The following is a 255032-nucleotide window of genomic DNA, read 5'->3' on the forward strand; positions in this document are numbered from 1 at the left end:
TTCTCCTGACACTCAGCTGCAAAAGCAAAAAAAACAGGAGCAGGTTGAATGCCCCACCTGAAATGAGAATCCAGCTCCAACATCACCTCGGACATCAAGCTGTGTGGGAGCAAAGGATGCAGCATCGCTTCTCACACTGAAGATGAAACGAAAGTCAGCCTTCAGTTCTTTATCTAATATAACAATGTTTTATTGGTAATATAGGCATAGATATAGCTAGAAAAGTCTTGTTTACATTTAATGTCTATGTGTTATGGGCCAGGGTTTAGAGAACCCCAAAGTGTATCATGGTGTTCACCTGACAGACAACGTTTAATAGATTGTGGTATGGGGAGCACATGGCCCACTCTACAGGTGTGGTAGAGCAGAAATGGAAAGTATCTTTTCAAGCAAAACAATGTTTATTCTATGAACTCAAGTTAACCTTTTTAAAATATACAGTGAACATCTTAGCAACCATCAATTCAAATACAACTCCCAAAGAATACAACACTAAGTAATCCTTAATAACTTCCCAAACAACACCCAGAAGACAAACAAAACACCTTTTTAACAGAAGCACATTAGGTTTACATTTACTACTGAGAACATTTATAATTCTGAATTCACCAAATGATCAAGAGATAGTCTTTGCATGGCAGAGAGAGCAACAGTACACCTGCTCCGTCTGGCTTCAGCTCCAAAACTAAAACACACCCTGCAGCAAACAGCCTAAACGAAAGTAAAAAGCTGACAGACAGCCCTGCTCCACCCACACTCTGACATCACTGCAGTAATATGAGCAGCCAAACATTTCTTAAAGCGACATTCTCATGACATATGTTTGCACCTATTTCGCAGTAATGTCAACATTATGAGTATGTTTGGGGTTCCCCGGTGCTCTTGTGAGAGCACGAGGGGTTCCGCGGCTAGAAAAGTTTGGGAAGTCCTCGTATAGAACATAGGATAAGGCAAAAAGAAAAGGGAAACCTGTCTCTCATACCGGGTGCTCAATACTGCAAAAGGTGTGGTGTATGGAAAGTGCCTGGGTGAGATTAAAAAGAAATTGAGAAAACAAAGAGAAGGCATGAGCACGTATTGGCAAATAAAGTCGAGGAAAATCCAAAGATATCTTCTAAATAAATAAAGAGCAAGAGAATAAATAAAGAGAGTCAGACTGAACAGAGACCAAAACAGTAACCGGGGTGTGAAAGCATAATTCTTACCAGTAATAATATTTACAACAAACAGGGGGCCATTTAGGTATTGTAGTTAAGGAGGAGGAATGTGAATTATTGGATGGGGTAAGTATATTGAGCGAGGAAATATTAAGGTGTTTAGCAGCTTTGAAAGTAGTTAAATTGCCAGTTCTGGATAAAAATTTATCCCCGGCTACTGATAGAAGAAAGCAATAGCAGAAGCTCTAACCATCACTTTCCGATCAGTTCTGGCTGTAGGCATGGTACAGGAGAGGACTGTTAACTTGATACTATTGTAAACGAAGGGAAAGGGATAGACTGAATACTTTCAGACAGCCAGCCTGTCCTCGGTGGTGGATAAATTATTGGAAATAATTCTAAGGGACAGAATTAATCATCATTTAGAATGGCAAAGATTAATCAAGGGCAGTCGGCATGAATGTGTTCAGGGAAGCTCTTGTCTGATTAACTTGATGGATTTTTTTGAGGAAATAACAAGGGTCAACGTGGGTAGCATTTTTGGTGCCTTCATGCATGTTGACAAGGCTTTGATAAAGTCCCACATTGCAGACTGGGGAGGAAAGTAAAAGCCCATGAGATCGAAGGAATGGTTGGATCCAACATTGGCTCAATGAGAGGAAACAACGGGTAACGGGTTGGCAAATGTTTTTTGTCAATAGAAGACTGTTCTCATGAGGGTTCTGCACAGCTCAGTATCAGGTTCCTTACTTTTCATAGTATTTATCTGATTTATGCTTAAATGTAAAAGTCATGCTTAGGAAATGTGCAGGTAATACAAAAACTGATCTTGTAATTTGTGATAAAGGTAGAAATTGCTATCTATTTCATTTCATATTTGTGGCAGTAATGTTATTTAAAAACCTTGGTTTATGTTGAAAATTTGTTAAATAAAAATACTTTTTAAAAAAATACAAAACCTTGGTTTAAAATACATACAGGCAGAATGTCTTGCTAAAGCTATAATTAAAGAGTCATAAAAGATGGGGTCATGATTCATTCCAAACCACACTTGGTTACAGATGAAGGGCTAATGGGATATTATGATGCTGGAGATTCCCTGGAGAGTATATAATTTATGAGGGGTTGTTTTTTGTCTGAGCTAAGTAGTTCATGTGATATCTTAGTGGGATACAGATGATGTAATTAATGGAGGAACCAGGTCTGTCTGTTGTTTTGCAGTTTACCATTGGATTTGAGTCTGACAAGACAGAAACAGTTGAACAGCAGTTTTGACAAATCTTTTATAAATTCATTTTTAGGGGATGTGGTGAGGTCAACATTTGCGGTCATCCCTAATTGCCCTTGAGAAGGTGGTGGCGAGCTGCCTTCTTGAACCACTGTAGTCCATGTGGTGTAGGTACACCCACTGTGCTATTAGGGAGGGAATTCCAAGATATTGACCCAGCGACAGTGAAGGAACGGAGATATATTTCCGGGGCAAGCTGGTGAGTGACTTGGAGGGGAACCTCCAGGTGGTGGGTTTCCCAGATATCTGCTGCCCTTGTCCTTCCAGATGGTAGTGGTTGTGGGTTTGGAAAGTGCTGCCTAAGGAGCCATGGAGAGTTCCTGCAGTGTATCTTGTAGATGATAAACACTGCTGCCACTGTGCATCAGCGGTGGAGGGAGTGAATGTTTGTGGAAGAGACGCCAATCAAATGGATTGCTTTGTCCTGGACTGCATAGAGCTTCTTAACTGTTGTTGGAGCTGCACTCAACCAGGCAAATGGGGAGTATTCCATCACACTCCTGCCTTGTAGGTGGTGGACAGACTTTCAGGTGTCAGGAGATAAGTTACTAGCCACAAAATTCCTAGCCTATGACCTGCTCTTGCAAATGCTGCCAGGTTAATGATAATCTTTGTTGTCACAAGTAGGCTTACATTAACACTTCAATGAAGCTACTGTGAAAAGCCCCTAGTCACCATATTCCGGCGCCTGTTCGGGTACACGGAGGGAGAATTCAGAATGTCCTAATTACCGAACAGCACATCTTTCGGGACTTGTGGGAGGAAACTGGAACACCCGGAGGAAACCCACGCAGACACAGGGAGAAAGTGCAGACTCCACACAGACAGTCACCCAAGCCGGGAATCGAACCTGGGACCCTGGAGCTGTGAAGCAACAGTGCTACCCACTGTGCTACCGTGAACAGAGGTGTATTGGTTCTGCTTCTAAAAGGGTCTCTCTGCTCAGGGGGGCAGCTGGTAGATAGTAATCAAAAGATTTCTTGTCCCATATTTTGCCTGATGCCATAAGGATTACTGAGGTCCAGAGTGGATGTTGTGGAGTCCCAGGGCAACTCCTTCCTGAATGAATACACTGTGTAGACACCTCAGGTGGATTAGTCCTGCTACTGTGAAAGAGCACACCAAGAGGGGCCTCACGGTAGCATGGTGGTTAGCATCAATGCTTCACAGCTCCAGGGTCCCAGGTTCGATTCCCGGCTGGGTCACTGTCTGTGTGGAGTCTGCACGTCCTCCCCGTGTGTGCGTGGGTTTCCTCCGGGTGCTCCGGTTTCCTCCCACAGTCCAAAGATGTGCGGGTTAGGTGGATTGGCCATGCTAAATTGCCCATAGTGTAAGGTTAATGGGGGGATTGTTGGGTTACGGGTATACGGGTTACGTGGGTTTAAGTGGGGTGATCATTGCTCGGCACAACATCGAGGGCCGAAGGGCCTGTTCTGTGCTGTACTGTTCTATGTTCTATGTTCTAAGATAGTGATGGGGTCTGGAACATTGTCTGTTAGGTATGGCAGCTTAACTAGACTGAGGGGCAGCTCTCCCAATTTTGGCACAAATCCCCAGATGTTGGTGAGGAAAAATTTAGGGTCAACAGAGCTAGGTGTGCCATTGCCATTCCAGTGCCCAGGTCGATGCTGGGTGGCCCATCCAGTTTCATTCTTTTTGGCTCTTGTCGAGGTTCGGAAAAACTGAGTGGCTTTTTTGGCCATTTAAGAGAGGATTAAGAATCAACCACATGACTCTGGAGCCACATGTAGGGCAGACCAGACAAGGATAGTGGAAGGTTTTTTTCCTGTTCTTGTTTATTCCCTCAATTCCCTTTCCTTTTATTAGTGCCGCTACATTTTTGATTAATGGAAGGAAACGGTGGCCTGTGCCTTTAATTCAGACAGAAGGCTGTGCTGTTTTAGACTGGTGCTTTCCGACAGGCCGGCATCAGGAATGACTCGGTTTGACTGATTTTGTTGATGGGCAATGAATTGGCCCAAAACGCTGAGCTCTGCCCGGTAACAGGTGGTGATTGGATATTATCCCATTGGAATGTTTTTCCATGCGGTTCCATTTTGCTTTCACTTTTGATTCCAGCAGCAGTAAAAGATTGAGCCAGGGTGGTATGCGGCACAGTGGTTAGCACTGGGACTGCAGCGCTGAGGACATGGGTTCGAATCCCAGCCCTGGGTCACTGTCCGTGTGGAGTTTGCAGATTCTCCCCATGTCTGCGTGGGTTTCACCCCCACAACCCAAAAGATGTGCAGGGTTTGGCCACGCTAAATTGCCCCTTAATTGGAAAAAAATAATAATTGGGTATTCTAAATTTATTTTTAAAAAAGATCGAGCTAAACCCTTTCCAGAAAGTTGCTGCTAAACCGCTTCCAAAAAAGATCCAGCTAATACTCTCTCCAATAAGCCTGTGGCCGTTGAATTGTTGGAGGCAGGCCATGAACAGGGACTCTCTCTCTCCAAGAAAATTGTGCGTACAGGCTGCAAAACAAGGACTGTGATTTACAAGTTTACTGTGGAGAAAGCCTGCAAGGAACCATTATCAGAAACAAAGACCATTTTCTCTTTCATTTACGTTTTTCCCTTTTCCATCCTTCTGTGTTTGTCTGTCTTCTGTGTGTAAAGGGTGGGGAGGCAAGTGACAAAAAGAGTTAGGTACTTATTAATATTTAACCAACTGTATTTGCTGTGTATTTCACCATTATTATTGTTATGAAGAAATAGTCATTTGTTACAAATAAATAGTAATTGTGTTTCAACATACAAACCTGGTGACTGTAATTATTGGGCAGATAGGGCCAATTACTTCAGGAATTTGGATAATAATTATTGGATAATTCACATGTGTTGTGAGTCTGGGGCACGTGGGGCTGGAATTGACTGTGCACTTGCCCAGGGTGCTGTAATTCCATTCCCTAAAGAGCATTAGTGAACCAGATGGGTCTTTACAAGAATCAACAATGGTTCGTTCATCACCATATTCTCTTTCTTCAAGAAGAATGAGAGGAGATTTAATTGAGCTGTTTTAAATACAATAGCATACAATACAAGTCATTATTTGATGGCATAGAATTTACATATGGCTAAAAATAGACATTTTGTCAAAGTTTTTTGTCTTGCACGCAGCAGAACAATTGCAAGAATACCAATGTCAGGGGGAATAACCACTTTATATTGCATGAGAAGAGTGCTGATTGGCTGGCAAGTAAACTCTGATTGGTAGAGGTAGAACAGAACATAGAACATAGAACAGTACAGCACAGAACAGGCCCTTCAGCCCTCAATGTTGTGCCGAGCCATGATCACCCTACTCAAACCCACGTATCCACCCTATACCCGTAACCCAACAACCCCCCCCCCCCCCCCCCCTTAACCTTACTTTTTTATTAGGACACTACGGGCAATTTAGCATGGCCAATCCACCTAACCCGCACATCTTTGGACTGTTGCCATAGAGTGTTGGTGTTGCCATAGAGAACATACAAGGATGAATGGAGAACATACTAGAAGATACATATCTAATTATTTTAAAAATATGTTTATTAAGTATTTGTATAAACATTAAACACAAATCAACACAAGAATAACAGCAAACAGAAATCTCACAATAAATAAACAACTGCCCGAACGCCCCAACCTCACTGGCAATCCCCTCCTCCCGACCTGCCTTCACCATTTTATCACCATCCACTTGCACCACCAGTGGCATTTAACTTTCCTCAACCCACCTCTACATCTTTTTCCACCAAAACATCTGCCCAGCAAACGGGGAAGGGGACCAAAAAAAAACACCTCGAGCGGGAGTTGCCAAATGTGTGACTACTCATTTCATGGCTGCCACTGGAAGTCCAAGCTACATATATTAATACACAGGGCCCTGTTCTTTGCAGACAAAAAGAACAAATACACACATTGCGTCTGTTTCAGGTATACAAAATAAGTGATAGCCATTTTCTGATTCATTCTTCAGGGCATTCCTCAAGCTGCCTGATTTAAATCTCAAACTATACTTGGCAGTTAACAGTCAGTCACCATCAACTGATGCATTCTCTGTGGCAATGCCTCTACCAACCAGAGTTTACTTGCAAACCAATCAGCACACTCTTCCCATACAATACAGAGTTGTTCTCCATCATTGGTTTTTTTGCGATTGTCCTGGTGATTGTCCCCTACCCCCTCAAAAAACCTACTCATCCCAGCCACCGTCATGTGCGCCCTGTGAACTACCTTAAACTGGATAAAGCTGAGCCTCACACAGGGCAAGGACACATTCACCCTCCTCAGGGCCACCACCCACATCCCGGCATCCATCTCCCCCTGCCAGTTCCTCCTCCCATTTCCGTTTGACTTGCCCTATCGGGGCCCCCTCCCAGTCCATTAGCTCCTTATTAATCTCAGACACCTTACCCTTATCCAATCCCTCCTCGATAGCACCTTATCCTACAACCCCAAAGATGGCAAACTGGGAAAGGATGGCACCTCCTTCCTCACAACGTTCCGGACCTGTAAGTATCTAAACCCATTCCCGCTGGGCAGCTCATATTCCTTCTCCCACTCCTCCAATCTCGCAAAGCTAACCCCCATAAACATGTCCCCCTAGCTTGATCCCTGCCTGTCGCCACCCTCGAAACCTCGCGTCCAACCCCACCCCATCGCCAGTACAAACCTGTGATTGCCACAAATCGGTGCCCACACTGAGGCACCTTCCAACCTCAGGTGCTGCCGCCACTACCCCCATATCTTCAGGTCCGCCAACACCACTGGGCTTGTGGAGTACCTGGCTGGCAAGAATGGCAGAGGCGCCGTCGGCAATGCCACTAAACCCGTTCCTCTGCACGAGGCAACCTCCATCTGCCTCCACGCCGACCCCTCCCACATTACCCACTTCCTAACCATGGCTACATCAGCTACCCAGTAATAATTCATTATATTTGGCAAGGCCCCCCCCACCCGCCCCCCTTGCTCCAACAACACCTCCTTAACCCGCTGGGTTTTCCCCGCCCACACAAACCCCAAAAGTAAAGCGTTAACTTTCTTAAAAAATGATTTTGGGAGGTTCTGAAAGACAAAAGCCTTGGCAGCAGCGTCATTTACACTGTCTGCACCCGCCCTGCCAGCGGCAGTGGCAACACATCCACCTCTTAAAATTCCCCTTCATCTGCTCCACCAATTGAGCCAGATTCAGCTCATGCAGCTGTGCCCATCTCGTGCCACCTGGATGCCCAAGTACCTGAAGCTCACTCCACCATCTTGAATGGCAGCTCTCCCAGCCTCCTCTCCTGCCCCCTGGCCTTGATTGGGAAGACCTCACTACCCCATATTTAGCTTGTATCCAAAAAACCGGCCATACTCCTCCAGGATGCTCATGATACCCCAATACCCCACAGAGGGCCCGAGATACACAGCAACAGGTTGTCCGCATACAGCGGGTCCTTGTACTCAATTCCCCCACCCCCGCACAATCCCTCTCCAACTCCTCGATGCTTTAAGCGCCATTGCCAGTGGTTCTATTGCCAAGGCAAAAAGTAACAGGGAGTGTGGGCACCCCTGCCTTGCCCCACAGTGTCGCCCGAAGTAGAATCATAGAATTCATAGAATTTACAGTGCAGAAGGCGGCCATTCGTCCCATCAAGTCTGCACCGGCCCTTGGAAAGGGCACCCTACCTAAGCCCACACCTCCGAACTATCCCCGTAACCCAGTAACCCCACCTAACATTTTCTGGACACTAAGGGCAATTTAGTATGGCCAATCCACCTAACCTGCACATCTTTCGACTGTGGGAGGAAACCGGAGCACCCAGAGGAAACCCACACAGACGCGGCAAGAACGTGCAGGCTCCACCGGCCTCCTCTTCGCCAGGTCCGCGCCCAGGGCCTGATACACCTGAAGGTCGTTCCCTTCCCAGGTCCACCTCCTCGTCTGCCTCGCACATCTCAGTATCTTTTCCTTAACCAGTGACCCAAGTGGGAATTGAACCTGGGTCCCTGGCACTGTGCTACAGTGCCCCGGGCTCACCCGATTCATCCGCACGCTCACTACCGACACCTTATACAACAACCAGACCCAGTCCACAATCCCTGCCCGAACCTGAGCCGTCTTAACACTTCCCACAGATTCCCCACCTCCAACCAACTGAAAGTCTTCTCTGCGTCCATTGCCACTGCCACCTCTACATCCTGTCCCCCCGGGGGCATCATTACCACATTGCTACTGAGGCCTCCTACCCCACCCACTGATTCCTCCCCTCCCAGCTCACACACCTTCATGGAACAAACAACAAAGAAACAGAAAAAAGGTGCACTAACCCTTGACGCTTCCCAAACGTCCTGCTCCCTAAACCCAACAAACCATCTCAAAGGAGAAAAGTTCTTAAACAACCAACAAACAAAATGACAGAAAAGCAAACAACTCCTCCCTCCTCCTCCGAAGTTCAGTGTCCTCCTTCTCCTGCCGGTCCACTGTCTCGCAAAAATTCCATTGCCTCCTCTGGTATTCCCAAATAGTGTTCGCGGCTGTTAAAAGTCACCCAGAGGGAGGCTGGGTACAGCCAAACTTCACCCCCTTCTTAAAGACGGCAGCCTTCACCCGATTGAACCCGGCCTCCTCTTCGTCAGGTCCGCGCCCAGGGCCTGATACACCTGAAGGTCGTTCCCTTCCCAGGTCCACCTCCTCGTCTGCCTCGCACATCTCAGTATCTTTTCCTTAACCAGGAACCGGTGGAGACGCGCCACCATCGCTTTCGGCGGCTTGTTCGCCTGCAGCTTTCTTATCAGCACCCTGAGCACTCAGTCGACCTCCAGGGGCCGGTCAATGGCTCCCTCCTCCATCGTCTTCTCCAGCATCTTGGCTACTTAAGAGCCAGCGGTCGCTCCCTCGGTGCCTTCAGGCGTCCTCAAGATTCGAAAATTCTGTCTCTGGGCACGATTCTCCAGGTCCTCCACCTTTTCCTTTAACCACTTCTGAGTCTCCCATATCACACCTATTTTGGCTGCCAAAGAGGCAAGCTGTTCCTCGTGCCCCCCTCCCCACCTCCCCACCGTCCCCTTCACTTTCCGAATAGCCTGGCCCTGGGGCTCCAGCCTCTGTTCCATGCGGGCAATTCCCGCTTTTAATGGTTCCACCGCCCTGGCTAAATCCTCCTGGGCTTCCCTCCTCTGCTTCTTGAACTTCATGTTTAAGAAGTCCACCAGTTGCTCCTTTGACCACTGAGCGGGCAGGATGGACCCTTTACTCTCCGCCATATTGACCTGTGACGCACAAAGATTCTCTTGCTCCAACTGCTCCCTTCTTTTCGCTGTACTTCTAGTCCGTGATTCCATCCACCGGCTGTCATAATATACACACAAGTATATGATGGTGCACAGACAGGCAGTGATTGACACACAGGATGACCAATGAACACACAGAACACAGCAGCCAATCACCAGACAGGACACGACCACTATAAAGCCAGTGGGCACTAGTTTTCCCGCTCTCTTGGGATCCAGCCTCTGAGACAGCCAGAGCCCGTGTAGCAACAACTAGAACAGACACCATGTGGGAGGAAGATAGTCTGGTCAGGCTAGCCTCAGGTCTCCAGTCAACTCAGCATAGTGTCAACCCACAGTTTAAGTATGTAAGCCTGTCTCTCTCACTGCTATGGTAAACGCAGTCCTCGCAGACCCAGCTTACCCAACACATCACCGGCCACACCAGTAGAGTTAAACTTTCTTCAGTCACCACTGCACCTTTTTTCACCAAAACATGCACCCGACAAATGGGGGAAAAGTTCAAAAAAGCAGCCTCGAGTGGGAGCTGCAAATGTGCAACCCGCTCACTCCCTGGCCGTCACCAAAAGTCCTCAAAAGAAGAATCTATTCCCTAATAGGGACACAATTTCAAAATGAGAGCCAGGACACTAGGGAATGAACTCAGGAAACACTTCATCACATGAAAGACACTGTAAATCTGGAACTTCATCCTCAAAACAGAGGATATGCAGTAAAGGAGCAAATGGAGTTGCAGTGTATATCAGCCAGGACCTGAATGAATGGCAGAATAGACTCGAGGGGTTGAATTGTCTCATCCTGTTCCCAGTAGACCAGAAGTAGTGATAAAGCATGGGAGAAATTGGTGGTTGTAAGATGTTAAAATGTTTGGCTCTGGAGCAGGTTTGTCACAACTGGGATTTGTTCAGTTACAAGGGGAAAGTTACAAAAGGTCAAACTGCTGGAATAAAATGGATGTGCGAGCACATCAAACCTTGTATGTGTCAAGTTGAAAAATAACACTCTGTATTTTCAATAAGGTTTCTAAAGGGCATCTTTACCAAAGTGACAACAGCCTTTAGCCTGGACAAAGGTCACTTACTGTCCCATTACAGCCAATTTGTACTCATGTCCCACTGAGTAATGGGGTGTAGCACAGAGTGAAGTACATTCACAGAGAGAGTGAGAAGGGGCAGTCATTGGCTCTACAGAATCAATGGACCTGGCTACAAAGTTCCATGGGACTTTAGCTCATAAACCAGGCAGTGCTGAGAGAGGCATATGTGGCGTACTTTGTGTTGCTTATTTAGGATGGTTGGCGTAGTGTGTCACAAAGACCATAGTATAGCTTTTAATTTAAACAAAGCTATGATTTTATTTACAGTACTAAACTGGGTTTCAACACTTAGTCCTTAAGAATACAAAACTGATCAAGAACATCTAACTACACTCACCTACAGCTAATCTCACTACTGGTATAAACTATAATCTAACCTTACTCACTTCCTCCTGCATACACTCCTCCCCTAAGGTCTAGCATCACTGCTTTATATAGTTGTATCTGCAGCTCCCTCTAGTGGCTACTCTCAATCCTACATTAACCCTTGCAATGCTGATAGTTATGATAATACTAAAGCATACACATGAAATGCTGGACCGTCTCAGCTGGTTTGACAGCATCTGTGGAGAGAGAATGGAGCTAACGTTTTGAGTCTGGATGACTCTTTGTCAAAGGGCACAGGAGAACTGCACTGTGGGAGGGGCGGTGCTGAGGGAGTGCAGCACTGTGGACAGGGCGCTATGGAGGGAGCGCTGCACTGTGAGAGGGGTAGTGCAGAGGCAGTGCTGCACTGTGGGAGAGGGGATCTGAGGGAGTACTGCCTATGGGAGAGGCGAAACTGAGGGAGTGCTGCCTGTGGGAGGGGCAGTGCTGACGGAGTGCTGCACTATGCGAGGGGCAGCTCTGAGGCAGTGCTGCCTGTGGGAGGGGCAGTGTGGAAGGAGTGTGGCACTGTGGGAGGGATAGTGGGGAGGGAGAGCAGCACTATGGGAGGGGCTGTCCTGAGGCAGTGCTGAACTGTGGGAGGGGCAGTGTTGAGGGAGTGCTGCCTGTGGGAGGGGCAGTGTTGAGGGAGTGCTGCACTGTGGGAGGGGCAGTGCTGAGGGAGAGCTGCACTGTGCGAGGGGCGGAGCTGAGGGAGTGCTGCACTGTGGGAGGGGCGGCACTGAGGGATTGCTGCACTGTGGGAGGGGCAGTGCTGAGGGAGTGCTGCACTGTGGGAGGGGCGGCACTGAGGGATTGCTGCACTGTGGGAGGGGCAGTGCTGAGGGAGTGCTGCACTGTGGGAGGAGCTGTCCTAAGGCAATGCTGCACTGTGGGAGGGGCAGTGCTGAGGGAGTGCTGCACTGTGGGAGGGGCAGTGCTGAGGGAGTGCTGCACTGTGGGAGGGGCAGTGCTGAGGGAGTGCTGCACTGTGGGAGGGGCGGAGCTGAGGGAGTGCTGCACTATGGGAGGGGCAGTGCTGACGGAGTGCTGCACTGTGGGAGGGGCGGCGCTGATGGAGTGCTGCACTGTGGGAGGGGCGGAGCTGATGGAGAGCTTCACTGTGGGAGGGGCAGAGCTGAGGGAGAGCTGCACTGTGGGAGGGGCTGTCCTGAGGCAATGCTGCATTGTGGGAGGGGTGGCGCTGAGGGAGTGCTGCACTGTGGGAGGTGTGAAGCTGAGGGAGAGCTGCACTGTGGGAGGGGCTGTCCTGAGGCAATGCTGCATTGTGGGAGGGGTGGCGCTGAGGGAGTGCTGCACTGTGGGAGGTGTGAAGCTGAGGGAGAGCTGCACTGTGGGAGGGGTGGCGCTGAGGGAGAGCTGCACTGTGGGAGGGGTGGCGCTGAGGGAGAGCTGCACTGTGGGAGGGGCGGAGCTGAGGGAGAGCTGCACTGTGGGAGGGGCAGTGCTGAGGGAGTGCTGCACTGTGGGAGGGGCGGAGCTGAGGGAGTGCTGCACTGTGGGAGGGGCGGAGCTGAGGGAGAGCTGCACTGTGGGAGGGGTGGCGCTGAGGGAGAGCTGCACTGTGGGAGGAGCTGTCCTGAGGGAGTGCTGCATTGTGGGAGAGGCGGAGCTGAGGCAGTGCTGCACTGTCGGAGGAGCTGTCCTGAGGGAGTGCTGCATTGTGGGATGGGCGGTGCTGAGGGAGAGCTGCATTGTCGGAGGAGCTGTCCTGAGGCAGTGCTGCATTGTGGGATGGGCGGTGCTGAGGGAGAGCTGCGCTGTGGGAGGAGCTGTCCTGAGGCAGTGCTGCACTGTGGGATGGGCGGAGCTGAGGGAGTGCTGCACTGTGGGATGGGCGGTGCTGAGGGAGAGCTGCGCTGTGGGAGGGGCGGAGCTGAGGGAGTGCTGCACAGTGGGATGGGCGGTGCTGAGGGAGTGCTGCACTGTGGTAGGGGCAATGCTGAGGGAGAGCTGCACTGTGGGAGGAGCTGTCCTGAGACAGTGCTGCACTGTGGGATGGGCGGTGCTGAGGGAGTGCTGCATTGTGGGAGGGGCGGAGCTGAGGGTGCGCTGCACTGTGGGAAGGACGGCACTGCGGGAGTGCTGCAGGGGAGGGAGTGCTGTACCGGGGGAGGGGAAGCATTGAAGGTAAGCTGCACCGGTGGGGTAGGGGTGGTGCGGAGGGAAAGCTGCCAAGGCCCAGTGTGCAAAAGATACAGATTTTCAGCGCCTGTGCTCTAGAAATGGACGATAGATCTGAACGTCCCATCGCCTTCTCTTCAAGAACGTTGGCTGACGCAGAGAAGCGGAATGCCCAGATCGGGAAGGAAGGTCTAGCTGTTGTATTCGGGGTCAGGAAATTCCATCAATATGTCTACGGGCATCGCTTCACCGCTCTCACGGACCACAAGCCCCTCCTAGGGCTCTTAAAGGAAGATCGAGCGATTTCCCCCCATTGCTTCTGCCCGTATCCAGTGATGGGCATTGCTGCTCACAGCATCTGGCTACATGTTGGAGCAGAGCTCCGGCACCAAGATTCCCCATGCTGATGCGTTAAGCCATCTGCGCCTGCTGAGCAGGCCATCTACACCGGGGTTGGCCAGCGAGGTCATTGTTGCCCTCCATTTTATGGACTCGCTACCGGTCACGACATCCCACATCTGTGGGTGAACCCAGACTGACCCTCAGCTATCGCATATCTGTCACATGGTGCAGTTTGGGGCTCAGCACAGTGCTGTACCGCAGGACCTAACGGTCTATGCCATAAAGATGCAGGAGATTAGCATAGAGGATGGCGTGCTCCTTTGGGGGCTCCACGTGGTGGTCCCCGAACGTGGACACGTCTCGCTCCTGACGGACCCCCACAATGGCCACCTGGGGTGTCCAAGATGAAAATGTTAGCTCAAAGCTACATTTGGTGGGCCAGCATCGATGTAGACATTGAGTGGGTGGCCCAGCGCTGCGTCCAGTGTCAGGCACACCAGAAGTTGCCTCCTGCAGCCCCCGTCCACCTGTGGGGATGGCCGGGTCGTCCATGGTCTCGCCTCCATGTAGACTTTGCGGGTTCCTTTCAAGGGGCGATGTTCGTCGTCCTCGTCGATGCCCACTCCAAGTGGATGGAGGTCCTCAGGATACAGGTGATGGCAGCCAGGATCACCATAAAGAAACTCCGGCACATTTTCAGCACGCACGGCACGCCCGAGATACTCGTATCGGACAATGGTACGCCATTTACGAGTGCGTAATTTGCGGCATTCATGTCTGCCAATGGGATCTGTCACATGAGGACCACCCCATACTGCCCAGCTTCGAATCGGGTGACCGAGCGAGCAGTGCAAACATTTCAGCTCGGCGTGAAAAAACAAACATTGAGATCCTGGGAGACCCGCTGAGCAAGATTCTTATTCAGCGCAACCCCGCATAATACGACGGGAATCACGCGGGCCGAGATATTCCTAGGTCTCGGCACCCATTTGAATGTCGTTTTTCTGGATATTGGTGGAATGGTCGGCCACACTCAGGACTGAATGGAGGCAGACTCGGGTCACAGCAGGCAACTGCGCGGGTTTGCACCGGGTACGCAGTACACATCCGGAACTTCGGCGGAGGGGCCGTTTGGATCCCGGGCATCGTGTTGGCAAAAACAGGCCCAGTTTCTTACCAAATGCGGGAACAGGGCCGCGAGTCACGCTGGCATTGATGCCACTGCCCAGGCGCTGATCACGTAGACGCCATTCGCCGGTCCGATTATATGCCTCCTGACACCGCGAGGTCGGCGCCTGCACACCATCCACAGGCGAAACCGTCGAAAGGCCCGGTGCACTTCCACATGGATGTGGACGTTGCTCCGGACTTATGGGGGTGGGGGGGTGAGGGTTATAACCCCAATTGAGGTCCCGTGATCAGGACTATACGATTTCCTGTGACCTCCCCCGAATATGAACAGGCAGGCCTACCCCTTTAAGGGGGCGGGGTTTCCTCTTTACAAGCAGAGCCCCAGTTGTACAAAAAGCCCAGCCTAGCTGCAGGTCAGGGAAGGAGACCTTTAGGGGAGTGGCGTAATTGTATTGGAATAAACCTTGTATTGTGATTTCTACTTTCGTCTTTGCATTCTGCCTACCGCAGATTCAACAGTGACTAAACTTCGTGGGTACTTAGCAGTAAAGTGTTCTGGTTTATCCGGAGGTGTTATTTAAACGCAATCTTTCTTTCTTTCCCAAAGTGCTCAATTAATATTTTAACAGCCTAGTTGTTCTTTCCTCCTGACCTGAGGCTCTCTGTCGTGCTGTAAAGGCTGTCACCAGGTGTTCCAATATTATCCTGAGAGCAACAGATCTTAATCCAGGTTCGGGTGCCACCTGTCCAATTAGTGACATCATATAGGCTGGGTTAAAAGTGACCCAATTGCAACAGGTTCAGACACAAGGAAGCTCCTCCAGCTTGAGTACTCATAATGTCCTTAAATCTCGGCATTCAAAGCACCACTTTGCTCCTCAACTCCTACCCCTGACCTTTGCCCCTTGCCAGATTAGTACAACCACTTCCACTTCTCTCCATGTTCATCCGAGTAACGTTTCTGACTGAATTTCACATATTTTGAGGCAAGCTGTGTGCTCGTTCTAAATTCTTGATCACGTAGGTCTAATTTTCTGGGCTGCTACATGTGTTGGGCTGGAGTGGAAATGCCTGTGTTTATTGGAACAGTGCAGGGGGAGCTTTACTCAGCATCTGACCCATGATAAAATTATAAAACTGTGCTTGATCCTGGGTCCATCCACATCCCAGTACCCAGACTTCTCAGAACAGTTCATCCTGAAAAGTAATTTATAAGTTTAACCAACACTCAATTCAGGGGATGCGAGTGAGCACATGCGGGGTCGGGGGTGGTGGAGAGTGAAGAGCAGGGGTGGGATATGACCTTGGTTGTGACCTGCTCTATTAGGAATAATTGATAGAAAGCTAATATGTCATGAATGTCAATGCCTGTGACCAGAGAAGGATAACACATTGACCTGTGAGCAGTGAGTGTTTGTGTTCTGTAATGTGAATTGATGACCCATTACATTCCTCAGTATTAACCACCACCTGCTCCTCGTCTGTGTACACCTGTCTCTTGTGGATTTTAGCCCTTTTTGCTCAGAGCACATCTCATGAAATTATTTGGAACGCTATTAAACTCTTCCGCAAAGTTGCCCATAATTTTGCGAAAAGGTAAAACTACCAGTTTAACAACAGCAAGCAAACGTTACAGCTGTAAATCTCCCTTGACATTTCCCATCCAACACATCTGGGGCAGGTTACACACGGAGTCAATCTCCCTCTGCACTGTCCCCATCAAACATTTCTGGGGAAGGTTTGACACAGAGTAAATTTCTCTCTGCACTGACCCATCAAATGTTCCTGGCGAAGTGTAACGTTCCAGGCGAGCAATCACACGGAAGCAATGACTGTCAGAAAAACCCAAGTTTATTTTACCTATGATATTACAACTTCTACTCCCTGAAGGGTCTCCTGCACCTGGCCCAGGTATTTATGTCCCATGATGCCCTGGTTTAAGGGTGGAGCTCTGCCTCTCATCTCGGGAGATTATACTTAGGTGAGGCCACAAAGACTCTGAGGTTGCAGATCCCCTGGGCTCCGGTCAGGCGATAACAGGAAGGAACATCATCATATAGAGTAAAGTTTATTCCACACTGTCCCATCAAACACTTGCAGAGTACATGTTAAAGGAAGTCCTGACAGTGAGACTCCCATCTTGCAGGCAATTGAAGTGCTTGTATCCTGAATGGTTCAAAGAATTTAATTTAATCTAATTGAACTGAAGTGCTCAATCTATCACTCACTACCTCAAACTCGTCAGTTACCTGGACTCTTATTTCTGGTTGCAGTACTATCTCTATAATAATGTGCCACTGCACATATCTCCGTGTGGTTCAGGCTAGCTAACATTCGCAGGAACTCAATCGTCATTTGCCAAGGACACATTGAGAATTCTCACACCACACCAGCAGTGATAAAGGGCATTCTCGCCTTGACCATCTTCCCGGCCCCTGTCAGCACTGGCGTCCAATTGTATCTGACACTCATTACGTTATTCAGAAGGATAACACACCACAATTTCCAGCATTAGCAGCAACAACTAGCAGCTGTGATTTCTTAGCACCCAGTGAGGAATGGAACCATGATAATTGGAGATCGGTACTGCACCAGTGGTGAGCAGGTTAGCAGTGGAAATGATTCACTGCCACACAAAACCTGACATAAACATTGTGGTGATATAACCACTGTAGTGATGTGTACTTGCAGTAGGGGGATGTATGGCTGTACCTGTAATACAGGTTCCTTCGGTAAGCCCCTGCCGGCTAGCTCCGCCCACAGGGAGCTTGTGTATAAATATGCGTGTGAGTCACTCAGACCTTTAGTCTACAGTTGCAGATGGAGGGACAGCATCACACAGCAATAAAGCCTCTATTGTACTAGTCTCTCGTCTGTGAGTATAATTGTTAGCGCTATAATTTATTGTTGTACGATTTCCCATTCACCATGGACATCAGAATCAAGCCTGACCGTCTGCAGCTGGATCCGCAGTCGCCTCACGCCAGAAAAGACTTTGTTCACTGGCTTGCAGTCTTCGAGGCCTACATCTTTTCAGCGGACCCTCCCCCGACGGAGGCTCAGAAAAAGCAACTCCTGTACTCCAGACTTAGCTCCAGTGTCTTTCCGCTAATTCGAGATGCGGCTGACTACACCACAGCTATGGAACTGCTCAAGGAGAACTATGCACCGTCGGCGAACACCCTGTTTGTGAGGCATCAACTCTCTACTCGCGTCCAGCGTCCGGGAGTGTCGATTGAGGACTTCTGGAGGGCCCTTATACCTCTGGTACGAGACTGCGACTGCCGGGCCCTCACAGCCGCGGAACACTCTGAGTTACTCATGCCCGATGCCTTTGTTACAGGCATTGCATCGGACCCCATCCGGCAATGACTGCTGGAAGGGGCCGCCCCCGACCTCGCGGCCGCAAAGGCCCTGGCACTTTCCATGACGGCCGCCTCCCGTAGTGCGCGAACTTACTCCGCTAGCCACTCGGCCCACCCGTCCTACCCCTCGTGGACCCCACAAACGGCCCCCCAGGCCCACCCGTCCTACCCCTCATGGACCCCGCAAACGGCCCCCCCAGCAGCCGCCCCTGCACACTATGCCTGCACTGCCCGCCGCACCGCACCCCCTGGTGGTCCCCACTGTTACTTCTGTGGCCAGCAGAAGCACCCTCGCCAGCGCTGCCCGGCCCGCACCGCAACCTGCAAAGCTTGTGGAAAGAAAGGCCACTTTGCAGCGGTGTGTCAGTCCCGGACGGTCGCCGCTATCGCGCCCCCGGTCCCCTCGCCTCAGCCACTCACTCAATGGGCCCCGCCGTCCGCTTCCCCCGACCCCACGTGCGATCAGTGGGCGCCACCATCTTTCGCCGCCCCCGCCACGTGCGTTCCATGGGCGCCGCCATCTTCATCCACCACCGCCATGTGCGTTCCATGGGCGCCGCCATTTTGTCCCGACCCCACAACGTGCGCTCCATGGGCGCCGCCATTTTACCCATAGGTACTGCAGATGCCGCCGTCTTGTCTCCAGATGCCGCCATTTTGTCCTCTCCCCGGGACGGGGCCACGGGACACGGGTCGCTACTGCTCCTCGTCGGACTCATCTGACTCAACCGCCGATCGACCGTTGCTCGCCTCCGTTACGCTTGACCAGTCCCGTCCTCGCAACCTGGCACCCTCTTCCACATCGGTGCTGGTCAACGGCCACGTGTCCTCCTGCCTCATCGACTCCGGGAGCACCGAGAGCTTCGTCCACCCGGACACGGTAAGGCGCTATTCCCTTGCGGTCCATCCCACCAACCGGCAGATCTCTCTCGCCTCCGGGTCCCACTCTGTCCCGATCCGAGGTTTCTGCCTGGTTAAACTTACTGTACAGGGTGTGGAATTCGACCGTTTCCGTCTGTACATTCTCCCCAACCTCTGCGTGTCACTCTTACTAGGCCTGGATTTCCAGTGCAATCTCCAGAGCCTCACCCTCAAATTCGGCGGGCCCCTACCTCCCCTCACCGTTTGCAGCCTCGCGACCCTCAAGGTTGAGCCTCCCTCACTCTTTGCCAATCTGACCGCAGATTGCAAGCCCGTCACCACCAGGAGCAGACGGTACAGCACCCAGGACAAGGCCTTCATCAGGTCCGAAGTCCAGCGGCTGCTTCGGGAGGGTATCATCGAGGCCAGCAACAGCCCTTGGAGAGCCCAGGTGCTAGTGGTTAAGACCGGGGAGAAGCACAGGATAGTCGTGGACTACAGCCAGACCATCAACCGGTACACGCAGCTCGACACGTACCCCCTCCCCCGCATTTCTGATATGGTCAATCAGATTGCACAGTGCCGGGTCTTCTCTACTATTGACCTGAAATCCGCCGACCACCAGCTCCCCATCCGGAAATCGGACCGTTCCTACACTGCCTTCGAGGCAGACGGTCGTCTGTACCAATTTCTTAGGGTTCCCTTTGGCGTCACGAATGGAGTCTCGGTATTTCAGCGAGAAATGGACCGAATGGTTGACCGGTACGGACTGCAGGCCACCTTCCCGTACCTCGACAATGTCACCATCTGCGGCCATGACCAGCAGGACCATGACGCCAACCTTTATAAATTCCTCCATACCGCATCTCTCCTTAATCTCACGTACAACAAGGAGAAATGCGTGTTCCGCACAGACCACTTAGCCATCCTCGGCTACGTAGTCCAAAACGGACTACTGGGGTCCGATCCTGACCGCATGCGCCCCCTCATGGAGCTCCCAATCCCCCACTGCCCCAAGGCCCTCAAACGCTGCCTTGGGTTTTTTTCCTATTACGCCCAGTGGGCCCGCCCACTTATCCAGTCCACACATTTTCCCCTCTCGGCCAAGGCACAACAGGCCTTCGCCCACGATCTGACATAGCCAAGGCCGGGATGCACGCAGTAGACGAGACACTGCCTTTCCAAGTAGAGAGCAACACTTCAGATGTCGCACTTGCCACCACGCTGAATCAGGCAGGCAGACCCGTGGCATTCTTTTCACGCACCCTCCACGCCTCCGAAAATCGCCATTCCTCTGTTGAAAAGGAGGCCCAGGCAATCGTTGAAGCTGTGCGGCACTGGAGGCATTACCTGGCCGGCAGGAGATTCACTCTCCTCACTGACCAACGATCGGTAGCCTTCATGTTCAACAACACGCAGCGGGGCAAGATCAAGAATGACTAAATCTTGAGGTGGAGAATCGAGCTCTCCACCTTTAACTACGAGATCTTGTATCGCCCCAGCAAGCTCAACGAGCCCCCAGACGCCCTCTCCCGAGGTACATGTGCCAGCGCACAAGTGAACCAGCTCCGTGCCTTGCACGAGAGCCTTTGCCATCCGGGGGTCACTCGCTTGTACCATCTAATCAAAGCCCGCAATCTGCCCTACTCCGTCGAGGAAGTACAGACAGTCACCAGAGACTGCCAGATCTGTGCCGAGTGCAAGCCGCACTTCTACCGGCCAGATCGCGCGCGCCTGGTGAAAGCGTCCCGCCCCTTTGAATGCCTCAGCGTGGATTTCAAAGGGCCCCTCCCCTCCACCGACCGCAACACCTACATCCTTAGTGTGGTCGATGAATTTTCTACGTTCCCATTCGCCATCCCATGCCCGGATATGACGTCTGCCACCGTCATCAAGGCCCTGGATTCCATTTTCGCCCTGTTCGGTTTCCCCGACTACATCCACAGTGACAGGGGATCCTCGGTCATGAGCGATGAGCTGCGTCAGTTCCTGCTCAGCAGGGGTATCGCCTCCAGCAGGACGACCAGCTACAACCCCCGGGGAAACGGGCAGGTAGAGAGGGAGAACGGGACAGTACGGAAGGCCGTCCAGCTGGCCCTACAGTCCAGGAACCTCCCAGCCGCTCGCTGGCAGCAGGTCCTCCCTGACGCGCTCCATTCCATTCGGTCGCTACTGTGCACTGCAACTAACAGTACACCCCATGAACGTATTTTTGCCTTCCCTAGGAAGTCTACATCCGGGGTGTCGCTTCCGACGTGGCTCACGACTCCGGGCCCAGTCCTTCTCCGTAAGCATGTACGGCACCACAAGGCGGAACCCCTGGTGGACAAAGTACACCTTCTCCACTCCAACCCTCAGTATGCCTACGTGGAGTTCCCCGACGGCCGCCAGGACACAGTCTCGCTCCGGAACCTGGCTCCCTCAGGTGCCGATCCCTTGCCCACGCCCCTTTCTCCCCCCACGCCAACCCCGGCGCCCCCCTATTCGTCCCCACCAGGTCCATCCCTCATCCCCCTGCCCACCCTGGAGGACACGGAAGATTTCGGCTCGCTCTCGGAGTCATCCCGCCAGCAGCCAGAACCAACACCGCCAACACCTGCACCATCGTTGCCATCACCGCCTGTGCCGACGTCACCACCACAGCTAAGCCGATCACAGCGGAACGTTCGACCACCGATTCGGCTCAACCTGTAACCTGCTAACCGATGGACTCTTGATTTTCCTTGTTTGGACCCTCTTGTAAATAGCATCCTTTGTATTAGAGTTACATGTCACCCCCGCCGGACTCATTTTTTTTACAGGGGGTGAATGTGGTGATATAACGACTGTAGTTATGCGTACTTGCAGTAGGGGGATGTATGCCTGTACCTGTAATACAGGTTCCTTCGGTAAGCCCCTGCCGGCTAGCTCCGCCCACAGGGAGCTTGTGTATAAATATGCGTGTGAGTCACTCCGACCTTTAGTCTACAGTTGCAGATGGAGGGACAGCATCACACAGCAATAAAGCCTCTATTGTACTAGTCTCTCGGCTTTGAGTATAATTGTTAGCGCTACAATCATCAACTGTTGTCACTGCAGCAAACAATTCCACCTGCCTCTAGGACAAAACTTTCAATTTAGCTGTTGGGTCAAGTGTTAATGAATATTTCTAACCTGCCCTGTCGCTATTCATTCTCTGCCTATATTAATGGACTGTTCACACGGTCATTTGACAAGAACATGTATGACCCACAGGTTTGCAATTTTTTGGTACCTCCCTCTTTCTCACTCCATACCCAGTATACAATCTCTGCTGTCATAGACACTGCCCGCCCATGGCATCTCCTTCCATACCCAGTGTACAATCTCTGCTGTCATAGACACTGCCCGCCCATGGCATCTCCTTCCATACCCAGTGTACAATCTCTGCTGTCATAGACCCTGCCCACCCATGACATCTCCTTCCATATGCTTCATAATGCTTCCATATCCTTCCATAATGCTTCACAGCTCCAGGGTCCCAGGTTCGATTCCCGGCTGGGTCACTGTCTGTGTGGAGTCTGCACGTCCTCCCCGTGTGTGCGTGGGTTTCCTCCGGGTGCTCCGGTTTCCTCCCACAGTCCAAAGATGTGCGGGTTAGGTGGATTGGCCATGCTAAATTGCCCGTAGTGTAAGGTTAATGGGGGGATTGTTGGGTTACAGGTATACGGGTTACGTGGGTTTAAGTAGGGTGATCATTGCTCGGCACAAGATCGAGGGCCGAAGGGCCTGTTCTGTGCTGTACTGTTCTATGTTCTATACCCAGTATACAATCTCTGCTGTCATAGACCCTGCCCACCCATGACATCTCCTTCCATACCCAGTGTACAATCTCTGCTGTCATAGACACTGCCCGCCCATGGCATCTCCTTCCATACCCAGTGTACAATCTCTGCTGTCATACTGACCCACACTGACACGGGGAGAACGTGCAGAATCCACACACACAGTGACCAAAGCCGGGAATTGAAGGTGGCACACTGGCGTTGTGAAGCAACAGTGCTAACCACTGTGTTACCGTGATTTAAAATGCCAATGTTCATATGTTCTGTCCAAGATGGCCAATCCACTGTTAACTTCGCAAAAACTTACTGCCTGGTTCATTATCAACAGGAATCATAGAATCCGTCGGCTGACTTACGGAAGTACAATGACCGGAGTTACACAGCTAGGGGGGGGCCCTAGCTTGGGGGGGGGGATGGGGAGGGTTGGGGTGGGGGGAAGAGGGGGGGATACCGGGTTGCTGCTGGAATAGCCAAGAAGGAGCTGGAGCGTGCAGAGGGGATCAGGATGCCGGTCTGTCGCTGTGGGGAACGGGGGAGGGGGGCAGGTGGCCCTCCGATCCGGATGATCATCTGGAATGTGATGGGACTGAATGGGCCGGTCAAACGGACCCACGTGTTCGCGAACCTGAGGGGGCTGAAGGCGGACGTGGCTATGCTTCAGGAGATGCACCTGAAGGTGGCAGATCAGGTCAGGTTGAGGAAGGGGTGGGTGGGCCAAGTGTTTCATTCGGGGCTGGATGCAAAGAACCGGGGAGTGGCGATCCTGGTGTGGAAGAGGGTGTCGTTTGAGGCGTCGAGTGTGGTGGCAGACAGCGGCGGGAGGTATGTAATGGTAAGCGGCAAGCTGCAAGGGGAGCGGGTGGTGCTGGTCAATGTATACGCCCCAAATTGGGACGATGCGGGTTTCATGCGGCGCATGTTGGGCCGGGTTCCAGATTTGGAGGCGGGGGGGTCTGATAATGGGGGGGGGGATTTTAACACGGTGCTGGATCCGCCACTGGATCGATCCAGGACCAGGACGGGTAGGAGGCCTGCGGAGGCTAAGGTGCTGAGGGGGTTTATGGACCAGGTGGGAGGGGTGGATCCATGGAGGTTCGCGAGGCCGAGGGCCAGGGAATTTTCATACTTCTCCCATGTGCATAAGGCCTATTCCAGGATCGACTTCTTTGTTTTGAGTAGGGCGCTGATTGCGGGAATAGTAGACGCTGAGTACTCGGCGATAGCCATTTCTTTTTTTTCTTTTTTAAATTTTTATTGAAAAATTTTGAATTTATACAACAACAACGAACCATAATAAAATATCAAAAATAACAATAATATTAGCAATCATAGACATTCGCCCCACCTCCATGAACAACACAGCATATTAACAACAGCGCAGATTAACACAATGTTAAGTTACATAATAGAAACTACAATAAGGAACACCCCCCCCCCCCCCCCCCCGGGGTTGCTGCTGCTATTGACCCAGATACCTATCTTTGAGCCAGGAAGTCCAGAAAAGGCTGCCATTGTTTATAGAATCCTTGTATTGATCCTCTCGGGGCAAATTTGACCCTTTCCAATTTTATAAATCCCACCATGTCACTGATCCAGGTCTCCACACTTGGGGGCCTCGCATCCTTCCACTGCAGCAAGATCCTTCGTCGGGCTACTAGGGACGCAAAGGCCAGGACACCGGCCTCTTTCGCCTCCTGCACTCCCGGCTCTACAGCAACTCCAAAAATCGCGAGTCCCCACCCTGGTTTGACCCTGGATCCAACCACCCTCGACACCGTCCCCGCCACCCCCTTCCAGAATTCATATGAGCGTGGTTCGCTGGACTCCCCAAACATCTGGTGCACCTGCCCTCACCCCCAAAGAACCTACTCATCCTAGTCCCGGACATGTGGGCCCGGTGCAGCACCTTGAATTGGTTGAGACTATGCCTCACACATAAGGAAAAAGAGTTGACTCTCTCCAAGGCATCCGCCCAAGTCCCGTCCTCTATCTGCTCCCTGAGTTCCTCCTCCCATTTAGCCTTCAGCTCCTCCACTGACGACTCCTCCACCTCCTGCATTACCTTATAGATGTCAGGCACCTTCCCCTCTCCAACCGACATCCCCGAAAGCACTCTGCTTATTATAATACAGTAATCTACTAATCATGCATATAAAACTACAAGACTAGGCTAATCCTACCACTAATACGCCAAATACTTATCTGAATAAGGGGACTGCCGGATCAGGGAACAACGGCCTCTAGCTTTGTCCTGGGTCCGCAGGCTTCCAGTAGTTATGGACTAAAGGGGGTCAGGAGTGTCTACTCTCGTAGCGTGCGTTGTATGACACTTACGTGATGGCGGCTGCTGTCCAGGCCTCTCCTTCTCAAGGTTCTTCTGTTGCAACGGTGTTCTGCTGGGAGGGCTGGCTGGTCAAGGAGAGGCTGGCAGAGAGAGAGAGCTGGGGTCGGGGTCTCTGTCTTATACCTCTCTCAGGGTCTCGCGCCCACCTCGGCGGTCCCTCTATACACTTGCAATTGATTGGGTCTCTTCCCAATTGATTGATTTGAATTCCCCAATAACGGGGCAATCCCTCGATCACTGGGCGGTTCTTGGGACTTATTGTTTTGGACTTCTCTTGGCGCCGAGAAGTCTGGCCTTCCACTCAATGTATCGATCTGCGTTAACTTGTTTCCATTGTACCTGGGAATCGCCCGGTATCGCCTCATTAGTATGCTAACTTGTTTTCTTTCACAGTGCTGTCTGGTTTCTGCAGCAGTCAGAACTGGTTTCTGCAGTAGCCAGAATACACAAGCGCTTTGCAAGCTGCTTGCTTTTGCAACATGTCCATTTTCCCTGCATTCTTTGTAATCTTCCATTTTGTGTTGGGCAGTGGCCACCCCAGGTGGCTACACAGTGCAGGGGTTTTTCAGGAGCTGGCAACCATTCCTAGATCCCCTGGCAGAACGGTAAAAACAAAAGGTCAGCAGCAGCAGCAACCCGGGGGGGGGGGGGGGGGGGGGGTCTGTTTTTTTTTGTTCTTAGAATTTTCTGTTATTGTTTTCTTTTTTGTGAAAATGTGAAAATTTGAATTAAAATTATTTTTTTTTTAAAAAGGAATCATAGAATCCCAACAATGCAGAAGAAGGTCATTCAGCCCATCGAATCTGCACCGACCCTTCAAATGAGCACTCTACTCATTTACACACTCCTGTCCACCCAGCCCAAACCCCGTAACCCAGAACCTAATCTGTATGCCCCAGGATATTAAGGGTCAATTTAACATGGCCAATCCATCATTTGCTTTGATTTATTGTCACATTTTCCGAAGTACAGTGAAAAGTATTTTTCTGCGGCCGAGGGAACGTATACAGTACGTAGATAGTAGACAAAAAGATTAATCAACAGAGAACATTGACAAATGGCACATCGACAAACAGTGATTGGTTACAGTGCGGAACAAGGGGCCAAACAAAGCAAATACATGAGCAAGAGCAGCATAGGGCGTCGTGAATAGTGTTCTTATAGAGAACAGATCAGTCCGAGGGGGAGTCGTTGAGGAGTCTTGTAGCTGTGGGGAAGAAGCTGTTCCTATGTCTGGATGTTTGAGTCTTCAGACTTCTGTACCTTCTGCCTGATGGAAGGGTCTGGAAGAAGGCAATGCCTGGGTGGGAGGGATCTCTGATAATGCTGTCTGCCTTCCTGAGGCAGCGGGAGGCGTAGACAGAATCAATGTGGGCGTGGCAAGCTTGTGTGATGCATTGGGCTGAGTTCACCACACTCTGCAGTTTCTTGCGATCTTGGACCGAGCAGTTGCCATACCAAGCTGTGATGCAGCCGGATAGGATGCTCTCTAACGCACATCTGTAGAAGTTTGTGAGAGTTGATGTAGACATGCTGAATTTCTTTAGCTTCCGTAGGAAGTAGAGACGTTGTTGGGCTTTCTTGACTGTTGCATCAATGTGAGTGGACCAGGACAGACTGTTGGTGATGGTGACCCCCAGGAACTTAAAGCTATCGTCCATCTCCAGTTCGGAGCTATTGATGCAGTTGTGCTACGCTTCCTGAAGTCGATGATCAGTTCCTTGGTCTTTCCAACTTTTAGAGACGCACATCTTTGGACTGTGGAGGAAGCCGGAGGCCCAGAGAAAACCCACACAGACATGGGGAGAACAGACAAATTCCACACAGATGGAGGCCAGAATTGAACTTGGGTCTCTGTGGTAAACCACTGTACTGTATTGTATACTATGTGTATTGTGGTAAATGGCCACTGTATTATAGGTAATGTGGTAAACCACTGCCTGATGGCTCCGCCCCCTCGGGCCCGGTATAAATGTGGCTGATCTTAGCCTCTGATCCAGTTCAGGATCTGAGGCCAGGAGGCTTTACGTTTAGTGCATTAAAGCCTCAGTTACGTTCACCACTCATCGTGTGTTGATTGATGGCATATCAATTTAATACACTAAACGTCTAAGATGAACTCATCACTCAAGCCTGACGCCTGGAACTGGACCCACAGGCAGCTGATGCCACTGCAACATTCGAGCACTGGCTAAGCTGCTTTGAAGCGTACCTCGGATCCTTCAACGAACACTTCACCGACCTCCAAAAGAAGCAGATCCTCCAGGCACGGGTGAACCCGCAAGTCATTCTTCTCATCAGGGACTCCCCCTCATATACAGAGGCAATAATGCCGCTGAAGGGACACTATGTTAAGTCTGTGAACATGGTGTATGCTAGGCACCTTCTTGCCACGAGACGACAACGCCCTGGGGAATCACTAGCACAATTCCTGCGTGCCTTGCGGGTACTCTGCCGGAACTGTGACTTCCAGGCGATATCGGCTACCCAACACGTGGAGCTGTTGGTCAGGGACGTTTATGTTGCAGGCATGAAATCAAACTACATCCGCCAGCGATTGCTGGAAGGGGATACACTCGGCCTCCAGAGACCGTGCAGCTCTCAAACTCACTGGAGGTGGCCTCCCAGAACATGGACGCCTACACCTCCAACCACGTGGCACCCTTGTGGACCCCGTGGGCGCTGCCATCATCCGACCCAGGTGCGGCGCAAGCCTGTGCCGCGCAGCGGCCTGCCAACGCCGGAAGCCCAAAGTGCTACTTTTGCGGCCAGGGTAATCATCCCAGAAAACGCTGCCCTGCACAGAACGCGACTTGCAACAGGTGTTGGAGGAATGGCCACTTTGCAAAAGCCTGCTAAGCCCGATCTCTCCCTAAAACTTCTAGGCCCAGCAGCGCTGCCTGCTGCCTGTCGGGGCCGCTCCCAGCTGCCACGCCACCCGCCATATGCGACATGTGGGCGCCGCCATCTTCACAGCCATCTTTTATTTCGGCAGCCACGTGCGATCCATGGGGGCCGCCATCTTTAATGCCATTTTGTACTCCACCCACCACGCGCGGCCCATGGGGGCCGCCACCTTTGATGCCATCACCGATGCCACCCGCCACGCGTGACTCATGGGGGCCGCCACCTTGGGGCCACTCCGCAGCCTCCCAGGAGCCCAGCTCACCCGATCGTACGCTGGCCGCCGCTACCTCCGACCGACCTACGCATCACCTCCCGAAGCTCGCCTCGATCACGCTCGACCATTCCCGGCCTCAGCACCTCACAAAGTCTACGATGATCATCCAGATCAACGGGCATGAGACGGCCAGCCGGGAGCAAAGACAGCTTCATCCACCCAGATACGGTAAGGCGCTGCTCCCTCCCCATCCTACCCGCGACCCAGAAAATCTCCTTGGCTTCTGGATCCCATGCAGTAGGAATCCGGGGGTACTGTGTCGCGACCCTTACTGTTCAAGGCGTAGAGTACGCTAACTTCAAACTCTACGTCCTTCCCCATCTCTGCGCTGCCCTATTACTGGGGCTCGACTTCCAGTGGCACCTCCAAAGCCTTACTTTAAAGTTCGGTGGACCCCTGCCCTCCCTCACCGTCTGTAGCCTCACGACCCTTAAGGTTGCCCCACCCTCGCTCTTCATTAACCTCACCCCGGACTGTAAGTCCGTCGCTACTGTGAGCAGACAATACAGTGCCTGGGACAGGGCCTTTATCCGGTCGGAGGTCCAGTGACTCCTGCGAGAGGGGATCATTGAGGCCAGTACCAGCCCCTGGAGAGCCCAAGTGATGGTCGTCAAGACTGGTGAGAAGCACCAGATGGTCATCGATTACAGTCAGACCATCAACCGGTACATGCAGATCGATGTGTACCCTCTCCCCCCGCATATCTGACATGGTCAATCAGATTGCGCAGTATTGAGTCTTCTCCACAGTTGACTTGACGTCCGCGTACCACCAGCTCCCTATCCACCCGGAGGACCGGCAATACACTGCCTTCGAGGCAGATGGCTGTCTTTACCACTTCCTCAGGGTCCCCTTCCCCAGGTGTCACCAATGAGAAATGGACCGAATGGTTGACCAGTACGGGCTGCAGGCCACGGTCCCGTACTTAGATAATATCACCATCTGCGGCCATGACCAGCAGGTCCATGACGAAAACCTCCGGCACTTCCTCCACACCGCTAAACTCCTGAACCTCACCTACAATCAGGAAAAATGCATGTTCCGCACGACTCGCCAAGCCATCCTTGGCTACGTCATGGAAAATGAAGTCCTAGGGCCCGACCCCAACCGCATGCGCCCCCTCCAGGAACTCCCCCTCCCGCATTGCCCCAAGGCCCTGAAGAGATGCCTGGGGTTCTTCTCATAATATGCCCAGTGGGTCCTCAATTATGCGGACAGGGCCCATCCACTTATTAAATCCACTATTTTTCCCCTGACGGCTGAGACCCGCCTGGCCTTCAACCGCATCAAGGCAGATATTGCCAAAGCCACGATGCACGCTGTAGACTTGTCCATTCCGTTCCAGGTGGAGAGCGATGCGTCGGACTTTGCTCTGGCCGCTACCCTCAACCAGGGCAGGCCCGTGGCTTTCTTCTCCCGTACCCGCCATGCCTCCAAATTTCGACACTCCTCCATCGAAAAGGAAGCCCAAGCCATTGTAGAAGCTGAGCGACATTGGAGGCATTACCTGGCCGGTAGGTGATTCATTCTCCTCACCAACCAATGGTCGGTTGCCTTCATGGTTAACAATACACAGCGGGGCAAGATCAAGAACGATAAGATTCTGAGATGGAGGATCGAGCTCTCCACCTACAACGATGATATCTTGTATTGACCGGGGAAGCTCAATCAGCCCCCAGATGTCCTATCCCGCGGTACATGTGCCAGCACACAAGTAGACTGACCTCGGACCCTCCACAATGACCTGTCACCCGGGGATCACCCATTTTTTTCACTTTATCAAGGCTCGCAACCGGCCTTACTCCATCGAGCAGGACAGGACCGTGACCAGAGACTGCCAGGTCTGCGCGGAGTGCAAACCGCACTTCTATCGGCCAGACAGGGCGCGCCTGGTAAAGGCCTCTCGCCCCTTTGAGCGCCTCAGCATCGACTTCAAAGGGCCCCTCCACTCCACTGACCATAACGTCTACTTCCTCAACATCGTTGACGAATACTCAAGATTCCCCTTCGCCATCCCATGCCCTGACGTGACCTCTACCACCGTCATCAAGGCCCTGCAGTCTTTTCACCTTGTTTGGGTTCCCCACCTACATCCATAGCGATCGGGATTTCTCCTTTATGAGCGACGAGATACATCAGTTCCTGCTCAGCAAAGGCATCGCCTCCAGCAGGACGACCAGCTACAACCCCCAGGGTAACAGACAAGTGGAGAGGGAGAATGCGACGGTCTGGAAGGCCGTCCTCCTGGCCCTACGGTCTAGAAGTCTCCCGCTGGCAGGAGGTCCTCTCCAATGCGCTCCACTCCATCCGGTCACTCCTGTGCACTGCCACCAACGAGACCTCTCATGAACATATGTTTGCCTTCCCCAGGAAGTCCACCTCCGGGGTCTCGCTCCCGTCCTGGCTGACAGCCCCAGGGCCCGTCCTCCTCCGGAAGCATGTGAGGAGCCATAAATCAGATCCCCTCGTCGAGAAGGTCTCCTCCATGCCAATCCACAGTATGCCTACGTGGCACATCATGACGGGCGGCAGGGCACAGTCTCCCTCCGGGATTTGGAACCTGCAGGTTCCCCAGCGACCATCACCACCACCCCGACCCTACTCCGTCTTCCCCCACCGCTGCCCACCTACTTCACCAACTGGCACCCACAGGCCCACCGGCGACCATCACCACCACCCGTCCCCACCCCCCCTCCACCGACTCATCAACTGGGTGAGGAAGAGGACAACACGCTGCCGGACAAGCAGGTCTCAACACAGGTACCCACACCACAGCCGGGACTGAGGCGATCACGGCGGAAGGTCAACGCCCCCGACAGACTTGACCTTTAAGTCCACTTCACCCCCGCTGGACACTTTTTTTTAACAGGGGGTGAATGTGGTAAACCACTGTATTGTATACTATGTGTATTGTGGTTAATGGCCACTGTATTATAGGTAATGTGGCAAGCCACTACCCAATGGCTCCGCCCCCTCGGACCCGGTATAAAGGTGGCTGGTCTCCACCTCTGATCTAGATCGGGATCAGAGGCCAGGAAGCTTTCCGTTTAGTGTATTAAAGCCTCAGTTACATTCACCACTCGTCATGTGTTTATTGATGGCATATCAGTCTCTAGCGCTGTGAAGCAGCAGCGCTATCCACTGTGCAACAGTGTCGCCCACAGGCATCGAACAGTGTGGATACTGCATTTGTATGTTAGATACAAATGAAATATTAGCATGCACTGTCCGAGTGCACTGCTGAGGGAGTGCCACACTGTCCGAGGGTCAGGACTGAGGGAGTGCCACACTGTCAGAGGGTCAGGACTGAGGGAGTGCTGCACTGTCCGAGTGCACTGCTGAGGGAGTGCCACACTGTCCGAGGGTCAGGACTGAGGGAGTGCCACACTGTCAGAGGGTCAGGACTGAGGGAGTGCTGCACTGACCGAGTGCACTGCTGAGGGAGTGCCACACTGTCCGAGGGTCAGGACTGAGGGAGTGCCACACTGTCAGAGGGTCTGTACTGAGGGAGTGCCACACTGTCAGAGGGTCAGTACTGTGGGAGTGCCGCACTGTCAGAGGGTCTGTACTGAGGGAGTGCCACACTGTCAGAGGGTCCGTGCTGAGGGAGTGCCACACTGTCAGAGGGTCAGCACTGAGGGAGTGCCACACTGTCAGAGGGTCCGTGCTGAGGGAGTGCCACACTGTCAGAGGGTCAGCACTGAGGGAGTGCAGCACTGTCAGAGGGTCAGTACTAAGGGAGTGCCGCACTGTCAGAGGGTCAGCACTGAGGGAGTGCAGCACTGTCAGAGGGTCAGTACTGAGGGAGTGCCACACTGTCAGAGGGTCAGTACTGAGGGAGTGCCGCACTGTCAGAGGGTCAGCACTGAGGGAGTGCCGCACTGTCAGAGGGTCAGCACTGAGGGAGCGCTGCACTGTCCGAGTGCACTGCTGAGGGAGTGCCGCACTGTCAGAGGGTCAGCACTGAGGGAGTGCCACACTGTCAGAGGGTCAGTACTAAGGGAGTGCTGCACTGTCAGAGGGTCAGTACTGAGGGAGAGCTGCACTGTCAGAGGGCCAGTACTGAGGGAGTGCTGCACTGTCAGAGGGTCAGGACTGAGGTAATGCTGCACTGTCAGAGGGTCAGTACTGAGGGAGTGCCGCACTGTCCGAGTGCACTGCTGAGGGAGTGCCACACTGTCAGAGGGTCAGGACTGAGGGAGTGCCGCACTGTCAGAGGGTCAGTACTGAGGGAGTGCCGCACTGTCAGAGGGTCAGGACTGGGGGAGTGCTGCACTGTCAGAGTGCACTGCTGAGGGAGTGCCACACTGTCAGAGGGTCAGGACTGAGGTAATGCTGCACTGTCCGAGTGCACTGCTGAGGGAGTGCCACACTGTCAGAGGGTCAGGACTGAGGGAGTGCTGCGCTGTCAGAGGGTCAGTACTGAGGAAGTGCCGCACTGTCAGAGGGTCAGTACTGAGGGAGTGCTGCACTGTCAGAGGGTCAGTATTGAGGGAGTGCTGCACTGTCAGAGGGTCAGTACTGAGGGAGTGCCGCACTGTCAGAGGGTCAGTACTGAGGGAGTGCTGCACTGTCAGAGGGTCAGTACTGAGGGAGTGCTGCACTGTCAGAGGGTCAGCACTGAGGGAGTGCCGCACTGTCAGAGGGTCAGTACTGAAGGAGTGCTGCACTGTCAGAGGGTCAGTTCTGAGGGAGTGCTGCACTGTCAGAGGGTCAGTACTGAAGGAGTGCTGCACTGTCATTGGGTCAGTACTGAGGGAATGCTGCACTGTCAGAGGGTCAGCACTGAGGGAATGCTGCACTGTCAGAGGGTCAGTACTGAGGGAATGCTGCACTGTCAGAGGGTCAGTACTGAGGAAGTGCTGGACTATCAGAGGGTCAGTACTGAGGGAGTGCCGCACTGTCAGAGGGTCAGTACTGAAGGAGTGCTGCACTGTCATTGGGTCAGTACTGAGGGAATGCTGCACTGTCAGAGGGTCAGCACTGAGGGAATGCTGCACTGTCAGAGGGTCAGTACTGAGGGAATGCTGCACTTTCAGAGGGTCAGTACTGAGGGAGTGCTGCACTGTCAGAGGGTCAGTACTGAGGGAGTGCTGCACTGTCAGAGGGTCAGTACTGAGGGAGTGCTGCACTGTCAGAGGGTCAGTGCGGAGGGAGTGCCACACTGTCAGAGGGTCAGTACTGAGTGAGTGCTGCACTGTCAGAGGGTCAGTACTGAGGGAGTGCTGCGCTGTCAGAGTGGCAGTATTGACGGAGTGCTGCGCTGTCAGAGGGTCAGTACTGAGGGAGCGCTGCACTGTCAGAGGGTCAGTACTGAGGGAGTGCTGCACTGTCAGAGGGTCAGTACTGAGGGAGTGCTGCACTGTCAGAGGGTCAGTACTGAGGGAGTGCTGCACTGTCAGAGGGTCAGTACTGAGGGAGTGCCGCACTGTCAGAGGGTCAGCACTGAGGGAATGCTGCACTGTCAGAGGGTCAGTACTGAAGGAATGCTGCACTGTCAGAGGGTCAGTATTGAGGGAGTGCTGCACTGTCAAAGGGTCAGTACTGAGGGAGTGCCGCACTGTCAGAGGGTCAGTACTGAGGGGGTGCCGCACTGTCAGAGGGTCAGCACTGAGCGGTGCTACACTGTCAGAGGGTCAGTGCGGAGGGAGTGCCACACTGTCGGAGGGGCAGTACTGAGCTGGTGCTGCACTGTCAGAGGGTCAGTACTGAGTGAGTGCTGCACTGTCAGAGGGTCAGTACTGAAGGAATGCTGCATTGTGGGAGAGGTAATATTGAGGGAGTGCTGCACTGTAAGAGAGACAGTACTGAGGGTGTGCTGCACTGTCAGAGGGTCAGTACTGAGGGAGTGCTGCAGTGTCAGAGGGTCAGCACTGAGGGAGTGCTGCATTGTCAGAGGGTCAGTACTGAGGGACAGCTGCAGTGTCACAGAGTCAGTACTGAGGGAGTACTGCACTGTCAGAGGGTCAGTACTGATGGAGTGCTGCACTGTCAGAGAGGCAATACTGAGGGAGTACTGCACTGTCAGAGGTTCAGTACTGAGGGAGTGCTGCGCCGTCAGAGAGGCAGTACTGAGGGAGTGCCGCACTGTCAGAGGGTCAGTACTGAAGGAGTGCTGCATTGTGGGAGAGGTATTATTGAGGGAGTGCTGCACTGTCAGAGGGGCAATACTGAGGGAGTACTGCACTGTCAGAGGGTCAATACTGAGGGAGTGCTGAACTCTCAGAGGGTCAGTACATAGAGAGTGCTGCACCGTCAGAGAGGCAGTACTGAGGGAGTGCTGCAATGTCAGAGGGTCAGTACTGAGGGAGTGCTGCACTGTCAGAGGGTCAGTACTGAGGGAGTGCTGCACTGTCAGAGGGTCAGCACTGAGCGGTGCTACACTGTCGGAGGGTCAATAATGACGGAGTGCTGAACTCTCAGAGGGTCAGTACATAGAGAGTGCTGCGCCGTCAGAGAGGCAGTACTGAGGGAGTGCTGCAATGTCAGAGGGTCAGGACTGGGGGAGTGCTGCACTGTCCGAGTGCACTGCTGAGGGAGTGCCACACTGTCAGAGGGTCAGGACTGAGGTAATGCTGCACTGTCCGAGTGCACTGCTGAGGGAGTGCCACACTGTCAGAGGGTCAGGACTGAGGGAGTGCTGCGCTGTCAGAGGGTCAGCACTGAGGGAATGCTGCATTGTCAGAGGGTCAGTACTGAGGGAGTGCTGCACTGTCAGAGGGTCAGTATTGAGGGAGTGCTGCACTGTCAGAGGGTCAGTACTGAGGGAGTGCCGCACTGTCAGAGGGTCAGTACTGAGGGAGTGCTGCACTGTCAGAGGGTCAGTACTGAGGGAGTGCTGCACTGTCAGAGGGTCAGCACTGAGGGAGTGCCGCACTGTCAGAGGGTCAGTACTGAAGGAGTGCTGCACTGTCAGAGGGTCAGTTCTGAGGGAGTGCTGCACTGTCAGAGGGTCAGTACTGAAGGAGTGCTGCACTGTCATTGGGTCAGTACTGAGGGAATGCTGCACTGTCAGAGGGTCAGCACTGAGGGAATGCTGCACTGTCAGAGGGTCAGTACTGAGGGAATGCTGCACTGTCAGAGGGTCAGTACTGAGGAAGTGCTGGACTATCAGAGGGTCAGTACTGAGGGAGTGCCGCACTGTCAGAGGGTCAGTACTGAAGGAGTGCTGCACTGTCATTGGGTCAGTACTGAGGGAATGCTGCACTGTCAGAGGGTCAGCACTGAGGGAATGCTGCACTGTCAGAGGGTCAGTACTGAGGGAATGCTGCACTTTCAGAGGGTCAGTACTGAGGGAGTGCTGCACTGTCAGAGGGTCAGTACTGAGGGAGTGCTGCACTGTCAGAGGGTCAGTACTGAGGGAGTGCTGCACTGTCAGAGGGTCAGTGCGGAGGGAGTGCCACACTGTCAGAGGGTCAGTACTGAGTGAGTGCTGCACTGTCAGAGGGTCAGTACTGAGGGAGTGCTGCGCTGTCAGAGTGGCAGTATTGACGGAGTGCTGCGCTGTCAGAGGGTCAGTACTGAGGGAGCGCTGCACTGTCAGAGGGTCAGTACTGAGGGAGTGCTGCACTGTCAGAGGGTCAGTACTGAGGGAGTGCTGCACTGTCAGAGGGTCAGTACTGAGGGAGTGCTGCACTGTCAGAGGGTCAGTACTGAGGGAGTGCCGCACTGTCAGAGGGTCAGCACTGAGGGAATGCTGCACTGTCAGAGGGTCAGTACTGAAGGAATGCTGCACTGTCAGAGGGTCAGTATTGAGGGAGTGCTGCACTGTCAAAGGGTCAGTACTGAGGGAGTGCCGCACTGTCAGAGGGTCAGTACTGAGGGGGTGCCGCACTGTCAGAGGGTCAGCACTGAGCGGTGCTACACTGTCAGAGGGTCAGTGCGGAGGGAGTGCCACACTGTCGGAGGGGCAGTACTGAGCTGGTGCTGCACTGTCAGAGGGTCAGTACTGAGTGAGTGCTGCACTGTCAGAGGGTCAGTACTGAAGGAATGCTGCATTGTGGGAGAGGTAATATTGAGGGAGTGCTGCACTGTCGGAGGGTCAGTACTGAAGGAGTGCTGCACTGTCAGAGGGTCAGTACTGAGGGAATGCTGCACTGTCAGAGGGTCAGCACTGAGGGAATGCTGCACTGTCAGAGGGTCAGTACTGAGGGAGTGCTGCACTGTCAGAGGGTCAGTGCGGAGGGAGTGCCGCACTGTCAGAGGGTCAGTACTGAGGGAGTGCTGCACTGTCAGAGGGTCAGTACTGAGTGAGTGCTGCACTGTCAGAGGGTCAATACTGAGGGAGTGCTGCACTGTCAGAGGGTCAGCACTGAGGGACTGCTGCACTGTCAGAGGGTCAGCACTGAGGGAGTGCTGCGCTGTCAGAGGGTCAGTACTGAGGGAGTGCTGCGCTGTCAGAGTGGCAGTATTGACGGAGTGCTGCACTGTCGGAGGGGCAGTACTGAGCTGGTGCTGCACTGTCAGAGGGTCATTACTGAGGGAGTGCTGCACTGTCAGAGGGTCAGTACTGAGCTGGTGCTGCACTGTCAGAGGGTCAGTACTGAAGGAATGCTGCATTGTGGGAGAGGTATTATTGAGGGAGTGCTGCACTGTCAGAGGGGCAATACTGAGGGAGTACTGCACTGTCAGAGGGTCAATACTGAGGGAGTGCTGAACTCTCAGAGGGTCAGTACATAGAGAGTGCTGCACCGTCAGAGAGGCAGTACTGAGGGAGTGCTGCAATGTCAGAGGGTCAGTACTGAGGGAGTGCTGCACTGTCAGAGGGTCAGTACTGAGGGAGTGCCGCACTGTCAGAGGGTCAGCACTGAGCGGTGCTACACTGTCGGAGGGTCAATAATGACGGAGTGCTGAACTCTCAGAGGGTCAGTACATAGAGAGTGCTGCGCCGTCAGAGAGGCAGTACTGAGGGAGTGCTGCAATGTCAGAGGGACAGTACTGAAGGGGTGCTGCACTGTCAAAGGGTCAGTACTGAGGGAGTGCCGCACTGTCAGAGGGTCAGTACTGAGGGGGTGCCGCACTGTCAGAGGGTCAGCACTGAGCTGGTGCTGCACTGTCAGAGGGTCAGTACTGAGTGAGTGCTGCACTGTCAGAGGGTCAGTACTGAAGGAATGCTGCATTGTGGGAGAGGTAATATTGAGGGAGTGCTGCACTGTAAGAGAGGCAGTACTGAGGGTGTGCTGCACTGTCAGAGGGTCAGTACTGAGGGAGTGCTGCAGTGTCAGAGGGTCAGCACTGAGGGAGTGCTGCATTGTCAGAGGGTCAGTACTGAGGGACAGCTGCAGTGTCACAGAGTCAGTACTAAGGGAGTGCTGCACTGTCAGAGGGTCAGTACTGAGGGAGTACTGCACTGTCAGAGGGTCAGTACTGATGGAGTGCTGCACTGTCAGAGAGGCAATACTGAGGGAGTACTGCACTGTCAGAGGTTCAGTACTGAGGGAGTGCTGCGCCGTCAGAGGGTCAGTACTGAGGGAGTGCTGCACTGTCAGAGAGGCAGTACTGAGGGAGTGCTGCACTGTCAGAGAGTCAGTACGAAGGGAATTCTGCACTGTCAGAGGGTCAGTACTGAGGGAGTGATGCACTATCAGAGGGTCAGTACGAAGGGAATTCTGCACTGTCAGAGGGTCAGTTCTGAGGGAGTGCTGCACTGTCAGCGGGTCAGTACTGAGGGAGTGCTGCACTGTCGGAGGGGCAGTACTGAAGGAATGCTGCATTGTGGGAGAGGTAATATTGAGGGAGTGCTGCACTGTCAGAGGGGCAATACTGAGGGAGTACTGCACTGTCAGAGGGTCAGTACTGAGGGTGTACTGCACTGTCAGAGGGTCAGTACTGAGGGAGTGCTGCATTGTCAGAGGGTCAGTACTGAGGGAGTACTGTACTGTCAGAGGGTAAGTACTGAGGGAGTACTGCACTGTCAGAGGGTCAGTACTGAGGGAGTACTGCACTGTCAGAGGGTCAGTACTGCGGGAGTGCTGCATTGTCAGAGGGTCAGTACTGAGGGAGTGCTGCACTGTCAGAGGTTCAGTACTGAGGGAGTACTGCACTGTCAGAGGGTCAGTACTGAGGGAGTGCTGCAGTGTCAGAGGGTCAGTACTGAGGGAATGCTGCACTGTCAGAGGGTCAGTATTGAGGGAGTGCTGCACTGTCAGAGGGTCAGTACTGAGGGAGTGCTGCACTGTCAGAGGGTCAGTACTGAGGGAGTGCTGCACTGTCAGAGGGTCAGTACTGAGGGAGTGCAGCACTGTCAGAGGGTCAGTACTGAGGGAGTACTGCACTGTCAGAGGGTCAGTACTGAGGGAGAGCGGCACTGCTGGTGAGGCAGTACTGAGAGAGCCCTGCAGTGTCGGAACGGCAGTACTGACGGAGTGCTGCACTATCGGAGGGGAGGTACTGAGGGAGAACTGCACCATTGAAGGGACAGTACTGAGGAAGCGCTGCACTGTGGAAGTGACAGTACTGATGGAGTGCTGCACTGTCGGAGAGGTGGTACTGAGGGAGCCCTGCACTGTGGGAGTGACAGTACTGAGGGAATGCTGCACTGTGGGAGGTGCAGGACAGAGGGAATGCTGCACTGTCGGAGAGGTGGTACTGAGGGAGCCCTGCACTGAGGGAGGTGCAGTACAGAGGGAATGCTGCACTGTAGGCGGGACAGTACTGAGGGAGTGCTGAGAGAGTGCTAAACTGTCGTAGAGGCAGTACTGAAAGAGCCCTGCAGTGTCGGAACGGCAGTACTGACGGAGTGCTGCACTATCGGAGGGGAGGTACTGAGGGAGAACTGCACCATTGAAGGGACAGTACTGAGGAAGCGCTGCACTGTGGAAGTGACAGTACTGATGGAGTGCTGCACTGTCGGAGAGGTGGTACTGAGGGAATGCTGCACTGTGGGAGGTGCAGTACAGAGGGAACGCTGCACTGTCGGAGAGGTGGTACTGAGGGAGCGCTGCACTGTGGGAGTGACAGTACTGAGGGAATGCTGCACTGAGGGAGGTGCAGTACAGAGGGAACGCAGCACTGTGGGAGGTGCAGTACAGAGGGAATGCTGCATTGTGGGAGGTGCAGGACAGAGGGAACGCTGCACTGTGGGAGGTGCAGTACAGAGGGAACGCTGCATTGTGGGAGGTGCAGGACAGAGGGAATGCTGCACTGTAGGCGGGACAGTACTGAGGGAGTGCTGCACTGTGGCACAGTACTGAGAGAGTGCTGCACTGTGGGACAATACTGAGAAAGTGCTGCACTGTGGGACAGTACTGAGAGAGTGCTGCACTGTGGGACAATACTGAGAAAGTGCTGCACTGTGGGACAGTACTGAGAGAGTGCTGCATTGTGGGAGGGTCAGTACTGAGGGAGTGCTGTATTGTGGGAGGGACAGTACTGAGGGAGTGCTGCACTGTAGGAGGGACAGTACTGAGAGAGTGCTGCACTGTGGGACAGTACTGAGTGAGTGCTGCACTGTGGGACAGTACTGAGTGAGTGCTGCACCATCGTGGGGGGTGGGGCGGGGGGGTGGTTGAGGGAGAGCTACAATTTCAAAGATGCCGTCATTTGATTCAACATTAAACTGAGGTCCTCATGTTCCTCTCAGTGGATGTCAATGATCCCACATACAATGCCAGTCTTTCCTGCCTCCACCACTGGAATCCATTTCAAATGGTATTTGTCCACAGCTCTTTACAGGATCATTCTGTTTGTAAAAAAAATAGACTCAGCGACAGAACAACATGTTTGAGAGAAGTGATACGATTCAATACAACATTCAATTTCCTCCAGTTTTGTCCGTGTATTCATACTGAACCCCTCTGATCCAGAATGTGAGCACATTCATTGTCCATTTGTGAATGGAAATGCTGGACTTGTCACCATTCTGAGGTTCACCATGTCTCCTGCCATCATGTGGTGGTGCTGAATATTGCAACATGCCAGATTTTCCACAGGCAAGGAATTCCGCAGCTTTCCCCTAAACACCATCTTTTTAAAAATGGTGGCTCTGCAGGAAACATGAAATGTGGGCATCACATTCCCTCCACCAATGGGTAATTTAAATTATTCCTCTGCAAACTGATTGGCCGTCCGTGTAACACCCCAGTTTCCATTGCAGACTGTTGGATGAGTGTGTCAAGGGACTAGGAGCAAAGGTGGGTGAATGGAGCTCAAAGGTCTGAGTGGCCTCCTTCTGTTCCTGTGTCAACAGGTTCAATTCCGCTGATAAATCAGCCAGAGTTAAATCTCCCAATAGCTACCCGCTGGAAATAGTTGATATTAAATGAGAACTGGGTCAGAATAATTTGTGATGCACTCCAAACGTGAGCAGCTGAATGTCTCCCTCCATCTGACCTCACACGCAGGCATGCAGGCTGTTAAACTATTCAACATGTAGTCGCAAATTGAACTGTTTTATGACAATGGGTACTGCAGCCATTCATCTGGGAGTGGGTAGTAATGGTGAGCATTGTCAGCAACGAGAAAGCTAACCATTGAACCATCACCACACCACTTCACATCAATCCCAAATAGTAAACACTCAGCTCCGGCACCCGTCTAGCCATTTAAAAAACACTCCTTTTAATAATTATTTCATAAAGGTTTTTTTCTTGAAGACTTGCAGCCCTGAGTTACAGCGAGGACGAAGTGTAATGGAGGGGAGAGCTTAGTAAAGGAGAGAGCCTGACCCACCTCATAAATTATGCAATGCAGTCATAAATCATGCTAAAAGGAATGGATTGAGCAGCTTGGAGATCCATTATTTATCAGTCAAAGACCAACATCTTCACTTTACCAGGCTAGTTCCAGACAACGGCCAGTGGTTAAGGTTTATTCAGTACATGAAAGGAAAATTGTTAAATGCATGCCAATATATTGCTGAGAGTCTGGGTTAATGACTACATTATGTATCTGTGCAGCTTGCGCGGGAATATTTTCAACTTTCAAATGGTGTAAATGACACTTGTCCGAGTGGAGGATGTCAGAGTGGACACAACAGCAGTGCAACAAAGCAACCATCTCCCGAGGAATGGGATTGAGACAGTCAATCACTGCAAAGACCACAATAGTTTAGTCACCCTGGGCGGAGCTTTGCTCGGTGTATCATAATCCATTTTGCAGCTCCTGGCTCTTTGATATTTTCCCTCTGAGTGTTTATTTAATTCCTTCATAAAGACATTAGTAACTGTGTTTCCATCGTGCCTTGTGGAAATACATTCCAGATGCTAATAATCTGAGCTGTTCAGCGCCAACCACATTGGTGTGGGGCTGGAGGCCATACATAGGCAGGTGTCTTTCATTAAAGGATATGAGTGAATGAGACCCTACTTTCATGCAATATCGGCTGGGGTTCCCACTGGCATTATGGGATGATTATTTAGCTGCCCAAGAATTAAATCTATCTTAAAGCGTTGGAGATAAAAAGAGCTGGAACGTGTTTAGTACAGTGGGGTAAATACAGGGAGGAGGAGAAAGAGAGAGAAAGAGAGGTACACAGAGAGGGAAGGGGGGGAGAGAAACAAAGATGGGGAAAGAGAGAGATCAAGAGAGTAAGAAACAGAAAAGAGAGAGGTGGAATAAGGTAAGAGAGAGACAGGGTGAAGAGAGAGCATATAGAGAGGTAAAGCGACACAGGCAGAGAAAAATACAGAGGGAGAGACACACAGAATGAATGTGGAGAGAGGAGGGATCGAGGTTATTTATAGTCTTGATATTGGTGCCTTTTAAATCGTTGAAGGCTTTGCTTGGGAGATTCCTGGCTTGGAGCCCAATGGAACAATGGCCGCAGTGGGGTTGCAGCAAGTGACTTGGGATTAGTTACCAAACCTGGTAAAATGACATCTATTTAATGAGAAAAGGCAGTCCAATTCTACGTGTCAGCTCCAATTTCCCTTCCCTATACACAGCCCACAACTCTGTACCTGTGCAGCGCTCAACTGAGCAATGAGACAAACCTGATCCCCTGTAACCCAACCATTCAGTGAGATCTGCTGCTCAGAACATGGAGAAATATCCAAGGATTAAGTTCACAGTTAAGGCACATCAACAGTAATAACATCCTGGGACTTTCAGTGCAAATATCACTGCTACACCCAGAATGTTCATCCAATATTGCAAATTATTGAACACAACATGGTATTATTACAGATATCTAATTTGTATAATTCTAGTTTCACCAAAAGAGTCAGCAAATGCAGTCCTAAAGAAAATGCAGGACTATGGAGAAAGAGTGGGGGAGTGGAATAATTGGATAGCTTTCAAAAAGCGCCAACACGGTCACAATGGGCTGAATGGCCTCCCTCCTGTTTAAATGCAATGAAGTTTAAATATGAATTTTTGACACACCCAATATCCTGTGTAATTGACTGCAGTAGACCAATGCTCATCAAAGATTTAACATCACTACTAGAAGAAGAACAGAGAAGTTCTCCCCTGTGGTCTAAACAATATTTATCCCTCAACCACATCACTAAATCGCGATCCAGTTATTTATTACATTGCTGTTTGTAGAACTTTGCCATGTACAAATTGGCTGCCTCATTTCCTTAGAGAACAAGGACTACTCTTTGGTTGGAATGATTACATTTCATTGGCTGAAAAGGAATGGGAGGCATCCTGAGGTGAAAGGTGGTATATAAATGAAAATCTCATTCTGGCTTTGACACGTGGAAAGATGATCTGAGTGATGCAGACCAAATGATGATTGAGCTGATCTAGGTGTGTGACTCTTGCTGTTATTAGCCACACAACCTATTTAATAATAATAATCCTTATTGTCACAAGTAGGCTCCAACGAAGTTACTGTGAAAAGCCCCTAGTTGCCACATTCCAGCACCTGTTCGGGGAGGCCGGTAGGGGAATTGAACCCGCGCTGCTGGCATTGTTCTGCCTTAGAAGTCAGCTGTTTAGCCCTCTGTGCTAAACCAGCCCCTAATAGTTATATTCTGAATGAGAGGGCAATACATTTTTAGATCTGCGCATAGAAACTAGCTGTGGGTGGTCTTTATGTATCGCCTTAAAGGAGCCCTGACACTAAATTGCTGTAGTGTGGAAGCTATTTTCGTGTCAACTATAAATTCTAACCGGCTATCAAGAAGATCTCAGAGACTGGGTTAATATTAATTCAGCAGGCACCTCACTGAAAAAGGGGAGGAAATGGTTTCCAATGTGAGCAGAATTTAGGAGCTCAGTGGGTACAAATGACTCGCCAACCCAAAAGCACAAATGATCTTTGTTTCTGGTTGTTTTCAAAATGAATTTGCTGAATCACTAGTCTCTCCACAGCATGACAGGTGCCAGGTCAAACGTCACAGGGCACAGGTTCACCCTGCAATATTTTTAGTGGTTTGAGTTGGAAAAGAAACATTTGGATTTTGATGGCTTCTTTCACAACCTCATGATATTCCAAAGACCTTTACAGATGATTAATTGTTTTTGAAGTCTGCTGACTGTTGCATTCTCAGAATCCAATGCCAAGGTCCCAGGTTCGATTCCCGGCTTGGGTCACTGCGGAGTCTGCACATTCTCCCCTTGTCTGCGTGGGTTTCCTCTGGTTTCCTCCCACAAGTCGCGAAAGTCGTGCTGTTAGGTAATTTGGACATTCTGAATTCTCCCTCTGTGTAACTGAACAGGCGCCGGAGTGTGGCGACTAGGGGCTTTTCACGGTAACTTCATTACAGTGTAAGCCTACTTGTGACAATAAAGATTTTTTTTGAACTGGGGCTAAGTGGTATGTCCGAGGAAGAAACAATTTATTCATTTGATCTAGTTAGGAACACTGGAGTTTGCTGGGGAGTTTATGTCCAACATATTCGTCTGCGCTGTTCCCTTTCCCAGATAATTGCTCCCCCCAGACAGGTTTCTTCCTCAATGCTAAGCTTTGTTTACATTTACTGCTGTGAATCCAAATCTAATTTTCTTTTGGATATAATCCATTTTTAAACACACTGTGTGAAGCAGCTGTTTGTTCACTGTGTCGAAGTCAGGCCTATTGGAGAATATGAATCTTCAGCTCCCTCTCTTTCTCTACCTGTCCCGTGGAATCAATTACCATTGATTTTCTTATTAGGTTTCAGGCGTTTTTCATTGGTTTATCTCAACAAAGAGAACAGAAGACGACAATCCCAGTCGCACATGGGACAAGTCATCACTCACTTAAAACACAAACCACATTTTAAAAACAAATTCATTCTCAGGAACTGGGTGTTGCTGGCAAGTATTTGTTCCCGATCCCCATTTACTCCAGTTACCCCGGGTCTGGTACAAATGAGAGCCTTGCTCAGCCACTTCAAAGGACAGTTAGGAGTCAACCACATCATGTGGGACTGGAGTAACCTGCAGGCCAGGCAGAGTTGTGGTTGCTGGACACCATCAGCTCAGCCCCAGGACATTGTTGCTGGAGTTCCTCGAGGAGCCACTTTATTTAGGTGAGCACTTCAAATGCCACAGCATACAATGCTACGGACCACGTGCTGAAAAATGGGAATTGAATAGGTGCTTGATGGTTAGCGCAGACGAGATGGGCCGAAGGGCCTCTTTCCATGCTGTAAAACTCTATGACAATGACACTGAGGGCGGGATTTTCCCACCACCCCGCCACGTGTTTTTCCCACCACCTCGCCACGTGTTTTTCCCACCACCCCGCCACGTGTTTTACCGCAGCAGAGGCAGCCCGCCTCTGGGATCTACCAGTCCCGCCATTGTCAATGGGATTTCCCATTGACAGCATCCCTCCTCGCCAGCAAACCTGTGCGTCGACGTGGGATCGGAATTTCCCAGCAGCGTGAACAGCCGGTAAATCCCGTCCTGAATGACCATAACAAGAGAAATTCGAACCACATTCCCTGACACTCAACAGCTTTACTATCCTCTAATCTCGCACCATCAACGTGCTGTGGGTCACCATTGAAAAGAACCTGAACTGGACAAGCCACTGACTACAGGAGCAGGTCAGAAACTGGCTGTCCTGTGGCAAATAACTCATCCCCTGACTCGACAAACCCTATCCGCCATCCACAATGCAGAATCAAGGAGCGTGATGGATTCCTGACTTGCCTGGATATTTTGGCACCAACCATCCAGGACAAGCATCTTGTTTGATTGCTACCCCTTCCACCAATTTAACCGTTCACTCCCTCCACCACTGGCATGCTGTGGTTACCATGTATAATATCTACAAGCTGCATTGCAGCAACTCCCCAAGGCTTCATTGGCAGCACCTCCCAAATCTGCAACTTCTATTAGCTAAAAGGACAAGGACTGCAGACACATAAGAACATAGCTGTGCAAGTTCCTCTCTAAGTTACATCCTAGCCTGGAAACATAAAATCACCTGGGTCAAATTCCATCTACCATCCTGTAGGAATATCTTCAACACACCGACTGCAGAGGTTCCAGAAGCCAACTCACCACCAGCGTCTCAATTAGCGATGGGCAATAAAAACTGTCTTTGCCAGCAACACCCACATACCATGGGCGGCAGATTTCGTTCCATAAAGGACATTAATGGAAGTTTTTTTTTCTAACCTCTGTTGACTTGGGCAGCATGGTGGTGCAGTGGTTAGCACTGCTGCCACAGAGCTGACGTCCCAGGTTCGATCCTGGCTCTGGGTCGCTGTCCATGTGGAGTTTGCACATTCGCACCGTGTCTGTGTGGGTTACGCCCCCACAACCCAAAGAGGTGCAGGCTAGGTGGATTGGCTAAATTGCCCCTTAAATGGAAAAAATGAATTGGGTACTCTAATTTCAAACACAAACTCTGTTGACTGGATGCCGAGTTCGTGATGCGGAGCAATGCCAGCAGCACAGGTTCAATCCCCGTACTGGCTGAGGTTATTTGTGAAGGCTCTGCTTTCTCAACCTTGCCCTTCTCTGAGATGTGGTGACCCTCAGTTAAACCACCACCAGTCAGCTCTCAGAGCGAGCAGCCTATGGTCCTCTGGGATTGCGGCTATATTTACATTACAATGCTGTGTCCTTCAGTCACATTATGAACACAGGACAATAGTAGACCATTCCTTGGCCTGGTCAATCAGGTCATTCCTGGTCGTACACTGAGAGCCAATTTATGTGTTTGTAATGCCTTTAACAATCTCAGAACATCCCAAAGTGCTTTACAGGTAATGAAGCATTACTAATGTCGTCATTGTTGTAGGAAAACAAGGCAGCCAATTCGCACACAGGAAGCTCCCACATTTAGAGATCCATGACCAGGTAATCTGTAATGGTTCAGGGATAAATATTCGTCCAGGACAGCCAGGAGAATTTGCATGGTCTTCTACAAATGTGCTGCTCACCCGATGGGGCACGTGAATCTCGGTTTAAGGTATCATTCAAATGCAGCAGTGCAACACTCCAGCAATGTTACCCCTCGCACAGTGTGGAACTCCCATTACCCCTCCAGCAATGTTACACCTCCCACAGTGTTACCCCTCTGCAGTGTTACCCCTCTGGCAGTGTTACCCCACTCCCGCAGTGTTACCCCCTCCCACAGTGTTACCCCTCTGGCAGTGTTACCGCACTCCCGCAGTGTTACCCCCTCCCACAGTGTTACCCCTCCCAGTGTTACCCCCTCCCAGTGTTACCCCCTCCCGCAGTGTTGGCCCTTCCACAGTGTTGCCCCTCCCGCAGTGTTACCCCCTCCCGCAGTGTTGGCCCCCTCCCGCAGTGTTACCCCCCTCCCGCAGTGTTACCCCCTCCCGCAGTGTTACCCCCTCCCCCAGTGTTACCTCCTCCCAGTGTTACCCCCCTCCCAGTGTTACCCCCCTCCCAGTGTTACCCCCTCCCAGTGTTACCTCCTCCCGCAATGTTACCCCCTCCCGCAGTGTTACCCCCTCCCGCAGTTACCCCACTCCTGCAGTGTTACCCCCTTCCCACAGTGTTACCCCCTCCCGCAGTGTTACCCCCTCCCGCAGTGTTACCCCCTCCCGCAGTGTTACCCCCTCCCGCAGTGTTGGCCCCTCCCGCAGTGTTGGTCCCCTCCCGCAGTGTTACACCCTCCCGCAGTGTTACCCCTCCCGCAGTGTTGGCCCCCTCCCGCAGTGTTGGCCCCCTCCCGCAGTGTTGGCCCCCTCCCGCAGTGTTAACCCACCTGCAGTGTTACCCCTCCCTCAGTGTTACCCCTCAGGAAATGTTACCCCCCCTCCCGCAGTGTTGGTCCCCTCCCGCAGTGTTAACCCTCCTGCAGTGTTACCCCCTCCCCCAGTGTTACCCCCTCCAGCAGTGTTACCCCCCTCCCCCAGTGTTACCCCCCTCCCGCAGTGTTGCCCCTTCCGCAGTGTTGCCCCCCTCCCGCAGTGTTACCCCCTCCTGCAGTGTTACCCCTCCCTCAGTGTTACCCCCTCCCACAGTGTTACCCCCCTCCCGCAGTGTTACCCCCTCCCGCAGTGTTACCTCCTCCCGCAGTATTAACCCTCGCGCAGTGTTACCCCACCCCCAGTGTTACCCCCTCCCGCAGTGTTACCCCTCATGAAGTGTTACCCCCTCCCGCAGTGTTGGCCCCCTCCCGCAGTGTTACCCCCTCCCGCACTGTTACCCCTCCCGCAGTGTTACCCCCCTCCCGCAGTGTTACCCCCCTCCCGCAGTGTTACCCCCCTCCCGCAGTGTTACCCCCCTCCCGCAGTGTTATCCCATCCGCAGTGTTACCCCCTCCCGCAGTTTTACCCCATCCGCAGTGTTACCCCCTCCCGCAGTTTTACCCCCTCCCCCAGTGGTTTCCCTCCCGCAGTGTTACCCCTCCCCGTGTTATCCCCTCCCGCAGTGTTACTCCTCTGGCAGTGTTACCCCCTCCCGCAGTATTGGCCCTTCCAGTGTTGGCCCTCCAGCAGCGTTACCCCTCAGGAAGTGTTACCCCCCTCCCGCAGTGTTACCCCCTCCCGCAGCGTTAACCCTCCCGCAGTGTTACCCCCTCCCCAGTATTAACCCTCCCCCAGTGTTACCCCTCCCCCAGTATTAACCCTCCCCCAGTGTTACCCCTCCCCCAGTGTTACCCCTCCTCCAGTTACCCACCTCCCGCAGTGTTATCCCCTCCCGCAGTGTTAACCCTCCCGCATGGTTACCCACCTCCCGCAGTGTTATCCCCTCCCCCAGTGTTACCCCTCCTTGCAATGTTACCCCCTCCCCACAGTGTTACCCCCTCCCCACAATGTTACCCCCTCCCCACAATGTTACCCCCTCCCCGCAGTGTTACCCCCTCCCTACAGTGTTACCCCCTCCCGCAGTGGTTGCCTCCTCCCGCAGTGTTAACCCTCCGGCAGTGCTACCCGCCCACAGTAGGGGCTGGTTTAGCACACTGGGCTAAATCGCTGGCTTTGAAAGCAGACCCAGGCAGGCCAGCAGCACGGTTCAATTCCCGTACCAGCCTTACCGAACAGGCACTGGAATGTGGTGACTAGGGGCTTTTCACAGTAACTTCATTTGAAGCCTACTTGTGACAATAAGCCATTTTCATTTTTCAGTGTTACCCCTCCAGCAGTGTGGCCCATCCCGCAGTGTTGCCCCTCTCAGTTTGACCCCTCAGTGTTGCCCCTCCTGCTGTGTCACCCTTCTATTTTACCCCTCCCATGGTGTTGCCCCTCTCGCAGTAAGAAGTCTTACAACACCAGGTTAAAGTCCAACAGGTTTGTTTCAAACACGAGCTTTCGGAGCACTGCTCCTTCCTCAGGTGAATGGAGAGGTATGTTCCAGAAACATTTATACTGACAAAGTCAGAGATGCCAGACAATGCTTGGCATGCGAGCATTTGCGGGTAATCAAATCATTACAGATCCAGAGATAGGGGTAACCCCAGGTTAAAGAGGTGTGAATTGTCTCAAGCCAGGACAGTTGGTAGGATTTTGCAAGTCCAGGGCAGATGGGGGGGGGGGGGGGGGGGGGGGGGGGGGTGAATGTAATGCAACATGAATTCAAAATCCCGGTTGAGGCCGCACTCATGCATGCGGAACTTAGCTATAATTTTTGCTCGGCAATTCTGCGTTGTCGCGTGTCCTGAAGACCGCCTTGGAGAACGCTTACCCGGAGATCAGAGGCTGAATGCCCTTGACTGCTGAAGTGTTCCCCGACTGGAAGGGAACATTCCTGCCTGGTGATTGTCGCACGATGCCCGTTCATTCGTTGTCGCAGTGTCTGCATGGTCTCGCCAATGTACCGCGCTTCGGGACATTTTTTCCTGCAGCGTATGAGGTAGACTACATTGGTCAAGTCGCACGAATATGTGCCGCGTACCTGGTGGGTGGTGTTTCCACGTGTAATGGTGGTGTCCATGTCGATGATCTGGCATGTCTTGCAGAGATTGCCCTGGCAGGGTTGTGTGGTGTCGTGGTCGCTGTTCTGAAGGCTGGGTAATTTGCTGCAAACAATGGCTTGTTTGAGGTTGCGCGGTTGTTTGAAAGCATGTAGTGGGGGTGTGGGGATGACCTTGGCAAGATGTTCATCTTCATTGACGATGTGTCGAGCGCCATATCCCGTTCGTACGAGGGCATCTTTCAGCATCTGTAGGAGTCTGTTACGCTCCTCCTCATCTGAGCAGATCCAGGTGTTGCAAGACTACTTACTGTGCTCACCCCAGTCCAACACCAGCATCTCCACATCATGGCTACCTCTCGCAGTGTTATCCCTCTCGCAGTGTCTCCCCACCTCCCAGTGTTACCTCTCGCAGTGTTGCCCCTCTGGCAAATACCCCTCGTGTTACCCCCTCCCACAGCATTACCTTCAGGGAGTGTTACCCTCCCGCAGTATTACCACCTCCCACTGTTACCCCTCCCAGTATTGCCGCTCCCAGTTACCAGTCGGGCAGTGTTACCCCCATCCGCTGTCACCCTCCCACGGTGTTGCCCCTCTGTTTTACCCTTCCCGCAGTGTTACCCCTTCCCGCAGTGATACCCCCCTCCCGCTGTTACCCTCCCACAGTGTTGCCCCTCTCGCAATGTTACCCCTGCAGTGATACCCCTCCTACAGTATTACACCTCTCTGGGCCTACATGTGCAGGTGTTGGTTAGATTTTCAGCATTAAAATACCCCTCCGGCAGTTTGGTCTGTCCTGCAGTGTTACCCCTCCCGCAGTGTAACTCCCTGAAGGTAACGCTGCGGGAGGGGGTAACACAAGAGGGGTATTTGCCAGAGGGACAGTAGGAGGGGCAACACTGCAGGAGGGGGGGTAACACTGGGAGAGGTAACACTGGGAGGTGGGAAGACACTGCCGGAGGAGTAACATTGCGAGAGGGGCAACACCATGGGAGGAGTAAAATTTTATATTTAATCATTCAATATTCAGGTTGAGCATTTGGGAGTTTTGTCTGTATTCAGGTTTTCGCTAGAAGTCCAAATTGGGCACCCCCAGCCTGGAACAGGTTCCGCTGGCCCACACTGCCATCTGCAGGCAGCAGGATCACAGTTCAACTAAGTTTTAATTTTGGCAGATACACATTCGACCCATCGTGCCTGTGCCAACTCTGAAAACACTACCCAACTGGTCCCACTCTCCTAACCCTCCCCCACCAGCCTGAAAATCTACCTTCATGTGTTTATCAAACTTCTCTTTCACAATAACTATTGAATTTCCTTTAGTTCAGTGCATTGCAGACCACCAAGCCGAGTGTTTTAAATCCTCATTAGTCCCATTTGCAGTACCCAATGTGCTAAGATACCCAACTCCACGCGTGCAGAGCAAAGCACCTCCTCCAGGAGAGGAGGAATAAAGAGCCACACAGGAAGAACACAGACAAGGGCTGAACTTGTTATTTTAATTGTTTTTAAGTTTTGCTCCTGGTTGATGGTTATTCGGATTTACATGAACTTTATACAAACTGTTCTCAAAGAAACATTCTTTTAAAACATAGAAAACAATACAGACTCTGAATATTAAAAAGTGCATACACCTCCTGTTAATAAAACATTATATAAATAAATTATCGAAAGGCAGTAACATTCTCATGCACCCGCCTAAAATAACTTAAAAATGGTTTGAGCGACACCAAATGTGTGATCCAAATTACAAGGAGAAAGCGATACACTACACGTGGGATCTGGGCCAGTATAGTTCACATCGCTGGACTTTTTCCGAGTTATTGTTTGGAGTTGTGGTGCCCACAGAGCTTCACAGGGTGAGGGGCACGGCCGAGGGGGAGCCGAGTCCAGTGAGCGGGGATGGGACCATCCAGTCCTCCCCCTCCCCCTCCCGCCCCCCACGTCGAGCCCGGGGTGGGGTCTGATGGTGCAAACATCTGGCGGGTCATTCAGCGCCTGTGGGGGGAGGGATCGATCAGTTATCGTTTAAAACCCCGCGGTTAAAGCAGGCTGACTGCCCCCTTGCCCTCTCTAAAAGATGCCCAGCGACCGAGCCAGTGATTCCGGTTTTCCCTATATGGTTTCGGATGTGCAGCATACGCAGATGCACGATCCGGGTGGAATATGCAGCGAGGTCGCGCTCACTTTGCTTACTACACTTCAATAAGATAAAATGGCGGTGGGAGCTCAGCCGGCCCAACATTGGCGGCCAAACGTGCCTGAAAGAAAATACAAAGGGTGAAACCTGCAAACCTCGAAGCTGTTCAAAGATTAAACCCATCCGCTTCTGACTGGTCCCTCAAAGTCTGGCGGCGGCTAACGAAGCAGCGAGGATGAATGTTTCTAGCACTATGTACAAGCCTGGAATTGTGTTTCATATGGCACCATCGGCCAAGGAGACTAGTCACAGGCAGCTATCCTCATCCAAGGGATCCTTCCCCCACAATTAACCAAGGTGCATGCTCAGGGTGGTTTTATAAATCTATTAAAGTCACTAACTTTGGTTTATACAGAGTAATAGATACATCGCTCTATAACTCAGGTGCATGATTTAATAGCTCTATTTACACAATCTAATAGGCTTTCTGCAAAAGGAACTTCAATTTAACAACTCAAGTTTTGATGGGTATTATTGGGGAGAATTTAGGGTATAGCCCAGTTGTTGGGAGATATCAGGGAATCAGTACAAATATTAAACACTAGTATTCGTATTTCGCACTCGATGCAATATTTACGAGGCCAACAACTGGGGATTTGGGCACCAGTAGGTTAGTCTTCCGTGAGGGAATTAACCTTAAAACTGCATCTCTGCACGATATCGTATAACGCAAGCACTGTTAAAAGAGCCACAGCAGGGCAGCCCGTGTGTAAGAAACGCACCTCTTGCCCCATGGGGAAACTGGGCCTAGCCTTTCCTCTCGCCTCCCAGAAATCGCACTGGGCCCAAACATGCTCCGTGCTGCCAGGCAGGCTGTGCTCAAGTAGTGCCGAGTAATTACAAAAAAATAACTTTATTAAATTGTCCCCCCACATCCCCAACTTAATCATTCTTACTGGAAACGTTCACAAGGCAAGGTTTTAAAAGGGTAATTACATTTCACTTGTGAAATCAAGACCATGAAAATATGAAATTCTACAATGCAGTAACCGGCAGAATGTCAGTGAAGAACAATTTGAACTTTTACTGGGATGTTTTTGTTCCGATTCCAATGAACAAAGAGGACGTCAGAGTTGAGTCTACAGCTTATGATTCAATTCATTATAAACTAATCTACAACCATTCATATTGATCTCTCACACCCGGGGAAGAGAATCAAGTTGTGCAAACAAAGCAATGGAATCAGACAACCCCACAATCGGTAGCGTTGGGTAGGACTTGATATCAAACCCAAAATTCAAAAGGGATACACTTACTACAAAGTACCTCAGTGCATTCAATGTGCTGACACTTGCATAGTAATACACGTGTTAAGTGCCTGCAGACAAGAGCACAAACAGGTGCAAGAGCGCGTTTACGCGGGAAACCTCCGTCACAATCAATAGATTCTGAGAGTCAGCACAGTGTCTGCACCGGAATGGTTACATCCCTGCTACTGGCCCGAGAACCCACACCCCCATCCACTCACCACCCTGAGAACCCACACCCCCATCCACTCACCACCCTGAGAACCCACACCCCCATCCACTCACCACCCTGAGAACCCACACCCCCATCCACTCACCACCCTGAGAACCCACACCCCCATCCACTCACCACCCTGAGAACCCACACCCCCATCCACTCACCACCCTGAGAACCCACACCCCCATCCACTCACCACCCGGAGAACCCACACCCCCATCCACTCACCACCCTGAGAACCCACACCCCCATCCACTCACCACCCAGAGAACCCACACCCCCATCCACTCACCACCCAGAGAACCCACACCCCCATCCACTCACCACCCTGAGAACCCACACCCCCATCCACTCACCACCCTGAGAACCCCCATCCACTCACCACCCTGAGAACCCACACCCCCATCCACTCACCACCCTGAGAACCCACACCCCCATCCACTCACCACCCTGAGAACCCACATCCACTCACCACCCTGAGAACCCACATCCACTCACCACCCTGAGAACCCACACCCCCATCCACTCACCACCCTGAGAACCCACACCCCCATCCACTCACCACCCTGAGAACCCCCATCCACTCACCACCCTGAGAACCCACACCCCCATCCACTCACCACCCTGAGAACCCACACCCCCATCCACTCACCACCCTGAGAACCCACATCCACTCACCACCCTGAGAACCCACACCCCCATCCACTCACCTCCCCGAGAACCCACATCCACTCACCACCCTGAGAACCCACACCCCCATCCACTCACCACCCTGAGAACCCACACCCCCATCCACTCACCACCCTGAGAACCCACATCCACTCACCACCCGGAGAACCCACACCCCCACCCCCTCACCACCCTGAGAACCCACACCCCCATCCACTCACCACCCTGAGAACCCACACCCCCACCCCCTCACCACCCTGAGAACCCACACCCCCATCCACTCACCACCCTGAGAACCCACACCCCCATCCACTCACCACCCTGAGAACCCACACCCCCATCCACTCACCACCCAGAGAACCCCCATCCACTCACCACCCTGAGAACCCACACCCCCATCCACTCACCACCCTGAGAACCCACACCCCCATCCACTCACCACCCTGAGAACCCACATCCACTCACCACCCTGAGAACCCACACCCCCACCCCCTCACCACCCTGAGAACCCACACCCCCATCCACTCACCACCCTGAGAACCCACACCCCCACCCCCTCACCACCCTGAGAACCCACACCCCCATCCACTCACCACCCTGAGAACCCACACCCCCATCCACTCACCACCCTGAGAACCCACACCCCCATCCACTCACCACCCAGAGAACCCCCATCCACTCATCACCCTGAGAACCCACACCCCCATCCACTCACCACCCCATCCACTCACCACCCTGAGAACCCACACCCCCATCCACTCACCACCCTGAGAACCCACACCCCCACCCACTCACCACCCGGAGAACCCACACCCCCAACCACTCACCACCCGGAGAACCCACACCCCCATCCACTCACCACCCTGAGAACCCACACCCCCACCCACTCACCACCCGGAGAACCCACACCCCCATCCACTCACCACCACATCCACTCACCACCCTGAGAACCCACACCCCCATTAACTCACCACCCTGAGAACCCACACCCCCATCCACTCACCACCCTGAGAACCCACACCCCCATTAACTCACCACCCTGAGAACCCACACCCCCACCCACTCACCACCCTGAGAAACCCCACCCATCGGCCCTAGAACCCCTACCCCACCCCCCACCCTGAGAACCCACCCACCAGCCTGAGAACCCACCCACCGGTCTGAGAACCCCCACCCATGGTACAGTTTCCGTCACCCTGTCTCTAATTTCCCCCCACCCCTAGTCATGAAAACACAGAGATGAGAACCAATTGAGCACAGACAGGGTGTGCGGGGGGGGCGGAATAAGACGTGCCTGCCACTTGCTGGCATAAGGGCTGATGGCCTGACAGCTTCAAGGCAAAACTAACCGCTCTCTTACACTTACAATGTACCCCACTGGCTCTGAAGCACTTTAGGATATCCTGAGAATATGAAAGGGGCTCTTTACAAATACAATTTCTTTCCATCTCTCCAGTCCCACAATTTGATTAACTGCAGTCTTTCTCCTCTGAATTTATGACCTTCATACAATTTAAATTCTCAGTTGGTGAGGCACACTCAAGGTAGATGCTGACCCGTGTTACAAAATGAGATCAAAGGCTTCTCTGTACAGTGAGAGGACAACCTCCATTGGGACTCAAGAAGCTACTTGTTTAATTTTCCATTCAGCAGCCTCTGGATAGGATCATCACATGCCATTCCCACACGTTTTCAGAAAAAGCTACTAAAAGGTTCATAAATACCTTGAAAGGCAAATCTCACCCATAACTGCAATCAGCATCACACCACTGTGATAAGAGGGATAAAATACATCAAACTGGACAGCTCTAACTCGATTTCACAAATGTTTGAACACTATTCCCATTAGGGCCTCCTTAACAGGAAGCCACCTATCAAATTAAGTGGATTGGAGGATTGATTTGGGGTGGGTGATGTAATCAGGTAGAACACAAGAGTCCTTCTATGACCAATTTGAACTGGGGTACATAGAACAGTACAGCACAGAACAGGCCCTTCGGCCCTCAATGTTGTGCCGAGCCATGATCACCCTACCCAAACCCACGTATCCACCCTATACCCGTAACCCAACAACCCCCCCCTTAACCTTACTTTTTAGGACACTACGGGCAATTTAGCATAGCCAATCCACCTAACCCGCACATCTTTGGACTGTGGGAGGAAACCGGAGCACCCGGAGGAAACCCACGCACACACAGGGAGGACGTGCAGACTCCGCACAGACAGTGACCCAGCCGAGAATCGAACCTGGGACCCTGGAGCTGTGAAGCATTTATGCTAACCACTATGCTACCGTGCTGCCCCTTTGCTTTTGGCCAGGAGGTTGGGGAATAGAACAGGAAGTAGTCTGCGAGCTGCACTCTTTTCCAATGATAACAGAAATTATACATGGGGTGTGGAAAGAGATAGAGCAGGCGGGTATAGTTAATATACTCTACAACATAGAGTGTTGGCAAATTTCACAAAGAGGACTGGTCATCAGCAGCCTAAATTTACATTATTACACCAGAGAATTAATCTGATGCTTATGACCCTGAAATGTGTGTGGATAATAACGAGTTAAAGGACAAATCTGGAATGTGCAGCCTGAATGGGCAGTACAAGCCAATTCAACAATTATTTTCAACAGGGAATTAGACAAATACTTGAAAAAAGGAGAAGGAAAACTGCAGGATTATGGGAAAATTGGATAGTTCTTTTGAAAGAGCTAGTATGGGGACGATGTGCCGCATGAAATCACAACTGAACCTTTAAAATTTCCAACCCCAAGATCTCAAAATAGAAACAAGTTAAATATAATAAAAGGCAAAGGGCAGCAATTTTCCTCTGTACTCAGTAAGAATCTGAATGAATGTCATCAAATACTAACCCAGGTGGGTGTATGCTGGTAGACTTTGCTTATTACCCAAATGAAACCATTTGATTATCTTTGGTGCTCAATAACCATAACTTTAAACAGGAAGATATAAATCAGCTGTTGTGACCCCAGAAATGCATTCCCTCAAGGTGCTGACATCACTGCCTGGGACAGCTAACCTCAAATTTCAGACTCAAATACTGTGCACAAGACCCAATAATAATCATCTTGGACAGAACAACTTTTGAGCTGAACTGTTTTTCCTGAAAGGTTAATCGGGCCTCTGCAACCAGGTGCCAATAGGTCATATGAGGCTGTGAAATGGTGGCAAGACAGGAGATGTGTTTGGGGAAGGTGACTAGAACAAAATCATTGATATGTGTGTGTGGGGGCTCGGGGGGCCTTTGGGCAACGTGAGGATTCAAGAGTTTGGCCCATGTAGTCTGGAGCCACAACAAAGTTCAAATCCCCGTTTCTGTTCATCTGTAGGTAAGCCAAGCTTCTGATAACCAACAGGTCACATGCAATATGCTGATGTAGTTAGCACTCACTTGGCAAGCGAACACAAAGAAAATGGCAGAAGCATTGCATCTCATTATAGTCCATCACTCACGCGCACCTTTCTGCTACAACAGTGGCTTGTAAGTGGGCGCATGGTAACCAAAATTGTCCATGCCTCCATACACTATTCGTGTGTTCACATGAAATTCACTGTTAAACAGTACTTAACATGGCATCAAGCAAACAAACCCTTGCTGGAGAAAATAAAAGTGATTACTTAATTTGATGGCTTCCTCAGAGCATGCAGTAGTCATGTTAGTCTTAAAAAGAACATTTATAAAAAAAAATGTTTTTTAACCAAACCATTCATTGAACAGTACATAGTGTTATTCAGCAACAAAACGTTCTTTAGGTTGATACAAAGTGCTGTATTAAAACCCACCAGGGAAGGCCAGCCTCTGGGGGAAACAAATATATAACCAGTGAACTAGTTCCATGATCCTCGTATACCACATTTCCATTATTTGGTTTGATGGCACAACAAAAGGCCCTTGAAATCAATAATCTCCCTAACTAATGTAGGCACACAAACCACAAAAAAAATTAAACCTTCCTCCAAACAGAAAGCCGGTGTAATAAATGGAGAAAGAGAGTCAGAAAGAAAGAAAGTGTCATAGAAACAAAACCAGACTAGCATTTTTGTGGAGCCTTTTCCTTTTTGATTTGTTTTCTCACGTTTACTTTTTGTTATGGCGCACAGAAGACTGCATGCCGCTAGTGACAATCTTTCTGGATTTAAATGTTTTTTCTGCAGGTTTCTTCCTGTTGGTAGGAGACTGAGCCCCCACATCTGGCAGCGCCGACTTGGATTTGGTGGCTGGAAGGAGTGGGCGTTTAGTGGGAGTGGTGTCTTTGCTCAACAGCTTCCCTCGTGCAGCAGTTTTGCTGGTCAGGGTCAAGGCTGAAGCAGCGGCAGATGGCGGCTGTTCAGTTGTCAATCGCTTTCCTTCCTTCGCTGCCCCCTCAGTTGGCACTTTTTTGCTTGCCATTTTGGAAGGTCCATCTGCCGATTTCTTGGCAAGAATATTGCTTTTCCCCAAGTCAGCTGACCTCCGACTCTCTTTCTGCCTCAGCGCTGCCCTAAAGAATGACAGTCCTTTGTCATCTGACTTGCTGCTGTCTCTTCTCAAGTCAGTCCTCGAGCTGGTGTCTGATGACTTTGCTTCCGTCATGGAGGAGCTGCTGCTTGAATTCCTCAGTCTCCTGTTTTCCAATCGGCTCCCCGACTTAGCATGTGACAGTCTGCTCATGCTGCTAGTTTTAGAAGACGATGACAACCTGCGTTTTTCAGGAGAGGGGCTGCGTTTAGACCGACCCTCAGAAGTCTTGGACCTTCCAGGCACCTTTTTCCGTGCTGGGGAAGGAGACTGAGTGGAAGGCGAGACCAACTTCGGTTTCTGCTGATACGCTGATAAGGCCGACTCCTGACCTTTGACTGTGTCCTTTCGGAGGCCCGAGTTTGATGTAGAATGTCGGGCTCCCACTTTTGGTTCAGTCTTTTCACGTGTGATTGAAGCCTTCTGAGGGTTCTTGTGCGATGAAGATAGAGTTAACTGTGCTCTGGACGAAGAACCTTTGGCCTGCTCATGATGCACTCTGGAAGCAGTGGTTTTCTTCTGCGGGCTCTCTACATTCACTGCTCCCATCACATAGCCCTTCTTTTGTCTTTGTTCTTCCGCAGAAGAAGCGCCACTAACACTAGGAGAGCGAGGGCTTCCCACGCCAGGTGTACCTTTTCTACTGTCCAGAGCATCTAGTAATGGAGTCAGTGTGTCCAACCCTCCCGTGTCATTCCCACACTGGTCCAGCTTTTTATCAGGGGGCAAAATGGGTCTGCTCTGCCCAGTTGCTTTTCCCGTGACTCTCAATTCCTCCTCACGGACCATGCCTTCCATGACTGCTAGGGGTGCCCTGCCAGACTGTCCGGCATGAGCTGCCCCCTGGCCTTGCAATGGGGAGGTGCCTCGGTTGGGGCTTCTGTGCCCCAGTATGTCTGCTGATGGAGATGGGCTGTGAGTCGGAGACTCGAAGGAGAATGGAGATGGAGAACTGGACCGCATGTGCAGCTTGCTGGATAGCGACCTCTGAGATTTAATTCCGTTCTCATTGAGCACCAAGGGACTGGCAAACGAGGATCTGGACGACAAACTCTGGCGCTGGACACTCCTCACAAAAGGCCGAGTAGAAAATCCACCTGAACAACAGAAATAATTAATTAAGCTGACCTTCAAGCTGATTAAAAATTATGAGCAGCACACATGTCACAAACCTAAGTGACACTTCTTTATGATGTCACATTAACTGCACCAATGGTACAGACATCATAAAGCAGGATCAGCATGGGACTTGGAATTAAAACGCTACTTTTTAAAAACATTTTGTCATAAAAATGTAGTCTAACAGAAAAGCAACAGTGTCTTCAGTTATCAGGTGTGGCCCAGTGGGCACTCCCTCCAAATCAGATGATCATGGCTTTAACACCCTTTACCTCACCCCACCCCCATTCTGAGACGTCAGCACATATCCAGGTTAACTCTCCAGTGAACTGAAGGAGTGGTGCACTGTTGAAAGTACCAACTTTCAGTTGAGACATTAAACCGGGTCCCACCTGCTCTCGGGTAGGTGTAGAAAACCCTAAAGAGCTGGTGTTCCTTATTATCTTGGCCAAATGATTTTTAGTCCACCAGCTGGAAATCCGAATTGAACTTTTAAAAACAGACTTCTTAAAATACAGATTAAAGTGATTTGAACCCACAGCCCAAGGTGGCTAACCTCAGTTTGTATTACTATGTATTCCACATTCTAATTAATTGGAATGGAGTCAGTCTGCCTGCAAAACCCTTCAAAGACAATGACTTTAGCTAAGTGTGAAGGACTCGTATCTCCTGTCTCATTAAGACATTTATCGCAATGACCTACGGTATTCAACGCTTGGAGATGGACCATTAAGACTAATTCCTTGGCATGGAACCCTGGCTAAGTCCGAGACATGGGCTAATCAGGTCATCTTTGGAATACATGTGCAATGCTTTTTTTGAAATTTCCCTAGTAGTTGGAGAAGGAAGGTCACCCCTTAGTACGCTTAAATAATTACCATCTCCCGAAGAACAACCAACTTTTAGTCATCGACATCTTTAAATCGGAAGCATCAAGACCATCAAATTCAGCCTGAAGTCAACCGAGTCACCAAACTACAGACTGTATATTCTTATTTTAAATGGACTCTAATTTGCCAATCTGTCCCTGCCCACTCGATCATCAAGTGTGTGCGTATAATATATATATATATATATATATATATGTTTGTGTGTCCACGTGCATGCAAAAGTCAGTACTCATTTTATTTAGATCAGTTTAGATATAAAGCTAATTTTTTCCTTTTTTCCAAGAAAATGATTTCCAAGAAATCTGTTCTATTTATTTGAAGATCACAGCCCAGAAAACGTTAAATACGCACTGAATTGACAAGGAGATCGTTTTTGTATAAAAACAACCAGCTGCAGTCAAATGAGGAGGGGGCAAAGAGGAGAGCCATTCAACCCCTCCTCACCTGGTCATAACACCTAGTATTTATCCAATTTGCACAAAGCATGCTCCCACAAACAGAATTGTTAAAATAACCAGATAATTAATTTCTGGAAAGTTGATTGAGTAATAAAGATTGGCTCGGAAACCGGGGATAACTCCCCTCCTCTTTGAAATTGTACCATGAGATCATTAACATCTACCCCGCAGGAGCAGGCGAGTCTTTGGTGTAATGTCCCATCCAAAAGATAGTACCTCCAATAGCACACTCCTTCAATACTGCGCTGGCTTGTAAACCTCGATTCTTGTGCTCAAGTTCTAAAATGGAACTTGAAGTGACAGACTCAGAGGCAGTATTGGAACTGTCACACTATCTAGTGAACAATATTTCACAACTGCCCTTTACACATCCTGCACACAGAAAAATGGCAGGGGGCTTAAGCAATGTTTTCACATCCATGGGCATTAGTGTGACAAGGGCACCTTGCAGCAAAATTTCAACTGTTCTTTTTAAAAACAGCGTTCTGTTTTTTTTTGTAATACATACAAATAGAAATATCATGGTCGCTTGGTATCTGTGTTCACCAGATGAAGCACCTCAGGTAGCATTAGCTTTAACTCTAGACAGCAGTGAATACTCACAAAAGAGAAGGGATCACATACTGGTAGCAGTTGCAGAGCCCCAAATGCCAGGCAGTTGAGGAGGGGATTGCCTTAATGACATCATTTTCAACTTCACAATCCCTTACAGGCTCAGGGATTAAATTATCATAGTTAATGAAAAAGCTAGGGCAGCACGGTGGCACAGTGGGTTAGCCCTGCTGCCTCACGGCCCCAAGGTCCCAGGTTCGATCCCGGCTCTGGGTCACTGTCCGTGTGGAGTTTGCACATTCTCCCCGTGTTTGCGTGGGTTTCGCCCCCACAACCCAAAGATGTGCTAGATGGCTAGGTGGATTGGCCACACTAAATTGCCCCTTAATTGGAAAAAATGAATTGGGTACTCTAAATTTTTTTTTTTTTAAATTAATGAAAGAGCTATTCCTATTTTTAGATAGAACAGAATAGAATCATGGAAAAGTTACAGCACAGAAGGAGGCCATTCGGCCCATCTTGTCCATGCCAACCTGAAGACACCAGGTGCCCTTTCTATCTCGCCTTCCTCCACACCTGGTCCATCGCCCTGTATCTTACAGCACTTGAGGTGCAGATCCAGGTTTTTAGTTTTAAAAAAAGAGTTTAGGGTCTCTGCCTCCACCATCAACTTGGTCAGCGAATTCCAGACTCCCACTACCCTCTGCGTAAAAGAGTTCATCCTCATGTTCCCCTCTATATCTTTTGCCATCTATGGTCCCAATTCTCTCCCACAAGTCATGAAAGACGTGCTGTTAGGTAATTTGGTGCTGTCGGAATTCTCCCTCAGTGTAACTTCATTACAGTGTTAATGTAAGCCTTGTGACAATGAACGTTATTATTATGTTGCCTGGTTCTAGAATTCCCCACCAAGTGAAACAATTTTATCCTGTCCACTCTATCTCTTGCCCCCATAATTTTGTACACCTCATTTAAGCCACCCCTCAACCTTCTTGGTTCCAAGGAAATAACCCCAACATATCCAATTTCACCTCGTAGCTACACTTTTCTAGCCCTGGCAACATTCTTGAAAACCTCTTCTGCACTCTCTCCAGAGTAATTACTTCCTTCATATAATGTCATGACCAGAATTGCACACAATATTCCAGTTGTGGCCTCGCCAGTGTTTTCTACAATTCCAACATTCTATCCTTACTTTTATATTCTATACCTCTGCCGATGAAGGATAGCATTCCATGTGCTTTCTTTACAACCTTGACTACTTGAACTGCTGCCTTTAGGGCCCTGTGTACTTGTTTACCAAGATCTCTTACTTCATCGGCCCTTCTTAGTATTTCCCATTTATTGTGTGCTCCCGATAATGGTCTGACCTCCCTAAATGCATGACCTCACACTTCTGTGTTAAATTCCATCTGCCACTTTACCACCAGCCCATCTATAGGATTTTGGAGATTATAGCTATCCTCTACTCTGTCCACCACTCGGCCAATAAGATAGGTGAGGGGTGGGGAATGAGAGATGGAGTTTCTATTTGTTAAAATGGATTTTGTTACAGGAGGAATCAAGCTTGGCCTGCACCCTCCTTTCTGATTTAAACACTTTGCAAATGTGAGATTAGGAAGAGGAGTGCAGCAAGAACATGCATAGTCTGTACCATCATCCTGATCACTGCGGTCCTGTGTAAATTCCACAGATTCAGAAAGTGAGACGAGAGATGTCCGGCGTGATGATGCAGTGGAAGTGATGCTGGGCTGCTTGCTGCCTGTGAGGCGATTTACCCAGTGTTCACACAGAGACGAGCTGGTGGATCCTGAAAAGAATTATCACACATCCGTAATGGAGTAAAATTTATTTACAGAGAAACTAGCATACATGACCTCCAATAGTGATCAAAATTAAACATCTCAAAAACGGTCAGCTGATTCTGCAGACAGCACAGCTAAGGTATTAAATGAGTACTCAACGTCTGTCAATATTGGAGACGAGGAGGCTGCCCACGTAGCAGTGAAATATCAATATTGTTTTGGATAAAAATAGAGGTACTTGAAAGATTGGCAACCCTCAAGTTGACAAGTAACATAGTTTATTGAAGGAAATAAAGGTAGAAATTGAAGACTATCTGGCCAGAGTCTTCCATTCCTCTTTGAGTACAGGAGTGAGGCCAGAGAACTGGAGGACTGAAAATGTTACATTGCCGTTTTTTAAAAAAGAGATAGAGATAAACCCAACAACTGGAGTGAGAACACAACCGGAAAACTTTTAAAGACAATAACTTGGGACAAAATTAACATTTGGAAAAGTATGGGCTTATAAATGAAAGTCAGCATGGATTTGTTAACGGCAAATCCTGTTTGACCAATCTAATCAAATTCTTAGATGAAATAACAGCAAGGTGAGATTAATATTATGTATATGGACTTTCAAAAGCCATTTGACAAAGGACCATATAACAGCCAAATGAAAGCCCATGACAGACTGTGGCATCATGGATGTAAAATTAGCTAAGCAAAGAGTAGGAACAGTTGTTTTTCGGACTAGAGGGAGATGTACATAGTGCTCTCAGGGGTTGGTACTAGAACTAATGCTCTTTTTGATATATATTGGACAAACAGAATATCATTTCAAAATTTGCAGATGATACAAAACTCAAAAATGTAACAAAGGAATTAAATACAGTCACCATCACCAGAGAATTAGTTTTGGGCAAACTAGCAGGGTTAAAGGGCCAACTGTGGTTTCAGGGTTCTAGCTGAGGGCTAGCCAGGAAGTCTTATTTCAGGGGCGGCCCGGTAGCACTGTTGCTTCACAGCTCCAGGATCCCAGGTTCAATTCCAGCTTGGGTCACTGTGTGGAATCTGCACGTTCGCCCTGTGTCTGTGTGGGTTTCCTCTTGCTGCTCCAGTTTCCTCCCGCAAGTGCTGTTAGGTAATTTGGGCATTCTGATTTCTCCCTCTGTGTACCCGAACAGACGTCGGAATGTGGCGACAAGGGACTTTTCACAATAACATCATTGCAGTGTTAATGTAAGCCTACTTGTGACAATAAAGTATATTGAAAATAAACAAGTCCCCTGGTTTGCACCCCAGAATCTCAAAGGAGGTAGCTACAGAGATCTAGGATGCATCGGTAGATATTTTCAAAACTCCTTGGGCTGGATTCTCCGTCGCACCGTGCCAGATTTCTGGTTCAGCACGCCGGCGGGATGCACCATTTCGCCGGCCAGTCAATGGGGTTTCCCATTGTGGGGCAGCCCCACACAGTCAGGGAACCCCTGGGCTGCCAGCAAAATGGAGCATCCCAATAGCGGAGAATCAGCCCCTTTAATTCTGGAACCGTACCAAGGGATTGGAAATCTATCAATGTGGTACCTTTGTTCAAAAAGGGAAGGAGGCAAGATGCAGGAAATTAAGGGCCAGAGCCAGTTAGTCTAACTTCAGTTATTAGAATAGATAATTGAGAGAATAACAGGGAATTTGGAAATTCATAATCTGATCAAGCAGATTATGATTTCATGAAAGGAAAATCATGTCTGACAAATTTACCAGAGTTCTTCGAGGCGCTATCAGTCATTGTAGATAGGGGAGAACCAGTTGATGTGTATATTTAGATTTTCAAAAAGGAATTTGGCATGGTGCCACACATGCTCTTCATAGCATATATTAATGATTTAGATGAAGGAACTAAATATAATATCTCCAAATTTGCAGATCACACAGAGCTGGATAGGTGAGCTGTGAGGAGGATGTAGAGATGCTTCAGTGTAATTTGGACAAGCTGACTGGGCAAACGCATGGCAGACGTAATATAACGTGGATAAACGTGATTATCCACTTTGGTAGCAAAAATAGGAAGGCAGATTATCTGAATGGCCATAAATTCAGGAAGGGAATATGTAATGAGACCTGGGTGTCCTCGTACACCAGTCACTGCAAGTAAGCATGCAGGTGCGGCAGGCGGTAAAGAACACAAATGGTTATGTTGGCCTTCATAGCGAGAGGATTTGAGTACAGGAGCAGGGCTGCCTTGCTGTATTTATACAGGGCTTTGATGAGACCACAACTGGAATATTGTGTGCAGTTTTGGTCTCTTTATCTGAGGAAGAGTGTTCTTGCTATGTAAGGAGTGCAGCAAAGGTTTACCAGGCTGGTTCCTGGGATGGTAGGACCTATGAGGAGACGTCAGAATCATAGAATTTACAGTGCAGAAGGAGGCCATTCGGCCCATCGAGTCTGCACCAGCTCTTGGAAAGAGCACCCTACCCAACCCACACCTCCACCCTATCCCCATAACCCAGCAACCCCATCCAACATAAGGGCAATTTTGGACACTAAGGGCAATTTAGCACGGCCAATCCACCTAACCTGTACATCTTTGGACTGTGGGAGGAAACCGGAGCACCCGGAGGAAACCCACGCAGATACGGGGAGAACGTGCAGACACCGCACAGACAGTGACCCAAGCCGGGAATCGAACCGGTGACCCTGGAGCTGTGAAGCAATTGTGCTAACCACTATGCTACCGTGCAGCCCACTGTTGAATTGGTCAGGATTATATTCACTGGAGTTTAGAAGAATGAGTGGGATCTCATCGAGACCTATAAAAGTCTAACATGACTGGTCAGGAAAGATGCAGAAAAGGATGGTCAGGGAGTCCAGAACCAGGGGTCACAGTCGGAGGATTTAGGATAAACCATTTAGGGCTGAGAGGAGGATAAATTCCTTCACCCTGAGAGTGGCAACCCTTTGGAATTCGCTACCACAGAAAGTAGTTGAGGCCAAAACATTGTATGTTTTCAAGAAGCAGTTAGACATAGCAGTTGGGGCAAAGGGGATCAAAGGGAAATGTGGGCAGGGACAGGCCATTGAGTTGGATGATCAGATATGATCATAATGAATGGCGGACTGGCTCAAAGGGCCAAATGGCCTGCTCCTGCTCCTATTTTCTATGTTTCTAAAAGACTACTATGCAAGATAGGAGATAATGGCGTTGGAGGTAATGTTCTGACATGGTAATGTTGGCTGACAGGATGCGAATAACGATAAGGGAGCCTTTCTCAGGTTGGAGGGCAGTTGGGTGCTACAGGGATCAGTGCTGGGACCGCAGCCCTTTACAATACATATTAATGTGGAGAAAGGAACAGAGCGTACTGTGGCTAAATTTGTGGATGACACAAAGGTGGGATGGCAGGCAGGTTGCAAGAAGGATATATTTAGTTTACAGAAAGGTATTGACAGGTTAGGCGAGTGGGCAGAAAATAGGCAAATGGAATTCAATGTGGAAAAATGCGAGATTGTTCATTTTGGAAGAAAGAATGAGAAGGTGGGTTATTATTTAAATGCACAGAGATTGCAGGAAGCTGTAGCACAAAGAGACTTGAACCTAGCTAGCTAGCATACAGGTGCAGAAGGTAATTGAAAAGGCAAATGGAATGCTGGCTTTTACTGGACTATAAAAATAAAGGGGTGATTTCATAGAATTTACAGTGCAGAAGGCCATCACTCTATCCCCGTAACCCCACCTAAACTTTTTTGGACACTAAGGGCAATTTAGCCTGGCCAATCCACCTAACCTGCACATCTTTGGACTGTGGGAGGAAACCGGAGCACCCGGAGGAAACCCACACACACACAGGGAGAACGTGCAGACTCCGCACACAGTGACCCAAGCTGGGAATCAAACCTGGGACCCTGGAGCTGTGAAGCAACTGTGCTAACCACTATCCTACCGTGCTGCTGCAACTGTACAAGATACTGGTGAGGCCACATTTAGAATAATGTGCAGTTTTGGTCCTAAAGATGTATCATTGGAGGCACTACTGAGGAGATTTACTAGGATGATCCCAGGTAAGGAGGGACTGCCATACGAGGAAAGATTAAACAGGTCGAATCTGTTCTCCTTGGAGTTCAGAAGAATGAGAGATTGAAACATAGAAGATTCTTAGGGCATCAGATAGGGTAAATGTTGGGAGGATGGTTCCACTCATGGGAGAGCTTAGGATCAGAGGGCATGGTCGCAGGATAAGGGGGTTCTCATTTATGACCGACTTAAGGAAGAATTTCTTCTCTCAAAGAGTGGTGAATTTGCAGAATTCTTTCCCCCAGGAAGCTGTGGGGGTCCAGTCCTTGAATATTTTCAAGGCCGAGATCGATAGGATTTTAACAGTAGGGGAATTAAGGGCTATGAAGGTACGGCAAGAATGTGGACTTAGTGAGTGCTCGATCAGCCATGATCTTGTTAAATGGCAGAGAAGGCTAAAAGGGCTGAATGGCCTACTCCTGTTTCTATTCCTTGTGGCCTAAAGGTAATAAACAATAAGTAGGTTAGTAAGAAATTTCAGGAGGACATAAAAAGTTGGTTAAGTTAAGAGTGTGTGAAATGATTTTAGTCGGAAAAACAAGGAGAGACAACATAAATTAAAAATACAATTTTAAAGAGTTCATGAACAGAGATATGCTGGCTTTTAAAGCAGACCAAGCAGGCCAGCAGCACGGTTCGATTCCCGTACCAGCCTCCCCGGACAGGCGCTGGAATGTGGCGACTGGGGGATTTTCCCAGTAACTTCATTGAAGCCTACTCGTGACAATAAGCGATTTTCATTTTTCATTTTCATCTGTGTATATCCAAATCTTTGAGGGAAGCAGCATACGTTCAGAAGGCTGTTAAAGACACATGGCATTCTTGGCTTTATTAATAGAGGAATAGATTACAAAAGTAAAGGATTATGTTAGGTGTCAATAAAACAATGATTAGGCCAAAGCTGAAGATGTGTTCTCAATTCTGGGGACCTTACTTTAGGAAGGATTTCAAGCCTTGGAGAGAGTGCAGAAGAGATTTTCAAACGGCACCAGGTAGGAGGGATTACTGTTTGGTAGAAAGACTGGAGAAACTGTATCTGTTCTCCTTAAAATAATGAAGAGCAAAGAGATTTGATAGAGGTCTGCAAAATCATGAATAGCTTTGATAGTTAATAAGGAGAAATGGTTTACAGGCACATACACACACACAGGCAGACACATAGACAGGCGCACAGACAGGCCAAAGCAGCAGACACGGACACACTTGCACGCACATGCATGCAAAAAAGACACGCACGCAGACAGACACACGCAGACAGGTATGCACACATACAGACACACCGCATACAGATAGACACAACGCACACAGACACGCAAGCGCAGAGGCAGCCACGTGCGCACACACAAGCAGCCACGTGCGCGTGCGCACACCCACACAGAGGGAGACATGCGCACACAGGCAGACACACACACACAGACAGGCACAAAGGCAGACAGACACACAGACACAGGCAGGCACACTCACAGGCAGATACGCGCAGACACAAACAGGTAGACACACACACCACACACACAACACACACACAGACTGACACATACAATTCGGGTTTGCTCATATGGAAGGTGACACCAACGCAGACTCGTTGGGCCGCGACTTGCATCTGTAGTGATTTGTTAACACTGACAGTGCCATAAACCACCTGCAGGTGGCTCTGTTACCACCCAGTTCTTGAATTGAGGGGTAAACTCAAATGTTAGGAAGAACCAAGTTTATATCTAATTGGCAGTAAACTGTACAACAGCACAGTGATGGCATTAATCCTTTATTACTTTTTTTTTTAAATTTCGAGTAGCCAACTCATTTTTTTCAATTAAGGGGCAATTTAGCGTGGCCATTCCACCTACCCTGCACATCTTTGGGTTGTGGGACAAAACACTTAATCCTTACTGCCGGATTACCCGAGGTAACGGAGGGACAAATCATCTCTCCATCACCAATAGCTGGCAATTCCAAGCGGAATGGTTGGACGCATTTATGCCTGATAAACAAAATTGCCTCAAACGTTTCTTAAAAATTTAACATCCGGTTTTATCGAACCCCAGGAGCTTGATTGGGTCAATTCCAGATGAGTCACCTCTCAGATCTGAAATCATTTACCAAACACCTCATTCCAATTCATTTGTCCGTCTGGTTGTTATAGTTCAGGTTTTCTCCAAAAGCTTTTGTATTCACAACAAAAAGGTGGCACACAGGCAGCTTCAAAACAAACCCTACAGCTGACACCCATCATATCAAACTTCTCTATATGACCGACACGACCCCCTGGGCTAGTGCGCGGTCAATTCCATGACCCGGAGCCGCAACACAATTAAAATTAAATGTTATTTTAAAATACCCAGGGACCTTGGCTGAGTCCAATAAACTGCAGTCACCAGGTTTGTCAATTTAGCACACAAATAACCTTTTTATTATTTAACAGTAATGTAATTAAACTGGCAAATATGTAACTGACTATCTAATACCCCTTGACCGCTCCCTTTCCAACTCACCCCACTCTGCTACTCTAAATTTAAAAAAAAATAATGGCAATTATATTTTAGAGTGACATACTGTCCATTGCACACTAAAACATTCCTATGTGTGAGGTGATGATGCAGCTGTACAAAAGCTTGGTTAGGCCACATTTGGAGTAGTGTGTGCAGTGCTGGTCACCTCATTTTAGGAAGGATGTGGAAGCTTTGGAAAAGTTGCAAAGGAGATTTACTAGGATGTTGCCTGGAATGGAGAGTAGGTCTTAGGAGGAAAGGTTGAGGGTGCTAGGCCTTTTCTCATTAGAACGGAGAACGATTAGGGTGTAGATTAATTTGTTCTTAATCTAGGACAAAAGTTCGGCACAACGTGGGCCGAAGGGCCTGTTCTGTGCTGTATTTTTCAATGTTCTATGTCTCTCACACACACAACATTAGAAGGAAAGGGTGATGGAGAGGGAAGGAAAAATGATGATAAAGTAAAAAGGATAAAAGATCTTCGAAGTACTATGATGGTTTTCAGTTAATGTCTTCCAGGATTTCAAATTTTCGCTTCAATGTTTTTTTCCTTCTAAGTTTGAGGGGATTTTCTCTGCCAAGGCGTTGTAGATTCAAGATCATTTCAACTGTGTAGTAAAGATATGCCAGACATTCACTAGTTTTAGAATAAAGCAGTCTTTTACTTCAGCAGAGAGAGAGTTCCTTCTTCATTCAAGGTCTAATCACTTCTGCCTAGCACCTCAGAAGCATCCCCTGTTATCAGCCAGGACACTGTTCCTGGCCAGCCCACAGGTTGCCATACAGCCAATTGAACTGACTTCCTTCAAAGCTGGTTCAATTTCCTTGACACCAACAAATCTGTATTCTCCTCTCCAAAAAACAAATACTGAAACATACTGTCCTAACTAGTAGGCTGCTTCAGCTGAAGTCCTCTACTTAAAGGCACATTCCGATTATGAGTCCACGGACCAAAAATAATAAAATAAAACAAAAGAAATTGAAGCAAAGGGAAATTAAAAGGAAGAACTCTTAACAATCACGTATCAGACCTCTGGATTCATGCTAAACTGGGTGAGATTTATTTACAAGTAGAATGCACAGAAGCAGCAAGATACCAAGATATAAAAATTCCACAAGGTTTTCCAAACTCCCTTTAAAAATATACAGTATTTCTTTTGCAACTCAAGCCAAAGAACATTTGGATAAAGAGTTCTTCATAAACCCCAACAATGCTATGTTGCACATAGATGATATGGCTGAACTATCTTTAGAAAGCTTTGAATACTCAACCTCTATGTTATGATTTATTGCCATGAGAATTTTCCTTATCACCGTTCGTCTTACAAAGGTGCAGAAATCCAAGAGGATCCAGATATCATTTTCTTCCTCACAAACATCTCCCCTCATGCTTCAAAGATCAAAATTGTCTTTTCCCTTAGTCTACTGAGCTGCATACATTAACAACTGAAACAGACTGTTCTCATCATCTTTGATAACTAACTCATTCACACCAACAAATAAACTCTATCTGGGACATAAGGATTTACATTTAATATGCTGAAGATGAAAGGTCTGATCAATTCCATGCATTACCAATTACCCACAGAAAGGAGCCTCCTTTACAATAATCATATCTTTACAACACATTCCCCCTATTTCAAGTAATAAAAAGTAGCAAAAATCTCCCATTTTGTCAAAGAATACTTAAAACCAGGATTTAAAGATAATCTCTTATTGATCAACAATTCTGTATTACTCTAGGGCGAGCATTATAAGCAAGTTTGGATGGGTGTGAAGTAAGATATGTTAAAATAGGCAAGATATTGGCACTCTCACCCTGTGAGACATACACCCAGCAATAACCCTGAATGTGGTAAATCTTGCTGAGTAGAGTTGCAACAATACCAGCTGCTCTCTTGATCATCATCCATTCTCAGCATGCTATTTGACTAATGAATGCTTCACAGCAAAGTCTGAATCTACATTCACCAAATATCCACTGATGCACATTTTCTAGCAACAGTCAACTGAGAGCATCAAAAGCTATAACCTTGGCTGCTTGTATCTCCTCCCAACCACTCCGTAAGGCAGGCCAATTCCAGAGATAAACACATTACCTGCTAGAGAGCTGTTTGCTGACCATGAAGGGATAGCACTTCGCCGCTGGTAGAATAGGATGTATGCACTCGGCTTGCAGACATCATCTTCCATGAGCTGCTGAACGTCACTGTCATCAAAACAGTACCACAGACCATCCACAGAGTTCTTGCAATAAGCTACATAATAGGATAGGAGAGGCATTGGTCAGTCGAACTCAACAACTTTGCATGCACGGACGAAAATTAAAACAGCATTAGTACTGTTATGGGCCAGGGTTTAGAGAACCCCAAAGTGTATCATGAAGTTCACCTGATCCACAACTTTTAATAGATTGTGGTATGGGGAGCACACGACCCACTCTACAGGTGTGGTACAGCAGAAATGGAAAAGTATTTTTTAAAGCAAAACTATGTTTATCCTATGAACTCAAGTTAACCTTTTTTTTTAAAAAACTTAGTGAACATCTTAGCAACCATTAATTCAAATACAACCCCCAAAGACTACAACACTAAGTAATCCTTTAAGCTTTCCTTTTAACATCCATACAACTTAAAAGACCTTTTACCAGAAGCACAAAAGTTATTAATGTTATTAGTTTTAAATCACCAGGATCGATTTACAGTCTTTAGATTACAGAGAGAGATCCATTCACCTTCTGGCTGTGACTGCAGCTATCCAGCTCTGAAAACGAAACTAAAACACACCCTGCAGCAAACAGCCTAAAACGAAAGTAAAAAGCTGATAGACAGCCCAGCTCCACCTACTCTGACATCACTGCAGTAATAAACACCCATTTCTTAAAGGTACTCTCACTATAGATATTTATATACATACCCATTTAAAACACCCATTTCTTAAAGGTACTCTCGCTACAGATATTTATATACATACCCATTTAAAAACACCCATTTCTTAAAGGTACTCTCGCTACAGATATTTATATACATACCCATTTAAAAACACCCATTTCTTAAAGGTACTCTCACATGACAGTACAAAGCCACATTGTCCCCTCAGCTTTAGAGCAAGCGCTGGATTCTTGGACTGTATACCCAGACAACAATGGTCCTCTTCCGAAAAAGGTGGGAAACCAACCCAATTAACAGACTGGCTGATCCCAGTCTGCACACAGGATGCGGTCAATAAGACTTAGGGAACTCCAAAATCTTACAAGAATTTTTTCCCCCTCCTCTTCCCCTGGGAAAACGGTGGTATTATCTGAAATCTATGCAGCATCTGCACAGCTGTAATCGGTACATGCATCTGAGCAAAATCATGGCTGGGAAGGCAGACAGTGACAAAGCTTGAGCAATATGGGACTAGGTTCAACTTTGGTTTGCAGTGGAGATCCCTACCTGTGTAATGTCCTCCTTGCATGGTGCCATGATGATTGCACACCGCATACAAATCGTAGAGGTAGTCTTCGGGATCCCTGCCAAGCCCATAGGGCCGTCTCCATGGAGACCAGTGAGAAGGAAGGCTCCAGCTGCTTTGGCTGCGTTTTACTACATGAGGAGTCATGTCCAGGCCTGTGAGGGGGAATTTCACCAGGTTCTGTAGCTTGGTCCTTTTATCCCCTTCCTGTTACAGGAAGATAAGACAAAATGTTTGTTTAAAACAAAAGTACATAGTTATACAGCAAATATCAGTTCAAGGCAATGACGACATGAAACCTTGGAGATTGTACAGAACAAATACTAAATGCTGTATAAAACACCCACAAAGGCATATAAATCACCAGATTTATTCTGATTCACAACATTCTATATAGGACATCCACCCTGACCAAAATATCACTTAAACAAAGACTATGAAGCACACATCAGAAAGGACTGCCTTTTGCCCTCTTCCCCAGTGACAGTTTGAACGGATTAAGAAGCAAGGACTGTGCTTTCACTTTCCCAACCCCACTTTAAAGCACTCACCTGTTTGAAGCGTTTTAGGTGGATGATGAGAACATCGGGAAGTGTCCACAAGCTCAGCTTGATGCTGCCCTGCTGAAGCTGCTTACAATGTGGGCAGCGCCAGGCATCATCTGGTGCTAGCTGTCGAATAGAAGGTAGTCAGAAAAGGCATTGCAAAGCTCAAGAATCTAAAGACAGGATAGGAGCACAGGCACAGATCACTCAGCCGCTCTAATATTTTATGATCAAGAATGTTCTCGGTCACCGTCAAGTGGGCAGCACGATAGCACAAGTGGCTAGCACTGTGGCTTCACAGCAGCAGGGTCCCAGGTTCGATTCCCCACTGGGTCTACACGTCCTCCCTGTGTCTGCGTGGGTTTCCTCCGGGTGCTCCGGTTTCCTCCCACAGTCCAAAGACATGCAGGTTAGGTGGATTGGCCATGCTAAATTGCCCGTGTGTCCAAAACGGTTAGGAGTTATTGGGTTATGGGGATAGGGTGGAAGTGAGGGCTTAAGTAGGTCGATGCAGACCCGATGGGCTGAATGGCCTCCTTCTGCACTGCACATTCTATGTTCTAATGAGCGAGATAGTGGAGGTTGACAGGGAATATTCGAGAGTGCCCACCGTGGAGGGATTGGCGAGGAGGAAAAAGTTGCAAGGGCAGTTTGACAGGCTGACAACAGGGAGGCGGTACGGCAACTGCGCAGGGCAAGGGGGGTGCAATATGAGTATTGGGAAAGGCTAGCTGCATGCTGGCGCACCAACTGCGAAGGCAGGCTGCGTCGAGGGAAATATTGAAGACACAGACTTGGGCTGGGGATGTGGTGTCAGAGCCAGGGAAGATAAATGAGGCATTTAGGGAGTACTACCAGGGAGGTGGACCCGGGAGGAGAGGACGTGGACATGGGGTGGTTTCTGGACAAGCTGTATTTTCCCCAGGTGGAGGAAGCAAAGAGACAGGTGTTGGAGGAGCCCCTGGGGCTGAGGGAGGTGCTGGATAGTATCAGGGGTATGAAGCTGGCGAAGGCACCTGGGCCGGATGGGTACCCGGCAGAATTTTATAAGGAATTTGCAATGGACCTGGCACCACATCTGTTGGGGGCGTTTAATGAAGCACTGGAGAAGGGGAGTTGCCAGAGACGATGACGCAGGCAGTAATCACACTAATCCCAAAAAAGGGGAAGGACCCGGTGTAATGTGGGTCGTATAGACCCATATCACTATTGAACACGGATGTGAAAGTATTGGCTAAGTTGTTGGCGGGGAGGATGGAGGAGTGTGTCCCCAGGGTGGTGGCAGAAGATCAAACAGGCTTCGTGAAGGGCAAGCACTCGCGAGTAATATAAGACGACTATTGAATGTAGTGATGAATCCGTCGGGGCCTCTGGTACCGGAGGTGGTGGTGTCCATAGACTCGGAGAAGGCATTTGATCAGGTGGAGTGGCGGTTTTGGGAAGGTTTGGGTTTGGGCCGAGATTTGTGGCATGGGTACGGTTGCTGTATGTGGCACCAAGGGCGAGGACGAATGGTATGAGCTCACAAAGCTTTGACACACATGGGTACAAGGTACGGGTGCCTGCTGTCACCGCTACTGTTTGCGTGGCCGTGGAGCCATTGGCGATGGCTCTAAGGGGGTCGGCAGAGTGGAGGGGGATTATGAGGGGACAGAGGGAGCATCGGGTGTCGCTCTGTGCCGATGACCTCTTGCTGTATGTTTAAGATCCGTTGGAGAGTATGGGAAGGATTATGGGCCTGTTGGGGAGGTTTGTAGGGTTCTCTGGGTACAAGCTGAATGTAGGGAAAAGCCAGGTATTCCCCGTGAATGAGCTGGCACAGCGGGCTAATTGGATTTGGATTTGGATTTGTTTATTGTCACGTGTACCGAGGTACAGTGAAAAGTATTTTTCTGCAAGCAGCTCAACAGATCATTCAGTACATTGGAAGAAAGGGAATTGAACAGAATTCAAGAAAGTACATGAGAATACATAATAGGGCTACACACTATATACAATGTAACTACATAAGCATTGGCATCGGAGGCAATTTAGGGGGGATGCCATTTAAGGGAGCGAGGGATAGATTTAGTTATTTGGGGATTCAGGTAGCGAGGGAATGAACGGGGCTCCATAAGTGGAATTTAACAAAGCTGGAGGAGGTGGCCAGTGGGGGATCTTAAGAGGTGGGATACACTGCACATATCGCTGGCAGGGAGGATCCAAGTGGTGAAAATTAAGGTTCTTGTTTATCTTTCAAGCTTTTCCGATCTTTATACCAACGGCCTTTTTTAGGAAAGTGGACACAATCATGTCGGACTCTATCGGGCAGGGAGGGGCTGGTTTAGCTCACTGAGCTAAATCGCTGGCTTTTAAAGCAGACCAAGCAAGCCAGCAGCACGGTTCGATTCCCGTACCAGCCTCCCCGGACAGGCGCCGGAATGTGGCGACTAGGGGCTTTTCACAGTAACTTAATTGAAGCCTACTCATGACAATAAGCGATTTTCATTTCATTTTCATGTGCCGAGGATCCTGCTAAAGAGGCAGAGGCCTGGGGGGGGGGGGGGGGGGGGGGGGGGGGGGGGTTTGACGTTGCCGAACTTGCTTCATTATTATTGGGTAGTAAATGTGGACAATGTGCAGTGGTGGTGGGAAGGAGAAGGGTTAGAGTGGGTTAGGATGGAGAAGGAATCTTGTAAGGGGTCTAGTTTGAGGGCTATGGTGACAGCAGCATTGCCAATGGCTCCGAGTAGGTATTCAAGGAGCCCGGTGGTGCAGTCCACGGTGAAGATATGGAATCAGTTGAGGAGGCATTTTAGGGTGGAAGGGATGTCGGTGCTAACGCTGCTGTGCGAGAATCATGTGTTTGAGCCGGGCGGGTGGATAGTGTATACAGGAGGTGGAGGGAAGTGGGGCTGGTCAAGGTGAGGAATCTGTATTTGGAGGAAAGGTTCGCCAATCTGGAGGAGCTAAGGGAGCGGGTAGAGCTACCGAGGGGTACTGAGTTCAGGTATCTGCAGGTTAGGGACTTTCGTGAAAGGTCTGGAGGGGGTTCCCTAGGTTGCCAGGATACACCCTGCTGGAGCGACTGTTGCTCCCGGATGTGGAAGGGGAAGGAAAAATTGGGGATATATACAAGTGGCTGGGGGTGCAGGGAGGCGAGCGGGTGGTGAAGATCAAAGAGAAGTGAGAAGCGGACGGTTAGGAGGGCAGATCAATTAGGGCGTATGGAGTGAGGCACTGCGAAGGGTAAACGGGCCCTCCTCCTGTGCAAGAATGAGCCTGATACAGTTTAAGGTGGTGGTGCATAGGGTGCATATGACGCGGGCGAGAATGAGTGGGTTCTTTCAGGGGTAGAAGATGAGTGCGAGAGGTGTGGGCAGGGGCCAGCGAATCACATGCACGTTTTGGAGTTGCAAAAATTTGGGAAGATTCTAGGCGGGAGTGTTCGCGGTCTTAGCCAGGATAGTGGAGGAGGAGTTGGACCTTTGGTGGCGATATTTAGGGTCTCAGAGAAGCCGGAGCTCATGGAGAGGAGGAAGGCCGATGCCTTGGCCTTCACCTCTCTGATCGCACGGCAGCGAATTTTGCTGGAGTGGCGGTCGGCATTGCCACTGGGCCACTGGGGGGTAGCGGCTTGGTTGGGTGATCTGTACGACTTACTGCGATTAGAGAAGACAAAGTACGAGTTAAGGGGCTCTTCAGGAGAGTTTGAGGAAAGGTGGGGTGTGCTTGTGACCGTGTTTGAGGGGCTGTTAGTCGCCGGGGGGGGGGGGGGGACTATATAGTTGATTGTAGGGAAGCATGTTTCCCGGGGTGTTTGCTCGCTGTAACCTGGTTTGATACATGTTTGTAACAAAATTATTATTTTTTATTTTTTTTTAACAAAGAATTTTCTCCGTCTGAATGCAGAAATCAGTAATTATACAAATTATAAAACCTATATTTTCAAAGCACTGTGGACCGCGTGGACACATCCGTGGGCGGAAACACAATTACACACGGATACTCATACACATGCCTACTTTTTCAGAGCTGGCACCCTCTCCGATTTTACCTGTTCTTCTTTGGTGTAGAGATGAAAGCACTGAGATAAACTGTAGGTTTGAGGTTGGTGATGAAGCTGCTGCTGTTGGCGAATACTCTCAGAGTCTGGCACATACTCATCCTCAGCACTCCCAAACAAGCTGCAAACAGAAGTAGAGAGTTGAAATTTGGACACCAGAGCCATCAAAGAATGCAAACGCATGTTTTTTTTTGTACATAATTCTGAATCTTTCGGAATTCCCCCTTCCCAGCACTCATCCAATTAAGCCTTGGAACCTCATGCTACCAGTAACACGAGCTTGCATCCACCCAATTAAATAGAATAGCTTTTCCTGCAAGTTACTCTCAGTCCCTGCTCCATGACCATCCTGACAGCAGGAATCAACATATTGGGAATGGTCTGCCTTGGCCCTTCCCCCACACACTCATAACAAATTGAAAAAATTGACCACAGTATCTTGCTCTCGAGACCCAAACTTCGACTACATTAGATCACTGGTCTAGGTAATGCACAGGAAGACATGGAGAGAGATGAAAAGAAAAATGTAACAGCTTACAATTACAGCAAGTTTACAATGCTTACTAATCTTTTGTTTCTCTGTCCCATTCCACAATGATCTTAATGTGCTGTGGTCCACCGGGTCTGCAGGATTTCCATGCTCTGAAACAGGGGACATCCAGTTTAAGTCACATCAGATAGACATACATTCAAAGGGAATTATACTATTATCTTAAAAGGAAGAATGTGTAGGGTTTTGGAAAGAAAGTGGGAGAATGGCACTCTTGAATAGCTCGTTTGGAGAGCAAAAGACCTCCTATTGCACTCCAGCAATTCTGTGATTCTGATTTTCGTTGCCCCTTAAACACTTTTAGGGTTGAAGCCCAAGTCTCATATTGTGATAAAAAATCTACAAGCTCAGGCAGTTTTAGCAATGGGTTGTAGCCTAAGTATAGCCAGAGCCCTGGGGTTATTCCAATGTACCATTTATAAATAAGCTCAGTACAAAAATTTCTATTCTGCAGTCTCCAAGATAACTAACGTATCAGAGAAAATCACTAGTGAAATCTCAACAACCTGTATTTAAACAGTGCCTTTAGCGCAAGCTGACATAATCCAGCAATAAATGGGGTTGTTTATTCAGACAGATTCAGTAGTGCAGGTTCAATGTCTAAAATCCGGCATCCGCAGGACCGAGATCATGCCGAATTTTGGGATTTTGAATTGTCCACCAGCTTGTGTGTATGATCGATTCTCCATTCCCATCTCATTGTAGAACTAGCAGCATCTGTAAGGTGAGAAAGCAGAGGCAACATTTTGAGTCCTTTGGGTCTTTGATGGAATTTCAGTTCAAAAGGACCTTGAAATGTTGACTCTGCTTTCTCTCCTTACAGATGCTGCAGGGCCTACTGGGTTTTTCCATCATCCTCTCTTCTTGTTTCACATTCCAGCATCCACATTTGCTTAATTCATTGTAGAACTGTTTAGACAAAAGTTAATAATAAGAATTGCTTATTGTCACAAGTAGGCTTCAATGAGGTTACTGTGAAAACCTCCGAGTCGCCACATTCCACCGCCTGTTCGAGGAGGCTGGTACGGGAAGTGAACCCGCGCTGCTGATCTTGTTCTGCATTACAAGCCAGCTGTTTAGCCCACTGTGCTAAACCAGCCCTTAGTTACCTAGGATGTAACCATCATTCTCATCACTAAAAACCCAGTTGACAGGCTCTGAACAGGCAGGTGCTCGAGGAGATCATGCAGGTGGAGTGGAAACACTGAAGGCCGCACTTTGACCGCCGCAACCATCTTTACATTGCAGAACCTCCCAATTTACAGAGAGAGAATGCCCACAGATACTAGGAGAGCACACTCTGGCTGAATTTATGTTCTTGTAGGGGCAGCATGGTGGCTCAGTGGTTAGCATTGCTGCCTCACAGCGCCGAGGTCCCAGGTTCGAGCATGGCTCTGGGTCTCTGTCAGTGTGGAGTTTGCACACTCTCCCCATGTTTGTGTGGGTTTCGCTCCCACAACCCAAAGATGTGCAGGGTAGGTGGATTGGCCATGCTAAATTGCCCCTTAATTGGAAAAAAATAATTGGGTACTCTAAAATTTATTTTTAAACATTTTTTAAAATAAAAATTTATGTTCTTATAGTCAGGGAAGCGAAGGCCAATGGTATAATTCCTTTAGCAAAACCTTCAGTTGATTTACGAAAGACTGGGAATTGAACCTCAAATTATTAATGAAATGCCTTCACCAACTGAAGTACTAAGGCCCCCCCTGTGAGCACAACTCTCGCTGATTCCTTCCTCTCGGATCAGCCAGACAATGGCCTCTTCATTCTCGTGCTTACTCCATTTCCAGAACAGCGCCGAGATCTCCCCGAGAAAAAATGTCCAGTTTTTAGATGGACAAATTTTGAATAATGGACCTGTGTTCACAGCCTGGACACTGATTCGACACAGACATATTCAGAGCAAAATTAGCTGAGTACACAGGTGGAGTTTCCTAGAATCCCTACAGTGCAGAAGGAAGCCATCCGGCCCATCAAGGTCCACTCTCCCACCCTATCCCTGAAGTCCCACCTAATCTACATCATTGGACACCAAGAGGTCATTTAGCATGGCCAATCCACCCAACCTGCACATTTTTGGACTGGAGGAGAAAACCGGAGCACTTGAAGGAAACCCACGCAGACGCAGAGAAAGTGCAAACGCCACACAGTTACCCAAGGCCAGAATTGGACCCAGACCCCTGCCGCTGTGAGGCAGCAGTGCTAACCACTCGCCCCTCCCTTACATACTGAGCATCATAACAAACCAAGGTGGGATGTAACTCTGAGTACTATAAGGGCCTTATGAGGGTGGGTGTTGAGGAAAAATAATTATTGGGAGTTTTTAAAAATCTATTACACAAGATACTGTACAATTTTGCTTAAATGTTAAAAGCAAACCATTGCTGATGATAATGTAATGAGCAAACTCAATCTCACTCAAACTGCATGTTAGGTACTGAACTTTTAACTACGCATTGTAACTTGGTGAATGCCAATATTCAGAGATTCCCTGCCATAATTTGTAAAACTAGCCTCAAGCCCCCATTTCCAGTGTGCAGCTCATTATGTCCCCACTCTGGACTCTGGTGAAGAATCCAGCTTACACAACAAAAATAATGTATCAAATGAGGAATTACCTTTCTGCCGCCAATTGGCACAAGGGATACTCTTCCTGGGGTGAAAGGTATGACTTTCCCATACCACCTCCAAGCACTCGCAGACTGAAAGGACCAACCTAGGGAAAGAGCAACGATAATGTAAAAACATGAGGCTGCAGCCCTTCACTCTGCTTTCAACACAAGACAGCAGGAAGTCAGCAAAGGTTAGACAACATCAGGAGAGCACGGTTATGTCAAAAAACCTTCATCTTTTCCCTGTTCTTTGTCCTGCATTTTCCCAACCCTTCAGTTTCAGATTCCTCGTATTCTATCAATCTGAAACCCGATGCAGACGCATTTGGCTTATTCCAGAAAGCATCACCTTCGAACCCCTGTCCTCATCACAATACATGTTCAAGAACATCAGGAATTTCTCCCTTCGCTAACTAATCTCTCTGCCTCTCTGAAGGGCTGCCTGACATCAGTCTTAAAGTTGCCTATCGTGCCTCCTTTTCTTGAATGCTGCAGTTCAGTTTTACATTTTCGATTCAGTTTGCTACCATATACACCCTCAGGCTCCTGTTCAGACACCTCTTCCAAACCCAACTGCCCGAGTCTTTCTAACCTTTCCTTAAACCTCAGTATTCTGTTGCTAATTTGTGTCATGAATCTTTACAGTATAGATCGGTACTATGGATAAAGGCACCAACTATCAAGGCGGTCGGTAATGCAATTTGAAAGGAATGCACATTCGAATCTAGCAGTAGCAAAAATCAAGCCTTTTAAAACAGATTGGTTTAACCACAGATTAATTTATCCCAGGTACTGCTCCCTCACAATGCTCAGATGTTTAGTAACCACTTGCATGAGAGAGAGAGCTCCCATGTAATTGTTACCTTTAACACAATGTGGAAAGCCAAAGGAAAAAAAGCAGCAACTGACACATTTTTGTAGATGTTTATAGATGACCGAGATACAGCAACAGGATCTAAACATCGAAACTGTTACATTGTCAACCAATCTCACTACTGCTTATATTGTAGATATTTCAATTATCTAAGACAGCCACTAAGTATTTAAATACTCTCAAGTTATTGGTACACATCCAATTTCTCAAATTGATTGAATTGTAATGAACCGCACATCACCTACTTAGTTATTTTTTTCTTTATAAATTTAGAATACCCAATTTTGTTTTTCCAATCAGGGCAATTTAGTGTGACCATTCTATCTACCCTACACATCTTTTGGGTTGTCGGGATGAGACCCACGCAGACACAGGGAGAAAGAACAAACTCCACATGGAAAGTGACCCAGGGCCGGAATCGAACCCGGGTCCTCAGCACTCTAAAGCAGCAATGCTAACCACTGTGCCGCCCGCTTAGTTATTAAACTTACAAACTTTGAATTATGTTCTGGTTTCTCACACTGGGATTTTCACAAAATTCCCAAACTCACTGGATTTCTTTCTAAAGTCAGGCACACAGTCGCTCCACAATGCTACATCTGCACCCACCGCCACCACCACCCCCTCCATATTTCTGTATTGCTCACTTGCTAACATCTAATTTCATCTAATTAAATTATTAATTAAAGGATATATTTGGCTACAGCAGCAGAGTTTGCCTTTGGGGAACAATTGGATATCTCACATCAAATTCAACTGAGAATGTGGGTGGGCAGGTATCTTTTTAGCCTCTTTTTCGTAACTTTCGAAGTGGTTAAATGCTCCACAAGAAAGATCGATTGACAGTACGAAGTGGGAGCTGGTGGACCCCATTGTGATCCTAGTGACCACATCTGTAGTAAGTGTCGGTTGCTCGAGGAACTCCAGCTCAGAGTTGATGAGCTGATTCGGAGCTTCCGACACTGCGATACATCAGGGAGGGGGGAGAGATACCTGGATGCTGTCTTTCAGGAGGCAGTCACACCCTTAGACTAACTACCCTTAATTTGGCCAGTGGTCAGGGACAGGAGGGTATGGCTGCGAGTGAGGCAGGTAGATGGATCCAGGAAGCAAGGCTGCAGGAGCCTCGGCCCTTGTCGTTGTCCAACAGGTTTGAGATTCTTGCTCCCTGGGTGCACAGGAATGGTGAGTGCAGGCAGGATGAGCAAACCGTGGTACAGGATGCCATTCAAATGGAGGCAGAGAGAGAAATGCAGTCGTCATTGGAGATAGTATAGTTGGGGGCATTGACACAGTTCTCTGTTACCAGGATCAAGACACACGAAGGTTGTATTGCCTATTTGGTGCCAGGGTTCAGGATAGTTTATCTGGGTTGCAGAGGAACTTGGAGTGGGTGGGTAAAGATCCAGTTTTCATGGTCTACATAGGTACCAATGACATAGGTAGAACAAGGATAGAAGCTTTGCTAAGGGAATATGAGCAGCTAGGGGCTAAATTAAAAAGCAGAGCCAAAAAGGTAACAATCAGGGGCTGGTTTAGCACAGTGGGCTAAACAGCTTGTTTGTAATGCAGAATAATGCCAGCAGCGCGGGTCCAATTCCCGTACCGGCCTCCCCGAACAGGGGCAGGAATGTGGTGACTAAGGGCTTTTCACAGTAACCTCACTGAAGCCTACTCGTGACAATAAGCGATTATTATTATTATCTCTGAATTACTACCTGAGCTACAAGCTAATTGGCACAGGGTCAATCCGGTTATAGCGGAAGCGTTGGTTGAGATCTTTCAAAAATCACTGGAGTCAGGGAAAGTCCCGGACGATTGGAAGATCGCCGTTGTAACCCCCTTGTTCAAGAAAGGATCAAGACAAAAGATGGAAAATTATAGGCCAATTAGCCTAACCTCGGTTGTTGGTAAAATTCTAGAATCGATCGTTAAGGATGAGATTTCTAAATTCTTGGAAGAGCAGGGTCGGATTAGAACAAGTCAACATGGATTTAGTAAGGGGAGGTCGTGCCTGACGAACCTGTTATAATTCTTTGAGGAGGTGACAAGTAGGTTAGACCAGGGAAACCCAGTGGACGTGGTCTATCTGGATTTCCAAAAGGCCTTTGATAAGGTGCCACACAGGAGGCTGCTGAGTAAGGTGAGGGCCCATGGTGTTCGAGGTGAGCTACTGGCATGGGTTGAGGATTGGCTGTCTGACGGAAGGCAGAGAGTTGGGATAAAAGGTTCTTTTTCGGAATGGCAGCCGGTGACCAGCGGTGTCCCACAGGGTTCAGTGTTGGGGCCGCAGCTGTTCACCATATATATTAATGATCTGGATGAAGGGACTGGGGGCATTCTAGCTAAGTTTGCCGATGATACGAAGTTAGGTGGTCAGGCAGGTAGTGCTGAGGAAGTGGGGAGGCTGCAGAAGGATCTAGACAGTTTGGGAGAGTGGTGCAGGAAATGGCTAATGCAATTCAACGTGAGAAAATGTGAGGTCTTGCACTTTGGAAAAAAGAATCCAAGCATAGACTACTTTCTAAACGGTGAGAAAATTCATAATGCCAAAGTACAAAGGGATCTGGGAGTGCTAGTCGAGGATTCCCTAAAGGTAAACATGCAGGTTGAATCTGTGATTAAGAAAGCGAATGCAATGTTGTCATTTATCTCAAGAGGGTTGGAATATAAAAGCAGCGATGTGCTACTGAGCCTTTATAAGGCTCTGGTTAGGCCCCATTTGGAGTACTGTGTCCAGTTTTGGGCCCCACATCTCAGGAAGGACATACTGGCACTGGAGCGTGTCCAGCGGAGATTCACACAGATGATCCCTGGAATGGCGGGTCTAACATATGATGAACGGCTGAGGATCCTGGGATTGTATTCATTGGAGTTTAGAAGGTTAAGGGATACCGTGTTGCAAAGACCAGTGGCAGGCTGGAAGATTGGGAAAGTTTCAAACATAAACAGTGTTACTAAAAAGTAAGAAAAAGAACGAAGATAAATTATGAAAGAAAGCTAGCTCAAAATATCAAAAAGGATAGCAAAAGCTTCTATAAGTACATAAAAGGGAAGCGAGTGGCTAAAGTAAGTATTGGTCCCTTGGAAGCTGAAACCAAAGAATTAATACTGGGGAACACAGAAATGGCAGAGATGCTAAATCAATATTTTGTCTCAGTTTTCACGGTTGAGGGCACTAGTACCATCCCTATAGGAATGGGTAATGTAGACGTAATAGAAAGGGTGGAACTTAGAACAATCAGCATAAATAGGAAAACAGTTCTCAACAAACTATTGGGATTGAAGGCAGACAAATCCCCAGGGCCTAATGGCCTACATCCTAGGGTGTTAAAGGAAGTGGCTCTGGAGATAGTGAACCCATTGGCTGTAATATTCCAAAATTCCCTTACACCGGAAATGTTCCAGTGGATTGGGAAAATGCTAATATAAGGTCCTTATTCAAAAAGGGAGGGAGACGGAAAGTAGGAAATTGCAGACAAGTTGGTTTAATGTCAGCTGTTGGGGAAATTGTTAGAATCCATTATTAAGGAAGTAATATGAGGACATTTGGAAAGTCAAAACACAATCCATCAGAGTCAGCATGGTTTTATGAAGGGTAAATCATAATTTGCGAGAGTTCTTTGAAGATGTAACAAGCCAAGTGGATAATGGGGATGCTGTAAATGTAGTATATCTGGACTTCAGGAAGGCATTTGATAAGGTGCCACACAGAAGATTAATCCACAAGGTTAGATCACACGAGGTTAGGGGTAATTTATTAGCTTGGATCGATGACTGGCTGACGGACAGAAGACAGAGTCGGGATAAATGCGTATTTCTCTCAATGGCAAGATGTAACTAGTGAGGTGCCACAGGGTTCGGTTCTGGGCCCCAACTATTTACAATCTATATAAATGGCTTGGTTACAGGGATAGAAGGTTCTATAGCCAAATTTGCAGATGACACTAAAATACGTTGGACAGTTATTTGCAACAAGAACCTTACAAATGGATATTAGTTGATCAGGCCAAAATGTGGCAGATGGATTTTAACATGGATAAGTGAGGCGGCACGGTGGAGCAGTGATTAGCACGGCTGCCTACGGTGCTAAGGACCCGGGTACAATCCCGGCCACGGGTCACTGTGTGGAGTTTGCACGTTCTCCGTGTGTCTGCATGGGTTTCACCCCCATAACCCAAAGATGTGCAGGGTAGGTGGATTGGCCATGCTAAATTGCCCCTTAATTGCAAAAAAAATTATTGGGTACTCTAAACTTTAAAAAAATAACATGGATAAGTGTGAGGTCATCCATTTTGGTTGGAAAAATGGAACAGCAGCCTATTATCTAAATGGAGAGAGTTTTCGGGGTGCTCCGGTGCAGTGGGATCTGGGTGCCCTCATGCATGATCTGCAGAAAACTAGCATGCAGGTTAGGCAGGTAATAAAGAAACAAATGGAATGTTGGCATTTATAACGAAAGGAACAGAGTATAAAGGAAGTAAGTGTTGTTACAACTGCACACGGCATTGGTGAGACTGCACCTGGAGTATTGTGCATAGTTTTGGTCCCCTTATTTGAGCAAAAAGTGATAGTATTGGAGGCAGTTCAGAAGAGGTTCACCAGATTGATTCCAGAAATATGGGGTTTGTCGTATAGAGAGATTGAGCAGTTCAGGTCTATGCTCTCTAGAATTTGGGGAGATCAAATTGAGGTATACAAGATGATAAAAGGTATGGATAAAGTAGACATGGAGCGGATGCTTGCTCTTGTGGAAAATTCTAGAACAAGAGGTCATAGTCTCAGGACGAGGGGTAGTAAATTTAAAACAGATGAAGAGAATCTACTTCTCCCAAAGAGTTATGAATCTGTGTAATTCGCTACTCCGGGGTGCAATGAATGCTGGGACAGTGAGTAAATTTGAGGAGTTAAGAGAGATTTTTAATTCGTAATGGGTTGAAAGGTTATGGAGAATGGGCAGGATGGTGGAGTTGAGGCCATGATGTTATTAGTCATGATCGTATTGAACAGTGGAGTAGGCTCGAGAGGCTTAATTGCCAACTCCTACTCCTAGTTCTTATGTTCTAAGAACTGTCTAATTCCACTTTCCACCTCTTGGTCTATAGCCCTGTCGGTAACAGCACCTCAAACACAAATCTGATGTTCTTGATTCTGATACTTTTGATTAATATGGGGATTTTTTGATTAACAAGGGGATCAGGGGTTATGGGGAGACGGCAGGAGAAAGGGGATGAGGAACATATCAGCCATGATCGAATGGCGGAGCAGACTCATGGGCAGAATGGCCTAATTCTGCTCCATCTTCTGGTCTGATCTTGGATCCTGTGCTGGTGCTGTTATTTCACCCGGAGTGTTCCTTTAAATGACTCTCTAGGTTATGGGAACCCAGCAGCCTCTCTTACCTCAGTGAACATCCCTGGCCTAAACAGATGTCGCATCTTTTCCAATATATCTTTTTGCAGTGCATCCCATGTTATTTTACGATCCAAACAGAGTACAAAGGGATGACCAAACCTAGAAAACGGATGGCAATAGGGAGTTGGAGACGAGAGAAACAATTGAAAACAAAGTCAGAAATTAATTGACCACAGTTCAAGGACTCATTGAAACATCAGTACAAAGTCTGAACCCTAAATTTTATTCCTCAAAACCATTAACCCCAAGTCTGTAACTAGACTGCTTTTGTGTTAACCATTTAACTGGATTAGTTAATTAAGTTACATAGGTCGGTTTCATTAATCATTCTGCCAAGACTACAGAATTAGAATTCGGATTTAAATTAACAAACAAGCTTGCGTGTTTATGGAAGATGGCTCAAAAGTGTGTATGGTGTCAACATACCACTGAAAGTGGGCATTAGCCCGTGTGCTCAATCCCACAACATCCACAAGGGACAAAAAAATTCCCATATCGATTGGCAATTGTATGTTTTGCCTTTTAAAAAATCAACAATATTGGAAACAGGACTAGTTGATAAGAGAACTAATAGATTAAAATGGATTATAGTCATATTAGCTAGGTCGAACCTTGTCAGTTAGAGATCCTTCCAGCTTTGTTTTATTGATGGTAACAATAAGAATAATCTTTATTGTCACAAGTAGGCTTACATTAACACTGCAATGTAGTTACTGTGAAAAGCCCCTAGTCGCCACATTCCGGCGCTTGTTCGGGTACACGGAGGGAGAATTCAGAATGTCCAAATTACCTAACAAGCACATCTTTTGGGACTTGTGGGAGGAAACTGGAGCATCCGGAGGAAACCCACGCAGACAAAAGGAGAAAGTGCAGACTTCCGCACAGTGACCCTGGGACCCTGGCGCTGTGAAACAACTGCTTCACAGCAACGGATGCCAAGATGGAGGCAGGGGCAAGCTCCCTGCTCCCTCTGGACTGATCCAACTATATGCGCACCCTCACATCACTTCATTTCAATCAAACCCAGGAAGAGAAGTATCCCAATGTAACAGATCACCACCTCCATCACTCACCCTACACCCACACCCCAATCCATTTGATCTAAACTTAAACTTTCATAGAGCAGGGCAGCACGGTGGTGCAGTGGTCGCACTGCTGCCTCACGGTGCCAAGGTCCCAGGTTCTATCCCGGCTCTGGGTCACTGTCCGTGTGGAGTTTGCACATTTTCCCCGTGTTTGCGTGGATTTCGCCCCCACAACCCAAAAATGTTCAGGGTAGGTGGATTGGCTACTCTAAATTGCCCCTTAATTGGAAAAAATGAATTGGGTACTCTAAAAAAATTTTAAAACAACTTTCATAGAGCAGAAACTACATCAAGTCACCCCCACACAACTGAAGGTTTGGGGAGTTTACAGTCTGGGGCAATGTATTACTGACTGGAAATGAAGCAATCAGGAATGTAATAAAAAAGTGATTCAATGGCAAAACAAGAGGTTGCTGAACACTGCCACTCTGTACATGACCCAAACTTACCCATTGTCACGTTTAACACAATACCTCATTTATCAGGCAGTTATTTAACATACATATTACTGAAAATACAGACATGTTACGGAATCTTTTTATCTTGCATTCATCAGGACAAACACAAGAATTTTAAATCACAACACTTTAGGAGAAAAGTGTGCTGATTGATTGGAAAGTTAACTCTGGCTGAGGCATTGTCATTGAGAAACTATAGGCTTTCCATGCATCAGAGTATTTAAAAAAAGGTGCAAGGCAGTGAACAGATCCCTGTCCATGAATCTGTATTGCATCTAATGAGGGATGAGCCACATTACAAGCAAGGCTATCTTAAACTGTTTGATAGTGTAGCTATTAGCGCACTCAAAGATTGTTCAGCAAATGCTGCCCAATTGCAGAATCACATTTGTGTGTTGTGCAAGCACAGGCTGATCGAGTATGATCTGAACGCTGCCTATTACAATAGCCAGAGGAACATGTTTAAGCATGGTTAGCCTGTAGTTTACCCATTGTTTTCTCCACAGCAATGCCTTAGCCAATCAGAGTCAACTTGCCAACCAATCACTACCCTGTGGTATAAACTGTTGTGAACATTTAAAATTTGGCATTCATGCATTTGTCCTAATGTGTGCAAGATGAAAAGCTAAGCAACATGTCTCTATTTTCAGCGATATTCAAGTTCAATACCAAGCGACTTATAACACACTTGGCAGTCAGAATGCTCTGGGGAATGGAAAATGGGCACTTGGCAAAAATAAACAGTCATGGAAACTGATGGCCCCCAAATGTGGAGGATTTTTTAAACAATCCTGGATCTTGTGATTTACTCAGTACCTCTGACGATTTAATGAAGCTCCTTACAGACTCACAGCATATTGCTGTGCAACGTGAACAATTTACGCACGTGTTCTCATTGGTACCACATATTTAAACAACTGCACACCAACAATTCCATCCCTAAAACTGATATTCTACAACTTTGTGACAACATTGCAGAAATATTCAATTACTTATAAATGTGAATTGAATCAACATTTGGATAATTTACCTTTTTATCTGCTGCCCAGAGCAGCATTGGTTACACACCAGAAACATCCATTTCTCATGTCCTAAACCTTTGTTGTACACTCTCTCCAGTTTGACCTGTTTCACTCCTCCAAGGGGGTAGGCTGTGGACCGGTGATCAGTGCTGTACTTCAAGTTATTTTGATTTATGTTTGTAAGCATGGCTGAGAACAAATACAGAATCAGATGATTAGAAACATATGCAGATTTGCTAAATTTCAAGACACAGAACATAGAACAGTACAGCACAGAACAGGCCCTTCGGCCCTCGATGTTGTGCCGAGCATTGTCTGAAACCAAGATCAAGCTATCCCATTCCCTGTCATTCTGGTGTGCTCCATGTGCCTATCCAACAACCGCTTGAAAGTTCCTAAAATGTCCGACTCCACTATCACAGCAAGCAGTCCATTCCACACCCTAACCACTCTCTGAGTAAAGAACCTACCTCGGATATCCCTCCTATATCTCCCACCCTGAATCTTATAGTTATGCCCCCATGTAACAGTTACATCCACCCGAGGAAATAGTCTCTGAACGTTCACTCTATCTATCCCCCTCATCATCTTATAAACCTCTATTAAGTTACCTCTCATCTTCCTCCGCTCCAGAGAAAAGCCCTAGCTCCCTCATCTTTCCTCATAAGACCTATCCTGCAAACCAGGCAGCATCCTGGTAAATCTCCTTTGCACCCTTTCCAATGCTTCCACATCCTTCCTATAATGAGGTGACCAAAACTGCACACAATACTCCAAATGTGGTCTCACCAGGGTCATATATAGTTGCAGCATAACCCCACGGCTCTTAAACTCAAGCCCCCTGTTAATAAACGCTAACACACTATAAGCCTTCTTCATGGCTCTATCCACTTGAGTTGCAATCTACAGAGATCTGTGGACATGAACCCCAAGATCTCTCTGTTCCTCCACATTCCTCAGAACCCTGCCGTTGACCCTGTAATCCGCATTCAAATTTTTTCTACCAAAATGAATCACCTCGCACTTATCGGGGTTAAACGCCATCTGCCATTTTTCGGCCCAGGTCTGATTCCTATCAATGTCTCTTTGCAGCCAACAACCCTCCACTTCATCCACTACTACCCCACCAATCTTGGTGTCATCAGCAAATTTACCAACCCACCCTTCAGCCCCCTCCTCCAAGTCATTGATAAAAATCACAAATAGCAGAGGACCCAGCGCTGATCCCTGTAACTGGTCTCCAGTCTGAAAATTTTCCATCCACCTCCACCCTCTGTCTTCTATGTGATAGCCAGTTACTTATCCAATTGGCCAAATTTCCCTCTATCCCACAACTCCTTGCTTTCTTCATGAGCCGACCATGGGGAACCTTATCAAATACCTTACTAAAATCCAGGTATACGACATCAACTGCTCTATCTTCATCTGCACACTTAGTTACCTCCTCAAAGAATTCAATCAAATTTGTGAGGCAAGACTTACCCTTCACAAATCTGTGTTGACTATCCCGGATTAAGCTGCATCTTTCCAAATGGTCATAAATCCTATCTTTCAGGACTTTATCCATTAACTTACCGACCACCGAAGTAAGACTAACTGGCGTATAATTACCAGGGTCATTCCTATTCCCTTTCTTGAACAGAGGAACAACATTCGCCACTCTCCAGTCCTCTGGCACTATCCCCGTGGACAGTGAGGACCCAAAGATCAAAGCCAAAGGCTCTGCAATCTCATCCCTTGTCCCCCAAAGAATCCTTGGATATATCCCATTGGCCCAGGGGACTTGTCAACCCTCAGGTTTTTCAAAATTGCTAATACATCCTTCCTCAGAACATCTACCTCCTCCAGCTTACCCACCTGTATCACACACTCATCCTCAAAAACATGGCCCCTCTCCTTGGTGAACACTGAAGAAAAGTATTAATTCAACGCCTCTCCTATTTCCTCTGACTCCATGCACAAGTTCCCACTACTGTCCTTGACCGGCCCACCCTTCACCCTGGTCATTCTTTTATTTCTCACATAAGAGTAAAAAGCCTTGGGGTTTTCCTTGATCCGACCCGCCAAGGACTTCTCATGCCCCCTCCTAGCTCTCCTGAGCCCTTTTTTTAGCTCATTCGTTGCTACCTTGTAACCCTCAAGCGACCCAACTGAACCTTACATACTCTTCCTTTTTCCACTTGACAAGACATTCAACTTCTTTTGTGAACCATGGTTCCCTCACACAGCCATTTCCTCCCTGCCTGACAGGGACATACCTATCAAGGACACGCAGTATTTGTTCCTTGAACAAGCTCCACTTTTCATTTGTGCCTTTCCCTGACAGATTCTGTTCCCATCTTATGCTTTCTAATTCTTGCCTAATTGCATCATAATTAACCCTCTCCCAATTATAAACCTTGCCCTGCCGTATGGCCCTGTCCCTCTCCATTGCAATAGTGAAAAACACCGAATTGTGGTCACTATCTCCAAAGTGCTCTCCCACAAACAAATCTAACACTTGGCCCGGTTCATTACCCAGTACCAAATCCAATGTGGCCCCCTCTCTTGTCGGCCTATCCACATATTGTGTCAAGAAACCCTCCTTCACACACTGGACAAAAACTTTCCCATCTGAACTGTTCGACCTATAGAGGTTCCAATCAATATTTGGAAAGTTAAAGTCACCCATGACAACTACCCGGAGATCTCCACACCTATCCTTAATCTGTTTTGCAATTTCTTCCTCCACATCTCTATTACTATTTGGGGGCCTATAGAAAACTCCTAACAATGTGACCATTCCTTTCCTATTTCTAACTTTGGCTCATATTACCTCAGTAGGCATATCCCCTTTGCACTGCCTTTCTACAGCCATTAAACTATCCTTGATTAACAATGCTACTCCTCCACCTCTTTTACCACCTTCCCTACTCTTACTGAAACATCTATACCCCAGAACTTCCAACATCCATTCCTGTCCCTGTTCTAACCACGTCTCTGTAATGGCCACAACATCGTAGTCCCAAGTACCAATCCACGCTCCAAGTTCACCTACCTTATTCCGGATGCTCCTTGCATTGAAGTAGACACACTTCAACCCACATTTCTGTCTGCTGGTACACTCCTGCGACCTTGATTCCCTCCTCAGTACCTCACTACTCTCAACACTGGCTTCTGGACTACAGCTCGCTTTCCCAGCCCACTGACAAATTAGTTTAAACACCCCCCCCCCCGAAAAGCCGTAGAAAATTTCCCTCCCAGGATATTGGTGCCCCTCTGGTTCAGGTGCAAACCGTCCTGTCTGTACAAGTCCCACCTTCCCCAGAATGTGCTCCAATTATCCACGTACCTGAAACCCTCCCTCCTACACCATCCCTGCAGCCACGTGTTTATCTGCACTCTCTCCCTGTTCCTCAGCTCACTAGCACGTGGCACCAGCAACAAACCAGAGATGACAACATGGTTTGTGCTGGTTCTCAGCTTCCACCCTAGCTCCCTAAATTCCTGTTTTAAATTCCCGTCCCTTCTCTTACCTATGTCGTTGGTACCGATGTGTACCACGATTTGTGACTGTTCCCCCTCCCCCTTAAGGATTCTGAAAACAAGGTCCGAGACGTCACGGACCCTGGCTCCCGGTAGGCAACATACCATCCCTGAGTCTCTCCCGCTGCCACAGAACCGTCGAGTTCCCAATAACTATTGCTCTCCTGCTCTCCCTCCTTCCCTTCTGAGCAACAGGGACAGACTCAGTGCTGGAGATCCGTTCAAAGTGGCTTATCCCTGGTAGGTTGCCCCCTCAACAGTATCCAAAATGGTATACTTGTTACTGAGGGGAACGACCACAGAGGATCCCTGCACTGACTGCTTCCTCCCAGCCCCTCTCACCGCCACCCATCTATCTTGATTCTTCGGCGTAACTACATCCCTGAAGCTTCTATCTATGACCACCTCTTGCTGCCCGAATTATCCAAAGTTCATGCGGCTCCAGCTCCAGTTCCCTAATGCGGTTTCTGAGGAGCTGGAGATGGGGCACTTCCCACAGGTGAAATCAGCAGGGACACTGATGGCGTCCCTCACCTCAAACATTCTGCAGGAGGAACATTGCACTGCCTCCCCTGCCATCCCCTCTAGATAAAAAAAAAGAAAAAGAAAGATAGAGCTTACCTGTTATTCACTCTACCCCTTAGGTTAAAGGAGGTGGAAGAGTGGGGGACACTACAAGTGTAGTGTGTAAGGTTTAGGAACTGCCCAACTTAAATAGAGGTAAAAATAAAACACTTAACCAGCAACCATTGCGCCCCACACAAGAACAGCAATCAGCTGTTATGGACCTGCACAAACAATTTAAATCTTTACTACCTACCCAGCAGTCACTCTGTCCTCACTCCGACCGGATTTAGCTGGAAACTCCCAACAGTAAGCTTTTTAAAAAATTACTCCCCTTCTCAGCAAGCATTCACTCAGCAACCACTGTGCCCCGCATGGTAACACCTCAGGGAAAAGAAAAACTACACTCCAGTCACCAACCAATCACTTACCTGCAGACATGTTAATTAACAAAATTATAATCTGTGACATTGAGAGATTGATCACAGAATAGAAGCGAACTGTTTTAGCCAAGAGGTCCTGAGCAGAAAATCCACCCAAAAAAAGTTCCATGAAAAATGATCAATGATTTCTCAACCATCTATTTAACAGAGTTTGTCTAAAAAACACACAGTCACATTACAAATATAAGTAGTCTAAATAAAGCTTTACAAAATCAAGCTATTAGGCACTCTGGTTTAATTCTTGGACACAAACTTACCTCTTTGACCAATATGGACATCGGGTAACTCAAAAGCATAGATACAGTCGTTTTCATGAATAGTATCCAAGGCATCACCATCACTGAAGGTGCGATGGAATCCATCATAATAAATTTCAGTTAGAACAATCTGAAACAAAAAAAAATGAGTCAAGTAACGAAGGCACAATATTGTATTAAAGGGTTTTCAAATCATTGAAGGAATTTGCTCAGTCACTACACGGCACAGTAAACCTCAGTGACAAACTATACACAAAAAGCCCAGGATTCAAAGAGAAGGTGATAGAGTCGGTCACCTCTGCCTCTGAAGACCTGGACTGCATTGCAGCACAAGTTGATGGAATTAATGTTTTGTTTCTCACATCCAGATGGCAAGAGTTGCACATGGAATCAATTTGGTGCGTTTGGAACCAAATTCCAAGATCTATTTTTATTTTTTTTTATTTTAGAGTACCCAATTATTTATTTTCCAATTAAGGGACAATTTAGCGTGGTCAATCCACCTAACCTACACATTTTTGGGTTGTGGGGGTTATAATGATATGTAGACAGACATGTAACTAAGGGGTTAATCACAAGGCCCAGCTGTGGCATAACCACTAGAGGGCATTACATGACCCACTATATAACCAGAGCTCCCAGAAGCTCTCTCTCTCGCACTTTCAGCACGAGTTACAGGCACAACATCGGTGTAGCAGAGAGATCTCAGTCCAGCCACCACGTGTAGCCTGGATACAGTTTGTACAGTTAGTTATTCTTACTTTGTTGCTAGAGTTAGATCAGTAGAGTGCCAAACTCATTTATTAGTTTTGTCATTACTTAATAAATTCTAAGTTTACTTCGCAGAGTGTTCCTCAACATCATCTACAGTTAGTAACATATATTACTCAAACCAAGTAATATAATATGGTACCAGAGTAGCTACTGTATCTACCTAGTAAAATTTAGAGAGAGACCCAGATAGATATTCAGCAACAGAAGCATCGCGTTCGGAACAAAACCTGCTGATTCCAGGCACGATGGTCAGACCACAAGCTCCTCATCACCTCAGGATCACCATTAACCTTAATGTTAACTGGCGGTTGTTTAAACAACAATTTCAACTGTATGTAGGAGCGTCTGACTTAACACACGCGACAGATGCTCGAAAAATAGCTTTTACTGACTACGGCTGGTCAACACGCGATAGAGATCTACAACTCTTTTAACTACACAGAAGGTCAGAATAAAACAAAGTCTGAAAACATCCTTGAAAAATTTGATAGCAACTGCAAGGTCCAGACAAATGAAATATTTGAGCGCTACATCTTCAAAAAAAGGATGCAAGGGAAAGAGGAATCTCAACAGCTTTTTTTACTAACCGTAAACTGTTAGCTCAATCCTGCAATTTTGCTACACTAAATATCTCAATGATCAGAGACCAGATAGTATTTGGAATAATTGAAGGATCTCTGAGAGAGCAATTACTTAAATTTTAAAAAAGACTCTTGAAATCGCTATGGAAACACGTTTGGTGCATGGACAGTCAAAAAAAAATTGATACTTACAGTACAAGATTGCTAAAAGAAAACCTCCACGAGGTCGAGTGCATCCAAGCCTAGTCCCGATTGAAGAGGCTCCATGTTTCCAACGGCAGCCATCTGGCATGCACAAACCCGGGCCCTGTGCATGCGCAGTGTGAAAAAAGATGCAAAACGGCCGAGAACCGCATTGCGCATGCGCAAAGACACACGGAACGTCATGCCGTTGACGTGATGGTGTGCATGAAGTGTGGAAATGCCCACTTCTGAAAAAAATACCCTGCGAAAGGCAAACAATGTCTCCAATGTGGGAGACTAAACCACTATGCTGCTCAATGCAGATCTGCACCACAATTTAAAAGTCAAAGACCGAATTTAAAGCAGTCGCATTAGACGTGTACATCTCCAAATGGATGAGTCTGACCCTGATAATGCAATGGATCCAGAAGATGATTTCTTGGATAAAACATTCCAAGTGGGAGTTATTGAAAAGTTTGAAAACTCCACAGAGAATAGAATTTTCGTTAGAGAGAAGAAGGTTAAGAGGTGACTTAATAGAGGCATACAAAATGATCAGAGGGTTAGATAGGGTGGACAGCGAGAGCCTTCTCCCACGGATGGAGGTGGCTAGCACGAGGGGACATAGCCTTAAATTGAGGGGTAATAGATATAGGACCGAGGTCAGAGGTGGGTTTTTTACGCAAAGAGTGGTGAGGCCGTGGAATGCCCTACCTGCAACAGTAGTGAACTCGCCAACATTGAGGGCATTAAAAAATTTATTGGATAAGCATATGGATGATAAGGGCATAGTGTAGGTTAGATGGCCTTTAGTTTTTTTTCCATGTCGGCGCAACATCGAGGGCCGAAGGGCCTGTACTGCGCTGTATCGTTCTAGAGAATACATCGCGAGTGCAATCCATCCATGCCATTATTCCCAAGCTGAATGGAACACAGTGTTGGATGGAAACAGATGCCCAATTAAATTCAAGCTGGATACAGGTGCCTCTGCTAACCTGCTTTCAGAGCTCCACTTCACGAAGATCTAGCAAACTCCCAAACTCCTTACTGCTGCCTGCAAACTTCAGGACTACAATGGCAACGCAATTTCATCATTGGGGTCATGCCATTTAGTAGTATCCAACAAACACAGAGTCGAGCCTGAGATTTGAGATTGTCCAATCAGACAAGTCGTCGCTCTTGGGTGCGAAAGCCTGCAAGCAGTTGAACCTTATTCAAAGGATTTACTCATTGACATTGTCTCATCAAGCTCTTCAGGTCAGAATTGAAGGAATACTGGATCAATACCCAGATGACTTCAGCGGAATGGGACACTTCCATTTGAATACAAAATTCTGCTGCATGCTGATGCGCAGCCAGTAGTTCTCCCACCAAGGAGAGTTCCTTCACCACTGAGGGAACGGTCAAAATCAGAACTCGCAAGTCGACAGAAGAAAGGCATCATCCCCAAAGTCACAGAACCGACTGACTGGGTCAGTTCGATGGTGTGCGTAAAAAAGCCTTCGGGTGATTTAAGAATTTGCATCGACCCCAAGGATCTAAACAGAAACATCACTACCCGCTCCCGAAAAGAGAAGAAATTACAAGCGAGGTGGCACACACGCGCATCTTCACCAAGCTAGATGCCTCCCAAGGACTTTGGCAAATACAACTAAAAGAATCCAGCAGAAAGCTCTGCACCTTCAATACACCTTTCGGCAGATTTTGTCACAGTAGAATGCCATTTGGTATCATCTCGGCGTCTGAAATATTCCACCGCATCATGGAACAGATGATGGAAGGAAGAGACGGAATTTGTGTCTACGTGGATGATATTATCGTCTAGCCTTCGACTCCAGAGGAACATGTGTCGAGACTGCAGAGAGTCTTCAAACACATAAACAATCATGGCCTCAAGCTGAACGAATCCAAATGCAGCTTTGGCACGTCCACGCTCAAGTTCCTGGGTGACCAGATATCGGAACACGGTGTACAACCAGACACAGACAAGATAAAAGCCATTGAAGCAATGAAAGTCCCTGTGGACAAGAAAGCAGTTCTTCGCTTCCTTGGAGTGGTGAATTTTTTAGGCAAATTTTTCCCAAATTTGGCCAGTCACACATCTCTAAGAAACTTAATCAAGAAATCAACCTCGTTTGAGTGGGCGACTGAACATCAAAGAGTGGTTGGAGTTAAAGGCGAAACTCACCACTGCACCCGTCTAAGCGTTCTTTGACCCACATAGTGAAGCCAAGATTTTGACTGGAATTGAAGCAGTGTTGTTACAGAAAGATGACACCTCGTCATGGGTTCCAAGAGCATATGCATCACATGCAATGACACCAACAGAGACTCGTTACGCTCAAATTGAGAAGGAGTGTGTAGGTCTTCTCGCCGGCATTTTAAAATTCCATGATTACGTCTGCGGAGCACCAACTTTCACCGTTGAAACGGATCATAGACCCTTGGTGCACATCATCCAAAAGAACATAAATGACATGACTCCTCGATTACAAAGGATACTACTAAAACTCCGGAGATATGAAAGAAAGATGGTGTCGGAGCGAGGCAACATCTTGCAAGCTGTGCGCAACGTGCCCTCTAATTCTATCTTTTACTCTCGTTCTATGCTTCTAAAACTTAATTCTAACTCTTTTAAACTCTCTAACAATGTTCTAATTCAATTACTTACAGATTTTGCGATCTTTAGGACCCTGGAGACACCTGAAATCGACCCGGACCAGCCAACCACGTGTGAGCAGCTGCCGGAGCTCCAGTCCCAGGCCTGGAAATTCCCCTACAGCGGCTGCCAGAGACCAGGAAAACACCTAGAAGCCAGGGCCTTCACTCTACAAGCTCCCAGAGACCTGGAAAATACCACAGAAGCCGGGATCTCCACTCTGTTGCTCTCCAACAGCCAAACCAGCATCGCAGCAGCTTCAGCCCTCCCCCCGCCCCCAGCTTTGAACCCCACTGACCCGGAGAGCTGTGACCCCCTGCAGGCCCCAAGCACTCCTTCCACTCCTCCCCCTCTACAGTCGCCCCACATTCCTAAAAATCAACTCCCACAGCCTAACAATCACTAATACTGCTCTTTTAAATTTACTTGCAGGTCTAGAGATCCTCCGTCCTCTGAAGGAAGACCGCAATCTAGAAAGGACCCTGCGGACCCCAACACACTGACCCAGCCATCGCCTCATCTGTAACCGCGACCGCATAGACGTCATCCACTTCCCGGCCTTCACCCCATCCACGCCAGAGCATGGTCTGGACACCCATCAACCTGTGAAGACAAACCGCAGCCCGACAGCGACCCGGAACGCTCGACCGCGCAGACCCACCTACCGACGCAGGAACCGCAAGCAAGGCAACAAATCCTCCATCCACACACCAACCAGAGTGAATAACCTCATTGGACACAACTATTCCCTTAACACTGCGTACTCTCACCATCTCCCAGGCTCAAAAAGAATCAGTCACTCCAGGAAGCGTGGAAAATGTGCAGGCTTGCAGAAGAGAGTGAAACAACGCGGCCCCAAAGCCTCTCTGCCTAGCTTATTCCTAGCTAATGTCCAATCTCTAGAAAACAAGCTAGACGAACTTAAAGCCAGACTCACTTTTCAAAGAGAACCAAGGGACTGCTGTGTGCTCTGTTTCATAGAGACATGGCTCACTCCTGCGTCACCGGACTGTGCCCTACAACCAGAGGGCTTCTCAATCCACTGAATGGACCGTACAGTGCATTCTGCTCCCCGGACCTAGAATAACTGACGCTAAAGTGCCGCCCCTACTACTTTCCGTGGGAATTCAGCTCCGTTATCCTGACGGCAGTTTACATCCCACCCCATGCGAACGTGAAAAATCGCACAGGACGAAATAGTCACCACCACAAATAGCTTTGAAATGAAACATCCCGAAGTCTTGTTCATTGTAGCTGGGGACTTCAATCAGGCCAAGCTCAAGAGCGTATTAATAAAAGCAAATTACTGCGGATGCTGGAATCTGAAACGAAAGGGAAAATGCTGGAAAATCTCAGCAAGTCTGGCAGCATCTGTAGGGAGAGAAAAGAACTAACGTTTCGAGTCCGATGATTCTTTGTCAAAGCTAACAGACAAAGTTGGAAATATTAATACTGTGGAGTGGGAATGAAAGATGCGTATTACCAAGAGCGTATTACCAAGTTACCACCAACACGTCACCTGTTCCACCAGAGGCCCAAACATCCTGGACCACTGCTACACAAATATCAAACATGCCTCCAGCTCTATCACCCGCCCACATTTTGGCAAATCTGACCACAAGGCTGTGCTCCTGTTCCCGGCTTATAAGCAAAAACTGAAGCGGGAGAATCCATCAAAGAAAGTCGTGCTTTGTTGGTCTGAGGAATCGGATGATCTCCTACAGGACTGCTTAGAGTCAGTAAACTGGACAGTATTTAAAAACTCTGCGACCAGCCTGAATGATTACGCCACTACAGTAACTGACTTCATTAGTAAGTGTTGTAGCCACCTGGGGTGGCCACGTCCCGATTTCAAAATGGACACTTGCAAAGAGTACAGGGAAAATTGGACAGTGCAAGGAAAACAAGCAGGTGCAAGGTTTGCCTGCGGATTGGAACTTGCAGCTCCCAGACAGAACTGATACTACAAGCCATTAGCATAGTAATGAGCTATCTCCGGGGACAAAAGAGAAACATTTAAGCAATCGGTACCAGGACAGACTCCCCGGCGCCAGTGGAGACTAAAACAAAGGCAGGCCAACGGCCACCTAGGGCCCACCCAGTGATCAAGCAATGACCCCTTTATTGAAGAGAATCAATACAAATGATTGGGACATGGTCCAATTAATTGGGGCCAAGTTCAGGAACCGCCCAGAAGGGCGCAAAACCCTTTGGGGCATAAAGAGGAGTCCCCCAAAGACAGATCACGCTCTTCTTCTTCACCTTCATCTTGGCCTTGGCTCTCAACGACGAGAGACCCGACAAGCACCAGACAAGTAAGTCTAAAGTCAACTCACGCTACGAGATAGACGCTCCTAGCTACTATTCTATACCAGTTCGAAGCCAGCAGCCTCAGAATCGGACAACGGCCATTGTTCCTCTGACTGAGTGGGCACCCGAAGCTAAGTATAGGCTTTTAGTAGTAGTTGTAGTTTAGTGAGTAGAGTTTGTGCATGAGTAATAATTGACTGTGTGTGTAAATAATGTGCATTGATTTCAAACTTACTAACTGGTGTATCGAGTCTTTGATCAGTATTCAGTTTTGAAACTTGTGCTGGCATCACAAAAATACCTGGCAACTCTTGAGCAAAGGTAATTAAAACAGAGCAAATTAAGGAAAGCATAACGAGCAACAGTGTGTAGAAGACTGTGTGCCAAAGAAACAAATCCACGTGTTTCCCAACCGGAAACCTTGGATGAACAGGGATATCCAGTGCTTGCTGAAGTCTAGGTCTGAGGCGTTCCGAGTCAGGCGACCCTGACCTCTACAAGAAAGCCAAATATGATCTAAAGAAATCCATCAAAGATGCCAAAAGACAGTACCGGACCAAGCTAGAGTACCAGGCTAGCCACACGGATCCCCGCCGTCTATGGCAAGGTCTGCAAAACATAACAGGCTACAAGATGAAGGCATGTAAAATCGTCTGCTCCAACGCACCCCTCCGTGATGAGCTCAATGCATTCTATGCCCACTTTGAGCAAGAGATCAGCGAGAGCAAGCCCTACACCCCAGAAGCCACGGATTAACATGTATCGGAGATCACCACTCCAGACATCAGAGCAGCCTTCTCGAAGGTCAACCCATGGAAAGCCACTGGCCCGGATGGGGTACCCGGACGAGCACTCCGGTCTTGCGTGGATCAGCTGGACATTTGAGCACATACTTTCTCACTGTTTCCAGCTGGATCAGCTGCAATGGCTGCTCATGGGCCCAGCAGCCAATGATTGGAGAAGCAGCTTCGTAGCATTTTTCTAATTTTATACAATCGGCCATGCCTATCACGGAACCCCTGGATATATACAACCGAACCCAGTTTGGGAAAACCAGAGCTGAAAGGATCTCAGCTCTGTCTTCTTAGGTCTCAATAATCATTGCCACTGGCTTGAAAACAGTTCATAGTGACCCTTGCTGAAAAAGCAGGGTATAAAGGCAGACTCAATAACTTCCTCCATGCATTCACCAATGAGGTTAACAGTGCTCAATATTTAAATCACACTTGGGGGTGGTGTCAAAAATACAGATTCCTTTCTCAGCTTAGTCAGTGATGAGAAACCTCTGCGGAAAACTCCGATTGAAAGGAAGAATGAGCTGTGAGCTGTTCGGGTACATATTATTATTGAAACAAGCACAGCTCTTTTTAACCTATTATTTTCCTCTTCCCTCTCCCCAACAAAAATACTGAATGAATCTAGAAAAGAAAGCTCCAAGAATTATACGCTGTGCTCAGTGTCAATAATAAGTAGGTCTGCAATGAAGTTACTGTTTTAATCCCCTAGTCGCCACACTCCGGCGCCCGTTCAGGTACACTGAGGGAGAATTGGGCCTCACGGTAGCATGGGGGGCCTCACGGTAGCATGGTGGTTAGCATCAATGCTTCACAGCTCCAGGGTCCCAGGTTTGATTCCCGGCTGGGTCACTGTCTGTGTGGAGTCTGCACGTCCTCCCCGTGTGTGCGTGGGTTTCCTCCGGGTGCTCCGGTTTCCTCCCACAGTCCAAAGATGTGCGGGTTAGGTGGATTGGCCATGCTAAATTGCCCGTAGTGTAAGGTTAATGGGGGGATTGTTGGGTTACGGATATACGGGTTACGTGGGTTTAAGTAGGGTGATCATTGCTCGGCACAACATCGAGGGCCGAAGGGCCTGTTCTGTGCTGTACTGTTCTATGTTCTATGTTCTAATTCAGAATGTCCAATTCACCTGACAAGCATGCCTTTCAGGACTTGTCGGAGGAAACCGGAGAACCCGGAGGAAACCCACGCTGACACAGGGAGAACGTGCAGACTCTGCACAGTCACCCAAGCCTGGAATCGAACCTGGATCCCTGGCGCTGTGCAACAACAGTGCTAACCACTGGGCTACCATGCCGCCCTGATGAACCCCTGGTATTTTGTCAGCTTGAAATTCAGTGCCGAAGAGCAGAGTTTCTTGTCCTCTAGTGAGAGATTTGGCACTGCTTTCAACTGTTAGATTACAGAATACTGCAGTCTGCGCCAACTGCAGCCTGCTCTTTTCTCACTATCCGATTGGCTGTTCCTCAGGAAGCTTTCCGCCCAACCTATCCATAATCCAATCTACAGTCCAGTGATCCTGCACACTGCCTGAAGGCACAGCAAACAATGCTGCAGTGATGCTAACACGAGAACAGGGATACATTCTGGAAAATCCACACCAGAGTGGCAGCATAACAGAGTAGGGGGAGACTTACAGATGCTGGAAACATAAAAATCAGTAAACGAGTATGAAGTCTGCCACATCAGAAAAGGCTAATGTTAACTTTATACATGTAATAATGATAACAATAATCTTTGCTGTCACAAGTAGGTTGCCTCCTGGTATTAAAACATACTAGGGGCGTGTTTTCAGTTCTGGCCTTGGGTGACTGTCTTTGTGGAGGTTCATATTCTCCCCGTGTCTTTGTGGTTTCCTCCGGGTGCTACAATTTCCTACCACAGTCCAAAGACCTTTTTTAAAATTTATTCCAAATTTTTAACATTTTTATAATTACAACAAACACAAAAAAACCAACCTAATAAGTCCCTGACCCCATACCTTCCCTTTCCCTCCCTCCTCCTACCTCATCAGTCAACAGCAACCAACTCTCAAAAATGCAAAATGAACAACCCCAACTGTTGTAGAACCCATCACCAGAGCAAATCTCACTTTCTCCAGGGCCAGGAACTCCCAGCAGGTCCCCCTGCCACGCCGAGGTACAGGGTGGAGAAGCTGACCTCCATCCCAACAAGACCCACCTGCGAGCAATCAGCGAGGCAAAGGCTAAGAAATCTGCTGCTGCACCCACCTGCAGCTCCAGCCAGTCTGACACCCCGAATATGGCTTCTAGGATACCGGGCTCCACATCCACATGCAGAACCCCCGCAATGGTGCTGAAAATCATTCTCCAAATCTTTTCCAGCGCAAAACTCACGTACATGGTTTGCAGGTGTACCTCCCACATCGCTCAGATATCTTCCACCCCCTCGAACAGCCAGCTCATCCTAGACTTTGTAAGGTACGCTCTATAGACTACCTTCAGCTGTATCAGCCCCAGCATACGACACCGAGGCATTTGTCCTCCACAGCACCTCACACCACAATCTCTCCTCTAGCCGCGCCCCCCAGCTCTTCCTCCCATTTAGCCTTAACACCCTCCATGCTCATTCCATCCTCCTCCAAAATCCTCCGGTAAATCGGCGCGAGCCCCCCCTCACAGCACTGCCTCCAATGGTAAGGAGACCTTCCTCGCAAAGCCCACAGTCCAAAGATGTGCCGGTTAGGTGGATTGGTCACGATAAATTGCCCCTTAGTTTCCAACGGTTAGGTGGGATTACGTGGATAGGATGGGGGTGTGGGTGCTGACTCAATGGGCCAAATGGCCTCCCTCTGCACTGTAGGGATATGATATCTAGAAAACCAATAAAAAATACTTTGTTTTAAAATCTGGGCAAATTGGAGGAGAAATCCACAGACACCAGCTCGGGTTCAGAGCGGAGTGCGTGTATTTGACAACTGCCATTTTTGCTTTAAAGGGACTTTAATGTTAATCAGATATAATTTATAATCTGATATAATTTATAATCCATGTTAATCTTTAAAGCTCTGTGCATGTTAAGCCAAGGCAAGTAAAGGAATATTGTATTATAGTCCTCTTTTTCATATTTAATAAATGTTTTTTCTTGTTGTTAAAACTAAACAAAAAAGGCTGATGTTGGGGGGGAAAATCAGGATTTACACATGTACTGTGCATTCATAGCAACCTGTGCTTTCAAAAAGATTTACATTTATATAGTGTTTTTCATGACCACAAGATATCTCAAAACACTTACAGCCAATGAAGTACTTTTGAAGTGCTGTAATGTAGGAAACACAGCAGCCGATTTTCACACAGCAAGATCTCACAACAGCAATGTGATAATGACCTGATAAACTGTTTTTGTGATGCAGATTGAGGGTTAAATATCAGCCAGCTCACCAGGGATTTCTCTTCTACTATTCAAAATAGTGCCATAGGATCTTTTACATCCATGCAACCAACCAGGTGGGTCCTCAGTTTGTGACCTCATACAAAAGGCAAGTCTCTGACAGTACAGCACAAACTCAGCACTGTATTAGTGTGTCAGCATAGTTGCGTCTAGATGGGTGATTGTGTGGAGTTTGCACTTTCTCCCCGTGTCTGCATGGGTTTCCTCAGAGTGCCCCGGTTCCCACCCACACAAAAGTGTGCAGGTTTTATAGATTGGCTATTTTAAATTGCCCATTAATGTCCAAAAGTGTGCAGGTTGGGTTCAGGGGTTATTGGGATAGGGCGGGGTGGCGTGCTCTTTCATCGGGTCGATGTAGACTCGATGGGCTAATTGGCCACTTTCTGCACTGTAGGATTGTATTATTCTATGTGGGACTTAAAGCAGGAACCTTAAGGGCAGCACGGCGGCGCACTGGTTAGCACTGCTACCTCACGGCACCGAGGTCCCAGGTTCAATCCCGGGTCTGGGTCACTGTCCGTGTGATGTTTGCACGTACTCCCCGTATCTGCGTGGGTTTCGCCCCCACAACCCAAAGATGTGCAGAGTAGGTGAATTGGCCGCGCTAAATTGCCCCTTAATGGGATAACATTAATTTTGTACTCTAAACTTAAAAAAAAACTGGAACCTTATAACTGAAGAGCCAAATATGCTACCAAATGAGACTAATTATTAGACCATTAAAACACTGTGCATCACTATACACTTAAATAGGATGCTTAACGCACGGGTAGTACGATGGTGCATTGGTACTGCTGAGGACCCGGGTTCAATCCAGGCCCTGGGTCACTGTCTGTGTGAAGTTTACACATTCTCTACATGTCTGCATGGGTCTCAGTCCCACAACCCTAAGATGTGCAGGGTAGAGGAATTGACCATGCTAAATTACCTCCTCATTGGAAAAAAAAAAATTGGATACTCTAAAAAAAAAAAAAGTTTTTAAAACAAAAAAGGATGTTTAACGTGATCAATAAATTCCCGACTATTTCACAGAAGGGCTGCATGGAAAGGAGGAGGACTGGCAGATGGTTAATGACTAGACTCAGGTTAGAATGATTTTAAAAGGTAAGAAGAGATGCAACAATGTGGACAGATTTAGGAAGAAAATCCCAAAGTTCAAAGATTGCGACTGCTAAAAATAGACAGGTGGGAGAGAGAGCCAGACTATGTACGCAGTGGGTAAGCCTCAAAAGCAGAGGGTCCCAAGCTCTGCCCAACACGGAATGCAGTTTATCCAGAACTGCAGCACCCTCACCCTATAGCACTCAAACACGATCATCATTGTCCTTGATCCTCTGCTAACCCCCATTTCCCCTCACCATGACTTCAATTTCCTCACTCTTGTGGGCCAAATTGGCCTTCTGTGTTGTGCTATTTTACAATCCTATCCTAATCTACAATTGCCCACATGCTACTCTTCCTCCTTTGCTGCGCAAACAGAAGTGATGTGCTACACTCGGGGAAGGAGGAAAGACTTCAATTTATATGGTGTCTTAGACAATGGATAGCAGATACTTGTATCGACAAAGCCATTTTACACATTGCAGGATCTCACAGAAAACAATGAAACAAATGACCAATTGATCAGTTTTTGGTGACCAGTTAATGAAGGAGTATTGGCATAGTCACAAGCTGAGCTCCCTGCTCTCCTGATAGTACTATAGAGAAGAGAAGACTGAGGGCTCGCCTGATTGAGGCTTAAATGAAGAAGTTTGTTAGGGTAGAGAGAAAGAAAATGTTCCCACTTGTGGGAGTGTCCAAAATTAGGGATCATAAATTTAAGATAGTCATTAATAACTTCATAGATAGAATTCCTACAGTGCAGAAGGAGGCCACTTGATCCATCGAGTCTGCACCAATCCTCTGAAAGACACCCTACGAGGCCCACGTCCCCATCCAATGCCCGTAACCCCATCTAACCTTTTGGACACTAAGGGACAATTTATCATGGCGAATCCACCAAACATGAACATCTTTGGAATATGGGAGGAAACCAGGGCACCCAGAGAAACCCAGACAGACACGGGGAGAATATGCAAACTCCACACAGACTGTCACCCAAGGCTGGAACTGAACCCTCATCCCTGCTGCTATGAGGCAGCAGTGCTAACCATTGTGCCATCGTGGAGAATTCAGAAGAAATATCATTCAGAGAGTGGTTAGAATGTGAAACATACTCCCACATGGAATAGCTACCACAAATAAAATTTAAGGGGAAGCTAGATAACCATGAGGGATTAAAGGAAAAGAGTGCTACAGTGATACTGCTGGATGAAGAGGGATGGGAGGAAACTCACAAGGAGCATAAATACTAGCATGGACTAGTGGGCCTAATGACCCATAAACTTTACGAATGAAGAACTCCCAAATCCCTGCTCTGCATAAGTGCCATTGAATCAACAGGCAGAACATGACCTTGGGTAAATAGCTCAAATAAATGACACTCAATATCGTCAGCTGATATTACACAATCCAAGTGGAAGGCTTGAACTTCCAACCGTCTGACACAGGAGTGAGGTCTACCAACTAAATAAAACAGGCATCTCAAGGATACAAGGTAGATAGAAAGAAAACCTGCCTATTATGGTTATGACAATTCAGATACATAAAGTGACTGCAGGAATTTAAGGACATTTCACTCATAACTTCAGGACTGTTGCAGTTCTGTTTCTTTCAAAGCGTTGCTCAACCCCTGATCTTTACTTCCCAAAAGGTTACGGCCAGCAAATACATGGAACCACCACCACCTCCAAGAACCCCTCCAAGACACAAGCCAATCGATTTGGAAATATACTATCGTTCCTTCATCAAAGCAGAGTCAAAGTCCTGGAGCACTCTATGTAACAGCATTGTGGGACTGCATTCGCCGACATGGATTACAGCAGTTCAAGGCAGCGGTTCACCACCAGCTTCTTGAAAGCAATTAGAGATAAAACAATAGATGCTGCCCTTCCAGCAATGTCCACATCCAAATGAGTGAATGAATAGACACAAATTTTTGACTACCCAACTAAGTCTCGTTCCCAAACTATAAAACGTGTCCCAATAATGTCCAACGGTCATAGGTTCAAGTCTCATTTGGGTGCATCATCGACATTCCTATGCAAAACTGAGCAAGTGATATCTTTTGTAGATGTTAAACCTAGGCCTCACCTGCTTTAAGAGAAATACCAAAACACACAATTCTTTATCAACTTTCACTCCTCAAAGTACTCAAAAGGGTTTTGAACCTTTTGAATTCTCAACACCAGAAAGCTGTTAATGCTCAGTTATTGAGTATGCTCCAAGTCAGATCAACAAATTTTTGGATGCTATGGATATCAGTATGGATATCAACTGCCTCTCGGCAGTTGTGGCAAGGACTAAACAACATAAGGGACTACAAAGCGAAGCCAAGCAGTATCTCTGGCAGCAGCGCACCCCTCCCCAATAAACTTAATGCATTCTACGCTTGGTTTGAGCAGGTAACCAACAATCCGCTGTCGAGTGCCCCAGCAGCCCATAATTCACCCATACCCACCATCACCGTTTCCGAAGTCAGATCGGCCTTCCTGAAAGTGAACCCACAGAAGGCGACGGGCCCGGACGGGATCCCTGGTCGTGCACTCAAGAGGTTGCGCAGACCAGCTGGCAGAGGTATTCACAGACATCTTTAACCTATCCCTACTCCACTCCGAGGTCCCCACCTGCTTCAAGAAGACCACCATCATACCGGTACCAAAGAAGAACCAGGCAACATGCTTCAATGACTACCGCCCGGTGGCCCTGACGTCAGTTGTAATGAAGTGCTTCGAGAGGCTAATCATGAGGTGTATCATCTCCATACTCCCGGAATGCCTTGACCCACTTCAATTCACATACCGTCGCAACCGGTCCACATCAGACGCCATTTCCCTGGCCCTACACTCATCCCCAGACCATCTCAAAAACAAGGACTCCTACATCAGACTCCTATTTATTGACTACAGCTCCACCTTCAACACCATAATCCTAGCCAAGCTCATATCAAAGCTCCAAAACCTAGGACTTGGTTCTCCACTCTGCAACTGGATCCTCGATTTTCTGACCAACAGACCACAATCAGTAAGAATGAACTCCAACACCTCCTCCACAATAGTCCTCAATACCGGTGCCCCGCAAGGCTGTGTACCTAGCCCCCTACTCTACTCCCTGTACACACACGACTGCGTGGCAAAACTTGGTTCCAACTCCATCTACAAGTTTGCTGACGATACGACCATAGTGGGCCGGATCTCGAATAACGACGAGTCAAAATACAAGAGGGAGATAGACAACCTAGTGGAGTGGTGTAACGACAACAATCTCTCCCTCAATGCCAGCAAAACTAAAGAGCTGGTCATCGACTTCAGGAAGCAAAGTACTGTACACACCCCTGTCAGCATCAACGGGGCCAAGGTGGAGCTGGTTAGCAGTTTCAAATTCCTAGGGGTGCACATCACCAAAAATCTGTCTGGTCCACTCACGTCGACGCTATCACCAAGAAAGCACAACGGCGCCTATACTTCCTCAGGAAACTAAGGAAATTCAGCATGTCCACATTAACCCTTACCAACTTTTACAGATGCACTATAGAAAGCATCCCATCGGGCTGCATCACAGCCTGGTATGACAACTGCTCGGCCCAGGACCGCAAGGAACTTCAGAGAGTCGTGAATACCGCCCAGTCCATCACATGAACCTGCCTCCCATCCATGGACTCCATCTACACCTCCCGCTGCCGGGGGAAAGCGGGCAGCATAATCAGGGATCCCTCCCACCCGGCTTACTCACTTTTCCAACTTCTTCCATCGGGTAGGAGATACAGAAGTCTGAGGACATGCACGAACAGACTCAAAAACAGCTTCTTCCCCACACTCCTAAATGACCCTCTTATTGACTGACCTCATTAACACTACACCCTGTATGCTTCATCCGATGCCAATGCTTATGCAGTTACATTGTACATCTTGTGTTGCCCTATTATGTATTTTCTTGAATTTTGTTTAATTTCCTTTTCTTCCATGTACTGAATGATCTGTTGAGCTGCTTGCAGAAAAATACTTTTCAATGTACCTCGGTACACGTGACAATAAACAAATCCAATCCAATCCAATATCAGGGAATTTGGGGATAACTGTAGGATGGTACAGCTAAGCGAGAAGTTCAGCCATGATCTGAATGAATGGCAAAACAGATTTGAGGGACTACATCAACATCTCATTGTTGCTCGTGGGACACCACTAAACACATCTTTCCCTCTCATCTCATCAGAGTTCCGATGGGGCAGTTCTCTCCACAACACTCTGGTCCAGTGTTCTATCACAGCGAACCACCTTGGCCCTTTCCCATGCAATCATAGTAGGTCTGACACCTACCCTTTTTCCTCCTCTCTCCTCACTCTCCCAAGGCCCCAAACACTTCTTTCAGTTAAAGCAGCAATTAACTTGTACTGCTTTCAATTTAGTATATTGTATTCACTGTAGCATCCTCTACAATTGGGAGGCCAAACACAGACTGAGCGACTGCTTTACAGAACACAAAGCATTTTGTGCCTGCCAGGTGCTTGCCATTTTAATTGACCACCTTGCTCTCTCACTCACATTTCTGTCATCGGCCTGCTGTAATGAAGCTCAACACAAGCTTGAAGAACAGCACCCTCGTCATTTAATTAGGCACTTCACAGCCTTCTGGACTCAACACAGAGTACAACAACTTCAGGCCATGAACTAACCTCCATTTTAGTTTTTTTCACTAGTCTGTATCTTGTTTTCATGATTTTGCTTTCAGACAGATTTGTTCATTATTCTGCCGTTAATCTCTCCCACCCATTAGCCTATCCCAGACCTTCCCTTTTGTTCTTCAACCCCACCCCTATCGCCCCACAGATGCTGCCAGACCTGCTGAGTATTTATGCACTTTCTGTTTTTAGTTCAGATTTCTAGCACACGCAGTATTTTGCTTTTTATGGTGTTTGTGGGACCTTGGGCTACTACATTTCACTACATAACCGTGATGACACTTCAAAAATAGCTGTTTGGTTGCAAAGGGCTTTTGGAGGTCATGGGGGGAGCTTTGTAAATCAAATTTTCTCTTACAATATGGATGAAATAGAATTGAAGAAATGTGTTGCATAAATCCAAACAATTTTACACCCACAAATTCACACAATATTTAAGTGTTAACTATCCGGAGAAGAAATGCACTTGGAAGCCTGCAGGTACTTTACACAAAACAGCAAACCGATAGGTTTTTTTTGTTTTCTTTTTAAAAAAAATAAATTTAGAGTACCCAATTCATTTTTTCCAATTAAGGGGCAATTTAATGTGGCAATATTAAAGGGGCGATTTAATCCACCTAGCCTGCACACCTTTGGGTTGTGGGGGCGAAACCCACGCAAACACGGGGAGAATGTGCAAACTCCACACGGACAGTGACCCAGAGCCGGGATTGAACCTGGGACCTCGGTGCCATGAGACAGCAGTGCTAACCACTGCGCCACTGTGCTGCCCAGCAAACCAATAGTTTTGACCCGAGTAGTTTAACACCAACCTCATCTTCTTCTTTACACTAATAGCACCTCATACAAGTGTTTTCTATCTTACACAACATCCTTCTCAGTCATCCTGCCTCTCCAACTCCAGTGGCTCATCTCTCTAGCACTTAGATTTTAAAAATTACATTTACAAATTCTGATTTGAACAATATGCGCCTGGCTCTGTGCAACCCAACTTCATTTTCCTCCCTCTCCACACCTCTGCAGCATAGGAAAACATTCAACACAGAATGAACAGAAATGTCCTCCAACTAAACATTGAGACTGAAGGTATTCTCTCACAAAATCCATTTCATAGTCACTGACTTCATTCTGACACCATCTGAGGCTGAACTAGACTGGGTCAAATATGACAAAGATGTGAACAAAGATGGGCACATATCCATATGATCATGAAGATCGGCTAGTTCCGCCTCCATATTGCTGTCCGACTCCACCCCTGCCTCAGCTCACTGGCTGCTGAAACTCTGATCCGCCCCTTTCAAAATGTGACCCCTAGACTTGACTATTTTGACTATTCAATTGCACCCCTTGACCAGCCTAAAGTTCTCCCCTCCATAAATTCTACTTCATCCAAAACTCTACTGCCATGCCCCAACTTGCACCAAGTCCTGTTCACCCATTATCCTTGTGTTCTCTCACTTGTATTGACTCCCAGTTAAACAACATCTTGATTTTAACATTTTCATCCTGGCTTTAAAATCCACCCATGGCTTTGCCACCCTGCCACCTCCACCCCTCAATTTCTCCGGCCCAGTAATGCTCAGATATCTGCACGCTTCTAATACTGTTCTTGAACATTCTGGTGTTAATTGCACCACCATTGGTGGCCTAGCCTTCAGCTACCCGAGCTCTCCCAAAACACCTCTGCCTTGCTTTTCTCCTTTAAGTTGCTCCTTAAAACGTAATGTTTTGACCAAACTGGTTATCTGCCCTAATATCGTCTTATATGGTTTGGTGTCATTTTATATTATAATGCTTCTGTAAAGCACCTTGGGATGCTTCATTAGGGTAACGGTGCTACATAAATACAATTTCTTGCTGTTGCAGTAAAGATAAAGATTAAAGAGAAGGATCACCTTATGTTCATCAAGATGAGGGATGTTGGTGAAAAATTTAATTATTTCAAAACACCTAATGTTGCAGCAAGCATTCCCTGGTAAGGTACAATGCAATTAAATATACAGTAAAACCCCTCCACTTTCAGGGTACAAACTTGGAAGACCCATTTACTAATCCACCACCCACCCCCTCAGCCATCCCAACACTTGTCAAGTGAGATGGCAACTTGGTGACAAACTAAGGATTAATTTAAGTTGTAGACTCCAGCATGCTGAGCATCTGGGTTCAGACTATCCAAGCTCATGACACAGAATCCTTACAGCCAGCAGAGAGGACATTAAGAACATTTTGTAAAATGTGTTTGGATAAAAGGAACGTCACATTGTTGGTGCATCCCTTATCTGAATGAATGGAGGAGGTAGCTGCAGGGGTGGTACTGCCAATGTAACACACTTACCCCTTTTTGTGCCCCACAGTGGAATTTAACTGCCTCCTTCCTTTGTGGAAAAATTCTTAGTTGAAGAGCTTGTCCAGAGATCCCAGGAGACAGGCATTCCCTCGGAGCAAAGTAGACACAGTTCACCGACATCACGCGGAAGGTTCCTTGTGGTGCAAGTTCAGGCACGGCCGAGGTTGGTCTGTTTTACCATCTGACTGAGACTACGGTTCCCTTTTAAATGCGGTGCCCTTCATGTTATGCTGTGTCAATAGAAAAAGACTTCGCTGAGGACCCCCGCGGAGCAGCACTTCAACAAAGGGATTTTCCACAAAGCTAGAGAGTAGTTTAAAGATGACATGATGTGGGGCACACAAAATAATAAATAACTTGGCATTCAAAGTGGCTCTTCCCCCAGGGTACAGAGCCTAAACAGTCTACTTACACTATATGGATTTATAATAGTCACAGGCTCACATAAAATGGACTAATCTTAATGCATTAGAATCAAACGTATGTTTACCTGATCAGTGGGGATTTTGGTTTCTTGTGATATTGCCTCCCGGAGTTTGCCCACTGTACACGACAGTGGAACAGCTACCCCAATGCGCATGCAATGCGAACATTTTCCTTCATAAACCACAGTGATATTCAATGGCCTGCAAAAGAAAAGAGATAAGAGATACATTTATTACCAGTCAGCAATAAACAAACTTGCACCCACGATTAATATAGGGCTCTATCTTGGCAACCAGGTCTAAGCAAAATGAATCAAACACAATGAGACCGATGAGAAAGACAAATGGGAACAAATATGCCAGCAGATTCAGCTCATCCTCTCTGTGGAATCTATTCCCATCTCTCCCCTCCCCAATCCTTGCAATATTTCCCGATCCTCCCCAATCCTTGCAATATTTCCCTATCCACTCTTGCCCACCCTGTGCAACCTATTCCTACCCTCTCCTACCTTGCAGACCATTCTTAACTTCTTTCAGCAGAGTCCAAGTTTTAACCCATAGGCCACACATTCACAGCCAATGTCTGACAATATGAATTTCACAGGCAAATCAAGCCAATTCCACTGGTGCTGATATTTTCTTCTTTGATTATTTATTCTCCTAATGTTGTTGGCCTGGTCAATGGTTGGTGGCAGAGGCTGCCATGTGAATCAGTAGACCTCCAGAATTCCAGCAGTTGATGGTGTGAAGTGGCTACATCAGCAAAGTTGGGGAAAACAAGCCCAAAACTATTTTCAACAAAACTCAAAATGGCTGGTCACCGCTGTTGCAGGGAGGCAAGATGCCTGGGACTGTTGCTCATCGCCCTTCTCAATACTGCACTAATGCACTAGCAGAAAATGCTGGATAAACTTAGCAGGTCTGGAAACATTTGTGGAGAGAACCAGAGTTATTGTTCTGTAGTAGGGCCATTTAGATCCAAAACATGAACTGTTTTTCTCTCCATAGATGCTGCCACACCAGCTGAGTTTGTCAAGCATTTTCTATTTTTATTTCAGATTTCCAGCATCTGCAGTATTTGTTTTTTATCTACCTTAGAGCAAGTTATAAACAGCCCATGACACCAATATACACTCTTGTTAGAAAAGAGTCTTTTTTTTTTAAATAGAGCGTGGTGGTGTTGCCCTAATATGTATTTTCTTTTCATGTACTAAATGATTTGTTTGAGCTGCTCGCACAAAAATACTTTTCACCTCGGTACACGTGGCAATAAACAAATCCAATCCAATCCAATCCAATCCTGGGGAAAACTTCATGTTAGACTTTTTCTATGTTACATGTCATGTGCTATGTTCCTGGAAGTTCCCGATTGGTGTTTCTGTAAGTAAGAGCCAGAGATAAAATGGTGAAAGCCCCATTGTTTGTGGTGGCCGGAGTGAACTGGGTGGGGTCCAGCTTACAGTGGCACAGTTGCTGCTCAGCGGGCGCTCACCGTGGTGTTGTGCGCGTCTGGACGATGGCCGCCAAAGATGTTACCTTGGCTAAGGATTTCGGCTGTGATGCAGTTCGTTAAGACTCACTTTTAAGGATTGGGGGTTACTACTATGGGAGCAGTGGAGGTGCACAAGAAGGTTCTTGCACTAGAAAGAGCACTTCCCCTGGTGAGGGCCCACCGTAGTGTTGTCGAAATCCTGTTGCTGGTAGGTCGTCCGTCCTGTCTGGTTCAGGAAAGAGGGTTTGGGCAGGGCATGTGCCCAAGCCCCGCCCCTGGTGAGAATTGAGAGGCGAGTTCCCAATTGTGTTCAAATATTGGCTGCCATCATTTGATAATTCTGATTTGGATGTTGGGTGCATCATTTTCGACGGAGCACAGCCTATCCTTTCTTCGAGACCAGTCTGGCAGAATCATCCTGTGTCAATTATGAAGAATGTGATTTGTGCGCAATTTTACTCCTTTTGGTTATTGGGGAGAATGAGTGGGGCTGGGAAGACAGGTGGGTGGTTCAGTTGGTGGGGTGAGTTCAGTCCTTGCTTAGACTGAGGTCTCTCTCTCCATGGGTGGGTTTGGAATGCGGGAGGGGCACCCATTCCCTTGTTGGCTGGGAAGCCCTGCCGGTTCGTTCGTAGTCCCAATGCGTCGCTGCTGATCCCCTCTATACATTTGTCTGGAATGATTTTGGTTCCCCCTAGGGCCTGGATTGGGGCTTAGTTTTGTTGTGTGGCATGCATGTAACTCCCCTTAGGACTGGAGTTTTTGTGCATTTTCTTTTGTTTTTGTGAAGATCAATTAGCTCTCGGATGCCACATGGGTGCAGATAGGTCTGGTATCCGAAGAGGGGAGGCTGCGATGGGCCGGTGACGCCCTTGGACTGCTGGAGACGAAAGGGATGCACATTTGTGTGCACCCAACCGTGGCATGACTCATCAAGATGTTTTGTGGTGATCGTGGGTCTGTGGGGTGTGGGAGAGGGTGAACGTTTTGTCATGTTTTTATGCCTTTATCCTGTCTATCCCTCAGTATCTGGTGGGACTACAGGAGTATCTAATCCTGTCTAGTGATTGTATCGAGCTGATCCTGATGTCGTTCTTCTGCCCCACTCTGTACTATGGGGATCCTTAATTTTGTAACTTTGTTGTGTAATTCTTTAAAATGCAAATCAATCTTAGATATCAGAGTTTACAGTGCAGAAGGAGGCCATTCAGCCCACGAGTCTGCATTCATTGGGAAGAGCACCCAATTTAAGTCCACATCTCCACCCTATCCCTGTAACCCAGTAACCCCTTTAACCTTTTGGATGCTTACTAGAGATATTTTAACATGGCCAATCCACCCAACCTGCACATCGTTGGATTGTGGGAGGAAACCAGTGCACCCGGAGGAAACCCGGTGAGAAACCGCAAATTCCCCACAGTCACCTGAGGCCGGAATTGAACGGGTCCCTGGAGCTTTACTTTACAGAGAGCAAATTAAACTAATTATGTTGCAGCTACTCCATGAATACAAAGAATAACATTTCTTTTTTATTTTTAAGTACATTAAGAGGACGGCACAGTGGCTGCGGACCCGGGTACGATCCCAGCCCCAGGTAACTGTCAGGTAGAGTTTGCACATTCTCCCCATGTCTGCGTGAGTCTCACCTGCACAGCCCAAAGTTGTGCAGATTAGGTGGATTGGCCAAACTAAATTGCCCCTTACTTGGGGAAAAAAAATTAAAAGTACATTAAAAAGGGATAAGCTTAAAATTACAACTTGTGCCATTTGGGCATAGAAAAACGTTACCTATTTACACTCCCATTTAATAGGAGATATTAACACACTTGTGTTTAATGATTGTTAAAATAGCAGAGGAAGGAATTTCACAAACATACAAGGCATCTGACATTTATGTGATACACTGCTAATTCTGTACCATCTTTCTTGTGCAGATTTCTTTCAGCCTGTTTACACGAACAATTCCAAAATAGCAGCAACACAAATTTTCTGACACATCTCATGCAACTGAAGGCTGTGAAATTAGCTCAACAATGTGTTCCATACATAACTGAAAACAGCACCACTTTCATTTGTGATTAGATGGTGACATAACCACATTGAAGGGCACATTTTAGCATGCATTATGTTCTCATAACTATTCAGCTTATGTTGCTGCCAGCCAGTCTGACAAACAAACTGTACTACAGCCCACGATGAGCCAGCATAATGAATATCACAGCATTCATAGCAACATTTCCCCTCGACACTGCAGCCCACAAAATACCAGTCGTCTAAATACCAACATTCACTGACAGCTGGTCAGGGGGAGCTGCTATCCAATGTACGCCATCTCCTCATCGCAGGATTCAACACAAATCCAAGAAATTAAAAAAGCATAATATCACAGAATAAGGAGTTCTGAGCCTAGAATTCATTTAGAGCTTTGAAACTCCAAGAAGCAGAGCAGAGGTCAGGCTACAAGTGTCACTCACTCCAACGATGCAGTGGCAATCATGCTACTAAGCCTGGCAACTGGATTATGGGCTGGTGGAAACCTCACTTTCAATTTCTGCCAGACAGCAAGGCTCATTTTAAAAGAGCACAGTCAGCTCCAATAAACAGCTACTGTCCAAAACACGAGTCTTTCTGCACAGAATTCTGAAGAACCTGCAGAACATTTCCAGCACCTGTCTTTCTAGCCTTGAAAATTATTCCAGAACTCTCCAAATCTGGACAAGCATTATCTCCACCCGCCATTCCCAATAAATCCACAAGCATTATATCCATTCCCGTACCAGCCTCCCCGGACAGGCGCCGGAATGTGGCGACTAGGGGCTTTTCACAGTAACTTCATTGAAGCCTACTCGTGACAATAAGCGATTTTCATTTTCATTTCCACCACCCCCAATAAATCCCCAAGCATTATCTCCACCACCCCCAGTAAATCAAGGCAAGCATTATCTCCACCCGCCCCTGCAATAAATCCAGACATGCATTATCTCCACCGGCCACCCCCAATAAATCCAGACGAGCATTATCTCCACCTGCCCCCCACAATAAATCCATACAAGCATTACCTCCAACGGCCACCCCCTATTATATCCAGACAAGCATCATCTCCACCCGCCACCCCGCCCCAATAAATCCAGACAAGCATTATCTCCACCTGCCCCCCACAATAAATCCATACAAGCATTACCTCCAACGGCCACCCCCTATTAAATCCAGACAAGCATCATCTCCACTCACCCCCCCCCAATAAATCCAGACAATTATCTTCACCCGCCACCCCCAATAAATCCAACCAAGCATTATCTCCACCTGCCCCCCACAATAAATCCAGACGAGCATCATCTCCACCCACCCCACCCCCCCAAATAAATCCAAACAAGCATCACCTCCACCCCCCACCCCCAATAAATCCAGACAAGCATTATCTCCACCGCCACCCCCAATAAATCCAGACAAGCATTATCTCCACACACCACGCCCCCCCCCAATAAATCCAGACATGCATTATCTCCACCCGCCACCCCCAATAAATCCAGACAAGCATTATCTCCACACACCACGCCCCTCCCCCCCCCCCAAATAAATCCAGACAAGCATTATCTCCACCTACTCCCAAAAACTCCAGACAAGCATTATCTCCACCTACTCCCAAAAACTCCAGACAAGCATTATCTCCACCTACTCCCAAAAACTCCAGACAAGCATTATCTCCAACCCCTCAATAAATCCAGAGGGGCATCATCTCCACCCACCACCCCCAATAAATCCAGACGTGCATCATCTCCACCCACCTCCAGTAAATCCAGGCAAGCATTATCTCCACTTACCCCCAATAAATCCAGGCAAGCATTATCTCCACACCCCCCCCCCCCCCAATAAATCTAGATGCGCATCATCTCCACCCACCTCTAGTAAATCTAAACAAGCATGATCTCCACCCACCCCCAATATATCTAGACAAGCATTATCTCCACCTGCACCCCCCCCCCCCTCCCCCCCCCCCCACACAATAAATCTGGACAAGCATTATCTCCACCCACCCCCAATATATCCAGACAAGCATTATCTTCACCCACTCCCAATAAACTATGTTATGATTACTTACTTCACAAAGTCAATACTGGCTCAGTAACGGTTCATTCAGCTGCCTTTCACAGGTCTTTTTATTAAACAGTTTGCTGTTATACAGTGCCTCTAACGCAGCAAAACTTCCAAACGCATTTCACAGTTGCGCTATCAAGACACAAATTGACACCCAGCAAAGCAAATATTGATTTATCTTTTTTTTTTAAAGTAATTTTTTTTCAAATTTAGAGTACCTAATTTTTTTTTCCAATTAAGGAGCAATTTAGCATGGCCAATTCACCTACCCTGCACATCTTATTGGGCTGTGGGGTTGAGACACACACAGACAGGGAGAATGTCCACACGGACAGTGACCCGGGGCCGGGATTGAACCCAGGTCCTCGGCGCTGCAAAGCAGCAATGCTAACCACTGTGCCACCCTCAAAGCATATAGTCATGCAGCTGATCAGAAATTTGATCAAAGAGGCAGTTTAATGAAGGACTTAAAGGAGATAGATGGATGGAGGTTATTGGGGAGAGAATTCCAGTGCTCATTAAAGGCAGGGGCAGCACTGGTGAAAAAGGAAGTGGAAATTGTAGTAATTTTTAGGCAACTAGTCATCATATACTTCATGCCTCCAAATTGTTCCCACCACCCGATATCAGCTCTGCTCGTAACTTTAATAAATGCATCAGATATGCTTGGACACAATTGTAAAACCAAAAAGAACCATCAATTCTTCTCCAACAGCTAAGAGGCTGTTATCTCCACCCACCTTTGAGTGCAGCTGAGTTTAATTCTATGGTGCTGGTCCTTGAAATTATTCATCAAATAATTAGTCACGAATTGTTGAGCTGACTCCTCCACAATTTCCAGTGAGGCTCTCACTGTAACCACAATGTTCTCAATATTACTCCGATTACACTTAGAAATGAATGCACTCAATGCAGCCTCAAAACTCACTGCTGACCCCACCACAGAAAACGGCAAGATTTACTGTATTGCCAATTTACAAACTATTAGAATATGGCTGATTTTTCCCAGGTCCTTCTCATTTGTGCCTTTGCAACCTCCAGACTGGACTATTGCAACACACTGGTCTCCCAGTCTTACATTTGTAAATTTGAGATGATCAAGATTCTGTTGCCTGTGCCTTAATTCACCCAAAGTCCTGTTCACCTATCACTCATGTTCACGGATCTACACAGGCTACTGTTCAAGCAACATCTTCATTTGAAAATTCTCGGGCTGGATTCTCTGTTTCAGAGACAAAGTGTTGACGCCGGCACTGAATCGGTGGACTTCTACAACCATTGAATCGGCGCCGTCCCATGCAATTTAGCATCCGTTAACGGGCGAGCACTAGTGCCGCCTGGAACTAGAGCAATTCCAATTAAAAATGGTGTGTATAGCAACTGCACGTTCATGGAGTGGAACCCTTTTCGGTTTGTGAAGACCACCCCCTCATGCGCCAATGCTCATAACGGGACATGCATCCAGTCGATTACCCCCTGATCTGGGACATCCCGGTGATGGCAGCAAACCCCACTCCCTGGCATCCTGGTGGGCTCTATACACATTGAAGCTGGTATATTTTGCCACCTGATATTACAGGCCCCTCCAGGACAGTGCGGATGCACCTGTGCATCGAAATTTGCACAATCCCCGTCAGGTCCCCACTCAGACTCGAACGACCCTGTGGCAAAGTTCAAGGTGACCATCACCTTTACTCCCACCTCTCCCATACCCCAGCAGTTCCAGGTGCGTCCTGATCCGGCAGAGGCCGTGCGGTTCCCAAGCTCAGCCAGAGTCTTCAGCGGCATGGTCTGGCAGGTCCTCGAATGACAGGCGCTGCCAGTACACACGAGGCCTCATACGGCACCTCCTTCCAACCTGCTCCTCAGCCTGTTGGGCGGCAGGCTCTCCAACCGCACCAGCTGACTCCCGTTCCTCTGGGCCAAGCTTGGCTGCTGCAGAGCCCACGCCGAGCAGCTCCTGCTCAGGCAGCCTCAGTGCATCCCCCAAGACTGCAGCGGCTAGGATGATGGCAACCATTCCTGGTTGGATTTCAAAACCCATTGTCTGCAATGGGTGAAAGGCAGACATGTTAGCATGATGTGTACCCCCCTGCCCCAACAGGTACAACAGGCTACACGGTGGCCACAGCCTGCACTGCATTTCCTGTCCCGGCATGTTTCCCCCCCCCATTCATTCCCCAGGCTCTCTGCCATCTGGCCCCAGCACCTGTCCCTGTCAGCAGCGGTGCCAGTGGCTGCCGCCACCAATGGCAGAGGCACTCTCTGTGACTTCTCTTGTAGGGGCTACCGGGGGCACAGCCCTTGGGTTGGCCGCATGATGCCCTGCGGCGGGTGACATCCGGTAATGGGTGGATGGTATTATTATTATTATTATTATTAAATAGGTGCAGTAGTCCAAGGGCAGCACGGAGGCACAGTGGTTAGCACTATTGCCTCACAGCTCCAGGATCCAAGCTCAATTCCAGCCTCAGGTGACTGTGAGGAGTCTACACTTTCTCCCCGTGTTTGCGTGGGTTTAATAATAATAATCTTCATTGTCACACGTATGCTTACATTAACACTGCAATGAAGTTACTGTGAAAAGCCCCGAGTCACCACATTCCGGCGCCTGTTCGGGTACACTGAGGGAGAATTCAGAATATCCAATTCACCTAACAGCACGTCTTTCGGGACTAATTGGAGGAAACCGGAGCACCCGGAGGAAACCCACACAGACACGGGGAGAACGTGCAGACTCCGCACAGACAGTGATCCAGCCGGGGATCGAACCTGGGACCCGGATGCTGTGAAGCCACAGTTCTAACCACTGTGCTACCATGCTGCCCATAGAGTGCTGCTTTCCTCTGGGTGCTCCGGTTCCTCCCACAGTCCAAAGATGCACAGGCTAAGTGGTTTTGCCATGCCAAATTGCCCCTTAGTGTCCAAAAGTGGGGTTACTGGGTTAGGGGGATAGGGTGGCGGTGTGGGCTTATGTAGGGTGCTCTTTTCAAGAGCCGGTGCAGACTCGATGGGCCAAATAACCTCCCTCTACACTGGAGGGATTCTATGAAAAGGTTTCATTGTGTCTACTATATCTCTCCAAGCCTAGTTATTTATACTCAAGTACAAACAAGTGAAGATCAACGTGTTTTTCATAAGCTGCAGTCCTTGAACGTAAATGTATCTTTTAGAGTCACACAGAGCAGCTGCTGGGGAATTATAATTCTGAGTGCTCCAGTCAGAGGAAGGATGGTGGGGAGTGCAGGGGTGGAAAGGGGGAAATTACTCAGTTAGCAATCAAACTGGGGTACAAATACAAGTTACAAAAGCACCGGCTGTCCCAAACACCATTATCAAGGTCAGAGTCACTGCTCTATCTGAATCAAAGAAGTAGATTAGCACACCAATAGGAAACACTAAACTTGTCTGTCAATAACCCTCTGGTAAATTGTCAGAGAGGTCAATTTTCCTTATTGTAACCTGCCTGGATACATGTATGTCAGACAATAACAGCGAGAAACACTGGAGCAGGACAGCCTTTAAATGGAGTCTCCTGTCACTGACAATCAGATAGTCATTTAAATCACCAGCCTCTTGACAGCACCATAATTGCACCATAATTTAATCCAATGACACCGGTTTAATACAACTTCTTTATTATGATCCCACATAAGATGGTGTCATTCATCACAACCATCCCTGACTTTGAAATGGCTGAAACATTCACACCAACCTCAACTGACTTTGAAACCAGGTTTTGGAAACGTGTCCAAAAGGAGTTATATACAGTGACCAATATTATAGTTCGAAAACTGAAGAGATGGTGAAAGGCCTTTCAATGGAAAAAAAAAGAGCACATAGTTTGAATGTTTTAGAAATTAATGCTTCCCCTTTCCCCTCAAAAAAGGTAGCGTTTTCATCATTTCACAGACTTCAAATGCAATCATGCAAATGCTGATGTGAGGAACTCTTCTTATTACAGAAAGACACACAACCAGTCCCAGACACATGCATGATGCAAAGCAAGCTCTTTCAAGTCAGCAACTTATATTTATATAGCCTTCTAACATAAAAAACCTCCCAGGATGTTTCACAGAGTAATAAACTAAAACTGACATGGAGCTACATAAGGAAGTACGAGGATTGATAATCAAAAGGTTGGTCACAGGCTTTATGGATAATCTTAAAAAGGAGCACGGCAGAGAAATTTGGGGGGGGGGGGGATTAGGTAGGGCCTCAACACTGATGACACGGTCACCAATGGCGAAGCAAAGGGAGTCAGAGATGCACAAGAGACCAGAATTGGAGGACTGCAAAGATCTCAGGAGGTTATAGGGCTGGAGGAAATTAGAGAGATAGTGAGGGTGAGGCCACAGAAGAATCTTAAAAACTAGGAAGACAATTGGGTTTTTTTGTTAATTGAGGGATTGCTAGACCTGGAGCCAATGTAACCACTGCACATTGCAAAAATGACACCTCCGCCTTTATTACAGCCACATTCAATTTCATTGCATAATACAATGCTAAGGAGTGTCCACAGTAACTTGTACAAGGCATGAAGAAACTTGTGAAAAATGATGATCAACAGCGATAAACTAGTTACATAATATACCCACATGCAATTAGAGGCACGCAGATGTGCAGAACTAAACCAGAGCCTCATCCTTCAATCCTTTTAGAACTGAGGGAACAGAAGAGTAAGGGACAACTTTAACCTAACCCACTCGAGATCAAGAGCAATGCTGGTTTTACACTCAATAAAAAGTAATATCGGTCACGTAAAACTAATGTTCCACCCAACCCCTGTAAATTCCTGACTGTTAACAATGTACCAACATAGGAACATAGTTATCCTATTTCATGAATGGTATTATATAATGATAATAATCTTTGTTGTCACAAGTATTGTCACACTGCAATGAAGTTACTGTGAAAAGCCCCAAGTAGCCACATGTTTGGGTACACAGAGGGAATATTCAGAATGTCCAAATTACCTAACAGCACATCTTTTGGGACTTATGGGAGGAAACCAGAGCACCCGGAGGAAACCCACACAGACACAGGGAGAATATGCAGACTCCGCACAGACAGTGACCCAAGCCGGGAATCGAACCTGGGACCCTGGTGCTGTGAAGCAACAGTGATAACCACTGTGCTACCATACTGCCCGATATTACGGTCCTAGAGCACATCAAAACCAGTGAGTTGGTTGCATAGCTGACAAGATCTGCACTGAAAAATAAGAGACAATTAATATGTATAAAAAGTGAGAAAGTGAAGCTTCAAATCTACTAAAACCGTCAAAGTTTCAACTCTTTATAAATTCTCAGGCCTGGGAAAGGATACTTCCTGACTGGTCAAAATTCACCAATCAGGATCAAGTCTGTCATGATATGCACTCATGTACCTAATGAGATACAGACAGGCAGTGACAGACACCCAGGACAGCCAATCAACATACAGGACAGAACACAACCAATCACTAGCCAGAACACTAGAGGGTGGTCTCCCACTATAAAACACACAAGGCATCAACACTCTGCCTCTTTCCACTGGTGACAACTGTAGTGACAGCCAGGGTGTGTTTATCAGTTAGCACCTTCTACACGTGGCTCAGAGCTAGTCTGGTTTAGTTAGTTATAACAAGCATGCTTAGATTAGTAGAGTGTCAAACCCACAGCGAACTGTGTGCACTGCTTAACAAGTTCAAAAAAGCGTATTGAACCAACATCACAGTTTGGAGTCTACTTTCAAGTACAACTGCATCCAGTTGCAGTCCGTGTTACCCCAGGGTGATTAACACGACATGGTACCAGTAGTCTACTTTCTCTAAGTGGCTTACCTCGGGTGATTCTGTGGCGACCAGCGGGTTCTTTCCAGCGACATGGAAAGGATCCGGGCCCCTTCACAGCTACGGATCTCCGGCAATCTCGACGCCAACTGGCGGGTCTTCAAGCAGGGTTTCCTTCTCCACATTGAGGCGTCAGACCTCGAGGATGCGTCCAATGCCAGAAAAATCGTTCTGCTCATATCAACTCGGGGGACCAAGCCATCCATATTTTCAACTCGCTTGATTTTACCGACGGCCAGGACAAGACCAAATTCAAAACTGTTTTAGAGAAGTTTGACAGTCACTGTGAAGTCGAAACAAACGAGAGCTTTGAGCGCTATATCATCCAGCAATGCTTCAGGGCAAGGATGAACATTTCCAATCCTTTCCGACTCATCTCCGTATATTAGCGCAGTCCTGCAATTATGGTGACACCACCGATTCCCATGATCAGGGATCAGATCGTGTTTGGGGTGCACTCAGATTCCTTGCGGGAGCAACTCCTCAAAATTAAGCACATGACCCTGCCAGTCGCAATTGAGGCGTGTATAGTGCATGAGCATGCGAAAAATCAGTACTCCAGTTTCAAATTGGCAGAATACCAAAAGCTTGCTCCCACGAGCCAGAGTGTGTACAGGCCATCGCCCAGATGCAGCGCCTCAGTATTGATGATAGCAGCCATTTTGCGCGGTTTTCCCGGGGCACCATGCATGCGCAACACGAACGGGAGAACCAAGTGGCCGAAAACCAAATTGCGCAGGTGCGAGTGACGGCTGACCGCACTGCACATGTGCGACGACACACGGAGGGTAACGATGTCAATGTCATGACGTGCCCGAACTGCAGCACCGCCCACTTAAAGCGGCAATGCCCTGCAAAAGGCAGGCAATGTTTAAATTGTGGGAAGCCTGGACATGATGCAGCCTTGTGCAGGTCTGCACCACCAATCAAGGGCCAGCGATCCCAATTTCAATGCAAGCGCGTTCAATGTGTACAGCAAGGTTTACTGGATTCTGATCCTGGTAGCACTACGGATCCGGAGGACGACTGCCTGGAGTCCCCCTATTGTGTGGACATCGTCACTACGTGAGTATGCCTCCTCAAATTCAGCAAGACACCTATCTATCCTCAATGTGGATTCCACGGACGAATGGCGCGCTGTCATACACGTAAATCAATGCAGCATCCAGTTCAAGATGAACACTGGTTCTTCTGCCAATCTCATCTCTCAAGCTGATTTTGACCTCATTAAAACGCACCCCAAAATTCTTCCGCCAGCCTGTCAGCTCCTTGATTATAATAGCCCTACCATAACTGCACTAGGATCTTGTCATCTACTCACCTCCAACAAGACCATCAATGCTACACTGCGATTCGAAATAGTCAAGCCTGATAAGGCATCCCCGCTTGGTGCCCATGCATGTCAGCTACTCAACCTCGTACAGCATGTCCATGCCAGGTCTTCTTCCAATGTGGATCTTTAGGCTGACATTGATGACATCCTTGCTCAATACCCAGATTGTCTGATGGAATGGGTACTCTGCCATACTGCTGCAAGATCCTACTCAGGCCTGATGCCACGCTTGTAATCCATGCACCACGCCGGGTGCCAGTTCCTCTGAAGGAACGTTTAAAGGCACAGCTACAGGAGTTCTAAGACCAGGGAATAATCTCCAAAGTGACAGAACCGAGTGACTGGGTCAGCTCGATGGTCTGTGTGAAGAAGCACTCAGGAGAGTTGCGGATATGCATAGATCCCAAAGATCTGAACAGGAACATAATGCGGGAACACTAGCCGATCCCGAAGCGGGAGGAACTGACCAGTGAGATGGCGCACGCCAAATTCTTCACAAAGGTAGATGCATCGTGTGGTTTCTGGCAGATACAACTGGACAAGTCCAGCAGGAAGCTCTGCACGTTCAACACACCATTTGGCAGCTCCTGGTTATAACCTTATGCCGTTCGGCATTGTCTCAGCCTCTGAAATCTTCCACAGGAACATGGAGCAGATGATGTAGGGCATTGAGGGTGTGCGTGTCTACGTAAAGGATGTAATCACATGGTCCACGACCCCCGAGAAACACATATCTCGTCTCAAACAAGTCTTTCAACTTGTCCATGCAAACGGCCTCAAGCTGAACAAGGCCAAGTGCTCCTTTGGCATGTCATCCATCAAGTTCTTGGGCGACCAGATATTCCAGCAGGGTGTGCGACCAGATTCGGACATGGTCAAGGCCATTAACGCCATGAAGATCCCGGAGGACAAAAAGGCAGTACTACGCTTCCTCGGAAGGGTGAACTTCTTGGGAAAATTCATTCCTAACATGGCCACACACACCACAGCTCTCAGGCATCTGGTGAAGAAGTCCACTGCATACCAGTGGCTACCCACATCAAGCAGAGTGGCTCGAGCTCAAAGCAAAGCTTAACCACTGCTCCGGTACTAGCGTTTTTTGACCCAGACAGGGGAACAAAAATCTCCGCGGACGCAAGCCAGGACGACATTGGTGCTGTGCTCCTCCAGAGGGATGACTCCTCGTTCTGGGCTCAGTTGCTTATGCGTCAAGGGTCATGACGCCCACTGAGCAGAGGTACGCCCAGATAGAAAAAAAAGAGTGCCCTGGCCTCTTAACCGTGGCTATGTCTACAGTCTACCAACCTTCACAGTGGAGACTGACCACAGACCCTTGGTCCATATCATTCATAAAGGACTTGAATGACATGACGCCCAGGCTTCAGTGCATTCTCCTTCGACTCCGAAGGTACGATTTTGAGTTAGTATACACACCAGGCAAGGAGCTGATAATTGTGGATGTCCTGTCCCGCTCCATCACCTCGCCCTGTGAACAGGTTGACTTCATCCCCCAGATTGAGGCACAGGTGCAGCTGTGTGCCAGCAACCTCCCGGCCTCAGATGAAAGAGTGATCAGCATTCGTGAAGAGGCTACAAAAGACCCTCTTCTGCAGCGTGCAATGCACCACCTTGCAAATGGCTGGCAAAAAGGGCAATGCCCTCAGTTCTTTAATGTGAAGGAAGACCTGACAAGTTGTCGAGGGGATCCTCCTCAAGCTAGATTATATCGTTATTCCTCTCAAGTCTGCAGAGATTAGTGCACAAACAAATCCCCGAGGGACACCTAGGTGTTGAAAAGTGTAGGCGCAGGGCCCGGCAGGCTGTCTATTGGCCTGGAATCAGCCAGGACATATCCAACATGGTCCTCAATTGTGCGCCCTGCCAGCGTTTCCGGCATGCTCAAAAAAAAGAAACCCTCCAGCAACACGAGATCGTGACCTCTCCGTGGTCCAAGGTGGGATTCGACCTTTTTCACGCCAATGGGCATGACTATGTGCTCATCATAGATTACTTTTCAAATTACCCGCAAGTTGTGAAGCAGTCAGACCTCACATCAAGAACAATCATCAAGGCGTGCAAGGAGACATTTGCCAGGCATGGTATTCCACTCACTGTCATAAGTGACAATGGTCCCTACTTCCACAGCCAAGAGTGGTCCAATTTTGCCAAGTCATACCAATTCAACCACATTACCTCAAGCCCACACTACCCGCAGTCCAACGGGAAGTTCGAGAAAGGGGTCCATATAGTGAAGCAACTGCTCTGCAAGGCTGCGGACTCTGCTTCCGACTTCAACCTGGCGCTGTTGGCGTACAGGGCAACCCCTCTGTCCACCAGTATGTCTCCGGCTCAACTCCTCATGAATAGTGACCTGCGAACGACTGTTCCAGCCATACACTTACCAGACCTGGACCACCTCCCAGTGCTGCAAAAGGTGCAGCAACTCAGGAACCGGCAAAAGCTGACGTACGATGCTTATGCTACCAATTTGCCTGTGCTATCCCCGGAAGATGCTGTTCGGATCAAGCTACCTGATGGAGGCTGCTCAGCTCCAGCTGATGTTGTTCGACAGGCTGCTCCCAGATCGTTTGTAGTTCCTATGGCTGATGGCTCCATTGTCAGGTGCAACAGAAGGGAACTGTGCAAAGTTGCCTGCCCATCACCAGATCTTACTTTTCCAGATGTTGTTATGCCTCATCCGGACTCCTCGCACCTCAAGGCCACCAATTTGGCAGCAATCCCGCCTGTCAAGGCGTCGTTGTCCCCACCTCCACCTCTCGGGCGGTCGACAAGGATCCGACACAAGCCCCAAAGATTGGACTTATTGCCATTTATCTTGAAAGTTTTGTTCTGTATCTGCATGCTAGACACCTCATGTATATATTCATCCACTCGCCATTTACTGTAAATAGTCATACATGTAAATACAGTCGCATTTGCTCCAAGCAACCAACATTTATTTTTTTAAAAAGGGGGGGAATGTCATGATATGCACTCATGTACATAATGACATACAGACAGGCAGTGACACACACCCAGTACAGCCAATCAACATACAGGGCAGAACACAACCAATCACTAGCCAGAACACTAGGTGGTCTCCCACTATAAAACACACGAGGCATCAACACTCTGCCTCTTTCCACTGGTGACAAATGTAGTGACAGTCAGGGTGTGTATATCAGTTAGCACCTTCTACACGTGGCTCAGAGCTAGTCTGGTCTAGTTAGTTATAACAGCATGCTTAGATTAATAGAGTGTCAAACCCACAGCGAACTGTGTGCACTGCTTAACAAGTTCAAAAAAGCGTATTGAACCAACATCACAGTTTGGAGTCTACTTTCAAGTACAACTGCATCCAGTTGCAGTCCGTGTTACCCCAGGGTGAATAACACGACAAAGTCTTTCCCAACCCCACACCCAGGAGTGTTATGGAGAGTTGGGCACCCAAAAGCTGCTGCAGTTGGCTTCGCACTTACCTGGACAGCCCCACAGGTTGACTAGAGGGGTTACTGCAATGTTCAGACATGAAATGGAGCTGGAACCCAAAGCCAAACACATCAATGCTTCAAATTGAAACTCCAGGTTGATCAGTATGCAGGTGATAAAGTAAATCTCAGAATCGTTAGAGCAGACGGTGGACATTTGACCAGTTATGTGGGCAGCACGGTGGCGCAAGTGGTTAACACAGTTGCCTCACAGCACTGAGGTCCCAGGTTCGATCCCGGCTCTGGGTCACTGTCCGTATGGAGTTTGAACATTCTCCCGTGTTTGCGTGGGTTTCGCTCCCACAACCCAAAAGATGTGCAGTGTAGGTGGATTGGCCACGGTAAATTGCCCCTTAATTGGAAAAAATAAATTGGATACACTAAATTTTTTTTTTTTTTAATTTGACCGGTCATATCTGCACTGGCCCTCTGTAGAAATAATTCACCTATTGCCACTCTCTGCCTTCTCCACATAGCTCTGCGCTTTCTTCCTTTTCAGACAACAATCCAATTCCCTCTTGAATGCCTCGAACGAACATGCCTCCACCACACTCTCAGGCAGTTCATTCCAAATTCAAAACACTTGCTACTCAAGAAACTAAGAAATTCAACATGAATTGACTCCTACCAATTTTTACAAATACACCATAGAAAGCATCCTATCTGCCTGTATCACAGCTTGGTATGGTAACTGCTCAGCCCAAGACCGCAAGAAAGTCTTGAGATGATGTCCCCTTGCTTTAGACTCACCAGCCAGGGGAAACATCTTGGGAGAGATCTTCCAGCTGTTCACGTGGACAGGATCGTCCTGTCCCACCAACGGCACACCACCGCTGTGGGTTTCCCGGCAAAGGGATGTATTCAATAGGAAATCCCATCATGGATGGATGCAATAGGACATCCCTTCGACAGCGGTGGGACCAGAAGTAACCACCGTCGGTCAACGGCGAGTTGCCGAGGAACATGCCGTGGGGAGGCAAGAGAATCTCTAATTTACATCCACCCTGTCAAACCTGTAATAATTCTGCAAGTTTCAATGAAGTCACCCTACATTGTTTGAAATTCAAGAGAATACATATCCAATCTCCTCAATATCTCTTTTTTTTTTAATGAATTTAGAGCACCCAATTCTTTTTTCCGATTAAGGGGCAATTTAGGATGACAAATCCACCTAACCTGCACATTTTTGGGTTGTGGGGGTGAGACCCACACAATCACGGGGGGAATGTACAAACTCCACACAGACAGTGACCTGGGGTAAGGAGTGAACCTGGGTCCTCGGTGCCGTGAGGCAGCAGTGCTAACTTTCAATATCTCTTCTTAAAACAATTCCAACATCCCAGTGAACCTCCATTGTGCTCCCTCTATTCTTCCTTAGATAAGGGGATCAAATTGTGCACAGGTGAGGTCTCACCAAGGTCCTATATAACTGAAGCAAGACAGCCTTAGTCTTGTACTCAAATCTGCTTGTGATCAAGGCCAACATTCCATTTGCCTTCCTAATTGCAGGCAAACTAGCTTTTAGTGACTCGCAATCAGATCTCTTTCGACACCCAGACTTCCGAACTTCTCACAATTTAAGACTTATCCTGCCTTCTTGTATTTTCTACCAAAGTGAATAACTTCACACTTATTCATAGTGTATTCCATCTGCGATATTCCAGCCCATTCACTTAGCCTGTCCAAGTCCTCTTGGAGCCACCCTGCATCCTCCTCACAACTTGCATTCCTGTCCAGTTTGGTGTCAACAGCATATCTGGTAATATTACAATTGGTCCCCACATGCTGGATTTATCTTTACACCCATTTTTAAACAAGGGTGTAACATTTGCAATTCTCCAGTCCTCTAGCGCCAAACCCCAAGTCAAAGGAAGATTAGAAAATGGTCAGTGCCTCCACAATTTCCACTCCCACTTCCCTCGGTATCCTTGGATGCATCCCATCCAGTCTTGATGCCTTTTAAACTTTTAGGTACACGCAGCCTATCCAATACCACCACCATGTCAATTTGAAACCCTTCCAAATGTCTGAATTACCTCCTATTTCACCATGACCTTGCAGCATCTTGTTCCTTGGTAAAGTCAGATGCAAGATATTTAATACCTCGGCCATGCTCCCACCTTCATGCACAAATCCCCTTTTTAGTCACTGATCAACTCAGTAGCTGGCAATTCAGAATAGAGTAGGTAATGTGTATCCCAATTCTCTTACAGCTGAAAGGAGGCATTATAACCCTAGTCAGTAGACAAACTGACCATTCCAGATTACTTATACTTTCACAAAAATGTAAATAATAAACACATGGTAAATGATAAGTCTGAAACATCGCATGCTTTTATCTAAACCTGGATTACATTCAAACAAGTATGAACACTGCTGCAGCCCTTGCAGTTAGAATAAAACCAGCTTCGTCAGCACTGCTGCTCTGCTGTATGAAATGGCACCAGGTGCCTACAATGACCCAGTTAGTTATTATTGGAGCCTGTGCTCCATGTTTTGATTCCCCTTGTACTACCAAATTGTTTACACCAGCCATCTCACTTCCGATAATTCAAAAACACTATCATTCATTTTAAAATGCAATTATCCGTTAATATGAATTAAGCAAAAGAAAATCAAATAATAAGTGTTAAAAAGTAAAAACTGCCAACTTGAATTAAACAACTGAGTTAAGAGTAGACTGTACAGAAAGCAGACACAGTAGGCAGGGTAACTGACTGAAGGTTTGGTTAAGAGCCTTCTGATGGTCCAAATCTTGGTACAAGTGATTTACTTATTTCTGTAACTAAAACTCCAGTTTGTAATTTTATGCAGTTACGAGAAGCTAATCAAAAATTCTGCAATTAATTATTGTAGCGGGCAACAAACAATGTTTTCTGGAGCTGCAGTTACAATCCTGATCTTTAAATATAAACTAAATTTGCATTTCTTTCTTCTGCACACTCAAGTTTCTATTTTTTACTTGTTTTATACATTTAATACCTGAACCAGGTTTCACCTCAATCAAGATTACATTTGAACAAGTGCAAATACTGCCAGAGACTTTGCAATGCATGCAAAACCAACTTCCTCAGCCCCAACCCACCTCACTGTCATTCCACTATATGCAACAGCACTTTAAAACGCCTTGAAATTAACAAATTCAATAAAGGAGTTTAAGCTACTGAAAAGTGGAGGATTAGATCTGGGGACTTAAATACTTTCTGGTATAATGTGAAGTAATGCTAGGTCAGTTATAGCATAGTTAAATTGGGTTAAATTCCGAATTGAACAATAAATCTGGAACTAAAAGTCTAATGGCCACCATGAATCGATTAACATAAAAACCCATCTGACTGAAATCTGCCAACCTTATCCTAAACATGACTCCAGATCCACAGCAATGTGGTTGATTTTCAAATAAGTTAAAGATGGGCAATAAATGCTAACCCAGCCAACACCCACATCCTGTATTGGGCACTGCCCAATAACATGTCTCACACTCAACCTTCAAAGCCAGTCTCTCTATTACATGAAATGTACCATTTCTCAAATGGGCTATGTGGGCTTTTCCAGTTAGTGCCACAATATGGACAGTAATGTGCTGTGGGCACAAGTCAAGAACTGGGCTAAGACTGTGTAACATCATCTCACAAAAATTTTGTAAAAAAGACATTCATCCCAGCAGTTGGAGGTGGATTTGTATCCAGGCCCCTTAATTGAAGAACCAATGTTTAATCCACTGCAGAAAAGAGGTCTCAGAAAATTAGTTGTGGAAGTTAAATGTTATTTAGGAACAGGAATAGACCAATCCGCCCCTCAGGTTTTGGGTTGCTCAATCATTCTATAAGATCATGGCTGATCTGAAACTCGGCTTAATTTACTTGTCTTTGCTCCAGATCCCTTGATATCATTAATTAGAACATTGTCAATCTCATTCTTGAACATTTTAGCCAACCTCTGCACCCAGCCATTTTAGGGAAAGGTGGTCCGTATTTCCACTCCCCTTTATTAATAATAATAACAACTTTTTATTGTCACAAGTATGAAGGTACTGTGAAAATCCCCTAGTCGTCACATTCCGGCGCCAGCTCAGGTACACAGAGGGAGAATTCAGAATTCTCAGCTGGTACGGGAATTGAACCTACGCTGCTGGCCTTGTTCTGCATCACAAACCAGCTGTTTAGCCCACTTGTGAAAAATGTAAAAGTTTAAAGAAATAGCAGTATTATTTTGCACCATGTAATAGATTAATCTATTTGTATTAGCTTGATGTGGACGAAGACGGTGCAAAACCAGTGAACAAGCAGTGCTGTATTTTCTTCTCCTCCAAACTCGATGCCATCTCCCACCTTTTCCACAGCAAAACAGTTCGATCTTCCAACACCTGTCCAGATCTTGGGTTGTTCTACTCTCTATCTAGGCCAATCCTACCAAATTATGATTGCAGCCAAGGTCTGGAAGTCTGCACAGAGACACAATCGACCGCTCCATCAAAACGCTCATTAGTCATTAATTGATCCAAAAATCAAGATTCTTCTTTCCTCCCAAAGATTTATTTTCCCAACAAATCAATCCTCCATGCAAAGTCAGAGTGAGATTTAAACACTACTCTGGTGTCTGATACAGTTCCAACTTCACTCATATCCTTGCCCATGATCCTTATCTTATGGGGATGCAGTGGCTTTGTGGTACTGTCGCTAAACGTGCAATCCAGAGACCCTGGAGAAGATCTGGGGACCCGGGTTCAAATCCCACCACAGCAGATTATGAATTCCGAATTGAACAATAAATCTGGAACTAAAAGTCTAATGGCCACCATGAATCGATTAACATAAAAACCCATCTGACTGAAATCTGCCAACCTTATCCTAAACACAACTCCAGATCCACAGCAATGTGGTTGGTTTTCAAATAAGTTAAGGATGGGCAATAAATGCTAACCCAGCCAACACCCACATCCTACAAATGATTAAAAAATAATCTGCTCCACAACCTCTCCCACCTAATGTCCCATTTTGTTCCAGTGACTCACATACCCCTCCTGTTTATTTCCATTTATCAATACCATAGCCACTATACCATGCTCACCTTGCTATTATGTACAAAGCTACCAATACACCACTCGATAATTGCTCCAATCTGCATCGTCACTAAAAGCAGTCACTCAACCGTCACTAAAAGCAACAGTCACTTACCACTCAAATGCTTTTGCACCAAGAACATCTACATTGTGAAAGTTTCCTCTTTTCTGCAATCTACAGGCTTTTAAATACCCTTGCTGCTTACTGTCATCTTACCTAATTTCTGATTTGTCTCATTATTTTACTTTTCCCTGCTCCACAAGCCTTTTTTATCTAAATTTCCCAACTGAAATCTATCACAATGCAAAAGCACAAACACAATCCCAGTAGGGTGGCAGTATAGCAGATATCACATTTTTTTCATTTATTACTCGCGTTCTCTCCATTCAAAGAGAAACACTAGTGATGAAGTCATGTGTTTATCCCTTCATTCTTCAGTAAATCAGCTATCCCACATTCTGTTCCCATCAGGGTATGAAGAAGATTTGATTCCGTGAAACACAAGTATATTGAGCTGTAGGATGCAGATTCTCAAATGGTCCCTGTTCTCCTGCATTCAGCTGAGAGAACTAAAAAAAAATAGGTCAGGTAAACATCATGACCGAGCTGATTACTTGACTACCAGTAATAGGTTATAGTAACGTTTGTAGAGGTAAAGGATCAGCCTCTATGTCAGTAGTGACGTGATGTGTACTTGAGAGAAGAAAGAGGAAACCATCAAAAACTCTGAGTAAATTCTGCTCCCCAAAGAACTATATCTAGGCATGCAAAGCAATCTTGTAAATTGCAAACCAAAAATGTACTGTACCAAATTTATTTTGCATACTTCTCCTAGTCTCTGTGCAGTTGTAAAACTGTAAACGACAAATAATTGGCCCAAAAATGCAAAGGTTTCAAAACCTCATTCCTGATTCAACATTCTGTTTTGTATAGAGTACTGTCGATCCGCCCCCCCCATTACCCACCGCCCATAAACATACGTTCAAGCTTCTCTTTTTTAACATAAATTTAGAGTACCCAATTCATTTTTTCCAATTGAAGGGAATTTAGCGTGACCAATCCACCTAGCCTGCACATCTTTTGGGTTGTGTGGGGCGAAACACACGCAGACACGGGGAGAATGTGCAAACTCCACACGGACCCAGAGCTGGGATCGAACCAGTACCTCTGCACCGTAAGGCAGCAGTGTTTTTTCTTTAATAAATTTTGATTACCCAATTTATTTATTTTTTCCAATTAAGGGGCAATTTAGCGTGGCCAATCCACCTAACCTGCACATCTTTGGGTTGTGGGGATGAAACCCACGCAGACACGGGGAGAATGTGCAAACTCCACACGGACAGTGACCCAGGGCCGGGATTCGAACCAGAGTTCTCAGCGCTGCAGTCCCAGTGCTAACCACAGAGCCACATGCCGCCTCGAGGCAGCAGTGCTAACCACTGTGCCAATGTGCTGCCCGTGTTCAAGCTTCTCTTCACAGAATTTATATTTTATGGGAATGAGATGGAAAACTTAAGAAAAACAGCCTTAGCACTGCCACTGATTTTCTTAAAGTACATGACAAATACAACAAGCGACTACATAAATTGATCCGCTTAATCAACAAGGATTAAAATACTGGCGGGAACTGCAAACACCACAGTAACACAAAGGGTGACCCTGCCTACTGGTTGATTCCCAAATCCATGGATCATGTGCAAAGTTCCACACAGCATCAATTCAAAGTCCTAGGTTTGACAACATATTTGACTGGATTTTCTCTCTTCAAATTGCGGGCACCAAGTACAAGTTCAGTCAACCAGCCTGCTGGCAGTTTCTCAACGCTCTTAAGCGCTCATTTACAAATACGATCGGAATATTACTGTCTGAGAACATTCGTCTGAAAATGACAAATCCATTAGATTTTTAAAAATGCCTCCAGCAGGTGGTGTTTGTCCCAGAGGGTCATACTGTCCAAGTGACTTGAAGCTTGATACTCGATATGACATCTGGCTGCCCGAGGCTATCAGCATTCTATTTCATCTCACTCCTTCCTCCCACATTGAATTTTCCCGTGGGTGAAGAAAACAAAGCTGATTCACATTCTTCCGGCCTGAAACTCTATCTGTGTATTTACGCCACTGGACAACTCTAAAAACTTTAGGAAGGCAGCTGCCCTGAAAGAGGAGAGATGGATTTTTAATCCTCTCAAATCTCTTTGCTCTCCTTACAACAAAAATGGCTGAGTGAAGGTTTAATGGAGGTGAAAATCATAGAGTTTCAGTAGAAGTAAATAGGAAGGAATAGTTTCTAATTGTCGGAAAGGTCAATAATCAGAGGGAACAAATTGAAGTTAAACGGCAAAAGAATTAGAAGTGAGATGAGATGACAGCCATGGCACAGCTGGTAATAATCTCATCGGAGTCAGAAATCTGTGGGTTCAAATTCCACTCATGGATTTGAGCACAAAAATCAAGGTTGGCACCCCAATGCTCCCTGGGGGCAGCACAGTGGTAAGAATGCTGCCTTACAGCACCAGGGACCGGGTTCAATTCTAACCTTGGGTGACTGTGTGGAGTTCGCGCTTTCTCCCAGTGTCTGCATGGGTTTCTTCTGGATGCTCCAGCTTCCTCCCACAGTCCAAAGATGTGCAATTTAGGTTAATTGGCCATGCCAAATTGCCCCTTAGTGACCAGGAATATGCAGATTAGGTGAGGGAGTCTCTTTCAGTGCACTTTCAGACGGTCAATGCAGACTCGATGGGCTGAATGGCCTCCTTCTGAATTCTAGGATTCTATGCCGTGCTGAGAGTAGGCTGCATTGTTGGAGGTATCGACGTCAATTGAGATTTAAACCGAGATCCCATCTGCCCACACAGGTGGATGTAGAAGATCCAATGGCACTATTTTAAAGATCACTAAGATTTATCTCCAATGTCCTAGCCAATATTTAGCCCCTCAATCAATTAGCTGATCATGGGCAGCACGGTGGCACAGTGGTTAGCCCTGCTGCCTCACGGCACCGAGGTCCCAGGTTCAATCCCAGCTCTGGGTCACTGTCCGTGTGGAGTTTGCACATTCTCCCAGTGTTTGCGTGGGTTTCGCCCCCACAACCCAAAGATGTGCAGGCTAGGTTGATTGGGCATGCTAAATTGTCCCTTAATTGGAAAAAAATTAATTGGGTATTCTAAATTTATATTTTTTTAAATTAGCTGATCATTGTCACATTGCGTTTGTGGGAGCTTGCTGTACACTAAACTGCCAGCCACAAAATAATGATGACACTGCAAAGTACTTCATTGGTAGCAAAGTGCTTTGGAATGTCCTGCGGGGTGAATATGTAAATGAACTATGTAAATACAAGTCTTTCTTTACACACGTTACGATGATCTGGAGTGCACTGCTTGACAGAATGGTGGAAGACTGGCGGCACAGTGGCTAGCACTGTGGCCTCATGGCGGCAAGGATCCGGGTTCGATCCCGGCCCCAGGTCACTGTCCATGTGGAGTTTGCACATTCCCCCGTGGGTCTCATCCCCACAACCCAAAGATGTGCAGTGTAGGTGGATCGGCCACGCTAAATTATCCCTTCATTGGAAAAAATAATTGAGTACTTCAAATTTATTTATATATTTTTAAAAAATCATCACCTGACTCCAGCAGAGCTGGAGATTAATAATGGTCAAGAATTCTGACATCTGTTGCTATAATTCAAACTCTTACCGGGTTTGAAGCGGAGGGATGGGTAAGGAGATGCAGAGGAATGGGTCAAAGGTGTTGCTCTGCTTTTGGCAATGAGGACACGTCAACGAAGACCTAAAAGGAGAAAGAGGAAAAAAAATAATTTTACAGTGCCACGAATCACGCTGATGTTGTCGGTGAGGGTATCCTCAACTTGGAACAACAGTTTGTGGGGGTGTATAGTTTTGTTTCTGGAATGGTGTGAAGAGTCAAGTGAACCCCCAGTGAGACTAAGGAGTCCAGCCACCGTATAAATTATTAAAGACTATTTATTAAATTAAAGAAAAGACAAATACGCACAAACTGAACTACTCTATTCTATTACGTATATAAATTGCTAAACACACAGTTTATGTTGAACGTACCCCTAGTTCCAAAATATATCTATGATCCCTGATCTCCTAAAGACGTCCCCCAATTCCCCAAACAACATCCAAATTAAATAAATCTCTAAGTTAAACCCAGCTTATAGTTACCACACAATGCAGGGGGAATACTCAAGTCTGGGTAACGTCTTGTCCTGGTCTAGCAGAGATATTTAAACTGCTATTACGAAGGTTTTCTGCACTGCCTTGACTCTAAGACTCAAGAGGCTGCTAGATAGAACATAGAACAGTACAGCACAGAACAGGCCCTTCGGCCCTCGATGTTGTGCCGAGCAATTATCACCCTACTCAAACCCACGTATCCACCCTATACCCGTAACCCAACACCCCCCCCCCCAGCCTTAAATGTAAAACTCGGTCTCCAGGCTGCTAGCTGGAAACTGGCATGTCTGCTTCTGAGGCGGCTAGGTGTCAACTAGCTTCCCTCCCTTCTGGGGTCCTGGCAATTATACCTTTGTTCCCCTTTTGTTGGGCATTCTGTGTATTTGGCTGTCTGCCCCTTTCAATTTCCTTGATGCTAGACATTAGCATGCCCTCATTGATCGCCCAATGATCTAGAGAATCTGTTTCTACTAATACGGGATTCATACCCCTTTTTTAAAATAAACAGACATTTATGGTTTTATAACAATAAAAGGTACAAATACAAATGTAAACGTAGTTCAATGCGTAATACATCCCTCCATCTCCCACTGTTCCCGCCTAATCTAGACACCCCCCTTTCTCCCTAACCCCCCACACCCTTACTAAACTGAATCTGCTGACAGTTTAGGTTTCTCCGAATAAGTCGATAAGTGGCTGCCACATCCGAATGAACCCTAACGTTGATCCTCTCAGGGCAAACTTAATTTTCTCAAGACTGAGAAACCCGGCCATGTCACTAATCCATATCCCTGATTTTGGGGACTTCGAGTCCCTTCACGCTAGTAATATCTATCTCCTGGCTACCAAGGAGGCAACGGCCAAAACGTCAGCCTCTCTCGTCCCCTGGACTCCTGGGTCTCCCGACACTCCAAAAATCGGCACCTCTGGACTCGGCGCCATCCTTGTTTTTAGTACCGTGGACATGACATCCGCAAATCCCTGCCATAATCCCCTAAGCTTCAGGCATGCCCAAAACATGTGGACATGGTTTGCGGGCCCTCCTACATACCTCACGCACCTGGTCTTCACCTCAAAAAGCCTGCTCATCCAGGCCACCGCCACGTGTGCCTGGTGAACCACCTTGAATTGTATCATGCTGACCCTGGCATATGATGAGGATGTGCTGACTCTGCTTAGAGCATCCTCCCACAGGCACGCCTCTAACTCCTTACCCAGCTCATCTTCCCATTTATGTTTTAGCTCACCTATCTGGGTTTCCTGATGCTCCGTAAGTTCTTTATAGATTTCCGATCCCACCCCCATCTTGGAAACTACCTTGTCCTGTATCCCCTGCGGCGGTAGAAGCGGAAAGGTCGAAACCTGCCTTTGCACAAAATCCCTTACCTGCCGATACCGAACCCCATTCCCTCCCGACAATTCAAACTCCTCCTCCAAATCGTCTAAACATGGAAAGCTCCCATCAATAAACAGATCCCTCAGTCTCTCAATCCCTGCTCTCTGCCACCTCCGAAATCTCGCATTGATCCTCCCCGGGACAAACCGGTGATTACCACAATTTGGAGCCCACACAGACGCTCCCTCCACTCCCATATACTTCCGCCACTGCCCCCAGACTCTCGGGGCTGCCACTACCACTGGGCGTGTGGAGTACCAGGCTGGAGAAAACGGCAAAGGAGCAGTTACCAATGCCCCCAAACTTGTGCCCTTACATGAGGCCGCCTCCACCCGCTCCCACGCCACCCCCCTCATCCACTACCCACTTTCTAACCATGGCTATATTTGCTGCCCAGTACTAGTTCCTAAAGTTCGGCATTGCCAGCACCCCACCCCAAAGTGCTCCAACAGCACTTTCTTTACACGTAGGGTTTTATCCGCCTACACAAACCCAGATATCACCCTATTCACCTGCTTTAAAATGTCCTTTGGTATAAAAAATAGGGAGGATGCGGGTTTCGTACCTGATCCTATCTGCTAATCTCATTACTCGGAGAGATGCATCTCATCCGACCTTTTGAATACTAGCTACTGCTGTCACTAGCCAGATTTCTACCTGTTGCTGGGCAGGTCACATCCTATCATGTCTTGTCAAATTCATGTTACTGCCAGGATAAAGCAAGTCCATGGCAACAGCCAGCCTACCAAAGAGAGCCATGGTCAGAGAGAAACTGGAGACTTCTTTCCAAATAACTTGAGGATACAATGACAAATGCAGGGTCTCATCCTGCAGCTATTGGAGATATGTAGTGGTGGCCTATTGAATTAAGGGTCTGGTAAATTAGTGGTCATATTACTAAACTAGTCACCAAGAGGCCTGGACTAATGATTCGGAGTACATTCAATTCCCACCACAACAGCTGAGTGATTTAAATTCAAAACTTAAATGACATCTGGAACAAAAAATTAATATCACTGATGATGACCATGAAAATTGCTAGATTGTCATAAAAACTGGTTCACTAATGTCTTTGTGGAAGCAAATCTACCATCTTTACGCCGCCTAAACTACGTGATTCTAGAGTCACAACAAGGTGGGTTGACTGTTAACTTCCTTCTGAAATTGCCTCGCAAGTCACTCACCAATCAGGAATGGACAATAAATGCTGGCTGTTGTAAATGAAGGAAAATTGCCCTTTAAAGCCACGGGCTTTATCTGTGATTAAATAAATGAGCAGTTTGAGGTGGAGATTGAAGGATAAGTATGGGCCAAGACACTGGGAAAGCTCCCTGTTCTTCCTCAAATAGTTCCATCAGAGAGAGAATACTAGGCCTCATTTTGAAGTCTCATTTAAAAGATAGCACGTCCAACAGTGCAGGACTTCCTCAGTACACCATTGAAACCTCAGCCTGGACGATATGCTCAAGTCACCAGAGGGGAGGCCTCGAATCCATGAACCTTTGACTCAATGGCAAGTGTGCTAGCATTGAACCACAGCTGACATCTGAAATAAAGTGCATGGGGCAATATTAAAGCCGCACCAATTACTGGAGAGATGATTCAGGATTTCTCAGGATAGTTTTGCCTACTCGGAAAATAAACTGCAAAGCCTCTCACCCAGCGCTGCCTTCCAAAATAGCCAATTAAAGAATACAACAGTTTGTGCGCCAGAGAACATCCAACAGCACCAGGGAAGTTATTTATGATGAGAGAACACAAATTAACCAACGATCCACCATCTCTACTATTAGTGTTAATTTTTTTAAATAAGTGAACTCCTCCACTCATATCACTTCAAACTCAAAGACCTACCTGTACTGTGCTTGAAAGAGCTCTTGCACAAAGCTGCTTCTCATTGGAAGAGAAGGTCCTTCACACAGCACATCTTCATCTTTAGGAGGCTAAGTAAAAGAAAAATAAACTTATCAAACAAGGTGACTCGGACATCACACATATAATCGATGTAATCAATACAGAAAGAATTAGAGAAATATGGCGGGTCAATTTAAATCAGTGTTACTGCAGATTTTGCGCCACTGGGATTAAGCTTAGAATCTGCATTCATTATTTGCAGCCAGAAATTGTTTTCTTGGTGATGGTGGGATGGGGTAGTGCTTCAATAGCTTGACATTATTTTTTTTAAAAGGGCAAGAAATGCACAAAATAAAAGCACTCCAGTTTAGTTGTAGAGGGTTTGAAGATGACACAGGTAATGATCTTTACAGTGGTGGAAATGAGAATGTAGTTATGCTAAAGGCAAACATGGAACAATTTGGAGAGAATTGTAGATAAACGATCGATTCTGAAAACCTACAGTAGCTTTCAGACAATTAGTCAGCAGTCCCTGACGGGAAACAGTCCCTGACGGGAAGCAGTCTACTCTACGCTGCTGAAGATTTATTGTTAGTCCCCATCATGTAGTCTGGTCCATGCAGCTATCTGACTGAGTGAAAGAATAGGAAGGAGAGCAAGTGTGACAATTCAGTGAGCTTAAAAACAACCATTTATATCCTAGGTTTTTGTGTAGGAAATCTAACAGATTACCAGATATTGTGCATTGAACTCCTGGGAGCAGCTTACTGTAATAGCTCAGAACATGAAAAAAATATCTAATCATTCAAGTTCCCTTCAAACTTTCTGCCTCTCTCGCATCTGATATGATGCTGTTAACATCACAGCATTGTGCAACCTTATAATTGAGCTTTCCTTGCACGTGGCAAAACGGTGGCTGTGAGCAATGGTGGTTGCAACTAGGAGTTCTTGTTATTAACTATGCTGCCAGAAAAAAATGAAGGAGACACTAATGTCAGATAAAACAGCCAAAGAGGTGGAAGGAGGTAGATAATACATTACACTGAAAGATCTTCATCGGTTTCTTGTTATAAAGTTGCAATTTTGGATTTAAGACACTGAAAAATCAGGCAGGCAATGCTGAGGACATCGAAAGTAATAAATATTAGGGCCACTCATTTCTTGCAATGTGATGAGAGATGGACATTACCTGGACAAAATATTCAGTCAGAGCATTTTAAGGACTCGAGTGTAGTTCTGAATCCTGCAATCCTGTGTTTGTCACGAGAGATTCAGGGTGAGCTGCGTGGGACAAGATAACTCTTAACCGTCACAGGAACAGTAAACACAGGGTCAACCACCTGTGATTCCTGGCACTGATCCAAAGCATTCAGGGTCATGGAGAAATCAGATTCAAGTACCACTGACAGTACCCATGTCACAAGGATATGTTTCCAATACCTGCCTGAGGAGGCACGTGTACAGCTGCTCTCATATGACAAGCCAACCTACCAGACTTCCACCCAGTTGGGGACAAGAAAATTCCTAACCCGAGAGTTCCCACTCCTGGCCATGTGCCCGAATGTCCCATCCGCAACACAAACTACCGAGATCCAGCTTAATTCGCGGTCCTTTGCCTGGCTTGCTGTAAGTCTGCCAAAGGGCAGTGTGCGCTTTCAGCCTCAAATATGGTGGGATTCAAGTGAAATTGTCTTCTGTGGCACAAGAGTTGGTCACCAGATAACATAAATTTAGTGAGTGGACAAAGAACTTGATGTGACATGAGGAATCTCTCTTATAATTGAAACAGCAAGTTGTTCTTATCTGGAATATATTGTCTGAAAGGCTGGTAGAAGCTGATTCAATCATAATTTCCAAAGGGAATTGGATAAATACCGGAAGGGGAAAATAAATGATAGCACTATGAGGTCGGAACTGGGGAGCAGTTAAAGAACTGGCACATACACAAAAGGGCCAAATAGCCTTCACAATTGAACAAAGACCAGTACAGCAGAAGAGTAGGCCCTTCGGCCCTCCAAGCCTGTAGCGGTCATGATACCACACTTGGCCAAAGCCCACAGCACTTCCGAGAGCCAAATCCCTCTATACCCATCCTATCAATTGTCAAGGTGCCTTTTGTATGTCATTAATATATCTGCTTCCACAAGCTCCCCTGGCAGGCGTACCAGGCACTCGCCACGCTGTGTGTAAAGAAAACCTGCCCCACACATCTCCTCTAAACTTTGTCCCACGGACCATAAACCTATACCACCTGGTGACTGGCCCCTCCACCCTGGGAAAGAGTGCCTGCCCATCCACTCTATCCATGCCCCTCAATCTTCTGGACCTCAATCAGGTCACCCCTCAACCTCCAGCTTTCTAATAAAAACAGTCAGAGTCTATTCAGCTTCTCCACATAGCTAACACCCTCCAGACCAGGCAACATCCTGTAAATCTCCTCTGCACTCTCTCCGAAGCCTCCACATTCTTCTGTTAGTGTGGCGACCAGAATTGCGCGCAATATTCCTAGTACGGCCTTACCAAGGTTCTATACAACTGCAGCATGACTTGCCACTTTTTATACTCAATGCCACGCCCAATGAAGGCAAGCATTTTGTATGCTTTCTTGACTACCTTGTCCACTTGTGTTGTCGCTTTCAAAGATCTGTTATCCTGTACGCCCTGATCTCTCTGACTTTCTATATTCCTAAGAGCTTTGGCATTTACTGTATATTTCCCCTCTATATTAGACCTACCAAACTGCATCACCTCACATTTGTCTGGATTAAATTCCATTCGCCATTTCTCTGCCCAAGTCTCCAACCTATCTATGTCCTGCTGTATCCTCTGACAATCCTCTTTGCGTCTTCCGCGAATTTACTAACCAGACCAGCTACATTTCCTCCAAATTGTTTATGTATACGACAAACAACAGAAGCCCCACCACAGATCCCTGTGGAACACCACTAGTCACAATTTCCGTTCAGAAAAACACCCTTCTACTGCTATCCTCTGCCTTCTGTGACCAAGCTAGTTCTGTATACATCTTGCCACCTCATCTCTGATCCCATATGACTTCACCTTTTGTACCAGTCTGCCATGAGGCACCTTGTCAAAGACTTTACTGAAGTCCATGTAAACAACATCGACAACCCTCCCCTCATCAATCACCTTTGTCACCTCCTCAAAAAACTCAATCAAGTTATTGAGGCACGACTTCCCCTTCACAAAACTATGCTGTCCATTGCTGAGTCCATTTGTTTCCAAATGGGTATAACTCCCGTCCCTGAGAATTATCTCCAATAATTTATCTACTACCGACATGAGGCTCACCAGCCTATAGTTTCCTGGGTTATCCCTTCTACCTTTCTTAAACAGCAGAACCACATTAACTATTCTCCAATCCTCTGGAATCTCACCTGTAGCCAATGAGGATACAAAGATGTAAGTCAATGTCCCTGCAATTTCTTCCCTTGCTTCCCTCAGTATTCTGGGGTAAATCCCATCCGGCCCAGGAGACTTATCTACCTTAATGTCTTTTAAAACATCCAATACCCCTTCCTTTTTGATGTCAACATGACCCAGACTACAAACACGCCCTACCCAAGAATCATCTTCCACAAATTCCTTTTCATTGGTTAACACTGATGCAATGTACTCATTTAGTACCTCGTCCATTTCATCTGGCTCAACACATAGATTCCCCCCACTGTCCTGAACTGGTCCAATCCTTTCCCTGGCCACTCTCTTGCTTTTTACATATGAATAAAAAGCTTTGGGATTCACTTAATCCTACTTGCCAAGGACTGTTCATGACCCCAGTTTAGCACCGTAATCCGAGGGTTATGTCATTCCTATCCAAAAGTCCCCTAAAGCTTACGGAATTGTGGTCACTACTTCCAAAATGTTACCCTACTGAAACCACAACCAACTGTCCAGGCTCATTCCCAATACCAGATCCAGCATTGCGACTTCCCTAGTTGGACTATCTACATATTGCATCAAAAAGCTTCCTGGATACACCTTACAAACTCTGCCCCAACCAAGCCCCTAGCACTAAGTGAGTCCCAGTCAATATAGGGGAAGTTAAAAGCCCTTACCAAAACAACCTGTTGCTTTTGCACCTATCCAAAATCTGTCTACCTATCTGCTCCTCTATACCTCGCTGGCAGTTGGGGGGGCCTGTAATAAACCCCAACATTGTGGGCTTCCGGTGTATACCATGGAGTAAGTGGTCGCACACAAGGCAGCTCCTGCCCAAGGTTACAGAAAAGAGCTCTTTTTAAGCAATACGGGGTGGAATTTTGATTTAAAAGGCGTAGGTGAATGTTGGAGGAGTATTTTCCCCCAGGAATGGTCTGTTTCTTGGTTACCAGACCCGCAGAAACAGTGAAAGATTTGGCTGAAGCTACAGCAGAGACAAAAGCCTCTTCCAGCATGTAGGCGGGGGAAGGGCGAGCTTAAAGGCCTCAAGCTGACTTGAGGGCATTTATGAAAGCTGAATTCTAGCAGCAGAGGGAACAACTGTGAAAAGATCTCACAAAAGCCATTGAAGAAGCGGTGACGGCTGACTTCCTGTGACGGCGGGCGGGAGGCAGCCGCGTGTTGGAGGGCTCCCATTCGGGAACGGCATTGTTGGGGATTGACACCCAGTCCAAGGGGCAGCAAAGGCGGTGAAGGCCAGGAGAAAGTACATGGAAGGGATATGTCGAGGTCCAGTAAGAAAACGACTGTGAAAACAGCTAAGTTCGTTGGGGAGTAGAAAGGTCACCACGGGATCACCAAGGAAAGTGGAGGCTGGAGCATCAGGGGAGGCCGCATTGCTTACGGTTGAAGAAATAACTAAGGTAATGGCTGCGGAATTCGAAAGGCAGTTTACAAAATACATGGAGACAATGAGGAAGGAGATGAGGGAGGTTTTGAAAGTGCTGGTGGAGGAGGCGATTTCCCCGGTGACGACGGCGGTGGCGAGCGCAGTGGCGGAGGTGCGGGAGCAAGCGGAGGCGCTGAAGGAAGTGGAGGAGACATTATTGCAGCATGGTGATCAACTTATCGATGGAGAAGGAGATGCGGAAGGTGCTGGATGTGAACAAGGATCTGTGAGGAAAAATGGAAGACCTGGAAAACAGGTCCAGGCGACAAAATTTGAGGATTGTGGGGCTGCCAGAAGGAGTTGAAGGGTCGAGACCGACTGAGTATTTTGCTGCGATGCTGGCGGAACTATTGGAGGAGGGGGGAGGATCCCTCCCGATATGAACTGGATTGGTCTCATCGGTCGTGGAGGCCTGTACCAAAGGCGAGTGAGCCGCCACGGGTAGTGACTCTGTGCTTCCGCCAGTACAGTGTGAAGGAGAAGGTCTTGTGCTGGGCCAAGCAGAAGCGGGTGGTGCAGTGGGCTGGAGCTGGTATAAGTGTATACCAGGACTTTATGGTGGAGCTGGCGAGGAGGCGGGCTGCTTTCAACCGGGTGAAGAGGGCACTGTACATTAGCAAGGTGGAGTGCGGCATTGTATATCCAGCGAAGCCGAGGGTGACTTACCAGCTCAAGGACTTTTATTTTGGAACGGCGGAGGCAGCAGAGGAGTTTGCGAAGGCAGAAGAACTGTGGCAGAACTAAGAAATTGAGAAATGGCCATGTGCCGATGTAACCTTTGTTTCACTGCGTGCGGGTGTACGGGCTAAAGGAGCCGGTGTTGTATATATTTGGACAAGGGAATTGATGGGACTTTCACTCGAAGTGAGGGCTCTTTGGGGTGTAGGTGGATATGTGGGGTTTGTGCGCTAAAAGGGGGATTTTTGGGCTTTCCTAGGGTCGGGCAAGGGGGAAAGGGACCCGAGCGGGGGCCTCCGCGCAGGCCGGTTTAAACCGGCCAGTGAACGGGAGTGAGGTGGGGGGAGGGGCTGCAGCCATCGGAGCCTGGCAGAACAGGGTCCGAGTGGTCTAGCCGGGGTGGAAAGTTGGGAGGAAGGAACCGAGGTTGGGGGGGGAGGAGGTTTACAAGAGGTAGTGGACGGGAGAAGTTGGGAAGGAGTGGGTGGGGGGGGGGGGGTTTTACAACTCTTGGGTATCACGTACGGCACTCTTTCAGAGGTTGGACGGCGTTGACTGTGTGTGTGTGTGTGTGTGTGTGTGGGTGGGTGGGTGGGTGGGTGGGGGGGAGGGGGGGGGGGGGGGGGAGGAGGAGGAAGTGGACTCTATGGTGACCATGGGCGGTCCCGGATTCCTTTTTCTCCTTTGCTTTTTGTTTCCACCATGGGACGGTTTGTTTTATTGGATGCAGAGGATGGGATCGTTGTTATTGTTAAGGGGATTGACTTTGTATTTGTTACTGTTTACTGTTTATGGGTGGGGTGTAAATTTGAGGAAAATGTGAAAATGGAAAATAAAAACATTTTTTAAAACCCCAACATTGCGATTGCCCCCTTCCTGTTCTGAGCTCTACCCAGATTGCCTCATTGTATGAGCCCTTCGAGGTGTCCTCCCACAGTACACCTATACTATTTTCCTTAACCAGTAATGCTACTCCCCCACCCCTTTTACATCCCCCTCTATCTCACCAGAAGCATCTATATCCTCCAACGTTCAGCTGCCAATCCTGCCCTTTCTTTAACCACGTTTCTGTGATAGCCTCAACATTATAGTTCCAAGTACTAATCAGTGCTCTAAGTTCACCTGCCTTACCTGCTATACTTCTGGCTTTGAAACAAATACACTGAGCAGACAGGGTGGTGTTGTTGCTCCCTTATTTTTGTTCTCTATTTCCCCTTCAGTTATTTCACCTTCTAAGCTAACGTTCTGGTTCCCACCCCCCTACCATACTAGATTAAATCCTCCCGAGTAACTCTAGCAAACCTCCCAGCCAGGCTATTGGTGCCCCTCCAGTTTAGATGCAACCCGTCCTTCTTCTACAGGTCCCACCTGCCCCGGAAGAGATCCTAATGCTCCAGAAATCTGAAACCCACCCTCCTACACTACCAGTTTAGCCATATATTTAACTGCACTATCCTCCTATTTCTAGCCTCACTAGCACGTGGCACAGGGTAAACCTGAGTTTACACCCCTGGAGGTTCTGCTTTTTAGTTTACTGTCGAACTCCATGAACTCCTTCTGCAAGACCTCATCGCTTTTCCTGCCTATGTCGTTAGTACCCATGTGTACTACAACCTCTGGCTGTTAACCCTCCTCCTTCAGGATGTCCTGTGTTCGTTCAGAGACATCTTTGACCCTGGAGACAACATACCATCCTGGAGTCTCTTTCACGTCCACAGAAGCGCCTATCTGTGCCGCTTACTATAGAGTCCCTGTAACTATCACTCTCCTGCAATTTGCCCTCCCCTGCTGAGCAACAGAGTCAGTTGTGGTGCCACTGTTCTGGCTGCTGTTGTTTTCCCCCGATAGGCTATCCCCAACAGTACCCAAAATGGTATACTTGTGAGAGAATAATACTCAAAATGAACAGCCCAAACATCAAATTTATCAATTTTTTTAATATCTTATTTGTTTATTACATATAAGAAATCATACCTTGGGTGCAGGCCTCCCATTTGTTAAAACAATATTGTGCAGGTCCTCGTGGACCCTATCAAGAAGCCATAGCAGAAACTCCTGGGCATCGTGCTGAGAGGTGCCACGATACTGGAAAGCATTCTTGGACACAACATTCTGAAAGAGAATTAAAAGATGCAGATTTACTTCTCACTATCCGATTTAAAGGAATAATTTGCATTCATATCACACTTTCATATGTTCTGCTGCGGTCATCCCAAGCACTTTATGGCCAATGAATTACTCTTGAAGTGTGGTCCATACTTGAGGGGGGGTGGGGGCAGTGCCTTACTTGCCTGATAACGGATGGAATACCAAGTGTGGTGGCACAGAACAAAGGTTCAGGTACACATTAACAGAGCAGAGAATGATTTGAATACATGGCCACTATGGGATTATACAATAAGGAATAAACATGGTATTTCAAATGCACGAACCTTCCTGCTTACCTGCCCAACATTGCTCCTGCAAACACAACCACTAAAAGAAACAGATATTCACCTCATTTATGATTTGTGGGATCTTGCTGTCTGCCTGGGATTGAACTTTAGAACTAGAGATGGCTCATAAATGCAGCCTTTGCCAGAGTCACCCAGGAATCGTTTTTTTCTTTAATGCCTCACTTGACACATATGGCAAAATTGTTCTGAATGGTGATGGACAATGTACACATGTGTATTCTGTCCATGGCATAATAATAATAATAATCGCTTATTGTCACAAGTCGGCTTCAATGAAGTTACTGTGAAATAGTAAGTTGAAGATAGTTAATGGTCGAGTATTCAAACTTGCTTGGATAGAGAATTCCAAAGATTCAGCCTGTATAGTTCCGGTTTCCTTCCACAGTCCAAAGTTAGGTGGATTGGCTATGCTAAATTGCTTCTTAGTGTACAAAAGGTTGTGTGGGGTTACGGGGATAGGACAGGGGCGCAGGCCTCAGCAGGGTGCTCTTTCAGAGGGTCAGTGCAGACTCGATGGGCCGAATGCCCTCCTTCTGCACTGTCGGGATTCAGTGATTCACAACCCCGAGTGAAGAACCTTCTGCATTCAAACTTAAATTTCCAACCCCTATACCAGAGATTATTTCCTCTAGCCCCAGATTGCCTGGTCAAGGAAAATAGCCTTTCACCATCTACTCTGTCAAGCTTCCAAGAAATTTCATAAATTTCCATAAGACCTGTAGATATAGGAGCAGAATTAGGCCATTTGGCCCATCAGTGAGATCACATCTCATTCTTCTAAACTGCACAGAATATAGGCCTATGCTTATCAATCTCTCATCGTAGAGAGCCATCTCATCATAGAAATCAATCTGGTGAGCCTTTGATGCACCCCTGCAAGGGAGTATGGAGATCTTGTGGCGCAGTGGGTAGCGGGCCTGCCCGTGAACCACAAGCTCCAGGTTAGAGTCCCACTCCAGGACGGTCACGGAAGATGTGTTGATAATGTCGCCAAAAAGATTGATTATCAACCTGTAAATCCTTCCAACGCATCAATGACACATGTTAGAGTGGGAGAGTTACCTGGTCAGCTTGATATGATGTGGCATCCTTCATGTGACAGCCTCTGATGACAGGCTAGCAACCTGTTCCAGGAAAAACTAGCTATGGAAATAGATGTAAGCATGTGCTTTATTTTCCTCACGCACCTAGGCGAAGGAAGAAGAGAAGTATATCCTTCCCTAAGTAAGTAGCCCAAACCTTGGTGTGGTCTCACCAAGGCCCTATCCTTACTTGTTTTTAATACAAATTTAGAATACCCAATTCATTTTTTCCAATTTAGGGGAAACTTAGCGTGGCCAATACACCTAACCTGCACAACTTTGGGTTGTGGGGGCGAAACCCACGCAAACACGGGGAGAATGTGCAAACTCCACACAGACAGTGACCCAGAGCTGGGATCGAACCTGGGACCTCGGCACCGTGAGGCAGCAGTGCTAACCACTGTACCACCATGCTGCCAAAGATATCAAGGCACTGCTGAGATTCGAACTCAGGATCTCCTGTTTACAAGACAAGGCGCTTTAGCCATCTAAGCCACAGCGCTAATCTTCTATCCTTAACTTTTAACCTGCACCTCCCATTTGCCTTCCCAATTGCTTGCTTTTCCTGCATGTTAATTTTGTGATTCATGGAAAAGGACACCAATACCCCTCTGAGCACTAGCATTTACTAGTCTCTCGCCTTTCTTAAATTATTCTACACTGCCACACATTATATTCCACCAGTCACCTTCTTGTCCAACCACATAATCCAGCTACGTTCTTTTGGAGTCACTATATGCTCCCTTCACAGCTTACCTATCCCACCTCTCTTCAAAATCTCTTATATTTAGTCTTTCCGAGGCTTCACATTCTTGACATTTCCACTATGGAAACAGTCCACTCCTATTTATCCTGTTCCACCCTTTGATAATCAGCTGTCTTTCCTGTCAACATTCCCTTGGCCCAAGGAGTTCAGGAAATATCTAGTTTCGTGCAACATTTGATCACCTTTATGTGGGCTTGTCCTGTAACCTTTAGTTACAATGAATGGCACAGTCAATTAATACCTTTCTGGAGAAAGCAGCTCTGTGAATAAAGTTCTGGTTAGCAATGAAACTAAAGGTTACAGGACAAGCCCACATAAAGGTGATCAAATGTTGCACGAAACTAGATATTTCCTGAACTCCTGGGGCCAAGGGAATGTTGACAGGAAAGACAGCTGCAATGCAGGATGCAAGATTATGTTGGCATCCTGGAGTTTGTTTCAATTGTGTGCACAGGGAGAGGGGATTTGCAGAATATTTCTGCAGGAATCTAAATGGGAGGTGTGTAATGAGAAACCAATCCGATAAATTAAAAGGCTATGTTAATTCTCGTATTGGGAAGGCAAATGGGAGGTGCAGATTAAAAGTTAAGGATAGAAGATTTGCACTGTGGTTTAGATGGCTAAAGCGCCTGTCTTGTAAACAGGAAATCCTGAGTTCGAATCTCAGCAGTGCCTATGTTTTGGGCAGCACGGTAGCACAAGTGGTTAGCACTGTGGCTTCACAGCGCCAGAGTCCCAGGTTTGATTCCCCGCTGGGTCACTGTCTGTGCGGAGTCTGCACGTTCTCCCCGTGTCTGCGTGGGTTTCCTCTGGGTGCTCCGGTTTCCTCCCACAGTCCAAAGACGTGCAGGATAGATGGATTGGCCATGCTAAATTGCCCTTGGTGTCCAAAAAGGTTAGGAGGGGTTATTGGGATCCGGGGATCAGGTGGAAGTGAGGGCTTAAGTGGGTCGGTGCAGACTCGATGGGCCAAATGGTCTCATTCTGCACTGCATGTTCTAATTCCATGCGTTACGAGGTTAACACCAATTGAGAAAGAATTATATACAATGTCCCCTCTAACTGTGCAGCCTCCTTAATGTACCAGGCGGGGAACATAACCAAGGCTCCCTTTTAAGATGAGTGCATATGCAGCCATCATACTCCATTTGGCAGGGGATTGCACAGTGCATCATACAGGCCACACACAACATAGAAAAACCAACGGGAACATTTGATTCCATAGGCAGGATATCTTGCATTCAAGATGGCACATCAAAAGTTATTGCATAAAACTAAGGCTCATGGTGTAGGAAGTAACATACTGGTATAGAATCAAGATTGGAGAGCTAACAAAACCAGAGTTGGCATAATTGGGTGTTTTTCTGGTTGGCAGGATGTAATAAATGGTGTCACATGGATCAGTGCTGGGGCCTCAACTTTTTACAATTTATATAAATAACTTATGGTGGAGGGCCTGACAGTCTGGTGTTAAATTTGCTGATGACACAAAGATAGGTAGGAAAGTAAATTTTGAAGAGGACGTACGGAGACTACAAAGGGACATATAAGTGAATGGGCAAAAATTTGCCATATGGAGCATGATGTGGGCAAATGTGAAATTGTCCATTTTGGCAGGAAGAATAAAAAAGTTTATTACCTAACTTGTGGAGCCCAGAGATGCAGAGGGATCTGGGTGCCTCAGTGCATGAACCACAAAAGGCTATTATGCACGTACAGCAAGTAATTAGGAAAGATAATAAGAATGTTATAGTTTATTGACAGGGGAATCGATTACAAAAATAGGGAAGATATGCTTCAGTTATACAGAGCATTATACAGAGATCACATCTGGGGTATTGTGCACAGTACTGGTCTCCTCATTGAAGGAAAGATGTAAATCTGTTAAAGCAGTTCAGAGAATGTTTACTGGACTAATAACAGGAATGAGCAGGTTGTCTTGTTATGTTTTTGTCCACTAAAGTTTAGAAGAGTAAGAGGCAACTTGATCGAAACATACGAGAAGATCTGTGGGGTATTGACAGGGTGGATGTGGAGAGGATGTTTCCTCTTGTCAGAGAATCAAGAACTAGGGGTCATTGTTTAAAAATAAGGGGTCACTCATCTAAGACAGAGATGAGAAGACATTTTTTCTCTCAGAGGGTCATGAGTCTCTGGAACTCTTTTCCTCAAAAGGCAGTGAAAGCGGAATCCCTGAATATTTTTAAGGCAGAGTTCAATAGATTCTTGATGAACAAGGGGGTGAAATGTTACAGGAGGTAGGGAAGAATGTGGAGTTCAGGTTATAGTCAGGTCAGTCATGATCTTAAAGAATACCTATCCTTATCATTTTCACATTTACGGGGCGGCATGGTGGCGCAGTGGTTAGCACTGCTGCCTCGTGGCTCCGAGGACCTGGTTTTGTAGCCGGCTCCGGGTCACTGTCTGTGTGGAGTTTGCACATTCTCCCAGTGTTTGCGTGGGCCTCACCCCCACAATCCAAATATGTGCAGGGTAGCTGGATTGGCCACATTAAAGTGCCCCTTAATTGAGGAAAAAGAGAATTGGGTACTCGAATAAACATTTTTAAAAAAAAATAATTTCCACATTTGCTCTTTTGGGCTCAGAAAGTTGAAACTGCTCAGGAGACTATTGTGTATTCAAAGTATGAATTAACATATGCAAGTTAAACACTAGGCAAATGCCAAAAAAAAAATCAAAGGAGATAGCCACATCAAAACAAAGGAGAGAATATACTGAAACAGCAATCCAGAAAAACCAAAGTTCTGGCTGGAAGCAATATTTTGGAGTAAGGATTGGTCAACTGCTACACAACAGTAATGCAGGACAATTGCTGACAGGGTCAAAGTTATTTCAGTTCTATATACAGTGACCCATTAAACTGCCACATTGGCTCAAGATTCTATCAAGGCTGCACAAGTCACTGACCCCAACACGAACATAAAGTAAATCTCACTCATACTCAATATCCCCAGTCCAGTTTTCAACAATGGATCATTAGCACCAAGCAAAACATTGAATCAGTTACGTAATCAAGAGAGCACTGGCCTGATGACTTCCGGTTGCAGGATATAGGTAGAGGTCGCTCCTGACAGAGTTGTCCTTTTTAGGTCCTTTACACCCAATTTTTGGGAAAATTCTTGTTTGAGAAGTTGTGGGAGGGTCTGAGGTATTTTGAGAATGTCAAAAACTGGGGAAAATGAATCCAGGGAGAAAGGGAGTGAGCGAACATCCGCCATCAAAAGTGAGGAGGAGTTCAACGGGAGAAAAGATGGCGGGAGAGAGTTCGTCAGGTGGGGCCGTGCCCATCACAGTGGAAAAGATGGCTGAAGTGATAGCCAGGGAGTTTGAGCGGCTGTTCTCAAAGTCCTTTAAAAGGCATCAGGCAGAGAAGGTGGCAGAAATCAACAGAGTTGAGAGCCAAAGTGGAGGGCCTGGAGAACAGGTCACAAAGGCAGAATTTTCGGATTATGGGTGTGCCTGAGGGGGTGGAGGGCTGGAGGCCGAGTATTTTGCCGAGATGCAAGCGAAGGTGATGGGGAAGTGGGAGGACCCCTTCCGTTATGAATTGGACAAGGGTCTCCAGTCACTGGCTGAAACCAAGAACATAGGAACCACCGAGAGCTGTGACCATCTGCTTTCACAATTTTCAACTAAAGGAGAGGGTGGGTGTTGAGGCGGGTGAAGCAGAAGCGGGAGGCGGAGTGAAACGGCAACGGTGGTATACATATATACCAGGATTTGATGATGGAGCTGGCGAGGAGCGGTCTTCGGTCGGGCTGAGGCGGCATTATATGAACCGAACATGCGGTTTGGTGTGGTCTACCCAGCAAAGCCAAGGGTCACGCACAACGGAAGGGACTACTACCTTAAGATGGCGACAAAGGCGTTTGTGAAGACAGAAGGCCTGGGACTGGACTGAGTTTGGATTTTGACGGTTTTTGACTAGGTTTTTCCTTTACATTGTTCTTTCTCTTTAAGGATGTTATGGTTAACTGTTTGGACGGCTGGGATTTATGGTTTGTTGGGATTTGGGGCTTGTTTGAATATAGGGTGTTTGGAGTTTGGAGGGTGTGGGTGTGGGGGGGCTTTGGAGTTGGTGTGTTTTTCAATGTGGGGGAGGGCAAAAGGGCAAACGCAATGCTGGCTAGTGAACGGGAGAGAGGTGGAGAGAGGGACCATGCTCTTTGGAACCTGTATGGGCAGGTATCGTTGGGCCTGGGAGGTGAGAATGGAGGGAATGGGGATGATACTGGTTGAGGAGCTTTCAAGAGGAAGTGCTGGGTGGGTGGGGGGGGGGGGGGGAGAGAGAGAGAGAGAGATGTTCTGGGAAGGGGAGGGTGGGGGGATAACAGTGACTCGGGCCGGAGCTGCGTCTCGTCTGCCAGGCAGAGCCTGGGGGTATTGTATTGGCAGGTGGGTGGGGATGGGGGGTGTGGGGGGGGGGGGTCGAAACCCACGCAAAACTGCACACGGAGAGCGACCCAGAACCAGGATCGAACCTGGGTCCTTGGCGCCGTGAGGCAGCAGTGCTAACCACTGCACCATCGTGCGCAGGAGACCAATCTAAGGGTAAAGGACCTGATGAAATTCCCAACCCGTCTGGGAGAGGCGTTGTGTGGGGATGGAATAGGAGCTGGGGTTGAAATGGGAGCAGATATTTGGGCTGGTTCAAGAAAGGGGTGAACTGAGGAGGGGATATTACTGACAAGTCTGGATTTAATAGATCCGCATTTCTAACTAGCTGGTATATGATGTTGCAGTTTTTTTTAGTTTTTTTTTATAAAGGGCAGCACGGTAGCATTGTGGATAGCACAATTGCTTCACAGTTCCAGGGTCCTAGGTTCAATTCCGGCTTGGGTCACTGTCTGTGCAGAGTCTGCACATCCTCCCAGTGTGTGCGTGGGTTTCCTCTGGGTGCTCCAGTTTCCTCCCACAGTCCAAAGATGTGCGGGTTAGGTGGATTGGCCATGATAAATTACCATTAAGTGTCCAAAATTGCCCTTAGTGTTGGGTGGGGTTACTGGATTATGGGGATAGGGTGGAGGTGTTGACCTTGGGTAGAGTGCTCTTTCCAAGAGCCGGTGCAGTCTCGATGGGCCGAATGGTCTCCTTCTGCACTGTAAATTCTATATTTTTTTAAATGAGGCGGAGAAAGGGCTGGGTGATCCAAGTGTTTCATTCGGGCTTTGACAGCAGGTCCTGTGGGTGGCAATACTGGTGGGTAAACGGGTGAGGTTCCAGATGGAGCTGGTGGTGGCAGACCAGAGGGGGCAGGTATATGATAGTGTCGGGCTCGTTGGAAGGGAGGTAGTGGTGCTGGTTAGTGTCGGGCGTGTTGGAAGGGAGGTAGTGGTGCTGGTTAGTGTTGGGCGTGTTGGAAGGGAGGTAGTGGTGCTGGTTAGTGTCGGGCGTGTTGGAAGGTAGTGGTGCTGGTTAGTGTCGGGCGTGTTGGAAGGGAGGAAGTATTGCTGGTTAGTGTCGGGCTCGTTGGAAGGGAGGTGGTGGTGCTGGTTAGTGTCGGGCGTGTTGGAAGGGAGGCAGTGGTACTGGTTAGTGTCGGGCGTGTTGGAAGGGAGGTAGTGGTGCTGGTTAGTGTCAGGCGTGTTGGAAGGGAGGTAGTGGTACTGGTTAGTGTCGGGCATGTTGGAAGGGAGGTAGTGGTGCTGGTTAGTGTCGGGCTCGTTGGAAGGGAGGTAGTGGTGCTGGTTAGTGTCGGGCGTGTTGGAAGGGAGGTAGTGGTGCTGGTTAGTGTCGGGCGTGTTGGAAGGGAGGAAGTATTGCTGGTTAGTGTCGGGCGTGTTGGAAGGGAGGTAGTGGTGCTGGTTAGTGTCGGGCATGTTGGAAGGTAGTGGTGCTGGTTAGTGTCGGGCGTGTTGGAAGGGAGGTAGTGTTGTTGGTTAGTGTCGGGCTCATTGGAAGGGAGGTGGTGGTGCTGGTTAGTGTCGGGCTCGTTGGAAGGGAGGTAGTGGTGCTGGTTAGTGTCGGGCGTGGTGAAAGGGAGGTAGTGGTGCTGGTTAGTGTCGGGCGTGTTGGAAGGGAGGTAGTGGTGCTGGTTAGTGTCGGGCGTGTTGGAAGGGAGGTAGTGGTGCTGGTTAGTGTCGAGCTCGTTGGAAGGGAGGTGGTGGTGCTGGTTACTGTCGGGCTCGTTGGAAGGGAGGTGGTGGTGCTGGTTAGTGTCGGGCTCGTTGGAAGGGAGGTAGTGGTGCTGGTTAGTGTCGGGTGTGTTGGAAGGGAGGTAGTGGTGCTGGTTAGTGTCGGGCGTGTTGGAAGGGAGGTAGTGGTGCTGGTTAGTGTCGGGCGTGTTGGAAGGTAGTGGTGCTGGTTAGTGTCGGGCGTGTTGGAAGGGAGGTAGTGGTGCTGGTTAGTGTCGGGCTCGTTGGAAGGGAGGTGGTGGTGCTGGTTAGTGTCGGGCTCGTTGGAAGGGAGGTAGTGGTGCTGGTTAGTGTCGGGCGTGTTGGAAGGGAGGCAGTGGTGCTGGTTAGTGTCGGGCGTGTTGGAAGGGAGGTAGTGGTGCTGGTTAGTGTTGGGCGTGTTGGAAGGGAGGTAGTGGTGCTGGTTAGTGTCGGGCGTGTTGGAAGGTAGTGGTGCTGGTTAGTGTCGGGCGTGGTGGAAGGGAGGTAGTGGTGCTGGTTAGTGTCGGGCGTGTTGGAAGGGAGGTAGTGGTGCTGGTTAGTGTCGGGCGTGTTGGAAGGTAGTGGTGCTGGTTAGCGTGTATGCCCCAAACTGGGACCACGCTGGGTTTGTAAGGGAATGCTAGTAGCCATACTGGATGCTGGTTTGGGTTTGATGGCAGTCCCACACTTTTGGACTAAAATGTGCACGGTGATTGAGGAGTATGTGGAGTTTAACCGGAATAGGGAGGTCTCGCAGTTGGTGGCATGGGGGACACTGAAGGCGGTAGTGAGGTGCAAGGTAATTTCATCAAGGCGAAGGTGGACAGGGATGTGCGGGAGCACCGGCAGCGGTTAATAGAGGAGAGTTTGGAGGTAGACGGAAGATATGCGGAGGACCCGGAGCCGTGACTTTTGGTGAGGAGGAAGGAGTTGCAGGCGAAGTTTGATTTTCTATCCAAAAGAAGGGCAGTTTGGCAGCTGAGGCGAGCTATGGGGGTGGTCCATGAGTATGGTGAGACAGCCAGTCAATTGCTGGTGGGCCAGCTCCATCGGTATGCGGCAGCGAGAGAGATCGTGCAGATTAGGGATGGAACGGGTGGGTTGGTGGTGGAGCAGGTGAATAAGGTGCTTGAAGACTTTTAAAGGGGCTTGTATAAGTCGGAGCTGATGGAGGAGGGGGAATTTCTGGAGCAGCTGGTGTGTCCTGAGGTGTGGGGAGGAGAGGGCGGGCTTGGAGGAACCAATGGGGGTGGAAGTGCAGGCAGCAATAGGGAAGATGCTGTCGGGTAAGGCTACGGGGCCGGGTGGGTTCCAGGTGGAGTTTCATAACACATTCAAGGATAAGTTGACACCGCTGATGGTAGGAATGTTTGAGGAGGCGATGGTTAGGGGATTATTGCCGGAGATGATGGGGCAGGCATCCAGCTCACTATTACTTAAATAGGAGAAAGATCCAGTGAAGGTTGGTCATACAGGTCCATTTCTCTACTGAACATGGATGCTAAGATATTGGCAACGGTGTTGGCGGTAAGGTTGGAGGAGTTCCTTTCGAAAGATAGGGGAGGATCAGACGGGTCTCGTCAAGGGCTGGCAGCTGTCGTCGAATGTGCGACGGCTGTTGAATATGGTGCTTTCCCTGGGAGAAGGAAGGAAGCTGGAGGTGGTGGTGGCATTAGATGCGGAGATGTTTGATAGAGTGGAGTGAAGTGGACGTATTTGTTTGGGATGCTGGACAAGTTTGAGATTGGGCCTAAGTTTGTGGCATGGATGAAATTGTTACACAAGGATCCTACAGCCTGTCTGCAGACGAATGAAATTAATTCGGGGCACTTTCCACTATTTCGGGGAACGAGGCAGGGATGTTTCACATCCCCCTTCTGTTCACACTGGCGATTGATCCTCTGGCCATTGCACTGAGGGGCTCAAACTTATGGAAGGGGATAGTGATTAGGGGGGGGGGGGGGGGGGGGGGGGGGGAGAGCATAGGGTGTCTCCCTACATGGACGATCTGCTGCTGCACATCTCGGACCCGGGCTTATTGGTGAGGGAAAGAATGGGATTGCAAAGTCAATATTTTGTGGAGTCTTCTCCAGGGGCAGGAGTGAGAGGGCTGCCATTCCGGATGGCGACAACTCATTTTAGGTATTTGGGGGTGCAGATAGCGCAGGAGTGGGCACGACTTCGTAAGCTTAATTTCATGAGTCTGGTGAGGAGGGTAAAGGTGGTCTTGATGCGTTGGGATAGTCTCCCCTTGTTGCTGGTGGGCTGGGTGCTGGCAGTAAAGATGAACATTCTGTCATGGTCCCTGTTCCTGTGTCTTCCAGTCTTTTTGCCAAAGTCATTTTTAAGGGTTGTGGACAGGCTGGTCTTGTCATTTGTGGGGTCAGGGAAGGTGACCACGATAAGGAAAGCGGTGCTACAAAGGAGGCGGCAGTTGGGGGGTGTTGGCCCTTCCAAACAAGTTATACTTTTCCTGGGCAGTGAATGCGAAGGTGTCGAGAGATGGAGGCTTTGTGGGTGCAGATGGAGGCATGTTCCTGTAAAGGGTTGGGGGTTGCGTGCATGGCAACGGTACCACTACCATTCACCCCAGGGAAGTACCTGGGTAGAACTGTGGTGGTAGCCACACTAAAGATTGAGGGAATTCCAACAGCAACTTTGTTGAGACAGGCTCGAGGATGATGCCGATAAGAGGGAATCATGGGTTTACGCCAAGGAGGATGGATGTGAGGTTCCAGGGACGGGAGGAAAGGGGGTGGAGATGAAGGATCTGTTTTTGGAGGGGCGGTTCACAAGCCTCGAGGAGTTAGGGGTGAAGTTTAAGCTCCAGCATAAGGAGGGCTTCAAGTGCAAAACAGTCGTAAGAAAGGTCTTCCCAAACGTTCCAGTGGCACGGGTCTTCCTCTTTGCTGCAGGCGGTATTGCCAGTGGGGAGGCTGGGGTCATTTCGGCGATTTACGGTAGGATCATGGAGGAGGATAGGGTGTCCATGGAAGGGATTAAGGCCAAGTGGGAGGAAGAGTTGGGGAGTGTTGGAGGAGGGATTATGGTGCGAAATGCTGCAACGGGTCAATGCCTCAACCTTGTGCGCGAGGCTGGGGTTGATTCAATTAAAAGTAGCACACAGGGCACACTTAATGAAGGCATGGATGAGCCGGCTGTTTGAGGGGGTGGAGGATAGCTGCGAGTGGTGTGGGAGTGGCCCAGCCAATCATGTCCATATGTTCTGTCCTGTCTGAAGTTAGAGAAATTTTGGGCGTCGTTTTTCATCACCATGTCTGAGATCCTAAACGTGGATTTAGAGCCAGGTCCCCTGGAGGCCATATTCTTGGCGTCAGATCTGCCAATGTTTCAGACAGGTTCGGGGGCATATGTCTTGGCCTTCGCCTCGTTGATCGCTCACAGGCGGGTCCTGTTGGGGTGGAAGTCAGCTTCTCCCCCCTGTGCCTCGATGTGGCTGGGGAATCTAATGGAGTTCCTGTATTTGGAGATGGTGAAATTTGCTCTTAGTGACACAGATGAAGAGTTCCACAAGAGTTGAGGTTTGATTATCTGACACTTTGGCGATCTGGTTGCTGTCAAGGGGTGTGGGGGGGGGGGGGGGGGGGGGAGAGAGCGGAGGAGGAGGAGGAGAGAGAGGGAGAGAGAAAGAGAGAAAGGGGGTTGTATTGGAGTTACGTTTATCTGTTGTAAAAATGTTATAATGTTGAAAATTTGAATAAAATTATTTTTCAACAAAAAAAAAGAGCACTGGCCTAAATCATGATTCGGTAACAGAGACAAGGGAATGTGCTTGCAGCAGGAAAAGTTACTACTTGGGACTCACTTCAATCATGTAATTTGTTTAGATAATTCGCTGTAAGTCTACTGAACTATTCCAAACTCTCTAAGAAATCTAAACCTTTAAAAGTAAAATTCTGAATATCAAGCCCAGGGTGGCACGGTGGCACAGTGGTTAGCAATGATGGGCCAAATGACCTCTTTCTGCACTGTAGGGATTCTATGATGATTCTCATGTACAGACAATGCTGCTGAAAACTGACAAAAGCAAATCTGGACGACAGATGATCCAGATTGGGGCAAAGTAACTTTATTCATTCTCCATTCCTTGATCATTATATCACTGACCAGTGGCCAATGATAAACACTGGTCACTTCCATGTCCTTTTCAGTGATTTCTATTGCTGCTGAACTTGCAGTGTGAGATAATTCAGGTACACCCACACTGCTGATTCTCACCCAAAGGTTTTTTTCCATCAGCACAAGCCACAGTACAAATGGTCACTTGCTCTAACTTCCAGCAAACTCAACCCTTCTGCACAAGCCAATGCTGCAACCTTCCCATCCGTGCATTTGTATCACTATTCGGTGTATGTAAACAAAGGTGATTCAATTAATTTGCTACTGGTGACATTGTTTGAGGGACACCATGGGTCACTCTCCACTCCATCTCCAGAACAGTCACAAAACTTATCAGAGGTCCCCCGAACGCAGACTGGGCACAAACTTTCTCCAGTCTTTCTGGGAGAGTCAGCAGCCAACAAATTGCAAACTATACACACACAAGCTTATTGCTCCATGTTGTGAAACCCAACCAACAGCAGTTTGCACCATAATCTACAGTCAATTCTGCAATAGAAACACCATAATCGAGATCTATAAACAGTTAGCTCACTGCATTCATGGTAGAGACTCACGCCCTTGAATAATCACACAACTATAAACAAAGAATTAAAAGATCAATGTCAGTAGGTTAAAAACATGAAATTAATTTTGAACAGCTGCAACAAGTGAAGCATTTTGATCTGCACAAACTATCTGCTGTCACACTGCAAGTGCAGCACAGGGAATATACATCGGCCAAGCCCTCTCCAAACCTGAAGGGACAGCTGTAAGATTGAAGTGTAACGCAAACAGCTTTAAGTGTTAGTCTGCAGTCAGAGAATAAATTTGCTGCTATTTTGACAAACTGTGTTCCCAATCTCCCAAAGAGATTTCTCTGTTTGGAGATGCAAGGCACCACTGACAATCCGCTGACACCAGCTGCAACATCTCACTTCTGGCCAGTGGTGAACAGCTGTTTAACTCTTATCCTGCCACAAAGATCTAGATTTGGTTTTGAACAAGCTAGGCTCCAGACAGACATCAGTCTGTACCTCTTCATCCCGAGTTTAATCATTTTGGTTTCAAGCAATGCTCTAAAACTGTGAACCATTCACAGGTCAAATTCCAATTGAAATGCATGAAAATTAGGAGCCAGTAAATACAACACATATCTATGACTGTATGTCATTACAGTAATGACTGTAATATTGATTTCTAATTCATGCCATGCCAACAAGAGAATACTTTGAATGTAAGCTGCAGACTTGCCCTGTGTATCAAGCACCCTGCCACTAGACCCTAGCATCCTGCATTCCACAAGGGCAAATTCAATAGCATCATTAGTTTGGAACTAACTGCGAAGAGATTGATGCCACAGGATTGGATAACCAAATTTTAAATGAGGGGCCAGAAGAAACAAAAAACTTAATGAGTGGTGCAAAATACTAAAATACGCATTGACCCAATAGATATCAGTACTGTCTTCCTATCAAATGGTGAAGTTGAAACATGGACAAACTGAACCACCTGTACCCCACTGCATTCCACACCTCATAATGGACATATATCCATTATACATCCATTATACATCCATTACATAGCTCCTTCGGAGCATTATCCTGAAGCTCTTCCTCCATCCACCACATATATACAGCTACATTCAGATGGCACAGGACATTTAAAATTAAAGAAAGGCCTGCATTTACTTAGCACCTAATCATATCTCAAAACTCCAATATATCACAACTCCAAGATAGCGCCGGAGTGTGGTGACTCTGAGCTCTCTCACATCTCCTATAACTGTACTAATCTCTTTAAATTACATTGTGCACCTTGTGTTGCCCTATTACATTTTTTATTTCATATACTAAATGATCTGTTTGAGCTGCACGCAGAAAAATACTTTTCACTGTACCTCAGTACACGTGACAATAAACAAATCCAATCCAATCCAAATGTCAAAGCACTTTACTCTGCATTGTAGCCTGTTCATACGAGCAAACAATAGGCACTTTTTACATAGTGGTGGGTTTGAACTGCCACAAGATCACTCCTCCAGCAGCACGGTGACGCAGTGGGTTAGCCCTGCTGCCTCACGGTCCCAGGTTCGATCCCGGCTCTGGGTCACTGTCCGTGTGGAGTTTGCACATTCTCCCAGTGTTTGCGTGGGTTTCGCCCCCACAACCCAAAGATGTGCAGGCGATGTGGATTGGCCATGCTAAATTGTCCTATAATTGGAAAAAAATAATTGGGCACTCTAAAATTTAAAAAAAAGATCACTCCTCCTACACAATTATGACATCTTTCAATTTCCTACATTTTCAGTGACGCTGTGCACTAAATTTGGACATGTTTTTTGGGCTGTGGACAGTTTGCAGTGACCCAAATTAATTTCCAGCAGGACCTCAGCAGGCATAACTGGGCTGCATTAAAACACAGGTCACAGAAGAAATAAAGAACAGAGAATGCTGGAAATACTCAGCAGGTTGGGCAGCATCTGCGGAGAGCAAAACAAAATGAACATTTCTCGACAATGACCTTTCACCAGAACAATAATAGAGCAGATTTAAGATAGCTGACAAAATAACCGGGATTTTGGGGGGGGGGGGGGGGGGGGGGGAAGAGAGAATTTATTTCTTAAGTAGCAAGTTGTGTTCTGGAATACACTGCCAAAAAGGATGGTGAAAGCAGATAACTTTCAAAAGGAAAGTTGGGTATATACTTTAAAACTAGTCACTGGCAGAGCTATGGGAAACAGCAGGGAACAGGGTTGATTGGGTAGCTCAGCGTAGGCATGGTGGGCTGAGCAACCTCTTTCAGATACTGTAAGATTCTATCATTTAATCTTGGCTCAAGAGTGGAAGCCCCAAGATTCAAACTTGCTGCAGGTGGGACAAGGAGGACAGCCTAATAATAATAAACTTAATTAGTGTCAAAAGTAGGCTTACATTAACACTGCAATGAAGTTACTATTAGGTGTCCTCACTCAAAGCAAGTTTTCATTCTTGTGGCTACAAAATATAATTTGTGACAGATAGGCTGAGGTGAAGTGTCTGTTTTCACCATCTGTTGTCCCATCTGTCCCAGATACACAGTCACTGTGCAGAGGCCTTTCAACAATTACAGGTTCATCTTAGGTTGAAAGGTCTTATTGCAATTTCAATTGTTACACAATTTCTCCAGGTTAGCTGAGTGCCACATACTGTTAAAAATGTTGAATCGAATGAAATCTGCTTTTAACAAGTTATTCTGGGGGCAGCAAGGTGGGCGCTGTGGCTAGCACTGCTGCCTCACAGTACCAAGGACCTGGCTTCGATCCCGGGTCCGTGTGGAGTTTGCACATTCTCCCAGTGTGTGCGTGGGTCTCGCCCCCACAACCCAAAGTTGTGCAAGGCAGGTGGAATAGCCATGCTAAATTGCCCCTCAATTGGAAAAAAAAAGGATTGGGTACTCTAAATTTTTAAAAAAGTTATTCTGCATGGCAGATCTGGTGATCAGAAACAATGCTATTTATTTTTGTACAACAGCCAGCCCATAAAAACAGTACATGTTTAAGTTGTGATCTACAAACATGCATTTTTAATGTTCATTCTGGGGACACAGGGATTGTTCCCATTCCTAGTTACCTTTGGAGCGCTGGTACTCCCCTTGAACTGCTGCAGCCCATGTGAAAGTGCCCCAGCATTACTGATAGGTAGAGAATTCCAGGCTTTCAACCTAGTGGCAATGAAGGAATGACCAACATAGGTCCAAATTCGGATGGTGTGGGACTTGGGTGAGGGTAGGAGGGTCTTTTGAGGATTTTTAAATATTTGTTCATATGATGTGGACATCACTGGCTGGGCCAGCATTTATTATCCATCCCTAAGGGCATTTAAGAGTAAACAAAATTGTTGTGGATCTGGAGTCACATGTCGGCCAGACCAGGTAAGGTCAACAGATTTCCTCCCCTCAAGGACATGAGTGAACCAGAAGGGTTTTTACAACAATCAACAATGGTTTCATGGTGATCACTGGACTGCTGCCACGGTGGGATTCAAGCCCAGGTCTTCAGCGTCTTACCCTGGGCTCTGGGTTACTAGCCCAGCGACAATACAACTGCCTCCTCATGCAGTTCCCATGCATTTGGTGCCTTTGGTCTTCTAGGAGGCAAAGATCATGGGTTTTGGAGGTGGTATCAGAGGAACCTTGCCAAGTTTCTGCAGTGCATCCCGCAGACATTCCTTGTCCAAAGGTTTGATGCAGACCTAAAACCACACCAGGCAATAAATGCAGAACTAATTCTCGGTTGTAAGTCTGACGTGAACAACTGAGCTTCCCAGTGGCTAGAATAAATGGCTCCCTCAACTCCCACTGCTTTCCTGAATGGCTATGCCTCCAGGCATCCATTGAAGTTGACCTTCTGGACTCAGTGGCACCAGATCGCTCTCAGCAGCAAACAAGCTCTGAAAGGAAGCTGAAAATCTGCCTATTAGTGGGGTGCTCATCTTGTGTGAACAGTGAAATGTAGCAATACAGTTTGCTAAATGAAGCGCAGCATTTTTTCTTTCCTTCTCCCAGTCTATATGGACACGTTTTATCAATTTCAGTTAATACGATAAAGACATGAAACAGTTTTTTTGAATTCTCCCTGCAGTCCTATATAAACTGGCTTCAATTCAGCCACGTGTGTGGAATGTACATTTACAATCCGGTGCCATACTCCAAACCAGCTGGCTCTATAACCAAAGACTCATGGATTTAAATTCCCATTGACTGGATGTTTCAAAATTATGTACATGAAAGGCAGAGCCATCAATTAACTCCACACAACGGTATTTAAGAGGCCCCACCCTGGTTAGCCACTGTGCTGCGTCGGCAGATATTTAAATCCATTATACAAACAGCATTCCATGAATTCAGTGGTCCAAACCAAATGTAGTTATTATAGCACCCGACTCCAGAAATTTGTATTACCTACAATACCAACTCCCAAAGGATGGGAACGGCAGAGAGTGTGTTACAAGTTACAGAAGGACAGATTCCTGACAGCAATCTGTACAGTCATAACTCAAGACAAAGAGGGAGTCCACATATCATGATATGTTTGCCAATCAAAGCTAGAGTATCATCCTCACCCAAAATTCCATGCAACCCTTATAACTCAGTCAATTCTTCAACAACATTTAATGCCCGATTTGTTCCCTCCAGTACTGCACCCATACATGTAGACAGCTCGTACATCCTAGAGTGCCTCCATTCCGTCAAATGTACCACAACAAACTTCCCAAGAAGCTGGTTCACACCTGTAAAACCCTGGGAAAATAGTTACTGCTTTTGGCACCACTATAATTTTCAAATAAAAGCAAGCCAACATGTTAACACTCAAAAAAGAAGAGTGCAGAGACTTCCGATGGCTGCGATGACGTAGGAAGCCACACATTTGGGAGCACCCGTTTTAAACAGACTTTTCGGCTCCTTTTAGAGCCCAAAACGGAAATTTTTCGACGTCTCCCGGTGGGGGAAGGTGTGCTGAACGACTTTCCCCGCAGTCCATGACTCGAACTCGGAGTGGAAAGGGGGAAAAAACGGCAGCAGCTCCCCAGAAAAAACGGGGGAAGGAATCCAAGATGGCAGCCGGAGGAGCTCCAGAGGAGTGGAGGCAGTGGGCCCAGGAGCAACAAGCTGCTCTCCTGCGCTGCTTCACAGACTTCAAGGCTGAGGTACTGAGCTCTCTGCAGGAAACAAACAGAAGGCTGTCGGAGATTCAGACGACCCAGGGTGCTGCCATCAAGGAGTTGCAGACGCAGGCCACTGAATGAGAGGAGGAGGCCGTGGTCCTCGTGAGTAAGGTGGAGGAGCACGAGGCACTCCACAAGAAGTGGCAGGAACGCTTCGAGGAGCTTGATCACCGCATGAGGCGGAAAAACCTGCGGATCTTGGGCCTTGCGGAGGGGCTGGAGGGGTCGGACCTGACAACCTACGTGGCTGCAATGCTGAACTCGCTAGTGGGGGCCAGGTCTTTCCATCTGCCTTTGGAACTGGAGGGAGCGCACAGGGTGCTGGCCAGGAGGCCTAAGGAAAATGAACCCCCGCGTGCGGTGCTGGTGAGGTTCCACCGGTTCAGTGATCGGGAGTGGGTGCTGCGCTGGGCCAAGAAGGTGAAGAGCAGCAAGTGGGAGAATGGGGTAGTACAGATCTACTAAGATTGGAGTGCGGAGGTGGCTAAGCGGCGGTCCAGATTTAAAATCGGACGAAAGAGGTGCTTTACAGGCAAAAGATAAAGTTCGGAATGTTGCAGCCCGCGCTCCTGTGGATAACTTATTCGGACCGGCATTATTATTTCGATTCCCCGGAGGAGGCGTGGGCCTTCGTGCGGACGGAGAAACTGGACTTGAACTAGGGGTTGGGGGTTGCGGGTCGGTTGTAATATTTTATTGCTGGATTCTGCTGTTGCTGTGTTCTCTTTTTTTTTTGTACTTTTGCAATTTTGATATGGTTATTTACGGGGGTGTTCTGCTATGTTTTTTTTTGTTGTGGGGCATTGTTTGAGTTGTGTATCTTGCGGGGAGGGTCGGGGGGGTTTGTTCTATTCTCTGTCGGGTTGGGGGTATGGAGTGGGGCTGGTATTTGGGAGCTGCGTCAGAAGGGTGTGGTGGGGCAGTGCGAAAGCGCGGGCTTTCCTCTGGTTTCCCGCACTGTGGGGCTGGGGGGCGGAGACGGTGACGGGGGAGGCGGGGCCTTAACTGGTTCTTCCCTGCGCTGGAGCGGTGCCTGGAGGAGGGATAGATTGGGGGATGATCCCACTTTGGGAGGGGTCGGGTTATTGGCGGGAGTTTCCGGGGTCAGCAGAAGTTAGCTGACCCACGGAAGTACAATGGAGGACGGTTGATGGCTGGGAGGGTTCCTAGCCTGGGGGGAAGGGAGGGAGGGAAAGGGGAATACCGGGTTGCTGCTGGTGGGGTCAAGAAGGAGCTGGGGGGACAGAGGTGAGGTGTTGTCGCTGTGGGGACTGGGTCGGGCAGGGGGTGCTGGCCTGGGGCGGGCAGTCGACGGGCTATGGCTAGTCGACGGGGGAGGGGGGGGCGGGACGCCCTCTGATCCGGATGGTCACCTGGAATGCGAGAGGGTTGAATGGGCCGGTGAAGCGGTCGAGGGTACTGGCTCATCTGAAGGGGCTAAAGGCAGATGTGGCAATGCTTCAGGAGACCCACCTGAAGGTGGCGGACCAGGTCCGCCTGAGGAAGGGATGGGTGGGGCAGGTTTTCCACTCTGGGTTGGATGTGAAGAACCGGGGAGTGGCGATTCTGGTGGGGGAAAATGTGTTGTTTGAGACATCGGAGGTTGTGGAGGATAAGGGGGGTAGGTATGTTATGGTTAGGGGCAGGCTACAAGGAGAGAAGGTGGTACTTCCTAGTGTGTATGCCCCAAATTAGGACGATGCGGGCTTTATGAGGCGTATGTTGGGACGGGTCCCGGATCTGAAGGCGGGAGGTCTGATCATTGGGGGGGGGGGGGGGGGGGGGGGGGGGGGGGGGAGACTTTAATATGGTGTTGGATCCTTCACTGGATCGGTCCAGCTCTAGGACGGGTAGGAGGCCGGCGGCGGCCAAGGTACTAAGAGGGTTTATGGACCAGATGGGTGGGGTGGATCCATGGAGGTTTGTGAGGCCGAGGGCACGCGAGTACTCTTTGTTCTCCCACGTACATAGGGTCTACTCTCGGATAGATTTCTTCGTGGTGAGTAGGGGACTGATTCCGAGAGTGGAGGAGGCCGAGTATTCGGCCATTGCAATCTCCGACCACGCTCCGCATTGGATAGAGTTGGAGATGGGAGAGGTGCGAGACCAACGTCCGTTGTGGCGGTTGGATGTGGGGTTGTTGGCGGAGGAGGAGGTGTGTAGGAGGGTCCGGGCAAGTATTGAGGGGTACCTCGAGGTGAATGATACGGGGGAGGTTCAGGTGGGGATGGTCTGGGAAGCCCTGAAGGCAGTGATTCGTGGGGAGCCGATATCCATCCGGGCACACAGGGAGAGGAGCGAGAGGAGCGAGAGGGATAGACTGGTGGGAAAGATGCTGGAGGTGGACAGGAGGTATGCAGAGGCACCAGAGGAGGGACTGTTGGGGGAGAGGCGCAGCCTGCAGGCTAAATTTGATTTGCTGACCACTAGAAAGGCGGAGGCACAGTGGAGGAAGGCACAAGGAGCAGTGTACGAACATGGTGAAAAGGCGGGTAGGATGCTGGCTCATCAGCTCCGCAAGCGGGATGCGGCTAAGGAAATTGCTGGAGTGAGAGATAAGAGTAGGAATGTGGTGCGGAAGGGGGTAGAGGTGAATGAGGTCTTCAAGGACTTTTATGGGGAACTGTACCGGTCGGAGCCAACGGGGGAGAGGAGGGGAATGGAGATGTTCCTTGACGGGCTTTCTTTCCCGAAGGTGCAGGAGGAGAAGGTGGAGGGGTTGGGTGCGCCGATTGAGCTGGAGGAGCTAGTTAAGGGGATCGGGCAGATGCAGTCAGGGAAGGCACCGGGGCCGAATGGGTTCCCGGTGGAATTTTATAAAAAGTTTGTGGACCTAGTGGGCCCCTTGCTGGTGCGGACACTCAACGAAGCGTGGGAAGGGGTGACTTTTCCCCCGACGACGTCGCGGGCGCTGATCTCGTTAATTTTAAAGAGGGACAAGGACCCCCAGCAGTGTGGTTCATACAGGTCCATATCTCTCCTCAACGTGGATGCTAAGGTGCTGGCAAAAATCCTGGCCACCAGGATAGAGGACTGTGTGCCAGGGGTTGTGCACGAGGACCAGACAGGTTTTGTGAAGGGAAGGCAGCTGAACACAAATGTGCGGAGATTGTTGAATGTCATCATTATGCCGGCGATTGAGGGGGAGGCAGAGATAGTGGTGGCGCTGGATGCGGAGAAGACCTTTGATAGAGTGGAGTGGGGATACCTATGGGAGGTGTTGGGGAGGTTTGGATTTGGTGAAGGGTTTATTAGATGGGTGAGGCTGCTATATGAGGCCCCGATGGCGTGCGTGGCCACGAATAGGAGGAGGTTGGAGTACTTCCGGCTTTACCGAGGGACCAGGCAGGGTTGCCCCCTGTCCCCCTTGTTGTTTGCACTGGCAATCGAGCCGCTGGCGATGGCGTTGAGGGATTCAGAGAGGTGGAGAGGCTTGGTGCGAGGTGGAGAGGAACAAAGGGTGTCGTTGTATGCCGATGACCTGTTACTATATGTGGCGGACCCGGTGGGAGGGATGCCGGGGGTGATGGAGTTTCTAGCTGAGTTCGGGACCTTTTCAGGTTATAAATTAAATTTAGGCAAGAGTGAGGTGTTTGTGATGCACCCTGGAGACCAGGAGGAATTGGTAGGCTCCCGCTTAGGCGGGCAGGGGAGAGCTTTAGGTACCTGGGGGTGCAGGTGGCCAGGGACTGGGGGACTCTTCACAAGCATAATTTCACCAGACTTGTAGATCAGATGGCGGGGGAGTTCAAGAGGTGGGACATGCTGCCATTATCGTTGGCGGGGACGGTACAGTCCGTCAAAATGACGGTGCTTCCGAGGTTCTTGTTACTCTTTCAGTGCCTGCCCATCTTTATCCCCAGGGCCTTCTTTAGGAGAGTGACTAGCAGTATTTTGAGCTTTGTGTGGGCGCATGGGACTCCGAGAGTAAAGAGGGTGTTCCTGGAGCGGGGGAGGGATAGAGGCGGGCTGGCGCTGCCCAACCTTCTGGGGTACTATTGGGCGGCCAATGTGTCAATGGTGCATAAATGGGTGATGGAGGGGGGAGGGGCGGCGTGGAAAAGAATGGAGATGGCGTCATGTAGAGGTACAAGCCTGGGTGCCATGGTAACGGCACTGTTGCCGCTCTCCCCCAAGAGGTTTACCACGAGCCCGGTGGTGGCGGTGACCCCAAGAATCTGGGGACAGTGGAGGCGGCATCGGGGAGAAACAGGGGGCTCAATGGAGGCTCCACTGGGTGGCAACCATCGGTTCATCCCGGGGAACAAGGATGGGGGATTTAGGGGGTGGCAAAGGGCGGGCATCAGTAAATTGAGGGACCTGTTTATTGGCGGGAGGTTTGCGGGCCTGGGGGAACTGGAAGATAAATTTGGCCTTCCCCAAGGGAACATGTTCAGATACTTGCAGGTAAAGGCGTTTGCTAGGCAACAGGTAGAGGGATTCCCTTTGCTGCCCTCGCAGGGGACAATGGACAGAGTGCTTTCGGGGGTGTGTGTCGGAGAGGGGAAGGTGTCTGACATCTATACGGTAATGCAGGAGGTGGAGGAGATGTCAGTGGAGGAGCTGAAGGCTAAATGGGAGGAGGAACTCGGGGAGCAGATAGAGGACGGGACTTGGGCGGATGCCTTGGAGAGTCAACTCTTCCTCCATCTGTGTGAGGCTTAGTCTCATCCAATTTAAGGTGCTGCACCGGGCCCACATGTCCGGGACTAGGATGAGTAGGTTCTTTGGGGGTGAGGACAGGTGCACCAGATGTTCAGGGAGTCCAGCGAACCACGCCCATATGTTCTGGGCATGCCCAGCACTGGAAGAACTCTGGAAGGGGGTGGTGGCGACGGTGTCGAGGGTGGTTGGATCCAGGGTCAAACCAGGGTGGGGACTCGCGATTTTTGGAGTTGTGGTAGAGCCGGGAGTGCAGGAGGCGAAAGAGGCCGGTGTCCTGGCCTTTGCGTCCCTTGTAGCCCGTCGAAGGATTCTGCTACAGTGGAAGGATGCAAGGCCCCCAAGTGTGGAGACCTGGATCAGTGACATGGCGGGATTTATAAAAAATCCCGGGGGGGGTGTTCCTTATTGTAGTGTCTATTCTGTAACTTTATATTGTGTTAATTTGCGTTGTTGTTAAAATGCTGTGTTGTTCATGGAGGTGGGGCGAATGTTTATGATTGTTAATATTATTGTTATTTTTGGTATTTTACTAAGGTGCGTTATTGTTGTATAAATTCAAAATTTTTCAATAAAAATTATTTTAAAAAAAAGAAGAGTGCAATTCAACGATACTCTTTCCCCTTTTAATGGCAAAACAGAATAATAAATTAGTCTGCACCAGTGTTCACTCCAGCAGTATTTCAAATACAATTGTCCTACTCTTTTCTCATATCCTGTCTTTTCAAAAGCCACTTGGGATGTATTACATGTTCAAATAACACAGTGGAAAATAATTCACCAACTCTTTCCTTTATTTCTTTCATAATAATGCTGAATACATGTCAACTTAATGGAACTCTTTGTCAGCTGACTTTCAGAATGGGTCAAATCTTTCTATTAGATTCACACTTAATCTCTGCTATTCTGGTGGGAAAAACCCCAGTACTTTTGGGCCTCCTTCACAATGATAACCTCTCATTCCTGGTGTAATGCAGGATTGTCGGGGAGCTGAGCCATGCCCTCTTATGGCGCTAGCTGCTGTATTTTGCCATGACTTCATTTGCCAACACAATAAAAAAAACGTGGAACATTTAAATAGCTTTTTACTGTTGAGTGAACGAGAGCGAGTTAAGTAGGTAGGGTGGTAAGGTTGGTGGGGGAGTGTTAGAGGCTTGGTGTGACCATCTGGAGACCGGAGGATCTGGGCCATTATGTTGAAGGGATTGTAGGGACAGCACGGTGGCACAGTAGTTGGCACTGCTGCCTCATGGCGCCGAGGAGCCGGGTTCGATCCCAGCCCCGGGACACTGTCTGTGTGGAGTTTGCACATTCACGTGTCTGCGTGATCTCACCCCCAACAGCACAAAAAGATGTACAGTGTAGCTGAATTGGCCATGCTAAATTGTCCCTTAATTGGAAAAAAATAATTGGGTACTCAAATTTTTTTAAATTTTTTTTTTAAACGTGTTGAAGGGATTGTAGAAGTACAAGTCGTTGTACTACCGCAGAACTCATAAACATTCTTTGACAAAGTGTCATCCGGACCGAAACAGTAGCTCTTTTCTCTCCCTACAGATGTTGCCAGACCTGCGGAGATGTTCCAGCATTTTCTCTTTTGACCACAGAACTCATAACAGAATGCTGTGGTTGTTTTTGCTGATGTATGACCTCTGATGAATTTGTGACAGTGATGTTGCTGGGTCCTTCCCAACAGAAAAAGTGGGTTACTGGGGAAAATAAATAGTAAGCAGCATGTTAGCTGGCAAAGGCTGCTGGAATTGTATTCGCTGTCTAAATGCAGAAATAAAATGTTCTTGACCACTTAAAGGGGCCAGGTGCTCGCAGGAAAAGCATTAAAGTAAGTGGATCCAAATGCTCCCCACGACATTATGAGCAAACATTAGCATGGTCCAGGAACAAAATGTGGGATTTCCTGCCCCTGCCAAATTGAGTGCATCAATTTAAGGCATCCCAAAAACAGCCTTAGAATTTGGAACTATCTTCAAATGAGCTTTGTAAGTTCCATGTGTGTGTGTGTGCAGGGTCAGTACAGAACATTGTGTGACTCACAGGCTCTTTGCTTCAGAAAAGCACAATTCAATCAACCAGAAACACAGCGTGCATGTCAAAATAGGAAAAAAGGTCAACTACAAATGATGGCAACAAAATCAAACAGAAAATACTGTAAATGCCCAGTAAGTCTGTACGTTTGGGAAGAGGCGTGACAGTGGCGCAGTGGTTAGCACTGCTGCCTCACAGCACCGAGGGCCTGGGTTTGATCCCGGGTCCGGATCACTGACCATGTGGAGTTTGCACATTCTTCCCGTGTCTGCGTAGATCTCACCCCCACAACCCGAAGATGTGCAGGGTAGGTGGATTGACACACTAATTTGCCTATTAATTGAAACTTAGTTTTTTTAAGTTTGGGAATAGAAAAGGCAAGATGGTAGTATCTGCTCTTTACACTACGTTAAGTCATCACCCCCCCCCCATCCGCCCCAGTGTTCCAGTGCAACAGCTGGGCCTTTTCTATTTACTAGCCATATTCCAGGACTTGGGATGCCAAGCATACTACAGTTCATTATTTTTCCCCTGGAGAAAATAAAACTGTACGGGAACAAATTTGAGGTAAGTTCCCTTTTTTAGCTCTGCTTAACTAAACCGCTGAAGACAGTTTTATAAACCAAATTTCCACTGAGGTATTGGCGAAACATTGCACAGCTGTTGTCAGCACAGGATATCAATCTAAGCCAAATGGCCGGACGTTAATTTGTTCCCTCTTTGCCATCATCCAATGTCTTCACAAAAAAAAAAGGTCCAAATGGAAAGGCTCCCTCTTTTAAAGTTTCCATGAATTGTTTTTCTGAAGCGAGATAAATTGTCAACGAGTCGCTTCCTGAACCTGCAGCGGATGTTTGTGATATCTTTTCAAATATAGAAACACTAGGCTGGGCTTCTCTCAAATTTACTTTCTTTCCCTTGCTCAAATTACACGTTGTACCCACAGGTTTCTTTTTTTAATCTGATAAGAATAGACAAAGGAAGAAAAAATTCAGCAATAGCTGTAATACTCTTATTATACTTGAGAATGCTCTACACATTCCTTACAAGTGTGTCACATCCAGAAGACATGAAAGATCATGAAATCAAACTTTACTTTCGGCTCATTTAAAAATGGGCTTTGCTGGAACAAAAACATGGCTGCTACAGGTCACACGATTTACAAGTTCACTGCAGTTCTGGAAACTTCCAACAGTAATTACATGACAACGCTCAACCCTCACTCTTGTGGAATCTCTAGCCAGCATTGTGTGGACCCATTCCAATCGATGAAACAAGGGAGCAGCAGCTGGTCTGTATCACCAGCCTGGACTGATAACAAGAGAGAGTCATCAAAACCCGTTATACCCACAGATGTGCTAATAGCTCATCAATCTTCCATGGTGAACAATGGATTTTGACCAGACACATAGGGGGTGGTTTTGCACCTGCATCTGCCATCCGCGCGAGCGGTGATGTGGGCGCAAAAGTCTTGAGAGATTTGGGAAACAAGATTCTAGCTGGCAAGATTTTGTTTCCCTATTTTCCACAGCCCTGGTCCGTAGAGGGGTTCACTCTCACAAAGGGAAAGAACCTCATTTTAATAGATTTACGTACATTTTAATATCATAACCAAGCCCCCCCCCCCCAAACCACATGGATCGCACCCCCCAGTAAATATTCAAACTGCACCAACATAATGTCACATCGGCACGGGTTACAGCAGGTTTGTAAAAATGGGAATCAGTCAAGGGGATTCCCCTGGGTCGCAAAGGTAAATATAGCCCGTGGGGGTGGACATGCCCAGGCAGTGCACCAGGAAACAGTGCGCGAGGAAGCAGTGCCGGGGCAGAATGTGGCCAAAATGTCAACCAACCTCTCCCTTTAATCTATTGTTAGCTTTTGAAGCACACGGCTTGTTCTCCAGGTGTGGTATTACAATAATGGACACATGGGTTTTGTAAACACAAAACAATGTTTATTCCATGAATTCAACTAAACCTTTTAAATAAACATTGGATCACTTAACACCCCTAACTTCAAAGATAACCCCGAAAATAATACAACACTAAATAATCCCTCAAAATGTTCCTTCAAACCTCCAAAAGACTTCACCTTTAACAACAGAAACACATCAGGTTAAAGATATTACTATTATGAGTTTAAATCACCCAAATGATTCAGATAGTCTTTCATGGCAGAGATCACAGCAGATCCAGCTGACTGCAAAAACAGGCACACCCAAGCTCTTTTCCTCAAAACGGAAACCAAAAACAGCAGTGACCTTATCTCAGCTCCCCCCACCCTCTGACATCATTTCAGTAATATGAGCTGCTCAATTTCTTAAAGGTACAGTGCTTAAACATCAATTTCTTAAAGGTACTCTCACATGACAATATGTGCAGCGGCTGTTGAATGTGGTGGTTTCTCTGGCAGGAGGGAGGCAGTTGAAGGTGGTGGCGTCGCTGGATGCGGAGAAGGCATTTGATCAAGTGGAGTGGAGCTATCTGTTTGCGGTGTTGGATTGGAGAAGTAAGAGAAATTTTGGATGTTGTTTTTCAGCATCATGTTGGCGATCTGGCATGTGACCTTGGAGCCTAGCCCCCTTGGGGGACCATATTCAGGGTGCCAGGCCTGCCGGAGTTGCAGGCGGGAGCATATGTTTTAGCCTTCGCCTTGCTAATCGCTCGCAGGCGGATTTTGTTGGGGTGGTTAGCTTCTCCATCCTGTGCCTCGGTGTGGCTTGGGGATCTAATGGAGTTCCTGCATTTAGAGAAGGTGAAATTTGCCCAAAGAGGGACGAATGAAGGATCTCACATGAGATGGGATCTGCTTAATCTGCATTTTGGACAACTAGTTACCGTCAACTGTTCGCGCGGGGGAGGGGGGGTTTAGGATTATGTTTGTCTTGTGGTGTTTTTCCAAATGTTAGAAATTTGATTAAAATTACTTTTATTTTAAAAACTAACTACGTGAAGGAACGTTCACTAGACTCTGCCATTCTGGACATTCACGTGAAATAATATCCATATCTTTGGGTTTTATTTCAAGTTATTCACAGTTGCAAAGCTATTTCTTTCCTATCTCTTCCTAATGAGCATGCATCTGTAGTTGAGAACGCCATCCCCCAGGTTTGAATGTATAATTAAACAAAACATTTTATTTCACCCTGAAGAGAGTTTGCTGCCAGTTACTTTAAAATTGACCTAAAAAACAGGGTTTGGGGAAACAGCACAGCCTGTTTTAAAAATGATGTGGAGATGCCGGCGTTGGACTGGGGTGAGCACAGTAAGAAGTCTTACAACACCAGGTAAAGTCCAACAGGTTTGTTTCAAACACAAGCTTTCGGAGCGCAGCTCCTTCTTCAGTTGACTGGAGAGGTATGATCCAGAAACATTTATATAGACAAAGTCAGCGATGCCGGACAATGCTTGGAATGCAGTTCCAACGCGCCACAGCAAAAAACTGCACCGACCTTCTCAGAAGACAAACACAGGACACCACTGACAGAGTACCCTTCGTCGTCCAGTACTTTCCTGGGGCGGAGAAACTACGACATCTTCTTTGCAGCCTTCAACACACCATCAATGAAGATGAACATCTTGCCAAGGCACCCCCACTACTGGCCTTCAAACAACCGCGCAACCTCAAACAAACCATTGTTTGCAGCAAATTACCCAGCCTTCAGAACAGCGACCACAATACCACACAACCCTGCCAGGGCAATCTCTGCAAGACATGCCAGATCATTGACTCGAATACCACCATTACACGTGGAAACACCACCCACCAGGTACGCGGCACATACTTGTGCGACTCGACCAATGTAGTCTACCTCATACGCTGCAGGAAAGGATGCCCCGAAGCGTGGTGCATTGGCGAGACCATGCAGACACTGCAACAATGAATGAACGGGCATCGTGCGACAATCACCAGGCAGGAATGTTCCCTTCCAGTCGGGGAACACTTCAGCAGTCAAGGGCATACAGCCTCTGATCTCTGGGTAAGCGTTCAAGGCAGCCTTCAGGACACACGACAACGCAGAATTGCCGAGCAAAAACTTATAGCTAAGTTCCGCACGCATGAGTGCGGCCTCAACCGGGATCTTGGATTCATGTCGCATTACATCCACTCCCCACCATCTGGCCTGGACTTGCAAAATTCCACCAACTGTTCTGGCTTAAGACAATTCACACCTCTTTAACCTGTGATTATCCCTCTCTCTGGATCCGTAATGATTTGATTATCTGCAAATTCTCGCATTCCATGCATTGTCCGGCATCGCTGACTTTGTCTATATAAATGTTTCTGGATCATACCTCTCCAGTCACCTGAAGAAGGAGCTGCGCTCCGAAAGCTCGTGTTTGAAACAAACCTGTTGGACTTTAACCTGGTGTTGTAAGACTTCTTACCGTTTTAAAAATGCAAAACACCTCTGATTAGGGACAGTGAGAAAAATAAAGACGTTCAGTTTGCCTCTCTCCCATGTGCCCTACAATAGTGCAGTTCATTCATTTTTTTTTTTAATTTAGAGTACCCAATTCATTTTTTTTTCCAATTCAGGGCAATTTAGCATGACCTACCTTGCACATCTTTGGGTTGTGGGGGTGAAACCCACGCAAACACGGGGAGAATGTGCAAACTCCACACAGTGACCCAGAGCTGGGATCGAACCTGGGGCCTCAGCGCCATGAGGCCGCAGTGCTATTCCACTGCGCCACCGTGCTTCCCGTGCACTTCATTCATGACTTTGCTCCTCAGAAGCCTACAATACAGAGGTAAAGTACCTCTGATATTAAGCCCACAAGCAGCATCACAATTTGTGAGATTTTACGAACAACAAAAAAAAATCTGTCAAGAGTACAAACCTTCAGAATCAAACATTCTTTGTTATTCCTTCAAAATTCAATTGAAACATTATCCGGTTTGAAGGCAGCAGCTGTTTTCTAGAGGCTAGAGTTTATTAGATTACATTTTTATGTAATGCATCATTCCCCCAGGTGCCTCAATGAGTTTGAATTGGAGTCATGAAGAGAGGAGATGTCAGACTGGATACCCAGCCTAAACTGGTCACTATAATTAGCCTTACTGCCACCAACATGTCAGGGTGGGCCAGTTGTTCAGCAAATTTTAAAATGGTCAGTTTCTGCTTCTGACAACTCTTTCTGATCAGGATCAGAATTCCCTGTGATACAGGTGATCAACCAAACGGAGAACACTCAACCAGTCTCACAGATGAGGAACGGCCACTTGAATGAACCAGAGAATATTCACAAACCACAGAGGCTGGGAACTGAATCTGCTGGGAAATACTCTTTCCACACTATTTTCCCTCATCGGAAGATGATAATGTAGTTACAGTGTTACTGGATTAATAATAGAGGCAGGTAAACTCCAAATCCCATCATGGAATTTGGACAGAAGAAAAAACTGGGACCATGAAGCTGATTTGCCAATGTCCTTAAGGGAAGCAAATCTGCCTTCCTTATCCAGACTGACCTACACGAGCTCCAGCCTCACACCAACATGGTTAACGGAGCGTCACCTCAGTGGGTTACTTCAAAATGATTCACCACCACCTTCTCAAGGCAAGAAGGAATGGCCAATAAATGCTTACATTGTCAGAGACACCCACATCACAAGAATGAAAATTTAAAACTCAGAATGTCAACCACCATGCAGATATTTATTTCACCAATGCAAAGTTTCACACTCTCCTCTTTCCCACTTTCATGCCCCAATACAGAATGTAGACTTGTGTTCAAATAGGAGAGGCAAGTGTTATGCTTCTCAGACAGTGGGTGCCCAACATGTCATACAGTGGGGTGGCATTGCTCAAGAAGCAGGAAGAGCCAGGCCAAGAGTTAAGAGGCACAACAGTAGAGTCTCATGCAGCCCCTGACAGAATGCAACACAGACCAACACCAAGTAGAAGAGGAAAAGACTCCAAGCAGATAACCAAGCTCACAGCTGACAGCTGAATCTTCATTGGGCTGCCTGGATTAGCCAGGAGGAAGTCCTTTTCTATCATTAAAATAGCTGCAGATATTCTATATTTGCTCTGACATTGTACTGAGAAGGAACAGCAAAAAGGGAACAAAAAAGATATAAAAGTTGTTTTCCCTCACTCCCCTGAAGAGGTATCAGATGTGCCAATCAAGGACTGAACTAATTGTTATAAAATAGAAGCTGTTACAAAACAGGGTTAGAAGAATGGGAACTGTGGTGACATGTACGGACACTGCTAAGGAGGGCCAACACCCAACTGGACGAGACAAGGGAGAAGTGTGAGGAGGACCTGGGGTTTGAAATAGGGTGGAGACTCTGGAGCAAAGCACTGCATAGAGTCAACTCGACCTCCACATGCGCAAGGCTAAGCCTAATGCAGCTAAAAGTGGTACACATGAGCCCACTTAACCAGAACCCGAATGAGCAGGTTCTTCCCGGAGGTGGAGGATAGATGCGAACGGTGCCAAGGAGGTCTGGCCAACCACACCCACATGTTTTAGTCTTGCCCCAGATTTGCTGGGTTCTGCATAGCCTTCTTTGAGGCAATGTCCAAAGTGGTGCGGATGAGGGTGGAGCAATGCCCAAGAGTGGCAGTCAACGGGTATCAGAACAGCCAGATGGGGTGGAGGACTGACTCCCTAATCGCCTGCCCTAGAATCCTGCTCGACTGTGTAGCCACCTGAGGTAGCCTCTTCCCGATTCCAAAATGGAGGCCCGCAAAGCCCCCTTTGGGGGCAGCACAGTAGCATGGTGGTTAGCATAAATGCTTCACAGCTCCAGGGTCCCAGGTTCGATTCCCGGCTGGGTCACTGTCTGTGTGGAGTCTGCACGTCCTCCCCGTGTGTGCGTGGGTTTCCTCCGGGTGCTCCGGTTTCCTCCCACAGTCCAAAGATGTGCGAGTTAGGTGGATTGGCCATGCTAAATTGCCCGTAGTGTCCTAATAGTAAGGTTAAGAGAGAGAGAGGGGGCGGGGGGGGGGGGGGGGGGGGGGGGGGGGGGGGTTGTTGTTGGGTTACGGGTATAGGGTGGATACATGGGTTTGAGTAGGGTGATCATTGCTCGGCACAACATCGAGGGCCGAAGGGCCTGTTCTGTGCTGTACTGTTCTATGTTCTAAAGAATACAGGGAAAATTGGCCAGGCACAAGAAAACAAGCAGGTGCAAGGTTTCCTGTGTATTAAGACTTGCAGAATCCAGACAGAACCAAAACCAATAATCATCTACATATTAATGAGCAATCCCCAGGAACAATTAGATACATTGAAGCGATCGGGACCAAGACAGACTCCCCGGCGCCAGCGGGAGCCAGGACAAAGGAAGGCCAATGGACACATAGGAACCTCCCAGCGATCAGGGAACAGCTTCAGTATTGGAGAAATCGATTGAAACGATTGGGACATGGTCCAATTAATTGGGACCAGGTCCGAGTCCGCCCACAAGGGCGCGAAACCCCTGGGGACTATAAAATAGAGTCCCCAAGTTCAGTTCGATCTTCTTGGTAGCTCTCAAAGAACTCTTGACCGTGACTCTCAGCGAGGAGACACCTGCCTAGCAGCTGCACCAACCAAGTAAGTCTCCAGTCAACACAAGGTATGAGATAGACGCTCCTAGCTACTATTCCATACCAGCTTGAAGCCTGCAGACTCAGAACCGGACAAAGGCCATTGTTCCTCTGACCTGGTGGGCCATTCCAAAAGCTAAGTATAGGCCTTTAGTGTTAGTGATAGTCTAGTAAGTAGAGTTTTATGCATGAGTAGTGATTTACTGTGTATAATAAATGTGTTTTGATTTGAAACTTACTAACTGGTGTATTGAGTTATTGATCAGCACTTGGCTTTGAACCTCTGGTGGCATCAGAAAGATACCTGGCGACTCTAGAGCAAAGGTTAGTAAAACAGAGCAATTAAGTAAAAGCAACAATTAGCAACAACTGGCGGTCAGCCGCATCACCCAAATCTGCCTGACCTGTCAGAATTTTTCCAAATGGAGAAAATCAAATTCGTCATCCGAGGGTCGGAAGAAGGCTTCCACAAAACGTGGGAGCCATTCAGTCAGTCATTCCAAGACATGTTTGTAGCCAACAACTAGGAAGCCGAAGAGTAGGAAGGGTTAGCCAAGATACAGCAAAGAGGGGGCAGGGGGAGGAGAACCTGGAACTCAGCCAAGCCCAACAAAATAACCAGGAGACACAAAGGGAGGGGGAGGTGTGGAGGAAAAGCAGGGTCAACAACAATCTGAACCAAAGGGAAGAAAAGCAAAGGGAAAACCAGTAGGAAGGGAACCGCAGGGGATCACAATCGCCACTGCAAACACTAAGGAATAAAAGAAAAGGAAGGGGGAGGGAAACTGATGGAGCTATGTAAATAGTCAAAACCGATCTGTGTGTAAATAGTGCTAGTTTTACTTATATTCTCTTATTTAACTCACACGGTTTGTAGTTATATTTGTTTTGTGTGCCAAAAACTCAATAAAAACATTTATAAATAAAAAAGATATACCAGTTGAAAAGTAAACCACCATTTACAGCAGGGAACGGTAACCCATTCAAGGAGAATCTTCCAGGGGTCACTGATACCTGTTCAATTGCAGCTCGTCGTAATAAACTGGATACTTAAATATAATCTCCTGCAGGTCGAAAATAATTCAGTTTCCCAACAATGCTTTGGACCATCCCTGAATTTGAAACAATCAAGTATCATTCTGTTCAGAAAACCCCAATTAACGAGCGCAGTCATCAAATTGATTGCACAAAAATATTTTTTTTCACCCTTTCCAATTAAAAGAAAAGCCAAGAGTTTTGGAGAGGAGAACAGGCTACGAAAATGTAACATATTTGAAAGTCCAAGTTGGGGACTGGATACCCAACGCTATAGCCATGATCCTACAAAGTCACAAACTAGGACACTGAACTGAATTCCAAAGCAAACTGGACTAAATAACAAATACTTTCAATTGGAGTACAAGCTGCAATTAGTGGCTGTCACCTTTCATATCAGCTTGCAATCTCTAAGTGTCCGTTCTGCAAAAGCCACTAGAACACCCTTGAATTTGTAGGACAGCGGAAAACAACAGCAAGAATGCTGATCAGCCAAGAATTCAAGGACAAGCACAGCAGTTTGAGAGAAGAGGTCTCTATTCCAGCCTTACAGCAAAATAGTACTCAGAATCACATACTGTAACCTCATATCTCTGTTTAACCTGGGGGGGGGGGGGGGGGGTCATGATTTCTCCTGGATTCACCTTTCTGCATTTAAGTAATTTGTAATTAGGATTGTGTCCCGCTAGTACCAAAAGCACACTGTAAAAGCTACACCTGTGCTTCAGAAAAAAAAACAAGTGATAGTAAGTCAATCCCCCAAGGGGCATGAGCAACAGAGGATCGGTGCAGAGTCACCTGGTTTTCTCCATTTGATCTTCGGCTTTGAGGAAATAGGCAACTGTTCATCTCTTCCATGTTCAACCTCTCAGATAGCCATTTGACAAAAGCACTTACACCAGTGTTCCCTCTCCCACCTCACCTTCCACACAGCCCCTTGGTACCACAGTTATCCTCACACCAATTCCCCAACATTTACACAGCCTTGTGCCATGTTCAGCCTTCACCTACACACTTGCATCACAGTTAAACCACCACCACACTCTTGCACCTGTTACCATGCCCCCAAGCCACCCTTGTATAGCGCACTCCCTCCATCTCCCTGCAACTCACCCATCATCAATATCCAGGCTCAGTACTTTCCATTATGGTTTGGATCAGGTTAGGATGCGTTTATTTGTTCAGCGGCCACATGAGTGAAATGATAACAGGGAACAGACATTTGGGATAGAAAGTGTCTGTGAATGCATGTTGTGCACAAATCAACTAATTTAACACATTTTACAACAATAAACACAAAGGAAAATCCAATGAATTAGTAGATGGCGGATGTGTTTTTTAATAGACGCTCGTGTGTTAATTCCAAAATCACACCTAGCTAACACTGCTTTCCACAGGCTAAACTAGATATGATTTCAAGTAGAACAAATATGCAGCACACAGCAATTTGCATTTCACATTTCTGCCATCAACAGTTTCTTTTGTATGTACACAAGATATAGAACAATTAACAAATCCTTCAATTTGTATGTAAATGTTTATTTTAATGCTCATATCATTCAGAGACCTGGTTGATAGCTCTGCCAGAAAGCTAAATGCAATAACTCATTACCCACGAGTGTTTCAGTTTCAACCAAGCAAGTTAAAATTAGCCCAAGGAACTCTTCCAATCCGCTACTTCCTCGCTGAGGTCATCAGTGCTCAAGAATTTAACCAAAAACATTCAACAGAAGGACAGTTAAACCCAGCACCAAGAATGACACTCATTTTAAAAGTGCACAACACACAAACATTTGGATGCTAGTTCGGGGCCAACTCCTTAAAAATCAAATTCTCACATCTTGTAGAACTGCTAAGTAAAAAGCCTCTCCTCAGAAGCACCAGTTTGAAAACCCTACCAAACAGGGAAAGTATTTTGCACATTTGAGGGCTGACAGTCAGTCCAACTCCAGCAGAATCTTCTGCCTCAACAGGAAAAGGCGGGACCTCAACCCATTCAATATGTTCTATAGTGTAGGTCAGATAGGCTTCAGATGGTTTCACAGGTCGGCGCAACATCAAGGGCCGAAGGGCCCGTTCTGCGATGTAGTGTTCTATGTTCTATGTTCTAAAACAGGGCTTGACATGTCGATCAAGATCAGTGGGACAACTCTCAAATAATGCAGAGCTGGGCCAATCAGCAAACTATTCAACTTGGGTGGAAGTGTGGTCAAAAGAACATTTTAGCTAAACCAAATACTTAAAACAGGGAAAATGGCTATTCAATGATTCATCTGCTCAGAAACTGGCAGTCTCACTGCTGCTAGGGTATTTTATTTAAAATTATGATATTTGGGTAGCGAATCACCCGACATGCAGGAAATGCCACAAAATGTCACTTGCCCTAATTTCCTTCTCCACCCACCAAAAATATGCAACAAGTTCTGCATGAAGTTTTCTCAATCCCAGTTAAAGGGATGGGGACACTTAAAACAATAATGAATTTTGGATACTTCGCTTTTGATAAACCCAGGCAAGAAAAAGGTTTCAGAGAAAAGTGATTTGAAATGATTCAAAAACTCAAAAACTAGGCTGACAAAAAAAACTCTTTGGGGAAGAAAGTAATCCAAGTCTTTAAGATGCTAAAAGAAATGGACAGAATCAATTAATAGAAAACAAATAGTACAAATACAATATTCAAACAAGAACAGGAATAAGAAGAAATGTATCCATAATTGGTAATATTGATCTTTTAAGAATCTGGATAAAGTTTTAATTAGGGAGTCAACTGGAGGATGCAGAGATAAGCACATTACGCCATAGTCCTAACCTTACATGGACCATGAGAATGTCATCTGAGGAATCTGACACGACGACAGAGCTCTCACTCCGTTGGGCCAGAGGAAATCATTCTAATATGTTTACTTTTTTTCTTTACTCCCCAGCTTTAAAGGAACAGAGGGAGGTGGTGGTATAGAAGGCCAGCTGCTCATATCATAAGCAGCATAATAGAAGGATGGGACGCCTAGAGGACTGCAACCCTGCTCATGGGCAGATTACTACCAACAGGCAATAAACACCAGTCACCTGGTTCAGCTGCAGGCAGCAGCTTTTCTGGGGAAGAAAAAGGGAGGAGGAAATATTTTTTGTTGTACCTTCACCTCAACCACTATGGAAATGTATCATTAACCTTACTTCAAACCAAGGTGTGACAACATTAGGGCATTCTACCAACTGGGAATACAGCCACCTCTTAAATCCTCTCTGAACCTTTCTTATTACTTAAAGCCACGCCTCTGCTAATTCACTGACAGATCAACAACAATTAACCATTGAAGGACAAAGTGCTGAAAGAAATACCAAGTTAAAGATCACTGTATTTTTAATGTATTTGATTCCCCTGCTCAGCAAATAAAGCAATATACACAAACACTCCTCTGAATTAAACAATTTCTGCATCCCTTCCTCACAGATGATGATCACAGTTTACCTCCTTCTCCATAATCCTCTCCAAATATATTCATCAGAATTTCCCAATCCACACTCTCTAGCGGGGTAGCGGGGTTAAGTAAATTGAATCAGACGTTGCTATTTGCTAAAATGGGAAGACAACCTATGCATTTAGCATTCACACTCCAGCTAGAAGGCAAGAGTAAACGGTCCAACTTGGCATCAATTACTGTGGTGGTCATGCTCTAGATTTTTGATACAATGCCTGCATTGCTTCCTTAGGCAATGATAACCACACTTACAACTCAGTGGCCACCATGACTATGCCTAATAATAACATTCCAGTATTAATTTTAGCGAATTCATTTTTCACGTAACTCTTGAAACCTCTAATCAGACAACACAGGACAGTGCAGTCTTGCAACACAAGACAAGTTACACAGAGTATCACAGAATGATACAGAACAGAAGAAATCCATTTAACCTACCCTGCCTGCGTTGAATGCACCATCGCGAAAATCCCATTTCCACTGGGAAACTTTGCTCAACTCAGGCAGCACGGTAGCACAGTGGTTAGCACTGTTGCTTCACAGCACCAGGGATCTGGGTTTGATTCCTGGCTTGGGCCACTGTCTGTGCGGAGTCTGCATGTTCTCCCAGTGTCTGCATGGGTTTCCTCTGGGTGCTCCAGTTTCCTCCCACAGTCCAAAGGTGTGCAGGTTAAGTGGATTGGCCATGCTAAAAGTTTCCAAAAAGGTTGGGTGTTGTTACTGGATTACAGGGATAGGATGGAGGTGTGGACTTAAATAGGATGCTCTTTCCAAGGGCTGGTGCAGACTCGACGGGCCGAAAGGCCTCCTTCTGCACTGTAAATTCTATGATTCTATGACTCTTTAAAAGAGCTATCCAATTTATCCCACTCCCCTGTTCTTCCTTCAACCCAATAATCTTCTCCTCTTCAAATGTTTGTCCAATTTGCAAGTTACTGTTACTATTACACTGACAGGCAAGGTATTCCAGATCACCTCAACTCGTTGTGTAAAAAGCATTTCTCCTCAGCTCAACTTTGGCTGTTGATTCCTGAAATCCATGCCCTCTGGTTACTAACCTCGCACTAGTTGAAACACTTTCACCCTATCTGCACTTAACAAGACACTTCATAATTTTCAACTTCTCGATTAAATCCTTTATTCTTCTCAATTTGAAGATGATTCAGATGATTAAACCAAGGCAGCAACAAGGTGCCCGAGCAGAATTGAAGTCAATGGGAATCAGAAGGAAAACTCTCCACTGATAAAAGGGTCATACTCAGCAAAGGATGATGGTTGTGGTTGTTGGAGGTCAATAATCGCAGCCCAGAACATAGGTGCATAGTTCCTCAAGGTATCCTTGACCCAACCACCTTCAGTGCTACATCAATGACCTTCCTTCCCTCCAACGTAAGATCAGAAGTGGAGATGTTTACTGATGATCACACAACGTTCACTACCATTTGCAACTTCTCAAGATACTTAAACAGTTAGTGTCCGCATGAAGCAACATTCAGGCTTGGCTGATAAGTGACATTTGCATGTCACACGAGTGCCAGACCATAACCATCTCCAACAAGAGAGAATTTAACCGCATCTCCTTAACTTCAATGGCATTGCAATTGCAGAAACCCCCACCTACATCTAGGGGATACTACTGTAACAGTATCAGCCATACAAATACAGTGGCTTGTCATATGAGAGTACCTTTAAGAAATGGATGTTTAAGCAATGTACCTTTAAGAAATGGAGCAGCTCATATTACTGAAGAGATGTCAGAGGGTGGGGGGAGCTGAGCTCACTTCTGCTTTTAGTTTCAGTTTGAGAGAGAGCAGCTGAAAAGTGCCTGGCTGGTTTGCTGTGAGCCGTTTGAAAGGAGAAAGCCAGTTTTGAGAAAAAGGGCTTGGGTGTGTCTGTGTTTGCAGTGAGCTGGATCTGCTGGGATCTCTGCCATGAAAGACTATCTCTGAATCATTTGGGTGATTTAAACTCATAATAGTAATTTCTTTAACCTGATGTGTTTCTGTTGTTAAAAGGTGAAGTCTTTTGGAGGTTTGAAGGAACATTTTAAGGGATTATTTAGTGTTGTATTATTTTCGGTGTTATCTTTGAAGTTAGGGGTGTTAAGTGATCCAATGTTTATTTAAAAGGTTAAGTTGAGTTCATGGAATAAACATTGTTTTGTGTTTAAAAAACCCATGTGTCCATAATTGTAATACCACACCCGGAGAACAAGCCGTGTGCTTCAAAAGCAACAATACATTAAAGGGGGAGGTTGGTTGAACTCCATGATACATTTTGGGGTTCTGAAAACGCCGCTCCCATAACAGGCTATAGAATAGCAAGCCAGAGGCTAGCAATTATTTGGCGAACAACTCACCCCCTGATGCCACAAAGCCTGCCTGCCATCTACAGGCACAAGTCTGGAGTGTGTTGGAATACATTCCATTTGTTGGAGCTGCAGTCATTCAGAAAATACTCAAGAAGCTTGAGACTATCGAGGGCAAAGAGGACTGCTTGATCAGCATCCAACCCACCACCTTAAACATTCACTTCCTCCACCACTGGTAGCACAGTAGTATCAGCAGTGTATACCATCTAATAATAATAATCTTTATTAGTGTCACAAGTAGACTTATATTAACACTGCAATGAAGTTATTGTGAAAATCCCCTAGTCGCCGCATTCCAGCTACTGTTCTTGTACACTGAGGGAGAATCCAGAATGTCCAATTCAGCTAACAAGCACATGATTCAGAATTTGTGGGAGGAAACCGGAGCAGCCAGAGGAAACCCACACAGACATGGGGAGAACGTGCAGACTCCGCACAGTGACCCAAGCCAGGAATCGAACCAAGGTCCCTGGCGCAGTGAAGCAACAGTGCTAACCGCTGGGCTACCGTGCCGCCAATGCGCTGTAGCAGCTTGCCACACCTCCTTTGACAGTACCTTCCAAGCTAGTGTCCTTATCACTTAGGATGATGAAGGCAGATATGTGGGGGCACCACCACCAGCAAGATCCCCATCAAGTCACTCACCATCCTGACTTGGAACTGTCACCATTCCATCACCTTCACTGAGCGAAATGTTGGAACTTGCTCCCAAAGGCACCAGATGGACTCAGCGATTAAAGAAAGCAGGTCCCCAGCACCTTGTCAAGAACAATTATTGCCCATATCTAAATGCTGGGCTTGCCAGCAATGCTCACATCCCAAGATCATTTTTTTAATGCATTTTCTCAGGCCAGAAGCAAATGTAGACTAATGAGCACGAGGTGATAGGTGAATAGGATTTGAGAGAGTGAGGATATGGTCAGCAGCAGTTTGAATTAGGTAATCTTTACAGGGAGACTTGCTCAGGTGATCACAAGAAACCCCGTGTTACCATGCTGACTGGGGAGAAGCTTGCTCATAAATACAACCAACAGAAGGAAAGCCTAACTAATCGGTCAATTCACATATGTGGGATCTTGCTGTACAGGAAAACAGCCTTCAGAGTAATACTGTATGTGAAGCACAGAGATGTTAGTGAGATATGAGTAGGCACTGTAAAAACACAAAATTCTCTTTCAATCCTCTTCCACAAGTCTCTGCATGTAAACTTTAATTTGTTCCTACATGATATGTTTTGACCTGCCCACAACATTTCTGGATTTTTAAAACACGTCCTATTGTGTAAACTAAAGCACCCAGGAAATCGGCATTCTGATGGGCAATTTCAAAATGTCAGCAAAGCCACATTTCTTGCGGGTTAGTTTGCTTCACTGCCAAGAAGGAGTTAATCAACACCTCCGCACACTCCAGTATGCTGCAGACTCAAAGGTCCGATCACCATTTATTCTGTGCCCAAGCACATAATTGCTTTGCAGCGCACTAACTGTTCTCTTCATCAGGAGAATGCAGTCCCTCCTCAGGACTTCACAATCAAGGCCGGCACTCTTGTGCTAGCACAAAGTGAGCACTACACTGCTGGAGGGGTCATGTTTCCAGCAAGACATCAGACCAAGCTATCTGTTGAAGTGGACATAAAAGAATGAGCAGGGGAGCGTCACTATGTTGTGACCATTATTTCACTTTAATGCCTCTGCAGCTGCTCAAAATGATACAGCAGAGGTGTTGCAGCAGATAATTGACTTGGCTGGAAGGTGTGCATGGCCCAACTTTTGAAAAACGCAAATAATTACCATTAAAATCAATTGCAAAGAATTCACAGCATTGTCACAAAGGGAAAATTAAACATTCCCAGATCTGGGCAGTGGCTCAAATGCCAGGCATTTCCACAGATAATAGCTCATCTACAAAACTTTCCACATTTCCTTTTACAAACCACGTTTTGGCCTGATTTCAGATTGACAATTAAATAAGCTAACTTGTCTCAGGGGCAGGAGAGGATAAACACAGCTTGAAAATTATAGTGCTACAGTGTAGGTGAAAAATCACAAAATGCTTGCATTACCTCCTCTCCAAAGCACATTGCAAGTGGGCCAAAGGACAACAATCAACAAAATAGCTGAACCTTAAATATTATACATCCATAGCATTTTAGAACAGAGCATTGCTCAAATCACAGCACAGTATCATAATACACCACGAACATTGCATACCAGATCCTACAGCATTACCACATAGCAATCAGGAATCCAACTGCACCTTCAGTCCAAAACATCTAAAGAGTCAATAGCAACAATTGCTGAGCTTTCTCAAAAGTACATATTTCCACAATGTGCTTTTATATAGTGCTTTTAATGCAGTAAATGCCATTCCACAAAAAAAGTTCCCTCCTCCCATGACATACATCAGTCATTCAACAAGGGTCAACAAATTCTGCAAAAGGGCTGCACGGTGGCACAGTGTTTAGCACTGCTGCCTATCAGCGCTGAGGTCCCGGGTTCGATCCTGGCCCCAGGTCACTGTGGAGTTTGCACACTCTCCCCGTATTTGCGTGGATCTCACCCCCACAACACAAAGATGGGCAGGGTAGGTGGATTGGCACCCTAAATAGCCCCTTAATTGGAATAAAAACTAATTAGGTACTCTATAAGTAAAAAAAAACAAATCCTGCAAAAATGAAATTAAGAATATAATCCAGTTTTGTTAAAGTGACACGGTATTTAAAACTCAAAGGATACAATGTAAAAAAAACTTGACATAAGTTGATCATGCCAATTTTGCAGGTGGACACGAAGGAAGCTGCATGGAATTTGAGAATTCTGATGAATGTAGAATTTTAGATATATTGGCAATTTAAGGGTTAAAAGCCTGAGTTAGAGTACATTTGACTGTGGTAGTCATGTTTTTAAAAATAACCTTGTTTTGCAAGAAGCTTTTAGGAGCCAAACGTGAAATTGACCATTGTAAAAGCCTGGGCTAATTACTTCTCGGTCTTTGGCGAAGATCAAGCAGCAAATCAAGCCCAAGATGATGTGCAATGCCTTTTCTTGTCCACTTGGATCTTGTGGGAAACAATTAATTGGTTTTAATTTTCATTTGAATTGTTTTTTGGAGCAAGCAATGAGATGGATTATAGGTTTGCCCATTGGCTTGGTAACTTGAGGATGGGATTTGTTTTTAAGTATAAGCCTGGACTAATACAGTATTGCTTGACATGGGGGGAGTCCCTGGGGAGTTAATGTGCTTTCAGCTTGGGCAGTTAGCTTGTTTTCAGCTTGGGGCGATCATGTCATTGCTGGGTGGAGACTTTTTGAGTGAGTTCTGATCAGGTTAACACGGAATCCACAAGTAAGGCAGTTTTCTCTCACAGTAGGTTAGTTACAAAAGATCAATAGTTTTTAAAAGCAGTGCAGATTTGTCTTCGGACAAGGATGAAGCTGAAACAAACCAGATCAAACAGCTTGTTGAAGACATCCAGCCAGTCTGCAGGGGTTCTAACAGGAGCCAAATCTGTTCTGGAAAGCAAGTTTTGCTCTATGCCATTGAGAAGTAGGATGGATTGAGAGCTATATATTTTTCCTTTCGTCTTGTTTAATTGAGAATAGAGATAGTAATTAAGGATATTGTATTCACTGCATTTAGTAGTATTGTCTAAGGGGTAAGCTATTTTCGGGTGTGAGGTTAAAGATTTTAATACTGTGTTAGTAATAAAGTTTTGTTTTAAAACACCAAATCCATATTTCTTTGTGCCATGACTCATGGAGCAATGCATTCTTTCCACACAGTTTTACAAAATAAATAAAAATATTGGGGCTTCACTCCAGTATCCTAGCCACTGTTGGGGTCTGGTCTGGGATCATAATAGAATCAACAGTAGTCATCACACCCTGACCATCATAGTTATGCTCTATTTTTTGACAAATAAGTAATATTAAAAGTAACATGACAATGAAAATTTAATAATTAGAGAGATTGCAAGAAACCAAATCAAATTATGCCAAGTTTTCTATCACCAGTCATCTGAAATGCTCCATTATGTCATTAACCTGCAGTTGATTCCATCATTAACCTGCAGTTGATTCCATCATTAACCAGGCTTTCGTGCCAGCAGATACAATAAATATGTTCCACGTCTCTGAGCTATTACATTACATAGCTGCCAATACCGCAAGTGGCAGTCCCCACCCATAGCATTGCCAAAGGGAAACCTCACCACTGCCATTTAGGCAACAACAGCACAGCGTCTGTTTCTGCTGAGACTGCAAAACTGTTGCTGGTAGTATGGGCTCCCAGTGGCTCAGTGAAGATGTTGAGGTGTTTCACATAGCATGCTGTGTCAACATAAATTTGCATTATGATGCAAGGACACACCATGCACCATGTCAAATTGCTGTCGTCTTGGAGATCCACCAGCTGCAATTTTTTTTTTTAAAGTTTTATTTCAAATGTATTACAGCCCTGTGCTTCCAAATGGAGATCTGCCCTGCACAGAATAAAAGCTGTTCCCAAGTCGTCTGTACAGTCATCAGTCGGCCCATGGGCCCAAAGGAGGCTACTAGGAAAATGTGAAGATGGGAAGGAAATGTATAGACAGCTTTGTAGAAATGTTGCATTTCTATAGCACCTTTCACAACCACAAGATGTTCCAAAAGTACTTTATAGTGAAATACATAGTTTTTAAATGTAGTCAATTTGATGTTAGAAATGCACCTATATCCTTCCAGCTAAGACATTTCGGTAATAGTTGTAATGCCAGGAGCTGAGATTGGTTCTGTGTTCTTCAGCTAGAAGCCATTAGCAGAAGCATTTATCCAGTGAGAATTATTTCTCGTACAAAGCAATCATCTGTCAGACTCCCTGTGCTGCCAACTCTGTAAGGTGCACAGAATTGAAAATCTATTTTTATTTATTCTAGTTAAGCTTTGAAGATTATTTCCAGAATCTTGAAATTTAACCTGAAAACTTATAGTCAGCCTTTCAGAATATAGATTCAGGTGATTCAAGGTTCACATTCTTAAATTGTTTAAAGTAAAATTTGCATCATAGATCCTTTCAATCAATTCTTAATAGTGTGAATACTCTTTTCACTTTGCATATTGGGGCTTTTAAATGTGCATATTAAAATGTGATGACTGGTATTTAAGTGAGTGAGGACAGAGTTTGCTACGACTCTGAGACCAGTCAGCTGAACAATGTCTGGCGTCCAGGCTCTCACAGGATGACTTGGATGAGGATTGGTGGGATAGGCACTACCAATGGAAACAAGCCCCAACACAAGTCAGTAACCTTTAGGAGAGAAAAATACGATGCCTTAATTCTCCATAGATGTTGAAAAGAATCTTCAGAAATGAGGGGTTTGTCGCACGAAAAGAGATTGAGCATTTTAGGCCTATACTCTCCAGAGTTTAAAAGAATGAGGCACGGTCAATTGAGGTCTAGAAGATGATAAAAGGTATGGATAAAGTAGACATGGAGCGGATGTTTCCTCTTGTGGGGCATTCTGGAACGAGAGGTCATAGTCTCAGGATAAGGGGTAGGAAATTTAAAACAGAGATGAGGAGAACACTTCTCCCAAAAGGTCGTGAATCTATGGAATTCACTACCCCAGAGTGCGGCGGATTCTAGGCCAGTGAGTAAATTTGAGGAGTTAAGAGATTTTTAATTGGTAATGGATTGAAAGATTATGGGAACGGGCTTGTTGGGGACATTTTCTGATACTGGACTATGATATAAATTATAGGTGGCTCTGTAACTACATTTGTGCTCCTATATTACTTTTGAATAGTTCTGATGAGACAAAGGGTACTCATTGGCTTAGATGCCTGTTTAGAAGAGGCAATTTGTAGAAATAGATAGTGTATGCTTGTTAATATCAGAAAGGACACAAAATGGCTGTTAGCTATTAAAGCAATACTAAAGACACAAAATGGCCAAACTAGCCACTTTCCTGAACAATAAGTCACAAACTGTGTAAGCTACCTCATGAGAACCAAGCATGGGTACTTAGAACATAGAACATAGAACAGTACAGCACAGAACAGGCCCTTCGGCCCTCAATGTTGTGCCGAGCCATGAACACCCTACTCAAACCCACGTATCCACCCTATACCCGTAACCGAACAACCCCCCCCCCCTTAACCTTACTTTTATTAGGACACTACGGCAATTTAGCATAGCCAATCCACCTAACCCGCACATCTTTGGACTGTGGGAGGAAACCGGAGCACCCGGAGGAAACCCACGCACACAGGGGGAGGACGTGCAGACTCCACACAGACAGTGACCCAGCCGGGAATCGAACCTGGGACCCTGGAGCTGTGAAGCATTTATGCTAACCACCATGCTACCCTGCTGCCCCTTATAGGCAGTATCTCAACAGCTGCTGATAACAGCTTCACAGAACAAGGAATGCAATGTATCCATAATAGATCAAAGTCCCCAGCTGTAGACAGGACATATCCTTGTGTTAGTTTTGAATGACATCTGTATGAAGTTAGTGGCGGGTAAGACAACACCCATTTTAACCATATATGTGATAACTGGGATGCTAAGAAAATTGATTGACTGTATGTAATGAATTGTGACGTGAATATAGTTGATTGATTGTATGTAAATGAGAATACAACTAATTCCGCCCCTTGAATCTGTATATTGACCCGTGTGAGCCTTAGCTCAACTGAGAAAGAGTGCTGTAAGAAAGGCTGCGGAGTCTCGGGCCTTTCTTCCAGAATTCTGATATAATAAACTGCTTCTTTACTCATCCTCAGGCCTTTGTGTGAATATTTTCACCTCTAACAGGGCTGGACGTGAACTTGAGGCCATGATGAGATTAGCCATAATCGTATTGAACAGTGGAGCAGGCTCGAGAGGTTAAATTGACTACTCCTGCTCCTAGTTCTTATGTTCTAAGAAAGAACTATTCTGACTGATTTCACCATCCAGCTCTTGGTCTGTAGCACTATAGATAACAGCACCTCGAGCAAAAATCTGGTGTTCTTGATTAAATATGGGGATTTCTTTTTTTTTTATAAATTTAGATTACCCAATTATTTTTTCCAATTAAGGGGCAATTTAGCATGGCCAATCCACCTACTCTGCACATTTTTTTTTGGGTTGTGGGGGCGAAACCCACGCAGACACAGGGAGAATGTGCAAACTCCACACGGACAGTGACCCAGAGCCGGGATCGAACCTGGGACCTCAGCGCCGTGAGGCAGCTGTGCTAACCACTAGGCCACCGTGCTGCCCGAATATGGGGATTTCTTGATTAATATGGAGATCAGGGGTTATGGGGAGAGGCAGGAGAATGGGGATGAGGAACATATCAGCCATGATCGAATGGTGCAGCAGACTGGATGGGTCAAATGGCCTAATTCTGGACCTGTATTTTGTAGTCTTAAAAGAACAAATCCTGTTTTCCACAGATCTCTAGCCAGTATTTTTGACATTGATTTAGTATCAGCAGCCCCGCTGCCCCATGGGTCCAAAGTTGTGTAGGTTAGGTAGAGTGGTCATAATCAATGTGCGAGGTTGCAATAGGGGGGGGGGGGGGGGGGGGGGGGGGAGAATGGGCCTAGATAGTGTGCTCTTTCAGAGGGTTGGTGCAGACCTGATCGGCCGAATGGGCTCCTTCTGCACTGTAGGGTGTCTATGGGTGACTAAAGAGTCAAGTCATGGTTTTTACGAAATAATTTATAGCCAGTGATCTGCCATTGGTGAACACCACTAAGTGTAGGAGAGTACCCTCTGATGCCATGTGTGCTTAAGCTCTGCATCTCTACCATCACCATTTCCATATTTAGACTTCCCAATGTATGAACACCAATGCCTTAATAACCAAGTACTTATGAACAACTCTGTATGCAGCACACACACAAAAAACAGCCAACTGCAAACTTAAGGCATAGTTTAATTGGGCTTTGCTTGGTCGTGCAACTGCAACAAAAACCAGAGACCAGTGCTGCTCAGAAAGGGGGATGAGATGAATTGTCTGTCCTACTTTTTCCACTGGTTTTCTGTCCTCTCCCACTGGAGCCAACTCCTTGCTGAACTACAACCTCTTATGCATTCTCCAGTATCGCAATCTTCATGTGAGGGCAGGTGGTGAGGGCTGACAGAGTAATGGACCACAAGGGACATGATGTTCAAATCCAGTCCCCCACCTGATGCCCACATATGTGCACTTCCAGAAGGAGTAATTGGGCACTGATCAGAAGCAGCAATCAAGGTAACTTGCAATCAGCTGAATCAAACTTTAGTGCTTCAACCAACTGAGCCAAGATCAGACTAACTCAATTCAACTTGTAACCTTCTGATCTATGTGGCTAACGAACACACTGCCTTCACTAGCTGAGCTATCTAACAAGGCCCACTGCTGCTCTCCAACAAATGAGATTTGTGCAACTGAGAAAGATGTTAAAATAATAGTTCACATTACTGGTAACCAATCTGTGAGTCAGATACAAAGCCTCCAACTAAGGAGAAAGATATAGAGAAGCAAATTTGCAAGAAAATTACAGGGAGATACAAGAACTATAGAGGAGTGATAATGGGGGACTTTAATTGTCATAATATAGACTTGCATAATAATAGTACAAAAGGGTAGAGAGGGACATGAATTTCTGGGGTGTACTCAGAAGAATTTTCCACATCAGTATACTCCAAACCCAAGGAGAAAGGAGATATTATTGGATCTGGTTCTAGATGGGTCAAGTGTCAGAAGGGGAACATTTAGGGGACAGTGATCATTAGCTACGGAAAAGGAAAAGGTGTAATCTACAGTGAGGTGAGAACAGATCAGGAGCAGGTAGATTAGAATCAACGATTGACAGGCAGAACTGTAAACACCTCCTGGCGGTTCCCCTTCAAGTCACTCACCATCCTGACCAGGAAATATATTGTTGTTCCTTCACTGGTGCTGGGTTAAAATCCTGGAACTTCCTCCCTAACAGCACTGTGTACCTACACCTCAAGACCTGCGACTGCAGTGGTTCAAGAATGCAGCTCGCCAACACTTTCTCAGGGGAAACTAAGGATGGGCAATAAATGCTGGCCGAGCCAGCAATGGCCACATCCCATAAATGGATTTATTTATTTTTAAACAGAACAATGGCTGCCTTTAAAGGGGAAATGTTTCAGGTGCAGCCAAGGTTCATTCCCTCAAGGGGGAAAAGGACGGGAAGCAAAGCCTGAAAGACAAAGGAGATGGGGAGTAAGATGAGGCAGAAAAAAGGTGTGTATGACAGGCTGATAATAGATGTGACAACAAGCTAAATATAGAAAGTTCAGAGAGAAAGTGAAAAAGTGAAAGGCAGAGAGAAAGTATGAGATTCGCAACTAACATAAAAACAAATTCAAAAGTCTTCTACAGGGAAAGAAGTACAGCACAGGAACAGGCCCTCCGATCCTCCAAGCCTGCGCCGAACATGCTGTCCGTCTAAACTAAAATCTTCTACACTTCCGGGGTCCGTATCCCTCTATTCTCATCCTATTCATGTATTTGTCAAAATGGCCCTTAAACGTCACTATTGTCCCTGCTTCCACGACCTCCTCCGGCAGAAAGTTCCAGGCACCCGCTACCCTCTGCGTAAAAAACGTGCCTCGTATATCTCTTCTAAACCTTGCCCCTCGCACCTTAAACCTATACTTAGTGCTACGGGCTTGGACGGGGCAGAGTTTGTAAGGAGCATCCAGGAGGTTCTTAAAACAATATGGTAGATAGTCCAACTAGGGAAGGGGCTGTACTGGACCTGGTATTGGGGAATGAGCTCGGCCAGGTGGTAGAAGTTTCAGTGGGGGAGCATTTCGGGAACTGTGACCACAATTCAGTAACGATTGATGGAGCTGATTAGGAAGCTAAAAGGAAACCTACACATGGAGGCAGAGGGCTGGCTGAGGTATTAAATGAGCACTTTGCATGTGTCTTTACCAAGGACGATGTCGCTGAAATAAAAGAGAGGGTGGTTAAGACACTGGACTAAAAATTGGTAAAGGAGGTATGAGAAAAGATGGCTGTTGATAAGTTCAGAATGGACAGGATGGGTTGCACCGGAGGATATTTATAGAAGTAAGAGAGCAGAGGCATTGGCCACCATCTTCCAATTCTCGAGGTGGTGCCAAGGACTGGAGAAGTGCAAATCTTACATCCTTGTTCAAAAAAGGCTATATGAGTAAATCTAAATACTACAGACCTGTCAGTTTAATGCTCGTGGTGGGAATGCTTTTAGAAAATGCAGACAAAATTAACAGTTACTTAGACAAGCACTGGGGCTGGTTTAGCACAGGGCTAAATAGCTGGCTTTTAAAGCAGACCAAGGCAGGCCAGCAGCGCGAGTTCAATTCCCGTACCAGCCTCCCCGAACAGGCGCTGGAATGTGGCCACTAGGGGCTTTTCGCATTAACTTAATTTGAAGCCTACTTGTGACAATAAGTGATTTTTATTTCATTTTAAGTGTGGATTAATTCAGAAAACGTCAGCATAGATTTGTTAACGGCAAATTGTGTTTAATTTGATCAAATGGCTGATGAGGTGTACAAAAGTGCCACACCATAAGCTTACCAACAAAGTTGAAGCTGATGGAATAAAAGATAGTGGCAATATCGATACGAAGGTGGCCGAGTGGCAAGAAACAAGAGTATTGGTGTGTAGTATTTTAGACTACAGAAAGATATGTAGGAGGTTTCCTCAGGGGTCAGCAACAGGATTTTCTTTTAACCTCCTAGACTTGAGAATAGAGGGTACAATTTCAAAATTTGCACTGGACATAAAACAAGTACTGTATTTTGAACCATGAGAATAATTATAGACTTTAAGATAACAGGCAGGCTGGTGGAATAGCCAAAGGACAGATTAAATTTAATCCGGTGAAGTGATCATTTTGGAACCAAGAATGAGGAGCAGCAAGGAAACAACTCCATAGGGAGGTGCAAGAACAGACTTGGGGTATACGTGGAGAAATCGTTGAAGATGGCAATGCAGGCTCAGAAGGTGGGTAGAAAGGCATACAGGGTCTCGGGCTTTATAAATGGAAGCATGGAATACAAAAGCAAGAAAGTTATGATGAACCTTTATAAAGCCCTGGCACCACTTCAGGGGGAGTATGTGTATGATTCTGTGAAGCGCATTTTAAGGAAGTGAAGATTATAGAGAGGGTGCAGAAAAGATTCATAAGAATGGTTCCAGGGTTGAGGGAGTTAAGTTATGTGACCATCAATTGGAGGAGATGTGGTTGTTATCAACCTTGTCTTCTGTAAGGAGAAGCGATTTAACAGACGTGTTCAAAATCATGAGGGGTCCAGGCAAAGTAGATGGGAGAGAAATAGTTCCCATAGGTGGAAGGGTCAAAAACCAGAGAGTGCTCATTTCAGGTGAACGGCAAAAGAACCAGTGGTTGGATGAGGAAAAAGTCAATTTGTGGAGTGGGTGGTCAGAACCTGGATTGCACTGCCAGAGAGGGTGGTGGAGGCGGACTCAATTGTGGCTTTCAAAAGGGAATGAGAAAGGCGGGCACGGTGGTTAGCACTGCTGCCTACGGTGCTGAGGACCCGGGTACAATCCTGGCCACGGGTCACTGTGTGGAGTTTGCACATTCTCCCTGTGTCTGCATGGGTTTCACCCCCATAACCCAAAGATGTCCAGGGTAGGTGGATTGGCCTTAAATGGAAAAAAAAAAGAATTCGGCACTCTATATTTATGGGGAAAAAAAGGGAATGGGAAAATTACCCAAACAAAAATTATTTACAGGAGGCTACAGAGAAAGGCAGGTGAGTGGGACTGGCTGCGTTGCACTTGCATAGAGCTGGCCACACCCAATGGGACAAAAGGCCATCTTCTGTGTTGTAACCATTCAATAATTCTATGAATTTAACAAAGCAGTGGACAAACAATTCTTAGCGCCCTGTGCCAGGCACAGCCTGATTCAATTTAAGGTGGTCCACAGAACACACATGACTGTGGCCCGCTTGAGCAGGTTCTTTAAGGTGGAGGATAGCGGGGGGCGCTGTGCAGGGGGGTCCTGCAAATCATGTTTTGGGCATGTCTGAGACTGAGGGATTTCTGGCAGGGGTTTTCTGACGTTTTCTTAAAAGTGAAGGTGGTGCTGAGTCCAGAGGTGGCAATCTTCATGTGTCGGAAGACCCGGGAGCCCAGGGGGTGAGAGAGGCCGACGTCCTGGCCTTTGTTGCCTCCCTGGTGGCCTGCAGACGGATCTTACCAGGGTAGACTCAGACCCCCTCCGAAGTCGGGGGTGTGGGTTAGCAACATGGCGGGGTTTCTCAGACTTGAGAAAATTAAGTTCGCCTTGAGAGGTTCATTGCAGGGGTTTGCTCAGAGGTGGCAACCGTTCATCGACTTCTCCGAGAAGAATTAAGCCGTCAGCGGAGAGGGAGGGGAAGAGAGGCATGGGAGACAAAAGCAAGGGCAGGAGAACCAACGGAGGGGTGGTTGGGGAAGGTGGTACTGTTTGTGTAAGCCATGTTTGCTGGGACTTGTGCTCGGGGGAGGGGGTTGTTGGTTGTACTGCTGTGTTTTTCTTTTTGTTGAAAATTTGATGTGTAAAATTGTTAAAATTATAAATGCCTCAATAAAGTATTTTCTAAAATAAACAATAATTCTTCGTTTATTAATTTGTTGGGCCAATGCAAATGTCCCACAGATCAGAACCATGCTCTGTCAGTTGGTTAGCGATATTAGAATAATGCAACTGTAATTACACTAGTAACTTTACAGCGACAGAAACGCACGACATTTCAACATCCTGCTCATAGTGAATTTCATATCAGACCAGTAACAAATTTCACTGATCTATTATTGGGTATATTTAATGCAGGATATAATCTTAATTAGTAAATGTTTACCAACAATATCCAGAACGAAGAGACTGACAGAACTCAAAGCCATCTCACTGGCTATCAGAAGGCAGCGGAAATTGCAATTGCTTCTCTACACCCACATTATCTATGTATAGAATTTACAGTGCAGGAGGTCATTCGGCCCATCGGGTCTGCACCAGCTCTTGGAAAGAGCACCCTCGAGAAGCCCACACCTCCACCCTATCCCCGTAATCCACCCCACCTTTTTGGGCACTAAGGGCAATTTATCATGACTAATCCACCTAACCTGCACATCTTCGGACTGTGAGAGGAAACCGGAGCGCCTGGAGGAAACCCACGCAGACACGGGGAGAATGTGCAGACTCTGCACAGACAGTGACCCAAGCCGGAAATCGAACCTGGTACCCTGGAGCTGTGAAGCACCTGTGCTAACCACTGTGTTACCGTGTTGTAGTGAAGTGTTTCAACCAGGTTATTTTACAAGCTGCTTGCAACACCGGAAACAAATACAGAAAGAGATGAGAGATCAGATGAAAATTCTTCTCCTCCCTTTCACCCCTGAAGCCAAACATTAGATGAATTTGTGGGGCAGGCTCCCAGGTATAGAATAGAATAGAATTTACAGTGCAGAAGAAAGCCATTTGGCTCATCAAGTCTGGACTGGAATCACTAAGTCGGATTGCTGATGGAGGGTACACAGCCAAAAGCACAATGACCCCCTGGATTGGCCAACATCTGAACATTTTCCCAGCCAGCAACCTTCACCCAACCAAGAGTGTTGGGTATAATTTTACTTCCCCTTTGCCTTTCTTCAATATAAATTCCCTTTACGTGGCTGTTTCTTGGTTGCTCAGCTCTGTACCCTCTCAAGGGGCAAAAATATTTTTATGACAGCACACTGTATTCTGCCGAGATTCAGCGCACTGCATGCAAACTGTAGGTTGAGGTTCAGACTACATGGCAGTAAAATATTGCAAGAATAACCTTAAACGATTTGTCCAGCATTACATAGCAAGCAAATTATAGGTGCGATTCAGAAACACAGGCTGCCTGCTCTTTTGTGAAGCAACTGCTATTTTAATCCAAACCAGGAATTCATCACTAGGCTGCAGTGACAGAAAGATGCTGGGAATAACATTATGTAATCATTACGCTGTGTAGATTTGCACCAATTACTGATGAAGGCAGCAACTTTGTCACTGCACAATTCCCAAGGAAATTGTTTTGCAACCCAATGGAAAGACTACGGACAAATGTATTTTGCAACAGCAACTTGCATTTATATAGCACCTTTAAGACAGCAAACACCCCAAGGCAGTTTTCAGAAGCGTGATCAAAAAAACTCTCGAGCCCATTGGCTCCTGTTCTGCCAAAGTCTTAATGTGGGTTAACAAGTATTATTGCAATGAGGAATTGGTATGAGCTACGATGTGGAATGCAGACCTTAAGTTGAAGGAGGTTGAAAGATAGGAGGCCAGCTAGGAGTGCATTGGAATAGTCAAGGCTGTAGGTTATAAAGGCAAGAGAGTTTCAGCAGCAGATAAGCTGAGCAAGGAGTTCACAGAATCATAGAATTTACAGTGCAGAAAGAGGCCTTTGGGCCCGTCGAGTCTGCACCGGCCCTTGGAAAGAGCATCCTATTTAAGTCCACACCTCCATCCTATCCCTGTAACCAGTAACAACACCCAACCTTTTTGGAAACTTTTAGCATGGCCAATCCACTTAACCTGCACACCTTTGGACTGTGGGAGGAAACTGGAGCACCCAGAGGAAACCCACACAGATACAGGGAGAACATGCAGACTCCGCACACAGTGGCCCAAGCCAGGAATCGAACCCAGATCCCTGGTGCTGTGAAGCAACAGTGCTAACCATTGTGCTACCTGAGTTGACACAGAACATACAGTGCAGAAGAAGGCCACCTAACCCTTTTGGACACAGGGCAATTTAGCATGGTCAATCCACCTAACCTACACGCCTTTGGACTGTGGGAGGAAACCGGAGCACCCGGAGGAAACCTACACAGACACAGGGAGAACGTGCAGACTCCACACAGGCAATGACCCAATGGGGAAATCGAACCTGGAACCCTGGCGCTGTGATGCCACAGTGCTAGGCACGTGTGCTGACCTGAATAGAAAGGTAGGAGGCCATTCGGCCCTTCGAGCCTGCTCCACCATTCATTACGATCATCCAACTCAATAGCCTAATCCCACCTTTCCCACATATTATTTGATCCCCTTCGCCCAAGTGCTATGGCTAACTGCTTCTTCATAACATACATGTTTTGGCTTCAACTGCTTCCTGTGCTAACCCCTCTCAGTGAAGAATTTTTTCCTCATCTCTGTCCTAAACGGTCTATCCCTTATCCTCAGACTGTTACCCCTGGTTCTGGACACCCCCGCCATCGGGAACATCCTTCTTACATCTACCCTGTCTAGTCATGTTAGAATTTTATAGGTCTCTATAAGGCCCTCCCACTCATTCTTCTGAACTGCAGCGAATACAATCTTAACCGACTCAATCTCTCCTCATACATCCATCCTGCCATCTCAAGAAACAGTCTGGTAAACTTTTGCTGCACTCCTTCTAGAGCAAGAACATCCTTCCTCAGATAAGGAGACTAAATCTGCACACAATATTCCACGTGTGGCCTCAGCAAGGCCCTGTAAAATTTCAGCAAGACATCCCTGCTCCTACACGCGAACCCTCTCATAATGAAAGCCAACATACCATTTGCCTTCTTTACCCCCTACTACACCTGCATGCTTACCTTCAGCGATTGGTGCAACAAAGACACCCAGGTCTCATCGTACATGCCCCTCTCCTAATTTATGGCCATTCAGATAATAGTCTGCCTTCCCGTTATTGGTACCAAAGTGGATAACCTTGCACTTATCCAAATTCTATTGTTTCTCCCAATCATTTGCCCCCCCCCCTCAACTTGTCCAAAATCACACTGAAGGATTTCTGCATCCTCCTCACACCTCACCCTCCCATTCAAGTTTGTGTCATCTGCAAATCTGGAGATATTACATTTTGCTCTCTCATCTAAATCATTAATGTATATCGTAAACAGCTGGGAACCCAGCATCGATCCCTGTGGTATCTCACTAGTCACTGCCTGCCAATTTAGAAAAAGACCCATTAATTCCTACTCTTTTTCCTGTCTGACAACCAGTGTGCTATCCATCTCAATACACTACTCCCAATCCTATGTGCCTTAATTTTACACGCTAATCTATGTGGGACTTTGTCAAAAGCCTTCTGAAAGTTCAAATAAACCACATGCACTGGCTCCCCCTTGTCAACTCCACTCGTTATATCCTCAAAGAATTCCAGTAGATTTGTCAAGCATGATTTCCCTTTCATAAATCCATGCTGACTCTGTCCGATCCTGCCACTGTTTACTAAGTGCTCTGCACCAGAATCTTAGATAATGCTATCTATAATTTTCCCCACTACCAATGTCAGGCATGACACAAATTTGCAAACATTTAGTTCAGACTCAAGACAGTTGGAACTGGCAGTTAGGGAACAACAGGGAGCAAAGGCTTCCCAATACTTAAGTTGGTTGGAGGAGTCCAAAGAGTTGGTGGTCAGCTAAAAGCTATTTCGAAATTAACAAGCAAGCCTTCTCCATCTGAGCTAGTTATTGTGAACGTGTGTGTTGGCTGGGATGGGGGTGTGGTCAGTCCCAAAATATTAAACGTGAAAGAAATTCGCATCACATCCTCAGGATATCCTAACACTACTGTGACTTGACAAACACTGCAGCCAATTTGGACACAGCAAGATCCCAGATATAATAATAATCTTTATTTGTGTCACAAGTAGGCTCACAGCAACGAGGTCTTGTTCAGGTTTCGGAGCGTGGCTAATCGGAACACCCTACAATAACAGAAAATACTTCAACAACTCGGCAGAATAGTAGTTAATGCAAGGTGTGCAGTTTCGTCAAGTTGATGACATGCAGAGCTTTCTCCTAACCCGGAGAATTGGAATCAGGGTCAAGCAGTATAAATAAAGTACTGCCAGAATGGAAACTATAATTTACTATCAAGTGAACGCTACATCCTACAAGCTAATCACCAGTCGATTCTTAATCCCAGGAAAAACTTGCTTCAAAAATTTGTCTTATTTAGATATATATATTTTTTTTTAAAGGGGACAAAGAACCTCACTCTTTCCAGACGAGTTTCTTTGCTGTGTGTTGGACAGGCATTAAAGGTCAGAAGCTCCAGCCGTGACAGTCTTACCTTAAACTCCCGGCTGAGCTGCGGGGTGTACTCTGAAGTCCAGATGGCTCGGACCAAAGAAGCGAGCTGCTCAGTGACCTCTCCTCTCGCGTCCGCCTGGCCTTTGGGTGGGAATAAAACACCGTTGGATTTGGACGTCTTGTCCTCCTCCACCTCTCCTTCCTGGCCCAGGGTCTCTACCCCCTCGAGGAGATCCAGTCCGCCGGCCGGCCGCTCCCGGTACTGCTCCAGGGCCAGGAACTCGGCGAAGAGCTCGGTGTTGCTCAGGCACTGAAGCACGGCGTTCATGAAGCAGGTGTTGCCGTGGTTCTTGAGGCCAGCCACCCCGGGCGGCTGCCAGCGATCCCCGGAGAAGCAGCTGTCGGACGAGTCGCTGTGGCCGGTGGCGGCAGCGGCGGCGCCCCGGCCGACGGCGGCGGCAGCGGCTGGGTGGATGCCGCTCATCATCATGATGATGGAGGAGGCCGAGGAGACCACCCCGACCCCGGCCCCCAGTCCGATCCCCATCCCCATGGCAGCACCGGCCTCGGCTGCTCGGAAGCTCCTGAAGCCGCCGTCGTCCTTCTCATCCTCGTCCGCCTCCTCGGTGCCAAAGTGCGAGAGGGTGGACAGAGTCTTCAGCACCCGGCTCATAAAACTGCCCACCGAGCCACGCCGGAAAAGTTTCTTACTAAAGGACTTCTTCTCCTTAGCTGCCGCCTTAGACATCTCCAAACCCCCCAAAACAACCTCGCCAACAATAACAATCAGACTGGATTAAAAGTTCAGCACCTCCCCAAAATTGCAATTGCAAAAATAAAATAATTTTTTTTTTTTTTTAAAAGGTACAAATTGCGAAACCAAATCGGAGGGGGAAAAAAGCAATTTATTACAAACTTAAGAAATCCAACATTTCTAAATTGTAATTTTTCTGAACTCCAGATAGTTTTATTTTACAAACTGAAAAACGAAATAAAACAATTTGTGGAGAGCAAAACAAAAAAAAAGTTGGGACACTTATAGGGGGCAAAAAAAAAAAGACAAATCTGTGAGAAAGTGTTAAGATTTGCAAAATGCAATAAGTTGAGAGGGGGTGGGCGAGAGGGGGTGGGCGAGAGGGGGTGGGGACACTTCTAGGGCGCAAGAAAAAGACGAATCTGTGAGAAAGTGTTAAGATTTGCAAAATGCAATAAGTTCGGTGGCTTGGGTGGGGTGGGGCGAGAGGGTGGCTTGGGTGGGGTGGGGCGAGAGGGTGGCTTGGGTGGGGTGGGGCGAGAGGATGGCTTGGGTGGGGGGCGAGAGGATGGCTTGGGTGGGGGGCGAGAGGATGGCTTGGGTGGGGGGCGAGAGGATGGCTTGGGTGGGGGGGCGAGAGGATGGCTTGGGTGGGGGGGGCGAGAGGATGGCTTGGGTGGGGGGGGCGAGAGGATGGCTTGGGTGGGGGGGGGCGAGAGGATGGCTTGGGTGGGGGGGGCGAGAGGATGGCTTGGGTGGGGGGGGGCGAGAGGGATGGCTTGGGTGGGGGGGGCGAGAGGATGGCTTGGGTGGGGGGGGCGAGAGGATGGCTTGGGTGGGGGGGGCGAGAGGATGGCTTGGGTTGGGGGGGGGGAGAGGATGGCTTGGGTGGGGGGGGGCGAGAGGATGGCTTGGGTGGGGGGGCGAGAGGATGGCTTGGGTGGGGGGGCGAGAGGATGGCTTGGGTGGGGAGGGCGAGAGGATGGCTTGGGTGGGGAGGGCGAGAGGATGGCTGGGTGGGGAGGGCGAGAGGATGGCTTGGGTGGGGGGGGCGAGAGGATGGCTTGGGTGGGGTGGGGGGGCGAGAGGATGGCTTGGGTGGGGTGGGGGGGCGAGAGGATGGCTTGGGTGGGGTGGGGGGGGCGAGAGGATGGCTTGGGTGGGGTGGGGGGGCGAGAGGATGGCTTGGGTGGGGTGGGGGGGCGAGAGGATGGCTTGGGTGGGGTGGGGGGGCGAGAGGATGGCTTGGGTGGGGTGCGGGGGCGAGAGGATGGCTTGGGTGGGGTGGGGGGGCGAGAGGGTGGCTTGGGTGGGGTGGGGGGGCGAGAGGATGGCTTGGGTGGGGTGGGGGGGGCGAGAGGATGGCTTGGGTGGGGTGGGGGGGCGAGAGGATGGCTTGGGTGGGGTGGGGGGGGCGAGAGGATGGCTTGGGTGGGGTGGGGGGGCGAGAGGATGGCTTGGGTGGGGTGGGGGGGCGAGAGGGTGGCTTGGGTGGGGTGGGGGGGCGAGAGGGTGGCTTGGGTGGGGTGGGGTGCGAGAGGGTGGCTTGGGTGGGGTGCGAGAGGGTGGCTTGGCGAGAGGGTGGCTTGGGTGGGGTGGGGGGGCGAGAGGGTGGCTTGGGTGGGGTGGGGGGGCGAGAGGGTGGCTTGGGTGGGGTGGGGGGGCGAGAGGGTGGCTGGGGTGGGGGGGCGAGAGGGTGGCTTGGGTGGGGGCGAGAGGGTGGTTTGGGTGGGGGCGAGAGGGTGGTTTGGGTGGGGGCGAGAGGGTGGCTTGGGTGGGGTGGGGGCGAGAGGGTGGCTTGGGTGGGGTGGGGGCGAGAGGGTGGCTTGGGTGGGGTGGGGGCGAGAGGGTGGCTTGGGTGGGGTGGGGGCGAGGGGGTGGCTTGGGTGGGGTGGGGGCGAGGGGGTGGGTGGGGTGGGGGCGAGGGGGTGGGTGGGGTGGGGGCGAGGGGGTGGGTGGGGTGGGGGCGAGGGGGTGGCTTGGGTGGGGTGGGGGAGAGAGGGTGGCTTGGGTGGGGTGGGGGCGAGAGGGTGGCTTGGGTGGGGTGGGGGCGAGTGGGTGGGGTGGGGGCGAGAGGGTGGCTTGGGTGGGGTGGGGGCGAGAGGGTGGCTTGGGTGGGGTGGGGGCGAGAGGGTGGCTTGGGTGGGGTGGGGGCGAGAGGGTGGCTTGGGTGGGGTGGGGGCGAGAGGGTGGGTGGGGTGGGGGCAAGAGGGTGGCTTGGGTGGGGTGGGGGCGAGAGGGTGGCTTGGGTGGGGTGGGGGCGAGAGGGTGGCTTGGGTGGGGTGGGGGCGAGAGGGTGGCTTGGGTGGGGTGGGGGCGAGAGGGTGGCTTGGGTGGGGTGGGTGGGGTGGGGGCGAGAGGGTGGCTTGGGTGGGGTGGGGGCGAGAGGGTGGCTTGGGTGGGGTGGGGGCGAGAGGGTGGCGGGTGGGGTGGGGGCGAGAGGGTGGGTGGGGTGGGGGCGAGAGGGTGGGTGGGGTGGGGGCGAGAGGGTGGGTGGGGTGGGGGCGAGAGGGTGGGTGGGGTGGGGGCGAGAGGGTGGGTGGGGTGGGGGCGAGAGGGTGGGTGGGGTGGGGGCGAGAGGGTGGGTGGGGTGGGGGCGAGAGGGTGGGTGGGTTGGGGGCGAGAGGGTGGGTGGGTTGGGGGGTGGGTGGGTGGATTGGGTGGGTGGGTGGGTGGATTGGGTGGGGGGTGGGTGGGTGGATTGGGTGGGGGGTGGGTGGGTGGATTGGGTGGGGGGTGGGTGGGTGGATTGGGGGGCGAGAGGGTGGGTGGGTGGGTTGGGGGGCAAGAGGGTGGGTGGGTTGGTGGGTGGGTTGGGGGGCGAGAGGGTGGGTGGGTTGGGGGGCGAGAGGGTGGGTGGGTTGGGGGGCGAGAGGGTGGGTGGGTTGGGGGGCGAGAGGGTGGGTGGGTTGGGGGGCGAGAGGGTGGGTGGGTTGGGGGGCGAGAGGGTGGGTGGGTTGGGGGGCGAGAGGGTGGGTGGGTTGGGGGGCGAGAGGGTGGGTGGGTTGGGGGGCGAGAGGGTGGGTGGGTTGGGGGAGGCGGGTGGGGGTGAAAGTGGGTGGGTGATGAACTTTAAGGCGGTGTTTTAAACAGAGTCTGGGTCAAGTCGCAGCGGTTCCGGGGTGTCCAGCGCGCGTGCGGCCGGCCGGGCGGCCTGACCCCGCCCGGGCTGACCCCCGGACCCTGCTGTCCACCTCAGCGAGGCACCCGGTCCATGAGGGGCCGATCGGCCGCACTGCCCGGCTGCCTGCCTCGGCCGGGGATCGGCATCGCCCCGGGCGGGCGGGCGGGCCCGGACTGCAGCGTGGGTTGTATTTCCCTTCCTCCCCTTTGAAATCCCTGTTTCTGTTTCCCCTCCCTGAGGCTTCTCTCACTCGGCGGCTCGGGATTCAATTCGATCCCCGCGGAGGCCGGTGTCCTGCGGGCTGGCAGCCGCCGTCCGAGCCGGTGCTCCGCGTCCGACTCATTCTTCTCCCCCGGCGTGCTACGCGGGACGGCCACGGCTCCCGACGGCGAGGCCTTCTCCCACTAACAGCGGTCCGCTGGCAGCACCCAGCCGCTCTCCTCAACCATCGCTCCGGAGCGGCTGATCCTCCCCCTCCCGGTGGGCGGCGCCCTCCGCCCCTTCGCCATGGCAACCGCCGCGTCCTCCCCTCCTCGCGCTCTCATTGGTCCCATCGAACTTTTTCCTGCTTCTGATTGGGCACAGCTACTGTCAATCATCCGCCCCACCCTGCGGCATTGGGGTGAAGGGGAGAGGACAATCCATTTAAAAGGGAGGGAACTTTATGAACAACATCTAACAATATTGGCTTCTTCCCGCATAAGGTTATGAAGGTTCCTTATACAGTTTATATCCCAACGCATTCACAGACTGCTCCAGCGGTTCTACCTCTATTTCCCTCCCATGTACCATATTTTCATTACCCAACAAATAATCTGCATTTATATTGCACCTTTAACACAGCAAGAATGTCACATCTGTCATCGGACAAATTTGACATTGAGTCACATTCGGTGATTTTATGATCGCCTGAGCAAAAAAAAAACTTGCTCTGATAGACAAGTTCCAACGTGCTCTTAAAGGAGGGGCGAGATAAAGGATTGGGGACGGAATCCCAGAGCTTTGGGGCCCGGAAAGCACAGCTTTTAGTGGTGGAGCAATGGAGATTGGGGATGCTCACAAATTGCAGGAAGGTAGAGTTCTTCCTCGGTGCAAGTCGGGCTTGAACTCACAACCTTCTGAATCTTGGGGTGGGTGGGGGCGTGGTGGGTGTGGAGGGGGTAAAGTTCTGCAAGTTCATAAAATCGTGATTTGCAATAAGTTTTCTTATTGGTAGATAACAAGCAAATGTCTCAGCCACAAAAACATCTATTGATGTGCACCTAATCTCGCTTATTTGTTGTTCCATTTTCCAAAGAGAAAGTCAGGAGAACGCTAACCTAGTAACATGGTCATGGTTTGATTTAAATGCAATATCCGAAAGTTGGTCAAAACAGGAAACCAACATTGGTGTTACATCATTGCCCACAAGATTAATGCTCCAGAGTGATAGTACCTACTGATATACAGAAATGACATGAGATTTCATCCAATACAATGATTATATCAGAGATTTACAGTAAAAGCTGACCACAAGAACCACACCATGCACCAAGAGGTGAGTACTCAACAATACAAAGCAAAGTGGTATTCTCAGCTTTTTAAAGTGTTATTTAATTGTATATTTTGGGTGGAGATTCTGGCTTGAAAGCCAAGTCTGTGTGAGAGGAGGAAGGCATTTACTTGCACTTCTGGATAAAATGTCAACATCAAGCACAACAGGACAAGCGTAACACAAGTTGTGATGAATTTCGAATTGTTTTGTTTCATTTTCAGATGTTTTTTAATCCTAAACAAGATACATTGCCAATGTCACAAAAGTTTAAGTAGCAAGGAGTTCTTTGTATTGGAACACGTTGTGTGTCACTGTCAATGTCGGGTTATACCTGAGCATACAGAAGCTTGAAGATTTAATGAGTCATCGGAAACATGAGTGCTGATTGGGAGTATGAACCCAGGATTGCGATAATATCATTATCCAGATACATTGGTATTTTGCAACATCAATTGTGACTAAGAAATTGTCACTACTATTGCGAAAGATCAGGGGAGTGGGACTAATTGATTGTTGTTTCACACAGAAACAAACAGTAAATGCTAGAAATACTCAGCACATCAGGAGTGAAAGTAACAGAGTTAACATTTCAATTTTTAAAAAGATCATTGACCAAAAATGTTAACTTTGTTTTCTCTCCTACTGCCTAACCACTGTGCTGTATAATTTAATAATAAAATTAGGTTTGCCTGATAACCTGACCAAGAAGGAACAAAAGGTTTACCAAAGGTCCCTGAAACACTACCAGAGTCATTGCTGTCTCTGGTGAATTATCAGGCAGTAGGGATCTTGAATTACTGATTAATGGAGACAATGCAACACAATGTTATACATATGCTGAACCTATCCTGTAAGTTACCAGAAAAGATAGAACATTACAGCGCAGTACAGGCCTTTCTGCAGAACGTGGCTCAGTCACTGAGGAGCATCGCTGAGGACATCATGGTGCAGACAACAGGAGGCCACATGATAGCAGGGCCAGACGATGCAGAGGCCTCTGGAGCACACTCTAGCTGTCCCTCCATCCGATGGAGACCTCTAGGGCCCTGTGGGCACCATCAGGGAGGAGAAAGAGCTGGGCGCCAACCCGGGGCCTGCCATCACGGAGATGATGGTGATCTCCAGTTCTGAATCCCCCCTCCTGACACTGGCACATCTCTAGGGCAGCAGGCAGAACAGGGTAAGTTGGCCAGGGTCCTCCGGCTCCAGGCCCTCCGGAGGACATTCTCCATGGGCATCAAAGGCCATAGGGTGCAAAAAGCAGCAGGCTGCCTCCAGGTGGGAGGGATGGGAGGGATGGTCACTACATGTAGCTAGGGGAAATGGAAATGTCCATGATCACTATTAAAACATGTTACAGCTGATGCATGTGCAGCCTCTGTCACATTAATCTTCATAGCGGGCCCCATCCCCTGTTACCCTCCCCACCCACCCCCGCTCCCAGGCACAGTGGTACAAGACCAAAAACCCCCAATGTAGACCTCATTAAGAGAATGGGTGTGAGCATACTGCCAACAGAGAGATAGGAGTCAGACTTTGGCATGAATTCAGGAGCAGCAGAGCTTACCTGCCAGCGAGTGATACTCACTCTCCTGCCTTGTATATTGACCTGCTAACAGTGCCGCCACAGGCCCATCACCCTGGGGTGATGTTACACAGACCCTGAGAGGGTGGAACAGGATAGTCAGGGGTGGGTGGGGGTGAAGGGTATGGGGTGGGGTGGGGGGGTCGGGGAATGGGGAGGAAGGAAGGGAATCGAGGAAAGAGGGGAATGCGGGAGAGGAAGGGGTCAAATGGGGGAAAGTGATGAATGAGGGGATGATCCGATGGACAAAACCTCATCCTATGAGAATCGGATGAGGATGAGGGCATCTCTGGTCCTCCGGACATACCGAACCTCGCTGCTGCCTCTCCTCCATCCTCTGGCTCCTCCTGCGGGTCCTCCCCAGCCTCTTCTTCCAACCCTTCCTGGCCCCATCCTCCTCTCAACCGGTAGCAAAGAACAAAGAAAATTACAGCACAGGAACAGGCACTTTGGCCCTCCCAGCCTGCGTCGATCCAGATCCTTTATCTAAACCTGTCTCCTATTTTCCAAGGTCTACTTCCCTCTGTTCCCGCCCATTCATATACCTGTCTAGATGCTTCTTAAATGATGCTATCGTGCCCGCCTCTACCACCTCCGCTGGTAAAGCGTTCCAGGCACCCACCACCCTCTGCGTAAAAAACTTTCCACGCACATATCCCTTAAACTTTCCCCCTCTCACCTTGAAATCGTGACCCCTTGTAATTGACACCCCCACTCTTGGGAAAAGCTTGTTGCTATCCACCCTGTCCATACCTCTCATAATTTTGTAGACCTCAATCAGGTCCCCCCTCAACCTCCGTCTTTCCAATGAAAACAATCCTAATCTACTCAACCTTTCTTCATAGCTAGCACCCTCCATACCAGGCAACATCCTGGTGAACCTCCTCTGCACCCTCTCCAAGGCATCCACATCCTTCTGGTAATGTGGCGACCAGAACTGCACGCAGTATTCCAAATGTGGCCGAACCAAAGTCCTATACAACTGTAACATGACCACCCAACTCTTGTACTCAATACCCCGTCCGATGAAGGCAAGCATGCTGTATGCCTTTTTGACCACTCTATCAACCTGCGTTGCCACCTTCAGGGTACAATGGACCTGAACTCCCAGATCTCTCTGCACATCAATTTTCCCCAAGACCCTTCCATTGACCATATAGTCCGCTCTTGAATTTGATCTTCCAAAATGCATCACCTCGCATTTGCCTGGATTGAACTCCATCTGCCATTTCTCTGACCAACTCTCCAATCTATCTATATTTTGTTGTATTCTCTGACAGTCCTCCTCGCTATCTGCAACTCCACCAATCTTAGTATCATCTGCAAACTTGCTAATCAGACCACCTATACCTTCCTCCAGGTCATTTATGTAGATCACAAACATCAGTGGTCCGAGCACGGATCCCTGTGGAACACCACTAGTCACCCTTCTCCATTTTAAGACACTCCCTTCCACCACTACTCTCTGTCTCCTGTTGCCCAGCCAGTTCTTTATCCATCTAGCTAGTACACCCTGAACCCCATACGACTTCACTTTTTCCAACCTGCCATGGGAAACCTTATCAAACGCCTTACTAAGGTCCATGTATACGACATCTACAGCCCTTCCCTCATCAATTAACTTTGTCACTTCCTCAAAGAATTCTATTAGGTTTGTAAGACATGACCTTCCCTGCACAAAACCATGCTGCCTATCACTGATAAGTCTATTTTCTTCCAGATGTGAATAGATCCTATCCCTCAGTATCTTCTCCAACAGTTTGCCTACCACTGACGTCAAGCTCACAGGTCTATAATTCCCTGGATTATCCCTGCTACCCTTCTTAAACAAAGGGACAACATTAGCAATTCTCCAGTCCTCCGGGACCTCACCCGTGCTCAAGGATGCTGCAAAGATATCTGTTAAGGCCCCAGCTATTTCGACCCTCGCTTCCCTCAGTAACCTGGGATAGATCCCATCCGGTCCTGGGGACTTGTCCACCTTAATGTCTTTCAGAATACCCAAAACTTCCCCCTTCCGTATGACAACTTGACCGAGACTATTTAAACATCCATCCCTAGCCTCAACATCCATCTTGTCCCTCTCCTTTGTGAATACCGATGCAAAGTACTCATTACGAATCTCACCCATTTCCTTTGAGTCCACGCATAAATTCTCTCTTTTGTCTTTAAGTGGGCCAATCCTTTCTCTAGTTACCCTCTTGCTCCTTACATACGAATAAAATGCTTTGGGATTTTCCTTAACCCTGTTAGCCAAAGATATTTCATGACCCCTTTTAGCCCTCTTTATTGCGCGTTTGAGATTCGTTCTACTTTCCCGATATTCCTCCAAAGCTTCATCAGTTTTGAGTTGCCTCGATCCTATGTATGCTTCCTTTTTCATTTTAGCTAGTCTCACAATTTCACCCATCATCCATGGTTCCCTAATCTTGCCATTTCTATCGTTCATTTTCACAGGAACATGTCTGTCCTGCACTCTAATCAACCTTTCCTGAAAAGACTTCCACATTTCAAATGTGGATTTACCCTTAAACAGCTGCTTCCAATCCACATTCCCTAGCTCCTGCCGAATTTTGTTATACTCTGCCTTTCCCCAATTTAGTACTCTTCCTTTCGGACCCCTCTTGTCCTTGTCCATGAGTATTCTAAAACTTACGGAATTGTGATCGCTATTCCCAAAGTAATCATCGACTGAAACATCAACCACCCGTCCGGGATCATTCCCCAATACCAGGTCCAGTATGGCCCCTTCCCGAGTTGGACTATTTACATACTACTCTAAAAACTCTCCTGGATGCTCCTTACAAACTCTGCTCCATCTACACCTCCAACACTACACGAATCCCATTCAATGTTGGGGAAGTTAAAATCTCCCATCACAACCACCCTATTGCTCCTACATTTTTCTATAATCTGTCTGCATATTTGTACCTCTACTTCATGCTCGCTTTTGGGAGGCCTGTAGTAAAGTCCCAACAATGTTACTGCACCCTTCCTATTTCTCAGCTCCACCCATATTGCCTCAGCGCTCGAATCCTCCATCTTGCCCTCCTTAATCACAGCTGTGGTATCATCTCTGATGAGTAATGCAACTCCTCCACCCCTTCTACCTCCCTCTCTATCCCTCCTGAAGCATCTATACCCTGGGATATTCAGTTGTCAGTCCTGCCCTTCCCTCAACCAAGTCTCAGTAATACCAATAACATCATATTCCCAGGTACTGATCCAAGCCCTAAGTTCATCTGCCTTACCTGCTACACTTCTCGCATTAAAACAAATGCACCTCAGACCACCTTTGCGTTCATCATCTCTTCCCTGTCTACTCTTCCCCTTAGTCACATTGAGTTTATTGTCTCGTACCTTACTGGCTTTAGTTGCTGCTTCTTTACAGACCTCTAACTTCCTAATCTGGTTCCCATCCCCCTGCCACATTAGTTTAAAACCTCCCCAACAGTGTTAGCAAAAGCACCCCCTAGGACATTGGTTCCAGTCCTGCCCAGGTGTAGACCATCCGGTTTGTAATGGTACCACCGCCCCCAGAACCGGTTCCAATGTCCCAAAAATCTGAACCCCCTCCCTCCTGCACCATCTCTCAAGCCACGTATTCATTCTGACTATTCTTGAATTTCTACGCTGACTGTCCCGTGGCACTGGTAGCAATCCTGAGATTACTACCTTTGAGGTCCTACTTTTTAACTTATCTCCTAACTCCCTAAATTCTGATTGTAGGACCTCATCCCTTTTTATACCTATATCATTGGTGCCTATATGCACCACGACAACTGGCTGTTCACCCTCCCCCTTCAGTATGTCCTGCAGCCGATCGGAGACATCCCTGACCCGAGCACCCGGGAGGCAACATACCATTCGGGAGTCTCGTTTTCGACCACAGAAATGCCTGTCTACTCCCCTTACAATTGAATCCCCTGTGACTATAGCCCTGCCAGTCTTTTTCCCGCCCTACTGTGCAGCAGAGCTAGCCATGGTGCCATGAGCCTGGCTACTACTGCCTTCCCCTGGTGAGTCATCTCCTCCAACAGTATCCAAAACGGTATACCTGTTTTGGAGGGAGATGACCGCAGGGGACACCTGCACTGCCTTCCTGCTCTTTCTCTGCCTTTTGGTCACCCATTCCCTGACTCCGTCACCAATCCTAATCTGAGGTGTGACCAACTCACTGAACGTGCTATCCACGACCTCCTCAGCATCGCGGATGCTCCAAAGTGAGTCCATCCGCAGCTCCAGAGCCGTCATGCGGTCTAACAGGAGCTGCAGCTGGACACACTTCCCGCACATGAAGAAGTCAGGGGCATTGGCCGCGTCCCTGAACTCCTACATTGCGCACGAGGAGCATAACACGGGTCTGGGATCTCCTGCCATTTTTACCCTTTACCTTAACTGATTACAAATATAGTATCAAATAATTATTAAGTGAAATGAATAAAGATTTTACTTACCAATCACAAGTAGCATCGAAGCTCAGGGCTTAAGTGACCTTCATGGCCACCAGGAGCATGTGTCCTTCTCCTCCAAGTGGTGCCAGGTCTGCAAGGACGTGGCACAGGTGCCGCACTGTCGCTTTGTTGAGACGCAGTCTCCTATGGCACATTCTGTCCATCATCTCCTCGAAAGGCCAACAATACCTGTACCCTTTGGGCCGTCGCTGGTGTTCCCGTCTGGGTTCCTCCTCGGTCTGATGGGCAGCCGTGTCCTTAAATGTCACTATCGTCCCTGCTTCCACCACCTCCTTGTACATCTCCTCTAAACATTGCCCCTCGCACCTTAAACCTATGCCCGCTAATAATTGACCCCTCTACCCTGGGAAAAAGCCTCTGACTATCTACTCTGTCTATGCTCCTCATAATTTTGTAGACCTCTATCAGGTCACCCCTCAACCTCCGTCGTTCCAGTGAGAACAAATCGAGTTTATTCAACTGCTCCTCATAGCTATTGCCCTCCATACCAGGCAACATCCTGGTAAATCTCTTCTGCACCCTCTCTAAAGCCTCCACATCCTTCTGGTAGTATGGCAACAAGAATTGAACACTATACTCCAAGTGTGGCCTAACTAAGGTTCTATACAGCTGCAACATGACTTGCCAATTCTTATACTCAATGCCCCGGCCAATGAAGGCAAGCATGCCGGATGCCTTCTTGATTACCTTCTCCACCTGTGTTGCCCCTTTCAGTGACCTGTGGACCTGTACACCTAGATCTCTCTGACTTTCAATACTCTTGAAGGTTCTACCGTTCACTGTATAGTCCCTACCTGCATTAGACATTCCAAAATGCATTACCTCACATTTGTCCAGATTAAACTCCATCTGCCATCTCTCCGCCCAAGACTCCAAACTATCTAAATCCTGCTGTATCCTCTGACAGTCCTCATCGCTATCCGCAATTCCACCAACCTCTGTGTCGTCTGCAAACTTACTAGTCACAGCCCTCCAATTAGAAAAGCACCTTCCATTGCTACTCTCTGCCTTCTATGACCTAGCCAGTTCTGTATCCATCTTGCCAGCTCACCCCTGATCCAGTGTGACTTCACCTTTTGTACCAGTCTACCATGAGGGACCTTGTCAAAGGCCTTACTGAAGTCCATATAGACAACATCCACTGCCCTACCTGCATCAATCATCTTTGTGACCTCTTCGAAAAACTCTATAAAGTTAGTGAGACACGACCTCCCCTTCACAAAACCATGCTGCCTCTCCCTAATATGTCCATTTGCTTCCAAATGTGGGTAGATCCTGTCTTGAAGAATTCTCTCCAGTAATTTCCCTACCACTGACGTAAATTCCCTGGATTATCCTTGCTACCCTTCTAAAACAAAGGAACAACATTGGCTATTCTCCAGTCCTCCGGGACATCACCTGAAGACAGTGAGGATCCAAAGATTTCTGTCAAGGCCTCAGCAATTTCCATTCTGGCCTCCTTCAGTATTCTGGGGTAGATCCCATCAGGCCTAGGGGACTTATCTACCTTAATATTTTTCAAGATGCCCAGCACCTCGTCTTTTTGGATCTCAATATGACCCAGGCTATCTACACACCCTTCTCCAGACTCAAGATTCACCAATTCCTTCTCTTTGGTGAATACTGCTGCAAAATATTAATTTAGTACCTCGTCCATTTCCTCTGGCTCCACACATAGATTCCGTTGCCTATCCTTCAGTGGGCCAACCCTTTCACTGGCTACTCTCTTGCTTTTTATGTACGTGTAGAAAGCCTTGGGATTTTCCTTAACTCTATTTGCCAATGACTTTTCATGACCCCTTCTAGCCCTCCTGACTCCTTGCTTAAGTTCCTTCCTACTTTCCTTCTATTCCACACAGGCTTCGTCTGTTCCCAGCCTTCTAGCCCTGACAAATGCCTCCTTTTTCTTTTTGACGAGGCCGACAATATCTCTCATTATCCAAGGTTCCCTAAATTTGCCGTATTTATCCTTCTTCCTCACAGGAACATGCCGGTCCTGAATTCCTTTCAAATTACATTTGAAAGCCTTCCACATGTCAGATGTTGATTTACCCTCAAACATCCGCCCCAATCCAGGTTCTTCAGTTTCCGCCTCATATTGTTATAATTAACCTTCCCCTAATTTAGCACATTCCCCCGAGGACCACTCTTATCTTTGTCCACCAGCACTTTAAAACTTACTGAATTGTGGTCACTGTTCCCGAAATGCTCCCCTACTGAAACTTCTACCACCTGGCTGGGCTCATTCCCCAATACCAGTACACCCCTTCCCTAGTTGGACTATCTACATATTGTTTTAAGAATCCCTTCTGGATGTTCCTTACAAACTCTGCCCTATCCAAGCCCCTGGCACTAAGTGAGTCCCAGTCAATATTGGGGAAGTTGAAGTCTCCCATCACAACAACCCTGTTGTTTTTACTCGTTTCCAAAATCTGTCTACCTATCTGCTCCTCTATCTCCCGCTGGCTGTTGGGAGACCTGTAGTAAACCCCCAACATTGTGACTGCACCCTTCGTTTTCCTGATCTCTACCCATATAGCCTCGCTGCTCTCTGAGATGTCCTCCCATAGTACAGCTGTGATATTCTCCCTAACCAGTAGCGCAACTCCGCCACCCCTTTTACATCCCCCTCTATCCTGCCTGAAACATCCAAATCCTGGAACGTTTAGCTGCCAATCCTGTCCTTCCCTCAACCAGGTCTCTGTAATGGCAACAGGCAACAACATCATAGTTCCAAGTACTAATCCAAGCTCTAATTTCATCTGCCTTACCCGTAATACTTCTTGCATTAAAACATATGCACTTCAGGCCACTAGACCTGCTGTTTTCAGCAACATCTCCTTGTCTGCTGTTCCTCAGAGCCATACTGGCCCTATTCCCTAGTTCTCCCTCAATGCTTTCACCTTCTGACCTATTGTTCCGGTACCCACCCCCCTGCCATACTAGTTTAAACCCTCCCGTGTGACACTAGCAAACCTCGCGGCCAGGATATTTATGCCTCTCCAGTTTAGATGCAACCCGTCCTTCTTATACAGGTCACACCTGCCCCGGAAGAGCTCCCAGTGGTCCAGATAATGGAAACCCTCCCTCCTACACCAGCTGTTTAGCCACGTGTTTAGCAGCTCTATCTTCCTATTTCTCGCCTCACTGGCACGTGGCACAGGGTGTAATCCCGAGATCACAACCCTAGAGGTCCTGTCTTTTAACTTTCTGCCTAGCTCCCTGAACTCCTCCTGCAGGACCTCATGCTCCTTCCTGCCTATGTCGTTAGTACCAATATGTACAACAACCTCGGTTTGCCCTCCCCCTTCAGGATGCCCGCTACCCGTTCGGAGACATCCTGGACCCTGGCACCAGGGAGGCAACATACCATCCTGGAGTCTCTTTCACGTCCACAGAAGTGCCTATCTGTGCCCCTGACTATAGAGTCTCCTATGACTATTGCTCTTCTGTGCTTTGACCCTCCCTTCTGAACATCAGAGCCAGCCATGGTGCCACTTCTCTGGCTGCTGCTGTTTTCCCCTGATAGGCTATCCCCCCCGACAGTATCCAAAGGTGTCTACCTGTTCGAGAGGGGGACAACACAGGGGATTCCTGCACTGACTGCCTGCCCCTTCTGGTGGTCACCCATTTCTCTGCCTGCACCTTGGGTGTGATCACATTTATATAACTGCTATCTATGACGCTTTCCGCCACCTGCATGCTCCTAAGTGCATCCAACTGCTGCTCCAACCAAACCACGTGGTCTGTGAGGAGCCCCAGTTGGGTGCACTTTCTGCAGATGAAGCAATCCGGGACGCTGGAAGCCTCCCGGACCTGCCACATCTCACAGTCAGAGCACTGCACCCCTCTAATTGACATTGCGTTAATTAATTAGTAAATTAAATTTTTTTTAAAATAAGTTACTGTTAACTATATGTTTCCTAGCACTAGATTTCTACTATAAATGTGAAAGTTAATTAGAGTACTCTCCAATCTCTGGCTTAGCTACACCTCTAAATTATAATTAAGTAATTATGTTTAATCAGTTTAACAATGTTTAATTTTTAAATTTAGTGTAGATTCCCAACCAGCCAATCAGGTCACAGCTTTACTGTGATGTCACTTCAGTCCCCCCCCCCTACACAATTTGAAAGGGTAATAAAAATAAAAATAAAATAAAAATCACTTACCTTCCCAGGTTCTCAGATGCTCTCTGGTTCTCTCCCTGCAGATTAAAAGTTACAGGCCAGAAGAAAGAGAACAAAACAGTAGGGGAAAAGCACCTTCTCCCAATCTGTACCGAATTATCTCATTGCACCAAATTACCAAGTTCCAAATTCCCACTCTGGATGTGTCTCACTCCGGCTGTGTCTCACTCCGGCTGTGTCTCCTTCACTTGCGCAAAGCATCAGGGTGTGCGGCAGCCCCCTGCACATGGGCGCCGTGATAGTTGTTCAACCTGAGCCCATACTTTTTTTTAAAATTTAGTGTACCCAATTAATTTTTTCCAATTAAGGGGCAATTAAGCCTGGCCAATCCACCTACCCTGCACATCTTTGGGTTGTGGGGGCGAAACCCACGCAAACACAGGGAGAATGTGCAAACTCCACACAGACAGTGATCCAGAGCCGGGATCGAACCTGGGACCTCAGCGCCGTGAGACTGCAGTGCTATCCACTGCGCCACCGTGCTGCCCGCTGAGCCCATACTTCTTAATACAGCACAGCGCTTTGATGAGTCTGTCGTTGTGGTCTTCCTTCTAGAACCCCATACTATAATATTGTCAACATATACACATGATCTCCTTGAATACGTTCCACAATGTGCTCCATTGCCCTGTGAAAGATCTCAGATGTGGATATTATCCCAAACACCATTCGAAGAAAACAGGAGTGCCCAAATGGAGTTTTAAATGTACAAAGCTTCGTACTCTCCTCATCCAATTTGAGTTGCCAAAAACCCTGCCATGCATCCAGTTCACTGAAGCATGTCGCACCTGACGATTCGCTCGTAATTTCTTCCATGTTTTGGTATTGGATAGTGTGGTGATATGATCTGCATACTCGTCTGCCATTGGGCCAGAACGTCGGCTTACCATTGGCCCTGGGCGGTCATGTGCCTCTCGACCGATTGGCCGAGAGGCTGAGTTAACCACGCCTCTATTAATGAGGTATAAATGCCCAGACGCCTGACGATCGTCCCTTTCCATTGTAGACGATCGCAGAGCTGTGTTCTAGTCAATTAAAGCCAGACTTTGGTAAATCACTCGCCTCGCGTGCAATCGATGGTACATCAATTTAATTGACTACGACTTTGAAGATGGAGTTCCGCATCAAGCCCGAATGCCTCCGCATCAGCCCGCAAACTCCGAACTCTGCAGAACTTTTCAAACTCTGGCTGACTTGCCTCGAAGTGTTCCTAGCATCTACAACCATTCCCCCCACCGGGGCACAGAAGCTGCACGTCCTCCACTCCAGCATGGGTATTGACGCTTACGCAATAATCAAAGAGGAAATGGATTATGATGACGCTATACAAAAGCTAAAAGGACAATTCATCAAACCGATCAACAGGGTATTTGCTCGACATCTGCTGGCCACCAGAAAGCAGGTCCCCGGTGAGTCTCTAGACCAATACGCCCGGGCCCTCTATGCCCTGGGGAGAGGTTGCGCCTGTGTAGCGGTGTCCGCTACAGAGCACATGGAGCTACTCATCAGAGACGCTTACGTGGCTGGGATGCTGTCTCCCATGATCCGCCAGCGGATGCTGGAAAGAGACAAACTCAGTTTAACGGAGACGCTGACTCTCTCCGGCTCCCTGGAGGTCGCAGAACTAAGCGCTCGCACCTATGACCCTGGCCAGGCCGCCTACTGGCACGCTTCCCACCAGCCACCCGCCGCTCCCGGCCTCCCTCAGGCTTGTGCCGCGGGGCGCCCCGATAAATCTGCGGGGCCCCGCTGCTACTTTTGCGGGTACGCTAAACACCCTCGCTCGCGCTGCCCAGCCCGCTCCGCCCTCTGTAAGAGCTGCGGGAAGAAGGGCCACTACTCCACGGTCTGCCAGGCCAAAACGCTGGCTGCAACACTTCTGGAAGCTGCACAGCACTCTCCCCCCCCTCCCCCAGGCCTCTGCGAACGGCCTGTGTGCCTCCCTCTCTCCCCCAGGGCCCTTCCAGCCGCTCCCGACTCGCGCCCCGCCGGCCGACAAGCACACCTCCCCGGCCCCTCCAGGCCTCTGCCAGCCTGCCCCGCACGTTTCTCCCCCCCGGCCCCGGCGCCCAACCTGCTCGCCTCTCCGGGCCCCCCCCGGTCCCTGCCTGCCCGCAGCGCGACTCTGCTCCCCCCGCCCCCGGGCCCCGGCGCCCGACCGGCTCGCCTCTCCGAGCCCCCCCGGTCCCTGCCTGCCCGCAGCGCGACTCTGCTCCCCCCGCCCCCGGCCCCCCGAACCCGGCCTGCGCGCCTTACCTCCTCCCGCAGCTGATGCACCTAACCGGAGTCCTGGAGCCGGCCTGCGCGTCCCCGCAGCTGATGCACCTAACCGGCGTCCTGGAGCCGGCCTGCGCGTCCCCGCAGCTGATGCACCTAACCGGCGTCCTGGAGCCGGCCTGCGCGTCCCCACAGCTGATGCACCCGGCTCGCCTCCTGGAGCCGGCCTGCGCGCCTCACCTCATCAGCTCGCAGCGCCAGCAACGCTAGCTCCGCCACCAGCGGCCACGAGGGCTTCCTGGGCGCCGCCATCTTGGGGTGCCGACCCCACGTGCGGGTCCTGGGCGCCGCCATCTTGGGGAACAGACCTCACATGTGGATCCTGGCCACCGACTTCCAGATCTGCCACGCAAGGTCCCTCCAGCATCGAATCGGACAGCGACGACGGATTTTCTCCACGGCTCGCGGCCGTTCAACTCGACCAGTCTCATCCACGCACGCTCGCCAAAACGACTACGCTGATCCACCTCAACGGCCACGAGACGGACTGCCTGCTGGACTCTGGGAGCACGGAAAGCTTCGTTCACCCTGACACGGTAAGACGCTGCGCGCTCCCTGTCCATCCCGTAACACGCAAAATCGGTTTAGCCTCAGGTTCGCACTCCGTCCACATCACCGGGTGCTGCATCGCGGACCTCACGGTCCAAGGGAAGGTTTTAAAAAATTATAAATTCCTTGTCCTCCTTGACCTTTGCGCACCGGCACTCCTAGGACTGGACTTCCAGTGCAACCTGCAGAGCTTTACCTTTCAATTCGGCGGCCCTATACCCCCCCTCACTGTCTGCAGCCTCGCGTCCCTCAAAGTGGACCCTCCCTCCCTGTTTGCTAACCTCACCCCCGATTGCAAACCCGTCGCCACACGGAGTAGACGGTACAGCGCCCAGGACCGATCCTTCATCAGGTCCGAGGTCCAGAGGTTGCTGACGGAAGGGGTCATCGAGGCCAGCAACAGCCCCTGGCGAGCCCAAGTGCTGGTGGTCCGGACGGGGGAGAAAAACCGGATCGTCATCGATTATAGCCAAACCATCAATCGGCTTACGCAACTGGACGCGTATCCTCTTCCCCGTATTTCTACCATGGTAAACGAGATCGCGACATACAAGGTCTTCTCAACTGTGGACCTTAAGTCCGCTTACCACCAGCTCCCCATCCGCGCGAGTGACCGACTGTACACCGCGTTCGAGGCTGACGGGCGCCTCTACCACTTCCTTAGGGTTCCGTTTGGTGTCACAAATGGGGTCTCGGTCTTCCAACGGGAGATGGACCGAATGGTCAACAAGTACGGATTACAGGCTACCTTCCCGTATCTTGATAATGTCACCATCTGCGGCCATGACCAGCAGGACCATGACGCCAACCTCCAGAAATTCCTCCAAACCGCAAAACTCCTTAACCTCACGTACAATAAGGATAAATGCGTGTTTTTAGCACCGACCGCCTAGCCATCCTCGGCTACGTAGTGCGTAACGGAGTGATAGGCCCCGACCCCGAACGCATGCGCCCCCTGATGGAACTCCCTCACCCCAATACCCCCAAATCCCTCAAACGCTGCCTGGGGTTTTTCGCATACTACGCCCAAGGTGTTCCCAACTACGCAGACAAGGCCTGTCCCCTCATGCAAACCATGATCTTCCCGCCGTCGACGGAGGCCTGCCAGGCCTTTAGCCGCATCAAAGCGGACATCGCAAAGGCCACGATGCGCGCCATCGACGAGGCCCTCCCCTTCCAGGTCAAGAGCGACGCATCAGAAGTAGCTCTGGCGGCCACCCTGAACCAAGCGGGCAGACCCGTGGCCTTCTTCTCCAGAACTCTCCAGGCTTCCGAACTCCGCCACCCCTCTGTGGAAAAGGAAGCCCAGGCCATAGTCGAAGCCGTGCGACATTGGAGGCACTATTTGGCCGGCAGGAGGTTTACCCTCCTCACAGACCAACGGTCAGTAGCCTTCATGTTTGATAATGCACAAAGGGGCAAGATCAAAAATGACAAGATTTTACGGTGGCGGATCGAGTTGTCCACGTACAACTATGATATCTTGTATCGTCCTGGGAAGCTCAATGAGCCTCCTGATGCCCTATCCCGCGGCACCTGCGCCAGCGCGCAGATAGACCGCCTCCGCTCCCTCCACGCAGACCTCTGCCATCCAGGGGTGACCCGCCTACACCACTTCATTAAGGCCCGCAGCCTGCCCTACTCCATCGAGGAAGTCAGGTCAGTAACCCGTGACTGCCACATCTGCGCCGAGTGAAAACCGCACTTCTACCGCCCCGAGCGCGCACACCTGATCAAAGCATCCCGCCCCTTCGAAGGTCTTAGCATTGACTTCAAGGGGCCCCTTCCCTCTAACAACCGCAACATTTACTTCCTGGCGGTTATCGACGAACACTCCCGCTTCCCCTTCGCCATTCCCTGTTCCGACATGACCACATCGACCGTCATTAAGGCCCTACTCTCCATCTTCTCACTGTTCGGCTACCCCGCGTACATAGACAGCGATCAGGGGTCCTCATTTATAAGCGACGAGCTGCGTCAATTCCTGCTCGACAGGGGCATCGCCTCTAGCAGGACGACCAGCTATAACCCTCGGGGTAACGGACAGGTCGAGCGGGAGAATGGTACCATCTGGAAGACCATACTACTGGCCCTCCGGTCTAGAAATCTCCCTATTTCCCGATGGCAAGAGGTGATCCCCGATGCCCTACACTCTATCCGCTCACTCCTCTGTACTGCAACTAATCAGACACCTCATGAGCGTCTTCTTGTTTTCCCCAGGAAGTCGTCCTCCGGATCCCCTCTCCCGACGTGGCTGGTCACCCCCGGGCCCATCTTGCTCCGGAAGCATGTGCGGGTGCACAAGTCTGACCCGTTGGTGGAGCATGTCCAGTTACTCCACGCTAACCCGCAGTACGCGTATGTGGAGTACCCCGACGGTCGGCAGGACACGGTCTCCCTCCGGGACCTGGCACCCGCCGGCGTGTGCCCCCCCCCCACCACAGACCCCCCCCCACTTTTTCACCCCAGCACCCCACTCAGCTTCCCCATCCCTCATCCATGGCGTCTCCGCGGCCAGCTCAGGTGACGGAGACTACTCGAAGTCTATCGCTCCCGGACTCCAGGACATCAGCAGGACCATCAGCCGATCCGATGACAACTCCTCCACTGCGGCGCTCGGCCAGGACATCAAGGACCACCAAAAGACTGATCGAATCCTTCTAGAGTTCTACAGCCCCATGGACTTTCTTTTTGTAAATATCGTTATGTCTGGGCCAGTGGCAAGCCCCCAAATTCGATATGGGTACAGAGAGAAAATTATTCTCCCGACGGCTACTCATATCACCAGTTCTCCACCCCCCCCCCCCCCCCACCCCACCCTGGGTCTCGTTCACACACCCCCCCCCGCCTTCTTTCTCCGTAAGGGGTGAATGTGGTGATATGATCTGCATACTCGTCTGCCATTGGGCCAGAACGTCGGCTTACCATTGGCCCTGGTCGGTCATGTGCCTCTCGACCGATTGGCCGAGAGGCTGAGTTAACCACGCCTCTATTAACGAAGTATAAATGCCCAGACGCCTGACGATCGTCCCTTTCCACTGTAGACGATCGCAGAGCTGTGTTCTAGTCAATTAAAGCCAGACTTTGGTAAATCACTCGCCTCGCGTGCAATCGATGGTACATCAGATAGTGTGCTCGCTTGATGTTGGCATTGAGGTCTTTGGATCCATGTAGATTTTAAAAAATAAATTTAGAGTACCCAATTCATTTTTGTCCAATTAACGGGCAATTTAGCCTGGCCAATCCACCTACCCTGCACATCTTTGGGTTGTGGGAGCGAAACCCACGCAAGCACGGGGAGAATGTACAAACTCCACACGGACAGTGATCCAGAGCCGGGATCGAACCTGGGACCTCGGTGCCGCGAGGCAGCTGTGCTAACCACTGCGCCACCGTGCTGCCCTCCATGTAGATTTTTAACTCCTTATTGCGTTTCTTCTCACACACCATTGTTGATGCTAAAACATTGAATATATTCAAGAGGCGGCTAGATATAACACTTGGGGCAAATGGGATCAAAGGTTATGGGGCGAAAGCAGGATTGAGCTATTGAGTTGGATGATCAGCCATGATCGTGGGGGCAAAGCAGGCTCAAAGGGCCAAAAGGCCTCCTCCTGCTCCTATCTTCTATGTATCTATGTAATGTGATATTTCTAAGCGATTGAACTTCATCCAATAATACTGAAACGCCTGTACTTGAATCTAGTTTGAACTCTGTGGGTGTGACCATGAGCTTCTAATTTAATATTCCAATAATTATTTAAGTTTCCTTAATTTCTCCTCAGAGGTTATTTCTTTTTTTCTGTAATCTTCCACTTCTTGGGTTTTACTTGGTTCTGTTGTTATTTTCTCGTTCTTTTTTTGAGCCAGAGAAACTTGGGTCTGCAAACCATTTTAAAATGTCTGAAATGGAACTGTTGTGGCGCTCAGCTCCCCCTGCTGGACATTCTAATGTAGGGTGTGAACACCACACTAAGAGCATCTCAAGATGGCAGTTGGCGTGCTTGTTCATGATGCCACCCTCTTTTGTTTCACTGCATTTCAGCCTTTCTTGTCCAACATAGGGAATGGCTTCACTCATTTTTTCGAAAGGTCATCATCTTCCCTACAAACAAACATGTTAACTGAACTTGGAGAAAAGCGAATCTTTTTGGTCCCTCTGCTGGGGAAGGGAGCGAATTTGCCGGGGGGGGGGGGGGGGGGGGGGGGTTGCCATTTCACTTGGTGACTACCCACTTTAGGTAGCTGGGGTGCAGGTTGCCCAAGATTGGGCCCGGCCCTGTAGATTGAACTTTAAGAGCCTGGTGGGGAGGGTTTGAGTTGGTGCGGGGATCCGGAGGAAATTTGACTAAAGGTGGAGTCAGGTCCATGTAAGGGGTCGGGATTGCAGGCGCTGGTAACGGCGCCACTTCCTTTCTCCCCAGTGAAATACTCAGGTAATCCAGTGGTGGTAGCCACTCTGAGGATTTGGAGGCAATTTCAGCAGCATTTTAAACTAGGGGCGGGTGTTGAAGATGACACCGATCTGTGCAAACCACCTGTTTGAACCGGCTTGATTAAATGCTAGGTTCCGGGGCGGGAAGGATAAGGGGGGATGGTAGGAATGAAGGATTTGTTTTTGGAAGGGCGGTTCACGAGTTTGCAGGAGTTGATGGAGAAGTTTGGAATCCCAAGGTCAGATACTTTCCGGTACAGGCAGGAGCGGGATTTTGCAAGGAAGGTCTTTCCGACATTCCCGTTGATGCAGCCCTCTTCACTGTTAGAGGGAGTGCTGTTGGTGGCAGGTACGGAGGAGGGGCAGTGCCCCGGGGATCTATGGGAGTATTCTGGAGGAGGATAGGATAGGGCTGGAGGGAGACACCCCGTTATCTAAAGCCCATCCGGGTAGATGGGGGCCTCAGCGGGTAACTCCCCAATACTTAGCCCCATTTTCAGCACTGAGGAGTTCGGCTGAGCAGGACGCCATTTTTAAACAGCGTCCCGGATCTCTCAAGCCCCTCCCCGTAACCCCGACTCACTATAAGGGGGGTTCCCAGCCCCCCCAAACTCACGCAGGGGGCACCCCGCCCCCCCGGCCCAATCGCTGTTGCGCACTAAATGGCACCTTGCAGTGCAAGCGTGGCGCCCTGGCAATGCCCTGTCAGCTGGCAGTGCCACTTGGGCACCTTGGCAGGGTACCACCCTGCCCAGAGCACCTGGTGGCCTCCAATGCTGTGGGCGACCCCACGAGTACAGTCTGTCTGGTCACCATTTGTGGAGACCAGCACTGGTAAATTCACCCAAGGTGTCCAAAGCAAGGGGGTTAGACTCCACACCTTGGTTAGATCTCAGGAATGTATATTCGAGTGAGACTAGCTGTCTCACTCCAATATGCAGATTGCCAGAAAGTGAAACATCGCAACATTTCGCAAGGTGTGGCGAGCCAGGTAGATCCCGGAAGTGGGATCTCCCGGCATCTACTGGTTGCATTGCGCCCGCTGCTTTTCAGGTGCAACGCGACCGATAAATTCCGCCCACATTAGTTTCCTTAGAATTTCCAGCATGCTGGCCTCTTCCTCTCCTGTAAGTACTGACATGAGGTAATTATTGAACATGTCCAGCATTTCTTTATCTTCACTGAAAACATCACTGCTCTCAGTTTTTCATTATAGGTATCTTTATTGAGATTTTACATTTTATAAAGTCACGCAACAGAGTTCCAAAAGAATGCATCACTGTGATGAATGGTATCGGTAACTGCTGTAACTGTACCTTGCCTTTAATACATTGGCCCTTTAAGACCGGGCTTGGAACCCTGGGGGACTCCGCCTCTGGCTCCGCGCTCAGGAAACAGTATATAAGATGATGTTCACTGGGCAGCAGGCTGTGAGCACACTTCTCGGCAACTGTCCGGTTCTCTGATGATTAAAGCCTTTGAATTACCAATCTTCTCTCCCGTGTCGTAATTGAGGGTATCTCAATTTAATCATCAGACGCATCAAGATGGACAGCGCTCTAAAGCCGGAGAAACTCAACCTAGACGCTCGGTCGCCGGAAGCCCCAGAAATGTTTTAATATTGGCTCCGGTGCTTTGAGGACTATCTTGACTCCTCAGAGACTGAAGTCGACGGCGCTCGCAAGCTGAGATTACTACATGCCCGGGTGGGCCACTGACTCTCCTGCGTGATCGAGGATGCTACGACCTACGAAACTGCGGTCAATATACTAAAGAAACGCTTCGTAAAGCCGATTAACGAGGTACACGCCAGACATGTGCTCTCGACCTGCAGCCAGCACTCCGGGGAAACTCTAGACGAATACGTGGAGAGACTCACTGCGCTCGCGAGGAACTGCAATCATAAAGCAGTGACGGCAGAAGCCCACATGAACTTGCATATTCGCGATGCCTTTGTGTCCGGTATCAGGTCCTCGTACATCCGGCAGCGGCTCCTAGAAGACGGGGCAAAGGATCTCCAAGGCACGGTAACGCTCGCCTCTTCTCTAGAAACGGCCCACCGTAACCTCCGTACATACTCCGCGGACCTTGCGAACCCCTCTCGATCCCCTCCAGAATCGGCCACGCTACAGGCCTGCGCCGCGCGGCGATCCGCTCACTCCGGGGGTTCCCCATGCTATTTCTGTGGGCAAGGCCAGCACCCACGTCAGCGTTGCCCGGCACGATCCGCGACCTGCAACGACTGCGGGAAGAAAGGGCACTTCGCGCAAGTCTGCCTGGCTGGGCCCAAAGGCCGCAAACAAAAGCCTCACCAGGCCCAGAAATCAAGCTCCCGGCCTCACAGGCCCCACAACGCGGCCGCATGGCGGCCGGACACGCCTACTTCCGACGTGTCATCGACCTCGTGCGAGTCATGGGCGCAGCCATCTTGGCAGCGGCCATCTTCGAATCCCAACACGTGCGACCGACGGCGGCGGCCATTTTGTGACTCCAGGCTGCCATTTTGTGAGTCCGACTCAACCGAGGACTCTGACTACCCGCAACTAGGAGCGATCACGCTCAATCAATCACGGCCAAAGCACCTGCAGAACTCAGTGATGCGGGTACAAATCAATAGCCACAACACTCCCTGCCTATTCGACTGCTGGAGAACGGAGAGCTTTATTCATCCAGACATGGTAAGGCGCTGCTCTCTGCGCACCCACCCTGCCTCCCAAACTATCGCCCTCGCTTCAGGGTCCCATTTGGTACAAATCACGGGGTATTGTGTCACTGACCTCGCGATTCAAGGCGCCGAATACACCCGTTTTAAACTCTACATCCTCCCTCACCTCTGCGCCCCCCTGCTGCTCGGTCTGGACTTTCAGTGCAGCCACCGGAGCCTGACACTGAAGTTCAGCGGACCCCTGCCCCCACTCACAGTATGCAGCCTGGCGACACTCAAAGTTGTGCCACCCCCCTCTTCGCGAACCTCACTCCCGACTGTAAGCCCGTCGCCACCAGGAGTCGGCGGTACAGTGCCCAAGACATGACTTCTATCAAGTCAGAGATTCAGCGGCTACTATAAGAGGGGGTCATAGAGGCCAGCAACAGCCCTTGGAGGGCTCAGGTATTGGTAGTCCGCTCCGGGGAAAAACAACGAATGGTAGTGGATTATAGCCAGACCATAAACCGCTTTACGCAACTCGATGCGTACCCACTTCCCCGCATAGCAGAAATGGTGACTCAAATCGCCCAGTATCGGGTATTCTCCACGGTCCACCTAAATCGGCCTATCATCAACTCCCTATCCGCTCAGAGGACCGCCCCTACACGGCTTTTGAAGCAGCTGGTCGGCTGTTTCACTTTCTCAGGGTCCCTTTTGGTGTCACAAACGGTGTCTCCGTTTTCCAGAGGGCGATGGATCAAATGGTGGACCAGTACGGCTTACGGGCAACCTTCACGTACTTGGACAACGTCACCATCTGGGGCCATGACCAGCAGGACCACGACGCAAACCTGAGGAAGTTCCTCCAGACTGCCCGGGCCCTCAACCTCACATATAACAAAGAGAAATGCGTGTTCCGCACAACCCGGCTAGCCATCCTCGGCTACGTCGTGGAAAACGGGGTCCTAGGCCGAGACCCCGACCGCATGCATCCCCTTAAGGAGCTTCCCCAGCCCCCGCTTATATCCACAGCGACCGGGTTACATTGTTCATGAGTGATGAGCTGTGTCGATATCTGCTCAGCAAGGGCATCGCCTCGAGCAGAACGACGAGCTATAACCCGCGGGGAAACGGGCAAGTGGAGAGGGAGAATGCGACAGTTTGGAAGGCTGTCCTCCTAGCCCTACGGTCAAGGAGTCTCCCCATCGCCCGCTGGCAGGAGGTCCTACCTGATGCCCTACATTCCATTAGGTCGCTCCTCTGTACGGCCACGAACGAGACCCCCCACAATCATTTGTTTGTCTTCCCCAGGAAGTCCACCTCTGGGGTCTTGCTTCCACGTTGGCTGACGACTCCGGGACCAGTCCTACTCCGGAGACACGTGAGGAGCCATAAAACAGATCCAATAGACGAGAGGGTCCAATTGCTACACGCAAACCCTCAATACGCATACGTCGAGCACCCCGACGGCAGGCAGGATACCGTCTCCCTGTGAGACCTGGCACCCGCTGGCTCTCCCACTGACCCCGCCGGCTTCCCCACCGACCCCCCCCCCCTCCTACCGACACTCCCCTCCCCGCACCAACTGCCGACCCCGACAGCGCCCCCCATAGCACCCCCTGCCCCCAGCCGGCGCCGGCACCGATCACCCTAGTCACCCCGGATACCCCCTGATGGAACCATCAATTCACCAGACACGTGTTTCCGATATGAATCTAGGCTTTAATCGACTTACTTCAGAGCCAGCCTGTTACCCGTTGATGAACTCAAAATGAACTCAGGCTGACTCTGGACAAGGGTATTTATACAGCTGCACTAGGGGGAGGAGTTGTGGGCGGGACCAAGGGTGGAGCCCAGTACAAGTTCCTGAGTACTCCCAGAGCTACTCCCTCTAGTGGTAGGATAGCGCTCCTGCGCTTACAAGGACAGTGTGAATTATCATATATACATCTATATACAGTATTACATTCACCACATTCACTCCCTGCAAAAAAATCAAGAGGCGGGGGTGGTGGCCTACAACATCAGTCTGTCCGGTGGTCGAATTGTCCGTTGTGATCTGCGGAGCACCGGGGTTGCAGCCTCTTGCGGTGGTTGGATGGGTGTTGTGTGTTGGGGTACGATGGCGGACTCCAGGGAGGGTTGTATCCGAGCTTCATACTCTCCTGGTTCGACTGGGGGCGCTGGGGGCTGGCCGGCACGGGGGCGCGGAACTGGTGGAGCGAGCTTGTGGGCTCGGGAGTGCAAGGGGGCGGCAGCATGGGGTGTAGGGTGAGAGGTCCTTCTGTGGGGGTAGAGGGGGTGCTGGATCCGGTGGGTGCCAGATCCCGGAGGGATACAGTGTCCTGACGGCCGTCAGGGAACTCGACGAATGCGTACTGGGGGTTGGAGTGGAGCAGACGCACCTTTTCAACAAGGGGGTCGGTTTTGTGTGCCCTGACGTGTTTCCTCAGAAGTACGGGGCCCGGCGTCCTCAGCCATGCCAGAAGTGAGACCCCGTGGTAGTGCCCCTGGAAAAAATGAAGAGCCTCTCATGAGGGGTCTGGTTGGTCGCCGTGCACAGAAGGGACCTAATAGCGTGGTGCGCGTCTTGGAGGACTTCCTGCCACTGGGAGACTTGGAGCTTTCTAGACCGGAGGGTCAGTAGGACGGTCTTCCAGACCGTCGCGTTCTCCCTTTCCACCTGCCCGTTCCCCCTGGGGTTGTAGCTGGTAGTCCTGCTCGAGGCAATACCCTTGTCGAGCAGGTACTGACGCAGCTCGTCGCTCATGAAGGACGAACCCCGGTCGCTGTGTACGTAGCTGGGGAAACCAAACAGGGTGAAGATGCTATGCAGGGCCCTAATGGCTGTGTGGGAGGTCATATCGGGGCACGGGATAGCGAATGGGAAACGGGAGAACTCGTCTACGACGTTTAAAAAGTAAACGTTCTTGTTAGTTGAGGGGAATGGCCCTTTGAAATCAATCGCAAGGCGTTCAAAGGGCCTAGAAGCCTTGACCAGGTGGGCCCTGTCTGGTCTATAGAAGTGCGGTTTGCACTCCGCACAGATCGGGCAGTCCCTGGTGACCGCTTTTACCTCCTCGTTGGAGAAAGGCAGGTTTCGGGCCCTGATGTAGTGGACGAGCCGGGTGACCCCCGGGTGGCAGAGGTCATTGTGGATGACTTTTAATCGGTCGATCTGCGCGCTGGCGCATGTCCCGCGGGATAGGGCATCTGGAGGCTCGTTGAGCTTCCCGGGTCGATATTTGATATCGTAATTGAAGGTGGAGAGTTCAATCTTCCACCTCAGAATTTTGTCGTTTTTTTATTTTGCCCCTTTGCGAGTTGTCGAACATGAAGGCAACCGATCTTTGGTCGGTGATGAGGGTGAACCTCCTACCTGCGAGGTAGTGCCTCCAGTGACGGATAGCCTCCACAATGGCTTGTGCTTCTTTCTCGACTGAAGAGTGTCGGAGTTCTGAAGCGGAGAGGGTACGGGAGAAAAATGCAACTGGTCTCCCTGCCTGATTTAACGTGGCTGCAAGAGCTACCTCTGAGGCGTCGCTCTCTACCTGAAATGGGGTGGATTCATCCACCACCCGCATGGCCGCTTTGGCGATGTCCTCCTTGATGCCGTCGAAGACCTGGCGTGCCTCGGCTGACAGGGGAAATCGTGTGGTCCTAAAGAGTGGGCGGGCTTTGTCCGCATATTGAGGGACCCACTGGGCATAGTAGGAAAAAAATCCCAAGCACCGTTTGAGGGCCTTGGGACAATGAGGGAGAGGGAGTTCTAAGAGGGGGCGCATACGGTCCGGGTCGGGGCCCAGGACTCCGTTCTCCACGACATAGCCGAGGATGGCTAGTCTGGTTGTGCGGAAAACGCATTTCTCATGTTGTACATGAGATTCAGTTTCTGTGCCGTCTGGAGAAAACGGTGGAGGTTGGCGTCGTGGTCCTGCTGGTCATAGCCGCAGATGGTGACATTGTCCAAGTACGGAAACGTGGCCCGCAGCCCGTACTGGTCCACCATTCGGTCCATTGCTCGTTGGAACACCGAGACCCCATTAGTGACGCCAAAAGGGACCCGGAGGAAATGGAAGAGGCGGCCATCGGCCTCGAATGCCGTGTAGTGGCGGTCCTCCGGGCGGATTGGGAGCTGGTGGTATGCAGACTTCAGATCCACCGTGGAAAAGAGCCGGTACTGGGCGATCTGGTTTACCATGTCTGCAATCCTGGGAAGGGGATACGCGTCAAGGAGCGTAAATCTATTTATGGTCTGACTGTAGTCGACCACCATACAGAATTTTCCCCCGGTCTTAACGACCACCACCTGAGCTCTCCAGGGACTATTGCTGGCCTCTATAACCCCCTCACTGAGTAGCCTTCGGACCTCTGCTCTGACAAATACCCTATCCTGCAGGCTATACCGCCTGCTACGAATGGCTACGGGTTTACAGTCCTTTGTGAGATTGGCGAAGAGAGGAGGGGGGGGGGAATTTGCAGCGTTGCGAGGCTGCAGATCGTGAGTGGGGGCAGGGGCCCTCTGAAGCTGAGGGTGAGGCTCTTGAGTTGCATTGGAAGTCTAGGCCTAATAAGAATGGCGCGCAGAGTTCGGGCAAAACGTAGAGTTTGAATTTTGAGTGACTAGCGCCTCGGATTGTGAGTGTCGCGGCGGTGCGCCCCTGGATTCGGACCGAATGGGATCCCGAAGCGAGCGAGATAGTTTGCTGCACGGGGAAAATGGGGAGCGAACAGCGTCTTACCAGGTCTGGATGTATGAAGCTCTCCGTGCTCCCGGAGTCGAAGAGGCATGGCGTTTTGTACCCGTTGATATGGACCTCTGCCATCGAGTTTCGTAGATTCTTTGGTCATGATTGGTCCAGGGTGACCGCGCTGAGTTGCGGGTAGTCGGCGGCTCGATCAGTTGTGCTGGAGTGGCCCCGTGATGACTGCCCTCTGAGTTCATAGTCGAATTCGAATTCTTCCGCAGAGTTGTCCGAGCGCGGAGATGCCGATTGGGCCCGTGGATCGCCCCTCGCGTGCAGTAGACTTAGCTTCTGATTCTCTGTCGTTTCGGCTGTGCTCGCTTCTGCCAGGGAGGCCTTGAAGCACCGGATCCAGTGGGAGAAGATTTCTTTAGCCTCTGCATTCTGCGGGTCGAGTTCCAGGCGTCCAGGCTTGAGGGCCGATTCCATAATCAATCTTTACTGTTCTTAAGTCGATTACATTGATGGAACCATCAATTCACCAGACACGTATTTCCGATATGAATCTAGGCTTTAATCGACTTACTTCAGAGCCAGCCTGTTACCCGTTGATGAACTCTTAGTGAACTCAGGCTGACTCTGGACAAGGGTAATTATACAGCTGCACTAGGGGGAGGAGTCGTGGGCGGAGCCAAGGGTGGAGCCCAGTACAAGTTCCTGAGTACTCCCAGAGCTACACCCCCTAGTGGTAGGATAGCGCTACTGCGCTTACAAAGACAGTGTGAATTATCATATATACATATATGTATTACATTCACCACACACACCCCTCCGCTCTAAAGCGGGCAAAGGCGCAATCAACCGTGCTCCCGGATATACCACCATCGAAACCGACCGTATCCACGGCACCACCACCGGAGCGGAGAAGGTCAGCACGGACGGTCAGACCACCCAAAAGACTGAACTTATAACTCCACTTCACCCCCGATGGACTATGTGTTTTTTTAAACAGGGGGTGAATGTGATGAATGGTATCGGTAACTGCTGTAACTGTACCTTGCCTTTAATACATTGGCCCTTTAAGACCGGGCTTGGAACCCTGGGGGACTCGGCCTCTGCCTCCGCCCCCAGGAAACGGTATATAAGGTGATGCTCACTGAGCAGCATGCTGTGAGCACACTTCTCGGCAGCTGTCCAGTTCTCTGATGATTAATGCCTTTGAATTACCAATCTTCTCTCCCGTGTCGTAATTGAGGGTATCTCAATCACCAAAAGCAAGGAGGGAAAGTACCCTGAAATGGTTTAATCTACATGAGCACAGAATGGAACAGGAGAGCGACATCACAACTGGCTTAGTACCATCATTAGGTAGACTTAGATACCCACATCACCCCGCCAGAGACCGAGGGAGAAACAGGATAATATAATGGAAATGTGACAGCATAACAAAATGGTGCATACCCTCCCACACCGCACAGTCCCACTATCATCACGGGAGGTCAGGATAAAAGTTCCCATGCCCTGATCGGGTGAGCACCAACATACTTACATCCCCCTCGACTCCAGCAATGACCCAACATTGCCTTCTCTTTTCGGATTCTAGACCACCTGCACGCAGGAATGGATTTGTCATACCCACCCTTGCAAAGACAAAAGAAAATACATGGAAACCCCAGAACTACAGGGATTTACATACATACTACATAACACAATTAAACTGCAAACACAGACCCAAGGCAGAAACACAATTATACAGAAAGGAGAGGAAGAGAGGAGTGGCAATAGTAACAACAGCAGGGGCAGCAGGGTAGCATGGTGGTTAGCATAAATGCTTCACAGCTCCAGGGTCCCAGGTTCGATTCCCGGCTGGGTCACTGTCTGTGTGGAGTCTGCACGTCCTCCCCCTGTGTGCGTGGGTTTCCTCCGGGTGCTCCGGTTTCCTCCCACAGTCCAAAGATGTGCGGGTTAGGTGGATTGGCCATGCTAAATTGCCCGTAGTGTCCTAATAAAAGTAAGGTTAAGGGGGGGTTGTTAGGTTTCGGGTATAGGGTGGATGCGTGGGTTTGAGTGGGGTGGTCATGACTCGGCACAACATTGAGGGCCGAAGGGCCTGTTCTGTGCTGTACTGTTCTATGTTCTATGTTCTAACAGTTCAATCTGGTTATTTCCTTTGTTTCCATTTCTTTTATGTTATTTTATCATTTTAGTCTGTGGACCCTTAATTGGAATTTGCCTTGAAGCAGAAGATTCAAAATTGAAGCCGCCTGCTTGTCAGGACACTGTGGGCTGGATTCTCCAATTCTGTGGCTATGTCCACAGCATCCGTCTGGTATTACGACCAAAAAGCCAGCGCCGCCCCCCGCAAAGATGCTCTGCCCAGTGAGGGCCAACAGCCACGCCACGAAAATGCCCCCAGCTTTACCTGCCGATACGGATGCAGAATGGCCAGGTCCGTGGTCGCCCATTCGCACAGGGGCGGCATGTGGCGGCCACGCAGTACAACATGGCGCTGGCCGCACGCGGACCCAGCCTCCAAAAACTGCCCCCCTATAACCCCCCTCGCCACCCCCGGACCAACCCCCACCAGTCTCCCCAGCCCCCGCCGAAGCCCCCACTGCCAGTGGAACAGCTCCCCCCATGACTGTGGCGGCAATGGACACATCCCGCAGCCGCCAAGCGAGCTCGACAAAAAGTGGGAGGACACGCACCCCACGCTGCCGGGGACGTGGCCCATCGGGGGCGGAGCATCAGGGGAGGGCCTCAGGTGACGTCCTGAGGCCGTCCCGACGGCGTGCGGCGTACTCCTTGATTACGCCGTTCTTGAGGGGCTTGAGCATCGGAAAAACACCACCATCCCCGATTCCAGCGTGAAAATGGATTCTCCAACTGATCGCTGAACGCAATTTCGGTGATCGGAAAATCCAGCCCTATATTCCCAGGTTTTGTTTTTGGAAAGGAGGAGTCAGACTCCTTGGCACCGAGTGGATCTTAGGAACCAGGTTTGGAAGGAGCTGGATCGATTGGTTGGCTGGCAACTGTTGGGTTGGACAGGGACATTGTTCTACCTGACAAAAGTTGGTGACCGGCTGTGGAGAGCAACAGATCAATCTTCCATGCGTCCGAGGCAGCTTCCAGGTCTATGGCCTCAAGGTACAGCTGGAAACGCTGTTTAAAAATCTTCCAATTGGAGCCCAGGTTCCCGGCAATGCGGAGGGGCGGCGGCAGGCGAACAGTGTCCATTCTGCAGGATGGCTGGTGGAAGGCTGATCACTGGTAGGTCGGTCTCAGATATACTAACATCCCTCAACTACTGGTACCATGAAGTGTTGGGCAGTGTAGACTTGTGAAGCTAACATATGCCACCAACACTGAAGACGGTTTAACACTATTTTATTAGCTATTTATAAAATAATAGACATACGAGAACTGTGGGTTTAAACGATGCCAGTTTAACTAGAGACTTGTGCCTGTCCAAACCAGTTGAATCTCTCAGCACAGGAAGGACATACTGGCACTGGAGCGGGTCCAGCGGAGATTCACACGGATGATCCCAGGAATGGTAGGCCTAACATACGATGAACGTCTGAGGATCGTGGGATTATATTCATTGGAGTTTAGGAGGTTGAGGGTGTGGTGATCGTAGATTGACTAGATACAAAACAACTGAGCAAACACCAGAGGGAGAGCTATAAATACACCGGGACAGGATGTACAATTTTTCTTTAACGATGTACAGAAAATATGTAAAGAGAAAAAGGGGGATGTGGTGATCACAAGTTAACTAGATGCAATACAACTGAGCAAACACTAGAGGGGGCACGGGAGAGCCATATAAATAGACGGGGACAGGAAGTGAGGACACACTTCACAGAGGGCAGAACTTGGAGCAGGACACACACACACACATGCCAGCTGGGAGCACTGAAGGTAACCTTAGGAAACAACTCTGAAGAGAGAACGAACTCACAATAAAGCATCTTCTCCACATTTGAGACTACGAGCTTTATTAAGACACGAGTAACAACACAGAGGGGAGATCTAATAGAAACTTACAAGATAATGAATGGCTTGGATAGGATGGACGAAGTTGTTTCCATTAGCAGGGGAGACTAGGACGCGGGGGCACAGCCTTAGAATAAAAGGGAGTCACTTTAGAACAGAGATGAGGAGAAATTTCTTCAGCCAGAGAGTGGTAGATCTGTGGAATTCATTGCCACAGAGGGCGGTGGAGGCCGGGACGTTGAGAGTCTTTAAGACAGAAATTGATAAATTCTTGATTTCTCGAGGAATTAAGGGCTATGGGGAGAGAGCGGGTAAATGGAGTTGAAATCAACCATGATTGAATGGTGGAGTGGACTCGATGGGCCGAATGGCCTTACTTCCGCTCCTATGTCTTATGGTCTTATGGTCTTATGGTGTGAGTCTGTACTAAACTTGATGAGCTTTTGTGCTTCTGAGAGGCAGAATCCAGAATCAGCGGGAAAAGTGATGCCCTCTGTCTTTATATAGTGTGTTTCTAACTGGTGATTGGCTGCGGTGTTTGTGCATGTTGATTGATCCTAGTGTATGTCCCTCAGTATGTGTCTGCACCATGATATACTGGTGTATATTATGACAATGCTGAGTCTGCAGAGGAGGTAGACAACCTTGCCAGAGAAAACCATCTCAAGCCTAGAAGGAAGAAGTATCAAAATGAAAGCTGAACTTTGGAGACATACTAACAGGAAATAATCCCAGGACATCAAAGATCTTTATCCTTTTACTTTAGTAATTTTTTTAACCTTCCCACCACCCTTCCCCCTCTGTGTTGTTTGTGTGTGTGTGTGCACACAGTGGGGGTAATTAGAAGGGGGGGTTTGGGAAAGAGATATTAGACAGTCAGTTAAATTTTCTGTCTGTTTAATTATAATACTGTACATAATAAAAGGTTATTTGTGTTAAAGTTACAAACTTTGTGACTGTAGTTTATTGGGCTCAGCCAAAGACCTTGGGTATTTAAAATAATACCTAATTTTACCTGTGTTACGACTCTGGGTCAGGTGGGGCTGGAATTGACTGTATACGAGCCCAGGTGTCGTGATGCAACGTGTTCAGACATTCTACCCGTGTCTCTGTGGGTCTCACCCCACAACCCAAAGATGTGTAGGATAGGTGGATAGGCCACACTAAATTACCCCTTCATTGGGAATTTTTTTTTAAAGGATTACACAGGGTAGATTCAGAAAGAATGTTCCCGATGGTGGGGGAGTCCGGAACTAGGAGTCATAATTTGAGGATAAGGGGTAAATCTTTCAGGACTGAGGTGAGGAGAAATCTCTTTTTCCAGAGAGTGGTGAATCTGTGGAATTCTCTACCACAGAAAGTAGTTGAGGCCAAAACGTTGTGTTATTTCAGGAAGTAATTAGATATAGCTCTTGGGGCTAAAGGGATCAAGGGATAGGCGGGATTAAGGGTATTGAACTTGATGATCAGCCAGGATCATAATGAATGGCTGAGCAGAGAGCAGCACGGTGGCGCAGTGGGTTAGCACTGCGGCCTCAAGGCGCCAAGGTCCCAGGTTCGATTCCGGCTCTGGGTCACCGTCCATGTGGAGTTTTCACATTCTCCCCGTGTTTGCGTGGGTTTCGCTTCCACAACCCAAAGATATGCTGGTTAGGTGGATTGAACACATTAAATTGCCCCTTAATTGGAAAAAAAATGAATTGGGTCCACTAAATTAAAAAAAAAACATGAATGGCTGAGCAGGGTGGAAGGGCCTAACAGCCTCCTCCTGCTGCTATTTTCTATGTTTCAATGATTAATCCTTAAACAACATAGCTTCAATGGTTGGTACATAATGGCTCCTTTTTAAAGGAGCTCAAATAACAAATCACAACTTCTGATAAAAAAAATCAAATTATATTGTTTTCTGTATCTGCCATATACTCCAGTATCCACTGATTCCAGAGACCCTCAAGTCTACCGGCAAACCAGGGACACTCAGGAAGGTTGCAGTGCAGAAGACACTGGGCGTTGGGAGAGTGTTCAGCTCCTCCCATGGAGGTCTGTCCCGGGAGTGCGGCTGACATTCAATGGCTAGGTGGCAGCACAACATTGGTTTGTAAAACACTGCAGACTTGCTCAATTTACATGCCTGCCGGCTGTATTCACATCAAAGCAAGAATGCATAGAGCATTAATTATTTCCACCTCATGGATTTGTTGGAATAGGATCCTAGTTTTCATTGCTACTATTAAACATGTATTATTACCAGTTTTTCAGTATTATCATCAGTTTATTGTGCTATATTTTAAACAGGACCGGTGCAAGAGTATTAGGTGCCCAAGGCAAACTCTCAGCCTTGCATGAATAGAAATGTTGTATTTATAATTACAGATTTATTTTACATGCAAAAGGAGAATATTCTATTTATTTTTTTGAAATAAATTTAGTGTACCCAATTCATTTTTTTCCAATAAAGGGGCAATTTAGTGTGGCCAATCCACCTACCCTGCACATCTTTGGGTTGTGGGGGCGAAACCCATGCAAACACGGGGAGAATGTGCAAACTCCACACAGACAGTGATCCAGAGCCGGGATCGAACCTGGGACCTCGGCGCCGTGAGGCAGCAGTGCTAACCCACTCTGCCACCGTGTTGCACATTCTCGTTGTTCTATACTTTCCACTTGGAAAGAAATGCATGTTGTAATGTTAATATGGCTCACATGATGTAATACTGCATGTTCCTGCAACAATTATTAGGTAGTTTTATACACATTCTACACTGTCGGTAATTATTACAATAGTACAATAAAAGCAAAGCACTGTGGATGCAGGAAATCTGAAATAAAAACCAAATATTGGAAAAGCTCAGCAGGTCTGGCAGCATCTGTGGAGAGAGAAACAGAGTTAATGTTTCGAGTCTGCATGATTCTTACTCAGGGCTAAAGATAGGGTGAAATTTGATGGATTTTATACACCTTAAGAAGGGGTTGAGCAGGTGGAGAAAAGTAGAAGGTTAGGGAAAGGTGGGAACTAGAAGAGATTTGACAAATATTTATTTTTAAATAAATATAGTATTTTTTTCCAATTAAGGGGCAATTTAGCGTGGCCAATGCACCTACCCTGCACATCTGGGCAAAAGACGGATGTTCGGTGCAGACTTGATGGACCAAATGGCCTCCTTCTGCACTGTAGTGGTTCTATGGAATGTCAATGATAGTTTTGAAGACTAAAGAAGGTGCTGATAGTGGCATAATGGTAAGATAGAAGAACGTGTTAATAGCAGAGCAAAGGTCAGCACTTTGTGAAAGCAAAACTGGCGAAAAAGTGATAGATGGCCCTTTGGGGGAGAGACAGAAAGATTGGATTAAAAAAGGGGTTCAAAGAGGGTCAAGTGGCTCATTTCAATTGATTGGGCTAAATTGAATTATGTCCTTTGATATTATTTACTGGTTCGCAGTTTTGGAACAGTCATGTAGATTTTGTAAAACTCACATAAACAGAATGAGGAATATAGAATGAAATTTCAGGAAATACTACAATATAAATGCGTGGAAATCTCTATGCATGTCATTATATGTGGATATACATCGTTAGTCGTAGACCTGCTGCTGAAATCTGTTTACGTATGCAGTTTCATGAATAGTTAATTACGTTTTTTGCTGCCCCCCATTACTTTTTACCACTATAGACGACCACCTAGTTTGCCGAGTGCTTGCACCAGCCCTTTATTTTAATATAAATTTAGAGTACCTAATTATTTTGTTTCCAATTAAGGGGCAATTTAACGTGTCCAATCCACCTACCCTGCACATCTTTGTGTTGTGGGGGCAAATCCACGCAAATATGGGGAGAATGTGCAAACTCCACACGGACAGTGACCCAGAGCCAGGATCGAAACTGGGACCTCGGTGCCGTGAGACCGCAGTGCTAATCACTGCGCCACCGTAGTGCCCTCCAGCCCTTAATTTAATATAACCCATGGGAGGTTTGGTTACATCGGCCATGCCGTGCAACATGGCGTCGGCCGCACGCGGATCCGGCCTGCCAAATAGTGTCCTCCTGTGGCCAGGCTCGCCACCCATGGACCACTCCCCCACCAGTGCCCCCAGCCCCTGCCAAAGCTCCCCCTGCCCACGGATCGGCTCTCCCCCAACTGTGGCAGCGCTGGACTCAGTCCGCAGCCGCCATGCCAAGTTCCCAACAAAAAATAGCATGAGGGACCCACGCCATGGGGAACTCGGCCCATCAGGGGCGGAGCATCGAGGGGAGGGCATCAGGTAACGTCCTGAGGTCGTCCATACGGCGTGTGGCGTACTCCTAGAGTACGTCATTTTGGAGGGGGTGGAGCATCAGGAAAGCGGTGTCAACCCCGATTTTGGCACCAATGTAGATTCTCCGGCCGGTCGCCGAACGCGATTTCGGCATCAGAGACCGTAGAATCCCGCCTATGGTATATTAAAACAAACTTTATTACTAACACAGTATTAAAATATCTTGAACATCATACAAGAAAATAGCTTACAATTACCCCTTAAACAATACTAATCAATGCAGTGACATATAGCCCTTAGCTGCTATATTTACTCCTACTCAAACAACAGAACCATCTTAGACCCCAATCCACTTTTAAATACAGTTAGTGCTCAGGGAAACTTGCTGTACAGAGATGTCTGGACACTCTACTTTGAGAAAGATATTTTTTGACACTGCTTTAAAGAATAAGACCTGACCCTGTCAGAACAATGCAGGATCGCTAGCTGAAGGCTTCAGAAAATGTCTTCATAGTTTGACTTCCATCTCCCAACTACACTGCTTGCTTTTATGCAAAATGCCTGGTACTCTAACTCCTCCCATTAGTTATATCATCTTACCAAGCTGAAACACAATGGGTGTCACAGCTGCCTCACGGTGCTGAGGTCCCAGGTTCGATCCCGCCTCAGGTCACTGTCCGTGTGGCGTTTGCACATTCTCCCCTGTCTCTGCCTGGGTTTCGCCCCCACAACCCAAAAATGTTTTCTTTATTTTAAAAAAAATTTAGAATATCCAATTCATTTTTTCCAATTAAGGGGCAATTTAACGTGGCCAATCCACCTAACCTGCACATCTTTGGGTTGTGGGGGTGAAACCCACGCAGACACGGGGAGAACGTGCAAACTCCTCACAGACAGTGACCCAGAGCCGGGATTCGAACTCGGGTCCTCAGCGCCATAGGCAACAATGCTAACCACTGTGCCACCAAGCCGCGCCCCCCCCCCCAACCCAAAAATGTGCAGAGTAAGTGGATTGGCCACGCTAAATTGCCCTTTAATTGGAAAAAAATAATTGGGTAATCTAAATTAAAAAAAAACCAGTGCTTGCGATTCTCCCAAAAGGGAACAAAGTGCCCAAGCGAGCACGTTTAGCCACATGTTTCCCGTGTTCGCAGTGTCGAGAAACGCATGGGTTATTCAACGGGCCCTGAACAGGGAACGTGCGGCCAAGGTCGCACATAGCCCCATTTTGTATAGTGGGCACCGCTCACAGGAAAACGAGAGATCGGGACGTCATTTTTAAACGATCCCTGATGTCTCCGACAGCCAAACACACTATGGGTCCCCCCGCACTCCCCCAACACCCACGCCGGGCAACCCTGGCCCGATTGCGTGTGCGTGCAAAAAATGCCCACCTGGCACTATGGTATTGCCCATTTCAACTAGCAGTGCCATCTGGGCACCTTAGCAGTGCCAGGCTGGCACCCAGGTGGCACTGCCATGGTGCCAGGCTGGACTACCAAAGTGCCAAGGTTGCACCTGCAGTGCCAGGGCACAACCCTGCCCAAAGGGAATGCAGATGGGGGTCTCCAATCCCCTGGGAGACCCCCACGAGTACCGTTCCATCTGGTCCTCGTTTGTGGGGACCTGTGCTGAACAGCGCTCGCCCAAGGTCTCTGAGACAAAGGGGATGAATCCCAAAGCCTCAATTACCTCGGGAATCTTCTGATTAGAGTGAGGCTAACTGCCTCGCTCTAATATACAGATTTACCAAAAAGTGATCCCACCCATTGTGGGCGGGATTTACATCGCAACATCTCGCGAGATGTCGTATCTTGGGTAGATCCCAGGAACGGGGTCTCCCTGCTTTTATCGACCACACAGCACCAAAGCGAGCTGCTTTTCCGCCGCAGCATGGCTGTTGGATTGCCCCCAATGTCTCCAACTATCTACTTACCAAGGTTAATCCAAACAAAAATCCATTAGCCCAAGCTTTTATGATGCTTTAATTGCACTTCTGGCTCCCCAAAAGCTGAGCTGTCTTGCAAACCAGGATTTTAAAAACAATACTGCACACATACACACACTAACCCAGATTTTTAACCCTTACTGTACCAAGTACATATAATACAATATATCTGAAATTCCTACATTCATTGCAAGAGGCTCTGGTGACTTCAAAAGAGCTTTACATGTCATGATGGCTGCTCAGACAACATTTCTCCAGGCACTTGCTTGGCCTGAACACAGCTTCCTACTGTGTGTGGCTGCGTTCTTGCGACAGCTCACTGTAAAGGATGACCTCTGCCATTGACATACTGCTTTTCCTTTTCATCTTTTCTTATCTGAACCTCCTTTTTTAGAAGTCCCTCTTAGTTACTTTCCTTACATTAGGTCACCCTTTAAGAATGTAAGTGTGAAATTCACCCTCATCTTCTCTCTTTTGAACACTTACCATCTTTGCTTTAATCCTGAAATTCTGTGCCTCATTGTTGTCTACTTGCCTCAGGTAAATATGTTTACAACAGTGTTTTTCAAACTTTTTTCCAGGAACCCACTTTTGCCAACAGGACCCATGCCATGTTCACTTACCCAGTCTATTCTGAGTCAAGACAGTGTTTGGGATACTAAAGCATTCTTGCTCCAGGCAAGATAGGGAAAGAAAATCAGCTAATTTCATGCTCTTAATCACTATCCAGTAGCCCATGGTGCACTGAATTTATGTCGACATTGAGTGAGAACAGGATCAGGCATCAGCCTCTGATGTCCTCCTAGCTATAAAAGTTCACCATGCAGCATCAGACATGTAGAATAGTTACTCATGAGAGATACTGGAGGGCCGCCAACAATTGTGAACCTGCGTTCATCGTGGGACATTGCCTCGAGGAAAAGAGAAACGAAGGAAGAAGACTGAGGAGGGGAAAACAAAGAACAGATTTCACTGGGAGAGAGCCTTATCTGGTTCTTGTAAATAAAACAGCCATAAATCTGAAGATGGTGATATTAAAATCTTGATTTATAATTGGCTTAAATGAAATTCAATTACTTGATGCAAGTCCTCAACATTGACTCTGGACTCCATGAAGTCCCATGTCTTCAGGTCAAACATGGGCAAGGAAACCTCCTGTTGATTACGACATCCCAGCCACCATCAGCTGATGAATCAGTAGTCCACCCTGTGGAACACCACTTGGAGGAAGCACTGAGGATGGCAAGTGCACAGAATTTACTCTGGGTGGTGGACTTCAATGTCCATCACCAAGACTAGGTCAGTAGCACCACTACAGACCGAACCTGCCAGGTCCTAAAGGACATAACTGCTTGGCTGGGTCTGCAACAGGTGGTAAGGGAACCAACGAGAAGGAAAAACATACTTGACCTCACCCTCACCAACCTGCCCCAGATGCATCTGTCCATGACAGTATTGGTAGAAGAGACCATCATACAGTCCTTATGGAGACAAAGTCCCACCTTCACATTAAGGAGACCGTCCATCATGTTGTGTGGCACTACCATCATGCTAAATGGGATAGATGGTGAACAGATCTAGCAACTCAAGACTGGGTATCCATGAGGCGCTGTGGACCATCAACAGCAGAATTGTACTCAGCCACAATCTCTAACCTCATGGCCTGGCATATCCCTCACTCGAGGATTATCACCAAGTTTGCGGATCAACCCTGATTTGATGAAGAGTGTAGAAGGACATGCCAGGAGCAATATCAGGCATACCGAAAAATGAGGTGCCAATCTGGTGAAGCTACAACACAGGACTACTTGCACGCCAAACAACATAAGTAGCAAATGATAAACAGAGCTAAACGATTCTATTAGCAATGGATCACGTCTAAGCTCTGCAGTCCTGCCACATCCAAGTCTTGAATGGTGGTGGACAATTAAACATATCGCTGGAGGAGGCGACTCCGCAAATATCCCCGCTCTCAATGATGGAGGAGCCCAACACATCTGTGCAAAAGACAAGGCTGAAGCATTCGCAATACTCTTCAGCCAAGTGGATGATCTATTTTGGTCTCCTCCAGAGATTTCCAGCATCACAGATGTCAGTCTTCAGCCAGTTCAATTCACCCCATGTGATATCAAGATATCACTGGATACTGCAAAGGCTGTGTGTCCTGACAATATTCCAGCAATCGTACTGAAGACTTGTACTCCAGACCTTGCTGGGCCCCTAGCCAAGCTGTTCCAGTACAGCTGCAACACTAGCATCTACCTGGCAATGTGGGAAATTGCCCAGGTGTGTCCTGTACACAACAAGCAGGACAAATCCAACCCATCCAATTACAGCCCTATCAGTCAACCCCCAATTATCAGTAAAGTGATGGAAGGGGTCATCAACAGTGCTATCAAACAACACCGACTGAGCAATAACCTGCTCACTGACGCTCAGTTTGGGTTCCGCCAGGGTCACTCAGCTCCTGACCTCACTACAGCCCTGGTTCAACATGGACAAAACATGGACAAACTCCAGACATGAGGTGAGAGTGACTGCCCTTGACATCAAGGTAGCATTTGACTCTGAGTATGGCATCAAGGAGCACGAGCAAAACTGGAGTCAGTGGGAATCAGGGGGTAAACTCTCCACTGGTTGGAGTCATACCTGGCACAAAGGAAGATGATGGTTGTTGGACGTCAGTCATCTCAGTCCCGGGAAATCACTGCAGGAGTTCCTTAGGGTAGTGTCCGAGGCACAACCATTTTCAGCTGCTTTCCCTTCCTTCTAACATAAGGTCAGATGTGGAGATGTTCACTGATGATTGCACAATACGAGCATCTCAATAGCGACTTAATAGACACTGAAGCAGTCCACATGCAAATGCAGTAGACCTGGACATTATACAGGCTTGGGCTGGTAAGGAGAAAGTAACATTCATGCCACGTAAGTGCCAGGCAATGACCATCTCCTACAATGGACAATCGAACCACTGCCCCTTGACATTAAATGGTATGACCATCGCTGAACCCTCCACTATCAACATCCTGAGGGTTGCCATTGACCAGAAACTGAACTGGACTAGCCATATTAATACAATGGCTACAAGAGCAGGTCAGAGGCTAAGAATCCTCCATTGTGCAACTCACCTCCTGACTCCCCAAAGTCTTACCACCACCTACAAGGCAAAAGTCAGAAGTATGATGGAATACTCTCCAGTTGCCTGGATGAGTGCAGCTCCAACAACACTCAAGAAGCTCAGCACCATCCAGGATAAAGCAGCCCGCTTGATTTGCACCCCTTCCACAAACATTCAATCCCTCCACAGTGATGCACAGTGGCAACCGTGTGTACCACATACAAGATGCACTACAGGAACTCACCAAGGCTCCTTAAGCAGCACCTTCCAAACCCATGGCCGCTACCATCTAGAAGGAAAAGGGCTGCAGACACATGGGAACACCAGCACGTGGACGTTCCCATCCAAGTCACTCACCACCCTGACTTGAAAACATATCACCATTCCTTCACTGTCGCTGGGTCAAACTGCTGGAACTCCCTCCCTAAAGGCGCAGTGGGTGTACCTACCTGCCCCTGACCCACATTTTGAAAAACGTTGCTTTACAGTGTTGCTTTGGCTAATCTGCATATCAATGACCTCAGTTCCTTCACCTCAGTCAACCTGGTAATGAAGGTTGCTCATTTTTGTTCCAGGAGTCACATATTGCAGCATCATTTTTGTTGAGTCCTGGTAACCCAATAGTCGACACAGGAGTCTAATACAGCTGACTTTATTTGATCGCACTGCTCTGGAATTGAGTTGGATGTGTGAAGATTTTCTAGATTGGTCAGGAGCTGCACATAGAACTCCTCTCTTCAGTAGGGCTGCTTTAGGGCTCAGACATTGATCTTCTTCCGCTTGGGCTTTTAAGTCTTGCAATGCCTTGATGCTCGGTGGACATTCATCACCATTCCAACACGCTGACGATCTGTCCAGCAGGCATCAGTCTTCCACATGGATTTTTATTTTAAATTTAGAGTACCCAATTATTTTTTCCCAATTAAGGGGCAATTTAGTGTGGCCAATCCACCTGGCCTGCACATCTTTGGGTTGTGGGGGTGAGACCCACGTAAACACGGGGAGAATGTGCAAACTCCACACGGACAGTGACCCAGTGCCGGGATCGAACCCGGGTCCTCGGCACTGTGATGGAGCAGTGGTAACCACTGCGTCACCGTGCTGCCCTTTCCACATGGATTAAATGGTACATACGTCACTTAGACCTTTGATACGAACAGTGACATAATTCACGGGGTGCGAGTGCTTTGTTCTAGGATGTCTCCATGTGGTTTGGTACTTGTCCTTCTGGCAGAAGGGAGTGTTTGTTGTAATAAGACTAAGCTGAGCATACTTTGTCAGCATGAGGATGCCATTTTCATTGGCTTTTCCTATCCTGTTCTTTTCCAAATGCTTCTGTCATAATATACATCCATGTATATGATGGAGTTCAGACAGGCAGTGATTGACACACAGGATGACCAGTGAACACACAGAACACAGCAGCCAATCACCAGACAGGACACGACCACTATAAAGCCAGAGGGCACCAGTTTTCCCGCTCTCTTGAGATCCAGCCTCTGAGACAGTCAGAGCTCGTGAGCAGCAACTAGTACAATCACCATGTGGTAGTCAGTTAGTCTGGTCAGGCTAGCCTGAGGTCTCCAGTCAAGTCAGCATAGTGTCAACCCACAGTTAAGCATGTAATATAGTTAGATGTTAAATAAAATCGTGTTGCATCTCATCAAGTGTTGGAAGTCTGTCTCTCGCTACACTGCATCAAACGCAGTCCACATAGACTCAGCCTGCCCAACACATCATGGTACCAGTGAGTGATGCTGAAGTTTGACGGACCAACCTTGAGATAATCTGCCTTGACCAGCGATCAGCGATCCGGTAGCATGGACAGCGTCCGCCCTCCTCCACAGCTCCGCATCGCCGGCAACCTCGGTGCAAACTGGAAGATTTTCAAACTGAAGTTCCAGCTCTATCTTGAAGCCACTGACCTCGAGGCCGCATCAGCTGCCAGGAAGATCACACTATTCCTTTCTACAGCCAGTGACCACGCTATCCACATCTACAACTCCCTCACATTTGCTGAAGGCGAAGACAAGACGAAGTTTAAAACAGACCTGCTGAAGTTCGACAGCCACTGCGACATTGAGGTCAATGAGAGCTTTGAACGGTACGTTTTCCAGCAGAGGCTTCAGGGTAAGGATGAACCTTTTCAGTGCTTTTTACCCCATCTCCGCATCCTCGCGGAGTCATGCAACTATGACTCGACAACCGATTCCCTTCGCCAGCAGCTCCTGAAATTTAAGCAGTTCACCCTCACCATCGCTATCGGAACCTGCGTTCTCCATGAGCACGCTAACAACCGGTACTCCCACATCAGGGCAGCAGAAACGGCAAGGCTAAACCCCCACGAGGCAGAACGGGTGCAGGCCATCAAACAAATGCAGGGCCTGAGTCTTGATGAGAGTGGCCATTTTGCATGCTCAAACGCAGTCCACATAGACCCAGCCTGCCCAACACATCAGCTTCCACTCCAGAAATTGCGTCATGGCCAAATCTGTTATTAAAGACCCGCAGAAAGATGATCTTTTCTTTTTTTTTTGGTGGGGAGGGGTTGGCACTAAGGACTTTGTCAAGGTCAGAATAGAACTTTTCTTTGACATTTTCATCAGAGTCAAAGGTCAGGACAAACGCTGACAATGGTGCCATGTTGGCTGGGCTGAGCTGTAGGTTAAGTGTCACAAGCCTTAAATTTGTATAGTTGTTGAAACTGGTACTGCATCTAATATGGCAAAACCAACTCCATGGACATGAGAATCACTGTCAGTCTTTCCTTTCCAGTAGAAAATGTATTCCCTGTTTGTTTCTTCAGCTGCCTCTCCCCTGGAAAGCATACCATACCCAGAGCGGCACTGTCAATTTGGAGTCTCTATAGCTCATGTGATACAATTGCAGTTCTTCTTTCTGGACGGTCGTCCTTGAGAACATCCAGAAGTGTTCTGCCATTCCAAGTTGTAAAATTTAAAATTTTCTTTCTTTGATCCCAAATGACCCCACTTGGGGGCCTCACGGTAGCATGGTGGTTAGCATCAATGCTTCACAGCTCCAGGGTCCCAGGTTCGATTCCCGGCTGGGTCACTGTCTGTGTGGAGTCTGCACGTCCTCCCAGTGTGTGCGTGGGTTTTCTCCGGGTGCTCCGGTTTCCTCCCACAGTCCAAAGATGTGCAGGTTAGGTGGATTGGCCATGCTAAATTGCCCGTAGTGTAAGGTAATGGGGGGATTGTTGGGTTACGGGTATTCGGGTTACGTGGGTTTAAGTAGGGTGATCATTGCTCGGCACAACATCGAGGGCCGAAGGGCCTGTTCTATGCTGTACTGTTCTATGTTCTATGTTGACCACAAAGATGATGATCCCGCAAGGTGTTGGTCCCCAGCCAGGAGAAAGTGGGACAGCCTATTTCTATGGCACCTATTCTAGCCCTCTCCCCATTTGGGGTGATTTTTTTTTTCTTATTCATTCATGTTTATATTGTTGCTTGGACCAGCATTTATTACCCCCATCCCTGAGGACATTTAAGAGTCACATTGCTGTCGGCCTGGGAGTCACATGGAGGCCAGACTGGGTAAGGACGACAGAATTTCCTCCCCTAAACAACATTAGTGAACCAGATGGGCTTTTACTACAATCAACAATGGTTTCATGGTCATCATCAGACTTTTAATTTTTTATTGAATTCAAATTTCATTATCTTCCATGGTGGGATTCAAACCCCAGTTCCCAGAGCATTACCTCGGAACTAAAGATTACTAGTATAACGACAATATCACTGCGTCACTGCCTCCCCTTGAGCAGAGGGTAACACAGTTGCCCAGGGACACCTCTGTCCCAACATAGATGTCCAGCGGCCATCATGCATCTGCCACCTGTGTGCAGATTTTGGACCAGCGACTCCCAGGTACACAGCCCTGTTCCCATTGTCAATTTGCCATCACCACAGACTTAGCAAAGGGACCCTGGTAGAAGCCTGTGCATGGCTTTGCTAAATGTGTGGACCTTGGGGGCGTTGTCATTAACGAAAGGTCTTGATGGGGTTGGTAATCAGATTTTGTTGACATGTCAAACCATTATGACTAGGACCACCTTGGTGCGGAAGCCTTCTTTCACCTTTGCAGCCAGAGAGACACACCATCTTCCTTCAGCTATTCTACCATTGAGGAAAGTTTGGACCACACATTGTCTAGTATCTCTCCCAACCTTGCCATCATTTGCAGCCCAAGTAGGAGCATGGAGCTCCTGACAGCATTACTCAGAGACCTGAGGAGTTTACAGGCCTTGCCCCAGGGACAAGGTGATGATCCAGGAGGGAAGATCTAGCCATAGTGTTTTACATGAAGTGGTGCAACTCACACCAGTCATATGGTGCGACACACCAGTCATACTGTATCTCACACAAGTTATAGTGTGTTCCACACCAGTCATACTGTGTCTCACACCATTCGTACTGTGTTATACACCAATCGAACTGTTACACACCAGTCATACTGTGTCTCACACCACTCAATCTGTGTTCCACACCGGTCACTCTGTGTTGCACACCAGGTGTAACACAGGAAGCCCAAGAAGGCCACCTGAGATCCTGAAATTTTAGCTTCGCCCAAATTTAGCAGCCAGACCAATGTGTGTTCAGATTAGGCGTGGGACTTCCCACTGCTATATTGGTGCTCTTTGTGCCTATTTTACATTTTTAAAAACAGGTAAATCTGTGCACATTACAGTCCCCTGAATAGTGGAACAGGTCTCGTATTTGCATCATCAATCACTTTTTGACAGTAAGGGTTGGGCAATAGATGCTAACCTTGCAAGAGCTTCCTTGCCTTAACCTGACAAACCTGTTGGCTACATTCTCATTTATT

At 48.1% G+C, this 255032-nt stretch overlaps 1 protein-coding gene, 1 long non-coding RNA gene and 1 other non-coding gene across 3 annotated transcripts; 1 reads left to right on the forward strand and 2 right to left on the reverse strand.

The window, feature by feature from the left end:
* Window positions 1-57618: 57618 nt before the first annotated feature.
* On the reverse strand, window positions 57619-207849 carry usp31 (ubiquitin specific peptidase 31). The gene is made up of 16 exons (XM_038819667.1): window positions 206645-207849; window positions 150149-150286; window positions 142645-142733; window positions 138889-138981; window positions 113950-114085; window positions 94622-94751; window positions 89841-90021; window positions 87255-87366; window positions 80985-81082; window positions 78378-78455; window positions 77805-77934; window positions 73775-73894; window positions 73205-73430; window positions 71867-72025; window positions 63080-63235; window positions 57619-59503 (listed from the first exon to the last, which is right to left on the reverse strand). Exons 1-16 carry the CDS (start codon window positions 207350-207352, stop codon window positions 57987-57989), a joined length of 4071 nt encoding a protein of 1356 aa, XP_038675595.1. The 5' UTR covers window positions 207353-207849; the 3' UTR covers window positions 57619-57986.
* trnat-ugu lies at window positions 152141-152215 on the reverse strand. Its single transcript has one exon. It is a non-coding gene; the product is annotated as a tRNA-Thr (tRNA).
* LOC119978220 lies at window positions 158429-159123 on the forward strand. The gene is made up of 3 exons (XR_005463402.1): window positions 158429-158443; window positions 158791-159059; window positions 159095-159123. It is a non-coding gene; the product is annotated as an uncharacterized LOC119978220 (long non-coding RNA).
* Window positions 207850-255032: the final 47183 nt, after the last annotated feature.

The sequence above is a fragment of the Scyliorhinus canicula genome, chromosome 15 (assembly GCF_902713615.1).
Source record: "Scyliorhinus canicula chromosome 15, sScyCan1.1, whole genome shotgun sequence".
NCBI lineage: Eukaryota > Metazoa > Chordata > Chondrichthyes > Carcharhiniformes > Scyliorhinidae > Scyliorhinus > Scyliorhinus canicula.

What these genes read in the sequence shown, in the direction of transcription:
- usp31 (XM_038819667.1), bottom strand. Translation starts at nt 207,352, where the DNA reads ATGTCTAAGGCGGCAGCTAAGGAGAAGAAGTCCTTTAGTAAGAAACTT. An exon ending in CCAAAATCCCCACTGATCAG is followed by an intron (nt 94,752 to 113,949) that starts GTAAACATACGT and finishes TTTTTGTTTCAG; the next exon opens with ATTGTTCTAACTGAAATTTA. An exon ending in CCGCAGTGATCAGGATGATG is followed by an intron (nt 59,504 to 63,079) that starts GTACAGACTATG and finishes TCTGTTGTTCAG; the next exon opens with GTGGATTTTCTACTCGGCCT.